Below are 241,774 nucleotides of genomic sequence, written 5' to 3' on the forward strand. Positions count from 1 at the left end.
CTGGGGAAAATAACTTGTAAGGCTATGTGTGACAGCGCCATCTGGTGACACTCCCCCTGCCATAGCAATATCAGCTGACCAGAAGCCATGCTGAGGAATCAATGGGATGCTCTTCCTCCTGAAGTAGTACTGACTGCAATGGTCCAAGACTGGGGTTTGTATGGACTGTATGCAGCGTGTGTTTCCTATGTTAAGTAGCCAGGTGGGAGAGCCACCTGCTAACACCCTGGGGTCACAAACTGGTCCAATCCTGGTTTCCAAATGGGCACTGGTTTGTTGTGATGGGCTCCAACTGCTGGATCCCACATGCTGCTCAGCCCCCTGTCTGGGTCTGATCCCTGTCCCTGCGCAGGGTTTCCCAGGGTTATACCCCATTTCTGACACTCTTCTTGAGCAGTGGGACTTCAGCTGCCTAGACCCTGGAAACAGTGCCCCAGTCCTCCTGAGTCCCCAAGTTGCTTATATATTTCTCCCCTGGCGTCTACCTGGCTGTAGGAACCCTGGTTTTCCTAGTTACACCATTCAGGGATAACTCAGCAGCAAAGGAAGGAAATGCACAGACTTAGCAAAGGAATTTCTTATGCATCCGTGTGAGCTTGCACACAAAGCAGGGCTCATTCCCTCCAGCCGGGGGCAGCAGGGACGCACGCACACACACGCAAACACACACATACACACTCTCTCTGAAAGCGTTGGAGAGTTACAGGTCTATGGGAAACAGCAAACTCCTGCACCACATCCCCTCTCTCTAACCTCAGCCCCCTTTACAAGGCCCTGGGTTTGGTCCCAGCCCTTTGTGGAGGCAAGCGTTCCTTCTGGGCCTTGTGTCTGTGGCCTTGGGCTTCTGGGAAGAGCAATTCCCTTTGGCATTGCCGGTAGCTACCCGATTGTTTCCCCAGGAGACAGCCATTCAGTGCTGATGCCCTTTGATCACTCCGTCACAGCTCACAAACTCTCACAGCGGGTGTGAGTGTTCAGAAGCTTGCATTGGCATTTGGGATTTGCATTTCAGCTGTGCCTAGGAGCCCCACTCATGGGACAGAGCTCCATTGTGCTAGGTGCTGTACATTATTATTTCGTTGCTGGTGGAGGCCAGGCTGTACATCTGATGAGAAAGCACAGCATCATGTTACTGCCTGTGATTTTCCTAAGCAGCAGCAGGTGGCTCCACAGAGCTTCCTTTACTTGCTGCACCAAATTGGCCTTATTGTAATGGAAACTGGGCTCTTCCGGTTTTCTGAATTTCCCCATAATCCAGAGGGTACTGCCCATTGAGACCTAGAACAGTCCCTGAAATGTTGGAATTGATTGTTCCCTTCTGGCCACTGATATTGTGATCGCTGAGGAGCCTGTGGAGTTGCCTGTTGGAGGCTGATGGAAAATAAGATTATTATGGTTAGAAAATAAGATGACTGTGACGTTCCCCTCTGGTGTTATCCGGACTGGTGATCTGCTACGTCACTCCAATCCTTGACTTTGGGAGCCAGCCTTACCCTGCCAGCCTAATCCACCACTCCTGGGCTGTTCACACACAGCCTCTGGCATGTAAGCTGCTCCTTGGATTGTGCAACCGAATGACACTAGCCAATATCTCCGGTCCCAGACACAACCCTAGGAAACTCCGTCTTGCAGTGTCCAGTTATGCCCACTGGATGCAGCAATCTTATATGAGTTCATGAATTTAACAAAGAAATTGATATGTACCAGGCTTGTTATCCCAAGGGGAGCCTCTGACACACTTCAAACCAAACGCACTGCTTCAGGTAGAATAAACAAACAAATTTATTAACTACAAAGATAGATTTTAAGTGATATGAAGGCAAAAAGTCAGAGTAGTTACCAAAAGAAAATAAAAGATAAGGACACAGTCTAAACTCTCAACCCTATTAGACTGGGCAACGTCTAGATTAAGCAGTTTTTCTCACCCCATTGGATATTGCAGTCCTTAATATACAGTTTGTTCCTTAAACCTGGGCCAATCTCCTCTGTTGGAGTCTTGTCTTCTTCTCAGTGTCTAAGTTGCTTGCAGCGAAGGGGGGGCAGCAGAAGGGCCCAGTATGTGTCCACTCCGTCTGTTTTATACACTCTGTCCATGTGTTTGGGGAGCACGTGTGCAGGCATGGCAGGGGGGCATTGCTGAGTCTCCCCAAGCAAGGTTGAGCAATTCCCTGGTGTGGCCTCATGCAGGTGAGTCATTGCATTGTAGCTCCCTTGCTGGATGATGGCTCTTGATGGGTTGTTTGACACCCCGCCTGTAGCCTCTGGGGAGCTAATATCTGCCTGATTCCGCAATTTACAGCATGTTTTAGTGACCATTATACAACACAATTCTCATAATTTCATATGCAATAATGATGCGCATATATGGATAGAGAAATGACTTTCAGCAGATCATAACCTTTCCCCTGATACCTTACAAGGCATGCTTTATATGTAAGATCGTGATTATATGAAAATGAGAATATGGAGGTTACAGTACGCTCCCCCAAAGTATAGAATGTCACACTATTGTTATTTGTTCTCTGTACTGAAGTAGCGCTAGGAGTTGCAATCACGGACCAGGCCCAATTGTGCTAGGAGCTGTACAAACACTGAACAAGTATAGGAAAGGAATTGTCTAACCACAGCTGAAGCTGCTGCCCATCGTGAATTCTTCACAATCTTCCTGCTTTCCTTGTGGAAGATTCAGTTTGTGGGGTTTTGGCAGCTGCCAGGAGAATTTGGGGAGACCATAAGATGCCACAGCATCCCCGCCATGTGCCATGCTGCTGCCTGGGTTGTCATGATGTTGTTGTGCTCGATGCTGCAGCAGCGTATGGACACCAGCTTGTGGTGCTGTGCCACAGCGAGGGCACTTTGCATGTGCTGCCAGGGTGACATTTCTGCACTACCACCGGGAGGACATTCTAGTGCAATTGGGTGATGTTTTGACAATGCCTCACTGGCTTTTATCCATGCCAATTATTGACATTTTCCTGGGGTGCAACGGCATTGTAACAACACAATGCAGCACTATGACATCACAACACAGCTAATCACAATGTGATATCAGAATGTGACATAGTGACATCACAATACAGCAATGTGACATCATGAGGAAGCACACTAATATCACAATACAGCTAGCATGATGGTATCACAGTCTCACACAGTGACATCATAATATAGTGCTAGGACATTGCAAGGCAATGCAATGACATCATAATGCTGCACTATGACATCAAAATACAGTGCTATGATATCACAATGTAACACAATGATGTTACAATGCAGCACTATTATTGTTGTTGTTCATCAAGTTTAGTATGGTAGTGCCTAAGGACCAGCCAAGAATGGCACCATTGTGCTAAGCCCTGCACAAACAGAGTAGCAGGCAGATTCTGCCTCTAAGATCTTACAATCTCAATAGATCAGACAGACACAGCACGGGGGAAGGGGTATCCTACACAGGCAGAGCAATCTATGTGATGGCAGCAAATAGCATGTTAGTTTAATGATTTTGGGGGGATGGGGAGGTTTTATTTTGGAGTGGAGAGGCTAAATGGGAAGAAAGGTGTAGAAAAGGATGATGGGGGGACAGGGCAGGGGAGGAGATGGTAAGAGAGACAGGTGTAGAGTGAAGCAGGATGAAGAGAGTGTGAGGGAGGTAGAGGGTTAGAGCAAACAGCCAATCAGCATATGGCAGAGAAAGTCCAACCAAAACTGTGGGCAGTTCTCTGGCTGTCCAAAGGTCCTTGTTTTGGCTGTTTTTGTTCCTCCCAGCTGGAGTCTCTGGTTGGTTTAATAGTTTCACAGAGTTTAAGGCTAGAAGGGACCATTAGATCATCTCTAGTCTGAATCACAAGCCAGAGATTTCACCCAGCTACCCATATATTAAGCTCAAATATTTTAGTTAACATCACAGCTAAAGCATTTCAGTCCTCAGGAGACTGAACTGTTATGTTCTATAGGCATGGCCCTGGCTGGGCCCCATTTTATTATGGCATTGCAGGGAGGTGAAATGACACCACAAAGGAGCACAATGACATCACCACACAGAATGATGACATCACATTCCACTGAGAGGACATCACAACGCTATTGCATCCTGTTAAGTCCTGGCCAATGTTTAATTGAACCTTTCCCATCCCTCACCATGTCCCCTTCCAGGCATGGTATTATCTGGGGCTCTTGGCTGATGGTCCAGTGGCTAGGCTGCATTCTTAGGACTCAAAAAACCCATGCTCAAGTCTAGTCTCTGCTATTTATTTCCATGTGACCTTGGGCAAGTCACTTAGCCTCTGCCTTAGTTCCCTGTCTGTAAAATGGGGCCTTAGGAACTATTTCACTCCACTTCCTGTTATTGGCCACTTCCCGCATGCGTTGTGGGGACGGGTGGGTGGCACCTATCTGGCTCTAAGGGCGTCACTTTCTAGTTCAGCCCACTGCGCCCATGCGCAGTAAGGAGGCGTCGGGATCTATTTAGCGCCCGGAGAGTCCATTTGTTGCTCTGGTCAGTGGGACGCATGCTCGGTCCGAGCCCCTTTTACAGCGGCATAAACGTGCGCACACGCAGTCTCGCTCTCTGGACTCTATTTCATTCCTGCCTGGGTCGCTTTGTGGCGCTTCCCCGCGGAGCCAATCAGAACAGAGCGAGAGGTGACGAGCTACATTCTGCCAGCCAACCAGTGCGGGGCCTGCCCTGCCAGCGGGCCAGTGCTGGGGGAAAACAAGCCGGCCGCGGAGCCGGGGGGGCAGAGTGAAGTTAAGGCGGGGAGGGCGCACCCCGGGTCGGGTAGAGCCGCCCCCGTCCCTCACCCAGCCATGTCCCGCTGGTTCTTCCCCTGGTCCAGCTCCATCAAGAAGCGGGCCTGCCGCTACCTGCTGCAGCACTACCTGGGCCACTACCTGGAGGAGCGGCTGAGCCTGGAGCAGCTCAGCCTGGACCTGTACCAGGGCGCCGGGGCGCTGCGGGACATTCACCTCGACATCTGGGTGAGGGGCAGGGATCAGGAGTGGAGGCGCTGCGGGACATCCACCTCGACGTGGGGGTTGGGGAGCTGGGAGGCCGGGGGAGCTGGAGGGGTGGGGTTGAGCTGCACGACATCCACCACGACATGGGTGAGGGGGCTGGTTGGGACTAGGGGAAGCCAGGGCGCTGGATGGGTGTGGCTGGGATTGGTACCGGGGGCTGGGGAACATCGACCTCAATATATGGGTGAGGGGCTGGGAACTGCTGGAAGGGTCCGTATCTGGGGTCCAGGACACTGTGGGATCTTGGAGAAGGACAGTGTGAGCCCAAGGCGGAAACAGGATGCTGAGGTGGAGGTGGGGGACAAGGTTGGTTGGGGTGGGGCTGGAATCTGTGCTGAGGCACTGGAGCTGGCATGGGCCTAGATCTGTAGCTGGGAGCTGAAGGGGAAGAGGGGAGAACCAGGTGATGTGGGAAGCCCAGATGGAGGTCATATCCCCTGATCCATAGGGGTTGAGGGCCTGGGATGGGGCTCAGGGAGGAGGAGCAAGGACCTTGAGAGGCATCTGCCTGGATATGTAGGTGAGGAACACAGGGCAGCGTGGCTCTGTGGGTAAGAAGGGGATGGGGTAGGAACCAGGTGTATGCAGGGCCAGAGAGTAGACTGGTGACTGGGAAGAGAGGGGGGGTGCGATTAGTGACAGTGACTGATCCCACCAGGAAGAACTAGCTTCAGGATGGGTTGCCACCCCTTGTGTGTTTCACTGCCTCCCACCTGCCCAGGCAGTACTCTATGCTCAGGGTCGTGTCTCTGAAATGCCCAGCTTATAGAGCAGTAACTGCACTGTGTGTTTTTGGGAGGAGGGGGGATGGACCACTTGGGAAGTGGCCTCATGGAGGGGTTGAGACAGGGAAATACCTGGTTAATCCTTAAACTCCCACCCTGTGTGCTAGGATGGTCCGGTCCGTGGGTTTCTGATGCTGGTATATTTCCATGGCCTGTTCCTTGTGGATTTCATTTTCTGGAGGTGACGTTCCATTGAGCCTATCTGGCCAGTCTCCTTGCTGATATGAGACAAGCAGGAAAGGGCTGGACAGACAGCCACCCACCCTCTCCTAGTCCAGTGCTCTGTCTCCTACCCCTATCTAGGCTGATATGGAGCTAATGCTAGAAGTTTCACCCCCACTGCTGGGGAGCCCAACTCTGTAGTGTTACCCCATGTGGGGTATGTGCTTGTATTTGAGCCATTCACCCACTTAGCCCACCCTTACATTTCTTCCCCTGGTTTATATTAGCAGCAGTGCTGTGCCTCAGTTTCTCCACCTCCCTTGGAGCTGGGCCACCCTTCCTTGTCTTCTGCTCCCCTTAGGTTGGGGGAGGGGCTGCTGTAGCTGCTGGGTTAATAACCTTGCTGTCACCCCAGGTGTAGTGTCTTGGGGAAGTGGGGTATGTCCCTGAGTTGTGGGTCATGTCACCAGGTCCCAAATAATAGCCTAGCATTGTGTTGTGGTGAGTGTTAGGGCTCGGCTTCCAGTGCCCCACAGTGAAGGGAATGAGAGGACAAGGAAGCTGCATGGGGCCTGGGGTGTGTTGATCTTGGGGAGGTCAGGAGGGAGAATCAGAGTGGAGCCACACAGTGAGGCTATAGCTTGGAACTGAGGGACATCAACAGAATGGGGGGAGAGAAGAGCCTAGGGGGCTGAGGGATGGGTTTAGGTCAGTGGTTCTCACACTTTTGTCCTGGTGACCCCTTTCACACAGCAAGCCTCTGAGTGTGACCCACCCTAATAAATTAAAAACACTTTTTAATATATTTAACACCATTATAAATGCTGGAGGCAAAGCGGAGTTTGGGGTGGAGGCTGACAGCTTGTGACCTCCCAGGTAATAACCTCATGACCCCCAGAGGAGTCCTGACCCCAGTTTGAGAACCCCTGGTTTAGCTGCGTGCAGGCATGTGGGAGGGACACCAGTGCTGTGACTCACCTTTGAACTCTTGCAGAGGGGAGAGCACCCCCTGCTGAGTCCCCACCCCACTTTCTGAAGCACAAGCTATAACAGGGGAGGGCTGGGAGCTAGAACGCCTGGCTCTGAAGTGGTGCCCTCTGTGACCTTTGCCCTTCCCCTCTGTGTGCCTTGATTTCCCTGCTTGTGCTCGCTGGTGCTAGCAGGCCCTCAGATGGAGGCGCTATATTGCGAGTGGCTTGGTAATGCCAGTTACTCTTGGTTGTGCCTAGCTGGTTGCTGGGGTTAGCCTTGCACCGCAGGTGAGGCTGCTCTGCATGTATGTATTGGTGGTGTACCATGAATACAGAAAATGCCAAAGGGGGGAGGCGAGAGTGTGGGTAGGTGAGTGATCAGACCCCAGGGCTGATGAATGCCCTGGGCTCACGCCAGCCCCGGAGCTGCTAATTAATCTGCTCTGTGACTCAGGGTTTCCTGACTCATGCCTGGCTTCAAAACAAGCACAGAGCTTCCCTGTGGGGAGAGGAAGAGGGGTGGATAGGGGAGGCATTGTCTCTGATTGGGAAACTGAGGCACAGGGGCTGTACCTCCTAAGGGCACACAGTGAGTTAGCAGGAGAGCTGGGATAGAACCCAGGAGTCCTGGCTCTCAGCCCCCTGCTCTAACCCAGTAGATCCCGTCAGGAAATCTGCTCCCTCTTGTTCTCTGCACTAGCCCAGCCCTGCCTTAGTTTCCTTGCCAGGTCGGGAGGTGGCGGTGGGGGATGTTGCCATTTTGGGCTGGCCAGCCAGCCCATAATCCTAGTGCCAGTGAGTACCGCCCCTTGCACCGAGGTGGTTGTTGTCCTACCTGCTGGGGAACGGGGCTGCTGGCCTTCATGAGTGGGTTATAATTAGCAGCTGCGGTCACTGTACACCTGTTAGAATGATGTTTCCCTGGCATGTTGGGACTGGCCTTCTGTGTGTCCCCACCACCACTACTGTGTCCCACTGTCCCTCCTTACGTGCCCTCCCCTCCCTGCCATGTCTCAATCACCCTCCCTATTCTTGGCTTTCCAGGAAGCTGTTCCACGAGGCACAATGCAGCCTCGACTGGCTGCCTCGTTCTGCTCCTGTTGAGCTGTGTGTGACACATGGTGGCAGTATGGTCTAGTGGCTGGGGCACTGGGCTGGGAGGCAGGACGTTTGGGTTCTAGTCCCAGCTCTGCCACTGTCTCTCTGTGCCTCAGTTTCCACTCACATCCTTTGTTTTGATTGGAAGCTCATCAGGTCAGGGACTGGCCATCACTGTCCGTGTGGGGGCTGGTGTGATTGGGGGATCCTGAGCTTGGTCTGGGGGTCTGTGTGGCTCCCAGCCCAATGGGGGCCTCTGATTTGGGTTGAGGGGGTCTGCAGTGCTGGGGGACCCTGATCTTGGTCTGTGCGGTGCCTGGTATGATGGGGGACCCTGATCTTGTTTTGTGCAATGTTTGGCCCCATAGGGGCCTTGATCTTGGGTGTGTGGGGGGGTGGGGGGGGGAGGGCAGGGCTGTGCAGTCTCTGGCCCGATGAGGAGGGTCTCCGATCGGAGTTGGGATCCCAAGCATCAGAGGGGTAGCCGTGTTAGTCTGAATCTGTAAAAAGCAACAGAGGGTCCTGTGGCACCTTTAAGACTAACAGAAGTATTGGGAGTATAAACTTTCGTGGGTAAGAACCTCACTTCTTCAGATGCAAGGCACTTCTTGCATCTGAAGAAGTGAGGTTCTTACCCACGAAAGCTTATGCTCCCAATACTTCTGTTAGTCTTAAAGGTGCCATGGGATCCCAAGCGTTATTGTCAGAATAATCCAGTAGCCTTAATACTTAGCATTTCTATGAGGCCTACAATTAACTAGCTGGAAACCCTGTGCAGACAGCCTGCTACTTCCTCTGCTGAAATGGTTTTGCAACCAAGTCACCTGACCTCCCCAGCCCTTGTCACCAGAGTAGATTTTAGAACAACAATCCATGTCATCTGGCATCAGAGGGAGGTTTCCCAGATAAGAGTGCAGCATGCAAGGATCAGCTGGCCGCTGGTGACATGCAGCCAGCTCTGGAGTGGGGCACTACAGGGCATGTTAGCCTAGGACAGGAAGTGCAGCTTGAAGTGCCCAGGGTATTTGTACCCTGCTGGAATGTGGACAGGCCAGTTGGATTCACACACTTAGCCACTCACCATTGAGGTTAACGATGAGCCCTGAAGTGGAATCTGGCTGTTCCAGGCACTGGGAAGTTGTGAGCTGCCTCTGCTTGGAGGAGTGGGGAATACAATGCTGAGTCAGCTCCCTGTTCCCAAAAAGGTAGCAAACTGCAAGCCAGGACTCCTGGGCCCTATCCCTGGCTCTGGGAGGAGAGTCTAGTGGCTCAAGCAGGGGTGGCTGCTGGGAGTCAGGACTCCTGGGTTTTATTCCTAGCTCTGCCCTGGCTTGCTGGGTGACCCCAGACTCCCTGCCTCAGTTTACCTCTTCAGAGAATGGTAGGTAGCTCTCGTCCCCTAATGCCCCTACTCTACTTGCACTACATTGATGACACCTTCATCATCTGGACCCATGGAAAAGAAGCCCTTGAGGAATTCCACCATGATTTCAACAATTTCCATCCCACCATCAACCTCAGCCTAGATCAATCCACACAAGCGGTCCATTTCCTTGACACTACTGTGCTAATAAGTGATGGTCACATAAACACCACCCTATACTGGAAACCTATTGACCGCTACACTTACCTACATGCCTCCAGCTTTCATCCAGGACACATCACACGATCCATTGTCTACTGCCAAGCTCTAAGATACAATCACATTTGCTCCAATCCCTCAGACAGAGACAAACACCTACAAGATCTCTATCAAGCATTCTTAAAACTACAATACCCACCTGCTGAAGTGAAAAAACAGATTGACAGAGCCAGACGAGTACCCAGAAGTCACCTACTACAAGACAGGCCCAACAAAGAAAATAACAGAACGCCACTAGCCGTTACCTTCAGCCCCCAACTAAAACCTCTCCAGCGTTTCATCAGAGATCTACAACCTATCCTGAAAGATGATCCCTCACTCTCACAGATCTTGGGAGACAGACCTGTCCTCGCTTACAGACAGCTCCCCAACCTGAAGCAAATACTCATCAGCAACCACACATCACAGAACAAAAACACTAACCCAGGAACCTATCCTTGCAACAAAGCCCGATGCCAACTCTGTTCATATATCTAGTCAAGTGACACCATCATAGGACCTAATCACATCAGCCATGCCATCAGGGGCTCGTTCACCTGCATATCTACCAATGTGATAAATGGACACAAATCTGACATCGGGAATCATAACATTCAAAAACCAGTAGAACACTTCAACCTCTCTGGCCATTCAGTAACAGATTTAAAGGTGGCAATTTTGCAACAGAAAAGCTTCAAAAACAGACTCCAACGAGAAACTGCTGAACTTGAATTGATATGCAAATTAGATACTATCAACTTAGGCTTAAATAGAGACTGGGAATGGCTGAGCCATTACACACATTGAATCTATTTCCCCCATGTTAAGTATCCTCACAGCTTCTTGTCAAACTGTCTTAAATGGGCTATCTTGATTACCACTACAAACATTTTTTTTCTCCTGCTGACAACAGTTCATTTTAATTAATCAGCCTTTAGAGTGGGTTGGGCAACTCCCACCTTTTCATGTTCTCTGTATGTATATATATCTCCTCACTATATGTTCCATTCTCTGTGCGTCCGAAGAAGTGGGCTGTAGCCCACGAAAGCTTATGCTCAAATAAATTTGTTAGTCTCCAAGGTGCCACAAATACTCCTGTTCCTTTTGTAGGTAGTAAAGTTACCTTTAATACTTGGTGTGATGCTTAACTCGTCAGTCCTTCATTAGGGAAGGTTTGAAGGGGTAGGAGCCCATGGGAGTGCAGGAGCTTAGTGGTCTTAGCAACAAGTTGGAAATCCCTTGGCTCAGAGATGCCACCAGTTTGAATCCTGACAAAATCACTTTGGGGCCTGGAGGTTAAATAAATTTGAACTCCATGAAACTGTCTGCTGAGGGCGGCTCTGAAAACTGACATCTACTTTCTCTGCTGTCTTTGGTCAAATAACCCTGTGCGACAGTGAAGGGAATATCTGCTGGCTTCTGCACCCCACCCCAGAGGTAGCTGTATCAGCGCTGGGCAAGGGATGCTGGTATAAACAGCCCCCTCGCCCCACCCCAGAGGTAGCTGCATCTCTGTCCCAGGTGAGTGGTCTCTGTCTGAATGCTCCTCTGTTCTCCCTGCAGTCGGTGAACGAGCTCCTGGAGTCAGTGAGTGCCCCACTGGAGATTGTGGATGGCTTCATCAACAGCATCGCGGTCACCATCCCCTGGTCGGCGCTGGTGACGGAGAACTGCACCGTGGAGGTGACAGGGCTGCAGATCACGTGCCGGCCCAAGTACCGCAGTGGTGAGAGCTGGGTCTGCGGGGCCGAGGGGTGGGGCTGCTCCCAACCTCCCCCTGGTGTAGGGACATGACCACAGCATCCTGCGCTCTGGCTAGTGCCTGCTCCCCATGCCCATTAGGGGTGTTGCTCCTTTAGCTCCAGCTGCGGAGGCCTGAGTTCTCTGAGTGTGTGGTCCCAGGGGCAGGCCTGGCCCAGGGAGTGCTGGTAGCTGGCACTGATGGCTGGTATCTTAATTTGCTGCTGTTCCTCCCTGCAATGCAGAGGTGCTCAGCATCTCTCGCCCCACTTCCGCATTTCCCATAAGCCCCGGTGATGGTCAAAGGTCACAGCGGCCAACTGTGTGAAGTGGGGTCCCCCCCATGCGAGTTTTGCCCTGCTACCTGCAGGAGAGGTGGTTTTAACAAACCTCTTGGGGATCCTGCCCCTGTCCCAGCCAGGGTCTCTACTAGCGCAGCACGTGGAGATGGGCTTCACCCGACATGAGGGCTCCGGGGTGGGGACTGACCTCACTAACTGGGGTTCCGGGAGAGGGTGGCTGCTTCTGGAGGGTGGTTAGCCCTTTCAGAGCTGGGGGCTGCTTGGATGCCAGCAGAAATAATTAATAGGGGCTCTTAAAATTGCTCCTACAGACATCTCTCCCCACCCCCTGCCCAGGGTGAGAGTATGAGCCCCGCCCCCATCACTGCCAGGTGCTGCACAGACCCATCCAGGCCTGAGACCAGGCCCCCTGGGGCCAGGTACTGCACAGACCTAGTGAGAGACAGTCCCTGCTCGAGACAGAGGAAGGATTATCCCCAATTTTAGGTATGGAAACCAAGGCCTAGTGGCTAGGGTAGCCTGGGGCTTGGATCCTGTTTCTGCCTGAGTCCCTTTCCTGTTCTGTGCCTTTGTTTTGCGCTCTGAAGTGGATGGTGATTGTGTGCCTGGCCTGCCTTTGGTGGATGGGGCTGGCAGTGCCTTCAGGGTTCACTGACCTTCAGTAACGAAGTGCCCCTCTGTTCCCGCAGCCACCCCGGGAACAGAGTCTCAGAGCTGGTCATCATGCATGACCACGAGCATGCAGCTGGCCCAGGAGTGCTTGAAGGACCAGGCTGAGGAGCCCCCACAGCCTCTTGAGGGCCTTGAGATGTTCGCCCAGACCATCGAGACGGGTGAGTCTCTCCCGGGATCTTGTAGGGCGGGAGCCAGGGGGAATCTGATTGCTGCTGGGAACCAAGGGGCAGGTGGAGACCCAGGAATGGAACTCGGGAATCCTGACTCCTAGTTCCACCCCTGTTCTAACCTGTTAGAATCCAGTCCACTTAGAGCTGGAGATTGGGCTCGGGGGTTCTGTTTCCCAGCCTCCCGTGCTCTAACCCACACAGACCCCACTCCTGTCCCAGAGCAGGTAATAGAGCCCAGGAGTCCTGGCTCCCAGTCTAACCACTAATCTCAGGGGTAAGCAACTTTCCTTGTCTAGTATAAACTCAGAGTAACATGTATAGAGGGGTAGAACAGTGGTCTCCAAAGTGGGATGCGTGCACCCCAGGAGGTGAGCAAGAGATCTTTGGGGGTGAGCGGCAGGAGGCGTGCTTTTTATTTTATTTTTTTTGCTTTGTCAGTTTGGGCGGATTCCGAGCGCCTTTTTTTTTTTTTTTTTAAATTATTATTATTATTATTTATTTTTTTTTTTGCTTCGGCAAAAATGGTAGAGCCGGTGCGGCAGGGGGTGCGTGCTCAAATTTTTTACTGATAGGGGTGTGTGATCAAAAAAGTTTGGAGACCACTGGGGTAGAAGATAGATAAAATGCTCCCAAAACATACCACTCTACTGCACCCCCAACCTCCCCAAAGGGAGTGGTTGGAGAGAGATTGTGGCAGATGTCAGTTGTGTGGCTGAAAGCCAGATAACCCGCCCTCCATAGGAACCAATATGGGACAAGGAGAGAGGTTTAGTGGAGAGATCCATGGGGTGGGAGATAGTGTGACCTAGTGAGTAGAGCACTGCAGTAGGAACTTGGGAGACTTGGATTTTATTCCCAGGTCCGTCACTGTGACCTTGGGCAAATATCTGTGCCTCCGTTTCCCCATCTGTAAAATGGGGATAACAATACTGCCCTCCTCTGTAAAGCACATTGAGAGCTACAGATGGAAACAGAGGTAATTACTGCAAGATGGTCCCTTAACGTCTCTGGTTCTCTCTGGCATCCCCTTCCCAGTGCTGCGGAGGATCAAGGTGACATTCCTGGACACCATTGTTCGGATGGAGCACGTACCCAGCAGTTCTCAGACTGGGGTGGCCCTGGAGGTGCATATTAAAAGGTAACGGGGGTTCTGATCCTGAGTGTGGAGGGAAGACTGTTCCCCTGGGGATCCTGTCAGAATTTGAGCTAAGCTGAGTTAAGCCAGGCTGGTACCTGGATGGGAGACATCCCAGGAGGAATGGGGTGGTACAGGGAGCCATGTTAGGACTTCAGTGAGGGGTGCTCTTCCCTCTTTCAGTGCTTTCCTGATTCTCAGCATCCCTTGCTCTAACCACCAGGCCCCACTCCCCCCCCCCCCCCCCCCCCCCCCCCCCGACCCCGTGCTCCCCCCCCCCCCCCCCCCCCCCAGAACTGGGGATAGAACTAGGAATCCTGTCTCCCAGCCCCCCTCGCTGCTCTAAGTGCTAAGTACTCAGCTGTCTGAGGCCACCTTTGGCCCAGCTCTGGTACCCATGTGGCTGTGTCTAACCCCGTCCCCTGTGACTCGCTCCCCCAGGCTGGATTACTGCGATGAGGCAGTGAAGGACCCCAACCAGGTGCTCCCAGTCGACATCCACCAACCCCCGGCCTTCGTGCACAAGATCCTGCAGCTGAGTGGCATGCAGCTGTACTACGAGGAGTTCCCCGAAAGCGCAGCCTCGCCTGTGCCGGGCCCCCAGGTACCTCCAGGCACAGCCATGGGAGGGGACCGGTGGGCCTGCTTGGGGGAGGGGAGTGGGCCTAATGTATAGGAGTTGTGGCTCCCAGCCCCCTGCTCAAACCACTAGACCCCACTCCCTTTCCAGGGCTTGGGAAGGAACCCAGGAATCCTGATCTGAACACAAGGCGTGGGATTGTAAGTCAGAGCTTCTGGGTTCTCTCCCCAGCTGTGTGCGTTGGCAGCTCGGTATTGCCTGGCTACCATGCGGGGAGAGCCCACTGAATCATTTTGGGATGGGAGGGGCTGCTGGTCCCAAACCAGCCTCATCCATTTGTAGCAACCAAACTCTTCTCCTTTCCATCTGCCCAGCCCCAACCCCAGATGAGCGAGTCGTTGTCCTCAGCCAGTGGAGAGGCGCCCGAGGGTCCTGACCCTCCCCTGCAAATCGGCAGCTGTTCTGGCTACATGGAGATGAGGATCAAACTCAAGCAGAACGAGGCCTTTCCCGGGCCCAGGGTGAGAAACATTGGGTGGGGGGATCCCATCCCCCCTCCTTTTTCCCAGCTGAAAGGGGGTCTCATGGAGATGTGGCACAGTGCACCACCTACTGGTATTCACCTGTGGAACTCACTGCCTCAAGAACATCCTGTGGCTGGCTGGGAGGGGAGCCAGACTGGATGGGCCCATTGGTCTGTTCAGTGGGAGCAGGGGGGAAGAAGGAGGAGGAACCTGCCTAGTGAATTCTGCTTGTCTCCTCTCCCCAGCTGGAGCTGGATGGGAAGCTGGGATCCCTGCACCTCTTAGTCTCCCCCCAGCAGATTTTCTTCCTGCATGACCTGCTGACAGCACTGAGCGTCTCAGGTGAGCCATCGCTGGAAGGTTATTCCACCCTTTCCTCCACCCCGGCTAAACACAGCTCTTGGTAACACCTAGAGAGGCTCCTGGGTTTTGTCCCCAGCTCGGGAAGGGGAAGGGGGTCCAGTGGGTTAGAACTGGAGGAGGCTGGGAGTCAGGATGCCTGGGGAGAGGAATCTGGGGATCACCACCTGGTTTGCTGGCTTGATGCTCCTTCCATTGTGAGAATCTCTGAGGAGCTGCTGCTGTGATCTGGGCTCAGCTATCCATGCCTAGTATCCCTGTGCCCCTGCTTTTGGGGCTTGGCTGTCTGTCTGGGCACCATATGCCCCTTGCCAGCTCTCTGGATGCTCTGCCAGTGACAGGTGCTGGCTGGGCTGCAGCCCTGTCTGGGGTGGGTGCCAGAAGCTTCAGCCCTTTACCCGAGTTTGACCCCTGCAGGCGGTTGAGGGAAGCTTCTTCTGATTGGCTGCCTGACCCACTTGTCCACCTCCTGGGGCAGAGCAACCAGTCAGAGCTGCTGAAGGAAGCAACCTGAACCATTCCCCCAGGAGGGGAGGTGGAGTGGAGAAGAGTGGTCCTGAGGGCTCGCCCCGTGAGAAAGGGTTGGGTGAGCTGAGGGGAGGAGGGAGCAGAGAGAGCCCAGCACCTCAAGATAGCTCTTCTCCTCCCCTCTCCCTCCTTGCAATGCCCAGGCTGGGAAAAGGGGCTGGGAGGAGAACCCCAGGAGGAGCTGAAGTGAGGCCACAGCAGATGGGGCTGGGGGAACAGGTTTGATCTGGACTCTGGGGAGGCAGAATTAAGTGCTGGGCAGGGGAGGAGCAGGAGCAGCCTCTGCTGCAGGAGCTCTCACCCCCCGCCCTACGTCACCTTACCTAATCAGGGGGTATGGGCAGCGCTCTCCCTCATGCATGGAATGGGCAGGGCAAGTCCAGAGACAGACCAAAGCCGTCATCTTTTCAAACGTCTCGTGACTCTTGAGGGACTGACCTTTGCCAACTTGCTGAGATCAGTACTGCCCTTGGGGTGGGGAGATCCTCGCTTAGCGGGGCTCAGCTGTCTCTGCCTGGCAACCCACGTGCCAGTGGGATCCAGCCCAAGCCCCTCTTTCCCCACCAGTACCCCAGCTGGTCCCCAGGGGCTATCTTCTCTCAGCACCTCCCTAACCCCCACGGCTCCTCCTCTCCCCAACCCAAGAAGCCAATGGCCTACAGGAGAAGCTAAGCAAGAGCCGCCCACTGGACTCTGAGGACCTGAAGCTGATAGAACAGGATCTGAGCCAACAGCTGCACGGGGGCCAGGGCTTGGGGCCGGGCCGGCTTGAGGAGGAGTTGGAGAGCTTCGTGGGCCTGGAGAACAGAGGTGACGTCTGGGCGAGGCGCACTGCGGGAGGAGGGGTGTCAGTGCTAGACTCTGCACTACATCGTGGCCTGTGTGCTGCAGACAAACCCCCACCCTGCCTGGGAAGCCAGGATGAGGAGCCTTGGCCCTTTGGCTCCAGAAGCAGCATAGGCCACTCCCACTTGAGCTCAGGTTGGATTTCCCTCAGCTGGCAGCAACAGCAGGTCTCTTATCCTTGGTGTGGCCCTGCCGCTGCAGGGCGATGGAGATTACACACTGGTGTACTACAAAACCAGAGCACGTAGTTGTGCAGCCCGGGACTCTCACTGAGCTCTTCTGGTGCCCCTCAGTCCCAACCCACCGTCTGTGTGTTATCCCAGCCCTGCTCCCCTTTTGCCCCAGCTCTGCTGGTGCCTCTCAGCCCCCTTACTGTGTGAACCCTTATATGAGGGCAGCACTTTCTGGTGTGCCTGCCCACATGCTGCACGGTCTCCCAGTACAACAGGCTGCCTGTTCCTCTGCTGGGGCTCCACCTCCCTCCCATGACCCTGCTTCTCCCCCTTTGCCTTCCAGAGATGTTCTTCTCCATGGCTGCCATGACGAGCAGCGTGACCTCCATGCGCTCAGTCAGTGATCTCTCTGATATCGAGCTCGACTCTTCTGTGCACAGCGACTACAGTGCCTGCCCCCTGCAGCCGCCTTCCTTCGCACCGGGGGTGAGAACTCGCTTTTGGGGGGCAGAGTGGGAGGGCATAGCTGGCAGCATCTGGCACTGTTCCCCCCTCGGCTCCCCCCCTTTCCCGTGTCTAGAACCAGGCAGAGCCCTCTGAAGCTGTCTGTGCCTGCTCTGCTCCGTCCCGGGAGCACCTTGCTGCCACCAAACCTCGTCTGTCCCCCCTGGTCTGGCTCCGCATCCCTAACCTCCGCTTCTCTCTGCAGCTGATCCTGAGCAGCCCCAGGCGCTACGGCCGCTCCCCCTTTGCTGCTACGCTCCCGGGCCTGCAGGGCCTGAGCAAACTGCCAGGTGAGTGGGGCCCGTCCTGCTGGGTTCGTGCTGCGCTTCAGTGGGGAGCGTGGGGTTCCACCCAGTGCTGGGAAGGCAGTGGGGTTGGGGTTTGGCGGGGTAGAGCAGCAGGGGCTGGCAGCCCGGACTCCTGGGTTCTCTCCCAGGTCTGGGATGGTAAGGGGCTCTAGTGAGTTAGAGCGGGTGGAGGCCTGGGAGTCACTGCTTCTGGGTTCTATTCCCTGCTTGGGGGGCTGCAGGCTTAGAGTCCATCCCTGAAGCTCGCTGACTGTAGAAGGCTTCCTTCACTCATGGCTGAAATCTGACTCAGCCATCTAGGGGTAAGTGTACACACCTCTGGGGTGGAGCGTGGGCGCTGTTTATACAGGGATCCCTCACCTGACGCTGAGATGCAACTGCCTCTAGGTTGGGGCATGGGGGCTGCCACAGCCAGGTGAGTTTGAGCGAGGTAGAAGGCAATAACCCCCAACTGGAATTTGACTGGGGCAGCTAGGTTAGTGCCTCACCCCTGCGGGGGATCAACAAGCAAGAAGGGCCTCAGTTTCCCCCTCCACCCTGACCCTTCCCCTTTGGAAGACCATACCTCCATTGGCCTAACCCCTCTTTCTCCCTGTGAAGTTCTGGGGCCCAGGGCTCCTGGGTTCTATTCCCATCACTGGGCTCCCACCAGCCCCTCCTGCCCCCCACCACAACTCTGCCATTGCCTGGTAATCCCAACCTGCAGCCCCTTCTGCTGTGGGGCATCCCCTGCTTGGAGGGAAGAGTGCCCTAGCAGGTTTCCCAGAATCCTCTGGGGGTTGGTTGTAATGCACCAGCTTTACCTAGCGTGGGAAACCTGGTGTGAGCCCTGCAATGGGGAGGATGGCCAGTTGTAGTCCCTTTGCTAGCCAGACTAGCCCAGGAGTGTTAGGACTAGCCTGGGGGGTGGGGCGCTCTCACTGCCAGGACTGTCTGATCCGAGGTGCCTGATCTGTTGCAGGCAAGGCCCCCCAGCTGCCCTCCCTGGAGAGCCTGCGGCCGGAGACGCTGCTCAGAGTTACGGTGGGCGGCCTCACCCTGACGGTCCCGCATCAGTGCCCTGGCCCGCCTGCCCCTCCCCATCTGGCCCAGCATTTCTTTGCCGAGTTGGCCTTCTTCAAAGACTCAGCCTTCGGTGGGCGGGACTTTGGGCATCTGCGCCAGTGCTTTGAGAAGGCCTGTCCTTGCAGTAACCTCAGGTAGGCTGGGTGCAGCTCCCTGCCCCTCGTGGGGGACACACGATACACCCTGGCTGCTCCCTACCCCAGTCTGGGGCGTGGTGCGGAGGCAGGTACCAGAGGATGTTTTAGATGTATGATCTCCAGGGGACTGGGGCATTGGGAGGTGGGGTCAGCATGGATTGTGAGGGGAGGGTACGGCACCCCTAGTGCCATGCTGGGGTATTGGGGCTAGCACTGATTGGGAAAAGGAGAGCACCCCCGTTCCATTCTGTGCAGCACAGTGCCCCCTAGTATCGCTCCTGAGGCACTGGGGTAAGCACTGACTGTGAGGGGACAGTGTTGCCCCCCCCCCCCCCCCCCAATCCTTGAAGTCTCCCATCCATGTGCTCACTGTCCCTGTGCCTGCTTAGCTTGTAACATCTGCCTGGGCCACAGCACTGGGGCTGTCAACCCCCCCCCTTCACCCCCTGTAGGCTGACTCCGCCTTCCCACCCCCAGGCTTACTGGAGCAGCCCTACAGGTCACCTGCCAACAGAGAGCAGCTGGCTCCCTGCGTGTGCTCAGTTCGGAGGTGAGCTTCGGCATGCTGGAGATTCTGGAGTGCCTATGGGCCAGCGCCAGCCCGGAGCGCAGGCAGCAGAAGCCGGAGTACACCGAGGTAATGGATGGTGAGCGGATGGCAGAGCCACGCCCAGGGCTGAGCATTGGGGTCATGGCTTTCCAGCTCTCCTCACTTCTGACCTGACCATGGCTGTTGCTTGGAGGTGTCTAGGAGGATGAGACCTCAGCCTGCAGTCATGGTGTGCTGAGCCCAGGGTCAGGGCTGGCTATGGTGGGGAGGATCTGTTTTGCCTGGGAGTGGGGGAGTGCTCCTGCTATCTGTACTCCATGGGCTCTGCCTGAGAGGAGCAGAAGAGCACGTGCAAGGCAAGGATCAGAAGGGTGTGAACCCCAAGGAGGGAGGGGAATTATTGTTGTGGGCAGGGGGAAGCTGGGCCAGCTGATACCCAGGCAGGGCTAAGCCAGTGGTATCCTAATCCAGAGGGTAAAGGGCAGGGGTGAAGTGTTAGAGCCCTGGCAGAGTCACCCCCAGTGAACACCCAGTCACCAGGCTGGTGTATGGATCCAACCTTTGGATCCCACATGTTTTCAAGCTCGCTGGGCCTGAGCAGCATCCAGTTGTTGTCTCGGTCCTGGCCTTGCTGACAGGTTCTGGAGGTGCAGACTCCCTTTCTGGCCCTTCTCCTTGAGAGGTGGGGTGCTGCTGCTCAGTGCCGTGGGCCCCCAAACCAGTGCTGACGCTTGTCCCACATCTCCCCAGTAGCTTATGCATGCTGCTCCCAGGGCTCTACCTTCGTGAGCTCTCCGGTTTATAGATAGTTCAACCCTTTGGGACCATGTTGCAGTTAGAGCAAGGGACCCAGACTTCGGAAAGGGACTCCTTAAACCCCCCTCTCCACCCCCAGTGCACACTCTGCTCTTGGACAGCACAAGAGAGTTCGGATCTGTGGACGAACACACAACACCTGAACGCAATCCCTCCCTCCGAGCCCTGCCCACTCCTAAGAGTCTTTTGGGTTCTGGTCAGTGTCATTCAGGGAGGCCAGGGCCCTCCTGCTCCGCTTCCTGGTTCTGCAACGGCCTGGTCCCTTGGCTAAAGCATTTCTCTTTGGAAAGCCATTTCTGACACCGCTTCCTGCCTCTCTTCTCACGCTGGGCTTTTCCATGCTCTGGCACTGCTGGGCACAGGGGTTGTTAAACATCCATGACAAAGAATGCCCCACTGGTGAGGAAATGGAAGCAGGGAATGATGAGTAGGCGTTGGATCTACCTGGATCCGTAGATCTCTTGTGCTGTCTGAACAGTGATGGTTGCAGAAATTGTTCTGCAAGTCTGTCTGCTGCCTTCCACTATCACATGTCCCAAAGGGTTAAGCTATAAACCAGAGTGCCCTGCCCACAAGTGAAGTTCTGGGAAAGGGCCGGTGTAAGCTGCTGGGGTGTATTGGGGGAGGGAGGACAAGGAGATTGTGGGCCTAGGGAAGCTGGGCTGCAAGGTCCCACTTCAATGGAGGGATGTCTGACAGTCTGTGCCCAGGAAGTGCACCAGAGAAGCCAAGGACAGGGATGGTGACTGAAGCCTGCACAGACCAAGGGGAGCTTAAAGCCCACGGGTCCAAACACAGTAGCCTGGTGTGTCCAGCAGGGGGCGCACTGCCTCGCCAGAAACGGTCTATTGAAAGTTGATGGCCCTGTTTCAGCTTCTCAGACATGGTCTGTTTTCTGCCACAGACCGGAAGGTCTAATCCACATGGACTGTTCCAGTCGCAAACAGCAAATGGAATTCATCAGTCTACGTAGACTTATTCCCTTAGTGGTTACAGCGAGATCCCTGTTGCATGGTATGCTGCACTGGCTTGGAGAACAGACTGTGTGTGGGCTAAAGGAGACGAGACCTGATGACTCTGTCCATTTTTAGGAGCGGACCAGGCCACCTGAGCCTTCTGTCCCTGACAGCCACTGTGCCAGCACCTGATGGGATGAAACCCCTCCCCAGAGAAGGGTGGGTGGGTTGTGGGGCAGCTTGAATCCGTTCTTGGGAAACTGACCAAGCGTCTCATGTTTGGACCTGCTGCACAAGCCTTCACCCCACTCCTTCTCTCTACAGCTAATGACCTTCAAGAACCCCAGTGCCTTCACCTATAACTCCTCGGCCCGGCCCTGCGCCCAGATCCACTACAAGCAGTCCGAGAAGCTGCCATCCAAAGTGAGCAGCAGCCTGAGGCCGGAGGGTGTCTTGAGATTCAGTGCAACTGGCGTATTTTTCTCCCCCTTTGCCCCACTCACAGGGACCAGAGCCATCGCAGGCTGCCGCTTGATGGCATTGCACTGGGTCCTCACAGCAGGGAGGTGGGGGGATGCTGGCTGCCCTGGGTTATCGGTTTTGCTGTGATGGGAGCACTCCTGGGAGCATTGGTCCTGTCCCTCTGCCTGGGAGTGGAAGTTCTCATGAGGTCAGAGCTTTGTTGGTTCTGCCTGGCTATTATTAAATTACATTCCAGTAACACTTGGAGTCCCCAGCTGAGATGTGGAGGAGGAGGGAAAGCCCCATTGTGCTGGGCACTGCACAGTCGCAGTGAGATGGTCCCTGCCCGAAGAGCTCAGTCTGTTTAGACAAAGGAAGGGTTATTCTCATTTACAGATGGGGAAACTGAGGCAGCAAGTGGAGAAGTGACTGGTCCAAGGTCACACAATGGAATAGTACCAAAGTGTCCAGAGTCCAATCCAGTCCCTTAACCACATGCCCACCCTTCAACAATGTGCCTGAATGGGTGGGGGGAGAGGAGGTTGGTGCTCTGTTGGCTTGGCCTGTGGATGGCAAGAGCTCTCCTGAGGTTGGTACTCCATTGGCCTGGCCTGACTGTGGCAGGAGCTGTCCTGTGGTCAGTCGGCTTGACCTGACATGTGGCCAAGTGCCAGTAGGTCTCAGTTCCACGCGCTGGGACCTGCAGGGACACGTAATCTTACACAGCCAGATTGGGTGGGGCTGCATCAGCAGCAGAGGAAGCCAAGCAGGCAGAGACAGAAGGAAGCCCCAGCCTCCCTGGGTGACCCTAGAATAACACATTGGCAATTGCAAGAGACCCTACAATAATACAACAGTCTGTACAGTCCCAGATGACCGGGGCCAGCACCTGAGCTTCCCCCTCACTCCAGTGCTCTGTAGAACGAACCCCCACCCCCATCCCCACCCCCACATAGAGCAGCATCTCCCCTGGCTGGGGAGGCGTTCCCAGGGCTCCGATGGCTCTATCTCTCCCTGCAGAGCAATCTCAAGAAGGCTGGGGCTAAGCGAAGCTCGGAGCTGTTGGCGGAGCTGGCAGAGTTCCACTCTGATGTGGACCTGGGGGTCCTAGACCGGCTTGGGTCCCTCCTCCATCTGGCAGCATCGGCATCCATGCAAGATCAAGCCCCTGGCCTCCATGCAGACATGCATGTGGTGAGTGTGGGGGATGGAACATCTGCCAGGAGGGGGTGTCGTTCCCAGATGGCTGCAGAGGAGGAGGTGCTTATGCCTGCAATGGGTGGGGGACCTGGAGGGAGACCAGGCTCCTGTTAATCCTTTCCTCTCTCCCCCTCTTGTGGCTGGGTGCCAGGCAGAGTCTCTCCATGCCCCCGAGAGGCACACAACCGTGCGGCTGGCAGCACCCAAGGCCACCCTGCGCTTGCAGTTCCCAGTGCCGGACCTGCGGCCCGAGCCAGAGCGTCAGCCCTGGATGGAGAAAGCTGTGCGCAAAGAGAACCTACGACTGGAGCTGACTGATGTGGTGTTCCAGACGGAGCTGCGGGCAGGGCCAGGGGGTCATGGGGAGCCCACCCGGCTGGAGGTGACCTTAAGCGACCTGCATGGTGAGCATGGGAAGGGCTGAGCTGCAAGGCCTTCTGGGAAGTCTGTCGCTGACCTGAGTGGTGCTCACTGTTCCCTATGGAGGTTAGGAGGCTGCTGTAGCCTCTGGGCTAGTAGACTTGGACAGTGGCTGCTCTGGCTCTAAGATCCATAGGTCCAGGGTTGGGTCCCTGCTGCCAACAACCCTCCTGGGGGTGTCTTGTTCCCCTAAGGGGCTGGAGGGCAAATCCAGGCTGCAGGGACGAGGCACAAGGCCCACAGGGACCCCCTCTGTTCAGGTTGAGTTGGGGGGAACATGAGGCCCCATGTCTCCTGCTGTAAAATAGGAAGGGGATGTTTCTAAATGGATCCCTTTTGGTTTTGTAGACCCTACAAAAACTTGAATGCTCTAACCAGAGCCATCCTGACACCGTTCTTTATTCTAACCAGTAGACTGCCCTCCCAGTCTGCCAGATCCAGGAATAGAACCCAGGAGTCTTGGTTTCCACTCCCACCTCCATTTGCTTTAACCATTAGACCCCAGAACAGAACCCAGGAATCCTGATTCCTGTGCCCCTCCCCACTCTGCTCCCACAGCTGGAGATGGGATAGCCAGGAGTTCTGCATCTTTACTTCTCCCCCAGCCCCCTTACAAAGCCCTCCCAGGTGTAGGGTAGAAGGGCAGTGTTTGGGAGGGGGTGGGGGTGTGTCTGGGCACTGAGTCAAGCCACTCTCCTTGCAGGTCTATATGAAGACGGTGAGAGGCTCTCTGTACCCTGCATCCGGGTGAGCAAAGCCCTTGACCCTGCAGCCAAAGGACCGGGCAAGAAATACCTCTTCCCAAAGTGAGTCTGCTTTGGGGGGCTGATCTCCCCACCCCATGTGCACCCTGGTAGGAGCAGCTCCCTCCGCCAGAGCCCCTCCCATCCCACCAGCTCCTTCCCTCATCTACATCTTGGCTGATTGTCATCCGATCATACATCCTCTGGTTTCATGGAGCGCCCCCTGTGGTGGTGCCCAGGGTTGGCGGGGGGTGGGGAGCTCAGATGTGTTGGGGGCAACATTTCATTGCAGCATCTGAGACGGGGGAAAGTAGCCCCGTATGGGGTGGGGGTCTACATGGTTCACCCTGTACCCTCTGACTTTCCCTCCCACCGGCCCTGCGCAGGATCATGGTGACCCTGACCCCCCAGCACAGCCTGTCCCACTGGGACTTGGCGATGGACAAGGAGGAGATGGATCTGTCAATGGTGGAGAGTCCCTGTGAATTGCGGCGGCCCGAGCCCTCCCCCTTCTCTTCCAAAAGGACCATGTATGAAACTGAGGAGGTAAGGGGGGTGGCCCTCCCTGGCGCTCAGTGGGGAGGCGATAGTGCTGAGGGTGGGAGCATGGAATGCCCCCTGCCTGCCAGAGGGTCTGATCCCGCCAGGAAAGGCGTGAGTGGTCTCTTTGGGGCAGGTGGCTTTGTTAGTCCAACAGGATACAAGGAATGCAGCAGGGAGGATCTAGGGTATGGGCTGAATGATCCTGAGGGAGGAACCAATTGGGGTTCTCAACCCCCTTCCATATCAGGAACCATATCTCAACCCCCTTTCCATCTAGCTTGGGCTCTCTCCTCCCATTAACCAGTAAGGAAAGGACAGGGGGAGGTCGTGACCCCTTACATGGGGGTCACAGCCTCCATGTTGAGAACCCTCCTGTTTAGTAGTTGGTTGGCCAAAGCAGGTGCCTGTTCCTTTAAGTCTTTAATCCCACCTGTGCTGGCCTCCCCCCAAGATGGTGATCCCTGGAGACCCTGAGGAGATGGCAGATTTCCAGGCCAAGACAGTGGCTGCTTCACAATATGTCCTAGAAGTGACCCTGCCAAGTGTCCACATCTTCCTGCCTAGCAAGGAGATCTACGAGAGCATCTATAACAGGTATCAGGGGAGGGATGGGAGGGGACATCTAGCTGTGTATCCTGGCTGGCAAGGAGCAGCCACAGGGCCAGGCAGCCTCTAGGGATCAGACCCTGAATCCTCCCTGCCTGCCCCCTGGACTCTTGACCTTCCATCTGCAGTGCGGGGCACTGGCAGTGCCCAGCTCACGTGGACCAGGCCCTGCCTGTGCTTGGGGTTGGAAGAGCTGTCGGCTGGGGCGGGCCAGGTCTGAGCAGATGGATCCCAGGTGGCCCAAGGCTCCTGGGTTCTGGTCCCAGCTTTGCAATGGGCTTGGTTTCTAATGGTTGGTGCAGGGCAGGGCTGGCAGTCAGGGCTCTTGGGTTCCATCCCCACCTCTGCTGCCAACTTGCCAGGTGATCTTGAGCAAATTGCTTTCTGTGCCTGTCTCCCCACCTGCAAAATGGGAGATGGCGCCTATTGAGTGGCCCATCTTGTTCCCTGCAGCACCCTAGAGACACCCTGTGAGAATATTCGGTGGTGAGCTCTCTAAGGCAGGGGCCGTCTCCTTCTGTGTCAGTACCAGGCTCAGAACCAGGCAGGCCAGGTCTATAACAAACACCGCTGGGCCTGGGGAAGGATTGGGGGTGCTTTGAGGGGCTCCTGGGCTAGGGGAGACAAAGGCAGTTGTGGGTGTGAAGCATCTTTCCTTTCCTTCCCCAGGATAAATAATGACTTGCTGATGTGGGAGCCAACCAGCCCATTCCTTTGCTCCTCCGGGCCTGCGGGGGGCGCTGCACCCGGGACCTTCTTCTCCAGCCACCCGCCCCCTCCCAAGTATTGGCAGGACAACTTCAAGATGTGCAAGTCTGCCTTTAAACTGGGTAAGGAGCCAAGCCCCTCCCCCAAACCTAAAGAGAGGTTCCTATCACCCGCACTGACCTGTGAAGCCTTAATGGAAATGGGGAGTGAAGGATTCTAGGTGGGGAATAGCATCACGGTTGCTTGCTTTGTGATGGATGCAGGATAAGGAAAGGGGCTTGTGGGTCCAGTCCCCAGCTCTGTGAAGGTAGCAGAGGTCTAGTGGTTAGAGCAGGGGGCTGGGAGTCGGGACTCCTGGGTTCTATACCCAGCCCTGACGTGACCTTTGGCAAGACCTGCCCCTCTGTGCCTCAGTTTCCCCATGCAGCGAGAGCTGCCACTAACCCTCCTCTTCCCTGTCCCCGTCAGACTCGGACTCTGAGGATGAGGACTCTCACTTCTATTCAGTGGACGAGGCGGTGGCTCAGCGGAGGAAGGGAGAGCAGCTGAGCCTACGCCAGCAGAGCCGTTTCTCAGCCGTGGTCTCTATCCTGAAGGGCAGGGTGACGGCTCTGTGCGAGGCCAAGGTGAGGGCAACCCCTAGGGACCCACTGCCAGGCCATCTCCTCTGAGCCCCAGCTAGACAGGGCCTGGCCTGGGCACTGTTTGGATGGGAGATCTCTGGGTGCTGCAGGGAGCAGGGGAGCGGAGCCCTTCCCTCTGAGCCAGTGGGGGTCCCAGTGTGGCACTAGGTGGCGCTGTGCTGCAGGGACCAGGATGGGGGCTACTGCTTTTCCCTAGAACTGAGCTACTCCTTCTAGTGTCCAGGACAAATTCAAACCTGGGTCATTCTCCTCTGCCTCTCCAAATGCCCACCTGTCACCCTTCAACTCCCTCTGGAATTCCAGTTAGGTACTGGGTCCTTCCCTACTGTACCATGCTGCTGTGTGCTGTTTAAATAAGCCTTGCACCCCTCCTCAGAGTTGGCTGCATCTGAGCCCAGGTGAGGGATCTCTATATAAATAGCCTCACATCCAACCCCAGATGCTGCTGCTCCTCGGTGCTGGGTGACTGTTGCCATTTGACCCTTTGGGATGGAAGGACAATGGTCTGCACTGGGGCGTCTGACCCTTGTCCTCCTTCCCCTCTGCCCCCAGGGTGAGGCGGGGAAGAAGCTGGATGACTCCCATGGAGAGATCGTGCTGGATGTGGACAACTGCACCATCTTCAGCGTGTCCCAGTACAAGGGCCAGGAGGAGCTTGGCTACCTCTGTATAGAGTCTGAGAGAGTCACCCTTTATCATAAAGGTATGGTTCAAACTGCGGGGCGGGAGGGTGGGGGGGAGCTGGGAGTCAGGACTCATGGGTTCTGTCCTGAGGGGGGTCTCGTCAGTTAGAGTGGGGGTTCTGGTCCTGTGTCTGATGAGCTGATGCAGTGGGGGCTGGGAGCCAGGACTCTCCCACTGAGCCATGGATTCATACCTATCCCCATGTAGTGGCAGGGGCCCAAGGTTACAGAATAGATCCCAGGGCTGCCAAGTCGCAGCCCTGCTCTCTGGCACACTGGGACCCATTTGCCTTCTTCAGAGCCCTCCGGGGGGGCACTGTAGGGATCTCATGAAGTGCTGTGGAGCTGGGGTTTCACTTGGCCCATCCAGTCCAAAGGGCAGCAGGTAAGGCCTGCGCTGCCCTCTGTGCCCAACCTCGTGGTGACCTCCAGTGGGAGCAGCCAATGGGTCAAAGAGGCAGCTGGACTAAGGCCAGGAGGCAGTTCCCTGCAGTGGGGATTGCAAAGGATGAGGCTCTTGCACCCAGCGGACGCTCAGAGTGGGGTGGGGGGACATCTAGGGTGGAGGTGGGTCTTAAAGAGACAGAGCAATGCTGGAGAGGGTGGGGATGCAGCTGCAAGAGTTAATACCGAGGTCATATCAGTAGCTGTCGGAGTGGGTTATGAAGGAGGTCAGGATCATTACCCCCCATTTTACTTAGGGAGAGAGGGGCAGTGACTCTACCTGGCGTCACCCAGCAGGCCAGTGGCAGAGCTGGGAACATAGGCTAGCTCTCCTGAGTCCCAGGCTAGCGCTCTGTCCCACAGGGCACTGGGAGAGGGTTGGTGGGAAGGATGGCTGGCCAGCCAGCGGGCCAAACTCTCTCTGTCCCCTCAGCTGTGGTAGAGGACTACTTCCTGGCCAGTCGTTTGGAAATCCCCAGCTTCACCCCCCCTGACAGGCTGCACCCCACAATCTACTCCTCGGAGGAGGGGGTGCTGAGCGGGCTGGCGGGTGGCAGGAAGGACAGGCCCCTCAAGATGCTCTCGGCTGCCATCCGCATCAACCTGGACTTGAAGAAAAACATCAAGGTATCTTGTCTCCACTCTCGGGGCTATGGAGGAGGGGAATCAGCTGGGCGGGCTCCCTCTGCTCCCCCTTCTCCAAACAGGCTAAGAGCCAAAGCAACTTCTCCCTGGGATGCTGCATGTATTGTTTAACTTAAAACATCTCAGCGCCAGCTTTCATCTGACTTGTCTGTTCCTAGAGGCTATTTCCCTGTAGGATTTCCTCTGTTCCTTCCACACCTCGGAGAGCCGCTGGGACGGTCCTGTCTCCCTGTGCACTGCCCCCTGTGGCATGAACGGCCATGGGTCTGGATGGGGGGGCCCAGCTGGGGTGGATTGGCATGTGGGGGTGCTAGAAGCCTGCTGGTCTGGTGGGTTAGGGGGGAGATGTCCTAAGGGTGTTCATAAATGGATTCCCCCCATCCTGCCCCTTACAGAGCCTTTCCCCATCTGGGGGGCGTCTCCCTGATTTTTAACTTTGCTTCCCCAATCTCCCCTTTTGCAACCCGAATCCAGGAGTTCCTGGTCACCTTGAGGCTCGAAGGGGCCACCATGCGACATCACATGGCGCTGACCAATCAGAGCTGGTACACACAGGTACGTCCTGAGCCGGAAGTACCCGTCCTGGAGTGAATAGCAGAGGGAGCTCTGCAGTGTAGCAGCCACGGGGCTGAGGGAGACTTGGGGCCAGGCGTGGAAGCTGGGCCAACACCAGCGTGGCTATAAGGTGTGGAACTTTCCCAGGGGACAGATTGGATGCTCCATGGCTTGGACTTGCGCCCTGGTGTCCAGCTAAGGGGAGTCAAACTCATTCATTGGGCAGGGCCCAAATCTCTGTTTAATTGTGGCAATTCTTGCCCCTTGCAGGCGTAAGCCCCCACCCGGTTCCTTCCGCTGCCATGATCAACAGTGGAATAGCTGATCTGGACCAGAGGGGGCATTGCCCAGTGGTTAGGGTGTTCACCAGGGACTTGAGGCCTGGGCTCAATTCCTGGCTCTGCCATAGGCTGCCTGTGTGACCGTGGGCAAGTCTTTGGGCCTCTTTTTCCCTACTTATAAAGTGGTGATGGAGTGAGGCTGGGTGTCTGAATGGCTAGAGCACTGGACTGGGACTTGGGAGACCTGGATTCTATTTCCAGCTCTGCCACTAGCCTGCTGTGACCGTGGGCAAGTCATTTTGCCTCTCTGTGCCTCAGTTTCCCAATCTGCCGTGGGGATAAGAACCCTGCCCTGCCTCCAAGGGGTGTTTGTGAGGATAAATCTGGTACGGATTGGGGCCAGATGAGAGTGTCAAGTGGAAAGGTCAGCTCTGAGACTAGCAGGTCGCTGTGTCACTTTCACTCAGTGCAGCTCCCGCATCTCTCAGCCATTGGCTCAGGCTTTTGGCAGACTCAGGCAGTTGCTATGAAATTGGTTATACTCTAGGCACATGGAGGCCTAAAAACTGACTCCTTTTTTCATGAAAGCTGAGATTCTGGCCAACACAAATGCATTGGCCAGGCTAGATCTGTATGTCCGACACCCCTGGTCTAAAGAGAATCCTCCTAGTTCAACCACAGGGGACTGGGGCTGGATGCAGGGAGCGGGGGAGGTGTCCTCCAGCTCAGGGGATCGGCATGGGCCTTTCTGCCCCTATGAAGACCTGCTGTCTGGGGTGCACACGCTCACACTCTCGCTCTTTCAGCTGATTGACTTCCTGGACGTACTGGACGATCCGATTCTGGGCTTTGTCCCCCCAACGGTCATTACGGTGCTGCACACCCACCTCTTCTGCTGTGCGGTTGACTACAGGTACTGAGGGGAGCAGAGGCGAGTGGGCCGCATGGAGAAAAGGGTGGCTGTAAAATAGGAGAGGCCCTTGGCTGTTTGTACAGGAGGAACAGAGGTGAGACAGAGAAGTTAGATTGGCAGATCTGGTTTGAGGGAATCCAGACTCCCAGGTTCTGTCCCAGCTCGGAGAGGCAAGTGGAATCTAGTGGGTTAGAGCAGGGGGGTCTGGGAACCAGGACTCCAGGGTTCTATCCCCAGTTCTGGGAGGGGAGTGGGGTCTTTGTTAAAGCAAAACCTGGCCTGATCTCTGCTGTCTGCTCTACTTCTTATCTTGGCATCTTGGAGACTGGATGCGTTGGTGGGAGCCTCTGTCACCTTGAGATAGTCTCAGGTGGGACAGGAACACTGGCCCGGCCAGAGAGGATCAGAACCGAGCTCCATCTGGTTCAGTATCCTGTCTCCGGCTGTGGCCAGTACCGCATGCTTCAGAGCAAGGAGTAAGGACCCAGCAAAGGGCAGCCGTGGATCATCTGTCCCCTGTGAAGGCTGCGATCCCATCTTGGCGGGGGGGCTGTGGGATAACCCTGCTGTGCGGGGACTCTTCCTGGCTCCTTTAGCCCTCCTATCACGCCCCACCCTCACACTGGTTCAGTCACTACCATCTCACCCCTCAGGCCCCTGTACCTCCCCGTCCGCGTGCTCATCACGGCCGAGACCTTCACCTTGTCCAGCAACATCATTGTGGATACTTCGATCTTCCTGCTCAGGTAGGCGTCATCCAGCTGGGGACAACCCAAGAGAGCTGCCCTCTCCAGGGAGGGCCTGTCTCTCCCTGGGCTGGTGAGATCAGGGGGCTTGAGACCTGTTCTCTCTGGGCCGAGCCTGGGCTGCGCACAATAACCAAGTGCTGGCTTGTGTGGAAGAAGTTGGGGTCAGCAGCTCTGGAGCTGCCATCGTGCGGGTGCCTGGATGCCATGGTGGTGGGCGCAGTAGAAGGAGCCCAGTATGATGGAATCCTGAGTGATTTCTCTGCCTATGTCTACTCCAGTTACCTGGGGTGTAGCTGTGAACTGCTGGGCCGGGTGCGCTTATTGCAGGAGTCTCACACCAGCTGGCACCCTGTATTCCATTCCCTGCCCCCCTGAGCCAGCCAGTCTCCCCACCCTCGGGCCAGGCAGAGCCGGCACTGCTAGAAGGCCCTATATCCAGTTCTCCATCCTCTCGAGCCAGCCAATCCCACTGTTCTGGGGGCCAGATCAGAGCCAGCACCCCTAGAGAGGAAAGGCCCGTGTGCCATTCCCTGTCTTCCCACCCTGGGCTGGATTGGCACCAATGCCCTCTAGAGGGGAAAGGACCCATGTCCTATTCCTTGAGCCACCGCTCCCCGGCGCTTACTCCCTTGGCCCAGGGTGGGAGCCAGGGTCCGTGTAACAGGGCCAGAAGGCCCTGCTGATACCTATTGCACTGTGTGGGGCCCTTGGGTTCATAGTTACTGTACAATAATGGACAAGATCTTGATTGTATTCGATCGGGCTGGCATGTGCCTACTGGAGGGGCGGCAGGGTTTAAGTCACTCTCCCCTTCCCCCAGGTTTATTCTGGATGACTCTGCCATCTACCTGTCTGACAAATGCGACGTGGAGACGGTCGATCTGCGGAAGGGTAAGAGCTGGACGGGCCGCATGTCCGTCCTTCTGCTGTGCTCTGGGCACTGAAAACAGCAGCAATTTGAAAGGCTGCTGGGGAGCAGCAGGTGTCCCTCAAGCATCATGCCCCCATAGCCCCTTAGGCTGGGCTCTCGGCAGGTCTTTCAAGCTAAGCAAGCTTGCACCTGGTCAGTATTTGGATGAGGGAGCTGGTGCTCATAGCCCAGCGTGGTGGCAGGCTGCTCTGTAGAAGACACTCCGTATTGCTTAACAATTTTCCATCTGTGGATTTCAAGGGGCTTCCCAAATGTTTGAATGGATTTAACCGTCCCCCGTCCTGGGTGTGTTAATTGCTGCAGGGAAACTAATACCCAAAGAAGGGGGGGGAGGACATGCCCAAAGAAGAGAGAGAACATGGAGCAGAACCCAGGAGTCCTGACTCCCAGCCCCCGCTGCTCCAACCCACCAGGCCCCACTCCCTTCCCAGAGCCCAGGATAGACCCAGGGATCCAGTCAGGCTGAATCTCTGCTCTCCCTTGGCCTCAGATTACGTGTGTGTCCTGGACGTGGATCTACTGGAGCTGGTCATCACCACGTGGAAGGGGAGCGCCGACGGGAAGCTGGTGAGGCTCAGCCCAGCCAGAAAGGGTGGGGTGGGGGCAGGCCTGGTAACTGCAATGGAAATCCCAGGAGAGAACCCCCCCACTTTAAGAGGTGACTGCGCAGGGTGGGGAGGACACTCCATGTGGCCGAATGCAGTAGGCGGGTGACTTCCCAGCCCTTCTCGTCCGTCGCTGTAGCCTTGCGGTGTGAGAGTCTTCTCCAGTGCAGCTTCTGGTGTTTTCAAAGCAGCCTTGCTGCGTTTTGAGCCTGTGGGACCTAAGCTGCCCCACCTCCCCTCAGGAGCCCTGTGCTGACCTTTCCCAAGGATCTGGGATCCCATTGCTCTAGCTCCCCACCCCAGTATGACACGTGCTGTCTCTCATTCGCTTTGTTCCACCCCAGACCCAGCCGCTGTTCGAGCTGCGCTGCTCCAACAACGTGGTGCATCTCCATACCTGTGCCGACTCCTGCGCCATGCTGGCCAACCTTATCCAGTACGTGGTCAACCACGGGGACCTCCACCCGCCACCCCGGCAGGACAGCCCAACGGAGATCGCTGGCCAGAAGGTGCAGGTAGGGCGAGGAAGGCTGGACTGGTGTCATCCCTAGCTGAGAAGGTCAGGCTGGCTTGGTGCCTGGATGGGGGACCTGCATGGGGATCTTCCAAAGCTCTAGCTAAGCAGGGTCACGCCAGTTCAGTGCCTGAATGGGGGGCATGCTCAGGGATCTTTCGTAGTTTAGGTAGGTGGGGCTGAGCCAGTTTGGGGCATGGCTGGAGGCATGAGATCCAATACCTGAAGCTGCACCAATCAGGAGAAATAAGGCACACTTTTTTTTTTTTTCCTTCTTTTTTTAGCAGGGAGAGATTCACCATTGCAGCAACTTATGCGGGGTGGGCTCCAGCCCTTGAGGGTCTTTAAATCAAGACTCTGTGTTTGTCTCTGAGCTACACTCTAGCTCAACCATCAGATCTGGGCTGGATGCAGTGATCTCATGGGGAAGTTCTCTGGCTTGCATTTTGCGGGAGCTTGGACAGGATGATCTGATGGTCGGACCGTAACAGCTGTGAAGGAAAGGCATATGCTGGAGGGACGGGGGCAGTTCAGTAGGTGGTGCTCTGCCCTAGCAATCAGAGCAGACTCTTGCGGCGCTAGGGGGCACTGTTCTGCAGGACAGCAGGGCCCAGGCAGTGTTTCCTCTAATTTTTTTACGTCCACGTGCGGAGCGAATTTTATATCAAAATTCATGTGGTGGGGGTGGGACTGAGGGGTTCAGAGTGTGGGAGGGGGCTCAGGGCTGGGACAGAGAGTTGGGATGAGGGCTCAGGTGGGGCTGGGGATGTGTTTGGGGTGCAGGAGGGGGCTCAGGGCTGGGGCAGAGGGTTGGAGTGTGGGGGAGTGCAGGCTCTGGGGTGGGGCCAGGGATGAGGGGTTTGGAGTGCAGGCTGCCCCAGGGCTTTAGTGAGGAGACAGGACTCCCACCAGCTCTCTCTCCCCAGCTGCGGCAGCTCCAGCTGGGCTGGGCTGAGGGAGGGGTTCCTCTCCCCCCAGCCGAGGCAGGTCAATGCTGGGGCCGGTGGGGCTTAATAGGTGGCTGCGCAGCTTAGAGGGAACTTAGCGCAGTAGAGGGTGTCTCCCCTGGCCGTCAGCACTGACCCGAGTGGCCCCACACAGTGCTAGTGTGTGCTGTGCCCCAGGGAGCAGGGTGGGGCTGCTCTCCCTTGGCAGTGCTGATCCATGGGTACCCATCACTCGGTACATAACACCCCCTGGTTCTTGTTGGTCCCCAGCTGTCAGAGAGCCCGGCCTCGCTGCCCTCCTGCCTGCCCGCCGAGACGGCCACCATTAACCAGCGGGACCTGACTGACGCCCTCATCGACACCGACCGCAGCCTGAGGGACCTGACATTAGAGTCTGGTAAGGGCTGCCAGTGAGAGCCTGGGGAGCCGAGGGGACCGTGTTGTTCCCTCGCTGCCTCTTCAACTCCTTGGGGGCTGCTGGGCACGGTGGGGGGCAGAGGGGAAGGGTTGGAGGCTGGGTGGCATGTGGCTGCATCACTCCTGCTGCAGGGCTAGAGAAATGTCACCCCTAGCTCCCAAATCGTCAGCTGGCTGAATGGGCTAATCTGGGGCTGGAGGGGCCTATTGGCCTGATCCGGGACTCGGGAGGGAAATGTGGGGCTGAAGGGACCTGTTGGCCTAATCCAGGGCAGGGTGGATGTCGGGTGGGATGGCAGGAGTATCTCATTGGGGTCGATCTCACCTATGTCCCTCTCCCCTCCCAGGAGAGGCCGGGCAGTTGCACCAAACCTCCCCCGTTTCAGTGTATCTCTTCCCAGGGGAGAACAGTGCTGGGGGCAAGCCCTGCCACCCACCCCCTGCAGCCCTGCCCCCGACCCCCATGGAAGTGGGGCTAGATTTCTGCTCCTCGGAGGGCAGCGAGGAGGAGAGCGAGGCCACCGACAATGACGACTTCTGCATCCTGGACGCACCCGGCATGGGCATCCCAGTAAGGGGAGGCAGAGCCTGTGGGGGCTGAGGGCAATGGGGATGGGAGACCGAGGGGAAGCTGTGAGGCCTGGGGGGCTATGACTGATATGGGGTGGGGCTTTGGGGTCCATGGGGAGCTGGGAGGGAGAGGTTGGGGTGGGGCAAGGCTGGGCCGGGTCCAAATGCCTGGATTTTTTTAGGAAGGATGAAGTAGTGGGATATTGGGGGCGGGGCTTGGACACCTGGGTCCACTGATTGCTCTGAGGCCTGCCTCTGTGTGTGTCTCACCCACCCCCAGCCAAAGGACGGAGAGCCAGTTGTGACAAAGCTGCTGGAAGGGCCAGTGCCCATCAAGGACGGCTACTTCTCGCGCCCGCTGGGCAGCACAGACCTGCTGAAGGCCCCGGCACACTTCCCATTGCCCGAGAGCCGGGTCATGCTGCGTGAGATCTCAGTGGTCTGGCACCTTTATGGAGGGCGGGATTTTGGGGTTGGGCGTGCCCCCCCAGGACATGCCCACTCACCCAGGTGAGACCTTGCTACCTGGCAGGCACGGCCTGCCCTGGGGCTGGGCTGGGCTGAGCAGCTCTGACCCTCTCTCTCCCCCACCCTGCAGGATGAGGCCCGGCCTGTCGAGCGCCCGCAGCTCCCCTTCCCGCTCCTCCATGGCCAACCGGCCCCAGAACACCTGGCGCACACAGGGTGGGACCGGGCGCCTCCATGACCTGCTCATGGAGATACAGCTCACCAAGGTGAGGGCGGGGGTGTGTGTGAGTGGGTGGGGCTTACGTCCATCCCACAAAGGCTCTTCTGAGGATCTCCCTACCACAGGATAGCGGCTGGGTAGGCCCATTGGTCTGACCTCCTTGTCATAGACATGATGTTCAACTCCCCCGACGCTATAAAGCCGCGTTCTGCTCCCAGCCCTTCTGCAGGGGGGTGTCTGGCTTGGCAGGGACCCCCCCCCCCACATGCTATCATCAAGCCTTAGCCTCTTCCCCTCCCTCCAGGTGAGCTTCCAGCATGAGACCTATCCCAGTGGGGCAGAGAAGCTGCCCACGGAGCTGGAGGAGCAGCCAGTGTCGCGGCAGGTGTTCATCGTGCAGGAGCTGGAGATCCGGGACCGGCTGGCCTCCTCTCAGATCAACAAGTTCCTCTACCTGTACACCAGCGAGAAGATGCCACGCCGGGCCCACTCCAACATGGTACTGCCAGGGGGCTGACAGAGGGATGGGTAAGGGGCAAGGGTCGGGGCTGGGGTGGGATGAGGGCAGATACTAGGGAGTTGACATGAGATGAGTGCTGGGGCTTAAGGAGAGGTTGTGGGGTAGGATCCAGGCCTGGGTTAGGGGGAGTTCTGAGGGCTGTTGATGTGGGGCAGCCACTGCAGCTGGGGGATGGGGAAGGTATTTGGGGTGGGCATGAAGAGAGGGGGGTGGGGTGGGCACTGCGGTTGGGAGGGGGGCAGTGAGCTCTGTATAGGGGTGGGCTCTGGGCAGGGAGAGGGTTCTGGGGGGAGCGTTTTGGTGTGGGATGGGTGCTGGGGCTGGGTGTGAGATCTGAACTGGGGGAGGGCTGGGGTGCTTGCTCCATCCCTGCTGAGGGAGGGCAGTGGACCGTACACCTCCCTTCCTCCCCCCTGTGAGTGATGGACATCTCCCCTCACAGCTCACCATCAAGGCCCTGCATGTCTGTCCTGAGGCCGGGCTGGGCGGCCCCGAGTGCTGCCTGCGTGTCTCCCTCTTGCCGCTGCGCCTCAACATCGACCAGGTGAGGGGGGGCTGCAGATAGCTCCATGGGCCCTGCCTAGAGACTCCCTGCCCTGGCCCCACACCCTGGGGGAGCCCTGATCCAGATACATCTCCCCTCCCCCCCCCCAGGACCCTAATGACCTGGTTCTGGATTCAGACCAGCACCCCCTCAAGGGGAAAGGCCTTGTATGCCAGTTCCCTGCTGTGGGGCTGGATCAGAGCTGGTGCCCCCTAGAGCAGAAAGGCCTGTGTCTACAGGTATGAATGGATCAGCTTTCTCTCCTAGAGCTCCAACTTCCTGGGCTTCAGCATTGTCCCTCCCCACTCAAGGATTCCCCCACCTCCCACCCCCTCCTTTCCGAATGATGGGCTCTGACTCTGCCTGGCGCTCCCTTGGCCTGAGCGATTTTCCAGCATCTGGTGTCTTTCCGAGTTATCGTCTCCAAGAGGAGGAGAAATGGATGATGCGAGGGGGGGCAAGTTCTCTGTTGCAATCCTGTCTGTTTACAAAGAACGTCCCCACAGTCAGGGGTGAAAGTAATATTAAATTCTTACCGGTACGGGGGCCAGCTCCAGCCCCCGGAAGGGGCAGGGCCTCAGGCAGAAGGGGTGGGCTGGGGGATCAGGGGCTCCGGCAGCAATTTAAAAGGGTCTGGGGCTCCAGTGCTGCTGCAGCGGTCGCTAGGAGCATAGGCGCCAACTTTCCCCGGCGCCGGTGGGAGCTTGCGCCCCCCTGGCCCTTTCCCCACCCCTGCCTTGCCCCCATTACAACCCCTTCCCCAAAGTCCCCACCCTAAGTCCGCCCCCTCCCTGCCCAATTGGACCCCTTCCCCAAATCCCTGCCCTGGCGCCACCTCTTCCCGAGCGCACCGCGTTCCCCCTCCCTCCCAGCTGTGCAAAACAGCTGTTTCGTGGCGCAAGCACTGGGAAGGAGGGGGAAAAGCGGGCAGGCGGTGCGCTCAGGGGAGTAGGCAGAGCGGAGGCAGAGGTGAGCTGGGCGGGGAGTTGCTGGTGGGTACTGAGCACCCACCAATTTTTCCCTGTGGGTGCTCCAGCCCCGGAGCACCCATGGAGTCAGCACCTATGGCTGGGAGTCCCGGGCCCTATTAAATCACTGGCCCCGGGGCAGCTGCCCCTTTTGCCTCCCCCATCGGCAGCCCTGCTGGTAGGATTCCTACCGGCAGAGCTGCCGACAGGGAAGGGGCAGCGACGTTAAAACACTGCCGCAGCAGCGCTTTAACATGTGCTGCGTACGGGATGGTACCGGCTTCTTACCGGTATGCCGTACAGGCCCACTTTCACCCCTGCCCATAGTCCTGTGTCCCTGATCACAGCAGAAACGAACAGCTGGTTCCTTGCTCACAATTTCCAAGTCTGTCTCTCCAGCTAGCCCGATGTCCAAGGAGCTGGGTCCCCCTCCTGTCTTCCAGGGCCACACTCACCTCCGCTTCTCTCGCTGTCTCCTGGCTCTCTGCCTCGCACACACACCCAGCTTGCCAAGCAATCCCCCAGCCCCTACATTTGCAGGCGGTCTGGAAACCCCACAGGGCTCAGGCCTGCGGCCTTGGGCAGTGGCTTCTATTGTTTCCAGCTCTTTCCCTCATAAAGGGGCTTAACTTCTCCTTCCATTTAGCCTGAAAGAAGGGTAATTAGTGCAGCAGGTCTGTGACTGAGGGCTGTCCACCGTCCAGTATAACACTGCCTGTTGCTGCCTCTCCCCCCCACCAGGATGCCTTGTTTTTCCTGAAGGATTTCTTCACCAGTCTGGCTGTCAGCATTAACCCTGTGTTGCCCATGGAGGCTGGGACAGAAGGTAAGTTGAAGAGTAGCCCAGAGGTGCTGGCTGGCTCGGGAGGGATAAAGCTTCCTCTTCTGAATCTTTGTAGCCCCGGCATAAACCTTCCTCGTGCTGGGGAAACTGAGGCAGGGGGACAGACTCTCGGGCCACGTGAGCATCTGGCCACACCAAGTGTTACAGTGACTATAACCTGGGCTCCTGACAGCTTTTCATGGGCTTTGCCCGCTACACTACCACCTGTCACCACAAGATGGGGGTGTTGCTAAGGCCTGAGCTGCCAAGAGCATGTACAACCTGCTGAGTTAGAGGAGGAACCTGAGAGGGGGCGGGGGGGGGGGGGGCGGGGGGAGAGGGGAAGGGAGGTGAAGCCCCTGCTCCTTGACCACCTTTTTTTCTCTCCCCTCCCCCCAATAGCCCGCCCAGATCCAGGGGTCCGAGCCAGCCCAGCCACCGAGTCCGAATCCCTGGGGAAGGAGCAGGAAGGGAGCCGGGGGCCAGGGTTGGTGGGGGTAGAAATGACAGCTTCTGTGGAGACCACACTGAGCGAAAACAGCTCCTCCTCCAATGCCTCGTCCTCCACGGACCAACCCATCTACTTCAGGTATGAGATGCTGCTGCCTCTGGGGTGGGGCGCAGGGGGTGCTGCGAAGGGGAATCTTATTTCAAATTGAAGCGGTGGGTGGAGGAACACGAGGGGTGAAGGAGGCAGAACAGAAATGATGGAAGGGAGAATTACGGCCTGGATCATGGGGTTTCCCACCGCCTGATCCGTAGAGGAGGTACCGGGGGGACCATCAATGACCACGCAGCAGCAGGACCTTAGTTACACATTTTGTCCGGCAGAGTGCTTCATATTGATCTCTGCTCCCTGTAGCACAGCGCCCCCTAGCACCGCGCTGGGGTCAGCACTCACTGCAGGGGGAGAGCGCCCCCTGCTGAGTCCCCACCCCGCTGCCTGCAGCTCCAAGATTTTGGTGGTCTCCATCCAGGCTCGGGCCCTGCTTAGCATAAGATCTGTGCCCATGAGGTGGCCCGGCTGTAAGTCCTGCCCCCTCGTCTGCCAGTCTCTCTAGCTCTCTGTCCCGATTGGTTGATCCCCAGGGAGTTCCGGTTCACGTCAGAAGTGCCCATCTGGCTGGACTATCATGGGAAGCACATGACCATGGACCAGGTGGTAAGTGGGGCTGGGGCAGGGAGATGCCAGTGAACCTCTGGGTGGGGCAGAGGTGGCAGGTAATCCCAGACCCCCGCTCCCTCCACAACTAGCCAAAGCCTCCTGCCTCCTGCTGGAAGGACTGGTGGTGGAGAGGGATAGTGTTGGATGAGCTCTGTGGCTTGAGTGCAGGATCTGGCCCTGGGTAGGAGTGGGCTTGGGGGTGGGGGTTGGTAGTGGGATGGCATCTGGCTCTGGGGGAGGGGTGGATCTGGCCCAGGGTGGGGTGGGGGGGCTCTGGTACTGGTGGGGGTTGGCGTGGGGCAGGCTCTAGAGTTTGGGGGTGGGGCTGCTGCTCCCTCTCTGCTGGGTCTGGGGGTGCAGAATCCACTCCTTTGGCTTATTGTCAGGTGGGCCTTAATGTAGCCCCAGGAGCTGGCACTAGAGGGGGCAGTGGAACCCTCTGTGATGCCTTTGACCCTTAGGTCACTAGTTTGAATCCTGCTGGGGTCAGGGTGAAGTTAACTGGTGTGGAACAAGTTAAGGTGGTGTCAGTTGAGATCAGACTGGCCTAGGGAGACTCCATCAAAACTGACCCTGGTTGCCTGGGCTGTGGGGACAGAGCTAACCTCTCTTGTCACCGGGGGATATCTGGAGGGTGGGGGTGGAGACATGCCTGCTTTTGGGGAGGAGGTGGCGGTTCATAGGAGGTGTAATCCCCATTCTACAACTGGAGAAACTGAGGCAAGGAGGGCTGAGTGTGGGAACCAGGTTTAGAACAGAGGAGTGCCTAGCTAGCAGCACTGCTATTGGGGGGAGGACATTGTGGGTGGGTGTGTGGCACTGTGGGGTAGGGCAGTGCAGGGGCGTGGGAGTCATACATAGATGGGAGCAGGGGAATGCAGGGTACACATGATATGAGGGGAGTGGCGTTGGGGGGCTGTGCATATATGGGGGAGCTGGATGGAGGTGTGGGGGATGGGTGTGGGATAGGGAGTGTTGGGGAGGGGGGGATGCAGGGGTGGGCTGTAGGGAGGGGTGTGGGCCGTGCATCAGCAGTGCTTTAACCCTTTCTCTCCCCCTCTTCAGGGCACCTTCGCCGGGATCCTCATCGGCTTGGCCCAGCTCAACTGCTCTGAGCTCAAGCTCAAGCGCCTCTGCTGCAGACATGGGTGAACTGGGGGGCCTGGGATGTGCTTGGGGGGCAGAGGGAGGCGGAGTCAATGCAGGCAGAGGGTGTGGTCTGTGCCCGTGCAGGGCTCAGACTGTGGGATGGAGCTGTCTGTTTCTGCCCCGCTCTCTTACCCTGACTGGCACTGCTGGGGCCTGCTAGATGCTGGGGAGGGGGTGGGGTTCAGTCTGTAGCGTAGCTCCAGGGCTTAGTCCTCTCTAAGAGGACATGGTGGGGGCGCCTCATTCTTTCCCACAATACCCTCTGTCTGTTCCCCACCAGGCTCCTGGGTGTGGACAAGGTGATCAGCTACGCCCTCACTGAGTGGCTGACGGACATCCGCAAGAACCAGCTGCCAGGCATCCTGGGTGGTGTGGGGCCCATGCACTCCGTCGTCCAGCTCTGTGAGTTCCTGGCACAGCCCCCCTACCCCCTCCTTGCACAGGGCCCCCCAGCTTTGTGCCAAGCCCCTGTGCAGGGAGAACCACCTCACTCTAGGTCAGGGGTGGAAGGCATGGGGCAGGAGGAAGGGAGATGGGGGCTGGGGTGAGCGTGGAGAGGTGGGAGGTAAGGGAGATGGAGGCCTGGAGCGAGTGTGGAGTGGGTATTGGGCATGAGGGGGGACCCAGTGTGGGGTGGGGGTGATGGAGGTGGGAGGAACGCAATGGTGTCTAGAGGGGGAGGGTTGAAAGGGTGCTGTGCCCTGGGGGGGCTGTTCTCCTGTGATCTCTGCCCTTGGGGTTCCCCCACTTCCAGCTAAGCTGGCCTCTTTTCCTTCCCCAGTCCACGGGCTGCGTGACCTGTTCTGGCTGCCCATCGAGCAGTACCGCAAGGACGGGCGCATCATTCGGGGGCTGCAACGCGGGGCTGCCTCCTTTGGGACCTCCACAGCCTCAGCCGCCCTGGAGCTCAGCAACCGCCTGGTGCAGGCCATACAGGTGAGAACCCTCCCTCCCTCCCATCCGTCCGTCCGTCCGTCCACAGCTTGGGACAGGCCACTCCCCACCCTGGCACTTTGGGGCGGGGCTGCAGCATGGCCCTATCCAGCCAGCGTCGAAGGTGGGGGTGGGGAAAGGAGCAGGGGTCTGCAATAGCATTGGAAAGGGCTTTTCACGTACTAAGCCCTCCATCCTCTTGTCATGAGGGAAACTGAGAGGGGAAGGCACTTGCCCAAAGTTAGTGGTAAAGCTGGGAACAGAACCCAGGAGTCCTGGTTCCCAGTCCCCCACTCTCCTCTAACCAGCTAGCCCCTACTCCCCTTCCAGGATACTTTCTTCTTGCCCTGAGTCCATTCTGGCTCATAGGCCAGATCAGTGGGGGGGGGGGGCAACTTGGAGAGTGCGTGTGTAGTGGAGTGGGGACTATGGGTATCTCTGGGGGAAAGGGGTCTGTGTGTATGGGATGTGTCGGGGGTCTCAATGGGGCGTGCTGTTGGGATCTCTTTATCTCTTAATGTACCTACCCACCTCCCCAGGCCACAGCTGAGACAGTCTATGACATCCTGTCTCCAACCTCCCCTGTGACACGGACCCTGCTGCATAAGAAGCACGCCCGGAAACTGCGTCGGGGCCAGCAGCCAGCTGACCTCCGTGAGGGTGTGGCCAAGGCCTATGATACCTTCCGAGAGGTATGGTCCCTCCCTGCGCTAAGGCCCGTCCCCTTCTATGCAGGGGGCCAAGGCTACTCCTGCCGCTGGAGATTCCCTCCTAACCCTGCCGGGTGATGGGCCCAGAAGCATTAGGGTTGGGAATCTTACCGTTCAGATTCCAGTTAGAGCTGGTGTCAGGTACTTCCACAGACTAACCCTGACCCCCCACTAACCGCTCCCCTTTGCTCCCTTGCAGGGCGTGATTGACACAGCCCAGACCATCTGCGACGTGGCTGCCCGGGGCCATGAGCAGAAGGGCATCACAGGGGCGGTGGGCGGAGTCCTGCGCCAGATCCCTCCCACCGTGGTCAAGCCCCTTATTGTGGCCTCGGAGGCCACCTCGAACCTGCTGGGGGGGATGCGCAACCAGATCAAGCCAGATGCCCGCAAGGAGGAGTCTCTCAAGTGGCGGCTGGAGGAGAGCCAGGACTGACAGAGTACAGACTGTGCCACAGAGCCCAGCCCCCCAGACGTTGCGACAGCCGGCCATCCCCTCCTCCTCTTCTGGGGGGGGTGCCAAATCCCACCCCCTTCCAGGAGCTGCTGGCCCCTCCGACCAGGCCATGCCAAGGACACAGTGCGGCAGGGACTACAATTCAAACCAAGGAGCTGTAGTGCGAAGGGGGCATGTTGTCAACTTGAGACAAGGGGGGGGCCCTAATTTAACTCCCCCCACTCGTGGTCACTTGGGACTTGCTTTTATACTGATCAGCCCCTTGAGTCCTCCCCTGCATGATCCCTGCAGCCCCCTTTCCCCAAAACCAAATGAGGAGACTGAGTATTAAAGGAAGTGAGTGGTTTTCACTTGGTCCCTTGGCCCAGCTTTTTCCAGCCCCATATCCTTCACCAAGGGCCGGGCAGCCTTTGCGCGGGGCTGGACATCAGATCACAGGGAATTAAGGACCTTAGTGCCCCTCTTGCCTCAGTCCCCAGCCACTGGCATTGGGGGTTAACAAGATCTTTGGCTGAAACCATGTGCCTCACCTGGCCTCGGGTGGGGGATGGTGGCACTATTCAGGGGTGGGGGCCCAGATGCCTGTCCTGCTGCTGGCAGTGCCCACATGAGCTATGTTCTCTTCTCCCCCCCCAACTTCAGTAATGCCCTGCTTCCTCCTACCCGTGCCAGCCCCGTTGTCGCTGTGTTGTGTTGTGGAGCTGGCTGTGCAGCCGCTGGCACGTGGCACTGGCTGGTGCCACTGCGCTGCTTTGAAAGAGTCACCCCCTTCGCCCTCTTGGGCTGATCCCGAATAGCCTGAGTCTGTCACTGCAAGGCAGGTGTTCTGGGCCTCAAACTGTCCTGGCACCGCTTCCCTGCCCCCTCTCCCATTTTGTATCCCTCCCTGGAGCGCTGCAGAAAGGTCCCTACAGACCTGCCAGCCCGTGGAAACTGGTGCCTGGCTTATTTTATCCCTAAGGGGGTGCAAGTAGGAAACAACTCTGGCACCCCCCACCTCCTACAACAGGCTTGTACCACTCGAGTTAAAGGAGTTTCTCTGTCAGCTGGCAGTGGTAATAGGCTCTTATCCCCTAAAGGCCTCATTTGCACCTTGCCCAGGCTGAACTGGGTCCTATCTTGCCTTTGCCTCAGGCATTGGGGAGCTCTGCATTGAAGGGCAGGGCCTATGCTTTGGGACAGAGTCAGCTTCCTGGGGAAGCCAGGGGTAAACGGAAGGGGGGTGTCCCATAATTCTGTCAGTGCATGAAGGTGACTGAGGGAGATTGGAGGGCCCTGCACCTTCCCTTTCACCTAGCTGAACAGTCCAACACTAGAACCCTCTTCCCCCTGTCTGTGTAATACTGAGCTTCAGCCGCCAGGGGGAGCAGCGGTGTTCTGTGCTGTGGGCCTTGGCTGGATGGTGGCTTTGGGGCTGGATTACCCCCCCCCCCAGCAGGTGGCAGACTGGCACGGTGGAGGTGGCTGCTACCCTGGGTTGGTGCTGGGGGAGTTGGACATGGTGGGAGCAGGTAAGGATGCACCCTCTAGCATCTTTCCTGGCTTGACTGCTGTCAGCAGCAAGAATCTTGCAAGCCCAGGCCCCAGTTCAGCACCCAGGAGTGGAGAAACCAACACCCCCACTTTAGAAATCCGGGTCTGCCCTGTGTGGGTGCTTCAGCTCCTAGGCCCCATTCCTGCTCCCTACAGTGGTGGTAAGAAACTGCAGCTGTGTCCTAGCCTCTAACCTGCCCTTGGTTAAGGGTGATTCCCCTCTCCTGGTCGTCGGGTTTCATGGTGTGTAACACACATTCCCATGCCACGGGTGTGGAAGTACTGAGTGTCCTGTTCGATGAATCAAGGGTGGGAAGCGTCAGCCCTGTGTCATGGTCAGTTTAGGGAAGAGACTGTGAAGGGATAACTGCATCATGGTCAACAACATACCTGGGGCTGGGAGGTGGGCACCCTGGGGGTGAACCCCTGCTCTGGCATAGGAGCTTGGGAAGTGCCTGCCGGTCTCTGCGCCTATAGTGCCCACCAGCACTGCCAGAGGGCTGAGGATAAATCCTGGAAAGATGGCGAGGGGCCCAGATACTCCAGGGAGTGGGGGGAGGGTGGATAGGGTCTCTGGTTGGTGTTAGCCAGGAGCCTCAGACAAGATGCCCAGCAGGGTCCTTTCTGGTCCCAGAAATCCTTGTGTTCCTTTCTCTGGGGTCTTTGTCCAGTGGAAGCGACTCCCCTTTCCAGGCAGAGACCTTTAAGCCAGGAGGCAGCCTGAGGAAAATGGCCCTGGGCTGGGAAAAGCAGGTTTGAGCCTGAAGGGGGCAAGAAGTTTTTAGCACTGGGAGCTTAGATGGTTTGGGTGGAGGGGGGGGGGGGGGGCACGGCAGGTGGAGTGTGCCCACACTATGCCCAGGGGGAGCTGTCTCTCCCTGGCCTGTGCCAGCCGTGTAAGGGCGGGTTGATGGCTCCAGGCACCTGTATGCACAGCTCTGGAATGAGCTCGTTTCCCTGGGTTTTTTTTCTCTCCCTAACCTGTAACCTTGGCAGCAACAGTCTCCATGGCAACACAGCCTGTGATTGCAGCCCTCCCCCATGCAGCTCTAAAGGTGGGGGGGCCGGCTCTGGGGCCGTGTCTCCAACAGGGGCAGGCATGAGAACAGCCAGCGCTGAGAGCAAGGGCCCCCTCCAGCCAGGGGGAGAGGATGGCTCTTGGTTAAGGAAGCAGAGGTGGGGCTAGAAGCCAGGAATCCTGGCTCTGCTGCTCTAACCACTAGACCCCTGGCAGGCATAGAACGCAGGAGTCCTGATTCCCCAGCACCTGCAGGGAGGGAGCCCTTGGCTGCTTCCCCCACCTTCCCGGCTGCCCTGGGTCTGGGTTTGTTTGGGCCTTGGTATCCATGGTGACGGGGTGGGGAACCCTCTGGAATGTTAGCCAGCCCTGACCACACAACATGCCTGCAGGGAACTCCACATGCACACACAGAAAAGCACTTAGGGGGGAATCCTCACACACTGCTCCACAAAGCGGCCCAAGCCCCATCTTCCCACAATGACTCTCCTGCTGCACTGTGCTAGGGGGCCCCCAGCACCCACCCCTTGCATGTGATGGGCTAGTGCATGCAGACCTATGCACCCGTTCAATCTCTGTGGGTGTGAGAGACACGGAACTGTGTGTCCTGGGGGGTGAGAGATGATAGACGCTTGCTAGGTGTGGCTGAGGGACAGCACATGGGGCTGATAAGATTGAGATATGCGGCTGCGGTGGGGAGCTGGGTGGCTGACAACGGAGAGCAAGTGGAGTTGAGTCTGTTGAAGTGCAATTTGTGGTGTGACTGTGTGTGTGTGTGTGCACAAGCATGCCTGTGCAAATGAGAGGATAGGGAAAGTGATTGTGTATCCCCCACTCTGCTCACAGCTGTTGCCAACGTTAGAACCCAGGAGTCCTGACTCCCACCCCCCTTGTGTGCTAACCCCTGGACCCTACCTCTTCTCCTTGCACAAGTGCACACACACACCCCTCCCCCAGAACAGCTGGGTGCAGATTTACCACCTGTTCATTAAATGTCGCCCCACCATTCCCTCTCAGCCAGGGGCCTCAGGTGCCTCTACGCAGGGAGGGGAAAGCAGGGGCTGAAAGACTGCTGCTGGGTTAAGATACACTAAGGTTTTATTAAGGGGATGATGCAGCGAGCTGGGCTTGAGGGATGTAACCTCCACAGATGGGGCCACCTCCCCCCGTGCCACCATCTCCTCCCTGGTCATCATGATCCTGCATCACAGCACCTCAGGTGTGGGGATGTGCCAGTCCTGCTCCCAAGGGCTCCTGGCACTTTCTGTGGGTGCATCAAGTCTAGCCCCTTGGGTAAGGTGATTGGCACCTGCTTGGCTGGACTGACACCTCATTAATTTCCCTCCATGGGGGGTGACCCCTCCTGTTGTGGCTGAAGAAGCAACATGGGGAAAACTAGCATCCCTCCCCCTGTTCTAGAATCACAGAATTTGGGCTTAAATTTAAACCCTGCCCTAATTTCTGATCCCCTGAAACTGGAGCAGCACCGGATCTTCCCAGCTAACTGGCCTGGGCTTTAATTGTTCCAGTTTTTCTTGGTCAAATTCCACCTCCACCTCTTTTTGTTTGTCCACCTCCCCTCTCCCCTTCCCAGCATGAGGAGCAGCCACCTGTGGTGGGGCATGCAGACTGTTTGTACAGGGACCCCTTGCCTGGTGCTGAGAGGTAGCCACCTCTGGGGTGGGGTGGGGTGGGGTGGGGCACGGGAGCTGTTTATCTGCACACTGCATAACATGTTTTTTTGTATCCAGTTCAAGTTTCAGCACAGGGGGCTAGTAAAGGCTGCTCAGAGCGGCACAGCCTCAGGGCTGCCTGGGGCAGCGACTTCACAGCAGAGAATCTCCTTCCCATTCCAGGTGCCCAAGGAGGTTTTAGACTCCCTCCCCCTCCTCTAATTTGGGTAACCAGATCCAGGGCCAACACTGCCTGGTGCTTGTTGGCAATTGCTACTAAAGGGGACCCCGGGCTGTGGCTACTGGTAGAAGCAGGGCCAATCTGGGCCCTGACCCCACCGCCCATCCCCTCCTGGTGCTGACTGGTAGGAGTTAGCAGCATGAGTCCGGGCTGTGGAACCCTTCTGCCTGAGAGCCGGGTCCCAGATTTCAGAGGCTGGGCTGATGGATATACTGCATCCTGAGTGTGGTGAGAGTGTGATCTCCTGGGGTTTCCTATGGAGGAAAGACCCACTGAGCCCTGTTCCACTGGGTGAGGCTCCATCAATGCCAGCGGAGATACACTGGGGTCCTGGAGAGCCCCACAGCTCCCCCACAACGGCCCTAGAGAGGAGGCGGGTGAGTCATGTCCAGATGAGGTCTCACAGGGTCCCACAACGTAAGGCTCAGGGTGAGAGCAGTTCTGGGGCTTGGCTGCCCAGTCCTCAGGGCGCGCTGGGGGCTGGCATCTCCTCTGGCCCCAGCCTATGCTGCGCAGCCTGCAGGGTGTGGGTGAGGTGGTGCAGGCCTATCAGGTAGCCGTCCTCGTGGCTGCCGCGGGTCCATGGCACATCATGGCGCAGGGCCACCTGGGGAGGCGCCGGCAGCGTCTTGCCAAAGTCAATCATCCACACGTTGGCCCGGCCCTGGCGGTCGTGAACGAAGAGCAGCGAGCTCCCAATGACCTGTGGGGAGAGATCGGGGGCATTTGTAGCTAGGGGGCGCCAGCTTTGCTGCAGCCCCATGGAGGTGGGGAATGGGAAATGCATTTCCCCTCTAGGGAGCGTCAGCTTCAATCCAGCCCCAGGGCCAGGACGCTGGCTGACGTGGGGGATCCCTTTCCCCTCTTGGAGGTGCAGGCTCATAGCTCGGGGGCGTTGTCACCTTATTAGGGGGGGTGGGTTTGGCCTCACACCCCTCTGCTCTATGAGGGGGCTGCTTTTCCCTCCTCTCTCTCTTTGCCGAACCTCTTCCTTCGCCCTGCACCTGGTGCTGTGGCTCCTCTCAGACTGTGCTGGGGGAGGGGGAAGTCCTGGATGCCTGGGTTCCCCTAGACTCACCTCATGGGTGCGGAAGAAGGCTGATTCGAGCAGTGCGCTCCGCATGCTCTCCAGGCGGCTCTGGTAGGCTCTCTGCAAGGTAAAGGTGGGGGGAAGTGGTCAGAGGGTACCCAAGAGAGAGGGGGTGTCTCTGCTCTGTGGGGCAGAGGGGCATGGAGCAGGGCAAACAACCAAGCTGCCTCTCCCCACCTGAGGGCAAGTCCAGCATAGCATGACCACGCTGCCCCTTGCTTTAGCCCCAGCCCTCTGTGAGCTAGCCCCAAGACTCAGGTGAAATTCCCCTATTACTCTCCAAATACCACCAACCAGCCTTGTATCACCCACTGCCCTTCCCTAGCCTCCCCGCTCCCGCAGTGCCATGCAGTGGGTGACAGGGGCCCAGGCAGTGACCCCATGGGACCTGGTGCCCATCCCTTACCAAGATGCTCCCCTGTCTCTTGGTGAAAATCAGGAAGGTGTCGATAATCTGCTCCTGGGTCCGGGTCTGTTTGAAATCCTTCTGCACAGCTCCCCCCTCTATCTGTGAGACACACGGCAGGGTTCAGGCAGACAGGCAGCCCAGGGGAGACTTCCCCATACAGCAGCCATCCAGTGAGAATATGCAACTGCCTTAGGAGTTGATACAGGGCCCCTTCACCTAGTGCGGAGATGCAGCCACCTCTAGGGTGGGGCGCAGGGGCTATTGATGCATGGATCTCTTGCCCAGTGCTGAGATGCAGCTTCCTCTGGGGTGGGGCACAGGGGCTGTTTATACAGGGATTCCTCGCCTGCCGCTGAGATGCAGCTGCCTCTGAGGTGGGACATGGGGGCTGTTTATACAGGGAGCTGCAGCCTGGAGCAGACCCTGTAGGGCTGGGAGCCCCTATTTCCCTCTCACTCACTGTCACGCCCTCAATGCGGAAGCCCAGGGAGGCGGTGGAGCTGATGTGCTCGCGCCATTGCATGTAGCGGGGCTTGGTGACCGCCTTCTGGCTGTGCTCCTCGGCCGTAGCAGCACTTGGATCCACCTTCACCATCTTCTGGTACATATCCTTGCGGGGGGTCGGCTTCAGCAGAGCCTTGGTCAGCTCTTCCTCCAGGTATGTCCTATGGGCAAAGGCAGAGGAGTGGGGAATGGGATGTGGGGGCCTTTTGCTTCTAGGGGGTGCAGCTTCAATTTGGTCCCACGGCAGGGGGGCAGGAAAGGGACATGGGGCCTTTTGCTTCTAGGGGGAACCAACTCCAATGTGGCTCCAGAGTGGCGTTCCAGCTGGCTCGGGTGGGGAATGGCACAGAGGCCCTTTCTCCTCTAGGGGGCATTGGTTCCACTCTTCACTGGCAGGGGGTTCCACAGGCATATGTCCCCCCACCCACTGCACTGACCTCACCCCCATCTTGCAGTCCATGATGCTGGGTGCGTCGAGGCCACGCAGCAGATCGTCCATCTGGATGTAGTGCTCGCCGTCCTTCACCACCACACCGTGGTAGGCAGGCACATAGGGCCGCAGTGTGTCACCCATCAGCGCCTCCAGGCAGGTGTTCTCCACGGTGCTGAACTTCTTCAGGATCTGGCCCCCCTCACTAGGCTTGAAGTTACCTAAGGAAAGGGGTGGGGGTAATGAGGGCCTGGCAGCCTGGGGCTAGTTGGGAGCAAATGGGTGTGGGGCAATACCTGGTGGCAGGGAATTCCCCTAGCCAATCATGCTGCCACACTGGGCTGGTCTACTCGGGGGGAGCGGGGGAGGAGGTGTCGATGTAAGATACGCAACTTCAGCTACGGGAATAGCATAGCTGAAGTCGATGTATCTTATTTCGACTTACCTCGGGTCCTCATGGCGCGGGATCGACGGCCGCGGCTTCCCCGTCGACTCCGCTACCGCCGCTCGCCCTGGTGGAGTTCCGGAGTCGATGGGAGCGCGTTCGGGGATCGATATATCGTGTCTAGACAAGACGCAATATATCGATCCCTGATAGATCGATTACTACCCGCCGATTCAGCAGGTAGTCTGGACGTACCCACTGAGAGACAGTGGCAAGGAGTTCCCCAGGCCACCACTGTCAACCAGGCACCTGGACATCCAAGCCACCATAAAATGGGCTAAGAACCCAGCAATTCTCATTCTGCAGTAGGGAGCTGGCCTGGAGTGCCCCCTGAAACCTCTTCTCACCTTCATGACCTGCCAGCTGCACCCAGGAGCTGTGACGCCGCAGGGACCAGTGCACCATGGTGAAAAATGTCTTCCATGACTTGGTCTAAAAGGAAAGAAGGCAATTGTCAGCCTGGCAAGGGATTGTCCCCCAAGTCTATTTCCCTCCCCCTCTGAAAGTGAAACTCTCATCCTAGCACTGGCCTAAGCCTCCTAACACATAAACAGCCCCTGAGCCACACCCCAGAGGTAGCTACATCTCAGTGCCAGGGGAAGGATCACTGTATAAGAGCTAATCTACAGCAGCAGTGCTTTAATGTGGCTTGTGTGGTCGCAGCGCAGCGCTGGGAGAGTAGCGCTGGGAGAGTAGCCCCACAAGGGGCGTAGCTCCCACCACTGGTGCACTGTCTACACTGGGGCTTTACAGCGCTGAAACTTGCTGCGCTCAGGGGGGTGTTTTTTCACACCCCTGAGCGAGAAAGTTGCAGCGCTGTTAATTGCCAGTGTAGATCAGCACTAAGTCCCCGCGCCCCACCTCAGAGGTGGCTGCATCTCGGCAGTGGGCGAGGGAGCCTTGTATAAATAGCCCTGGTGCACCATCCGAGAGGCGTCTGCATCTCCAGCTTGTGGTGTCCCCAGGCGAGGCAGTCCCTGCCTCAGACTCATTGTTGTGTGAGCTGCCTGGCGCTGAGTCACTCTGGTGCTGGGGCTCAACCGTCCTTCCTGCCACCGGAGCCGGCTGCAGCTGCCTTACTAAAATGCGCCTGGGGGTCAGGGAGGGGCTGGTGCTTGCATGAGGGATGGTGCACGCTTGGGGGAGCAGGTGTGCTCCCATCTGCCATAGAGGGCTGGGCAGTCTCCCATAGTGCTAGGGGGTGAAGGGCTGGTTGGGTTTCAAAGGGGAAAGTGCAGCTCTGCCAAGGAGGTGGAGGGGCTGTTTCCTGGATGTGTGTGTGTTCACAAACATGCTTGAGCGACTCCAATCTCAGCTCAGCAACCTTGGCGGCCCTAGGCCCACAGGAAGGGAGCTCCCAGCTGCCTCGCACGCATGCACGCAACTACACACACTGCAGGTCGAGTGGGTCTGGTGTGTTCATGCATTGCACCTGGTGTGATGCACTGCTACACACACACACAAACTGCAGGAGGGCTGAGCTGGGCATCATGCCCTGTTGCTCACACTGGCATGTTGTGCACACACTACAAAGCCCTGGAGCCAAGGCCCCCTGCAGTGATGCAACCATGCACACTGGATGCAAACGAACCCCTAGAAAGCCCCTGAGCTAGGTATGGAGCAATGCTGCATATGAATACATGCTTTGCGGAGAGCCAGAGCCAGGGGCAATGCATTGACACACACACACGCACTTTGCAGAGGCACAGAATCAGGCGCAATGCATTGCTGCTCTCTCACACACATACTTTGCAAGTGCCATGCACTGATCCCAGCCTTGAAGCTTGGCTGCAGTGCCCTGTGGGGAGAGCTTGCACTAGGCACACTTATGCAATCATGTGGGTGCCCTGTGCCCTCCAGGCAGGGCGCTGGCCCTGCTCCAAGCAGCACCCGCTCCCAACCGGTTTGCAGGCTGCAGAGGAAACCCAAGGCCTGGCACCCACCCAAAAGAGCTCACTTTTTCCACAACAGTCGGCTCCAGCCAGCCCCTGGTTCTGTCAGGAGTCAGATTAACCCTTCAGCGGGTGGGGGAAGCTGGGAAGGGGGTGGGGGGGTAGATTCTGGAAGCAGAGGAGGCAGGTGTCCTGGGGAGCACAGGCCAGGCGGGGAGCAGGGAAGGTTCCTGGGGGCAGGGGAGGTGGGAGGCATGAGACATGGAGAGCACAGGGAATCCCAGCGGGGATAACGGGGGGAGAACTTTCCAATCCTGTCCTCCCCCAGCAGATCCCTGGGGAATTCATCTGTCCAAATCTGAGTGTCTAGTGTGGGTGGGGCTGAGCTGGGTGCTGGTGGGGGAGAGGTGTAGGGAGGAGACGTGGATCCCCCTCTACACCCACCCCTCACTTCCTTTCCTGACATGCTAAGAGAGGCTAGAGCCAGGATGCACCCTCATATCCCTCCCCTACCCCCGTGCCGGGGGGGGGGGGGAGGGGGGAGGATGGAGGATGGAGCCTAGAGACCCCTGCTCTTCCCCATTCCCCACCACCCCAGGCCAGGGCAATGGGGGTGTGTGGTAGCAGATACAAGGGAGGTATTGACTTTCCAAGTGCCTGCTCAGGATGGGAAGGGAGTAGAGGGCTGGGGAGGGAGTAGAGGGCTGGGGAGGGAGGTTCCCTGCCCCAGCAGGCAGCTGGCACCGGTGCTCAAAGACAGGGACTGGCATGAGTCCAGGGGGATGGGCAGGGAACAAAGCCCTTGGCCTCGGTGCTGGCTACAGGGGACCCCGGGGCCTTTAAGGGCAGCCAGCACTCCCCCCCTCCCGCCCCATTAATCACTGCTTGGCCTCCGCCTCCATGGCACCAGGAGGCAGGACCCAGGCACTGATCCAGCTACCAGGGGGATGCCCTATTTCCAGCTGCTGAGCCAGCCAGCCCTCCCCCCAACAGTTTCCTGCTCTCTTGACTCGCGGGAGGGGGGGCCATTTGCTCAGCCGGGACTGAGGAAACCACATACGGGGAAGGGAAGTGATGTCAGAGCCCAGAGGGGAATCCTCCTGCAGATACTGAGAGACTGAGCAGGGAGAGACAGGCAACCCCTGCATAACACAATGAAGGCCTGCACCACGCCCCTCTCCTGCAACACAACACAACCTGTATGCACAGCACAACCCCATCCAACACAGCCCCTCTGTGCAGCATGCACAACACAACCCGAACACAATATAACCCCTCTGCAGCGCAATCACAACACCACACAACCCCTACCCAACACAGCCTCTGCAATAGCTCCTCTGTGCAGCATGCACAACACAGCACCACACAACATCTCTGCAGTAACCTGCATAGGCCTATCCCCATGGGAATGGCTGTGTGTGTATGGGAGTGTCACTGCATAGGCAGGGTGAAGCTAATGCGCCCAGGGACCTCCCCCCGCCCACGCCTGCAGCAGGGCCAACCTCATGGCCGTGGGCAGGAAGGCGTGGGAGGCAGCAGAGATGCGGGGGGAACGGAAAGGGGCCGCTCTTCCCACCCGCCTCTCCAGCTCCAGCCAGGCCTGAGGTGTTGGGGGGAGGGAGTCTGAGAGTCACCTAAGGGTGCTACAAAAGCTGGTACGCCTCAATCCCGACCTGCAGCCCCCTGCTATCCCAGCTCTGGGCTCCCCCACCAGCTCTGCCGGTGCCCCTCAATCCCAATCTGTAGCCCCGTACTATACCAGCCCAGTTCCCTGGTCAGACCATCACACACCAAAGGCAGCATTTAGCTCCACCTCCCCAACCTTTGTCTCACCTTCCTCAGCATCTTCCTCCGCCCAGGCTTCCCCTCTTCCTCACTGAAGACCTCGTCAGACTCCTGCGAGGACTCGAAGGAGGAGCAGGTGGAGGAGCTGGAGACAGAGCGGTCGTGGCCACCGCTAAGCCCCCTCATGGCAAGGTGCTGGCGCTTGGGAGCTTCTGGGGGACCTTCATTCCCCTTGGCCCCATGAAGAGATGGGGCCTGGACGCCTTTTGGAGAGCCATCCTCAGGAGATGCCTTTGCCCCATCCAGGGCCGGCCCCTTTCCCCCCACATCCATGGGGAGCCCTGGGCCCTGGACCAGCTCCCCTCTCCACTCGGGATCCCCCGGGGCACCCTCCTTTGCCACGCAGGGAGCAGGGCAGCCCTGCCCTCCCTGAGCCAGGGCCTGGGAGATGCCTTTTGGACAGGTCTTGAGGCCATTAAGCCCCTCCATGGCTGATCCCGTTCCTAGATTGTCTCCCCAGGGCACTCCGATTCGGGGTTCAGCTCAGACTGACTGCGGGTGGCATCTCCTTGCCCTGGGGAGCTCGACAGAGAGCGGGTTGGGGCGCTGCATCGCTGGAAAAGGGTGGGGTCTGCCCTGCGGAGAAAATAGCACAGAGATGGAAGGGTTAATCTGATATGCGGGGGGGGATGCTTGGTGGCAGCCCTTAGGAGCACCTTCCCCCTACACTCCCCCAGCCAGCCCAGCTCCAGGCCTGTGATCTCTGCCTGGCATGCACCCCAGGGCCCAGAGAAAAGTGATTTCACAACGAGCCTGAAAGGGGAAGAGAGGGAACAGAAAAGAGCTGTGAGGGAATTTTCCTAACCAGCTCTGCACCCCCAGAGGCCCAGCCCATCTTGGGTAGGGTGAACAGACGTCCTGATATTATCAGAACCGTCCCAATATTAGGGGCTTTGTCTATTACCGCCCCCCCCCCCCCGGGCCCTATTACCCCCATCCCGATTTTTCACATTTGCTATTTGGTCACTCTAATCTTGGGGATGCCAAGATCCCCCTTCTCCAGGAGATGCAGTGTTACAGACCAAGCTACGTTTCCCCATTTGGCCAGGAGAGAAACTGAGGCACAGAGCAGAGTGAGGGGGTCTGTCTCCATGATGCAGAACTCGAGTCCTGCTCTCAGCCTCCTCTCCACTTTAACCCACTAGACTCCACTCTCCTCCCAGAGCTGGGGAAAGAACCCAGGAGTCCTGACTCCTAATTTCAGGTGGTTGCTTTTGATTCACTATGATCTAGTGTGATTGCTTGTGATCCACTACAATTGTGATCCGTAATCTAGTACATCTAGTATGATTTGTCATGATCAATTGTGATCTATGTCCGTCAACGTTCAGCCAGTGTGTGATCTACTTCAGGATCTAGCCTGGTCTCTCCGGCTGTACTGTGATCTGCTGTGGTCGGGTCAGCTCTATAGTTATTGATTGTCATCTACAATTTTGTTCTGTTAGGACCTGTGGGAAAGAATTTTGATTGGCTGAGAGCCACTAAGCTTTCCTGTGATCCATTCAGATCTGCTGTGAAGCACTACTATGTGGTGTGGACTTTGTGGACTGCTGAGAGCCAATGAGATTGTGATCTACTTAAATGTGCTGTGAGTTCACTGACACCTGTTGAGATGCGTTGTCATGTATTGTGATTTGCTGGTATCTATTGAGAATTACTGTCATATACTGTGACCTGCTGAAATGTCCCCACAGATCAGCTGAGATGGGTTGTGCTCTGCTCTGGGGTTTACTGAGATCTGCGGGATCTGTTTTTATCTGCTGTAATCTCATTGTGGTCTTCTGTGATCTAGTGAGATCTGATGAGATGTGTTGCAATCTCATTTTAAGGGCTTCAGCCGGGTTACCTGCTGGGGTCAGGAAGGAATTTCCCCCCCACAATTCACAACCGAACAGAGGGATTCAGGGCGGGGGCAGAGGGAGTCACCTTCCTCTGGAGCATCAGAGATCAGCCACAGATGGAGAGGGGACACTGTATGGGGTGGACAGTTAGTCTGAGATGGTCCAGAGACTCCTCTTAGCTCCTTGGCTGGCAGGTCTTGCTCCCATGCTCAGGGTATAACTGATCACTAGATTTGGGGTTGGGAAGGAATTTCCCCAGAGGTCAGATTGGCAGGGGTGTCTTTGGGGTGTCTGCTGGGATTATCTGGCTATATCTCACCTCGCCAATTCCCTGCCACCACAGGGGCCTTAGACACCGATGACTCCTGGCTCTGTCCTGTTCTCTGCCTGGGGCTCAACAGTTTGGTCTTGTGAGGACTGAAATGCTTCAGTCTAACTCAGTCATTGAGCTTAACAGAGAGGTACCTGGCAGAAGTTTAATGGCCTCTGATACACAGTAGGGCAGACTGGTTGAGCTAGTGATATCTTACGCCCTTATGGGAACTATTATGATCTGATCTTCTTCTGATGTGACCCATTTTGATCTGCTGGATCTATGGAGACCTGCTTGTATGTGTTGGGATCTGCTGCGATCTATGGAGCTCTACCAATATGGGTTGTGATAGAACGAGATCTGTTGTGGCACACTGGGATCTACTGGGACAGTCCACCTGGGGGAAGGCCTTCGATCCTTAGCTCTTTGTTAATTGAAAACTAGATCCGCACAGATCCCTGGGTAATGGACCACAGGGACCAACACTGTCCTGGGTCCAAGAAGGGGGACAAGTAGCCATGCTGGAGAGTGGGGGAAGTCAGGGAAAGGTGGGTTAAACAACAACACCGCCCCACGCCCTGCCTCTCAACAGGGTTTTCCAGCCTGGCTCCAGGCCCAGCACTCTCCCTGGCAGAGTCTCCTGAGGCTTTTCAGAAGGGGGTTGGGAATGAGATGAACAAACTGAATCCCAGCCCAGGGGATGGGAGCCTGCTGGCCTGTAGCCATAGGGCAACAGCTGGGAGGCAGGAAGGGGGACACAGGAGGGGGTGAAGGAGGCTGGGATCGCTCACTATGAGCCATGAGACTGTGCGCCCCCTGCTCTACCCACTAGACTCCACTGTGGGGCAGAGAATGGCATATTGTTAGGGGACGCTGTGTGTGTGCGGAGAGTGTGTGTGCAGAAAGGGGGCTGGGGGGAGCTCTCCCTGCCCCAGAGATGCACAAAGGGATGAGGAGAGGGGGTGTCCTGCTGCCCTTCCACAATGATTCGTGTGCATGGAAAATCGCATGGGCAGCTGCAGCCATCGGTGGGTTCATTGTCCCAAGGGGACGCTATAGGTTTGGGGGAGAGGAGGAGGATGATCGGATGTGGGGACTAGAATCCAGGAGTCCTGGCTCCCAGCCCCCCCTCCAGCCTAACCGATTAGACCCCACTCCCCTCCCGTTCCCGGGGTAGGGGTTGGGGTCCTTTCCGCCGTGTGGACCAGGAAGTGCTGCAGTGACCCTTACCCCAGGGCATTCCCGCGGGTCGAGGGTGGGCGTGGATGGGGGAGGGGGGGAGCGGCGTCCATGCCCCATCCCGGCTCCGAGGGGGGGGGTGTCCTGCTGCAGAGCAGACGGGGCATCTCCCCTCCCCCGATTTCAGCTGTCCCCACCCCGAGGACCCTCCCACCCACGCTGCGCGATGTCCCCTACCTTCGGAGCCGGGGTCCGGGCTAGTGTGACACAGGCATCCCCGCGCCGCGAGCCTGGCCGCGGCTGGGAGAGGGCGGGGATGGCGGGGGCGGGGGAGGGAGAATGGCTGACAAATTGCCCCCATAAAATTAATCCTGCGCTGCCCTCTGCTGCTCAGCCGAGGGACTGACTCCGTCCAGGCCCGGGGGAGCTGCAGGGGTGGGGGACGCTGCGCCTGGAGGGAGCGCTGGAGGGTCGCTGTGATGTGGGGGGGTGAATGTATGGGGGCGGGGTCCAGACGCGGGAGGGAACCACAACGGGGCATGGATCAGAGCTGAGCAAGTCCAGAACCAGCTTCAAGTGTAACAAAGCACAGTCAACCTGTGGAACTCTTTGCCAGAGGATGTTGTGAAGGCCAAGACCATAACAGGGTTCAGAAAAGAACTAGATAAATTCATGGAGGATGGGTCCATCAATGGCTATTAGCTAGGATGGACAGGGATGGTGTCTGTAACCTCTGTTTGCCAGAAGCTGTGAATAGGCAACAGGGGATGGATCACTTGATGATTTCCTGTTCTGTTCATTCTCTCTGAAGCACCTGGCACTGGCCACTATCGGAATACAGGATACTGGGCTAGATGGACCTTTGGTCTGATCCAGTAGGGCTATTCTTATCTTCTTAATTCCCCTATAGCTGAACACCAAACCCTAGGCATAGATCCATCTACCCACCCATCCTCATATACACCCACCCATCCCCAGAGCCACACATCAACACCCCCGCATCAATCCATCTATTCACCCAACCATCCGCATATAAACCTATCCATCAACCCAGCCCCAAATACACCCATCCATCTATTCCCATGTCCATCTGTCGATCCGCCCATCCCATGTACCCCCACCCATCCATTCCCATATCCATCTGTCCATCCACCCAGCCCATGTACCCCCACCCATCCATTCCCATATCCATCTGTCCATCCACCCATCCCATGTGCCCCCACCCATCCATTCCCATACCCATCTATCTATCTCCATATACACCCATCCATCCAGCTATCCACCCAGCCCCACATACACCCACCCATCCATTCCCATATCCATCTGTCCATCCACCTATCCCATATACACCCACCCATCCTTTCCCATATCCATCTGTCCATCCACCCATCCCATGTACCCCCACCCATCCATTCCCATATCCATCTGTCCATCCATCCATCCCATATACACCCATCCATCCTGTGATGCTGCACCCCATAATGCTTTATAGAAATATGCTTATGAATGTAAATATGACATACCTGGAATATGTTTTATGTTAGATATGCCATGTAACATATCTTTGAAAAGGTTATGATCTACTGAGTGTGTTCATCCTATTTGTATGAATGTATCATTCTTGTTTCTGAAAGTAGGAATATAAAATATAACTTTGAGGTCCTATTGTAGTTATGCAAAGTGTGGGCCATTAATGGTGGTTTGGAATCTTGATGGGTCCCATTAACCAGGACAATTGGTTGTAAATGGCTCTGTTTACATGTAAGTCTTCCTGTATACGTGTGTGCTGACAAATGGGTAATGAAGTCTTACAGTGACATGTGATCATGTCACCTGAACTGGAATCCATCTTTAACCTGGTGCTTTTCCATTTAGAAGGAGGGGTGGGAACCTAGAGGGGGACAAAGGATTCCCACCTTGTGCCAAAGATATATAAGGGGGTGGAACAGAACAAAGGGGGCTGCAGGCATGAGAAATCCCCTAGCTACCACCTGAGCTGGAACAAGGACTGTACAAGAGGAAAGGATTGGGCCCAGGCTAGAAAGGAGTCTAGTCTGTGAAAGAAGCTTTCTGAGGGTGAAGTTTCATCTGTATTCAGTTTCTTACTATATTAGGCTTAGACTTGCGTGTTTTTGTTTTATTTTGCTTGGTAATTTACTTTGTTCTGTTTGTTATTACTTGGAACCACTTCAATCCTACTTTTTATATTTAATAAAATCACTTTTTGCTTATAAATTAACCCAGAGTAAGTAATTAATTCCTGGGGGAGAAAACAGCTGTGCATATCTCTCTATCTGTGTTATAGAGGGCGAACAATTTATGAGTTTATCCTGCATAAGCTTTATACAGAGTAAAACAGATTTATTTGGGATTTGGATCCCATTGGGAACTGGGTGTCTGGATGCTAGAGACAGGTATACTTTCTTAACCTGTTTTTAGTTAGTCTGCAGTTTTGGGGGGACGTGGTTTAGACCTGAGTCTGTGTTTGCAGCAGGCTAGCGTCTGGCTCAACAAGACAGGGTATTGAAGTCCCAATCTGCCAGGGAAAACGGGCTCAGAGGTAGTTTCAGCACACCAGGTAGTGGTCCCAAGGGGGTTTCCAAAACTCAACCCATCATACATCCACCCAGCCCCATATACATCCATCCATCCATTCCCGTATCCATCTGTCCATCCACCCATCCCATATAAACCCACTCATCTATCTCCATATACTCCCATCCATCCGACCATTCCCGCATCCTCATATACACTCACTCATCCATTTCCATACCCATCCACCCATCTCCACACATACACATCCATCCACCTAGCCCCATAAAGACCTACACACACATTCATCCATCCATCCCCATAGCCACTCATCCATCTACCCATCCCCATTCACCACCCATCAATCCCCATATCCATCTTTCCACCCATCCATCCGCATACAAGCCCCTTCATCCACCCATCCACCTCCATATCCATCCTGCTGTCCCTATATGCATCCACACACCCATCTATCAATCTATCTATCTAATTCATTTCTTCTTTCATTCATTCTCTCTCTCTCTCTCTGGATTTATAAACTTCAGACCCCTCCATGCCCCCCCCACTATCTCAGTTTTTCTCTATCCCTTTTTACATAATTTCTTCTCGAAGTATCTCAAAGCTTAGATTCCTTCATACACTCTTCCCTCCACCTTCCCCATCCACCCCTCAGTGATTCCCCACTCCAGTCCCCTTCCACCCTCTTCCCCCATTCCTGCATCATTGACCCTCCATCCCAATCCCCCATCACTTGCCCCTTGCCTCTCCCCACTTATTCCCCCTATCCTCTTGCCCCGTGTCTCCCACAGTCCCACATACCATTCCCCAGCCATCTCCCCACAATGCAACAGCACCAGACAGACCAGGCTTTCCAGTCCTTTATTATCCCTTTAGTCAGAGTCCTCTGAGATCTCATAGACAGTGACGTGCAGCTTGTCCACGTTCCACTCTGGCGGGCAAATCTCCTCTCCCTGGGCCCCCCAAGTCCCCTGCAGCCCCCGAGTTTCCAGCGCCTCCCTGCGCCTCCGCAGCTCATTCAGGAAGCCCTGCAGCGCCCTCTCCATCTGGCTCAGTCTTTGTAGGTGTTTCTCCTTGGCCTTCCTCGGTGTGCATGCAGGGCGTGGGGGCGCAGCCATTGCCTTGCTGCCCACCTCACTGCCTACCGTGCTGCAGCCCTCACTGGCCTGGCCGAGGGGAGAGAGTTGGGGGTCAGGGCCAGGGCAGTTCCAACTTCATCTCCCCTGGGGGAGTCCCCACCACCAGGGATGGATGTATGGATAGATAGAGGGGGATGTGTATGAGGATGGTTTGACCAGTGGATAAATACATAGATTAGTATGTATAGAGCTAGATGCGGGGATGGGAGGGGAGCATGGGGGGGATAGATGAAAGAACAGGTATGGGAGATGGAGGGGTGTGGGGGGATGGATAGATGGTGGGGTATGTATGAAGATGGATGGATAGAAGTACATAGTGGCCCCGCACATTCCCCCATCCTCCCCCACCCTGCCGTTTGTAGCTGTCTCCCTGGCTCCTCCAAGGACCCCATGGCAAACCCTCCCTGGCAGCCCAAGGGCAGTATGGCTATCTCATGTTGTGTGCCCCCCACTCTCCTCACCCCAGTCTGTCTCCGGCTGTGATGACCCTAGGGGCGGTTTCTCTGCATGCCTGGCCAGCAGTGTATCTCAGAGACAGAAGGCAAGGGCCTGGGCCTGGGATGTCCAAGGGAGTCCATCACCTGTGTCAGCAGGATCCCAGCCCAGGATACAGGGACCATGGGAGGGTGTGTGATGCACTGGCCTGGAGCCACATGTCAGAAGCTGTTAGCTGAGGGACATGTACTCCAGGCTTTAGTCCTGTCCTCTTTGGCAGACTGATGTAGGCTCTCATCCCCTTTGCTGGAGTGGTGGTCCTGCCCCCTCTCCCCTTTGCCAGGCCAGTTGCCCTGTCCCCACCCCGTGCTAGGCCAGGTCCACCTCCTTTGCCAAACTGGTGTGCCTGCCCCTATTCCTGGCTAGGGTTCTGCCCTCTTTGTCAGATTGGTGTCCCCACTTCCTTTGCCAGGCTGGCATCCCTGCACCCTCACCTCACTCTGTGCTTCCTCGGCCTCCTCCTCTTCCTCGCAGTCGGGATCCGATGCCACGGCCTTGATGAGGCCATACAGCACAGCCACAGCCACCCCACACACCATCACCACCTGCACTGGGCTCCCTGCCCGGCCCTCGGCCCCAGGCCCCTCTTGCCTGATGCGGAATTGCTTTTCACAGGGCCCCTCAGCCCAGCCAAGGGTCAGGGTCCCACTCAGGACAGCCCAGTGCAGCAGGAAGGGCAGAGACCACACCTGGGCAGCCATGGCCCGATCCCCAGGGAGTTGCCACAGCCTGGCATATGGGCTGCTCCGGAACCCGCCACGACCTCACAGCCATATCCCATTGTGTCCTCACCACTTGGGGACCTCTCAGCTAGAGTGGCTTGGGGGGAAGGCACCAGACTGGGAGTCAGGGGGTCTGGATTCTGCCATAAGCACCCCTGACCTTGGGCAAACAATTAAATCCCTCTGCTCCTCAGTTTCCCCATCCATCAAACAGGGAGAATAATCCCTCCTTTATCCATCTAGACTGGGAGCCCTTCAGGGCAGGGGCCGCCTCTCACTGTGCATCTGCGCCCCACCTGGCACAATGGAGGCCTGATCTCAGTTCGGTCCTCTAAAGTACTGTTAATCTTCTGGTCTACCCAATACTCTCTTGTTTAAGGTCACCCGGAATTTGACATTCCAGACAGCAGGAGGGGTGTGTGTGTGTGTGGTATATACTAAAGAGTTAAAACAACGAGGAGTCCTTGTGGCATCTTGGAGCATAACACATTTATTTGGGCATAAGCTTTCATAGGCTAAAACCCACTTCATCAGATGTATGGAGTGAAAAATACAGTAAGCAGAATATATATTATAGCACATGAAAAGATGGGAGTTGCCTTATCAAGTGGGGGGGGGGGTCAATGCTAACGAGCGAATTAAATTAAGGTGGAAGTGACTTCTTCTCAACAGTTAAGAAGAAAGGGAAAATACCAAGAGAGGGAAAATTACTTTCATAGTGCTAACGCAGCCAATGCAATCAAGGTGGCCCATTTCAAACAGTTGACAAGAAGGTGTGGACACACATCAAATTAGGCCTGAATAAAGACTGGGAGTGGATGGGTCACTACAAAAAGTAATTTTCCCTCTGCTAATACTCACACCTTCTTGTCAACTTGTCAACCTTAATTGAATTAGCTTGTTAGCACTGACCCCCCACTTGATAAGGCAACTCCCATCTTTTCATGTGTTATATATATTCTGCTTACTGTATTTTTCACTCCATGCATCTGATGAAGTGGGTTTTAGCCCACAAAAGCTTATGCCCAAATACATTTGTTAGTCTCTAAGGTGCCACAAGGATTCCTCGTTATTTTTTTTCTGATACAGATTAACACGGCTACCACTCTGAAAACTAAAGAGTTAGGTCGACATAAAACAGCTTACGTTGACCTAACTCTGTAAGTGTCTACATTAAAATGTTCTTCCCATCAACATCACTTGACCACTCCGCTGCATTAATAACTCCAGTTCCACAAGAAGTGTAGAGTCAATGTTGATGTAGTTAGATTGACGCAGTGTCGGTGTAGACACTGTGGTGCTCACATCTGCTGTTGCTGCCTTTCAGAAGCCATCCCACAATGTCCCACACTGAGAGTTCAATTGGTACAAGTGCTCCTGGCGAGGACACGTCACAAGGAGCAAAGTGTAGACATGCACAAGTGGTGTAATTACTGCAGTGGCTGTATGCCGACATAAATTAGCTTGACAATTCTGTAGTGTAGACATGCCCATGGTCGCTGACTGTATGTCACACACACACAGTCTTGCACAAGCATTCAATCTCTTATACACACATATACTCTCTCCATCTCACATAGAGTGGCTAATACACAATCACTCACTCACACATTTGTATTTCTCTTTGTATTTCTCACCATCTGTTTCACACACACACATGCACTCACCTCTCAAACACAGTCCCATACACACTGTGTCTCTCAGACATAGTCTAATATACACACACACAATCTCACACACACATTCTGTCATGCACGTTCTACACACACTATCTTTTAACACATGTACTATCTGTCATACATGCACACAAAACCTCTTTCGCGCACACATACCCTGTGTCATGCACACACACCCAGAGTATGCCTCTCTCTCAAACACACACAATCTGTGTTCCACACACACAATCTTCATCCCTCTTTCAAACTCTCCTTTGTCATGATGCCTACAAAAACCAACAGTTAGGCTGCTGGTGTGCAGAAACCACTGTCTATCATGCTGACTAATAATGCCTCATTGTTTCCTTGGGCTTCCTCCTCTGTCCCTGTCTGGCTCTTGTCTCTTGTCTTATTCTGGAAGCTCTCGGGGGCATCTTTCGTTCTGTACAGCGCTTAGCACGATGGGGGCCTGGGCCATGAGTGGGGCTCCTAGGTGCTACCACAATACCCATAATAAAAAGGAAGCAGGTCTTGTGTTTTGATTCAATTTTTGATGCTTTTTATTTCTCTTGCTAGGAACTTCTCCAACCCCCACGTCCCATGCACCCTGCACATACAGCATTGTAACGACACAAACAGCTCCCGCTCCCACCAGCCTCTCCTTGTGAGCAGTGAGCCTTTGGGTGACACTGTTACCCCCCCCCCCCACACACACACACACAAACCAATAACCCAGCGGAGGGTTGGTGATGGACAGCGAGTGGCTGGCTTCGGGGCGCTCTGTGGGCACCATGCCAGCCCCGTGCCATAGGGCAAGCCGGAACGCTGGGATGCAATGGGGAGGGGCGGACGCTAGGTGAGGGACACGCCTACTTAGCTCCCATTGGCCAGGATCTACGGAGACGTCATTGCACGGGCATGGGGAGCGATGCGGGCGGACAGAGATAGGCTGGGAACAAAAGCGCTCGGGGAGCAGCAGCCCGGCCAGACTCCGGGGCAGCGAGTCCAGCTCCAGGATCCGACAGACTGAGACCCCCCGCCCCTCTGGGGACCACGGAGATAAGGAAGCAACCTTTGGGTGCGGACAGGGGCGGGAATGGGGGGAGTGGGGCTCGCGGGGGGCTGGAGGGGGGATGCCCAGTCCGGAATGGGGGGAGCGGGGCTGGAGGGGGGATGCCCGGGCGGGTTGGCGGGAGCGGGGCTCGCAGGAGGTGGAGGGGGATGCCCAGACTAGGGGAGCTGGTCTGGCGGTGTGTGTGTGCTCCGGCTGGGGTGCGAGGATCGGGGCTGACGGGGGTTGGAGGGGGGATGCTCCAGCGGGGTTGGCGGGGAGCAGGGCTCTCGGGGGACTGGAGGGGGATGCCCAGGTTAGGTTGGGGGGAGCGAATCTGGCGAGGTGTGTGTTCTGGACTGGCTGGGGTGAGAGGATCGGGGCTGGAGGGGGGATGCCCGGGCGGCGATGGGGCTGGAGAGGGGATGCCCGGGCGGTGATGGGGCTGGAGGGGGGGATGCCCGGGCAGGGATGGGGGAGCGGGGCTGAAGGGGGATGCCCAGTCCGGAATGGGGGGAGTGGGGCTGGAGGGGAGCTGCCCTGGCGGGTTGGCGGGAGCGGGGCTCGCAGGAGGTGGAGGGGGATGCCCAGACTAGGGGAGCTGGTCTGGCGGGGTGTGTGCGCTCCGGCTGGGGTGGGAGGATCGGGGCTGGAGGGGGGATGCTCAGGCGGGGATGAGGGAGCGCGGCTGGAGGGGGGATGCTCGGGTGGGGGTGGAAGAGCGGTGCCGGGGTTGCCCCGGCTGGGATGAGAGGATCGGGGTTGGCGGGGGGGGGGGGGGGCCGGGCCGGGGTGGGGGGGGGGGTTTGCAGGGGATGCTCCTAAAGCATGAGCCCCGCCCCTCCTCCCCCCGCTGGTGGGGCTGGCGCTGGGTGCCAGGGGACGTGGTGGTTGCCCATGCGAACCTACGTGCATTCCTGCACACAAGCCCCGGGCTTGTGCTGTTGCAACGCCTGGGCTGGGCTGGACTAGTGGGAGTGAGCGGGCTTGTTGGCTGCAGCACTGGGAAGGGGGGGAACGACGCTGTGATGCACAGATCCCCAGCAGTGGGGTCTGAGGGAGTGGGGAAAGACAGGGCTACAGACAGAGGGGAGGGAATCCGAGCCAATAGCTCTGGGATCCAGCCCAGGGCCCAAATTCTGTGCTGCATCCAAATTAAGCTAGTTCCCTGGGACCAGACTAAACTGCCCTGACCCCTATGTCCATAGCCTGGTAAGTCTCCTAACCCCATGGCTAGGGAGTGAGGGGCAGCAGCGATGACCTCTGATTGCTGGCTAGGAGGGTGTCAGTTTTAGCTTATTGTAAACTGCAAGGGAAATAAGCGATAACATATATTTATGACATGGGAATAACATTGGGATGCAGGGCCTTTCCCTTGCAGGAGGCACCAGCAGATCCAGCCCCTGACTGGGCCTTTGCCCTCTAAGCGGGTGGTTCTCAATCTTTTTTCACTTGAGGACCCCTAACAAATTTCAAATGGAGGTGCAGACCCCTTTGGAAATCTTAGTTCGCGGATCCCTGGGGAACCACAGCTTGAAAACCACTGATCTAGGCCACCCGTTCAAATGCCCAGACTAATTAGACCAGCAATCAACAAATATCTCGTAACAGCAAGATCTCAACCCTGTAACTAGCCTCACAAAGATGTTTATTTGTGGTAGCCCCTAGGACCCCCAGCCATGGACCAGAGCCCCACTGTAAGAACATAAGAGCTGCTATACTAGGTGAGACCATGCTCCATCTTCCCAGTATCCTGTCTCCAGCAGTGGCCCATACCAGAGCTTCGGGGGTTGGGGTGTACAGACAGGCCAATTATAGTGTGATTCACCCCTGTCTTCCACTCCAGGCTTCTGTTAGTCAGAGGTTTAGGGTCTCCCTGAGCATGGGGTTACATCTCTCACCATCTTGGCTAATCCATTGGCTGACCATGAATGTAGCCAGTTCTTTTTTGAACCCCATTATACTTTTGGTCATCACAACATACCATGGCAATGAGTTCCACAGGTTAGTTGTGTGTTGTCTGAAAAAGTACTTCCTCTTGCTTGCATTAAACTTGCTGCCTATTAATTTAATTGGGTGACCCCTGTTTTTTTTTGTTTGTGTGAAAGGGTCAATAACACTTCGCTAGTCACTTTTTCCACACCATTCATTATTTTATAGACCTTAGTCATCTCTTTTCTAAGCTGAACAGCCCTAATCTTTTTAATCTCTCCTTGCATGAAGCTGCTCCGTACCCTTGATCATCTTTGTTGCCCTTCTCTGAACCTTTTCCAGTTCCACAGTATCCTTTCTGAGATGGGGCAACCAGAACCGGACATGGTATTCAAGATGCGGGTGCACCATAGAATGGCATTATCATATTTTCTTTCTTATTTCCTATCCCTTTCCTAATAGTTCCTAGTATACTGTTAGTCTTTTTGACTGCTGCTGCACATTGAGCAGAAGTTTTCAGACGACTATCCACGGTGCTCCAAGATCTCTTTCTTGGTTGGTAAGCTAGGGGAGCTTTCTTGTGCTAGACACTGTAGAAACAAAAAGATGTCCCTGCCCCAAAGAGCTTCCAATCTAGCCGTGGAGCCCCAGTGCTGGAGTATTAAAGGCTTCTGGGATGGGGTGAGGTGGGAAATAGACTGTATGAACCTCCTCCCCACCCCAATTTCCCTTGATAACCTCAAAAATTGTTTAAATGGAAAGAATTTTACAAATCAAATTTACATGGAGCTCTGTGTGTTTTCCCTAGATTGATAGATTTTTAGGCCAGGTGGCACCTTTCCTTCCTCTTAGCGCAGACACTGAAAATCTATCTGTCAGTTTCCACTTCTGATTATGGAGTCAGTTTCTAGTCCATTTCACCCTCGGGGTCTCATGTCCCAGCTCAGTGCTGCAGTGTTTGATTACAAATACCTCAAGGCCGGGAACAGATTTTGCTTTGCTTTGGTTTGAAATAAAAATGATCCCCACTGGAATTTTAAAAATTCCCAACCCCTTTCAGTTGTTCTCAGGTTTTGTGTAGAGCCAAATTTGACTTTACAGCAAACTCTATAAAATCAGAATGGACAAAATCCTAAACTGTTTTGTATAGTATTGTTGTGCACCATTAAACACATGCCATGTTCCATCCCAGAGGTGGCTGCATTTCAGCACTGGGTGGGGGATCCCTGTATAAATAGCTGACGCGATCCCAGCCCACAGATGGCTGCGTCTGAGCAATGGGCGAGAGATCCCTGTTTAAATAGCCCCTGTGCCCCACCCCAGAGGTGGCCGCATTTCAGTGCCAAGTGAGCAATCCCTGTGCAACATCGCGGTTAATAATACCTAGCTCTTATATAGCACTTTTCATCTTTAGTTCTCAAAGGACTTTACAAAGGAGGTCAGTATCATTAGTTGTATTTTGAAGATGGGGAAACTGAGGTACAGGGAGGTAAATGACTTGCCCAAAGTTACCCAGCATGCCAGTGACTGAGCTGAGAATAGATGAACTCAAGAGTCCTGGCTCCCAGCCACCCCTTCTCTATCTATTAGACCCCACACCCTTCCCAGAGCTAGGAATAGAACACAGGAGTCCTGACTTCTAGTTCCCCCTTGCTCTGATCAGTAGTTACCTGCCTCCTGCCTATATGCCCTGGAGAAAAATTCAATAGCAAGCTTGTGAGACTTCTCCAAAACTGGATGTGGGGGCGGTGGGGAATGGAACCCCGGATGCCCTGTACTTTGCTTCTGGGTTGTATTCCTGACTCCGGACTCCTGGCTTCATCCATTGCCTGTTCCTTCTCTCTGCTCCATGCCTTGTGCTCTGTGGGTGTCCCCGAGCTGAGGGAACAAATGAGTGGAGGGTCACAGGGTGAGACAGGGTGTGCATGTGCATCTCAAATTCCCTGGCCCCCAGCACGTTTCAAACGTGCTCCTGCCTGATGGGACTGGGTGACTCAGAGGAGCAGCACCGCCTTTTTCCTGACCACAGCTGCGTCTTCCAATGCCGAGGAAAGGTGCTGACTCAGCAGCCTCTGGGGACATGCTCTGTCTGGGGGTGCTCTGAGTCGGGGGGCTGCAGCAGAGAGAGCCGCCCCTCCCCACAAAGCCACCATGCTACCCGTAGCAATGGTTCTCTGGTGTAACCCCTCTGGTGGTAGAAGGGAACTCGGTCTCTGGCCTGTTAGTCCTTAGCCTCTGTTGAAGAGAAATGGTGAGGCCATGGGAGACTGGGAACCAGGACTCCTGGGTTCTACTCCTGGCTCTAGAAAAAAAGATAGTGGTTAGAGCAAGGGGGACTGGGAGGCAGAACTTCTGGGTTCCACTCCCATTCTCTGAAAAGGGGAGTGGGGACTAGTGGTTAGAGCTGGGAGTTAGGCTCCTGGATTCTGTTGCAAACTCTGGGAGGGAAATGGGGTCTAGTGGTTAAAACACAGGGAAACTGGGAGTCAGGACTCTTGGGTTTTTATGTGAGAGAGGGGCTAGTGGATTAGAGTAGGGGGAGCTGGAAGCCAGGAGTCTTGGGTTCTGGCCCTGGAAGGGGGTGTTGTTTAGTGGTTAGAACAGAGGGGAGGGCCTGGGAGTAGGTCTCCCGGTTCTCTCCTCAGCTATGAGAGGAGAGGGGTCTCCTGTGATCAGAGCTGGGTGTCAGGATTCCTGAGTTCTGGCCCTGGCTCTGGGACGGCAGCGTGAATGCTTCATACGGAGGGGTTGGTCAACTAGGGGAGTCAGCGGGCTAAGGGTTAACATGGCTTGCTTCCAGGGCAGTGGCCAGCCAGCCAGGGGCACCCAGATGGGCTAGGCCTCTTTGCTGGGGTACACTGTAGCCTTATGCTAATGGATTAGCAGTGTCTGTAGCCTGGGGCGCAATGGCTAAGAGCGGCTGGCAGCTGTCCATGCTGCCTCCTCTGCAGGTCCCCAGGGGATTAGCAGCAGGGTTAACCCCAGAGCTGTCTGTGGGAGGAGGGCTGTAGAGCAGGCTGTAGAGCAGGGTGGGGTATCTGGAGGCAGGATGCCAGCCTCACTGTCCGGCCTTTTAAGGGCTACACAAGATCAGTTGGTGAGGAGCCTCTCCTGCACCCCTACTACTTTAGAGGGGCTGTAGTGATTAGAGTGGGGGAGCTGGGATTCAGGACTTGTGGGTTTAATGCCCAGTTCTGGGCAGGGAGTGGGAGTCAGGACTCCTTGATTCTTTTGCTGGCTCTGGAGCAAAGTGTATTAGGATGGTGACCCAGTGAAGATTTGTAAATAATCCTGGATAATTTAATATTAGATTTTGTAATATTTATTAACAGAACCCCGGAATCCTGACGCCCAGCGCCCCTGCTCTAACCACTAGCCCACCCTGCCTGTACACTCTGGGACCACCCCAGGTCATTCCTTCACATGCTGGGTGTCTGTGTCCCATCGGTGGGTTCAGGACATGTCCCCGGCCAGGGCTGTGTGTGTCTCTGTGCTGCAAGCTCCCTGCCCTGAGCTCTTAGTGGTTCCCTCTCTGCAGAGCCCTCCATGGCTGAGATCATGATGAAGGGGCTCCCCCTGGCTGGCCGGACCCTGGGGGAGTGCCCAATATCCCCTCTTCGCTTTGTGTCAGCATCGGGGGGACGCCAGAGGAAACTGGACCGCTTCAGGAGAGGAGACAAGGTACAAATGGGTCTGGCCAGAAGATTAGAATCATAGCAATATAGGGCCGGAAGGAGTCTGGAGGGGTCATTAAGTCCAGCCCCCTGCGCTGAGGCAGGGCCAAGTAAACCCAGAGCATCCCTGACAGGTGTTTGTCCAACCTATTCTTAAAACCCTCCCATGACGGGGATTCCACAGCCTCCCCTGGCAGCCTGTTCCAGAGCTTAACTACCCTTAGAAAGTTTTTCTTAATATCTAAACTAAATCTCCCTTGCTGCAGATTAAGCCCATTCAGGGCCGGCTCTGGCTTTTTGGCAGCCCCAAGCAAAAAAAAAAACAAACAAAAAAATGGGGTGGCCAGAACAGCAAAGCAAAAAAAAACCCACCAGTGATCTGTGCGCCGGAGCACGGGTGCAGGGGGACCGGCTAGGGGGGGGGGGGTGGGAGGGAGCGGGCGGGAGAGAGAGAGAAGGGGGGCGGCCAGGGCTACAGCGGGGCGCTGCCACGCAGCCCCTCCCGGCGCACCGCGTGCCGCCTGCCAGGAGGACTCCGCTCCGGTCGGCGGGGAGGGAAGGACGAGGACTGCCCTGCCTGGCTTGCTGCAGGGCGCTCCCGTCCTCCACACCACCGCCCCCTACAGGGCGGCTGGAGTGGAACAAAAAAAAAGAAAAAAAAAAACGGCTTTGCTGCCCTAGGATTAGGCGGAATGCCGCCTCGTTCAATCTGCCGCCCCAAGCACCCGCTTGCTCAGCTGGTGCCTGGAGCCGGCCCTGAGCCCATTACTTCGTGTCCTGTCTCCAGTGAACACAGAGAACAATTGATCCCCGTACTCTTTATAACAGCCCTTTACATATTTGAAGTCTGTTATCATGTCCGATTTTCTGACGGGAGTGTGTATATTGGGAATGGGATATGGGGCCTTTCCCCTCTAGGAGTGCGAGCTCCAATCTGGTCCCAGGATGGGAGGACTGGATGACCCAAGGGGGCTAGGAATGGTGCCTGGGGCCTTTCCTCTCTAGGGGACACCGTTGCTGATCTGGCTATAGGGTGGGAGGGCAGGCTGGCTTGTGGGGGGAGGAGACTGGGACAAGGGGTACCAGACAGTATCCCAGCCCCCACCCATAAAGGGGTGATGTTTCTCCCCTTTCCCAGACTTGCAGCTCTGACTGGACCATTACGCCTGGTGTTATCCCAAAATCCTTTGCCAGTCCCAGACCTGCTCGCCCAGGGTGCTGGTCTCCTGTGCTGGGGCAAGGGGCTGGCTCTCTGCTCTGGACACCACAGCTGGACCATGTCCTGTCTCTCTTCCTGGTCCGCTCCATGGGCCCCTGGCGTTTGTACCATCAGAACTCTCCTGCAGTGGGCAGGCTGACAGCTGAAGATGTGCAAAAGGCCAGAGACACCAAGGTGCCACCCATCCGGCCCTACAGACATATGGTAAGGGGGTGGGTCTAGTGGTTAGGGCAGGGGTCTGGGAATCAGGGTACCTGGGCTCTATTCTCAATTCAGGGAGGGGAGGAATGTAGTGGTTAGAGCAGGGAGTCAGGACTCCTGGGTTCTATCCTTAGCTATGGGACAAGAGTGGGGTCTAGTGAGTTAGAGCAAGGGGGCTGGGAGACAGGACTCCTGGGTTTTATTTCTGTCTGAGACCAGGCAGTGGGTAGGAGTACACAGGGCTTTCTGCTCCCATGCTGCCATGAGGGGAGACAGGCGCTGTCTGGGAGAGTCACCTCTGCTCTGTTTTGCAGCTCAGTGACAAATCCTGTGAGCGGAAGGTCCCCGCGACTCGGCTCGGCAGGCTGGCCAACTTTGGGGGTAAGAAGCATCCAGCACATGCCCTGATAAAGGAAAATCATCCCTGCACAAGGGCCCCAGCTGACTCAGGGGACGGGGACATGGGGCATTTCCCCTCTAGGGGGTCCCAGCTTCAATCTTCATTGTCAGAGGGGCCCAGCGTTGAACAGGTCATGGAGGCTGAGTTGGCGGGGAATGGGTCCCTGTGGGGTCAGGAGAGGCAGCTCAGCATGGGGTGCTGTGTTGTGTATAGCATGAGCCCTGCTGCACCCGGTCTGGACGGACACACACACAGGCTGGCAAGCTAGTCTCCAGGGGAACAGGAGACAGTAGATCAGGAAGGAAAGTGTTCCCAGGGGCCGTGTCAGCAGCTCCATGGGGCTTAAGGGGTGACTTGTTGGATGCTTTGTGGGGCGGGTGGCTCTGGAGATCAGTATGTGGGTGGCTTGGTACTCCCCCTCCCCCAGTGGAGCAGTGAAGTAGGGCTGGTTGGCCTGGTGTGTTATTCCTCCACTCTGTCCCCTAGGCTTAGCCGTGAGCGTCGGGATCGGGGTCCTGGTGGAAGCTGCCAAGAAATCCTTCCGGGCAGAAACAGTTGTGAAAGGTGAGTGAAGGACACTGGTGGCAGCCCACTCACACAGTTGGACAGGCACAATCAGAATCTCCCTCACACGCTCAGACACACTGGTGGCTGGGTATGGACACAATCAGAATCCTTCATAGGGCACATCTACACTACAGGGGGGAGTCGATTTAAGATACGCAAATTCAGCTACGTGAATAGCGTAGCTGAATTCGACGTATCACAGCCGACTTACCCCGTTGTGAGGACGGTGGCAAAATTGACCTCTGCGGCTTTTTGTCGGCGGCGCTTACTACCACCTCCACTGGTGGAGTTAGAGTGCCGATTCGAGGATCGATTGTCGCGTCCCAATGGGACGCGATAAATCGATCCCCGAGAGGTCGATTTCTACCCGCCGATTCAGGCGGGTAGTATAGACCAGACCTTACACATTCAGATATGGTCCTGGTCAAGTACAGAGATAACTGAAATCCCTCTTGCACACTCAGACACTCCTGTGGTCAAGTACAGACACAATTGGAATCCCCCTTGCACGCTCATTCACATGTACACATGTGGACACACATGTGCTCTTGTGAATACACTTGGGGCCCTTTTACACTAACTCACCCCCAACAGTAGCAGTGTTGGAAGCTGCCTTGGGGGCAGGGGCTCAATGCACAAGTAATCACGCTTGGGCACCTGCATACGTAGAATCTCACACTCCCTGGCTCACATGCACGCTCAATGTCTTGCACTATTGGACAACCATCTCCATGGTGCACTGAGGCTGCCTGGAGACCCCTGCCCTGTGTGTGCGCAATGGGAGTGGGGCACATCTTTCCAGTGACCTCATTGTCTCCTGTGGGGATTGGGGGAGAACAGCAGGTCACAACCCAAGGGCTTGAACCAGTGGCTTGGGCTGGAGGGCAGGGCGCCAGCTGGGCCAAATGGCTGGTGTGATTCTAGCGCCAGAGGGAGCAGGGGATTTGGATGTGGCCGCCAGGCAGGGCTGGGCCCCTTGCCAGCAGGATTTTTCCAGTGATGTGGGGGGCAGGGGCAGTACTAGCGCTGGCTGGTTGGAAAGTATTCATTGCAGGGGGGGAGGGTGAACAAATCGTTTTGTTTGGGCTTCAGAGCCTCTGGAAACGATTTGTCACTGGTAATGGAAGGATGTGTTAGATCAAAAAGTCGCTTCAAGTTGCAAAATTGCAACATTTTGTTTCAGCGCTGGCCCAGCCAGCCCCTGTGATTTCTCCTGAATTGTGCTGAAGGATTGAAAAATGTCTTTAAATGAAAAAAGTGGCAAAATCCACAGGCCTTTGGGAGAGGTTTGGGGGTCATGGAATTGCCGTTTGTCAGTGAAGTAACAGGTGGGGTGAAAAGGGTCACCCAGTGAACAACATCCCTCCCTCCCCCCCGGAAGGGAGTACTTGGCTGCCAGATCTGTGATGCTGTGGTTGACAGGTAGGGATCCATGCTGTTAGTGGGGGTCTCCCCAGAGGTTATGGGGGGTTAGCTCTGACCTGACCACTCCTTTGTTCTCCCCCCACCCCCAGGTGAGCCGTCACCCTTGAGCTCAGGTGCCCTCCTGTCTGAAGCCAATGCAGAGCGGATCGTCAAGACCCTGTGCAAGGTGCGGGGTGCGGCCCTGAAACTTGGCCAGATGCTGAGCATCCAAGGTGAGGAGGTGGGAGGATTGGGAGGGGGGCAGCCAACACCCCAAATCCAGGGCTGGATCATTCCCTACAGCCTATTTGCCAGGGCTCCCTAGCACTGAACTCCACTGCGTCCCCCAAGTGTGGGGCTTGCTGTGGGGACAGTTCCCCAGCCAGACCCCCCTTCGCTCTGCCCAGTGTCACCCCACTGCTCCTTCCCTGCAGCCTGGCGTCATGAGGAGTGGCATCCCCAATGTCACATCCCCCCCCAGCGCAGCCTCTGATGCTCCCCCCTGCTTTGTACCCCCCAGATGACGCTCTTATTAACCCTGCGCTCCAGAAGATCTTTGAGAGGGTCAGGCACAGTGCTGACTTCATGCCCACTAAGCAAATGATGGTGAGTGGGGTGTGGGAGGGGACAGACTCGGAAAGTGGGAGGACTGGGGGGGCCCATGGGAAGATGGGGGGGCAAACCTGAGATGTGCGGGGGCAAGAGGTGGGGGTGGTTGGCACTGACCCTGCTATTCTCCCTTCTCCATGCAGGGGGTGCTGCACAGCGAGCTGGGCCCAGACTGGCGCAGACGGCTGGCCTGGTTCGAGGAGCGCCCCTTCGCTGCTGCTTCCATTGGGCAGGTGCATCTGGCACAGCTGCTGGATGGGCGCAATGTGGCCATGAAAATCCAGGTATCAGCAGGGCTCAGGCGAGCCCAGATCCCCCTGCAGGCAGCCCGAACTCCCAGCAAGCAGAGCAGCGGCCATGTGGAGGCTGGTCTTCCTGGGTCGCTGGTGGCAGCCATGTTAGAGGCCGCTTCCCCTGGAGCACTGGACAAAGGTGGCCATGTTGGAGGCCAGTTCCCCTGGTGCACTGGTGGCCATGTTGGAAGCTGGTTTCCCGGGGCACTGGGTGGCAGTGATTTCACCCCATCCAATTGGCCGCCATGTCCCAGTCTGGCCCTCTGTGGCTGATGCCTGTTTGCCCAAGGGGCTGATGGGAAAGGTCTTGGCATCTGTATGTTTGGACTGAAGGAGCTTCCCTCACCCACCTGCCAGTGGCTACATTTAACTTCCCACTCTGGCTCCTTTGAGGACCTCGATACCCCCATGTGCCTCCTTTGGTTCATGACATCTGTGCCATGGGCAGGCCCTGTGGCCCCTGGGTCTGACTCCGTTTCCCTTTCCCCCAGTACCCAGGCATTGCCCAGAGCATCAACAGTGATGTCCGGAACCTCATCTCCCTACTGAGTCTGAGCAACGCGCTGCCTGAAGGTACCAGGTCCCAGGCCCAAGGGCCCACATTTCCCCTGGGTGCTACCACGCCTTGCCCCCTCCTGGTCCCAAGAGAGCCCAAGCCCTCCTAGGCCTTCCCCCAAGAGTCGGGACCCTGGTGTCCTGGCCAAATCCCAACTCTTCTAATGACATTCTGCGAGCGTGGTGTGTGTGGGGACGGGGCTGGGAGCCAGGACTCCTGGGTTTCAAGCTTGACCATATGTGGCTTTGGGCAAGTCCCCTCCCCTCTGGGAGCCTCAGTTTCCCTGTCTCTGGAATGGGGATAGTGACAGAGGGTGTGACTCACTCTGGGCTCCTACGTGCTGGGCTGAGCTGAGCGCTGGCACTGATGTTCCTTCCTTGCTCGCTTCCCTGCAGGGCTTTTCCCTGAACATGCCATCGAGGTAATGAGCCGTGAGCTGGCCTTGGAGTGCGACTACAAGCGGGAGGCTGCCTGTGCCACGAGATTTCAGTAAGTGCCCATGTCAATATCACATCCACACTGGCCCAGTCGCCCAGGAGATGGTACAGTCAGCCATTCTGGCACACTTGCCCGGGGGCTGGTGTTGTCAGCCACACTGGCACAATCACCTGGAAGACTGGTACAGTTGGCCACTCCGGCACAGTTGCCCGGGAGATGGTACACACTGGCCCAACCGCCTGGTAAAGGGATGGTACAGGCAGCCGCTCTGGCACAGTCAACATGGAGATGGTACAGGCGACCACCCAGGCACAGTCCCCCAGTGTGTGTGTGTGTTGGGGGGGTTAGGCTGGTACAGAGCCCACACTGACACAGCCTCTCCTGTTACGTTGCCCCCACAGGCAGCTGTTGCAGGGTGACCCGGTGTTCTATGTGCCGTCGGTGATCAGTGAGCTGAGCACCCAGCGGGTACTGACCACGGAGTTGGTGCCCGGCTTCCCCCTCGACCAGGCCCAGGGGCTGGACCAGGAGACACGCAACATGGTGAGGGGGGGAAAGACACTTGCATACACACAGGATACCACGTGCTGGGACACACTCCTAGTCTCTCTCTCCCCCCCTCTTGGGGTCTCCCTCTTGGATGCCCTCTGCTCACGCCTGCCTCAGGATCCTGCACCCGCAGACCCCGTTCCATGCCCGACCCTTTTCACCTTAACTCTGGGACGTGGAGCCAGTGCTGCTGCTATCGGAGGGGGGCAGTTCCCAGCCTGATCCTAGTGAGGGAGGGGGCCTGTCATGGGGAGGGGGAGAGCAGGGCTGGGGGCCATTGTGTTCAGCGCTGGGCTCTCTCTCGTCCCCACAGATCTGCTCCAGTATCCTGGATCTGTGCGTGCGGGAGCTCTTCCACTTCCGCTACATGCAGACCGACCCCAACTGGTCCAACTTCTTCTATGATCCACACAACGGCAAGGTACGGACACCTCCCGTTGCCCTCCATATCAGAGCCAGCCAGCAGCGACCCCTTTCCCCGAAGGGGGAGACCCTCTACAGCCCCCCCATGTCAGAGCCAGCCAGCCACGACCCACTTCCCTGAATGGGGAAACCCCTACAGCCTCCCCATGTCAGAACCAGCCAGCCATGACCCCCCCTATTTGGAGTTTTTTTTAAATGGGCTCCTATTACTCCCCCACCCCCGTCACAATTTTTCACACTTGCTGTCTGGTCACCCTACCCTTCCCTGAATGGGGGAGCCCTTTACTGTCCCCTGTGTTGCTGCAATCCTCTTCCCAGGATAGAAAGAGACCCACCACCCCACACATCTGCCCCCTCCCCACTGCGCCTCTGTCTTTCCATGTCACAGCCTGCCAGCCATGCCCCCTCCCAATATGGGGGGATTCTCCCCTGCATCCTGTCTCCCTTCTACAAGCAGTGATCTACTACCCCCACCCCACATGTCCCCACACTATGCCCCTGCCCCCCATGCCACAGCCTGCCAACTGTGCCTGAATAGGCTGAGGCCCACCCTGCATGGCTGACACCCCCACTCCCTCCTTCCCATCAGCTCCCCCAGCTGCACTCCTCACTATGAACCCCTCAACCATGTCCTACCATCCCGCCACGTGCCTAGCCCATGTACCCCATTCCAATCATGTGGGAGATATGGTCTGGATGCTCAGTGCCAACCTGCCCCACAAATGTAACACGTCCAACGGTACTGTCCCTAGGGCACAGCTTGGGGGCCTCCCCCTGACCACGGGCAGCTGCACTCCCCTCCCCCAGTAGTGTCACTCACTGGGTCCAGGCAGCCCAACTCCTCCCCCGGCCAGCACTTAACAGTATGATTTTTGGGGGAGGGTGGGCTGATCCCTCCCCAGCCCCCACAGCCCATCCCAGACCTGGGTTTCTCAGCTGATTCTGACCCACTCTTCCCTGTGTTGGACATCAGGTGGCGCTGCTGGATTTCGGAGCCACCCGCAGCTTTGACAAGGCCTTTACGGATCAGTACATTGAGGTGAGACTACTGCTGTCCAGCAGGGGGTGCTGCAGGGAGGAAGGCAGGAGCTCTGGCTGTTGGGGGGAGCCCCTGGCTACTCCAGCCCTGGCCTCTCCCAGCAGAGGGTACTATAGGGAGCGGGGCAGGTGTTTTTTGAGCCCTGTGCCCATCTCACAAGGCCTCTGGGCTGCTCTGCTAATGGTTCCAGATCATTAAGGCTGCGGCTGAGGGCGACCGGGCTGGGGTGCTGCAGGGATCCATTGCGCTTCGGTTCCTCACGGGCTATGAGACTCAGGTGAGACCCTTGGGCCCCTCCCTGGCCACAGCATGGGGATTGGGGGGCCAGTGCCCAGATGATGGGGGGCAGAACCCTGCTCCCCCCAGCCATCTCCATGCCTCCAACCTCTGCCCAACTTCGCTGGCTCTCCTAGCCAGTTCCCTGCACCTACTCCTGTCTGCCTGTGTGCTCCCCTCGGTAACCTCTGTGCTCCCGAGTCCTGCCCACCTCCCCATACCTCTGCACCCTCAGCTCCCTCTGTCTCCCCTGCTACCTGACCCCACCCTATGTCTCCCAGGCCCTGCTCACTGCCTCAGTCCCCTCTATGCCCCCCACCCTGTACTCTAACCCCCTCCATGCCCGCCTCGGTCCCGTCCACCATGTTTCCCTCCAATCCCTGCCCACCCACTCAGCCCTCTCTGTGCCCCTCAGGTGCTCTCACACCACCCTGACCCCTCATGTCCCCCAAGCTCCCAGCCTACCCCCCCATGCCCCACCTGCCCCCAGGCATCCTGTCCTGGGCCTATCCTATGCTCCTCTCCCCCAGGCAATGAAGGATGCCCACGTAGACGCCGTGATGATTCTGGGCGAGGCCTTTGCTGCCGACGGCCCCTTTGACTTTGGGGCCCAGAACACGACGCACCGCATCCACACCCTCCTGCCCATCATGCTGCAACACCGCCTGACACCGCCCCCTGAGGAGACCTACTCTCTCCACCGCAAGATGGCCGGCTCCTTCCTCATCTGTGCCCGGCTTGGTGCCCGCATCCCCTGCCGGCCCATCTTCCGCCAGGCCTATGCCCGCTACTGGGGCCGGGAGGGCTGAGACTGCAGAATGTGGGTGGCGTCCTGGTAGGGTGGGGGGCCCAGCAGACATTTCGGGGTGTGGCACCCACAGGGGGATCCTGGGGGCTTACGGATGCCATCATGGAGAGTACGTTGGGAGCCCCTGCACCTTTGAATGATTGGAGTTTCAAGGAACCTTTCTGGGCTGGACTAAAGGGATTTTTTAGGGAGACTTCATGGAATGATGGGAATTTCAACGGAGCCCTCAGGTTCGTGACAGTTTCAAGGGGGCTCTGAGAGACTGGAGAATTTCAAAGGGGCCCTCATAGAAGGGTGGGACTGGGAGTTGCAAGGGACCCTTATAGGTAGGTTTCAGGTGAGTTTTGAGGGAGCCCTCATAGAATGAGAGGCGTTTTGAAGGAGCCCTCATAAAATGAGAGGAGTTTAAAGGGAGCCCTCAGGGATGTGGGAGTTTCAAGGGACCCTTATTAGGAAGTCTTATGTGAGTTTCGAGGGAGCTCTTACAGGATGATAAGATTTTTGAGGAAACCATTAAGAAAGTGAACACCAAGCAGAGGGAGCCGGGGAGGGGGTGATTGGGTAATTGTCATGGACTTGAGGAAAGCTGGGGGGCTTCCCCTTTCCCACCCTGGTCATGCTGGTGAATTCTACACAGGGGAGCCCAAGGCCTGTCGCCAACTGTAACCCCTCCCGCCGCCATGAGCTTGCCCTCCATCCATCTCTGCACCCAACTGGGATCCCCCACCCAGAAACAGGCCCTGCGGCTCCATGGGGAACCCTCCACTTCATGCTGGCATCAGAGGCGGAGCAAAGGAGTTGATGTCATGACCCTCCCACAGCAGGGGAGCGACCCCATCTGTCTCCCAGTCTGCACGTAGCTCCCTAGCCAATGTAGTCCATGTGCATTGTGGTGTATGCCTGTCTTCCCCTAGGGGCAGCACCAGGCATTACAGCCCATGAACACTACAGGGTGTGCGCGCGTGTCCTCACCCAGAGCCTGAGCCAGGCATTACAGTCCATGCACTTTACTGTATGGATATCTTCCTCTGTCTAGGGACAGCACCAGGCTGGGTGTTTGTGCATGTGTGTGTAACCCCTTTGGGGTTTAGAGAGCATGGCCCCTTTAAATCTTTTTCCTGGGGGGAGGGGAAGAGTAAGTAAAAAAGGAGGGAACCTCCAGGGGCTGGAGCTCCAAGGAGAGGTGGAGGCAGCCTGCAGGCCCTGGAAAAGTGAAGCAGCAGAGAACCTTCCCGAGGCCTGAGATGGACAGGGTGGATCGGGGACAGCCCAGGACAGGAGCCAGGAGGAGCACTGTGCCAGGGAAGAATTGCCCGAGAAGGACAGGCCGGACCCAGTATCACATTCACTGGTGCCCAGAGCTGCATGGGGCTGTGAGTACTGGGGCTTGTGACTCTGCATTGGGAACAAGGAGGGAGGTTGCTAGCTAGTTAAGTGGGGAGGTGGTCACTCTGTGTGGCTTTGCAGAGAGCAGCAGAAGAGGGCACCGGAGGGGTTTGTTGGGGAAAGTTCACAGGTGCCGAAGACGACCAGGAGCACCCAAGACTCACCATTGGACTGGAACTTTGCTCAGGACTCCTGAACTCTGTGTGCAGACACATTGCTCAGTGTCTGCCCTTCCAGACTGTGCTACCACTGGGCCTGTGGGGCCTTGGTTTGGATGCAATCCTGTTTTACTCTCCCTTATATTTCCCCTTGTTGTTTTTCTCCTCTCATCCCTCTGTAAATAAATATTTCCCTTGTTGTATCCACTGTACTTTTCCTGTGGGTGTGTGTGTGTGTTCACTCTGGGGGGGTTTGGAACAGGTTCCCTGGGGTGGAAGGGATTTCTCCTGCTGCATTCCTGCGCGCGCCTTCTCTTGGCCAGAGCTGCCTGCAGAGCAGACTCCATCTTGGCCACGAGGGCGCTAAAGTTACACTTGGTGGCCCGTATGGGGACTTTGCAGTACACACACACACACCTACGTTTTGCACCCTGGGCTCTTCTTCACAGAGCAAAGAAACTCCTGAGTGACTTTCATCTCAGTTTAAAAAAAAAGAAAAAACGGAGAGAGGATTACTAGAAGACCTGTGCCGAGGGGTACGAATCCCAGTAACCAAAGCTGTGCTGGTGGCGGGGTTCCCAGAAGAGATGGAACCAAATGAAATTGAGAGCCTAGATGCAGCTGAAATATTGGGGAGGGTAAAGGTCCACACCCATATTTACAACCGCAAAGTGAAGAGCATGGTAGCACTATGTACTCACTCCAAGGAAGCAGATCTTGATAAAGTGCCCAAAGAGATGCAAGTAGAAGGTATTCCCTGGACAATTCTGGGGGCAGAGCAGTCCCCTCCTAGTGTGCCTGTGTCACTTGAGGTGGATTCTTTAGCGCAGAAATTGCAAGCTCTGATGGTGGATGAGAAGCGGACAAGAGAAGAATTAATTTTGGCATTAGGAGGGGCTCCAACACCTGTAGCACCCCGCCTGGTGGGATGGGCCAAAGAGCTGGGAAACGCTCTCAAAGATGCATTGAAGCCGGTATATGGAAGTGCTCCATACAAGCGGTTACGTTCATTCTCGGGGGTGTCACCTGTACCCTCAGAGGAGGATGATTATGAGATCTGGAGAGATTTTACAGTGCCACTTGTCCAAGAGTGGGAATGCTCTGATGCTGAGAAGCAGAAACGTGTGCTTGAGAGTCTGAGGGGACCTGCCATGTGAATTATCTGAGCCCTGAAAGACTCACAACCAGCTGCCACAGTGCAAGACTATTTAACCGCTCTTGAGAATGTCTACGGTACTACTGATAGCAGTGAAGACCTGTATTATCGTTTCTGCCATACCTATCAGGAGCCCCACGAACGATTGTCGGATTTCATCAGGAGACTAGAGGATTTGCTACAGCAAGTAGTGCGGAAGGAGGGCATCCCCACCAAGCGCATTGATTCCGCTAGGTTGGACCAAATCCTTTGGGGCACCCGACAAGATGGGTTGATGTGGCGCCTGCAGCTGAGGGAGCGGGCCCAAAACCCACTCCCATTCCACAAGCTCATTCGAGAGATACGTGAAGAGGAGGAGCGATTGTTGCAAGTGGATGCAGTGGTGCAGCCGAAGATGGCAGGGAGTCGCACCACCACAGTGCTTGGAGAGATGGAAGACGCCCCGTCAGTGGCAGCAGCGCTGAGAGATTTGACCCGAGAAGTGGTCATGATGAAGGCTCAGGGACATACTGTGCCATCCTCAAGAGGGGAGAGTAGCAGGAGGGGTGATAGCCAGCAAGAAGGTTTCTGTTATAACTATGGAAGAGATGGTCACTGTGCCTTGGACTGCCAAAACAAGACAGATCATGCAAGGGTATCTCAGAGATTGCAGCAGACCATTAGGAAGCTTCAGGGAAACACCAACAGGGCTTGGGGAAGGAGCAACCCAAGACCCTGAAATTCCAAGGCTCCCCAGAAAAAAACAAACAGGGGTTACATGTGCATTTCCAAGTAAGGGCTGAGACAGACGTTGCAGCCCATGTACATTGCTGTACAGCTATCTCCCCCTAGTGGGAGAGCCAGGCACTGCAGCCTATATACATTGCACTGTGTGTATGTCTCCCCCTCGGGGCAGAGCCAGGCATTGTAGTCCAGGCACATTGCAGTGTGTGTCTCCCCTTAGGTGTAACTCTAGGTAATGCAGCACATGTGCATTGCAGTCTTGGTGTCTTCCCAAAGAGGCAACTCTGAGGATTTTAATCCAAATGCAGCAACCAACGTATCCCCAATAAAAAGAATGAAATGCTGAACTGGTGTGTGTGTGTGTGTGTGTGTGTGTGTGTGTGTGTGTGTGTGTGTGTGTGTGTGTGGCAAAGCCTTTGGTGGGGTGGGGCAATGAATGGGACTTTACAGTGGTGTCCAGAAAAGCTCCTGCCCAACAGCCCAGTGTGAGTGGCTCCCTGAACTGGTTAAAGGCATGTCTCCCCCTGCGAAATGGGGAGGGGAAATTAGACCTGTGGATTCAAGGATGCGCTTTGGCTATTACAGGGCCTTTTCTGATAGCCAAGTCTGGGAGATTCAGGTCGGGCAGGCTTTTCTACTCTGCTACCAATTGCTGCATGGGCTGAGCTATAGATGGAGTGACCCCTGCTGGCCAAAGATGAATAGCAGAAGGGAGTAAATTCCAAGCATAGGGGAGAGGAATCAGACTTGTGCCCCAAAGGTGGGCAGTGGATCTATCCTGAGGGCAAGATGGGTTAGGCCTCAGCAGTTGTCAAACTGTGGGTTGGGACCCCAAAGAGGGTTGCAATCCCATTTTAATAGGGTCACCAGGGCCTGGCCAGCATTAGACTTGCTGGGGACATGGGGCTGAAGCCTGAGCTCTACCCGCACCCAGAGTTGTGGGGCTCTGTCTCCGCCCCCTCCCCCAGGGTCATGTAGTAATTTTGTTGCCAGAACCGCTGGGCTAGGGTATGGAGCTGAGGGGCTATGTCTGTACGTTGCACTACTTGCAGTTAGCCTGTGGGGAGAGAGTGTCTCAGCCCCTTCCATTCATGCACCTTTGTTCCTGGTGGCAGAAGGGGATGGAGCACTGGGGTACAAGGAATAAACTCCCAATCCCTCCCCTCAGCCACATGGGGAAGATCAAGGACAGGGCTCCAAGGGGGAGAAGGCTAAGAAGCTGCATTTCTGCCAACTGACCACTAAGTGGCGCCCTCATCCCTCGGGCTGATTCGCCCAGTGCTGAGATGCCACCGCCTTTGGGAGGGGGTGCAGGGGCTGTTTATATCAGGACCTCTCCCCTGGGGCTGAGATGCGGCCACCTCTGGGATGGGGTGGGGAATTGTTTAACAATGCTGCCCAATAGCTTAGTGCAGAAGAATCCTGTATCTCACTGAAATGGCAGGGGGCATTTAGGGAGGGAGCATGGAGTGTCCCTGAATTAGCATTTGCTCTGGACACATGACATACAAGATCATTGATGATAAGAGGTGGCCAGGAGCTGAATTTCACTTTGAGGCAGGGCCCTGGAGGGTTCAAGGACTGTATAGCTCCCACTACAGCCAAGGGCTCTGATCCCCAGGGCTCTGGTTGTGAGGGTCTCCTCTTTCTAGGGAGGCATTGGGAAGAAATGTCTAGCAGAGATACCCCTCTCTTAGGCCAAGCTGCGCCCACTCCAGCGACCTGCATTTAAGAGCAAAGTGCTGAGCGACGAATGTGACTGACCATTTGGAAAGGAGGACACATGGAAAGCCAGGGCATCTATACATCCATACATCCATTGCTGTCCACTTCCTTCTCCATCCATCCCCCCACTCATCTACCTATCGGTCTGTATCCACACCAGCTGGCCAAACACATACCCTACGGCCAGCCATTTCCGCCCTCCCCCCCCCCCTCTCTGACTGGGACAAGGTTCTTTCCAACATGCCCTGACTCTCAGTGCAGGGCTGAGGTTTGTGGCATAGGCCGGGATTCCTGGAAACTGATTCCCTTTGGGATGGGCTCATCACGCACTTCCCCCGCCCTGCCCCATTGTATCTCCAGGAAGTGGGGAGCTCACATGCACACACACACGCACACACCCTCCATGCTGCCCTTGGCCCTGACACGCCACCCAAACCGAAAGTTCTCTCTCCAGCGCCCCTGGGATCCACCCTGCAGGCCAGGGAACTGCCTGGCTGCTTTCTGGAGATAAGGTGGGGGAAGAATTCACAGCCTGGGCCTCCCCACTATCTGGGGCACATCCCAGAGACATGGGGTGGGGGACCCAACCTCCCCTGCATAGGGTCAGAGCTGCAGGTGCCAGGGCAGGGGAGCCAAAAGTCAGTATCTGTGTAGTGCCCACTGCAGGCTGGTGTACAGCAGGGGTGTGTGACCCCTTCTAGGGGGAGGAGGTTTGCACATAGCCTGGGCTTGGGGAGGGGCTTTTCAATCATGATTCTGGGTGGTGGGATTTGGGTCCAGACGTTATTCTCAGAATGACTCCCAGCTCCCACCCACCTGTCCGAATCACTAGACCCCACTCCCTTCCCAGAGCTGGGGATAAAACCCAGGAGTCCTAGTTCCTTCTGGGGTGTGTCCCTTCCCCCCTCACCACTCCCGGCACAGGAGTGTTTATCTTTAACCTTTGCCAAGCACTATCTCCGAGCTTAATTGCCCCTCTAAGCATGGGTGGGGGAGGGAGCAGAGCTTGCTTCCTTTGCCCGGGTCTCTGACCCACCCCCCAGATAAGAGGGTTGATGGGAATGGGGATATAACGAGTAATCCTGGAGTTCTTACAGGGGTCAAAGCCAATGCAGGAGGGGGGCTGGGTGGGTTAGAGCTGGGGGCGCTGGGAGCCAGGACTCCTGGGCTCTATCCCGGTGGTTCTCAAACTTTTGTCCTGGTGACCACTTTCACACAGCAAGTCTCTGAGTGCGACCTCCCCTTATAAATTAAAACCACTTTTTTATATATTTAACACCATTATAAATGCTGGCAGCAAAGTGGGGTTTGGGATGGAGGCTGACAGCTCGTGACCCCCCATGTAATAACCTCGTGACCCCCTGAGGGGTCCTGACCCCCAGTTTGAGAACCCCTGCTCTATCCCCAGCTCTGGGAGGGAAGGGGGGATCTAGTAGGTGAAAGTGAGGGGGGCTGGCAGTCAGGTCACCTGGGTTCTCACCCCAGCTCTGAGAGGGGAGTGGGAACTGGAGGGGGATTGGCTGGGAGTCAGGTCACCTGGGTTCTCGCCCCAGCTCTGAGAGGGGAGTGGGAACTGGAGGGGGATTGGCTGGGAGTCAGGTCACCTGGGTTCTCGCCCCAGCTCTAAGAGGAGAGTGGGGCCTGGGGTTAGAACCAAGAGGTCACGGACTAAGCTAATCTATTGACATTTAGCCCCCAGACGGGGTCCTTCCAGGGCAGGCCAAATTTGGCCTTTGACTCCTCCGGGGGGGCTGTTGGGGCAGCCCCTCCTTGCTGTGTGGGAGGAGGGCTGGGTTGTGGCTGGCTGTACTTTGAATCCCGAGGTGCTTATCAAATATTTACAGCCAGACTAATCATTAACCTACTGGTGCTTTATGGGCCTGGCCTCTTGGTGAAAAGATAGCCCAGCCCCGCCTGGCCCATCAGTCCCTCCAGCCCAGGCATGGTACGGGCTGACGGGGGCACAGCGAAGGGGAGACAGACAGACAGACCGACCCTAGGGAAATGCCGAGGTAAGACCCTTTCCAAGTTTTTTATTTTTTCAATCCACCTGGTACCCTCCTCCATTTCTCTGAACCCAGCATTGATCTTTTAACCCCTTTGTCTCCAGACAGGCTGATGTGCCTGCAGGGCAGGAGTCTCACCTGCCATGTCTTTTCCCCGACCCCCTTGGAGGGACTCAGGGGCCATCTCCGTGGCACCCTGGAAGGTGTCCCTGAATGCTTTACCTGGCAGGGAGATGCAGGCACCTATGGGCTGGGGCGCAGGGTCTGTTTACTACAGGGGGCCCCTTACTCAGCAGTGAGATGCACCTGCCTCTGCGGAGTGTGCGGGGGCTGCTCATACAAGGATCCCTTGCCTGGCGCTGAGATGCAACCACCTCTAGGGTGGGGTACGGCTGCTGTTTAACAGCACACAGCAACACACAACAGTTTGGGACAGGCAGCAAAGGGGAATCTGGCCTCTCATTGACATGGCATAGGGGATAGAGGAAGGCCGGATGGAATCAGCCCAGCTGGGATGTGTCCATCACGAAGTCCTAGTGCAAAGTAGCTTGGGATCTCAACAAGCCGCACAGGCTTCGGACCGCTTGGCCCTGTGATGTCATTGCAACCCCCCAGTGGCACAGCAATAGGGAGGGACAGAGCCCCAGGCTGGAGTCAGGACTCTCCTAGGTGTCTGAACAGGAAGTAGATATGGCTTTTCAGTCTGCCATTCTGGGAGTCAGGACTCCTGGGTTCTGTCCCTGAATTTGAGAGAAGAGGGATCAAGGGGCTGTTGGGCATCAAGACTCCTTGGTTCTAGCCCTAGCTCTGGGAGGGGAGTGGGGTCTTGTGGTCAGAGCAGGCAGGCTGGGAGTCAGGACTCCTGGGCTCTATCCCAGCCCTGTGAGGGGAATCTGAGGGGAACGGCGGGGAGGGGGAGCTGTTGAATGTCAGGAATCCTGAGATTTGCTGCCCCCTCTCTGCTGCCCCCATGTGAATTAATTTGTCTTATCAGAATCTCTGTGTTTCTTCCTCTATTTCCCTACCCAGCCTGGCCCATGTTCCTGTGTGCCCCTGTGTCCCCTCCCTGGCGCTGGGTCCTGTCCCGACCGTCGCCCAAGGGTGTGGGATCCAGGCACAGTTTATGAAGGAGAAAGGTCTGGTTTATTTCTTTGCTCCTTTCCACACTTCTGGCCCGGGAGTTATTGGTTCATGGGGAACAAGGCTAAACCACCCACCCACTGGGAACTCCTCCCTAGAGATTAACTGGGCATGGAAGCCCCCCCCACCACTCCCTACAGCACAGCGCCCCCTAGTGCCGCACTGGGGCACTGGCTGTGTGGGAAAGTGCCTCCACCCTGCTCCCTGCAGCACCATGAGCTTTTTCTATCTTGATCCCTGCTGAGATCCAGTTAGGTCATTTGGGGTCTGGTGCAATTAATAAAATCCTTAAATCTTTTTCAGAGTCCCTCCCCCCCTGTACATTTCCTTGAAACCCTGGACCTTTAGGCATCCAGCCCACAATCTGTCAGAGATCTTGGGTCCCACTGGATCAGAGTCCTTTTATTATGGCTCCTTATCAAGGAGTTGCCTTTAACAGCACTTGGCACCCCAGATGCCAAGGGGCGAAGTTCAGCTCCCGGCCTGGGTGCTGCAGGCAGTGCAGATCGTAAAGCAAGCAGGCTTCATTGCTTTATTGCCCCACATGCCTTATCGCCCCAGCTTCCTTATTGCTTGGGAGCTGGGCTAACGATCCCATGGATGGTGAACTTGTGACTCTGTGCCAGTTTCCGGGTGGCTCAGTGGGGAGATCTCTCCTCTCCCTGCCAATGCCCCAGTGCAGCACTAGGGGGCGCTTTGCGGCGGTGAACAGGGTGGGGGGCTCAGAGGGAGCGCTCTCCCCTTGCAGCCAGTGCTGCCCTCAATGTCCCAATGCCATACTAGGGGTGGCTGTGCTGCAGTGAATGGGTTGGAGAGCCATTAGGGGGCACTCTCCCCTCACAGTCAGTGCTGATTTAACACAGTCTGGGCACATTGTAATTTGGGTAACTCCATTCTGCATCCTTTATTCATTTTTCAGCAAATCTACTTCTCTTCCTGTCCTAAATGTTTGTGCAGCTGCATCTCAGCGCCGGGTGAGGGATCCCAGTGTAATCAGCCTTTGCATCCCACTGCAGACAGCTACATCTCAGCACCGTACAAGGGCTCCCTGAATAAACAATTTCCATTTAGCTGGTGTTACAACTTCCAGATTTCTGACCAGAAGTTTGAAACCACCAAAGAAAAGACTGTCCTACTGTGAACCAGTCCCTGGGTTTGTATTGAGTCCAGTGCTTGCTGGGACAGGATTCTGGAGTACTGTGTAGGTACATATGTAGTGCAGACATGATCAAGGCTTGTGGCTGTGTATCTCACTAGCAAGTCACAATGTCTTGATTTAATTTACTCCTAGTAATTTAGCCCAGAGATGGCTGCATCTCAGTGCTGAGGAGCACGCTCTGGTATGCTTTGGGATGCCCTAGAAATATTAGTATGATTTATTATTAGGCTAATATCAGAAGGAGGGAGAAACAACCCAGGAAAGGAGAAAAGACAAAGCCGTATCTGCTCCTGTGTTTGTATGGCACCTCGCATGTCAGGGGCAATTCCTGGCTGGTCCCAAAGCACTTCCATGATAAACATGAAGATAAATCAATAAATAATGCTCATAATTGGTACTGGTTTCCTTATTCCTTCAGGTGCCCAATTCAGGATCCCCTGTCCCTGGCAGGTGACTATCTCCATCCCCACCTGAGTCCAGCACACAGCTATCACCTCCTGCCAGCGATGGACTTGTCAAGCATCACCTGGAGAAACGCTTCCCCTCGAACTCGAATCCCGGAGTGCAGGAAGCCCCCATTGCACATGATCCCCTGGGGCTGGAAGTGACAGACCCTGCAACACACACCGCCTCCTGCCTAGTGGGAGACTGCCCCCTGCTGGAAGGTGATGCCTATTGGATGTAACAGCAACTCCATGTGGAAGGTTTCATCCCTTTTCCAGTGGGGCTGCTGTTATTTTTGATAGGCTGTCAGGAGCGTCGCATGGAGCAGGGGGCAGGAGGGGGGAACTTCAGCTAGAGAGTGCTTGTGGGGGGGTAGGAGATGCTGGGTCAAGCCCCACCCCCACCCCCAGAAGGTGTACACCCCAGAGCTAGAGCCTCTAGGTATTACTGTAATACTCAGAATAATGCACACACCATAATGGGGATACTGAGCTCAGTTGGGGCCTCCGGGTGCTACCATAATACTATTAATAATGCACACATAATAGAGCCCCAATCTCAATCAGGGCCTCTAGATGCTACCATTCTACCACTAATAATGTACACTCCAGAAGAACCCTGATGTGGGTTAGGACCTCCTGCTGTTACCGTAATACTGCTAATAATGTGCACCTCACAATGGCATTGGGCCCTCTAGATACAATTTTTATACTACTACTAATGTGCACCCCCTAATGGGGCCCCGATCGCAGTTTGGGCCTCTAGGAGCTACCATAATATTACTAATAGTGGGCATGACATAATTTTGTTCCCCCTCCAAATGGTGCTGTAATATTGCTAATAATGCACAAGCTTTAATGAGGCCCAATCTCAGTTATACACTTAACACAGGCTGACAACAGCCAGTCCCATGCTGGGAGTCAAGTTGGAGATTCAGAGGGCTCTGGCCAGCTCTCCTTTGTGTGTTGTTCTAGCCAGTAGGGCGGTGGGTGAGCAAAGACAGGAGGGGGGCTAGGGAGCCGGTTTCCCACCTGCAGCAGGGCTGGAAGGCAGCTCTGGGACACAGTGGCTTTAAGACCGGATGGGGGAAGGGCAGATAGGGAGCAGCCCCCCAAGACCCAGTGCACAGGACTATGACCTATGAATTGACAGCCAGTCCTTCTGTCGTGCCCTGGCTGTCAGTTCTGTAGGGCACAGGTATGTTCACCTCCATGACCTCGGCATGGCGATGGGCGGGTGTGCCAGGATGCGAGGGGTTACGTGAGGCTGGGGTGGGAAGGATGGGGGATGATGGGGTGGACGGAGAAGACCTGAGGAGGGGAAATAAACTGGATTCCCAGCAAAGACGTGTGAGGCTCCTTATTGGCTCTACAATCCGTTGCGGAGGCTGGCAGGAGCTTTTCACCAGCATCTTCCGGGCACCACAAGGTTAATGGTATAGCAGGAGTCCCTGATACCAGACCCCTACCTCATTAGCTGCACACTCTGGGGGATGGGCAGCAGGCGCCAAGCTCTGAGCCCCTGGGGGAGCTCATATGGGAACATAAGCATCAACACCCATCCCAGGACCACAGCTACCTGCCCCAGCCTGGAACCCCTCCATCCTGAGGGCTGGTGCCAGGCTGAGGGGGGTGCCAGGAGCTATGGGTCAGGCCAGGCTTGGTGGGAGTGTGTGCTAGGAAGTACAGGCGAAGCCAAGCCTGGGAGGGGTGTGTGCCAGGAGGTCTGGGTCAGGCCAGGCCTGGGGTGGGGGGTGTGCCAGGAGTTTTGAGACAGGCCAGGCTGGGAGGCGGGGGGTGCCAGGAGGTCTGGGTCAGGCCATGTGGTCTGGGTCAGACCAGGCTGGAAGGAGGTGTGTGCCAGGAGGTCTGGGTCAGGCAAGGCGTATGTGTGCGTGCGCCAGGAGGTCTGGGTCAGGCCAGGCCTGGGGTGGGGGGTGTGCCAGGAGTTTTGAGTCAGGCCAGGCTGGGAGGGGATGTGTGCCAGGAGGTCTGCGTCAGGCCATGCGATCTGGGTCAGAACAGGCTGGAAGGGGGTATGTTTCAGGAGGTCTGGGTCAGGCTGGGCTGTGTGCCAGGAGGTTTGGATCAGGTTGGGGGGGGCAGGACGTCTGGGTCAGGCCAGGCTGGGTGTGTGTGCTAGCTATGCCTCCGGCCAGGCTGCTGCTTGGAGGGTTTCCAGTCCCGCCCCCGCCGTCATGATAATCCGGTTCCCCCTGCTAGTGAATAAAGTACACAAAGCCCTCCCTGCAGTAACCAACTGTATCCACCAGGAGGCGCGCTAAACCCGCTTTTGGACAAAGAGCTGAGGTTAGAACCCAGGCCAGGAGTCCTGACTCTCAGGTGCCCCTTCTCCTGCTCTGACTCACTAGACCCCACTCCCCTCACAGAGCTGGGAATAGAACCCAGGAATCCTGCTGTAAGCAGTGGGGAAGGCTCCCTCCCAGGTGACACAAAGGGGACATGTGGCCCCCGCCCAGGCTGGAGTTTAGCTGCCCCCCCAGGCGTGGCTGGTGCTCCCTGGGATGGGAGGGTTCCCTGGCCAGCACCCCTCCCCATGGTCAGCGGAGGCTGTCTGGGCTAGGCACAGGGAGAAGGATATGAGCTCATGGGGTGTTGGCTGCTCTCTTCTGCCAGCTGCTTTGCAGTGAGCTCAGCACTGGGCTATGACAGGCCACGGCTCCGGGGATGGGAGTGGCGAGGGGTTTCATATGATGGGAGGAAGGGGTTGGGGCTGGGGCTGGGGCTGCAGCTGCTCAGAGGCTAATACACGTGGCTTCCTCCTTTGGACTCCAGCCATGCTAGGGAGTGGGGCCTAGTGGGATAGAGCTGTGGCTCGCAACCTTTCCAGACAACTGTACCCCTTTCGGGAGTCTGATTTCTCTTGCGTACCCCAAGTTTCACCTGACTTAAAAACTACTTGCTTACAAACCCAGACGAAATACAAAAGTGTCCCAGCACGCTGTTACTGAGAAATTGCTCACTCTCATTTGTACCATATCATTCTAAAATAAATCCAATGGAATATAAATATTGTACTAACCTTTCAGTGTGTAGTATATAGAGCAGTATAAACAAGCCAATGTTTGTATGAAATGTTAGTTTGCACTGACTTCGCTAGTGCTTTTTGTGTAGCCTGTTGTAAAACTAGGCAAAGATCTAGCTGAGCTGATGTACTCCCTAGAAGACCTCTGTGTACCCCAGGGGTATACATACCCCTGGTTGAGAATCACTGGATTAGAGCAGGGGGCTGGTAGTCAGGACTCTTGGGTTCTATTGCCAGCTCTGGAAGAGGAGTGTGGTCTAATGGTTGGGGGGGGGGGGAGTTTGAGAGTCAGAGCTCCTGGGTTCTGTCCTCAGCTCTGGGGGAGGAGTGTAGTCTAATAGTTTGGGGAGGAGGGGGGAGACTGTGAGTTAGAAACTAGGATTGCCAACTCTCCAGGAATTAAAGATTATGTCATGTGATGAAACCTCCAGGAATACGTCCAATCAAAATTGGCAACTCTAGTCAGGACTCCAGGGTTCTCTTGCTAGGCTCATGTGAGTATGACCATGAGACGAACTGGGGGTGAGTAAAGATATTTGTGTAAGTGTTTGCAGGACCAGGGCAGATTTGATTTAGCAGAACATATGGTAGTATCTAGAGCAGGGGTAGGCAACCTATGGCCGTGTTCCGAAGGCGGCACGCGAGCTGATTTTCAGTAGCACTCACACTGCCCGGGTCCTGGCCACCGGTCCAGGGGGCTCTGTATTTTAATTTAATTTTAAATGAAGCTTCTTAAACATTTTAAAAACCTTATTTGCTTTACATACAACAATAGTTTAGTTATATATTATAGACTTATAGAACGAGACCTTCTAAAAACGTTAAAATGTATGACTGGCACGCGAAACCTTAAATCAGAGTGAATAAATGAAGACTCGGCCCACCACTTCTGAAAGGTTGATGACCCCTGATCTAGAGGCCCTGACCAAGATTGGGGCCCCAATTGTGCCAGCACTGTCCAGAAACACAATCTCTGCCATGAAGAGCTCACAGTCTAAGCAGACAAAGGCAGGATTATTCTACCCCATTTTACCTCTGGGGAAATGGAGGCACAGTGTCTGACCCAAGGTCACACAAGTAGTTTTTGACAGAGGTGAGACTAGAACCCAGCTTGTTTAAGTCCCCGCCAAACACCATAACCACAAGGTCATCCTTTAATAGCCTGGGCATAGGGCTACTGTCCTCTGCCGGTGCTGACCATGGGATGAAAGCTGTCCTGAGAGATCATCCGGAGCCAGGATTTTATGGAGGAAGCAGCCATTCTGCTGGGCAAACTTCCCAGCCTTGTTTACAAGGTGTACCCAGCCAGATGGGCTATTTCAACAGCTGGGGAGAGGGGGCAGTAGAAGCAGGAGCAGAGCCAGTGAAACAGCTGAGAAGAGGTGGGTGCTGCAATGGAGAAGGCTCTTGCACCTTGCTCTGTGCTAATACCCCCCTCAGACCCCTCTGCATGCACTGTAGTGTCCCTCTGCTCGCATATCAATGCTCTCCACTTTCTCCATCTGCTGCGGCGCAAGAACCCCTTCTCTGGAGCTACAGCACTCCATGCTGGGGGAGGAGGGCATGCAAGAGCTTCTTTCGCTGCAGCCCCCACCCTCTTTCTCTGGGATCTGGATTATTTAACTCAGAGAGGAGCTGTGAGTTTGGGGCTCTGCCAGCATCACGTTGAGGGTTAGGGCTGGGTCTCCCCCGTTCCCAGAGAGGAAGCATATTAGCATGTTACATGATCAGCGGAACATTTGCTGTTCGGGCAGGGAAGTTTCCTGGTTTTCAGAGCTTGTTAGAGAGTCTAGATTCCTGAGTTCTGCCCTCAGCTCTGGGAGGGGGAAGCGTCAGGACTCCTGAGTTCTAGTCCCAGGTCCGGGAGAACACTGCTCACCCCCTACTGAGTGCATATGGCCTACAGGAGCCTAGCTTCTGAGCAGATGTTGTAGGGGTCGGGACTCTGCCTAAGACCCTATTGTCTGAATCTCACTCCATTGCCATTTTCTAATTAGATGGAGTCTTCCGTCTCCCCTGAGCTGGTACTTTCCCCCACAGGTGGGGACGTTAACCCCAAAGTCGAAGCCAAATCCTAACACAGTTCCATGCTGCCTCCCTTCAGTTGGACACAGGGTCATCCTTCACTTCCCGTCTCAAACTGATGCTGCATGCAGCAGCCCCCTGTCCCCCACCCCAGAGGCTGCTGCATCTCAGCATTAGGTGAGGGGCCCCTGTGTAAACAGCCCCCCACATCCCACCCCAAAGGTGGCTGCATCGCCTCACTGGGTGAGGGAATCCCTATATAGTCACAGTGCCCCACCCCCACGGCTGGGATCCCTTTATAAACAATGCCCCATGCCAGAGGTGGGTGTCAGCCTCCAACAAAGTTCAGCTGGATCCTTGAGGGGGCGGGAGAGGGGAATGACAGGCCATGAGAACTGCAAAAGCCTTTTGCAATCCCTGAGGAGTCAGTGAGAAGCACAAACAGGGAGTGGTCAAGCCTGAATTCTTTGGCTGGTTGGAATGTGAGCCAGGAGGGTGCATGGCTGGGCAGGGTTTGAGGAATCAATGCCATGATCCTCTCCCTGCGAGTCCTTGCTTTTTATTGCCTGCGTCTCCCCTCCTTCCCCAGCTCTGCCATGAGCTACAGTTTTCCTTTGCTTGGGAGCCCAGACAGCAAACTTTTAAGAGCGGAAAAAATGAGGCGCTGGCCCCTTAAGGGGAATCCGCAGCCTCTCTCCTCCTGTTCTCCCTTATTTGGGAGGACAACTGGCCTGATTTTGTTCTGGTTTCTTGGCCTGGGTTCTCAGAGGCATTTTTAGCCATCGGTATTTAATCCCCAAGCAGCCCAATGGCATCCCCCATTCCCACAGCCGGCTGGACAAAGGCTGGTGCAATGAGAGCACTTTGGAGTAGGGCTTTGCAAAGAGCATTGCTTGCAAAGTTAGCCCTTTAATGAGGTTAGAGACATGGATATGGCTGGGCTGGATCAAACCCATGCCCCCCGCCCCCCCAGTAGCCTGTCTCCAACATTAGCCACATCAGATGCTTCGAGGGAAGGTGCAAGAAAACTCTCTAATGCACACATCAGATGCTTCGAGGGAAGGTGCAAGAAAACTCTCTAATGCACAAGCATGGAGCAGCTGGCCCCATGGGCCAACAGTCAGGTCAATTCTCTTTCCATTCCAAGGGACAGTAATAAATGTAACCCCAGGGTGGGCAGTGGAGTGGGGAGCCCCAGCACAGGATTGTTCTATATATCCTCACGCCTCCCGAGAAGGGCAGTGTGGTCTAGTGGGTAGGGCTGAGGTTTGGGACACCTGGTTTCTATTCCTGGCTCTGCTGTGCGACCATGAACAACATTCCTTTTCCTTTTCGTATCCCCTCCTGCTGGTATTGTAAACTCTTTGGGGCAGGGACGGTCTCTCCCTCTGTTTGTGTGTGCAGTGCCTGGCACAGTGGGGGCCCCGATCTCCGCCAGGGTCTGTGCCGTGCCTGGCACAGTGGGGGCCCCGATCTCCGTCAGGGTCTGTGCCGTGCCTGGCACAGTGGGGGCCCCGATCTCTGTCAGGGTCTGTGCAACACCTGGCCTGACACTACTCCAGTCTCAACTGAGACTTCTAGTTACTACTGTGATAGAAACAATACTATAATAATGTAATTATCATGGACCAGCTTTCTAGCACCAGGTCAGGGCATTTCCAAGAGGCTTGACCATCTTAGGTCCACAGCATCAAGCACGCAAGAGTTACAGATCATTGCATAATAACAGTCTGCTCCCGTGCCCCAAGTCTGATTTCACCCCTTCTGTGAGTATGAGGTCTGGTCACCATTTCAGGTAAGGCAGAGTCCCTCCTGGCTTCTCTTCTCTCCAGCCTGTTGTGATTCCTGGCAGCCATTGACAGTGCTAGGCATAAGCAGACTAAGCAATTGCTTAGGGCCCCAAGCAGCTCAAAGAAACCCCCTATTCATGTTTTTAGTATGTGTTGGAGAGGCGGGAGGAATATTCCTGCTTAGGACCCCTAGCGCTGCCTCTGCTGGCAGTGGATGGCCCTTTGAAGATATCCCTGCTTAAATATAGGCTCTGACCCTGTGCCCAAAGTGGGAAATTCCAATCCCCAGCCATGCCTTTTTTGACCTACACAGTTAGCCAAAATTCAGGTGGTTTTGGTTAGGCGGAGAAATTGATGTGGAGTCAGATTGTCTTTGATGCAATCTTGTTTGTTTATAAAGAATGTACAAAGTCCTGTTCCCCTGAATCAAACAGCAGGGGGCAGTTTCTTTGCTCATAGTTCCAAGCCTTTTTCCAGCCAGTCCTCAGCCCAAAAATCTCTCTTCTCTCTCTAGGCTTTTACTCAGAGCCAGGCTCCTAATGCGTGTTCTGTCTGTCTCCTGGCCTTTTCTGTCTGTTCTCTCGGCTTCTTCAAACAAACAAACTGGCACATGACACAGCTGCAATCAAATCAATTCCCCCACCACTGAATTTTGTATCAGATCTTAATGGAACCCCAAAGTATTGTCTCCTGAGGTGGGGTCAGTTGAAAGTCATTCAGAGTTGATGGCCCTTGTTGGCTCTCTCATTGATAGGTAAGGTTAAGATTTTGTCATGGTTATTTTTAGTACAAGTCAGGGACAGGTCCCGGGCAATAAAACAAAAATTAATGGAAGTCCATGACCTGTCCCTGACTTGTACTAAAAATAACTGTGACAAAATGGGGATGAGAGCCTGAGCCCTTTGGCGTGGGGGAGGGGCAGGGGGGGAGGTCCAGCACCCACCGCCACTGTGGCTGACAGCTCTGGGGTCCCCCAACCTGCCCATGGCAGTTCAGAGCTCCGGGTCCCCCACCATCCATGGTGGCTGGGAACTGTGGGGGCTCCAGGGCCCCGCCGGCTCACAGCTCCATCCCTGCCACCCCGGGGCTGAAGCAGAATATGTCACAGAGGTCTCTGGAAGTCACGGAATCCGTGACCTCTGTGATGTAATCTTAGCCTTATTGATAGGCCTCTTCAAGAGGCTCCATATCTCTCCATCTGGAATAGACTGGCCTTGTCAAGGTTTCTCTGGCTTTTCAACCCAGAACAACAAAATGGCTGATAGGATGTAAAATGGGAACCAGGCTATAAAAATGGAAGTCATTTCACAAAGCAGACTTCACAATGTGATCCCCCCCTGTCAGTCAGGATGCCTGGGTTCAGTTCCTGGCTGTACCCCAGACACTTATTTTGGGCCAGGGATTCCTCAGTCCTGATCTTTAAGGAAAATCTGGCCAATTCTTTTGGTGCCTAAAGGAGAGCCCATAATTGCTCTGTGCCTCAGTTTTCCCTCTCTGCAAAATAGGGATAATGGTACATCCCTGTTTCACAGGGAGGAGTGCAAGGATAAATACACTAACAATGGCAAGGTGGTTAGATGCTACAGTCACGGGGCCATATAAGTATATAAGAACGGCCATACCGGGTCAGACCAATGGTCCATCTAGCCCCATATCCTGTCTGTGACAGTGGCCAGTACCAGATGCTTCAGAGGGAATGAACAGAACAGGGCAATTACAGAGTGATCCATCCCCAGTCATTCAGTCCCAGCTTCTGGCAGTCAGAGACTTAGGGACATGGGGGTTGCATCCCTGACCTATCCTCCATGAGATTATCGAATACTCTTTTGAACCCAGTTATAGTTTTGATCTTCACAACCTCCCCGGCAACAAGTTCCTCAGGTTGACTGTGCGTTGTGTGAAGAAATACTTCCCTTTGTTTGTTTTAAACCTGCTGCCTATTAATTTCATTGGGTGACCCCTGGTTTTTGTGTTATGGAAAGGGATAACACTTCCTTATTCACTTTCTCCACATCATTCATGATTTTATTTATCTCTATCATATCCCTCCTTAGTCGCCTCTTTTCCAAGCTGAACAGTCCCAGGCTTTTTAATTTCCCCTCATACAGAAGCTGCTCCATCCCCCTAATCATTTTTGTTGCCCTTTTCTGTACCTTTTCCAATTCTAATACAGCTTTTTTGGGATGGGGTGATCAGAACTGCATGCAGTATTCGAGGTGTGGGCATCCCATGGATTTATATAGTGACATTATGATATTTTCTGCCTTATTACGGTTCCTAACATTCCATTAGCCTTTTTGACTGCTGCACATTGAACTATCCACAATAACTCCAAGATCTTTCTTGAGTGGTAACAGCTAATTTAGATCCCATCATTTTGTATGTATAGTTGGGATTATGTTTTCCAAAGTGAGTTACTTCGAATTTATCAACATTGAATTTCATCTGCCATTTTGTTGTCCAGTCACCCAGTTTTGTGAGATCCCTTTGTAGCTCTTTGGAGTCTGCCTGGGTCTTAACTCTCTTGAGTAGTTTTGTATCATCTGCAAATTTTGTGACCTTACTGTTTACCCCTTTTCCAGATCATTTAGGAATATGTTGAACAGCACTGGTCCTAGTACAGATCCTTAGGCGACATAACTATTTACTGCTCTCCGATCTGAAAATGGACCATTTATTCCCAACCTTTGTTTCCTATCTTTTAACCAGTTACTGATCTATGAAAGAACCTTCTCTCTTATCCCATGACTGCTTACTTTGCTTAAGAGCCTTTGGTGAGGGATCTTGTTAGAAGCTTTCTGAAAGTCCAAGTACACTATGTGCATTGGATCACCCTTGTCGACATGTTGTTGACTCCTCAATGCATGCTAATAGATTGGTGAAGCACAATTTCCCTTTACAAAAGCCATATTGATTCTTCCCCAGCAAACAAATCATGTTCATCTATGTGTCTGAAGTTAGGCTTACTGGCCTCTAATTGCCGGGATCACCTCTGGAGCCTTTTAAAAAAAAATAAAAAATTGGTTGTGATGGGTTGGGTCACAGAGACCCTCTTGGGACTGCCACCTGATGTGCTGAGACTACCTCTGAGCCCGTTTTCCCTGGACTTCAGTACCCTGTCTTGTTGAGCCAGACACTCTAGCCTGCTGCAAACACAGACCCAGGTCTGAACCACGTCCCCCAAAAGCTGCAGACTTAATTGAAAACAACTTAAGAAGTGCTCCTGTCTCCAGCACCCAGACACTCAGTTCCCAATGGGATTCAAACCCCAAATAAATCCATTTTACTCTGTATAAAGCTTATACTGGGGAAACTCATGAATTGTTCACCCTCTATAACACTGATAGAGAGATATGCACAGCTGTTTGTTCCCCCAGATATTAATTACTTGCTCTGGGTTAATTAATAAGTAAAAAGTGATTTTATTAAGTATAAAAAGTAGGATTTAAGTGGTTCCAAGTAATAACAGACAGAACAAAGTAAATTACAAAGCAAAATAAAACAAAAACACGCAAGTCTAAGCCTAATACAGTAGGAAACTGAATACAGATGAAATCTCACCCTCAGAGATGTTCCAATAAGCTTCTTTCACAGACTAGACTCCTTTCTAGCCTGGGCCCAATCCTTTCCCCTGGTACAGTCCTTGTTCCAGCTCAGGTGGTAGCGAGGGGATTTTTCATGCCTGCAGCCCCCTTTGTTCTGTTCCACCCCCTTTTATAGCTTTGGCACAAGGCGGGAATCTTTTGTCTCTCTGGGTCCCCACCCCTCCTTCTAAATAGAAAACCACCAGGTTTAAGATGGATTCCAGTACCAGGTGACATGGTCTCATGTCCTGTGAGACTCCAAGCCTTCATTCTTCCCAGCCTGACTCACAGGAAGGCTTGCAAGTAAACAGAGCCATCTACAGACCATTGTCCTGGTTAATGGGAGCCATCAAGATTCCAAACCACTATTAAGGACCCACACTTTGCATAATTACAATAGGACCTCAGAGTTATATTTCATATTTCTAGTTTCAGATACAAGAATGATACATCCATACAAATAGGATGAACATACTCAGTAGATTATAAGCTTTGTAATGATATCTTCTTACAAGAGACCTTTTGCATGAAGCATATTCCAGTTACATTATATTCCACACTCATTAGCATATTTTCATAAAATCATATGGAGTGCAACGTCACACCCTCCTCCTGAACTTACTGCCAGAGACTTGGATACTGTCCATGGCGGAGGCAGTATATCTAAAATTCCTCTTTGGGCTCCCCTCTGGGGCAGACAATCCTGTGTCCCCCAAAAGGGAAGGTGACCCTGATCTAGCTGTGGGCTCACAGCTACCAGCTATGACAGACCCTTCTCTAGCCAGAAAAATCCCCCCCCCCCCACCTTCACTCAGGTTGGGCTTGTTTTCAGGTACAGAGTCCTTGGGGTCTGTTCCCACCCAGGGCCACCCAGAGGGGGGGGCAAGTGGGGCAATTTGCCCCAGGCCCCGGGCCCCACAGGGGCCCCATGAGAATATAGTATTCTATAATATTGCAACTTTTTTTATGGAAGGGGCCCCAAAATTGCTTTGCCCCAGGCCCCCTGAATCCTCTGGGCAGCCCTGTTCCCACCACAGCAGTCACCAGGACCCCAACTTACAGCTCCAGTATACATGTCTCTGTGCACCTCTTCCACTTCATTACAGCCAGTTCATGCTTCTGGGTCTCAATTTGTCCTTGTCTCTGGGCCTCAATTGCTTTGTCTTTTAAGTCCAGGGTTTGCTGGTGGGCAGCCTTTTCTTTTTCCAAGGCAGCCTTTTCCCGGGCAAATTGCGCATCAATTTCCATTTGTCTTCCCTTGAGACCATCACTCGATGAGCTGGGATACCATAGAGAATGCCCTCCTGCCAGAACAGCCGCCCCTCCACTCCTGTCTTGCTGAGTTAGACACTCTAGTCAGCTTCAGCAGAGACCCAGAGGTTGGGCCACACCCCTCTGCAGTTCACTGAAACTAAGATGCACTCAGCTCAGGGGTTTCTTAGTCAACAGAGACTTTCCCAGTGCTCAGCACTCATATGGAGTGCAACATCACATTGGTGTCAAGTTAGCTATCCTCCAGTCTCCTGGTTTAAGTGATAGCTTACAGATTAATATTTGAGTTCCTTCAGAACTCTTGGGTGAATACCATCTGGTCCTCGTGACTTATTACTGTTTAATTTATCAATTTGTTCCAAAACCTCCTCTACTGATACCTCAATCTGGAACAGTTCATCAGATTTGTCATCTAAAAAGAATGGCTTAGGTGTGGGAATCTCCCTCACATCCTCTGCAATGAAGACTGATGCAAAGAATTCATTTAGCTTCTCCACAACAGCCTTGTCTTCTTTGAGTGCTCCTTTAGCACTTTGATCATCCAGTGGCCCCACTGATTGTTTGGCAGGCATCCTGCTTCTGATGTACTTAAAATATATATATATATTTGCTGTTAGTTTTTGAGTCTTTTACTAGTTGCTCTTCAAATTCTTTTTTAGCCTGCTTAATTATACTTTTACACTTGACTTGCCAGAGTTTATGCTTCTATTTTTTTCAGTAGGCCTTAACTTCCAGTTTTTAAGGATGCCTTTTTGCCTGTAACTGCTTTGTTGTTTAGCCATGGTGGCATTTTTTTGGCCCTCTTTCTATGCTTTTTAATTTGGGATTATACATTTGAGCCTCCTTTAGGGTGTTTTTTTAAAGTTTTCATGCAGTTTGCAGGCATTTCACTTTTGTGACTGTAACTTTTAATTTCTGTTTAACTGGCTTCCTTATTTTTGTGTAGTTGCCCTTTATGAAGTTAAATGCTAGTGTGAAGTAACTATGTAGACGGTCCCCAGAAGATGAACTAAAGGCTTGATCCAACACACGTTGACTGATGATTCCCAGCGACTTGATGGGACTCTTTTCACTGGCTTCAGTGGACATTGGATCACATCCTAAGTGAACTGCTTCCCCTTTGGAACAAGCAGTTTGCCAACACTTGGAGCCTTGCCAGGCTGTTTCTGAGAATAGGAGGAAGAAGAGGATGTGAGGTGGGTATGTTCTCTGATGCAATCTTATTTATTTGCAAAGAATATCCACACTGTCCTGTGTCCCTGAGCACAGCAGGAACAAACAACCAGCAGTGTTCGTGCTCACAGTTTCAAAGTCTGCCTCTCCAGTCAGTCCTAGAAGATCTGTCTCTTTGCTGCCTCCCAAGGCCACGCTCACCTCTGTTCCTCTTGCTGTCTGCTGGCTCTCTGCCTCTCTCACATGGTCACAGACTCAGCTTGCCAAGCAATCCCCCAGCCCCTGCATTTGCAATCAGTCCCAGGGAAACCCCGCAGCCAACGTGGCTTAGCCATGCTCATGCTTTTCCAAGCAGCTGTTTGCCTTGGGTGGTTTCTGTTGTCTCCAGCTCTCCTGCTCTATGGGACTTAATTGCTCCTTGTGTTTTTCCCGAAAGAAGGGTGGTTCACACAGCCAGTGGCTTTAATCAGGCTGCCATTGATACCTGCCAGCATGAGTAGAATTGTCCAGGAGGAGGATCTGAAAGGAGCTGGGCGATGGGGCATAGCAGCAAGCCTTTACCTAACAGTGACTCATTCCAGAACTTTGCTGACTTCATCTGTGATGCAAGAGCCCATTGACAAAGCAAGGTTCCAGATTGGCTGTTAATGACGCAGAGGAAGGTGAAAGGAGCGGCCAAAGGGGCGGAAATGGACGAGGGCAGCTCGGGTGAGGGTTGGGCGATCTCTCTTTGTGTATATATATATATTTCGGGAGCTATAGACAGAGGTAGTGATAAAGGGGAAAATGTGTTTGTCCAGCAATGAGAGTCTCCAGGAGGAGAAATGGCAGTGACTGGGGGGAGGGCATGATTCATTCCCAGACAGGAAACTCCTCAAACACTAGAATAGAAATATGAGCATGATCCTCCCTCAATCTCCTTAAATCTTTCTTTCCACCCATTTTCTCTTCCCTGTTTCCTAGAAACATCAGAACAGATCACTCCAGGATTACTCCCTTCCCCAGCACACTGAATCAAACCAATGGGCCCATCTAGCGTGATATCCCTCCTTCTTCCCACCTAAGATCACCCCACTGGGGGTAAGCTAGCCCAGTATTCCCCCATCCCTTTTCCCAGCAGCCCCAGATCAAACCCATGGATCAATCTAGCCAGAAGACGGTGTCAGGGGATTTGATGGGATGATGTCAGCCAATTTGGGGGATGATTTGGAGCGGCAGCATCCAGCAGGATAGAGTCAGAGGGCGACTGGGGGAATGGTGTCAAAAGATTGGGGGGACAGTGTCTGAGGATTTGGAGCAGGGCCAGCCTTAGGCTGATTCCCCCGATTCCCCGGAATCGGGCCCCGCGCCCGCACCTAAGAGGGCCCCGTGCCCTAAAGAAGAGCGCCTAACTTAGGCACCTTTTAATTTTTTTTTACTCACCCGGCGGCGGTCTGGGTCTTTGGCGGCACTTCGGCAGCAGGGGGTTCTTCACTCGCTCTGGGTCTTCGGCAGCATTTCGGTGGCAGGGGGTCCTTCAGTGCCACGGAAGACCCGGAGCGAGTGAAGGACCCCCTGCCGCCGAAGTGCTGCTGAAGACCCGGACCGCTGCCGGGTCTTTGAATCGGGCCCCGCAGTTCCTAAAGCTGGCCCTGATTTGGAGGGATGGTTTCTGGACGATTTGGGGGATAAATTGGGTGGACTTGGACGACAGTGGCTGGGGGGCTGGTGTTGGGGGAATGGTATTCAGGAGGCTTGGTGTTTAGGGGGATAGTGTCAGAAAGTTGATGGGTCATTTCAGTGGACACTGCTGCAGTTGAGGTTTGATTTCAGTGAATAGTATCAGTGGCTGGGGGTTTGATTTCAGTGGCAGTGTTGGGGGTTGTGGAGTTGATTTTGGTGGTCAGTGTTGGGGGGTTAATTTTGGTGATTAGTGTTGGGGGTTAATTTTGATGGGCACTGGGGGATAGGCAGGTTGATTTCAGTGGGTAGTGTCAGGGAGTGTGGGGTTGACTCTTTTGGGCCATATCATGGAGTTTGGGGGTTGATTTTGGTGGTCAGTGTTGGGGAGCTGATTTAGGTGGGCATTGTCTGGGTGTTGCCGGCCCAGAGGGCCCGACGGGAGCAACAGGGTTCGTTGCCCAGTGTGCGTCGCACCAATAGACACACCAGGGTGGAGAAGCAAGCCAAATTTATTCAAGAGCTCTGAATAGGCACTAGGAGACCAGCATGTCTCAAATCAAGTGCAGCAAATACAAGCAAGTGTCCCATTTTATATTCCAAGCTGTTTGTATGCAAGCCTTTGTTTTGTCCTCCCTTACCCCTCCCTCGGTTACAGCAGGCATTACATTGTGGCATATTAGAAAAGTTCTCGTCCGCATGCTTATCTTCGACCTTGCAAGCTCTACGTAGTAGGCCTTTCCCTCCTCCTTTCCCCTTGTTATCACTAAAAGTTCTGTAGTGTGAGCGAAACTGCAGCTGTCTGCTAAAAAGCTGACCATTACATATTCTGCTTTTAGGCTGTCAACATGTAGATAGGTAAGGTTCACAAGATGGAGTTACTGTGGCTCACTTAGACCCAGAGCAGGGGAGTTTCATCGACACTTATGGCCTTCCACTCCCCCGAGTTACCTGGTAGCTATGCCTAGTGACGTCAACATGGGGATGGGGAGTTGATTTCAGAAGGCAGTGTTGTGGTTGGCAGGTTGATTTCAGTGGGCAGAATCAGGTGTTTGATTTCAGTGGGCAGTGTTGGGTAGTTCATTTAGGTTAGGGTGACCAGATATGCTGATTTTATAGGGACAGTCCTGATATTTGGGGATTTTTCTTATACAGGTGCCTATTATCCCCACCTCCTGTCCCGATTTTTCACACTTGCTATCTGGTCACTCTAATTTAGGTGGACAGTGTCAGAGGCTTTGGGGTTGATTTCGGTATAGGGTTGCCAGTTTTGGTTGGAGGTTTCCTCACATGACATAATCTTTAATTCCTGGAGACGCCAGGACAATCCTAGAGGGTTGGCAATTTCAGTGGGCAGTGGGGGCTGGGGGTTGATTTTGATGGGGGAGTCAGGGGTTGGGGGAATGGTGTGAGGAGATTTTGATTCAGTGATAATGGTATCCGAGAGGCCCAGCGTGGGGGGAGCCGGGCCACCAGAGTGGCAGTGGTGAGGAGGCAGAGGGTGAAGATAGCAACCCCTCATTGTAAGTGTGGGTTTGGTCAAATCCCTGCGACCCCTGAACACCACATGATCCCACATCAGCCAATGATTGAGGCTACTTTTGCCTCAGTAACTGTCATGGCGACTAGTGGGGGGTAGGGGTGGAGATGTGAGAATTTACAGCTACTGTACTTCCACCTCGGTAACTGTCATGGAGGGCAGGGAAAGGCAAAAAGCGGACGCGGAGGAGAGGGGCGGAAGTGACGCCACTACCATTATAGAGCTGTGGCAAGGAGCGTTTGGAAGGAGGGAGCGGGGCGGAAGCGGCTCAACTGACGGGCACCAATCAGCTTCTCGGGGGCGTGGCCGTGGGGCGGGGATACATATAAATACAGGCTCTGAGGGGGGCGCTTCATTCAGTGGCAGGCGGCTGAGCACAGCGGTGGGTGTTGCTGGCCCCTTGTAGCGCTTCCGTCCCCGCTTGTAACGCAGCCTTCCCCGCCCCTCCAGTCCCCGCAGCCATGTTCAGCTGGGTGAGCAAGGACGCGCGGCGGCGCAAGGAGCCGGAGCTGTTCCGCACGGTCTCGGATGGGCTGAAGCAGCTCTACGCCACCAAGCTGCTGCCCTTGGAGGAGTACTACCGCTTCCACGACTTCCACTCCCCGGCGCTGGAGCCGGCCGACTGGGAGAACAAGCCCATGGTGCTGCTGGTGGGGCAATACAGCACGGGCAAGACCACCTTCATCCGGCACCTCATCGAGCAGGACTTCCCGGGCATGCGCATCGGGCCCGAGCCCACCACCGACTCCTTCATCGCCGTCATGGGCGGCGAGACCGAGGGCGTCGTCCCTGGCAACGCCCTGGTGGTCGACCCGCGGCGGCCCTTCCGCAAGCTCAACTCCTTCGGCAACGCTTTTCTCAACAGGTGAGCGGGGGCGGCGCGGGGGCCTGCAGCGTCGCTCGCCGCCTTCCTTCAACACGTGCGGGGCGGGGTGGGGGGCCGCGGCGCCCCTCAGCGCCTTTCTCCCCAGGTGAGGCCTGGCCTGGGGCCTGCATGGCCACTCATGGCCCCCGTAGCCTCCAGCTTAGCACCGTCCTCAACAGGTGAGCCCGAGTATGGGGGGAGACCTGCAGTGCCCCACTCACCTGTAGCGCGCCCCCCCCCCCGCGCCATACTCAATAGGTGAGTCTGGGCTGGTGGGTGGGCATGAGTGGCACTGCATGGCACTCCCAGTTCGAGCTTAGTACCACCTTCAAGCTGTGACCTCCTGGTGTGGAGGCCCCAGGATGGGTAGGGATGGGGGGGCGGGAGGGGAGCCTGCCAACAATACTTGTCAGCCCCCAGACTTATGGCAACCTTCGTGCAGAGCCCTGGACCAACTCCTGCATAATACCTGCTCTCCAAACCTAGCGTTGGGGCTTTCCTCTGTTGAGGAACATGGTCACTGGGGTGGTACCGTTGTAGGTGGGGATGGGGAGCTGCCATTGTACAGTTAATGCTGAGCTTGACCTAACTGAAACCACTCTGGGGCCTCCACCCTCAGACTATTTACTGGGTCCTGACAGGCCATAAACACTTGCAAGTGGGTCCTGAGGCCAAAAGTTTGAGAACCACTGCTCTAAGGCATAGTTCTTGGATGCCTCACCCTATAAACTCTGCAGCCAAATTCTCTTACATCTCCCTCCCTGCCCCCTAGGCAGTCTTCTGTCTCTGAATGGCCTCAGGCAGAAGGGGATTTTTGTGCAGAACTGCATAGTGATGCCTTCCTGTCAGTGTCTCAGATTTCGATAGCAATGTTATCTTGGCCACCTCTGAGTGGTGCATGGAGGGGGCTCTGAATGAAATGACTAGGAACTGACCCTAAACAAACATGAAACTGACTGGGTGTTTTCCCAAGATGAAATGGGAGAAAGAAATTAATATTAAAGCAAGTTAACTTAAACATCTCGGACTCCAATCCTCTAAACCTAAGAGGATAGTAACTCTAAGAAGGGGACATAATTCATTAAAGTCTTTTAACATGACAGTGTCCTTTCATAACTCAGAGCCCACTTCTCTGCTCCTGCAAGGGAGTTCAGGAGCTCCCTTGGATGCAGAGGTATTGCAGAGTACTGCTGGCATGAAGCCTCTGTACCAGCTGGGAAGTCCCTTCTTGCTCAGTACTGTTGGCACCTATAATAGCTGTTGACCGTGTAAAGGGGCCTTGATCTAACTGAAACACCCACTTGCAGCTCTCCAAGCTCTTAGGGTAACATCCGTGTTTTACAGATGGAATAACTAAGAGACAGGGTTGAAGTGACTCAGCCAAGCCTGCCCACAGCTGGGGGTACAACATAGGTCTCCTGATGCCTGCTGTAACTTTGAGATTCTTGAGACTGTCACCCCAAAGCATAAGGAAAGAGTTGCTGAGTCTAACTTCTCTCAAACTAAACCAATACCTGTTTTAGGCTGGGTTTCCCCTTGGGCTTCCCTGGTATTGTGCAAAAGTGTGACCTCAATAATACAGGGAGGCATGGAAATGTTCTGATGCCTTAAGGTGCTGATTGAAGCCTAATGCTAGTGGACATTTCCTAGCATTTGGCTGCTCCTGTAGGTGAAAGGGGAGAGATTGTCATAATTTTCTATTTTAATCTGGAAGTGAAACCCATAAGGAAGTGGGTAATTCAGGCCTATCCAGCCACAGGTTCTCATAACACTCATAATCATTCAGAAGTGGGTTCCCTGCCCTTGGTGATAGAAGATGATTTCATAGCTGACCACAAGGGCATGATGCAGGAAGGCATGAATGAAACACTTGAAAGCCATACTAGTGGCATAGCATGCAGCTTGAACTCGTGATCAGGGCCCCTCTCTGTTCATGGCTGCTTCCTCTCTGCCCGGAAGGATGCCTTTTGGACAATTCTAGGTCAGGATCTACTAGCTGTTTTGGGGCTGGCTTGTTTATAAACCAATTCTAGATGGCATTTAAACATCAGTGTTAAATGGGTCTCTGGAATGTTGGCCTCTGATCTCCCTGTTGGAGGAGAGTGAAGAGTGTTAATGCTTAACCCAAGTTCTCATCTTGATGGCCTAGTGTGACTAAAAAAATCTTGTGTACTGCAACTTTAATACACTGTATCCTTTTAATCTGTTAACTGTCCTAGCCAGTGGATTCTTCAGCTGGCATGTAACAAAGGTTCGTCTCTTGCATTCATCCTAAAGCTCCTTAAAAGAGCACAGTGGATCTCTAGGCTCAATAAAGGAGTAACATATCCTTGTTTTTCCTATGCCCACTGCTGTGCTATAATCACCATGCTAAAGGTGCCTGTGTATGAGCAGCAAGGCATGCAGTTTGAAACTAAGACTTTGTGTGTGTCTGGAAGATAATGTAGAAATGTCCAGTTTTTAAAACTGCTCCGTCTCTTTTGAAACACTAGGGATTAAGGCTTACAATGAGTTTTGTGCAGGAGTTGAGAGATTTCCTGCTCTCTGAAATCCATGTCAGCTCAGCTCAATTGCTTTGCTGTTGTCGTTGATCACTCTTCCTTTCTGCATAGCTAGCTGAAATCTCCTCCCAACAGAAAGGAGCTGCTGACTCCACTGAGGAACTAAAATTGCTGTTGACTGGACTCCTGAAATAAGAACAAGCTAAAGATCTTGCCAGTTGGTCTGCCTAGTGGAAAAATAAATGAATTCCAGCAATTTCTCCCTCTTTTAGATGACTCATTTTCAAGATGATCTGATCAAAAGTTAGGAAACAGTGAATGGAAGCATTAAATTACTGATCAGAGTATTGTTGGAGTAGTGGAAAGGTTAGGTGTGGAATTCTAAAGTCTGTCACTCTTTCCTTTAAAAAAATGTGCTGTTTTGGCATCAAGCTTGCCACTCTGTCAGCAGCTGGAAGGTATAAAGTGCACTAACTTGCAGTATTGACTGACATTTCCAGTTAATATTCCTAATGACTCACATTGCTGCTTGCATCTAACATTTCACTATTGGGCTTAAAGGTTTCTGATGCCAGAGAGCAATAGCTTAATTAAAAGTGACAGATTAGAGGTTGGGCTGGTTTAAAGTAGAACTCCATTGAAGCTGGTCTACACCAGCGGAAGAGCAAGTCTATTGTCTTCATTGGGGTTTAATAGAAATCTCTAAATAACAGCACTGCTCCAGTATGGCTCCCTTGTCCTTAGCCTTATAGACTTACATGGTGGCTTTATGCATATAAGGCTGAAGAGCAGGTGTGTTGCTTTGTAAATGATACATTAATGTGATACTCCAGGTTTAATTTAAAGAAAACTGATAATTGGTAGCTTAAAATTGGTCACTATTGCTAGTAAATCTGCCAAAGAGGCTACAGACTCTGTCCAGTTTCTTTCACATACTTGGAATGCAAGAGATGCACCTCCTTAAGGTAGCCACTTGTAAAACAGTGAATCTCACAGGTGGAGTGATTTATAGATGCCCATTCTGCTAATGCTGTACAAACATAAGTGACAGCCCCTTCCCCAAAGAGCCTGCTATCTAGTTTAGCAGCCCTTCTCCCATATACCTGAGGCTGGATTTATGCTCATCATACCCTGTTAGGTAAAACTCCCCCCCCAACTGATAGGGGAGTTAAGGCAGTGTCTGCTGCAGGGGGGGAGGGAGGGGCAGAGGGAAGGGAGACTTGCCCCTGGTCACATAGGGAGTCTGACAAAGTAGGCAATTGAATCCAGATATCCTGAGCCCCAGCCTACAGCCTTGACCACATGGCTGGTCTTTTACATACCATAGAAGGAAAGTGCCTAGCCTCTCTAATTGAGTATCTCTTCTCATGTAGGTTCATGTGTGCCCAACTACCCAACCCTGTCCTGGATAGCATCAGTATCATTGACACACCTGGTATCCTCTCGGGAGAGAAGCAACGCATAAGCAGAGGTAATTGTTCATTTTTAAATGTGTACCAGTGCCTACATTGTATAAGAATTTCCAGACTGGATCTGACAGACCAGTGGAACCATGGAGCCCTGAAGTGTGAAACCAGGGATACCACATAATATAACAGACTAGCTTGAGCCAAAACTTGACTATCCCTCTGTATTTTTGGCCTTTTCTAGAGATCTGGTCTGAAGTACATGTGTGCAAAGCATTTGGTACAGCAGCAGCAGGTTACTGCTCCAAGCAAAGGCAGTTGACTTTGTTTCACCTTAAAGGCTAAATAGCTTGACATTCTTAAGTCATCCACTTAACCTTCCTGGTTCTCTGTCAGCCAAGGCTTGAGATATTTGCCCCCAGTGTCAACTCCTAATATAGAAATGATTGGCATCACTGCAAATCATATTGCACTGGTGGCTAAAACTCCAGTGCTAGTCTGGCTTTCTGGAGCTGTCTATCTTGGGAGCTGTGAATGTTCTGGTTTTGGGTTTGGAAGAGAATAGTGTCAGTAGAGGTGATCCCTCACTTGGAAAGTCTGTCCAAAGACTAGCTTGAAGTAGATCTGAGGAGCTGAGACTTAACTGTGAAGCTGACAAAGTGCATCTGATGTCCACTCTAGAACCATTGTATTAGGACAAGTCCAGTTCATCTTGGGAGGCTAGCATGGCACCCCCTGGATGCATGCAAGATTGCTTGTTGGGTTGTCAATGCTTTAAGGCTGTTTAGGGGAAGAGCAGCCTGGTCTAGTGGCTAGGGCATTTGACTTGGAGTTGAGAGAAGTGGTTCTATTCCTGGTTCTGCTGTGACCCAGGGCAGGTCACTCCCCCCTCACCCTGTCTGGCCTATTTAGAACGGAGGCTCCCTTGCTGTGTGTGGGGCTAATAATTTTAATAGAAATGAAATAAAAGCTGTCTGTTGGGAGTCAGTACTCCTGGGTTCTATTTCTAGATTGATGAGGAAATGCAGTGTAATGGTTAGAGCTGGGGAGTTGGCACTCCTGGGTTCTAGTCCCATCTCTGCCTTTGCTCTGGGGTAACTAGCTTCATTTATGTGCCTCTTTCTGTAGCATAAAATGGGGATGACACCCTGCCACCTCAGTTAGTTGTGAAGCATACTGCTGAGAATGCTAAGCACTTCAGATCATCTCAATGAGTTACTTAGTTGAGCCAAGTATCAGGGGGTAGCCGTGTTAGTCTGTATCTACAAAAACAACAAGGAGTCTGGTGGCACCTTAAAGACTAACAGATTTATTTGGGCATAAGCTTTCGTGAGTAAAAACCTCACTTCTTCGGATGCATAGAGTGAAAGTTACAGATGCAGGCATTATATACTGACACATGGAGAGCAGGGAGTTACTTCACAAGTGGAGAACCAGTGTTGACAGGGCCAATTCAATCAGGGTGGATGTAGTCCACTCCCAATAATAGATGAGGAGGTGTCAATTCCAGGAGAGGAAAAGCTGCTCCTGTAGTGAGCCAGCCACTCCCAGTCCCTTTTCAAGCCCAGATTAATGGTGTTGAATTTGCAAATTAGTTGAGCCACTTCTCAAAATGAGTGTATATGGTCTGTTTCCTTTCCACTGCACTGGAGGTAGGGACAATGGCTGACTGAGTTTGCATGTCCCTGCTCATATCAGAAAAGCTGCACCTGTTCAACTCAATCTAATTAAACTGACATAAACCTCAGATGTGTTTAGCCCTTGCTTAAAATTGTAACTCCTCTTACAAGCAGAACCAATTTAAAGCAAGTGTTAAACAAGCTTGTTCAAATCCCTAATGTGGATGCACCAGTGTAAGCTAGGGGCATGTATTCACTGTGGAGATCTTGGATGACCAGCACCCAGGATAGTTAAGGCCAATTGTCAGCAACCATGCTGCAAGCCATACTTGCGCTACTGTCTTTGTAGCTGTTGCATTCCACAGGTCATTAGGATTTGTGATGGCACATCCCATGGTGCTTTGTATAACAGTCTATGCTACTTTGTCTCTGAATTGTGAGAATTCATCTGTCCTAGGCACAGAGGGAATTGTGGGAAGTCATTGGAGGACTAATAGTACTTGATATTGCTCAATCTCGGGTGGCTAAACGCCACTTGTCCCTCTAAGAAGTTGGTGTGTACAAAGGGCAGGGACTAAATCAACGCGAGCTTATGACCTGCACTTACTGGGAATTCCTCGTTCATGGGGAATAATTGCAATCCCCGATCCCCATCACGAATGGGGTTCAACGGGTTACCCGCACCTGTCGGCGTAGGGTAGACACACGCTGAGCCAGTCAGTGTAGCGTGCGTGCAGCCCCGGACATCTAAGGGCATCACAGATGCCCTTACAAATAGTACAAATAGTACTTGAGTTATTTAGCCTGTCCTCACTGCAGGGTGGCTTACCCAGCCCAAGTGAAAGCAGAACCTGGACTCTAATCCCCAGCCATGCCAGCTGGAAGTCCCAGTAAATCTGGGTGAGAGGGTTTTGTGTATGAATGGGAGTGGAGCGCTAGGGGCAACACATGGCTAAGAGCTTGGGCTAACTCTCTGCAGCAGTAGGTATCCAAAATAGATGGGAGACCTCAGTGTCCTCATGTTACTCTTGGGATGATGGACAGATGAGATGGGACATAGTTATGCTTGAAGGTGTTTGATCTATAGACATTGCAGAGGTGCTTGAAGCTGTGGCTGTTAAACATGGCAGTGGTTTCATGTCCCATCTCCCCCCATTTTCTCCCAAAATCAATAGGGTTTTACCCATTGATGCCTACAACATTTCAGGGAATGTTGTAATTAATCAGATGTATTGGTCAAAAGTGATCATGTTGCATCCAGACTAACACATACCATGGAGCTGAATGTAGGGCCTCACTAGTTCAGCAAACCAGCCCTCTGGATGGTAGGTCACTATTGTCCCTGTCCTACAGATTTGGGTGGAAAACCTGAGGCGCACAGTAGAAGTGATTTGTGTAAGATGGGTGAGCAGCAGGGATGGGGAATAGAATCCTGGTGTCCTGATAATCAAATAACTCCCTGGTCTAAACCACTAGACCTCCTGGCTATAGAGAGGAGAATCCAGGAGTCCTGGCTCCCCATTCTGTGCACCAGTGAGTAGCTTCTCTCTTCTATCCTGACAAGTGTGACACTTCACAGCTCTCACTTGACTGACTCCCATTCTAGTATTCTTCAGCTTAAATGCTTTTACCACACTGACTACACTACAAATTCAATGGACAGTTTTCTAGATATTACTGCTTGAGTGCAGTGATGTTGCCTCTGAAATGGCTTCCTCAGCTGTAGCCTGCAGCACCTGTTGGCTTTAGCATTCCAGAAGTCTCATGGCACCAAGTGGCATCTTAGCCTGGAAGCTAGCTTCCCTGTAGTGAGCCCCCTGTCAGGGAGCAGTGTTCTGAGATCTTGCTTGTGTGTTTGAGGCACAATTGGCTTATCAATTTGATCCTCTTATTGTGACTGTAAGGGACTGGGGGAATACTTGTCTTGCAGCATCTCTTGGCTGTAACATGACTGCCAGACTTGAGTCACTATCTACATGGCTAAATATTGAGGGGGAGAACTTGGCAGGCAGTAATTTCCCGTGGCTGGGTGTTCGGAGTAAAAATAGGATCTGGTCTATGTAAGTGCATACATCTGAACCTGTTGGGAGTATAGTCCCATCCTCATCACCAGAATACATAGCTCTAGGACAGCACTTGGTGTACCTTCCAGCCATGCGTGAATCATCCCAGGTGGCTTATTCTCTAACCTCTCCCTGGGGGGGGAGAGGCAGGGATGTGTGTGCATGCATGTAGTGATGCTTACAGGGTTCATGCTGCTCTCTCCATATTGGACCAGGGAGGTCAGAAGTGCACTGTGCCCTTGGAGCTCAAGGTGGTGGAATTTGGAGTGGTCCTTAGTTCCTGGGGGATTTTGATAACCACTCTGACTGGCTTCCTGAGAGCTGTCTCCTGCATGGATGAGCTTAAGGTAGAAACCTGAAGCAGCATTGTCAACCCTAGTCCCCATCCCAGAGCTGTTGGCTCCTTTAAGTGCCTGGAGTGCCTTGGGAGAAACACACCAATATCTTGACCTTCATCTGAGAACCCAGTGTAAAGAGGGCAGGACAGGTTGACTTCTGATTGCCCTGTTTGCATGCATAGCTCCTAGAAGTCACAGCTGAGATTGGGGCAGGAGCAGTCTTTGTGTGCACAGTGCCTGGTACTGGTACAATAAGACCACAAAGTGAGAAAAGGAGTATTTATCCCCATTTTATGGAGGGACTTGCCCAGGTCTGCAGAGCTGGGACTAGTGCTCAGATCTTGTGAATCCCAGCCCACTTCCAAAACCACAAGACTAGCCTTCCTTTCCTTCTAGAGCAGAGGTCCCCAAACTGTCATGGAGAAACATTCAGGCGTGTGTGGCAGGGCCAGGCCAGCCCCCACAGAGGGCAGGGAGGGAGGGCCCCCAAGCTCTGCTCCATGCCTGGCCCTGCCCTGCCCACAGCCTTGGGCTGACTGCAGCCCAGCTGCAGCTCCACACCTGGCCCTGCTCACAGCCCTGGCCTCAGACCCACCCTCAGCTGTGGCTCCAACCTTGGTCCCCTTACCTCTGTCTGCTGTCCCACTCCTGGCCTCACCCCAGTGGGTGAGTGGGGGACATGACCCTGAAAAGTTTGGGGATCACTGTTCTAGAGGCAAATGCACTGTACTGACCTGGTTCTTCTGGCTCCCAAGCAGCATAAATATTTACCTCTAGCCCCACTGGTTCACAACATCTGACTCTCAAAATCTCAGGCCTTTTATTGTACTATTGACCTAGTACTGGCTATGATCCAGGTCTGACTCTAGCAAGTGCCTGACCTTGACCTAGTATTTCAGTTTCTTTCTATTGGTTTCTCAGTGTTTCTGCCAAAGGATTTCACTCCTCTTCTGTACCCCACACAGCTTCAAAGCACCCCACTGTGACTACTCCCCAGCGGAGAAACTGGGCTTGTCACTTCTGTGCTGAGGCTGGTCCCTGCACATTCCCTTCTGTGTCAATCTCTGGGCTTCTTCAGCTCTTTGCAGTCTTGTAACTTAGCTTGGCTCTTCCTGAGTATCAAAATCCTGGCTTTGATTGCATTGCTCCAGAAGCTCCTGTTGTATTTGTGGCTTCTTGGTTATGGCAAAGGCCGGAAGGAAAGTGTCTTGCTTAATCACATCAGCCTTTCCAAACCCTCCTCTGATATTTTTTTCCAGTGACTAGTAATGCCTGCAGGAAACTGTTTTCAAAGATAAGGCTCTTGCTGCCCCTAATCAGAAAGAAACCAGGATGTAACATTAAAAGCACCATGAATTGTGGAACAATTCTACCCCTCCCCCTTACAAACCACAATTTGTAATGTAAGAGTTTAGCTGTCTCTTATTCCTGTAGTGAGACTTTTGGGCCACTTTAGAGGGATAGGCAGGTCACTTCAGTCCCAGAACATCTTGTAGGAAAACAAGGTCTGAAATTTTATTTCTCTATATATATTTTTTCTAAACTTTCATTGGGACATACTCTGCAGTGTCTGGTCTTGTGCTAGTGCTTCAGGTATGGCTTGCATGGGGGAAGCCTGTGCTAATGATGTAGGTACATAGCTGTGATTCTCCATAGCTGATGGCTTCTAGTATCAGGCTGCTAGGTGGCCTATTTATCTTCACCTGTTCCCTTTGTAGAGACAGTTGCACTTGGTATAAATTCCTACATGTCAGGATGGTGTGTATGCAGTCCAAGCAATGACTGAGGGTATGAGGACTTCAGACATGAGAGGCTGGAATGGTGCTTTCAGGTGGTGCAAAGAATCCTGACTTAGCTGCCTGGCTAGCATGTGCTCACACACGCCAGGGTCTATCTGTGATTACCAGATTTGATGTAGAAAAGGAATTTCCCCTAGGTCAGATTATCATGGACCTTGAGTTTTTTGGCCTTCTGCAGCAAGGGGTCTGGATAACCTGCTGAAATCACCTAATGTTTCACCTAATTCCCTGCTGTCACAGGGGCCTCAGGCATTGGTGGGCCTTGGGCTATATACACACACTACAGCTTGTGGGTATGTCACTCAGGAGTGTGAATAAGCCACCCCCCTGAACTACTTAAGTTACACTGACCTAAGCACTGGTGTGGGCGGTGTTACAACATTGCTATCACTGCTCATGAGGGGGCTGGAGTAATTATGTTGAGGGGAGAGCACTCTCCCATCAGCTTAGAGCATCTGCAGTAGCAGCTCTGCAGTGGCACAGCTATAAGTACTGTAGTGTGGCCACAGTCTTTGTCTCAGGAGACTTCAGTCCTCATGTTCTGTGTCTGGGACAGAAATGTTAGTTTAACTGAAGTCGTCAGACTCACCATAAGGGTATTTGGGTGATGTTTACTGGCCTGTGATACACAAGAAGTCACACTATAGCTATTCTAATGGTCCCTTCTTGCCTTAAAATTAGGTGATCTGACCAAGTATGGCCCCAGAAACCGTCACTATTAATGTAGTTTTCTGAGCTGATTAGAACTGTTCATGGTATGTTGCCCCAGAGGCATACTCATTGGAGGAGCCATCTGCTGCATGGAAAATAGCCTTTATCCAGTCTAAATCCTCCCCAGTGTTCAGATCTTAGCCAATTAGCATTCCTTCTGTTGGAGGAGTCTTGAACCTTAGCTGCATGAAAGGTGCCAGATTAGGTGCTCTTGAGATTTCAGTCCTGTTCTCCGGTATTTCTGAAATGCCTGCCATAATGGTTTAAGGAGCTTTCTAAATAGGCAGGAGTGGTAACTTCATCTGTGCCCTATGCTGTCCCTCTGGTTAAAGTGCTGGACAGGGTGCAAAATATTTAGCTTCAATTTTCAGACTCTGTGACCTTGGGGAAAGCTGCTTTATCTGTTCTCTGGCTTTATAAGTGGGAAAACTGAAGCATAATCTTTACTTTCCAGGCAAGGTGGACTAGGAAGAGATCAGGTTCCAAGGTTATGAAGGGGCAGACATGAGTGGACTTGCTGACACAGCCAGCAGTTTTGTTGTGTGACTTAAACACACACCTTGTTCATGGGCTCAGACCCACAAACTCCTCTCACCTCAGATGCTAGTGATTTCCCATAATCTTGGCTAGGGATTAAACCCACATTCTAGAGTGAATGGCCCTGCATCCTTTCCACCCCATGTGGTCTGAAGCAAATGAATGCCCTTGGATAGTCTGCCTGTAAAGAGCTTTGATTAGTGCTGGACTGCTATGCAGAGAGGCTGGCTTGATCTACTTCTACCTGATGCTGGCTAACACTTTCTTGTGAAGGTCTGCCAAGTTTTCAGTGGCAGAACTGAGACTGGAAGTTGTAGAGAGCTGTAATTTACTCTTGACTCAGCAGGGGAATTTAGACTCAGGAGTCCTGGCTTCCCTGGTCTCTGACCATACAGCTAAGGCATAAGTGCATATCAGAGCATCTCAAGAATGCACAGGTCAGCTGGGAACTTGGTGTTTAGAACAGCTTTTAGCACAGCTTGCTTAACTCTTTCTGTTCCTGATTTACATAACTGTTCTGCACAGTTTTGTCTTCCATTGTGGGTCTTGCTGAGTCACAGGAAATCTGGAGTCTGCTACATGCAAACTTCTATTGTGTTGTAAGAGCATTGCTCAAACCAAAAACTAATCCAGTCCTGGAGTAAGAAGGGGCTGGTGAACATGTATGAAGGCTGTCTTTTGCAGCTACAGAGGTGCTGTGGGGATCTAAGTCCTGTGCATGGCTTAATGTTCCAACATAAGCATACTTCAAATGATCTTGAGTTGGTGTGATGACTAAGCACTGGACTGGGAGTCAGATGTGAATTCAGTTCCCTGCTGCTGAACACCTTCGATCCAGGGCAGTCCCTTCCCCTGACTTACTGTCTTGTCTGTTTAGATTGTAAGCTCTTCTGCATAGGTTCTTGCCCCAAAATCATCACTACTATCGGAGCACCTTCAGTGGTTAAACAATAAGACTAACATCTGTCACATGTTCTTTCATCCTTTCCGGTCCTAGCCCCAAAGAGCTGACCAGATGAACAGATGGGGATTAGCACAGGAGTTCAAAGAAACATTGAGTTGGTATTGGTCAGCATGATGGGCAGTGGACTCAGCACACCAGTGGCCTAATGATTGTCAAGTTTATTGTAGGCATCACAGTGAAGGGTTTTGAAGGATAATCTTCATTAAAGAAGGCAGGGCAAAGAGATGCACCTTGCACTTAGAGTGGAAGGTGGTGAGATTTGGGATGTGCCTTTGCTCTTGGGAGAGTTCGTTCTGCAATCTCAGACCAACCTCCAAAAAGCTGTCTCCTGTGCAAGTGAGAGAATGTGGATAATTCCACTGGGCCAGGAATTTTAGACAGCCTTCTCATGCCCTGGGTCCAGGCCACAGTGCACCTTAAGATAAGTACTGAGATCTTAACCTCTTGAATTCATATTCTGTGGCAACAGTTCTCAACCACAGCTCTGGGGACCCTGGGGGGTGGGGTATAAGCAGGTTTCAAGGAGTCCACCAAAATAAACCAGAGAGCAGGGCCAGCATTAGACTCACTGGGACCCAGGGCAGAAAGCTGAATCCTGAGCCCTACTGCCCAGGACTGAAGCCATAGTCCAAGCAATTTAGCTTTGCAAGGCCTCCTGTGGCATGGGGCCCTGGGCATTGCTCTGCTTGCTACCCCATAATGCTGGCCCTGGTTTTAATCAAAACTGAAAAACAGTTGTGGTGCAGGTGGGCCATGGAATTTTTATAGCATGCTGCAGGGGCCTCAGAAAGAAAAAGGTTGAGAACCCCTGTTCTATGGGATGTCAACATAGAAAAGAGGTTTGATGCACTCAAGGTAACTGAGGTTACTGAGGAGATGTACTCTAAGGTTCTGTATCTGTTGGGAAGTTGCCTAAGTGCCAAAGGCTTCATGCCCTGGTGGTGTAGTCCAGCCAGAAAAGATGTGAATAAGTGAGGCCAGCTCATCCACCAGCAGGAGGTGGAGTCTGAGCCAACCAGAAATGGTAGAAAGTATGCTGCTACATGAGTTTAGCACAGGGATCAGCAATCTTTCAGAAGTGGTGTGGCGAGTCTTCATTTATTCACTTTAAGGTTTTGTGTGCCAGTAATACATTTTAAAGAATTAAGAGACCTAAAAACATTAAACTATTCTATGTAAAGTAAACAAGGTTTTCAAAATGTTTAAGAAGCTTCATTTAAAATTAAATTAAAATGCAGATCTTGTCAGTTTAGTGCAATGGTTCTTAACCTGGGGTACATGCACCCCCTGGCAGTGCAAGATGCCCTTTCTGGGGGTGCAAGACATGTGAATTTTTTAGAAGGTAAATCATCAAACACTAAGCACAGGCACATAAGTCCAACTATTTTGTTTCATCAAACCATGTATTAACATACCTTTTTAATGATTACTGTAATATACAAGCTTAAGTTTTCAAGCTAACTGTAGTAAGTTTTGATAAGGGGTGCAAGAGCATTTCTTGAGAACTCCAGACTGTCACAGGCTGAGTGGGGCCAGGTGTCGTGTATTAAATTGCTCCCCCATAGGAATGCTACTTTCGGTGTACTACTTAGGGCTGCCAGTTCTGATTGCTCTGAGTGGCATGGTAAGGGGACTGGGAACAGGGGTGGCTGGATGGGCATGGGAGTCCTGGGGGGGCCTGTCAGGGGTGTGGATAGGGGTCAGGGGACAGGCAGCAGGGGGGTTTGGTTGGGGGTGGGGTCCCAGGGGGGCAGTTGGGAACAAGGAGCGGGGGATTGGATGGGTGGGGATTCTGAGGGTGGCAGGCAGGGAGTCCCAGGAGGGGGCAGTCAGCAGACAAGGAGCAGAGGGGGTTGATGGGGCAGGAAGTGGGAGGGGGCAGGCTGTTTGGGGAGGCACAGCCTTCCCTACCTGGGTGTAGTGTGTTTAAATTTCTCCCCGTAGGAATGTGCTACTTACAGTGTACTACTTATGGCTGCCAGTCCTGGTGCTCTGCAAGTAGCACATTCCTACAGGGAGAAATTTAGTACACCACACCAGCAGGCAGAACCCCAAACCGGCAGCGGGCTGTGGTCTGGGGCTCCAGCCGCTGGGACCCCAGCCAGTGTGCCAGTAAAAATCGCTCACGGGCTGCCTTTGGCACACATGCTGCAGGTTGCCCACCCCTGGTTTAGCCTCTGTGAAATCCTCTGGATATGGACAGAGTCTATCTAGCACTTGGCACAAAGGGACCCTGATCTTAATTTTGCAGCCTCAAGACCTTATAGGAATAAACTGTAGGATTCTTTGTGGGGAGTCATTCACTTTGGGGGGGGAGGGGGTCTTAGCAGCTAGTGTAGCTGCCTCCATGCAGATCCTATTCCCCTGGTGTGCATGGCTTATCTTGGAAGTTAGCATTGGTGGCTATGTTGGGCTTTTAGACAATAGCTGAATTTGGCTGCCCTCTGCAACTCATGGCTTGCTGCATAAACTGTATTCTTCTACCTCTGACTTGTACCAGTGAATTCTGGGGCCTCTAATGCACCAGAACAGTACTTGGCAGCACCATTCATAGAGTAGGGACTGCTGGTTAAACAAATATGAACTGCTTTGTAAGGGGGAAAAGCCAGTTGAACCAAGGGCTTCCCAACAACACCAAGGGAGAGGCTTTGTGTAGGCTGGCCCTGAAGAAAAGATCCATCAGTGATTTATTTTTTTGAATAGCATGGGAAGGGGTGTGTGTGGTGTGGGGGTGGTGCTGTATAGCTGTCAACTCAAGATGCTACAGCCAGTTACTCTCCACTTGGTTTCCCCTTTGGGAGCAAATCAAAGGGGTCTCTAGCCCAGTTATCACCAACTGTTCAATCGTGATTGACTAGTCAATCCTAGAGGATCTCCCAGTTGATCACAATCTTCAGCGGTGCAGTGTGGCTGCCACTAAGGCAGGCTCCCTGACTACCCCACACCACTCCCAGAAGCGCCCAGTGCAGCCCTTGGGGTGGAGGGGGAGCAGGGGTCTCCCTCTGCTCCTGCCTGAAAGCACCACTCCTGCAGCTCCCATTGGCCAGGAGATCTGCAGGGATGGTCCTTGCAGAGGGGCAGTGTGTGGAGCCACATGCCCACTAACCTCCCCCATCCCCTGGGCCATTAGGGCATGTTGGTCCCTTCCAGGAGCAGCATGGTGCCAGGGTAGGTAGGGAGCCTGCCTTAGCAGCAGCCATGCTGCACTACTTATGGGACCTGCCAGAGGTAAAGGCTGCCCAGTAGGCTACACCCCAGCCCTGAGCTCCCTCGTGGAGCCTGCACCCCAGCCCTGAACGCCTCCCAGGACCCTCTCCTGCACCCAAACACCCTCCTAGAGCTTGCACCCCTCACCCTCTCCTGCACCACAACCCGTGCCCCAGGCTCAGCCCAGATCCCGCTACCCAGCTTGGTGAAAGTGAGTGAGGGTGGGGGAGAGCAAGCAACAGGCAGGATGGGGGGGGAATGGAGTGAGGTGGGCAGGGCCTCAGAAGGGGTGGGATGGATCCTGGGTTGCCCTTAAATTCAAAAAGTGATCTTTGGCATAAAAAGGCTGGAGATCACTGCTCTAGTGTCTAAATGACTGACTCACTTGCTGACAAGCTCCTGAGCCTAGCACCTCTAGGATCTGTTGCACAAACATAGCTACATACCTTTGGAGTATCTTCCCCTTGTAACGTTCCACCATTCACCACTGAAACTAGCTTTGCCAGTGTTAACTTCAAGGCCCTGCCCACAGATAAGGCAGTTATTTCAGCCTCTGAAAATGTTACTCTGAAATGCAGCACATTTTTGGGGGAGCACTGGATGTGAGAAATCAAGCAGAACCACCCAGTGACTTGAGATGAGCCTACCAAGTGACTAATTGCTGGATGCAAAAAACCTCTAAAAACCTACGTTGTAACATTTTATTAAACTACATTGCAAAGTGGTAACAAACTTATTACAATGCATAATACACTGCAGCTTGTTTACTAATGATGTAGTCTCCTGTCCTGTATAATAAAGAGAACAGCTCTGGCTAGCCAGAAATGGGATCACTGAATGAGGAGCAGCAAACTTCAAAATGAAAGGGGAGAAACTCCTCTACAAATGTAGTTTCCTGTGGAACTTGGTGTCATGTAAGGAGCCTAGCAGAGTTCCAAGAGTCACTTATGTGCCCAGGTGAACCTTCAGTTGTTACATTATCAGCTTGTCTTGTGGTAGTACCCAAAGCCCCAGAAAATGGACAGGACCCTATTATGCCAGGTACTGTCCACAAACAGCTCAAAGATCCCTGCCCCAAAAAATACAAGCAAAGGACAAGAGACAATAGGTGGATGCTCAACTAGATCAGGTCTTGGTGATCAAGGACTGTCCAGTCTCTAGCACCCAATTCAAAAGCTTGCAGGCTACTGGGGGTGGAAAGTGGGGAATAGGATAATGGTCTTGATGGATCCATAGGCCTCTTACAGTTGAGAGACCAGGTCAGTGAGGTAACTTTTATTGAACCAACTTCGACTGGTGGAAAAAGGCAAGCTTACACAGAGCTCTAATACTGTGGGACCAACAAGGCTACAACACTGCAAACTTAGTTTGTGGGCCACTGATTCTGCTTGAATTTCTGTCACGGGGAAGGCAAGGACTTTCTATAAACCCTACTTGGCAAAACTTGCTAGCCAAAGCACAAAACTTGCTGTGTTCCTTGTCACCATGATATATAACCCAACCTTACCTATAGATTGCATTGCTCCACTCACAGGAGAAGCAAAGACAAATCTGCTCCCCTTGAACAGTCCCATGCAGTGTCCATGACTTTTCTTAACCTCTAATTGTGCTCTACCCAGGAGCAACTGAGAGGCGCTGGGAGAAAGTTCCGCATTTGACCAAACAGGCCACAACTTCCTCCTGGAGTTGTTAAAGGAGAACTTTCTTAAAATGTTGCTTTTAAAAAAAAGAGCAGTCCGATAGCCAGGATCAGACTTGCTGATTCACAAGCAGCTGTGGGATTGGAATGTGTCTAACATTCCTCATGGTTTGTAGGAGTGCTGATCTCCAATTCTCTCCATTCCTGACTCTGCAATTGACTAATGTTGTTGTCTTGTAATGTGAGTGTAGGCAGATAGGTTGACTCTCTCCCCACCTGCACAATGCACCCTGTACTCACCAGAATATGGTAATACTGAGTGCTTTCCTCTGTGGGGAAATATCAGGTCAAGATTGCAACAGCACTGTGTATTGTACCTGTCAGGTGTGGTTCAGCAGCCAGGGATAGCAAGGGAGCACACAACTGTCATAAATTCAAAGACAGGCCTCTAAAGGGCTGCATTCTTTCTGCCTTGCTTTAAAGGGGCATAGTGCCTTATCCATGTTCTGTGCAGGTTAAACCTCCAGGTGTCCCATAAGAGGGGGGTGTACTCTCAGGCTTATGTTGCCAAAGGTCCCAGTATAGTGAATTTAGCTGAGCTGGTGATAAAATCCAAATGTCCTGACTTGATTCCCCTGTCCTTACCACTAGCTATGCTGCCATAACTTCAGCAACCCTTGGTTTTTTACATTGGCCTTGATGTGTATTGTACTTTGTGGTAAATAAGATTACCCCAAACTTCTAAAACCAGTTGGTCATACAAAACAGGCTGGCTTGTAGCTGTCAGGAAAAAGCCAGATTATTCACAATATAACTTTCAGTATGTAAGTGACTGGCCCAAGCACTGGGAAAGTAGGCTGGGGTTTCAAGAAATCCTGAGATTAAGACAGATCTGTTTGTCAGCGGGCTTGAGGCTTTAGTTCTACTTTCAAACTCTCCCTTCTAACCATGAGACTTTAAGGAGTGTTGTATAATATGGTTCTGGGAGCCAAGGCTTTAAGACAGTTGTCCCCAACCTTTTCCGTGGGGCAGGCGCTGGGCAACTAGCCGCCAAGGACTGTGGCCACTGGACAAGCAGCTGCCAAAATGCCTCCATGAAGCAGTCAAGAGGCATTGCCCCCGAAATTTGGCAGCATTTCGGCAGTAGCACTTCTTGATGTTGCTGCTTCTCGGCAGCATTTTGGTGTCTGCTTTTTCAGCTGCCAGTAGGTGGGCGCACATGGATGCCTCGGCAGGTGCCATGGTGCCTGCGGGTGCCACATTGGGGGACCCCTGCTTTAAGAAATGACATCTTGTGAGTTGGCAGTGCTGATACAATGCAGGTCTCTGCCTTTTGAGGCAGAGCAACTGACAGCTGTTGGTATATTGGCTTGTTCATAGTGTCTGCTCTTAAAGGATAGAATTCCCCTTTGGCTTCTGCAGAACTACACGGTTGGTTACTTCCCATTTTCAGTTCATTGTCAGTAAAGAGAACTCATGTGGCCAGTTTGAGTAAATAGTTCATCAGCAGAGCTATGGACTTACTCTCCAATGCTGTGTACACAGCCAGATGTAGGAGGGGGAGGCAACTGTCATTCTCCCATGACATAAGGGATTCCATTCTGCTGTGCAACTAAACTTGAGAAGCTCTGTCTTTGAATCTGGGGGAGGCAACAGTCCCAGTTGCCTTGCTCTAGTCACTGGAGTTGACTCCTGGGTCCTATTCCTAGTGCTGCCAGTGATCTTCACTGTGATCTGTGACAAGTGCTTTCCCCTATGTCTGTTTCCCTCTACTCTCTTTACACTGCAAGCTCTAAGTCAGGGGGTGTCTAGGCACAATGAGGACTTGATCTCTGCTGGTGCAGGCCCTTTAGGCACTATTGCCATACAGATTGACTCTGGAGTACATCACATCACTCCTTTCTTGATACCAGGTATATGGAGCCTTTGTATTTGAAGTGCTCTAGAAGGGCAAGAAGTGTAAATGCTGTAGGATGCTTATCAATGCCACCTCTTCTGAAGCTTAGTCTGAGTTCTTGAGCTTAGGGCAGGCAATATAATCTAGTGGGCAGGCACACTGGATTAGGACTCCAACTTGGGTTCTGTTCCTAGCTCTGCCCCTGGCCTACTGAGACCTGGAGAAGTCATCCCACTTCCCCCCCATTTGTGCCTCAGTTTCCCTATTTGTAAAATGAGAGTGCTTCCTTTGAAGTGCTGAGGCCTGTGGATGAAGAGGGAAAAATCAGATAGTGTTGTCATACTTTGCATAGCAGTAGGGCTGCTGCTTAGAATGATTGAGGACTCTTCTTAATAGTGAATACTGTTGAGTCCCTCTGAAAGCCCCAGAAACTACCAATCTGTCTTTGCCACAATCACACTAGCTAAAGGACTTTATTCTCAGGAGACTGAGATTTGAGTCACTTTTTATAAAGTGTGCTAGCATTTAGCAAAACAGTTATACAGCTGAATGCTGGCAATTCTCAGGATGGATTGTTAGTCTAGACTTCAAGAGCTAAGTCAGTATCACTTCTCCATGCTGTCCTGGAGAGGAAGGGTGGATGGTGTAGTGTGCTTAGGGAGCTATCTTAGGACTTGGGAGTTGAACCCAGGTCTCCCAGCTCAGACCTCCCATGTGACCTTGGGCAAGTCTTTCACTCTCTGCCACTATCTGTACAATAGGGATAATAGTACTGCCCTGCCTCAAGAGGTGAGAGGCTAAAGGCATTAGAGATTGAGGCCTTTAAATATGGGAAGGGGAGTGATGACTTAAGCCACTCTTTAGCCACTTGTTCAATAAAGGTTAACTCTCTCTCCTCTGTGCAGAGGATCTAACATCTGTTTTACACTTGTATTACAGTAACCCTTAGATACTGTGTTCATATATAGCAGTGGCTTTCAATATGTGATCCGGACATTGAGGGGTCCATGAAAGACTTAAACTGAAAACTGACTGAACAGAATTCAGCAATATATACACATTAGATTTCCAAATGGGTCTCCCTCCTTTTTAAAAATTTGTAGGATCCACAAACAAAGACTGTAAACCACTGAGATACAGCATGTAGTGTGCAGAGTTTCTAACTTGGTCCAAATAGACAAAGAATTATTATTCACTGGGAGGGAGGGAGCTGAGGCACAGGGGAAAGGACTTGGCCAAAGTAACATGGAGTCTGTAGAAGAGTTTGGGAATCATAGACTTAAGGTCAGAAGGGACCATTATGATCTGTGGGTCCCAGTTCATTGTCTTAACCCCAACCAACAATTCTCTCGTTTGTAGAGAGATTCTGCTGGCTGATCATAGTCTGCCTGGTACGCAATTACACCTTTTTAGTGAAAGGTTTAAATGCAGGCATCCTGATGTCTCTCCAAATGCACAAATAAAGGATTACAGGAGAAGAGAGCACAGCTGCCACCTTTCACATGGTAAATAAGCACCCTGACTTTCACAATAAGCCAAAAATCAAGCTAACCCCCCTTCAAAACAAGCCAGTCCCTAAGAACCCCAACACTCTGACTAGATCCCCAGCATGCAGTATGGACTGTGGTGGGACTGCTGTGCACCCCTGATTCTCCCCTCCTTGCCCAGAGCCAATCAAAAAAAAAGCTACTAGCCAACAAACAATTCACAAGCCAATTAAGCCAAAAACAATCCCTTTTTTATTTTTGATGTGGGGGTGGGGGGCAGGTTTGAAAGTCAGTATGAGTAGTCCTTCCTGCCTTGCTGACAGTGACATTGGATTGTTTTGCAGACCGGTATGGTGGTAACATGGCTGCCATACAGCCAGGCTCAAGCAGTGACTTGGGCCTAGGAGGCTCTTGCTGTACTGCACCTAGCACAAAGGTGCTGTGATCTTAGTTAGGGCCTAGGGGCCCTAGGTAGGTGGCACTTTCCCTGAGTTATAAGTAGGGTTACCATATTTCAACAATAAAAAAAAGGACAGGGTGCTGCCCTAGCCCTGCCCCCTCCCACTTCCTGCCCCCTGCAGAATCCCCCTACTTGTCCCCTGAGTGCCCTCTCCTGAGACCCCCTTATCTAACCCCTCTGTTCCCTGTCCCTTGCCTGCCCCAACCGCTTGCTACACCCCTTCTCCTGACAGCTCCCCCACCAGGCCGAGGGAGAGCTGCAAGCTCCACATGCAGCCAAACACTTTCCTGCTGCTCTGCAGGGGAGGAGGGAGCAGGGGAGGGGGAGGGAGTGGCTGCCAGCGGCCCCAGTGGCTGCGAGCGGCTTTCAATTGGGGCCCAGCCGTCTAATCAGCCACGCCACACTCTGCATGAGGGGAAGGGGGAAATCCTGGACATTTCTACTTTATTAGAAATCCCCCCCCCGACAGCCATTTAAAGCTGAAAAAGCCGGACATGTCTGGGGAAACCCGGATGGATGGTAACCCTAGTTATAAGTAGATGTAGGTGAATTTTTTGTCAAACTCTTCAGTGAAAATGCAAGTTCAATAACATTTCACAAATTCATAAGACCAGGTGGGTGAGGTAATATCTTCTCTGAGAAGCTTTCATGGCGGTTTTGCTGCATTGTTTAAAAAAAAAAATCTGATTCAAAACACTGAACAAAACACTTCAGTGTCCTTTCTCAATTTCTTTGAAGCTTATTAAAATTCAAGACACTTAGTTCAACCCAAAACAAGTTTCTCTTCAGAATTGCCAATGGACCAGAAAGTCCTTGTCCAGCTCTAGCTCTCACCCTGAGGTGCAGCTAGTGAGCTCTGTGGCAGTAGGTGCAGTTTCCCAGATGAGATGGGGAGCAAAGCTTAGCTGGCTCACAAATGGGAGACTATCCTTTTGTGAAGACAATTGTAGGGTGTTAGGATCTTGCTAGGACAACAAACCACTTCAGTAACTACATCAACCTTTACAAAAATCCCTCCCTTGCAATGTGTGGGATATGTTTGCATAGTGTTGCTGGGTGCTGTTCAGTGGCTTCACTCCAGAGGTGGCAGCACTTTGAGCTAAGCAATTCTTGTGTAACTTGCATATCTGCTTGGGGCATCCTGTGTTCACATGGCACTGCACTGCTGGAAGCAAGATTATTCCTAGGTTGGCCACTGGCCTGCTGGTTGATCCTGGGACAAGATACTTTCCTCCCTTCCTGGTCAGACTTGCAGAAATGGGGGGAGGGGTGGGCCTTGTGCAGGCAGAGGTTGCCTTCTGCAGCATGGGTCATCTGCTGGTATCACTAGGTGTCTCACTGCAGCAATTCCCTGCCATTGCAGGGGCCTCTGGCATTGACAGCCCTTTGGTTTCCTCTTGTTTTCTGACTGGGGCTCACAACAGGTTCATCTCCAGAGGGCTGAAATGCTTTGGTTTAACTCTATTGTTCGGTTTGGTATAGGGGTATCCAGTGAAATTGAATCTCCTAATAGAGAGGAGGCCAGACTAGATGATATGATCGTCCCTTCTGGCCTTAAACTTTCCCTTATCTTTAAACCAGGGATAATGAGATCTTTCTGAAGATCTTTGAGATCTAAGCTTGGGAAAATAGTGTGTGGAGAGCTCAGCATCAACACTTCGCCTGTCTAATCCTGTGGCATGTGTTGGGGTTCTGGAACATTCAGTTTCCTGGATGTAATATAGCTTGCACTGACTGGTAGTAGTTCATCTGATCCTGTTGTGCTAGGTGGTGGGCACGATTCAGTCCCTGATCCAAAGTGTGCAATCTAGTAGAGAACTTCCAATCAGTCATCTGAGGCAGTTTGTGTAGTGCATAGCCATGGAACAGAAGTTGTGTTGGTGTTGGGGCTCCTAGGTGCTACCACAACACAAATGAGTAAGACCAAGATGTGAGAGGAAACTGAGGCATGTGGGGCAATGATTTGTCAGGGTCAGTGACAGGACTGGGAGTGTAGACCCAGGGTCTCCAGAGTCCCAAGTTGATGCTCTCCTCTCAGGCTGCCGCCTTATCTGCAGTCCTTGTGTAAAAACATCCCTCTCTCTTGCAGGCTATGACTTTGCAGCAGTACTGGAGTGGTTCGCAGAGCGTGTGGACCGTATTATCCTCCTCTTCGATGCTCACAAGCTGGACATCTCAGATGAGTTTTCAGAGGTGATCAAGGCCCTGAAGAACCATGAGGACAAGATCCGGGTGGTGCTGAACAAAGCAGACCAGATTGAGACACAACAGCTGATGCGGGTCTACGGTGCCCTCATGTGGTCACTGGGGAAGATCATAAACACCCCAGAGGTGGTGCGGGTCTACATTGGCTCCTTCTGGTCCCAGCCACTCCTCATCCCTGAGAACAGGAAGCTCTTTGAAGCGGAAGAGCAGGATCTCTTCAAAGATATCCAGTCCCTGCCCAGGAATGCTGCACTCCGCAAGCTCAATGACCTCATCAAGAGAGCCAGGCTCGCCAAGGTACGGTGTCCCAAGCATTCCCTCTGTGAGCCACAGACACTGCTACATGGGTGGGATTTGGTCTTCTCTGAACAAGGGTGATACTTGACTAGCATTAATGTAGCCTTTCAGAGTTCCCCTGACCAAGTGCAGGGATGTGCCAATGTCTGCAGGCACCTCTCCCCCCCTCATTGAGATTAGAGTTCCTAGCAAAGATGGGGGAGGGGGAGACATTACACTATTCACTGCAGAGAGCCCTAATGAGACCATAACTGCTCCAGAGAGCTCAGCCTGGATATCCACAGGGTGGGAGGAGACACCAAGAAGGATAGGGGCTCACTCAAGGTTGCATAGCAGTTTCCCAGTAGACCTGGGAATAGCAACCACCAGTGCTGCCTCCTGCTCTAACCCACTAGACCACATGTCCCCCCAGAGCTGGAAGAGAACCTAGGAGTAGACTCCCAATCCATGTTTCCACTGCTTTAGCTGTGTCAATACAACCCCCTAATGTAGATGCTGCACTGGTGCAGATAGTATCTGGCATTTAGTGCAAGCTCCTAGTACAAGAACAGCCATGGCTCCAATCCAAGAGTAGGTGAGGCATAGCTTGTACTGCCTGCTAACCTGCAGTGGTTTGTTCTCACCACTCCATTCAAACTAATGGCACACTAGTCCCAGAAGTATGGGTTTTGTGATGAGATCAAATAGGGAAATTCTGGGTTCTATTCCTGGCTCTGCCACAGCCTACTAACTGACAGCTGCATTTTACAGCAGGGAAACCCCTCAGATTAACATCCCTTGCTGGAGTTTTGAGTCAGTTTTGGGAAAGATTATGGAAATTTCTGAGCCATGCTGAGGAAATTCCACCTTAAATCCCACCTTAAACTCTTTACCTTGCAATGGACTCTGCACTGTTCTGGGCATTATCTCTTGAAGGCATCACTCTTGCAGATAAGCTATTTGCTTGCAGATAAGCCTAGCTAGCTAAACGAAACCTGGGTGGAGAAGTGCAGCTCTTTATGGGAACACAGCTGTTTTATGGCTCTGTTTTCAGTTTCTCTTTGAACTGGCTGGAAGGAGCTGTAAAAACCTTGATTGCTTCAGAGAAATCATAAGGCTTAGCATTGACATGGGTCAGAAATAGCTCCTGAACCCAGAGCTGGCACCAGGCTTCTCCAAGATCCAAACTGCTGCTTGATTTCAGCCTTCTAAAATCAGTGCAATTTCAAACCCTAATTCTGATTAGTTTAACAGATCAAATTCTTGTTCTGGGTCCATAACTGTAGTACTTAAAACATGCTGTAACTTAATGTAAGTCAGCAGAGATGTATAGGAACATAAATGGAAGGGACCACCTGGGTCATGGCTCTCCAGTCCCTGCTATTGTGGGCAGCTGTAGTCCCATCCTGGTCAAACTGATCCAGCTCCAAACTAGTTAGGTTGTCTGATCCCTACTATTCCTACTGGGAGGCTGTTCCAGAATTTCCTTCCTTATTTCCAGCCTCAGTGGATTCCTGGTCAGTTTGTTTGTTCTTGTGCCAATATTGTCTTTGAGCTTCTATAGCTCTCTTCCCTCCCTGGGGTTTACCACCAAATGTATTTAAGGTGAGCAATCAGATCCCCTCTTAGCGTTTGTTTTTCAAAAGCTAAACAAGCACAGCTCTTTCAGTCTCCTCCTTTTTGTAAGATCTGCTCTTCATTCCCCTGATCAGCCTAAGAGCCCACCTCTGCATCTGGTCCAGTTTGGATTCATCTTTCTTGGATACTAGTTTGTAGTAATTCTCCCTGTAGAGTTAATTAGTTCAAGTGGTCAGGTGAGATGCCCAGCACACACCTACTGACTCAGACACTTCACTTTGCCATTTCCACATGTACTCTCATAGACTCACCAGTTGGAGGGGAAGCTTTACACTGAATGTCTAATCCTGTCATGCCAGGCTGCACCACTCAAAGCAAGTCTCTGTACACTAGCCACCTAAAATGATGCTTTGGGATGCAGTGTGGGCTAGTGACTAAGGTACCAAGTGGGAGTCAGAAGACTTGGGTTAAATACCTGGCTGTGCCACTGACCTTGTGGGAGGGGAAGAGTCTGCCCAGCTTAGTCAACTTGGCTTGAAAGCAGTTCGAGAGGTTGTCTGGCATGTGACTAACTTGCAAGTTGATCCCTCCCCCCCAACTTAACTCTTAGAGTATAAAAATGACTGAATCCTGATCCAAATAGCACTGGTTTGACAATAGACTGCCCCAGGCAGGATAGCATTTCCACAACAAACTCCATCCTTGTCCTGCCACACAACCACTGCAGGCATAAAAGCCACCAGTGCAGTAACATGTGGGGAAGGGGGAGGACATCTTAACATTAAATGAATTGTGCCTACAAAGGGCAAGAATCCAGTTTCACCTGATAAGCATTCCAACCCTTCCAAGGTCCTTGTGATCCCAGCATGCCTTGCAGATGGAAGAAGGCTGTGAAATCACTGCTGCGCTAAAAGCAGAGATTTTTTTTTAGCAGATCTCAAAAATGAATCCAGGAAATGTGCCTGAGCAAGTCTTGCTGGCTTAGCAGGACTCTTCAGAGATTAAAGCAGGTCCTACACTCAAAGCACTACAGGAATACCAGTCTACTGCACTGGCTAAGCACTGCCAGTGTGCATGCAGCTATACTGGCAAAACTGCTCTTGTTGGTATAGCTCATTCCAGCCCTTCTGCCCAAAATGGGCTAAACTAGTAACACTGTTTGGCACTGAGCATAGGTGCAGCTCACCTCAACCTGCTAATGAGGTGGCAGGTCAGTATAGCTGTGTAGAACAGGTGTGATTTGCCAGCATAGCTACAGTGGCAGCAGTCAATAGACCTGGGCTAAGAGGTGACTTGTCAGTCTTCAAGGCCCTACATGAGGAAGAAATTTCTGATAATAGGTGGCTCTTCAGTCAAGCAAAAGGCTGAATGAGATGAAGCAAGACATTCAAACTGGAAAGGTGCAAATGTTTCCCAGTGAGGGTGACTGACTTGCAAGAACTCCACAAGGAATATGGTGGGTTCTCCATTAAGTGGGGTCTTAATGGAGTGCATGTTGCTCCAAACAACTCCATAACTTCACCTAGCTATATGGAGCTCATAATTTGTTTGAAGCTATCTACTTTAGTGCCTTACAATTCTAAATATACCTGTGGCATCCTGGAGCCTGTATGACTTATCCCCATTTTATAGGTGGGAAAACTGAATCAGAGCAGTAAAGTGGCTTGTCCAAGGTCAGACTCAATGCAGGTCTCAAGTCCTAGGTTAGTGCTCTAACTATTAAACCATTCTTTCTGTCTGGCCTTTTATGCAAGAGGCTGGGCTAGATCAAGGGTCTTCTGACCTTAATATCTGATGGCTTGGGCCTGATGACTGCTCCATAGGCCATTATCACCCATTCAGACTCCAGTCTTAGGATAAAACTATCAGAGTGCCTCAGGAACTGAACTCTCAGTGAAAGTCAATGGGGTTTAAGGAACTTAGATGCTTTTAAACTTGATCCCTAGGCTAGTGCCAGTTAAGCCCACTTGGTGTTCCATGGGGAATGAATTACTAAGTCTAACCTGTCACTTAGGAGACCTGGGTTCAAGTCTGGCTCTGATGTTGAGGCCCAGAGGGAAGAGACTTGCCCAGTTCTCCACCTGTAAAATGGGGAGAATCCTTCTGTACTTCAGTAGTGAGGATAAAATCCATTGTGATGCTCAAATGCCCATCTCTAAATAGAGACGGAGGGTTTCATGGGGAATGTTGAGCAAGAGGCTGGGAAGCAAAGCCACTGCAGGTCAGGAGTGAGGGGCACCAACAGTCTGGCTAAGCTTCCCCACAGGCTGGGACCTGAGGCAGTGGTCCCTGGGTCAGACCAAAGGTCCATCTATCCTAGTAGCCTGTCTTTCAACAGTGGCCAATGCCACATGCCCCAGGGGAAATGAACAGAAGAGGTAATCAAGTGATCCATCTCCAGCTTCTGGCAAACAGAGGCTTGGGACACCATCCCTGCCCATCCTGGCTAATAGCCATTGATGGACCCATCCTCCATGAACATAGTGAGTTTCTTTTTTGTAAGACGCATATGCAAGTGACAAACAACTCTAGATTTGGCCACCCTATAAAACTAATGATTTGGGGGGCGGGGGAAGAGAAGAAGCATGCTACAAACCCTCCCTGTGTTAAAATCAAAATCAATGGAAGTTCCCACACCACAAGGGCCTGCATGACTGGGCCCAACAATGGGAGCTTTGCTTTTTAACACAGTAAAGGAAGGGGACATCTGAAAGCAGGAAGGTAAAGTGACAGGTAAAGCCTTATGGCAGTGACTAAGGATCTTATTGTATCTACTGATATACTGGCAAGAGTTTAACAAGAGAATCCTCCAAACATTTTCTACCTCTGTGAGACATGTTACATTCCCCCCTCTTTTACTCAAAAATTTACTCCATAGTCTGTCTTCTCCAAAATTCCTCACCCTTTCTGACTTAACTTGATGGATCTAAAGGAGTTTTCTTCCCCAGCACCTGATGGAGGTTGTTAGGTGGTTCTGTTCCTGTCCTGTTGGGTGACCCTTCCCCACCCCATACCTCAATTTCCCCTTGCTAAAGTGAGGATTAAGCTACTTGCCCCATGTATGGAATTACCTTTGAGATTGACTCATGGGTTTTGTGGCGTGAATAGGACATCTCACTGGGAGTCAAAACTCATTGCCTCTATTCCTGGCACTGAGGGGAGTGAGCTCAAGTCAGTTAGAGCAGCGGTAAGGCTGGGAGCAAGGATGCCTGGATTCTACTTCCTGCTCTAGGAAGGAATTGGGGGTCTGTATTAGGGCAGGGGAAGTGTGAACATTATGCTGTCAACCAAGCATCATAGCTCATCTCTTCCTTTCCCTAGGTCCATGCCTACATAATCAGCTCTCTGAAGAAGGAGATGCCCAATGTCTTTGGGAAGGAGAGCAGAAAGAAGGAGCTGGTGAACAACCTGGGCGAGATCTACTTGAAGATTGAGCGGGAGCATCAGATCTCACCTGGGGACTTCCCCAATCTGCGCAAGATGCAGGTGTGAAGTCATGCCGTGGGGGCTGAAATGCAGTTTACATGGGGCCTTGAGCCATCCTGATAGGAATTTTCATCAGACATTTAGGCCTAGTCACTGATGATAGCTAAGGTCAAGTTCTCGCATGCCCCAGAGACTCCTGTTTGCTGGTGGCTTTATCTGGCTAGCCTCTGGCATGAAGTGAATTCCATTAGTGCCCCTCACAGTGGATGATTAGGACCATCCTTGTCTTATCTGGTCCTCCTGCTGCACAGGTGATTTTGTGATTCCAGCTCAGAGTTGGGCCAAGACTTCATGTTTAAGGCAGGGCAAGAGAGATTTCCTCCATGCCACTGTTAAATCCAGCATAGCACTGATACAAGGCAGTGGCTGGGCTTCTATGGTAGCCTGGAGGGAAAATGCTCTTGTCCTCCAGGACTGGGGCTCCTGAGAGCAGAGCTATTCTGAAAGGAAATGTATTCTCATGGGAAGAGCATGGGGTGCTGGGAGCCAAAACTCCTGAGCTCTGTCCCCAGTGCTGGGAAGAGTGGGGTCTAGTGGGTTAGAGCAAGAGGTGCTGGGATTTGGGATTCCCTACATCTAAAATACTTCCTGGAACCATAGGCTAATCCCCTGTCTGGGATGACTTAAACCCCACTCCCTAAGGAAGGTGAACAGGCCTCCATGCAGGTCACACCATGGACCTGTACTTGGGGAGATCCAAACAAGCTGCCAGCTTTCCATAGATGTGGAGAATCCCTGGCTTTTCTTAAGAATAAGGTTTCTTTCCCCATATGCCCTTGACAATAATTTCCCATTCCCCATGGTGCAGTGTGCAACTTGGAAGCTGTCCTCCATTCCATAGGTGGCTGCAGACAGTGCTTCACACACCACTTATAAAGTCTAAGGCCTGGGTGTCTGGGATGAGGGTTGTATCCAGGGGCTGGGGGAGTGGTCCAGGAGGGGACAGATAGCTTGCATGGGTGCAGCTCATGGTGGGCACTGGGGATGGGTTGGGGATGGCCTGGTTTAGGGGCATATGGGGGTGTATTTCAGCCTGATTCAAGGATGGATGGGATTGGGGGACAGCTGGGCATGGCTGGATGGGGGCAGAGAAATGTGGGCATTGAGGGGGTGAGTTGGAGTTGCTGCCTATTGGGTAGGACAGGGGAGCAGCCTGCTTTCAAGTGCCAAAGCCCACCCTGAATGCTGATCTCTGCCATCTTTCCCAGGAGCTCCTGCTGAGCCAAGACTTCAGCAAGTTCCAGCTCCTGAAGCCAAAGCTGCTGGACGCAGTGGACGACATGCTGGCCAATGACATTGCCCGACTCATGGTGATGGTGCGGCAGGAAGAGTCTCAGATGCCCACCCAGGCGGTGAAGGGGGGGGCCTTTGAGGGCACTATGAATGGGCCCTTTGGCCATGGCTATGGGGAGGGGGCTGGTGAGGGCATTGATGACATTGAGTGGGTGGTAGGAAAGGACAAGCCCAGCTATGATGAGATCTTCTACACCCTCTCACCTGTCAATGGCAAGATCACGGGTGCCAGTGCCAAGAAGGAGATGGTGAAATCCAAGTTGCCCAACACTGTCCTGGGCAAGATCTGGAAACTGGCTGATGTGGACAAAGATGGATTCTTAGATGACGAGGAGTTTGCCCTGGCCAACCACTTGATCAAGGTGAAGCTAGAAGGGCATGAGCTGCCTGCAGAACTGCCCCCCCATCTTGTGCCCCCCTCCAAACGCAGACACGAATGACTCCCCAGCATCCTTTAAATGGGGGGGGGAATGGGCAGCCAGATGCCTGGATACCTCTAACTCTGCTAAAGATCCACAACCCTTGAGAGCTGGTGGACAGTTTGAATTTTGCTTTGAAAGGCACTGAACTTACACCTTCCAAATGCTCCCATCTATGGGAGTGATAAGACCTGAATGAAACCCTCATACATGTTGTGTTGTGCACAAGAATATTTTTAATATATTCAAGGCCACATTTGTTCCCCTTCTGTCATTTGGGGTGTTGCTCAAGGAGCTGCTAATGCAACTGGTTTGTCTTCCTAAGGTGTTGAATGAATGGCTCCTTGTGGCAGGGCAGCATGGCTGAGCTGCAAACATCAGTTCAATCCCCCTGCCTGGGAGAACTGTTCACAATGGAATCAGCTTTACCCTTGTGCTGGGATGGCACAACTGTTTTCCCCAGCTGTCTGGTTTTGCTTCTGGGGGAGCAGGCACTGTAACTTCCCATAGTGGTGAAGCATTTCTAATTCTCTTTAGAACGTGGTCCAAACACATCAGTTCAGTTCTCAGCTGACTTTCCCCAATGTACAGAACAGTTTTTATGCTAATGACCCAGGTGGCTGGTTTTAAGATAAAGTTGGGTAATTTCTCCAGGGCTTCCTGATCTCCCCATACAGAAATGTTCACAAGTAAATGTGTTAATTACTCTTAGCTCTAGCTACCAAAAATGTAGACTAGTTAAAATTGGAGAGGGGTTCTTAAAGGAACATGGACAGACCTCTTTGGTGGGGGAACCCTGGTGCTGTTTGTTGTGCCTTTCACTCCTGGACTCCTCTTACAGAAGACAGCAAGTCATACTTGCTTTGAATCCCTCTGAGCCCTCACTTCCTTTTAGACACCTCCTTTGCTGATTTCTTGTCAATTTCACAATCCACATCTCAGTTCTGGGAAGCCTGAATTTCTCAAACAGGAAGATAGTCTATTCCAGAGGCTGCCTCTTCCTTAAAATGCCACAGGTCTGATACCTCACTGTCCCAAGCCTTGTCTCATCAGTTGCTCCAGGGCAGACTATTCCCTCTGGCTTTGCCCTAGTCTAAGTGATGTGCAAGGTATTGCCTAATCTGAGCCTGTTAATCCTCACCCTATGTAACTGACACACTTTGCACTGCATCACATGGTCAGGTGTTCACTTCTAACTCTTTTCTGTCTAGAACATTCATCCTGAGAAGCCTTGGAATTAAACATGAGGTGGGGTAAAGACAGTTACTCTGGCAGCGTGCTCCAGTCTGATGCTAGTGACTATCACTAAACTCAGCCTGTCTTTGTCAACTAGATCTGGAACTGTTAGCAAAGAACTTGTGGGGAAAGGGTGCCCATCTTCCTGATTCACTGCTGCACAGGCTGTGATTGCAGTTCCTTAAGTTGCCTGAGTTTATTGGCCTTCTCTGTCAACTTCAGGGCCCTGCCAGCAGCCCTCAAACAAATCAACTGCTTGCAATTTTAACCATTCTCTGTACCAACATTGATTGAGGACCTAGTCCAGAGATTGCAGCCTTTAGGGGCACCTACAGTTGGTGCACTGAATCCTTCTGGGATTGGGCACCCAATTTAGGCTGTTCTCAAACCTTCAAGAGGCAGACCTTCCTGTGAAGCAGCGTTAGCACAGTGCTGGGAGAGGCCTAAAGGGTTTGCCACAGCATCGTCCTGCCAGGCTGTGAGATGGGGATGGTTAAAGTGGAACACTCTAAGAGATGTGCCTTATTCTTGTGACTGGAGTGGAGGCAACATGGTTAGGTGGTTTCTCTTAGTGCTTTCACAGGCAAGCAGCTAAAAATGCTTTGCACAGGGTTCCCTATCAGCTACTTAACAGCCTGGCTCTACTCAGTATGTACTTGGTTTGTGGGCTGACTCCACTGATGGGAATCAAAAGCTTTTTGGTACCAGGTTGCCAGGGGAGGAGGAAGGGGGTCCAGTATTTCTGGCTGAGACCATGTGACAGTCAAGAGACTAAAGCTCTGATACTTCAGGTAACTGGCTAGAATGTTCCCAGCTTCCTGGGCTTCTCCATGTGGACTCCTGTGCCAAGGGAGTGTCCAACTTAAGGACTGTGCTCCAACATCTGTTAACTATGTATATTTTCCTCCTGTACAATGAAGCGGTTCGCATGGGGGGGGCTTAGGGGAGGGCCTCCCCTCTTCTGATGCACAGGCCTGGGGAAGTGCACTCTGTTTAAGCCTGTCTAAATCTTTTTGAAACATTAAAATGCATTGGCAAGTTCTGCAGCTCCTGAGTCTGCGTCCTGTCCTGGGAAATGCTAGGGGAGGTGGCTTCTGAGCTTTGTTAAAGGGAATGGTCCACATCCTAACAGAGATGGACCTGTGCTGGCAAGAGCTTCTACCAACATGGGGCTCCTGCAGGAGTATCTCCTGAGCTGGGGAACTGCTCTTCAGTGCAGGCCCAAAACACCAGCCTAAACTTGACCGTGGACCCACATGTAGGAGGTGACCCTAACATTACATGATTTCTGTTGGTGGAGGGAGAGGTGGCTTGTGTATTGCTCCCTGTAAAGAGAAATAGGGTCAGCTACCATTTACTTGGCTTAGTTTACCAGCCAGGAAGTTACTTTCAAAGGGATAGGGGGAGTGGGAGAAGGGACTCCACTAAAATCAATGGAAGAGCTGGGAATAGAACCCATGTGTCCAGAGTCTGATACCCTAACTGCTGAGGTGCTGCTTGCAGTCTAAGGAAGGAGGATCATTCCCCTTCATCCACTTTACAGATGGGAAACAGCCAGACTTGCCTGAGGGAAGCTGGGATTTTTAAACCAAGATATCTGGCCTGCCAGTCCAGGGCCTTTAACCACAAGGCTACCTTGCCTCTCCCTAGTGCAATGTACCCCATGGGGAAATGTGTATCCCTCCTTAAGCACAGTTAACTCTGCTCTTGAATGCAGCTGTTGTAGCATGTTCCAGCCCCTGTAATGGGGTGAAGATTCCACTGGGTGAGAGCAGTAAGGGGAGTGGGGAAGGGCATACAGCACAGAGCTGGAGGGAAGAATTGAAGTGTGGGGAAACCTGATCAGATGAGCAGGAGCTGTTGAGGAGCAGGCTGGCATAGCTGTGGGGTTGAGGGGTAGGAGTGCAGGAGCTTGGGTTGTTTGGGGAGGGACAGACTTTGGACAGTGTCTGTTTGCAACCAAACAGCTGTTGAGTCTGTCTGTAGGAGGAAGCTGCTGATGCTCCAGACCTTCAGGGCTTGTGCCAGGGCATCTTCCTGGTCTGATCAAGTGCCTGTGTACACATGCCCATACCCTTCCTATCCCACAGCTTCCCTCCCTTCCCAGCTGGTGGAGGGGATGGGATTTTCCTATGAGACCTGTTCTGCATCCTCCTCAGTGGGCTGTCCTGGTCCCAGAGTGTTGATCCCTTCTCAACACCCAGCTCCTATTGTTACCAATTGTCCATTCCAACAGGTGGTGGGGAGGAGGGGCTGCTATGCAGTGGGGGCAGTCTAGTTTCCCTCTGTCAGGGAAAGGATGGATTCCTACTTAAGGTGAGTCTACATGCCATGTGTGGGGTGGCATGTCCTGGCAGCATGGCAGAGGGAGAAGCTTGCTTGCAGGGCTACTGCTGGGAAGGAATGGGCTGGCTGCAATGGTAATAGGCTGGGGGGGGGGGGGGGGCAGTGGCACCAGCGTTGACTCTTGGTGAATTCTGTGGGCAGGAGGGGTAAATGCAGCTGCCCTTTGCTGGGTGGAATGTAGGAACAAATAATGGGTGGAGGCAGCATGTCAGGAGACTGGATCCTGCTGCATGGAATACAGTAAAGGGAGGAAGGGTGGGATGCTGCTGCCCTCTGCTGAGTGGAATGGATACTGCACAGCTGTTCAAAAAGCCCTGTACAGCCAGTATCCAAGAGAGTGGAGACTCCTGGTCAAAGCTGACTCCTTTAAGAGCTGCAGGATCTGAGCCCTGCCATCCTTGGCATGCAGCCCTGGATGCTGGAGTTCAGCTGGAAGGGTCTTTGTACCATCTGCTGCTGAAATGCATTTGTCCATTTGTCTGCAGGGAATTATGGCTTTAGGGACGGATATTAAGGGTGGGGGGAGTTGTTGGGCACCAGTAGCCCTGAACACCTGGGGGTAGGGGATGTGCAGCATTTGGCAGGATTTAGAGGCCCACTCTGACTCAATGGGGGCTTTTCAACTGAGGGAGGGTAGAAGCCAGGATTAGGCCCTCCCATTAAAAATAAAAGGGCCTGATTGTACTGCACCCACTGGGAGTCTTGGGTGGGGGCAGGCCTAGAGAGGGGAGGAAGATGGGTGAGCATGATCTTGCCCCTCTTGGCCATCTGATTGGCAGTAGACAGTTCATATGTTCTCAGGGTTTCCATGCAAGTGCAGGTTAATCAAAATGCTTTGTGGGAATGTCAGTTTCACCAACTGTTGGGAGGGGGGGAGAGTCAAACTCATGGAGACTCCCATATTCTAATTGATTGGGTTTAGACTTTAATATTTTAAATAGATTCTATTGTAATTTTCAACAGGCAGTACAGTATGTGTATTGTGTTCATATTGGTTAAAGTCCTTTCACTTTTGAGCTGAATCACATGTTGATGGTCCTGAATCAAACTTCTATTTTGTGGGAAACTTTCCAATTTCAGCTTTTTTGCCCTAATTTGGAATGGGGGAGGGGGGAAGCTTTGTAAATGGTGGAATTTTATGCAGAGGGGAAGTTCTTAGCATGAGGTATTTTCACTAATTTGGTGAGGTCACTTCCTAGGCTAGAACTCCCCATGTATTCTCTATGCTGGGAATAGTGTGGGGGGATTCCTGCTCAAGGCTGGATTGCTTCTACAATCAAAAACAGCTAGTGAGTTGCTGTAGGATAAGAACTTCTAATATGTGCCTTTAACCCCCTCCCTGCTGCTGACTGCCACCTCCTACTGTCAGCTGAACTGAGTCCCTACTTTTTTGCTGACCCTATGTATGTCTCTCATCCTTAGCCCTTTGTAGGGAATCCCAGCATTGTGTGTGTGTGGCAGGGGTCACAATCATTAGATCAATCTTTGCAGCATGTGCTGTGAGGTGGGTAAGTATAATTTTGTGGCAGCAGTGGGAGAGTGGCTTGCCTGAGGACAAACAGTCTGGTGAAAGTAGGAATAGAACACAGAGTCCTGACTCCCACCCCAGTGCTTTTGCTATCAGGAGATGTCACCACCTCCCTGCCTGGCACATGCTGTCTGGGAAGGCTCTACAGTGTTTTGGGTCAGATGAGCTGTGTGGGTCTGGCATCAGTTGGTGCTGCTCTAGCATGAGGCCCTGTCTCTGCTTTCTCCTAATGAGTGGGCACAGCATTTGTTGGTTGCTTTTTGTTGTGGTGGCCTGATGGCAGGGAGAAGTCTCACTTCCTCCACGTGCCAGCTGGGAGGGGGATGGAGTCTGGGCTTGGAGTGAACCCTTGAGCTTCCTTGGGTTAGCTTGATTTTTAGCCCAATAACCTGCCTTTTAGTTCAGTCATCCAGCAGGGGGTAGTGTTGCTTCATGTAAGCTTCTTCTCTTCTCTCCCCCCCCCCCCCCCCCCCCCCCAATCCCTGCCATGGCCTCTGGTTAAACTGTGTAAGGAAACCCCACTGCTGTTGGGCCTATGTATCTTGGTGTGATGGGGGACCCCAGTCAGATTGGGGAGAGCAGTCTATGCAGCACTTGGCAGCCTGAGGGGCCCCAGTCTCTGTGTTGTGGCCTCTAGGTGCTTTCACAATAAACCAGGAAGCCAGCATGACCAAGAGGCTAGTACAAGGGACTGGAACCTAGACACATGGGTTCTATTCCTGGCTCTGCCCCAGATGCCCTGTGAGAGCTTGAATGAGTCCTTTCCCCCTCCCCTCCCCTCCCCACACAAAATGGCTGTTTCTCCTTCCACCTTTCCTGTTCAGACTGCAAGCTCTTTGGGGCACAGGATCTATGCAGTGGATAGCACGCTAGGGGTACTGATCCGAGTTAAGGTTCTTTAGATGCTGCCTTTATACTAATAAGGCACATGCCATGGTGGGGCATCAAGTGCCAGTGGGTGCCTCTAGGCCAGTGATTCTCAGTCTACTTACCATTGTGAGCCACAGATGCAGGTCTGTTTTAATCTGTATGGCCCTGAGGATGTCACATAGCACACAAATGTGTGCGAATTGGGTTGCAAGCAGCCCATGGGCCACAGGTTGAGAACCACTGCTCTACACCCTACTGCACTGCTAGTGGTAACCCACGCTGCGATAATGTAGGCTCTAGCCACTATCCTAATGCTGCTAGAGAGGGCTGCATTGGCCTTAATAGCTGAACAGCTGCCTTCCCCCTCCCAGGATGGGGAGCTGAGAGGGGTCTGCCTGAGACCCTCCACTTTGCCCCCAGCCAAACACCAGTCTTTCAGTGCCTCCTGACCTGGTGTGAGATGAGTTTGCTGGGTCAAGTGGACATAGTGTACTTAGATTTCCAGAAAGCCTTTGACAAGGTCCCTCACCAAAGGCTCTTATGTAAATTAAGTTGTCATGGGATAAGAGGGAAGATCCTTTCATGGATTGAGAACTGGTTAAAAGACAGGGAACAAAGGGTAGGAATAAATGGTAAATTTTCAGAATGGAGGGGGTAACTAGTGGCGTTCCCCAAGGGTCAGTCCTAGGACCAATCCTATTCAATTTATTCATAAATGATCTGGAGAAAGGGGGCAACAGTGAGGTGGCAAAGTTTGCACATGATACTAAACTGCTCAAGATAGTTAAGACCAAAACAGACTGTGAAGAACTTCAAAAAGATCTCACAAAACTAAGTGATTGGGCAACAAAATGGCAAATGAAGTTTCATGTGGTTAAATGTAAAGTAATGCACTGTGGAAAAATAACTCCAACTGTACATACAGGATGGCGGGGGGGGGGGGCTAATCTAGCTACAACTAATCAGGAAAGAGATTTTGGAGTCATTGCGGATAGTTCCCTGAAGACGTCCACGCAGGGTGCAGCGGCAGTCAAAAAAGCAAACAAGATGTTAGGAATCATTAAAAAAGAAAATAAGACGTATCTTATTGTCCTTATATAAATGCATGGTATGCCCACATCTTGAATACTGTGTACATATGGGGTGGTCTCATCTCAAAAAAAATATACTGGCATTAGAAAAGATTGAGAAGGGCAACTAAAATGATTAGGGGTTTGGAATGGGTCCCATATGAGGAGAGATTAAAGAGGCTAGGATTTTTCAGCTTGGAAAAGAGGAGACTAAGGGGCAGGGGGATATGATAGAGGTATATAAAATCAGGAGTGGTGCATTTACTTGTTCCTATAATATCAGAACGAGGGGCCACCAATGAAATTAATGGACAGCAGGTTTAAAACAAAAGGAAGCTCTTCACACAATGCACAGTCAACCTGTGGAACTCCTTGCCTGAGGAGGTTGTGACAGCTAGGACTATAACAGGGTTTAAAAGAGAACTTGATAAATTCATGGTGGTTAAGTCCATTAATGGCTATTAGCCAGGATGAGTAAGGAATGTTGTCCCTAGCCTCTGTTTGTCAGAGGGTGGAGATGGATGGCAGGAGAGAGATCACTTGATCATTGCCTGTTAGGTTCACTCCCTCTGGGGCACCTGGTATTGGCCACTGTTGGCAGACAGGATACTGGGCTGGATGGAACTTTGGTCTGACCCAATATGGCCATTCTTATGTTCTTGTCTTATTTGGGATGCCAGACAGGGTCTATCTCAGCCTGGCTCTGATGGGGGAGGGGGGTGGACTGGCTCCTCTGTGGCAGAGCAGAGGTGGGGAGAACAAGCATGTGCCATACCTCTCTCATTCCATCTTCCTTTTCATTCTAATCTTAATCTCTTTCCCCCTCTTTTCTTTCTGTTCTCCCTCCAGGGGCTCACCTGTCTGTCCATCCACCCCCGGCCCTGGCTGGCTGTCACTCCTCCTCACCTCTTCATCCCTTCTCTTGAGCCAGCCTTCCCTGAGGCTCTCCTTGTTTGCAGCTTTGCCTCTCCAGCCACCCCCCTGCCCGCCCCCTCTAGTTTCCCTTGGCCGTCCTCCATCTATCCATCCCCCCCGCACTTGCGCCCGTCTCTCCTGCCATCCATCTGTCCATTCCTCCCCATACACACCTTCCTTCCCTCTATTTCCCCCCGGCGTCTGTCTGTCCGTCCGTCCTCCATCCACATCCGTCGGTCTCTTTCTCCCTCTCCTCTCCTTTCTCCCCCCCCCCCCCCCCCCCCCACATTTTCTTCTGCCCCACTTTCCCCTTCTCTCCCTCCCCAGCCCTGGGGGCGTGGAGCTGTCAGAGCACATCTGGCACAGCTGGCCCCGCCCCTTCCCCACCTGGCCCAGGTGTCGGTAGCTCCCTCCCCATTGGGGGCCGGCCGGCAGGGGCGGGGCCCGGGCTGCGGGGAGTGGGGAACGGCAGGCAGGCAGCGAGGCTGGAGCGGACGGAGTGGGGCAGCATGTGCAGCCCGGTGGAGCGGCGCCTGGCCGGGCTGCGGGAGCTGCTACAGGGGCCCGGGCTCGAGTCACTGCTGGACGTGCTGCTGTGCCTGTACCGGGAGTGCAGCGGCGCCCCCCTGCGGCGGGAGCGCAGCGTGCAGCAGTTCCTGGAGTGGGGTGAGTCTCCTGCCCCCCGAGCGCCGTGCAGTGTGGGCTGGGCAAGGAGGAAGGGGGGGGTCGTGCCCCTAGAGTCCCAGGTGATGGGGGAGGCTGCCCCTCATAGCTCTTGCAGTGAAGGAAAGAAGCCTGTCCTGTAAGCCCACCTGGCCCTGTGCAATTAGAGGGGAGCTGTAGGATGGGGGGGGGGGGCTGCCCTCAGGGTGCAATGGGAGAGCTGACCCTGGGGTGCAATAGCAGGATATACTGCCGCCCAGCACTCTGCAATGCAGGGTGGGATACTGGAAGGTCAGGAAGGGGAGAGGACTTGCTCCCCACCATACGTGATAGCTAGGGGTGCCCCCACCTTGTGTAACGGGTATCCCTGTGGTGGGTGGGGGCAAGGCAGGAGTGGCTGTGCCTGAGTGCCCCCTTACTCTGTGCAGTGGGGGTGCAATGTGCCCCCTCTGAATGCCCCCTACCCCTGTTCACTAAGGGGCAGGGGGAGGAAATAGAGGTGTGAGCATGTAGCACAAACTCACACACTGCCCCCTGCAATGCTTCCCCCACCCCCTGCCCTTTCTTCCCTCTGGTCTGTGCTGATTGAGAAAGTAGCTGCTTTTATTTATATGGGGAGGTGGGCACTAATGACCCACTAGGGACTAGTCTGAGACTTGGCAAACTCATGTCATGCAGCCCCCTCAAGCAGTTGGCTTGAGTCTGGATCACTGCTAGGTGCTTGGGGCTTGTCAATACAAGGAAGCTCTTTTGGAATAAGGTAGGGTGTGAATTTAAAGCACAATAGTTATTGTGGAATAGTTCACTCTTACTCTGGACTAGCAGTTCTGGTTAATCGCCCTGTGCCACCCCGGCCTGGCAGGCAGGGCCGGCTTTAGGAAGTGCGGGGCCCGATTTGAACAGTTTCGAGGGGGCCCCGACAGGGATGACTTAAAAAAAAAAAAAAAAAAAAAAAAACACATTTAAAAAAAAACACGTGGGGCTTGTACTCACCGGGCCGCACTCCTAGTCTTTGGCGGCGGGTCCTTCACTCGCTCCGGGTCTTCGGCGGCACTGAAGGACCCGCCACCAAAGTGCCGCCAGAGACCCGGAGCGAGTGAAGGACCCGCTGCCAAAGACCTGGAGCGCCGCCGGGTGAGTAAAAATTAAAAAGGTGCCTCTAGCCAGGGAAGGGATTCTCTGCCACTTGCCCCCCCACTCTGGGCGACCCTGCCACTGGGCGCGGGGCCCTCTTAAGCGCGGGGCCTGATTCGGGGGAATTGGTGGAATTGGCCTAAAGTCGGCCCTGCTGGCAGGGCTCTTGTCATTACAGTATCAGAGCCTCCTAGTCTGGCTGGTTTATCCTCAAAGCATCTATCGGCTAGTGAGCCACTTACAAATGGGGCAAACTGAGGCAGAGAGGCTGTAGTGTGTTGCCCATAGTGAGACAAGGAGTCAGTGGCAGAGCTGGGGATAGAACTCAGGTCTCCAGTACCTTAACCACACATCCAGCCGTGCTAGATGTGCGGCACTGCTTTGTTGGAGGACGGTGATGGATTGAGAGGTGGTTTGATCAGTGTACAAGTATCTCCAGGGAGAGGAAACAGCAGGTACTAAAGGGCTCTTTAATTTCCAGCTATTGGTTCTTATTCTACTGTTCTCCACCAGATTCAAGTCAGAAACATTCAAGTTAGAAATAAGACTCCAATGTTTCTCAGGGACCAAACTCTGAAAGCAAGGGATGGGGGGGAGGGATGTCACCCACTCCAAACTGGCTGCCCAGCTGGGAGATGCTCCAGTCAAATGTGGGTTCATAGATTCCATGACCTAAAGGGACCGTTGTGGTCATCTGGTCTGGCCTCTGGTATAGCGCAGGCCAGAGAACAGCTCCAAAATCATTCCTAGAGCAGATCTCTAAGAAAAACACAAGTGATGGGGCTCAGTACAGGGATAACTGCGGTGGTATTCTCTGGCCTGTGTTATACAGGCAGTCAGATTCGATGGTCTAATGGTCCCTTCTGGCCTGAATCTATGAATATTCTTGTCATAGCGTGGCAGGAGCTCCATTTTAGTTCAGGCTGAGACATTCTTGCTGTTTAACAGCCAGTTTTTCTAAGTGCTGAAAAATCCACCTGCTGCCTTTATTTAAAAATACAGAATACCTGCCTTCTAACCATCCAGCTGTGTTCTCAGGGCGCCTTTGCTGTAGCATCTGGCCACCTCTCTCTCAGAAGGAAACCTACTCATTTGATACCAGAGCCTGTAAAAAGCTTGTAAATTTCCTGTTTGGCCCATCGCCACCAGCATACTGGCTCCCAGCAGACTGGTCCCTCTCCTGCTCCAGATACAGGGCGAATGATGGGAGGGCTCAAATTTTCCAAAGTGCATAAGGATTTCTGGGTGCAGAAATGGAGACATTCCTTAAAGGAGCTTGATGGAAGGGGTCCATTTAAGGTGCATTCAGTTGGGCAGTCCCCAAATAACGAAGTGGCGATTTGAAGCTGTTTTGCCGACAAAGGAAGGTCCCTGCCCCAAAGCTTGGACTAAACAGAGGAAAATAGGACAGGGGAGGGATGCTGCCAAGTGCAGAACTTTGGTTCTGAGAGTCATTTGTACATCTACTGTAATGGATTGGCCGCAGCATCGCCAATACTTGGGGTCTTTTTCTGTGTCCTACCACCTGCTGCCAATCTCTGAAGCCCCAGGGCTACGTTCATTTGCATGAGCTGTGGAGCTGGCCCCAAGACTGGCTGCAGCCTGTAGGTCCTAGTAAAGAGTGTGTTGTAGTTCCATGCTCACTCCAGTGGAGGATGGCTGCTCTCGCACCACAGACCAAGCCTCCTGAGATAAGTCTATCAACTAATAAATGGGGGGAGAGGGTAGATTAGGATCTCCTGGCCTCATAGCACAAGAACAAGGGCCCACAGTGAAATCTGAAGGTAGCAGTAAAGACAAGTGCAAAGCACTACACGTTGAGAAGGAAAAAATCAAATGCACAGCTATAAAATGGGAAATAGTTGGCTAGACAGTGGTACTGCTGGAAAATAATTTGGGGGTCGTCGTGGATCACAAATTGAATGAGCTAACAGTGTGATGCAGTTGTGTGGGTTTAAAAAAAAAAGCTGATATTATTCTGGGGTGTATTAACAGGAGTCTTGTATGTAAGACCCAGGAGGTCATTGTCCTGCTCTGCTTGGCACTGGTGAGGCCTCAGCTGGAGTGCTGTGGCCAGTTCTGGGTGCCAGGCTTTAGGAAAGATGTGGATAAACTGAAGAGAGTCCAGAGCAGAGCAACAAAAATGATAAACGTCTTTAGAAAACCTGACCTGTGAGGAAAGGTTTAAAAAAAAACCTGGGTGTATTTAGTCTTGAGAAAAGACTGAGTGGGGACCTGATAAGTCTTCACCATCCTCCTTAAAACAGCCCTTAACGTATTTGATCAATTGTTCTCCATGTCCACTAATGATAGGACAAGAAATAATCTGCAGCAAGGGAAATTTTAGGTCAAATATTAGGAAAAAATGTTCTAACTCTTAGGGGACAGCTCTGGAACAAGCTCTGAGGGAGGTTGTGGAATCCACATCACTGGAGGTTAAGAACTGGTTGCAACAAACACCTGTCAGGCATGGTCTAGGTTTACTTGATCCTGCCTCAGTATTGGACTTGATGACCCCTCAAGGTCCCTTCCAGCCAGACATTTTTATGATTTTATGAAACTCACAATGGATCAAAGGATAGAGTACTCTTTTTAGACTATGGTACTTGCTGCCACAGGAAGTCACTGAGGCCAAGAATTTACCAAGTTTCAAAAAAGGATTGGACAGGTTATATGGATAACAAGAATATCCAGTTATAGCTAATGTTCGCAAACTTGGGCAGGGATATTAAACCTCAGGGTTTAAGCTCATCTTTTAATTTATTAGTAATCAGGAGGAGACCTTCATTGGGAATATATTATCCTACATCCGCTCCCTCCAGCATTCCTGCATCTTCCTCTGAAGCATTAGTGGGTGGTGGTGTTTGTATTGCTATAGTGCCTATAAGTCCTAGTCATGGGCAAGGGCTCTGCGGTGCTAGGCACAGTACAAACACTAAACTCTATTCCTGTCCCCAAATTATGATGATCTAAGTTCTGGGTTAGACAGCCCTCTGGTCTGATCTAGTCTGGCAATACCTAGCTTCCCAGGTCTAAGCCCCGTGTCTGCCCCTCCCTTGTAAAACTGAGGCTGATAATTCAGCAGCTGTAAAGGGTGGGTGATGACATTTCATTAGCTAATTGTAAAGTGCTGTGTTCTCTCCTTCCACTCCCCGAGAGTTGGTTTGCAGGAAAACAGGAATCTCTGTGTTGTGAGAGTTTGCATCCACTCCCACTGGTTACGTGTATTCTCCATGCTGGGAGTGATTTATGCTGCAGGAATGAAGATTGGAGGTGGTGTGGGGGGGAATGATCCTGCTTCCGTGTTCTTTGTTTTTGTTTTAAGTCCTTTCTTCACAAGTAAAAATGTGGGAGAGATTCAAAATGAGAAGGCATGATTGTGTGCCTTCCTCCTGTGTGAAAGTGAGATCCACATCAGGCCCTAATGTCTTGCTATAGGGGTGTCTCTACCCCGTTTGCAATACCATTGCCCTAGCACTCAAGCTGACTGAAATTTGGGATTTCTGGTTTGCAGGACATGTCAGACTTGCTGAAAATTGTTAATTTTAGAAATAGGGAAACACTGTTTCCAAAATGTAATACCTATCCCAGCAGGTGCTCAGGTGAAACTGACCTGATTCTTGTCAGTTTCATTCTGTTCTCCACTGAATGAGGGGTGAAGCTGACCTGAATCATGTGAGCAGCTGCTGAGGACCCTGGGGATTGTCACTCCTAGGTGTACCTGCCATGGTTCTGGGGACCCAGGACTTCCAGGTCAGCTGGTTCCCTGGGCTGCCTGGGGAGCCAGCTGCCCCAGGACACTGGCTAGTAGTAGGGAGCCTGAAAGTCCTGGCTAGAGCAAGGGCTTCCAGGCTTCCTTCTGGGGGCTGAGAGCTGAGCCCCAGTTAGAGTTGGGGATCCTCAGGTTCCCTTCTCCATTGCAAGGTGCCTGGAAGCCCAGGTATCCCCAGTCTGGGGCAGTCCAGATGGTGGGGCTGCCCCAGGACCACAGACCCTGGAAACCTGGCTCCCCAGCAGCATGCTGGGTGATCTGGCAGGGAACCTGGCAAGAAACCTGCCTGCGATTTGACAAACCGTCAAACCCAGAGAGTATTTGCAAAACACTTCAAGTTCACCAATTGGCTTTTTTACAAAACTTGGAAAATTTCCATCCAGCTCTTGCTAGGACATGGCTTGTTGGGGATTTTTAATGGTTTTATGTAAATTGGGGAAGTGCTTTGTGACTTAATGAGTCAGGTGTGTCCTAAAGGAGACATTGCGCCCACAGGGGTGCACTGGGCCTAGCTGTGGGGGGAGAGTGGACAGATCTGGTTATAGTCTATGATGTCTTCTTGCTACTCTAGTTACAGTTGCACAGAGAACCTTGAAAATATGATCTGGTGCAGCAATGGCTGTCTGAGTTGGCAGAGAGCCTGAAATGATAGCTCTGGATACTGCCTGCGAGCTCTGCTAGCCAGCAATGGTACTTCAGAGGTCAGCATTATTAACTGTCTCACCACTGCTCAAAACATGAGACTGGAGGTGGCTCTTATCAGGGCCAGCTCCGGTGTTTTTGCCACCCCAAATGGGGCGGGGGGAAGCTGCGGCTTCATTCTTTGGCGGCAATTGGGCAGCAGGTCCTTCCCTCTGCGAGGGACTGAGGGACTTGACGCCGAATTGCCACCAAAGAGCCGGACGTGCCGCCCCTTTCCGTTGGCCGCCCCAAGCACCTGCTTGCTGCGCTGGTGCCTGGAGCCAGCTCTGGCTCTCATGGAAACTGGCCTGCTGGATAACGCAGGCCATAGAATTGTATCCAGTGGTTCCTGTGGTGCAGATCATTATTCTTTCCTACACTCACTCCAACGGGAAACCCGGATAAGAAACGTGGCCAAGGGACAGAACACGTGAGTTCCATTCCTAATTCTGCACTGGCCTGCTGTGTGCCCGTGGGCAAGTCCCTTCCCCTCGGTGTCTGTTTCCCATCCCACCCTCTGTCTGTTTAAAATGTGAACTCTTTGGGACAGGGCCTGTCTCTTGCTGCATGTCTGCCCAGGGCCAGGTGTGATGGCAGGGCTGGTTCTTGGTCAAAGGGTCTATGTGCACTGGACTGGACTGGGGACTCAAAGACCTGGGTTCTAGTCCCTGGCCTGCTGGGTGCCCTCGCGTGAGGCAATTGCCCCTTTCTCTGCTGCTCTTTCATCCTCTGTAAAATGGGGCTCCTGTTATTCTTTTGTAAAGTGGTTTTGAGATCCACAGATGAACACTGCTATTGCTGCAACGTTAAACAATTATAACTAACAATAGATCGTTCCGGGTCCTTTAATTTTAACAGACCTCTAAAATTTGTCACTTGGAGGAAATGAGAAGCAGGTAGATAATCAAGCTATTGACTTTTTGGGTCAAAATAATGCCATTCAGAAATAAAAGCATAACTTCTGACTGATTTTTAAGGTCAAAAGGACCCATTGTGGTTCTCTAGTCTGATTTCTATGTATCCCAGGCCCTAGGATATCTCTGAAGTAACTCCTGGTTAAACTAGGATTGCTCTGCTAGAAATACATCTTGTCTTGATTTAAACATTGCCACTGATGGGGAACCACCACAGCCCTTGGTTAATTATCCTGTCTGTTAAAACGGGCACCTGGTTTCATTCTGATTTCGTCTCACTTCTGCTTCCAGCCATTGGGTCGTGTTCGACCTTCATCTATTAGACTGAGGAGCCCATTTTCAAATTAGGATTCCTCATGTTGGTACTACTAGACTGGGACCAAGTCACCCCCTCACCTTCCCTTTTGTAAGCGAAGCTGAGTGAGCGCCGGGGCTTTAAGGGTTGTGTGATAAGTGGTGAAAACGCCTCCAGTTGTTAGACTATTTCTATCCATAATAGATCTGTCTTGATGCATACTGCAGTCGGACCCAGCAGCCTTAGCCATGGATCAAGCCCCATTGCGCTAGGTGCTGTACAAACCAAACGAAAGATGGTCCCTGCCCTGAAGAGCTTACACTCGCACTAGTCTGGCTCTGGCCCAGCGGCACGCTTTTAGTTATTTTAAAAGGAGTGTGACTGTGTTTTTGGAAAACCTCAGGTTAGTCAAAAACAAGCTCTTCCGAAAGGGTCAGGCCAGTGGCCTCCTTCCTCAGGCACCTTAAGTTCTCCTCTGTAAATAGCTGACGTTTTTCAAACAAACATTCCTCACTGCTTTTGCAACCCCAGCTTTGACGTACAGCAGCCTCATGAGATACCAGCTGTTCTTCTGTGTAGGCCAGTACCACCTCAGGCCCCAGAAGACTGGGGGAGAAGAGGCAGACAGCGGGGGTGGGCCAGTTGCTGCCCAGACCCCTCCCCTGAGACGGGGGGAGATGTCCTGTTCCATCTGACTAAGTGCATGGGGTTGTCCCTGTTGTGCTAGATGCTGCCCAGGCCTGCCAGCAGAGGTATGTCCCATGGGGCTAGGTTCTGTGCAGCCTCCTACCAAGAAGCACTTCCTGCCCTAGAGAGCTTCCAATCCAAGCAGAGTTCACAATTAATTAATTTTTCCAGACCAGAAAGGGGTTGTTACAATCTAATTGGGCCTCATGAATCACACTGGCTGGAACAGCTGCTGCTTCCTGTGTTGAGCCAACAAGCCGGAGAGGGGCCTAGATCTATCACGTTGGGACAAAACATGGAGGCTTGATTTCAAAGTTCTGCAGGTGCCGGGGGAATCCCCCCCCCCCCCCCCCCCTTCCCAGTGTCTAACAGACAGAATTTGCTTCTGCATTCCCTGTGTGAATTTTAATTCCACTCCCAGCTGCTGGTTCTTTAACCCAGGGGGAGGGGTTGAACTGGGCCTCCTTTGCCCTCCCAGTTGAGAATCGTACTCTTAGTTTACCGAGCCAACGTGGATGGAAGGCCTAGTCCCTGAAAGAGAGGGGTGGTGTCACCGGGGAAGCAAGGGGATGAGGCATGTGCTTCACGTTAAACACATATAGGCAGGGCCGGCTCCAGGGTTTTGGCCGCTCCAAGCAGCCACCACAACAACAACAACAAAAGTCGCAATCTGCGGCGGCAATTCAGTGGGAGGTCCTTTGCTCCCAGGCGGAGTGAGGGACCGTCCACCGAATTGCCACTGAATACCTGGATGTGCCGCCCCTCTCCGGCGCGGACGCCCCAAGCACCTGCTTGATAAGCTGGTGCCTGGAGCCGGCCCTGCATACAGGACTGGAGTCTTCAATCTGCTAAAGAAAAACGTAGTTGTCCAGTCTTATTGCTCAGGCCTGGCCTACCCACAGATTTCGTACTGGTGGTTGTGGGGGTATGTATGAGAGAGACGTACCATGACCTTGCCTAGCGTGGATGCTCTTTCATAGAGTTTAAGGCCAGAAGGGACAATGAGGTCATCTAGTTTGATCTTTGGTGTGTCTCATGCCCTTTTAACTTCACCCAGGTACCTCTGTACTTAGTCTAACTCAAGTCATTGAGCTAACGCATTTCAGTCCTTGGGCACCGGACCCCTTGTGAGCCCTGGGCCCAGAACAGGAGACCACCAGTGCCTGATCCCCTGCCATAGCAGGGGCCTGAATGAGGTGAGACCAGGACCAGCTCCAGGGTTTTTTCTGCCCCAAGCGGTGGGGGGAAAGAAAAGAAAAGAAGCTGCGCTCGCAATTGCGATCGGCGGCACTCCAGCGGCAGCTCCACCGCGCTGCTTTCTTCTTCAGCAGGAATTCAGCAGCAGGTGCTTCCCTCCGAGATGGACCCGCCGCCGAATTGCCGTGGAACAGCCCGATGTGCCGCCCCTTCCCCTTGGCCGCCCCAAGCACCTGCTTGCTGGGCTGGTGTCTGGAGTTGGCCCTGGGTGAGACGTGCCTAGATGATCCCAGCAGGTGCCCCCCACCCTATGGTGCAGAGGAAGGCAAACCCCGCCCCCCGGTCCCTGCCAATCTGATGTGGGAGAAATTCCTTCCCAACCTGAAATCTGCTGATCAGTAAGAACCTGAGCACGGGAGCAAGATCCACCACCAGGCATCAAAGCCAGCGAATTCTCTGGACCACCTCAGAGCCCTAGTTTGACTTGTGTCCTGTCTCCAGCTGTAGCTGATCTTTGATCTGTCAGAGGAAGGGGAGAAAATCCCAGCTACATTTGGCCAATTGTGCAATGGAGGGAAAATTTCCTTCTCTGTTCTGCAGGTGCCCCCTGCCTTAGACTGGTCTAGCTTATTCCCCTTCCTCTATGGCAGTGGGTTTCAAGCTTTCTAGGCTGTGTACCCTGCATACCCCCATCTGGGACAGGGTCATAAAATACCTACAATTCCATTGCCAAGTCTTACTAAATAAAATGCGTTGTCCACCATTACAGGATTTTTTACGCATACCCCCAGACGAGAACGCATGTACCATGGGGTTACGCGTGCCCCGGTTTGAAAGCCGCTGCTCCATGGGAATAATTGTCCTAGTAGATGTACATTGATAACAGTAAAACTCTGGCTATGTCAGGTGCATTGTGCCACTTTAACTACAGCAGCAGTGTTAAAGCGATACAACTACTGTATGCAGACAAGGGCTTAAAGTGGGGGTGGCCAACAGGTGGGCTGCAGGTCGAATCCAGACCACCAGACGCTTTTGAACGGACTGTGAAATCTTGTTGTTTACTTATTGTCATTATTGGGTTTTTATTATTTTCTCTGGAGTCTGGACCTTGCCACACACATAATTGACTACCCCTGGCTTAAAGAGCAGGCACACACTCTAGGCTAATAATTGAGACAGCTGGGTTCTAATCCTGCCTCTGCTACTCTTGTAACACAGAGGATGGAGAACACAGGCTCTTGTTCAGTGTCTGCTTGATGTAGAGAAATAGCAGGAAAACCACATATTGTCTCTCCTAGCGCAATAGCGAAATTGGCCACAGTAGCTTGTCCTCCCTATGTGTGTGTCTGCTTCAATCTTCAGCAGATCTTGGGGTGTTTTTGTAATTTGTTTGGAAGAACAGCAATTTGAAATCGATCTTAAAATCTTTGAGGCAGGGACCATCTCTTGTTCTGTGTCTGGACAGTACCAGACACAAGGCGTCCAGGTCCATGAGTGGGGCTCCTTGGTATTGTTACGATACATATAATAATCTAAATATTGCTTCCTTGGCTCCTTATTTGACAGACCTCTTAAGATCTCCAGCAGCCCCTAGAATCACCCAGTGGAGACAAGACTTTGCTTTTTCTACCACAGTAATACACCAGAAAGGGATCTGAGAATCGCAATCCTCCAAGGTAGCATCTCACTGCGTGCCGCCTGCCACTCCTGTCTGAAACTCTCGGCTGCACCAGCCTTTTTAAAAAACATCTATGATGTAACTCTTACCTCTGCTGGCTTCTTCTTGCGAGGCAGTGGAAATACGATTACTCACACTCCCCAACTGCACAGGACTCGTTTTTCAGGTTTAGGCGCTGGCTGTGTTAGGTAAAGCACTTGATCTTGCTGTAGGATCCAAAAACCTCAGAAAACCATGCCTGGTACTTGGCGGGAAATTACCTTTTATTTTTTGTTAAAGTTAATCAATCATTTTGGTGGCAGGGCATATTCTCCCTGGGACCACAGCAGATGCTTGTGCGACTAACTTGAAAGGAAACTTGATTTATTTCAGCTCATGACCTGTATGTCAGAGATGATCAGCTGTTTAAAAATAGCTTTTGAAATCCCCTCATTTTTACTGCGCCTTGGTTTGTATGACAGCAGGGGCTGGAAACCCTATGAGACAAGGAAGGGGGCCCTGTTGTGCCAGGCACTGCACCGACCCTGATCCAGATTGGGGGGGGCCCCATTATGGCAGGTGCATGAGCAGTAGTAGTAAGGTACAGCCAAAAGACACCAACCAAGATTAGGGTTCCCTTATGACATACATATTACTAATAGTACTATGGTAATGCCCAGAGGGTCCCAGTGAGAGCAGGGGCCCATTATATGGTAGGCAGTAGTAATATGCAACAGAGGGTCCTGTGGCACCTTTAAGACTAACAGAAGTAGTAATATGGTACTGCCTTGCTCTAGCTCAGACGAGGGGGCCTGCTGTTGGGCCAGGTGCTGCCCCCTGGCTGAGACTGAGGCCCATTTACAGCATCTGTATCATTGCCTGCACTAGAGTAGGGCCCAAAGGAGATCAGGGCCCCTGTCGTGGGGAGCACTGCCCAGACCCAAAATCCCTTGATTGTTTTGTTTTAACACCTTCTCCTAGGTAAGAACAACTCATGCTCCATCCCAAAGCCGGGCCAATGATGGCTTTCTGGTGAAACCACTACACTAGCCTGAGGAACACCTGGCTTCAAGGGCTAGCTCTACCGCACAGTTCTTGGGAGCCCTCAGCCAAGTCACTTCATCTGTGCCTCAGTTTCCCTTGTCTGTAAAATAGGGATGGCTTACTCACTCCATCTGCCTGGACTGTGAGCTCTTCAAGGCAAGGCTGGTGTCCCATTGTGTCTGTGCAGCACAGCTTGAGGGGGGCAGGGATTTCCCAGATTGTGGTCAGGGGTGTGTGTGCAGCATGTGGCACAAGTAGGGCCCCCAGATCTTGGTTGGGGGAGGGGGATGATGTCTGTGCAAGCACCTGGCTTGGTGGGTCTCAGATCAGACACTTAGGCACTGCTGCAATACAAACATCTCCCTGTACCTTTTGCTATCAGTGAGGAACTGCCAGGGCTGAGGGGGGATGAGAGCTAATACATTTTTAAAAAATTAGCACAAGTGTCAACTGTGTGTGTGTGTGTGTGTGTGTGTGTGTTCCTGTCGTCAGGGTAACCTGGCTGGAATCTTGGTTGGCAGGTAATTTTTGGATCCAGCAGCACCTGTTGATTTCAGAGGACTCAATCACTTGACACAGACAGATTGACTGGTAAAAGAACTGAGGCTTCCTGCAAACGCCGAGCTGTTAAAAACGGACACTACCAATTTTTTACCATTGCCTGTCCGGCTCCGGCTACATCAGGTTTGCCTCAGCCTTGCACTGAATTTACTGGAGCACTCCTGAAAGGAATCTGGGGCCCTTTGCTACCACTTTGTGTTCAAGTTCCATTTCAAAACAGGCATGTGGAGGGTTAATAAATCACTAGCTGTTTTAATGAATAGCTGATTGATTGATTGTTACAGCTGCTTACCACTGTCTTTAACCCCTTGTGTGGGGTGTTTATAACACAGGCTGCTCATGCCCCTGATGTGCTGTGAACAGCTGTTTGTCTCTGTTAATGTCCCATTTAGCGAGGTTAATAAGTGTAGCTAACTTACTAGATGTGTTACGATAGCACATGAAAGACCAAGAGTGGGAGCCTGTTATGGGGTGCACATTATTAGTAACATTACAGTAGTAGCTGGGACCCCACCTGAGAGCGGGATCCCCATTGGGCCAGGTGCTGTGTACACGTATGGTGAAACCATCCCTGCCCAGCAGCGCTCCCACTCGCAATAGCGGGGGGAGGGGGCTTGCCTCAGATTACACAGGGCATCTGTAGCAGAGTGGGGACTTGAATCCTGATCCTACAAGGCCCAGGTTAGTGTCCTAACCACTGAGCCAACCTTCCCCTGTGGAGGCCTTTGAATTGTGGTGCATGGCTCAAATGGGTGTTAGGGCTGTTTTTTGTTTTCCTTAGCGTCCAAAGTTCGCTGTTGAAGTAGTTGTGGGGGTGGGAGGGGGGTGAGAGAGAGAATAGAGCTAGTGAGAGTACATGTGTGGATAACGTGTGTGTGTGTGTGGTGTGTGTGTGTGTATGTATGTAGTTGGTGTGAGCACGTGTGAATAGGTGGGGTGTGTGTGAATATAGCTATGTAATGGGTGGAGCATAGCCATGTGCATGTACGTATGTGTGTACACAGCTGGTGTGAGAGCATGCATGTGTGTGCACTTCACTTTCCCCACCACAGGAGAAAGGGCAGGTAAAGGGTGTGTAACTGGGGGTGTTTGTGGTATGGAATCCTCCTCCTTAATGCCCATCACTGCAGGAAGCCCTGTGTTAAGGCTCCATCTCGCAGCCCTGCTCAGCGTGCACCCTGGGATGGCAGCGTCGAGCCTCGAGCTGTTAAATGTCTATTGAAGGGGGTTGTTAATGATCAACTGTACAGAGCAGAGCAAATGTGAGTCACGCTGTAACCTGCTGGCTTGGGGCTCGGTCAGCGGGGCTCTCTCAGGAGTCAGTGCTGCTCTTATGAGTCAGGACTCTGCCAAAGCCTCTAACTTAACCGCTAACAAGATGGCAGCTGTAGCGGCTCCCTGCCTAGGATGCGTTGGGTTAGTCTGAAAGGTATTGTGGCTTGAAGAGTAAGTACAGAGAAGGGAAAGGGAAATGGAGCTGTGGTTAAAATACAGGCTGGGGAGTCAGCATCCCTAGTTGCACCAGAGAGTGGGGCCTACTCTTTAGGGAAGTGAGGAGTGGGAATCAGGACTTCTGGGTTCTATTCCCAGTGTGGGGCAGCAATTTATGGTTAGAGCATGAGATTAGGTACCAGGGGTGTGGGGTCTAGTGGTCAGAGCAGGGGGACTGGGAGCCAGGACTCCTGGGTTCTCTTGCCATCTTTGGGTTAGTGGTCTAAGCACAGCAGCATGAAGAAGGATGGTCTTGTGAGTGTCACACAGGCATGTGTTCAGTTCCTTGCTCTGCCACAGGCTTCTTATGTGGCCTGGGGCTACTCAGTCCTCCTTTCAGCATCTGTTTCCCCATTGGTGAAACATGGAGAAGAATCCTTCTTTTGTCTAGGGAGAGTGTAAAGTCCTGGGGACAGGAACAGATTGGTATGATTGAGAAGCCCTGATCTTGTGGGGGTGAGGGGGACGCTAATCTTTGTTGGAGGGTGTCTATGTAACAGGGTCCCCAATTTCAGTGGGGGCCACCCAGTGAGTGAATGGGAATCTCTGCAATGCCCAGCCTGATGGAGGACCACCAATCTTGGTCAGGATGGTGATGGGCTGGCGTAATACTGATTGTACAGGAAACCCCACTCCCCCACATGCCGCATCAGCCTTGTGACTCATGGGGGAACATGTATGTCAGCTCTCTACTTCCCAGTAATAATGATAAGCCAGGAATGAATTGGCTGGTCTGGCCGGACATTCCAGCACCGTGATGCAGGAGCTTTGTTGACAACCTGGTGGAGAGCTTTTCAATAACTGAATCGCTGTTAAAGGAACAGCACAATTGCGCAGCTGTAGCAAGTGGGAGACCTGGAACTATTTTATCAACAGCTTTGTTGACACCCAGAAGGGTGTAAGTGAAGATGTGAATTTTAACCAATACAGTTATGCTGGTTTAGCCTCACGGGTGTTGTCTGGTTAAAAAGGATGTTGAAAAATCAGAGGGTGCGGAGAAGAGCCACAAAAATGATCCAAGGGCTGCAGAAAAGGCCAGCCAGCGAGAGCAGAAAGAAAATCAAGAGGTGACTTGCTCACAGTGTAGAGCACCTGCATGGGGGGAATCCTAGATACTAAAGGGCTCTTTAGCGGAGAAAGGCAGAACAAGCCCCCATGGGTGGAAGTTAAAGCCAGACATGCTGTAATTAGAAATAAGACAGCAATAAGTCCCTGTGAAGGTGATTAGCCACTGGAAGTGGTGAAGTCCCCATGTCTACACTACCCGCCGGATCGGTGGTAGTGATCGATCTATTGGGAATCGATGATGCGATAAAATCGATCCCTGATCGCTCTGCCGTCGACTCCGGAACTCCACCGCAGCAGGAGGTGGAAGCGGAGTCGATGGGGGAGCAGCAGCGGTCAACTTGCCGCCATCCTCACGGCCAGGTAAATCGACCCAAGATATGCCAACTTCAGCTACGCTATTCGCATAGTGGAAGTCGGTGTATCTTAGGTTGACACCTCCCCTCCCATCCCCCAGTCCAGGCTAGCTGCCTTGCTGGAAGAGGCTTTAGCCAGACACAAGTTATTGGGCTGAGTACACGGGGAACAAGTGGGTGAAACTCTCTGGTCTGGGATATACAGGTTAGATGAGATGATCTTATGATCCCTTGAACGCTGTGAAGCTAGACACGCATGTTCTAGTACAAGAGGGACTTTTTTCAGGTTAGTTAATGTCACTTGGGAAGGGGTCTAAACTAAAACCTAAAATGCCACTTTTGTGTGATAAGAGTGTCCCCATGGGGATTATACCGACATGACTGACTGGATGGATAAACTATAACTGGTAAAACTTTCCTGCGTGGATAAGGCCTAAGGAACAGGATGCGGATGGTGAAGAGAGCAGAAGTGCTGTCTAGTGGTTAGAGCTGGGAAGCTGGACTCTTGGGTTCTCTGGGAGGCGTCTAATGGCTACAGAAGGCAGAGTGGTAGTCAGGACTCCTGGGTTTTATTCACAATTCTCTCTTTTCTGCATTGTCAGCTACAACACCCAGATGCTGCTGCCACCAACAGTCACTCTAGAGAGGTTTACCATCTACGGCTGGACCTTGGGCATGTCCGTTTTCCCAGCCCCATGCCTCAGTTTACACTGATTATTTCCCTTCCTCTAATGGATATAGTGCTAGGCTGTAAAGGGCTCTGATCCTCCGCTAAAAAGGCGCTGGGGGAGTTCAAAGTGTTAGATAGCAACATTTGTCCTTTGGGGCGCAAGGTAACGGGGGTAAAGCAAGCTGGTTGTGAAAGTAATGCACCTTATTTTTATATAGCATCAGTGATGCAAACAGTGTCTCAGGCAAGGTCCTCCGAACTATTTAGGCAGCTGACTCCGTGTGTGTGTGTGTGTGTGTAGCATGGCCTAGGCTCTAGCCCCCCGGCCTGACATGCAAGAAACCTGGCTCCAGTTCCCAACTCAGCCATCAACTTCCTCTGTGACCCTGGGCAAGTCTCTTCCCCTCTCTGTGCCTCCGCTTCCCCATTTTGTTGGGCCCTACACTGACCCTGCTGGAGATCGGGGCCCCCATTGTGCGAGGCGCTGCACTGACCCCTGCCGGAAATCGGGGCCCCTTTGTGCCAGGCGCTGCACAGACACACAGTTCCTGCCCTGAAGAGCTCACAGTCTGAATGGACAAAGGGTGCAGTATTCAGAGGGGGAACCTGCGGCCCAGAGCTGGGACATTACTTCCTTAAGGTCATGCAGGGAGTCAGTGGTAGAGCTGGGGATTGACCCTAGGTCACAGACTAGTGCCCTAATCAACTTCAGATGTCCTGCATCCTAATTCAGCTGCATAAGCCTATGGCTGTCCTTTGCCGGCACTGCCAACCTGGGAGATTTTAGCAATGTTCCCCAGGCACAGGCAGGGCTGTGGTTTGCTCTGCACTTGCCAGCAAGCCGCTGGCTTCACGCCCCTCCTGACCTCAGAGAGCCACTCATTAACATGCTGCACGGTGCCTGGGGGGTGGGTGTTGGGCGTGCCCCACGCCCAAGCGTCCTGTCATCTTCTCAGCGCCTGCTGCCCAAATTCACAGCCCGGCACAGACACCAGGGACTGAGAGGCACCTACCGGCCTGGCTGGAGGAGAACTGATCAGAGGGAAGGAGATGTAGGACTTGTCTAAATGGGAAAGTTGCAGGGGCTTCACTTAGGGAAAGTGTTACCAGTTATAGATCTCTAGTTACTCCAGCATAACCCCCATGGGGATGGATATACCAATGATTAGCATGCTGGCCTGGGACTTAAGAGACCCATGTTGTCTGCCCTGCCATGGCCTTCCTATGAGATGTAGGGCAAGTCACATAGCCACTCTGTGCCTCAGTTTCCCTACCTGTACAATAGGGATAACAGCATTGTGCTACACACAAGGATGTTGTGAGGATGACTGCATTAAAACTGGTGAGGTGCTCAGATATTACAGAGATGGGGTCAGACAAGGACGCTAGTAAATCTTGTCTTTCCACAAAACTCCTTGTATGTAAGTAAGCACACAGGTATCGCAGGGTGCAATGTTCCACTGATGGGCTTTCTGCATTCTGGGGGTTTTCACATGGTGGGTCTTTGGATCTCCCATGAGTCCTCTCCAGCTATCCCATAATGCATCTGGTTTTCATGCGCCAGCGCTGTTTTCAAACAGCTGCCAGCTTGTTTTCGAACTGGAAAGAGAAAGCATCACAATCCAGGCAGCCATAACCACTAGGGGTTGAACCAGTACAATGATATCAACTAAACAAATCACACCCTAGCAGACATAATTATATGTACCAGGGCACAGTCTGGGTGGAGACCATGCCTTCTGTTGGTAGAAGAATGGCTTTTTTGGGGTTAGCTTAAATCCCTTCCCAAGAGACTGAAACTAAACCAAAAAAGGTCACTCATCCCAGAATGAGTGTCCCCATATCGGGGGTTACAGTGGTAGAACTATATTGGTTTTAATTCATACTTTATGTGATACTGACACACCTTTCCCATAGACAACAGGATAACACCCGAAGTTGTACTTGTGCTGGTAAAGATACAGGCACAAGCCAGAGAATTTTGAGTAGGAGTAGAGAGGTCATATTTCTTCTGTATTTGGCACGGGCGCGGCCACTGCTGAAATAATGCTTCCAGTTCCAGTGACTACAGTTCAGGAGGGATGTGGATAAATTGGAGAGGGGTCAGAGAAGAGCCACGAGAATGATTAAAGGATTAGAAAACCTGCCTTATAGTGAGAGACATCAGGGGCTCAATCTGTTTAGCTTAACAAAGAGACGGTTAAGGGGGGACTTGGTCACGGTCTATAAGAACCAACATGGGGAGGGGAACAGAAATCGGATAATAGAGAGCTCTTCAGTCTGGTGAGATCCAGTGGCTGGAAGTTGAGGCTAGGCAAATGCAGGCTGGAAATAAAGTGCCAATTTGTAACGGTGAGAGTAACTAACCACTGGAACAACGGCCCAAGAGCGGTGGTGGATTGTCCATCACTGACCATTTTAAAATCAAGGTGGGATGTATTTTGAACAGATCTGCTCTGGTTTGAACAGGAATTGTTTCAGGGAAGTTCTTTGGCCTGTGTTATGCAGGAGGTCAGACCAGAAATATGATCACAGTGGTCCCTTCTGGCCTTAGAGTCTATGAATCTAATGTTGCCCCCTCCCCATTGCTTCCTAATGCTGCCCCTGCCACCCCTGTGCTTCCCCACCCCCCCAGACAGCTGAGTTGAATTCAAAATAAGACCATCCATGTGGTCCTTTGAAATGGGTTTAACTACACTGCTGTAAATTCACTCTTTTAAGCTTAAACTGGTATAACTGTCTACCAATAATGCGCACACACCAAAATATGGCCAGATCTCGGCAGGCCCCTCTGGGCAGTACTGTAATACTACCAGTAATGCGCAGGTCAAAATATGGACTGATCTCGGCAGGCCCCTCTGGGCGGTACGGTAATACCACTAATAATGCACACACAAAAATACGGACGGATCTCGGCAGGCCCTCTTGGGTCTCGGTCTGAGACAGGGACCAAGTGCTCGGACAGGAGACATCCCAGTGACTGGAGGAGCCAGAGTCAAAGTTTAATTTGTCTCCTGTGTAGCCAACAGAGTTGTTACCTGAGTGCCAGCAGCCTAGCCCTCCCCTAGCTCTGTTCCTCCTGGTGCTTCCCCGCTGCCACCCGCCCTTGCCGCTCCCAGTGCTGCCCCCACCAGCACCTCTGAAAAAGACTTGGGGTCACAGTGGATAATCAGCTGAACACGAGCCCTCAGTGCAACACCTGAGCCAAAAGGGCTAATGCGGTCCTGGGATGTATAAACGGGGAATCTGGAGCAGGAGGGGGAGGTTCTGTTGCCTTTGGATTTGGCTCTGGTGCCCCTGCTGCTGGAACAGTGTGTCCCGTTCTGGGGCCCACACCTGGAGAAGGATGTGGTAAATCGGAGAGGGTCAGAAGAGAGATTAAATGATTGGGAGTTCTGCATACCAAAGAGAAGGTTAAGGGGTGACTGGATCGCAGGAACCGAAGTGGGGAACAGAAATGTGATCACAGAGGGCTCTTCGATTTGCAGACAAAGGTCTAATGAGATCCAGTGACTAGACCGAGTCCGACTGTAAATAAAGTGCAAACGTTTAACTGTGAGGGAAATTAACTCTTGGGACACCTGACCCAGGGTGGGGGTGGATCCTCCAGCACTGGCAATTGGAACTCCAGATTGGAGGCTTTTCTGACAGATCTGCTCTGGTTCAAAGAGGGAATTAATGCAGAGATGCTCCATGGTTGGTGCTAGACTGGAGGTTGGACTTGGTGATCACAATGGTCCCGTTTGCCCATGGAACCTATGAATCTAATGCTGCTCCCTCCTCATTGCCTCCACGGCTTTTAATGCTGCCCTTGCCCCCCCCCCCAATTCTGTGTCTCTGGTCCCTCCTTCTGCACCCCAGCACCTCCTGCTCCTAACCCCCCTAGTCTCCCAGCAGCCCCCAAATCTGCTCTGTAGGGAGCGTCCCTGTGTGTGTGGCTGAAGCAGAGAGGCTGTTTGTTTTCTCTTTACACTGCTGGCGCCTGTTCCTCTGTGACTCAGCTGGCACCTGCCCCAACGTGCCCGGGCACCGGCCGTCTCTCCTATCGCCCCACTGGGGAGCTGGACTCCTCCCAGTGCTAGGTGCGCCTCCAGAACATGGGGGAATAGAACCAAGGTGTCCTGACTTCCAGCTTCCCCATTGTTCTAACCCACTAGATCCTACTGCCCTCATAGAGCTGGGGAGAGAACCCAGGAGTCCTGGCTCCCAGTCCCTGCTCCCCACTGTTCTAACCCCTAGATCCCTGCCCCTCACAGACCTGGTGCTAGAACTGTGGAGTGGGGTCTAGCTGCGGGAACAGGGGCGCGGGGCTGGATGGGGGTCAGGTCTCCTGGGATCGATCGCCAGGTCGGGGGTGTGGGGGTGGTGTCCAGTGGTAGGAGCAGGGAGGGCTGGATTGCAGTTTGCTGGCCAGTAGAGCTGAGTCACTGCTGCCCTCTACTGGCTGGCATCAGGCCTGTTCAGCTGTGTGTCATCAGCTCCGTACTGCTAGCTGCTAATGGCAATTGTCCATTAGCTGAAGGACGCAGGATTTTGGCAGCAGGAGGAGCTGAGCTGTCTCCTCGCTGCCGCTGCCAAGTGCTGAGTGGCCTCAGCATGCCAAGCAGCGTTATTATTAGATACTGTGTTGGTGTGACGGGCGCTCACGTATCATAGCTTGTGTAGGCCAAGCTCCTTACCTCCCTCCATCCCCCAGCAGCTGCCTCGGGCCACCCTCCCAGCCCCCACTAGATCAGGGACTCCCTGCAACCCCCCACCCCTCCCATCGGGGTGCTATGTGCTCCTCTCACTCCCATAAGTGGCTGTGTGTGCCCTCAGTCCCATCCCCCCATGCCAGCAGCTCTGTGTGTGCCCCCCGTCCCACCCACCCCCCAGCGGCTCTGTGTGTGCCCCCAGTCCCCCCAGCCATACCCTCCATTCTCCTCAGTGGCACACAGAGCTCCCCCTTCCCCCCCCCCTGCCATGGGGCCCTTTTGCCCCCCCCCCCCCCAAGATCCCCTATTACTCTCCTTGCCAGGGTTCTGTGTGCCTCCCATGTCCCGCTCCCTCCCATACCCGGCTCTCGCATTCTTCCCCCACGCCAGAGGCTGAGTTCAGGCCCACATTCTCCCCCCGCTCCCCCCGCCATCCCCCACTTATTATTTGTCTGGGCAATGTCACTCCGGGTGTTGGGGCGTCTCCGTGGTACACTCTATTGGGAGGCTGAGCTGAGCAGGGCTGGTGTTATGCTGGAAGCGTTAATAGGTGCCCTTGACCAGTGCTTTGCTCTGTAGACTATTGCAGAGGTGCTCGGAGCTGTGGCTGTGCAGAGACTCAATGGGTCCCGATTTGCTCCAGAATCGATAGGATTCTGGCCAATGATGCCTCAACCGTTCCCTGAAACGCTGGAAGCGATTGGCTGTAGTGCTCATAACTTATAGCCTGGCCCACAGACAGACCCAGAAATGCCAACCAAGTATCAGGGCCTTCGTGAGCTGGGCCGGGGTTATGATACTGCCAACAGGCCCAGCCAAGAGCACAGCTCTGTTATCGTGTGTGCGTTATTTGTAGTATTATAGTAGATACTAACTGGCCCAGCTGAGATCAGGGCCCTGTTACAGCATGTGTGTTTCTATTAATGTTCCGGTGGCACATCAGGTGTGTGCAGTGTTGGTACTATTACAGTAGCACCCACAGACCCCAACTGAGTTCAGTCCCCTGTTATGTCATGCACATTACTGTTAGGATTACGGTAGTGCCTGGAGGCCCCAGCTGAGCATGGAACACTGTGATTGTGTGAGCCCAACTAGCTCAGTATCCCCCAACTCTCCCTGCCACCCCCAATCACACCTGGGGCCCACCCAGCCTGGTATCCCCCCCACCCTCCCTGCCACCCCAGCTTTGACCTGGGGCCCACCCAGCCTGGTATCCCTCCCACCCTCCCTGCCACCCCCAATCACACCCGGGGGCCACCCAGCCTGGTATCCCTCCCACCCTCCCTGCCATCCCCCATCAGAGCCAGGGCCCATGCAGCTAGTAAGGTCTGTCACTCTATAGCTGGGATCCTAGTGGCTGGGTGGGGGCCTGTGACCGGGCTGTGGGAGGCAGATCTGCCAACCTGGCAGCCTCCCCTGTGTGGTTCCAGACCCAGCACTGTCCCTCAGGGAGGAATGCAGCGATGCAGGTTCTCCCAGGCACATCCAGGCCAGACCACACCCTCCACGCTGCTTAAACTAGGCATTGCCATCACTGTGCCCAGATGGGAAAGAAAAGTGTGAAGACCCAAGACTCCTTCACTGGCTTATGCAGTAGCTGAGGACAGCACCCAGGAGTCCTGACTCCCAGCCTACCTGGTCTTACCCACTAGACTCCACTCCCCCCTCCCACAGCTGGGATAGAACCCAGGAGTCCTGGCTCCCTCCTCCCCTGATCCAATCACAAGACCCCGCTCTCCTGTCAAAGCAAGGATCATGAGCTTTGGTTTGTTATTGTAGGGTTGCCTGCAGAGGTCTGTGCACACCCAGTGATTTCCCATCTGGCCACTGTTGGGTGTCCCACATCTGCTACGAGTTTGATGGGTCTCAGCTGTGTTCCTAGTGACACCCGTGCTCTAGCTTCTCTCCTCACCCACAGTCTCCTTGGCGAGATCGGGGGCTGAAATGACCTCAGAGTCAGACACTCTCTTTCCACTTCAGGCAAGCTATCCCAATCCCTGTCCTGGGCCGAGGGGGCAGGGCATGATGGGGCATGCCCTGATCACGCTGTGCCTCAGGATGCTGCAGAGGGGCGGGGGAAGGGGCACCTGAGGCAGGTGAACAAGTTGGTGCGTAGCAACCACAAGCGCCTAATTGGAGACAATCTGGAAAAGTTGCAACATCGTAAATCCCTTTTGCGTTGTGCTTGCTGCTGTGAGCGGGCAGGGAGGCTGGGTTGTGTGCCTGGCTCTGGACGGGGTGTGGGTCTAGGGGTTAGAGCAGGGAGCGCTGGGAATCAGGACTCCTGGGTTCTATTCCCAGCTCTGGGAGGGGAGTAGGGTCTCATGACTGGTGGGAGGGTGATTTATACAGCCCTGCCCGGCAGGCCCAGCCTTTGATGCACATCTGCAGACCACCTTCCTGGGCTGTGTGACCCTGGGCAAGTCCCTTCCCCTCTCAGGGCCTTTGTTTCTGCTGCCACCCATGTCTGTCTTGGCTGTAAGAGCTTTGGGGCAGGGACTGTCTGTCCCTCACTGTTGGGTCTGTGCAGCGCCTGGTGCAATGGGGCCCCAGCCTTAGTCGGGGCTTCTGCATGCTACCGTAATACTTCTAGCAATAAGCCTGTCACACTCATCCTCTCTGCAGCCTTTGAATGTTACTCTTACTGGTGTAACCCCACCAACCCCAACAGTGTGGGTCCTTGCCCCCTCTAGGGGCTAATGAGTGTGCTACTGCTCTGAGCTAGAGGCACTGTGCCCAAAAATTAAGGTTAGAGGCTGATTGTTTTAAATCTAGCAGTTCTGGCTTTAATTCCCTGTAAATAACCCAACCAGATACATCTGTGTTTTGGTAGTGCCCAGAGATCGTAAGAGAGATCAGGGCCCCATTGTGCTGCCCAGACCCTGATCGAGACCAGGCACTGCACAGACCCCAACTGAGATCAGGGCCCCCATTGTGCCAGGCGCTGCACAGACCCCAACTGCGATCAGTGCCCCCATTGTGCCAGGCACTGCACAGACCCCAACTGCGATCAGTGCCCCCATTGTGCCAGGCACTGCACAGACACATGAGAGCAAGTCCCTGCCCAGAGCTCACAATCTAACTAGACGAAGGATTGTTTGCCCCATTTTACAGGTTCAGGAGCCGAGTCCCAGAGAGCCAAATCTCCAACCGATGGAGATGGGCACAGCTCCACTGCTCAGTGAAGTCACAGCCATTTACACCAGCTGAGGATCAGTGCAGAGCGATTCATTGACTTGCCAAGGGCAAATGGGGAGTCAATGCTGGAGCCGGAAGCCTCAGCCTAGTGCCTTAACCACAATGCCAGCTTTCCTCTTTCAAATTATTGATGCACCCAAGAGGCCTGACTCGCTGCCCCCCCCTCCTCCTCCCGCACTCTAACCCACTAGACCCCACTCCCTTCCCAGAGTCAGGGATAGAACCCTGGAGTCCTGACTCCCATTTCTATTCCTGGGTTCAAGCCACTAGCCCACCCCTCTGTCTCCAGGCAGCTCCCCTCATTTGCAAAGCCCCTGGGTAGTGCTGGGGCAGCAGTTGCTGTCCAAACTGAGGCCTCTCTCTGTGTCTCCCTGTCCAGCCACCCCATTCGTCACCAAGGTGAAAGAGATGTGCCTGCGCCGGGAGGACTTTGAGCTTCTGAAGGTCATCGGGCGAGGGGCCTTTGGTGAGGTGAGCGCTGCCAGCCATCCCTGCTTGGACCCACGAGGGGCTAGTGGCCATAGTCCCAGGTGCAGTGCCAGGCACAGTATCGCCTGCTGCCACTGCTGTATCCTACTGGTGTCACTGGCTGGGGCTGGAGCTGTTGGAGCCTTGCAGGGTGCAATACTGCCTACTGTCACTGGGAGGCTGGGGAGGTCCTGGGGCACAAGGGCTGCAGGTAGCAGAGGGAAGACCAGGGAGTGGGGCTGTAGCAGGTTATTCCCGCAGGGGGAGGGGCTAGGGCTCCATGCAGCCATGGTCCCTCCCTGCTGCCCCTGCAGCTATTTCGGGGCCAATTCAGACTAGCTCCTGGAGGTCCCCTCTTTGATCCCATTCTCTGGCCATCAGGTGGCAGTGGTGAGGCTGCGGAACAGCGAGAAGGTTTATGCCATGAAGATACTGCACAAGTGGGAGATGCTGAAGAGAGCAGAGGTACCTAACCCTACCCTTAGACTCCCCCCCGCACACTCACCACCCATGCTCCCCTCCCTCCATCCCACAGATTCCCGGCCTAGTGGCAGTGAACAATGGCAGGTATCCCATTTTCAGGCTGGATGGGCCCATGGGTCTGATCTGGAATGGTAGGGGATGGGAGAGGGATACCAGTCTGGATGGGCCCATGGGTCTGTCCAGAACAGTAGGGGGTGGGGGGAGACTGGGCTGGATGGGCCCATTGCCCCAGTACTTTCTGCAGTGGCCTTGCTATGACAGAGCCCTGCAACCTCCCTGCCCTGGGGTGCATCCCCTGAGGCCTCGCCATCTCCCTGCAATCCTCTTGCAGACAGCCTGCTTCCGGGAAGAGAGGGACGTACTGGTGAAAGGGGACAGCCAGTGGATCACAGCCCTGCACTACGCTTTCCAGGATGAGAAGTACCTGGTAAGTCTCTCCCTTGGGGGGGGCGGGCTCTGCATTGCAAGCGGACCCGTGGTCCCTTGAGCACCATCTCCTTGCTCCCATGGACCAGAGACCCTTGCCTGGAGGAAGAGGCTGCACAGGCCTGGTTTAAATCCTGCTCCGGCTGCATCCAGAGGAAATTTTTAGGCGGTATGCATCTGGTTGCCAGCAGGTGGCGCTGTGGGTGCTGGGCGTTGCCAACAGGATGTGTGGGGGGGGAGCAGGCTGGGCATTGCCAGCAGGTGGCGCTGTGTGAGACAAACTGGGTATTGCCAGCAGGGGGCGCTGCGTGGGTGGCTGGCATTGCTGGATGAACTGCAGGTGCTGGATGTTCCCAGCAAATGGCGCTGTAGGGCTGCATTGCTTGCAGCTGCTGTGAGTTATTTTGCATGTCCTGCAAGGCTCATTGCAGGTGACTGGCGCAGCCTCCAGGGAGGGGATCTCCCCCCACCCATGTCCCCAACTAACGCTGCCCCCTGTCTGCAGTATCTGGTGATGGATTATTACGTGGGTGGGGACCTGCTGACCTTGCTGAGCAAGTTTGAGGACCGGCTGCCTGAGGACATGGCCTGCTTCTACCTGGCCGAGATGGTCCTGGCCATTCATTCCATCCACCAGCTGCAATATGTGCACAGGTACGGCCTGGTTCCCAGACCCCTCTGCTCTAACCCGTCGGACCCCACTCCCCTCATAGAACTGGGATAGAACCCAGGAGTCCTGGCTCACAGCCCTTTGCTGTAGTCATATAGCCCTGTTTACTTATCAGGGGCTGGTCCCTCTCTGCCTTCTCCCCTCTCTCCCCAAAGGGACATCAAGCCAGATAATATCCTGATCGACATGAATGGGCACATCCGCTTGGCCGACTTTGGCTCCTGTCTTCGACTGCGACCAGATGGGACGGTGAGAGGCACAAGCTGCCGCAGGAACTGAGTGTGTGCTGCCTGCAGAGCAGGAACCCCCACAGACCCAGGCCTGGGTCAGCCCCTACAGCCTATTGCCCAGGACTCCGGTCAGTCTAGGGTTACAGTTCCTAGGCAATGGGGATCCTGGCCCTTCCCTTGTGGAGATGGAGGTGGATTGACCAGCTCCTGTCTACTCCGGGATGTGGATCCCATGGGATGGGGGCTATCATGGCCACACACGGAGATAGACACCCTGTCTCCCCTCCTGGCCAGGTGGAATCTGCGGTGGCAGTGGGGACCCCTGACTACATCTCCCCTGAGATCCTGCAGGCCATGGAGGACGGAAAGGGGAAGTACGGCCCCGAGTGCGACTGGTGGTCCCTGGGCGTCTGCATGTACGAGCTGCTCTTCGGGGAGACACCCTTCTATGCCGAGTCCCTGGTGGAGACCTATGGCAAGATCATGAACCATGAGGTGAGCCTGGCAGGGCAGGGTGCCCTGGCCAGGCCTCCCTGAGCTCGCTGAGGGGGCCTTGGAACAGGGGATGTATGGTGCAGGCTTTGCTGCAAAGGGGTGGATGCTTAGGAGAGTCTGAGAGGAGGTAGGCTGGTGAGGGAGTTGGGGGAATCTGTGGGTAGATGGGGAGGGATGGATGAGGAATGGGGATGAATAGATGGGTAGATTAATATGGGTTGATATCTGGATGGATGGATGGATGGATGAATACAGATGGATGGAAGAATATGGGTGGATGGATGGGTAAGTGAAGATGGATAGATGAATGTGGGTAGGTGGATGGATGGATGGATAGATAGATGAAAATGGATGGATGGATAGATTAATATGGTAAGGTGGATGGATGAATGGGGCATGTTGATGGATAGATGGGTAGATAGGTAGATGGATGAATATGGGTAGATAGATGGATGGATGAAGATGGATAGATGGGGATGGATGGATGGATGGATAGGTAGATGAAGATGGATGGATGGATAGATGGATGCATAGATTAATATGGTAAGGTGGATGGATGGGGCATTGTGATGGATAGATGAATATGGGTATATAGGTGGATGGATGGATGAAGATGGATAGATGAAATGGGTGGATGGGGATGGGTGGGATGTGGTTGGGGATGGATAGATGAATATGGGTGGATAGGTAGGTAGATGGATGGATGGGGAATGGGGATGGATGGATAGGTAGATGAATATGAGCAGATAGGTGGATGGATGGGGATGGAGTTGGGGATGGTTGGGCAGATGGATAGATAGATGAACATGGATGGCTGGGTGAATGGATGGGTATATGGATGGGGATAGGTAGATGGGAAGGGAGGGATGAAGGAAAGGAGGAATGGAAGGGTAGATGGGGGGGTGAGTAGATGGAGTGGAGAGAAAGAGAGGGATGTTGCATTAATGGAATGGAGGAAGGATGGGTACATGGGGATGAAAGGGGATGTATTGTGATAACTAGGTGGGTAGAGGGGGATAAATATGAATACATCTGCATGTTCTTGAATAAATTGTGCATACAGGAGACTGATTTGTGTGGCCATTTCAATCAATTGTGTGTGTATTCATGTTAATTTGCATACATTGGGATCATTTGGCATGTGTGCTGATAGCTCTGTCCAGAGGTGCAGATAATGCGATGGGTAAAGGGGCATCAAGCTAGGAAGCCAGCAAGGAACTCCAGCCTGACTCCCCCCATCAGTCCCTCTGCACTGAGCCCCTTTGCCTTGTACCCCGCTCTAGAACCACCTGCAGTTCCCCACGGACATCACGGATGTGTCGGAGCCAGCCAAGGACCTGATCCGGGGGCTGCTGTGCCACCAGGAGCTGCGACTGGGCCAGAACGGCATTGAGGACTTCAAGCGGCACCCCTTCTTTGAGAGCATCAACTGGGACAACATCCGAGCCAGCACCCCCCCATACGTGCCCGAGGTCAACAGCCCTGCAGACACCTCCAACTTTGACGTGGACGATGACACGCTCAAGGAGTTGGTGAGTGTGGCGCTAAGGGGCGCTGTGCTGCAGGGTGGGGTGGCGGGGCTTGGTAGGGGGCACTCTGCTCTCGCAGTCAGTGCTGGCCCCAGTGCTATGCTATGGGGTGCTGTGCTGCTGACAGGATCTACTTTCCTCTGAGTCTGTAGAACTGAGGTACAAAGGTTCATTGAGGTTCCTCAGACTCTGAGTAAACAGCCCCCGCATCCCGCTCCAGGAGTGGGGGTGTATCCGTGCTGGCTGCCATGATCTCTTTGTGATGTGTGTTGTCCCCTCTCTCATCTCCCAGGAGACGCTGCCCCCTGTTTCTCACAGTGCGTTCACTGGCCACCATCTCCCCTTTGTGGGGTTCACCTTCACCTCCGGCTGGTGAGTACAAGCCCCTAGCAGGGACACCCATCCCCTTCCACAGCTGTTCCCCTGGGGGCCAGAGCGACCAGCGTTGTTATCACTTCAATGCGCATTCATGATCCCCTCTCCCTGGATCAAACCAATGGGCCCATCCAGCCCAGCATGCCCCCCTCTGGGCTGCCCCAGGTCAGACCCATGGGCCCCGCTCCTGCTGCTCCAGGTCAGACCCATGGGCCCCCCTCCCTGCTGCCCCAGGTCAGACCCATGGGATCCCCTCCCTGCTGCACTGAGCCCATTCAGCCTGGTATTCCCTCATGGGCCACATGTGAACTTGGTGCCCTCTGGCCAGGATTGAACTCATCACCTTGAGATCTAGAGACATGAGACTCTAGAGGTCAGGCTGAAGGACCACCCAGTCTGGGGATGCCGAGGCGTCTGCCACTTGGTGTAGCCACCCGGGGGAGACAAAGAGCCACATCCTGAGCTAAGCTGACCACGCAGGATGCTCACGCACGCCGCCCCCTCCCCCCCGTGTCCCGCAGCCCCATCTCCGAGCAGAAGCCCCCGTCCCCTTCCACATCCCCTGCCGTGGCCCAGCTGGAGAAGAAGATCCGGAACCTGGAGCGGGAGAAGCTGGAGCTGGCCCGGAAACTTCAAGGTAAGGCAGGTGGTGCTCCGAGGGTTAAATCCTAAAGATCTGCCCTGTTTAGCAGCTTAGATGCCTCCTCTTGCACCCTTATCCCTGTGGTCTCCACACACCTGCTCATGGATGTATCTGCATCGTCCCCATCTGGCAGAGGAAGTGACAATGAGTCTGGGAACAGAACCAGGGTGGAGCCCTGCCTGCCAACCTCCTGCTCTAACCCCCAACCCTCCCAGAGCTAGGGATAGACCTCAGGAGTCCTGACTCCCAGTCCCCTGCTCCACTACACCCCTCTCCCCTCCCAGAGCTGGGGAGAGAACCCAGCAACTGTTTACGAGGGATGCCCCGGGAGGGAGCTTGCGGCCATCCCTCTCCTTCCTGCTCAGTCCCTTTCACACAGTTTTGGGGGCTGACCCATTTTGCTTCCACCTGGCATTTCCCCATGCAGACATGCTGCCCAGATTCCCACCCCGAGTTTCCAAAGCCCCGGCCAAGAACTCAGAAATTGGGAGCTTGAAGAGAGAAATAGAGATGTTGTGTAGAAAGTTGACAAGTACTCATGCCTGGGGGCATTGATCTGATCTGGGATCTGATCTGGAGTAGTGGGGTGGTGAGAGGGGAAACTGGACTGGATGGGCCCATGGGTCTGATCAGAGGTAAGGAATCCCAGTAAATTCCCTGGTCTCTCACTCATGCTCAGAGAACCAATCGGAAGCCGAAGACACAATAAAACAGCGGCTGAAGGGGGAGGCGTCTGGGCAGGTGAAAATCCTGGAGAAGCAACTGAAATCGCTCAGACAGGAGAGGGACGAGGCCCGTAAGGTGAGACACTCCCAGGAGTTCTGCTACTGCCCCTTCCACCTGTACAGAATAACTGGGATCCTTCACCCGGCACTGAGATACAGCCACCTCTGGGGTGGGGCAGAGGAGCTGTTCATACAGAGAGCCCTCTTCTGGTGCTGAGATGCAGCTGCCTCTGGGGTGGAGTGCGAGGGCTGTTCATACAGGGATCCCTCACCTGGTGCTGAGATGCAGCTGCCTCTGGGGTGGAGCACAGCAGCTGTCTTTAACGGTGATTGTACCCCCACAGGAACTGTTGGAGGCCCAGGACAGGCTGAAGGCCCAGGGCCAGGAGCTGCAGGAGCTCCTGACCAGGCAGAAGCAAACAGCAGAGGAACTGCGCTGCACTGAGGCCAAGTGCGGGGACCTACAGGCCCAGCTACTCCGGCATGTGCGCCAGCTGCGGGAACGTCAGGAGGAGACTGAGGCAGCTGCCCGGCGTGTGGATGGCCTGCGCAAGGAGCTGGCACGGGTGGAGAGTGGGCGCAAGGAGGTAACTGGGCAGTGCCCGCCCCTTCCTGGCTGCACCAAGCATGGGACGCCTCCTAGTGAGGAACTTGCATGCACGCATCACCAGGCCATGTCCCTCCCTACTGTGTGCATAAGATGCCCCCTGGTGGTTGCTCTGCAGCTTTGCAATTGTGCAGCACCAGCCTCAGCTTCCCAGTGCTACGGGTGGGACTTCACCTGGTGGCTTCTTGCACCCATACATCATACAGCACCAACTCACCCCCCCACACGCCCTCTGCTGGCAGCCCGTCAGTTGTGCAGGATACTGAGCCACATGCCTCTTGTGCTGAATGCACAGTGCCCCCTGCTGGCCAGCGCTGCCTGCATTCCCCAGCTGGCAGCTGGGGGACAGGGCAGGGGTTAAATCCCAGTTATCTGGCAATCAGTGACAGCTGAGCATAGTTAAGATGGGTGCCTTTAAGAATAGGCAGGGTGGGGCTGCAAGGCAGAGCTGTGCTGGAATAGGAGGCTACTGGGGCTGGACTGTGGGTTTGGTTAGGGGTGCACCTGAAAAATAAAAATAACCCCTCCCATCAAAAGGACTTTGCTGCTAAGTGTCCCCCAGTAATCCTGGTCCCCCCCCCCCCCGTGCTGTCTCTGAGGCTCTCTGGGTGGCTTGGAGGATGGGGGAGCAGAATCCAGCCCCCTTGTGAGTTGTCTTTGGTCAGGAGGGGCTGGCACCTCTGGGGGGTGACCCCAAACAGAGAGGGGGTGTGCCAGGGTTAGAAGAGGGTCCCTGCTGCCTTTGAACCTGACTCCTGTGTGCGTCCCTGGGGCAGGGGTACTGGCGAGGAGTGTTTGGCCTCCTCTCCTTGTCCTGGGTTGAGCCCCTTCTACTGGGACTGTTGTCTCTGGGCCCTGTCCTCCCATCTCTTGCCTGAGGCTGGGTACTTAGTCCTGGTTCTGCTGTGCCCTGCAAGCCCACATCACCAGGGGCTGGGAGTGGGCTGGGATCCATACCCCACCCTTCAACCGGGCCCCTCACACCCTGGGGCCGGTCAGAGCCAGGGGCCCCAGAGGGGAATGGCCCCATGTCTCATTCCTCCTCCCACGGGGCTGACTACCAGGGAAGGGCCCAGGTCTCCCAGTGCCCTTGCCTCAGGCCTGCGGTTCTCCCAGCCCTGGGACTGTGGGGGTGCTGGAGGCTGATGGCCCCCCACCCCCACAGCTGGAGTCTCGGATCAAAGGTCTCTCCAGCGAGGTGTCCAAGCAGCAGAAGCTGAAGGAGAGAAGTGAGCTGCAGGCGAGGAAGCTGAGGCAGGAGCTGGAAGGGCTGAAGGTGAGGAGGAAGGGGGCTGGATACGTGGGGAGTAATGGACTAGTGCCCCTTGCACAGGTAGGCAGTCAGAGAGTGCAGCCTCCAGAGCATCCCTCCCCTGCCCAGCAAGGTCAGTGAGAGCACACGGGCCCCTTGACTGGTCAGTGGGAACCCCTGGGAGGGTGATTGGTGAGCGCACGAGAGCCCCTTGCCCGGTCAGTGGGAGTCCCTGGGGGAGTGTTTGGCGGGTGCACGAGGGCCCCTTGCTCAGTCAGTGTGGCCCCTGGGGGGAGGGGGTTAGTGAGTGCATGAGGGTCCTTTGCCCAGTCAGCAGGATCCCGGGAGGGGGAGGGGGGGTTGGTGAGCGCATGAGGGCCCCTTGCCTGGTCAGAGGGATCCTTGGGTGTCGGTTGGTGAGAACACAAGGGCCCCTTGCCCGGTCAGCGGGGCCTCTGGGAGTTAGTTGGTGAGGGCACGAGGGCCCCTTGCCAGGTCAGCGGGCCTTTGGGGGTCAGTTGGTGAGTGCGCGAGGGCCCCTTGCTGGGTCAATAGGAGGTCCCTGCGGGGAGCATTAGGGCCCCTTTCAGGATTAGGCATCAGCACTCCTCTTTGAACAGTTAGTGATATACTGCATAAGTGCCCCCCATGGTAATGGGCAAGTGGGCGCCTGTGGCTGAACTCTCCTGCCCCCTGCAGGCGAAGCATGGCACAGCCTCTCTGGACCTTGCCGGCCCCAACCACACCAAGGACCCTACATTCCTGCGAGGGGACCTGCAGCCCAGGGGGGGGCGGAGGAGCCTGCGTGAGCCACTGCAGCAGAGGGAGAGCCAGCAGGGGGTGCTGCAGGGTGAGCTTGCCCCACTGCAGGGAAAACTGGAGAAAGCCAGGAAGGAGAGGTGAGTGGTGATTTGAACCCAGAACTCTCTCCTGGGCTCAGATCCCCATTGGTCAGGGGCAGGGAGGGGAATTATGTTTTTTCTGGTGGGGGGGGGGTGAAGAAGGAAGGTGGATTTTCCTGTGAGAAAATTTCTTTTTTTATTTGGAGACATTTTTTCCACAAGAAAATGTTTGGAGTTTTTCTTCGTTTTCCTATTTCCTTTTTCCTCCCTCTTCTCTCATCCTCTTTGATTTCATTTCTCCACTTCTGCCACAGACCTGGACACCCCATTTTTTCCAATAATCATTTATTTATGCATCCTAGGAATTTTTTCCCTTTTCCCTGTTCCGTCGCGTTTCAGGAATTTGGGGAGTTTCCAATAGCGAGAGTGACCGAATGAAGGAGGAGGGGGAAGAACCATTTATTCAATTCAATTTAATGGTTAAAAGGAGGGGAAAGGGTAAAATTTGTTAATTTGAAGAAAATTTTCAAAAAAAAATCCACATTTTTTAACCCAGATAAATGGCCATTTTTAACAGGGGAGGAGTTTGGAAAGAAATGTCCTTCAGACATAGTTGCTGTTGTGTGGCCGAGCAGTTACAGCCCCAGACTGGGTTCTGTTCTCGGCTATGCCACTGGCCTGTTGGGTGACCTGGAGCAAGTCAGTGTCTCTCTGTGTGCCTCAGTTTCCCCATCTATAAAATGGGGATTATGCTATCGACCAGATTTTTCAAGCAGTAGCTCTCAACCTTTCCAGACTCCTGTATCCCTTTCAAGAGTCTGATTTGTCTTGCATATCCCCAAATTTCTCCTCACTTAAAAACTACTTGCTTATAAAATCAGACGTAAAAATACAAATGTGTCCCAGCACGCTATTACTGAGAAATTGCTCACTCTCTCATTTGTACCATATCATTCTAAAATAATTCCATTGGAATATTAATATTGTCGTTACATTTTAGTGTATGGTATATGGAGCAGTATAAACAAGTCATTGTCTGTATGAAATTTTAGTTTGTACCGACTTTGCTAGTGCTTTTTGTGTAGCCTGTTGTAAAACTAGGCAGATATCTAGATGAGTTGCTGTACCCCCTGGAAAACCTCTGCGTCCCCCTGGTTGAGCAGCACTGTTGTAAAACACTTTGAGAGCTACAGGTGGAAAGTGTTGGATAAAAGCTAGGGATTAATATCATTATTCCTGTTAGTCGTGGCTCTAATGTTCTTTTCCAACCCCTGGGCTCTAGTGTAAGGGAACACAAGGAGCTGAAAGACCAGAACGAACGGGAGAGGACTTTGCTGCAGGAAGAGAACAGTAAATTCGCCCAGGAACAGGAGAGGGTAAGAGGAACTTGAATCTCTCCATTTCTCCACGGTGGGCTTGAGTTGGATCTTTCAGAATTAATGGGGCTCAGCCTCTTGCAATCTGGTTGCTGCTGGGTTGCATGGCTGATGTGCTGCGGGCTGTACTACTGGCTGCTGTCACTGGGTAGCTGCAGGGGCTGCATCCCTGCAAGGTGCAGTACTGCCTGATGCCACAGGGGGCGTCTCCTGATGGGAGAGAGCTGTGGTCTGCCTGCTGCAGTCGGAGGGATTGCACGTGGGTTGCAGGTAGCAGAGGGAGGGGTCCTGGAGCAGGGAATGCAGGCTGCGGTGGGGCTATTGGATCTTAGCCCCCAGAGCAGGGCCGGCTCTAGGCACCAGCTTACCAAGCAGGTGCTTGGGGCGGCCACACCAGAGAAGGGCGGCACGTCTGGCTCTTCGGCAATTCGGCAGTGGGTCCCTCACTCCAGCTCGGAGCGCAGGACCTCCTGCCGAAGTGCCACAGATCGTGATCGTGGCTTTTTTGTTTGTTTGTTTTTTGTTTTGGGTGGGGGGTGGCCGCTTGGGGCGGCAAAAACCCTGGAGCCGGCCCTGCCCCAGAGGCAGAGTACATGGTCGCTGGAATCCCTGCAGCATGCGGGAGGAGGCACAGAGCCCTACCCCATGCCCTAGCTGGTACCTGAGGGCCGGTCTGTCTCATCTCATTGGCCAGCAGAGCAAGCTCTGCCCTGCGCTTGGAGCTGTACATGAGCAGCTGTTTGCAATGGTGCGCCACAGCTTGAATTGGCCCTGAAAAGCCCAGGAACGATTCTGCATGGAGCACCCTCTACTGGCAATTTAAATAGCTGTTGTATGTAGACAGAGCTCTCCCACGTACAGCACACTCTCAAGATGCTCCTTAGCTGGCTATATACAGATCTCTCCCATGTGTTGTAGCCGACCACTAGCTCTGCTGTAGTTAAGGCTGAAAAGCTCTTTCTGTTTAAAGGTCAACTCTATCAGGTGCTGTAAAATTCACATGCTTAATTGAATTGCCTTGAAATTTGGTTTGTCTCATGGGGGCACAGGGTGGGGTTAGTGATCCAAATTTGGGGGCATTCAAACAAGGTTCCTGAGATACAGCCCCCCAATCCCCCAGCATTTCTTAACGTTGACACTTTTCCACCAACTTTGATTGTGCAGATCTGGGGCTCAAACTGTGGGTCTGATCATCTCAAACACTTGCCATTTATCCCTGCTAGTGCATGGCATTGGCACCCACTGCTTTTTGGGGGAAGCAATATTGAAAATGTTCTTTGGAAAAGAGTTAAGCTGTCTGACTAGACGCGTGCTCTGAATGCACTGCAACGTATGTGTGCAGAGAGAATAGCCAAGAGGGTTTCGAGTCATTCACTATTCACGTGACCCTGGATGGACAAGGGGACATGCTGTGGGTACTGAACCTGAGCATACACCTAGGCAATGTGCATTTAAAACCTGCTCTGTGGAGAAGTCAGAGAAAGATTTGCCGCCTCCATCCAAGGAAGGGTAGCGAGCCGAGGTTATTTGGGGAAATGGAATCTGAGAACAGCAGATAATTAGGAAAATGCATGTGCCTTAATTCTGGATGTCCTGGTTTCCAGAGGTTTGAGTTTTGCTAAATTCGATGTTCCAGAACAGCAAGAGATCAGCCGTAACTCTGCATTAGCCAAGTTTTTGGCCAGTGACTAGAGCACACTCGGGACACTCCGCGAACAAGCTAGCTACATGTGGACAGACCTAGCTCTCATGGCACCCGGAGTTAAAAGAATAGGAGGGATTTGAGGGGAGGGGGGAGGTAGAGCTGGCTGAACTTTTTCCACCAAAACTTTTTTTCAGTGAAAAATGCAGACTCAGGCAGATGGAAACATTTTGTGAATTTGGGTCAACTTCAGCCAATGGTTTTGGCTGAAATCGAACAAATCAAAAGCTCCAAAACTTGGAACATGTTGACTTGTTGATGTGAAATGAATTCTTATGTGAAATTACCTTTAATTTTATTTAAAATAACATTTCAAGGGGGGAGAGGGACTTGAAAATGACACATTTCAATTGACCTGAAACAAAACTTTTTTGACTTTTTGAGTCGTCGAAAATTCCAAAAAAACTTGGTTTTTGGTCGACTTGCTACAAAGTTTTTCCTGATATTTTGGAACTGCGAGGGGATGAAAGCCCATTCTCCACCCAGCTCTAACTGCAGGGTCCTTCCTCCCAAGGTCCCTGCGGCATTGTCTTCCTCTCGTAGGGTGACTAGATGTCCCGATTTTATAGGGACAGTCCCGATTTTTGGGTCTTTTTCTTATATAGGCTCCTATTACCCCCCACCCCGTCCCGATTTTTCACATTTGCTGTCTGGTCACCTTACCTGTTCGCAGCTCCTAGGCCAGGTGGAGAAGCTAAATACAACCAACAGGCAGCTGGAGCAGGAGCTGCGCTCACTGGAGGACCGGAGAGAAACAGTTACTAACTGGGAGGCCCAGATCTCTGACATTCTGAAGTGGTATGAGCCCCCCATGCCGAGCCGGGTGGTCCAGGGATTAGAGCCCCAAGTAGGGCTCACTGTGTGGTGGGATGAGAGCACACAAGGGTTATCCTGCTCTTAGAATGAGACAGCATCCCATTGTACCAGGGAACAACAGTATAGCCTGGGAGTCAGGACTCTAGGTTCTGTTCCTGGCTCTGGGAGGAGAGTGGGGTCTAGTGGTTAGAGTAGGGGGCTGGGCTGGGAGTCAGGACTCCTGGGTTCTATCCCTGGCTCGGGAGGGGAGAGAGGTCTAGTTGTTTGAACAGGGTGGGCTGGGAAACAGAACTCCTGGGTTCTATTTCCAGCTGTGTTGCTGGCTGTGTGACTTGCCCCAGATCACTTACCCCTCTCATCTGGTTGACATGAATGTGTTGGGCTGGGGGCTCCTTTCCCTGGGATTGGGAAATAGGTTGCAGGGGCAGATGCTGCTGCCACCTTGGTCCCACTTGGGTTGGTCTAGCTGGCTCCTGGCAGGGCTTTCTCCTGACTCTCTCTCCCACTCCCCCAGGGTCAGTGACGAGAAGGAGTCCAGGGGCTATCTCCAGGCTCTGGCCACCCGGATGACCGAGGAACTGGAATCCCTGAAACACATCAGCACAAAAACCTCAGGCGCCAGAAGCCCGGTACAAGCTCAGCGGGGTTGCATGGGGCTGGATTGGAGCCAGCATGTATCTGGTGGGGCTGGATTGCAGCCCCATATCCCATTCCCCACCCCTCTGAGCCAGCCAGTACCCTGCCCTGGTGCTGGGATTGGAGCTGGCACCCCCTAGAGGGAAGGCCGGGGGTCCCATTCCCTCTGATCCAGCTAGCCCTGGGGTTTCCCTGCTCCTAGCTCAGCCCTTCCTGTCTCTGAATGTGAAGGACAATCACTGGAAGGCCAGGCGCCTGCAGAAGATGGAGGCCTCGGCCAAGCTGGAGCTGCAGTCAGCGCTGGAAGCCGAGCTCCGGGCCAAGCAGGGTGTCCAGGAGGAGCTGACTGAGATGAAGGGTGCACACCTGGCCACCGAGCGGTGAGGCGGGTGGGGAGCTGATACTTGTTAGCCGGGGGAGGGGTGGGAGTCCCATGCCTTGGGACACTTGCCAGACAGCTGGGGGACTGTCGGTGGCTGAAATGGGACTAAAACCAGGAGTCCTGGCTCCCAGGCCCCTCCTGCTCTAACCACTAGATGCCATTGCTGTCCCAGAGCTGGGACTAGAACCCAGGAGACCTGGCTCCCAGGGCCCCTGCTCTAAGCACCAGATTCCAGTCCCCCCCAGAGCTGGGGATAGGACAGAGGAGCCCACAGCCCCCTGCTACAATGGCTAGACAATGCTGCTGCTTCAGCAGTTTTCACCCCCTGAGATGTTCATCAGGGTAAAATCTGTCTGGGGAGAGGCTGGCGCCTCTGCCATCCGCTGCGTGGGCACAGCATTGTGCTGCCCTGGCCTCGTGGCATCTTTGGAGCAATAAAGACAAGGGTTTCCCTTGTTGTTGGGATATTTTGACAAGGAAATTGCAAGAGGCTGAGGCGCAGAACCAGGCCCTGCAGCTGGAGCTGGAGAAGCTGAAGGAGGAGCTGAAGGTCAGGTCTGTGGAAGGTAAGGCCCTGGAGTTTCCAGCCTGGCTGAGTACACATGCAGGATGGCTGCTGTGTGGTTACTGCTCTAGCCTGAGATTGAGGGGCCTTGGGGGGGGATCCCTCAAACGAGATCAGGGACACCCCACCGTGCCACGGGCTGCATGGACCCTCCGATTTAGATCAGGGGGGCTGTCCTTGGTGCTGCTCAGGTCCACCCTTGAACGAGGTCAGAGGCTTGCCCGTTGTGCCAGACATTGCATGGGCCTCCCTGACCAAGACTGGGGGACCCAGTTGTGCCAGGCGCTACACAGACCATGACCGAGATCAGGGGGGCCATGATGTCCCGGGCACAGAACAGACCCTTGGTAAGAGAGTCCCTGCCCCCAAGAGCTCCAGGCCTAAACAAAGGGTGGGAGGGGCAGCAGAGGGGCAGAGAGGAGAAGGGACTCTCCTGAGGTTGCTGGCAGAGCCAGAAATAGAAGCCATGTGTCCTGTGCCCTCCTCACTAGCTCCACTCGCAGCTTGGGCAAGTCACAGAGTTACTCTGACTTCTGCTTTCCCATCTGTAAAGTGGAGAGAAGCCATCTTTTGTCTGGCCAGGCTGTCAGCTCTGGGGGACTGAGACTTGCTGTGTGTGCAACAACTGGCGGGGGGCATTGTGGTGGGCACTTGGCTCAACTGGGGTGGGGGAGGCCTGTGTGGGGGCCCACCCCGATCTCATTTGGGGTCTAGAGATGCTATTGTAATAATTCAGTGATGGTGGGACACACATAGAAGTGAAAACTCCTAGTTCCCAGCCCTAACCAGCACGTCATGTTCTCATTGACCAACGCAGTGGTTCTGTGAACTGGCTACTGTATGTGTCTGTGTGCTATTGTCCTTTGCTGGATGCAACGGGAACTTCTCCACCATGTGTCAAATCACCTGTACTGCTAGCAGCTAATGGGGGATTCTCCTTTAGCGCAAATAGGTAGGATCTGTGCTTTTGGGAGGGAGGAGCTGGGATCCACTCTGGGCCATAGACAGGTGGATGCTGAGGTGTTACAGTGCTGTGTGTGAATCTTTCTCTTTCTTCTAGGCACAAAACAACAGGGGCCGCTAATTCCCTTCCTATCATTCTGGAGTGCGGAGGTGCGTCTGTCAGGCTGTGGCTGGAGCAGGGCGGGCTGGGAGTCAGGGCCCCTGGATTATATCAAGGGAATTAAGACTCCTGGGGTCTGTCCAGAGTTCTGGGCGGGGAATAGGGTTTATCGGTTAGGTTGGGGGGGCTGGAAGTCAGGACTCCTGGGTTTTATTCCTGGCTCTGGTCTCTCAAGACATTGACACAGGGGACTTTGTGTTTTAGCTGCGTGCACTGATGGTCCCATCCATTCGGGGGAATTAATAGCCCCTTGATTCATATGGTGCCCTCTAGTGCCACTCTGGGGTCAGCACTGCCTGCAAGGGAACAGCGCCCCCTACTGAGCAGCCACCCCATTCCCTCCAGCACAGCTCCCCCTAGTGCCATACTGGGGCCAGCACTGGCTCAGAGGGGAGAGCGCCCCCTAGTGCCATGTGAGGCAAGCACTGACTCCATGGGAGAGCGTCCCCTGCCTCGTTGCCTTACATGCCACAGCAGGGTGGGTTTGCATGGTGCTTTTTCTTTGGCAGAAGGATGCGATCAGTTTTGGGAGCCCCCCAGACACGCAGGAGAATCGGAGATCGGCTGAGGAGGCCCAGCTGCGCCCAGAAGGGAGGAGAAGCCTCCGAGCCAACGTGAGTAGTAAATGCTAACGGCCTTGCTGTGCGATGCCCCACCCCCAGTGAGAGGCTCAGATGGAGGATGTAGCTCTTGGCTCCCCAGGGCTCACACTTCTACCCCAGCCCAGGGCAGTCTGTCCCCAGCTCGGGGAGGGGAGGGGAGTGGAGTCGTGTCTAATGGGTGGGAGTGGGGGGCTGGGAGCCAGGACTCCTGGGTTCTATCCTACCTCTAGGAGCAGGAGGGAGTCTGGTGGGTTAGAGCAGGGTGGGGTTTGGAGGCAGGACGCCTGGGTTCTGTTCCCAGCTCTTCCCCAGATTTGATTTGGAAAAAGTCACTTACTTGCAGCTCCTTCTGAAATGTTTCCCTCCGAGCTCTCTGTGCTGACTCTGTCCTCTCTCTCCTTGCATCCTCACAGCTGGCTCTGGCCAAACCCCCAGCACAGGTGGCTGTTGCTGCAGAAGGGAGCAGCTCAGGTGCACTCAAGGTAATCTGGGGTTTGTGTATGCGTGTGTTTGCTCTGTTGTGTGGGGAAGGGCATGGAGTGTGTGTATATGGGGGTATTTTAGTTGTGTATGTTAGAGTGGGGGTTGGGGGCTGGGAGTCAGGGCTCCTGGGTTCTAACCCCAGATCTGGGAGGGGGTGGGGTCAGGTTGGGAGCCAGGATTAAGTGTTGTGTTTGTGGCATTTCAGGGTGTGTTGGTACTGTGTGCGTGTGTGTTTTTTGTTTGTTCATGGGAGAAGGTTTTGTGTGTGCAAGTTCTCTCCGTGTTTCAGGTGCATGTTTGCAGTAATATGTGATTGTTTGTGCTGCTACGTAAGATCAGAGCCTTCTTCATTTCCACACTTAGCCAGATGATTTCTCAACATGTGGCTGGTGTGGCGCAGTGGCTGAGTAGTTCAGGTGCTTGGCTACAGCCCGGGAATTTGTGGGTTCCAGTCTTGCTCGATCTCACCCAGACAGGCCACCTCTGGTCCACCCAGCTATAACTGGGTACCTGATCCACCAAGTTAGGGGAGCCAAGTGTGTTTGGATGTGGTGCTAGCCCGTGTGTACCATTGACTAGGGAAACTGATGGGCCTTAACCACATCATCCTGATGGCGCAGGTTGGACTTTGTCTATGATTGAGAGTATGTGATAGTTGGGGTGTGCGATACACGTATCTAGGCATCTTTGTGTCTGCACACGTGGCTAGCAGAGAAATCCTCTCTTGCCCTTTTCTAGTGGATTTACATAAGTGCGTGTGTGGCGTGAATCTGTGTTTATATAGACATGTGGTTGTGGTTTCTCTCTGGCATATGGCGTGAGATACATGTGAAAATAGAGCATTTATGTAGCGAGGATTTGTTGTGTGGTGTTGGGGTGTCCATATGTTTGGTGTGGGGTGTGTGTGTGATGGAGAGGATTTATACCATGGATTGTGTGGGTGTGTGTTTCCTGTGTGTGGTGGTGTGGGTGAGTGTGTATATACTTGCCAATGTCAGATAAACCCCATCTAGTCAGCTGTCATGGGGGTATTTTTGCGCACACATTATTATATTGTGTGTTGCATTCGCTTTGTATGTCTGCCTGTTGCATGGCAGGGGGTGTTTGGGTATGTGTGCACATGACATAAATCCCCTGGAATTTCCCTGATATTGTATTTTTTTTCTGCGTGTGTTGATAGTGTGGGGGTGTGTATTTAGAATGCCCAGAGTGTGCGGTATGTAGGTCTATTACAGATGTGTTGTGTACATATGGGATGTTCTCTGTATATGAATGTTATGAGCATGGAGGTGTATGTGTCAGTGTGTTGTACAGTTGTATGCTGTGAACATGGGGATGTGGCATGTGCACCTGATGTATGTGTGGTGTGTTTGTTGTACACTTGTATGCTGTGTGTGCAATATCTCTCTATGGGTGTATTTAGGTGCGCATGGGGCTGTGCTGTAGGTATGGGATGAGCTGTGTGGGTGGTTAGTGTGTGTGTGTGTGTGTGTGTGTGTGTGTAGTGCATTGTGTGGGTCTGTGTACACACATCAGACAAATGCCCGTTTATCCCCCTGTGTCTCTGGCTTCCAATCCTTCCCCCCACTGCAAATCGAACCCCCTTTTTGTTGTTTTCCCCCATTTTCCAGCCAAAATCTCACAGCTTCAAGATGCGGAGCTTCACCGTGCCCACCAAATGCATGCGCTGCACTGCGCTCATGGTGGGGCTGCTGCGCCAGGGCTACGGCTGTGAGGGTGAGTGTGGCCGGGCTGGCTCTGCCCCGCGCGGGCCCCGTTGCAATTGCTTCCCTGAGGTGAATTCCTGAATGGGGCTAAGCACTGGCCTCTGAGCCTAGAACCCGGGTCTCCACCAGGCTGGGCATTGAGTGCTGAGCCATGGGACTGGTACCCAGGTCTTCTACCAGGCAGGGCACTGGGGCCTGGCACCTGGGTCTCCTGTCAGGCAGGCTTAGATGCTGGGCCTGGGGGGGTGCCTGGGTCTCTGGCCCCTCTCCCTGCATCAGGTGCCTGTCAGAGTCCGTCTCCTTCCCCTCACTCATGCCCCGCATCCTGGCTTCTCCCTGCAGCTTGTAACTACGTTTGCCATGTGTCCTGCGCTGGGGGCATGGCCATCTGCCCCACACCCCCTGAACAGCTCCGGAAAACCATGGGAGTCAACCCGGTTACTGGGACAGGCACAGCATTTGAGGGGTATCTGTCGGTAAGTCCCCCCACCCTCTGTGGGTGCCCTGTGTCAGGCTGGCTTTTGTCTGATGTGGCGTGGCAGAGATGATTCGGCGAGCACGCTTCCCCCAATCTTCTCGGCTGTGGTGAATGTGGTTAAAGCAGGGGCACAGAAGTCAGGACTCCTGGGTTCTCTCTCCAGCTGTGGGAGGAGAGCGGGGTCCAGTGGGTTATCACAAGGTGTCTGGGAGCCGGGACTCCTGGGTTCTATCCCCAGCTGTGCCACTGATGTGCTGTGTAACTTTGGGTAACTCGCCCTCTCTGTATCCAATTTCCATATGACAGTCACCCTGTCCCAGGGGAAACTGAGGCAGGGTCAAGCCCTGCTGGGTCCTATTAGCACCCGGGATGGTGGGCCAACAACAGGCCAAATCTTCCTGTGGCGAATGGGGCTGTAACCGTCTCCCCTCCCCCATCCCCGTAGGTGCCGAAGCCGGCGGGGGTAAAGAAGGGCTGGCAGAGGGCATTCGCCATGGTCAGCGACTTAAAGCTCTTCCTTTACGATGTGCCAGAAGGTCGGGGCTCCCAGTGCGGTGTCAACGTCATGCAGGTCGTGGATATGAGGTAGGGAGGGGCACGACTGGCCCCCGCAAAATGCAGGGAAAGGGGACCCATGAAGTGCCTTGTTGGTCAGACCCTTGAGCCCACCTAGCCTTGCATCCCTCTCTGTCATCGCAGATCAGCCCCTGGGCCCAGCCAGCCTGATAACCCGCCTCCTGCCATCCTGGCTCAGACCCCTGGGCCCAGCCAGCCTGGTTTTCCCCCCCTCCATCCCTCGCCTCAGACCCCTGGACCCAGCCAGCCCGGTATCCCCCACCCTGCCTCCTGGCTCACATCCCTGGGCCCAGCCAGCCTGGTATTTTCCCTCCCCCACCCCCCCGGCCATCCTGGGTCAGACCCTTGGGCCCATCCCACCCCTCCACCCCGCCCCGCCCCCACCTCCTGGCTTAGAACCCTGGGCCCATCCCACCTGGTATCCCCAGTCCTGCCGCCCCAGCTCAGACCCATGGGCCCATCCAGCCCAGTGTCCCTCCCTTCTTTGCCTTCCTGGATCAGACCAGCGGGCCCAACTAGCCTGGTATCCCCCCAGCCTCTGCTGCCCCAGATCAGACCAATGAGCCCACAGGACTGAGTTCAAGGCAAGAGCGCCCCCTGCTGAACCCCTCTACGTGCAGCATAACGTCACTGTTGCCCCAATGGGTTTACCACCCCTCCAGATATGGATCACTGCTGGGTGAGTCGTCGAGTTGTCTGTTTTCTCCCCAGAGCTCATGTAGGTTGTGATCCTGGTGTCTGGGAAAGAAACTTCCGCTCCCTCAGGGTTTCCAATTGTATGAGCTTTATTCACTAAACCGAATAATGAAGCAAAAAGCATGACGTAAATAATCCGTGTGAACGGGTTGATACCAAATCAACGGACGTATCAGATTAATTAAACCATATGCATAGACAATAAAGCCAGAAGAGATCAATGTGATCATCTAGTCTGACCTCCTGTGTCACCCAAGCTGTAGGCCAGCCCTGAATTAATTCCTGTTTGAACTAGAGCAGATGTGTTAGAAACTCACCCAACCTTCATTTAAACATTCCCAGTGATGGAGAATCCACCCCAGCCGTAGATCAAGTGTCCCAAGAGTTCATTCCCCTCACTGATAAACGTGCACCTCATTTCTAGTCCGAATTTATCTAGCTTCAACTTCCAGCCAGTGGCTCTTGCTCCACCTTTGTCTGCTAGACTGAAGAGCCCCATCCTATATAGACTGTGATCAAGTCATCCCTCAACCTTCTCTTTGTTAAGCTAAACAGCTTGAGCTCCTGGAGTCTCTCACTGCAAGGCAGGTTTTCCAACCCTTTAATCCTTCTCATGGCTTTTCTCCGACCTCTCTCCAATTTATCCACATCCTGCTTGACTAGTGGGCCCCAGCCCTGGGCCCAGTACTCCAGCAGTGATCGCACCAGGGCCAAATACAGAAGTAACGGAACCTCCCTATTCTGAGTCAAGATTTCTGTGTTTGAAATAAACCAACAATTCTGGAGAGGCACCACCTCGTATGTGGGAAGAGCAGCAGTGTTGTTTAGCTCTCGGCCCCTCAGTGACTGGGCTTTACCAGGTCCAGTGCCACTTGACACACACACATTCTGGTTGAACGGCTGATATTGGGAGGCTGATATCAGTTCAGGTTGAAGCTAAGGCTGAGGCTACACTCTGATGCCAGTGAAGGCAGCGTGCCCAAACCATGGGCGGTAGCAATCTCTTTCCCCAGCACAGGGTTATGTAGAAATGTCAGGCTGGAAGGGGCCTTGAGAGATCATCAAGCCCAGCCCCCTGTGCTGAGGCAGGACCAAGTAAACCCAGAACATCCCTGACGGATGTTGTCCAACCTGTTCTTAAAACCCTCCAGTGATGGGGATTCTGCCATCTCCCCGGTAACCTGTTCCATCCTGGAAGTTTTTCCTAATCTCCCATCTAAATCTCCCTTGCTGCAAACCAAGCCGAATGCTCCTTGCCCCACCCTCGGTGGACATGGAGAACAATTGTTCCACCGTCCTTCTTGTAACAACCTTTTATCTATTGAAGGTTGTTACCAGGTCCCCCTTCAGCCTTCTCTTCTCTAGACTGAACGTGCCCAACGGGTCAGGCTTTCTAAACCTCGGATCGTTTTTGTTGCTCTTCCCAGCCCAGACACAATACCCCAGCTGAGGCCTTGACCATGCTGAGCAGAGCAGGACAGTGACCTCCTGTGTGTAACTATCATGGGGTGGCTGGTCTCTTTAATGGGTGTTGGCCCTGTTTAGGGCTTCTTTAAGGGGAATGAACCCATCTCAGCCAATTTGTGAGCAATTAACTGCCTAGGTGGCTGGCTGGCAGCTAATTGACTAATGAGTGCCTGGCTGTGCTAAAAGGCGAGCAGAGCTCAGTTGGAGGGAGTGCTCTTCAGGCCATGGGGCTGCTAAGGAGAGGCGCCCCCACAGAAGCTAGCAGGCAGAGGACATCTGCCGGCTCACCTGAAAACATCATTTATCTGGATTAAAAATTGAATCCGCTTGAAAATTTCCCTGTGACATGTTTGTCCAACTGAAAATGCTGACACTTCCCAGGGCAGGGAGCATGTTGATTTCAACACAGTCTCATTGCAGGGGGTGTGGGAACAGTATGTCCATTAGCTTGGAACGTTCCATTTTGACATTTTTGGAATGGAACATTTCAACCTTGAGTTTTGAAATGACTTTTTGTTGAAAAATCACTTTCTAAAAAATAAATCAATACAAGAAGTCAGAATCCAATTGAAACATTTTGATTTCTTTAAACTACATTTTTTGAAGATTATTTATTTTGTTGAAAATTTTATTTTGCGGAAAGCTTCATAGTTCGTTGTTTTTTCCCCCAGTTTTGCACTAAAAAAATTTGAAATGGTGAGAACAGAAATTGCAGGTCCTGTCCAGCTCTATTATTAATACAGCCCCTCACCCAAGTAATAGAGGCACGTATGATCTTTTAGACAAAGAGGTGGAGTTGTTTTAGGTGTTTGAGAAATTAATTTGTAGGTGCTGTTCTCAGATTCTGTGGGTTCTAGCCCCCATAAGAACATAAGAATGGCCATACTGGGTCAGACCAAAGGTCCATCCAGCCCAGTATCCTGTCTTCCGACAGTGGCCAATGCCAAGTGCCCCAGAGAGAGTGAACCTAACAGGTAATGATCAAGTGATCTCTCTCCTGCCATCCATCTCCAACCTCTGATAAACAGAGGCTAGGGACACCATTCCTTACTCATCCTGGCTAATAGCCATTAATGGACTTAACCACCATGAATTTATCTAGTTCTCTTTTAAACCCTGTTATAGTCCTAGCCTTCACAACCTCCTCAGGCAAGGAGTTCCACAGGTTGACTGTGTGCTGTGTGAAGAAGAGCTTCCTTTTATTTGTTTTAAACCTGCTGCCCATTAATTTCATTTGGTGGCCCCTAGTTCTTATATTATGGGAACAAGTAAATAACTTTTCCTTATTCACTTTCTCCACACCACTCATGATTTTATATACCTCTATCGTATCCCCCCTTAGTCTCCTCTTTTCAAAACTGAAAAGTCCTAGCCTCTTCAATCTCTCCTCATATGGGACCCCTTCCAAACCCATAGTCATTTTAGTTGCCCTTCTCTGAACCTTTTCCAATGCCAGTATATCTTTTTTGAGATGAGGAGACCACATATGTACACAGTATTCAAGATGTAGGCGTGCCATGGATTTATATAAGGACAACAAGATATTCTCCGTCTTATTCTCTATCCCTTTTTTAATGATTCCTAACATCCTGTTTGCTTTTTTGACTGCCACTGCACACTGCATGGACGTCTTCAGAGAACTATCCACGATGACTCCAAGATCTCTTTCCTGATTAGTTGTTGCTAAATTAGCCCCCATCATATTGTATGTATAGTTGGGGTTATTTTTTCCAATGTGCATTACTTTACATTTATCCACATGAAACTTCATTTGCCATTTTGTTGCCCAATCACTTAGTTTTGTGAGATCTTTTTGAAGTTCTTCACAGTCTGCTTTGCTCTTAACTATCTTGAGCAGTTTAGTATCATCTGCAAACTTTGCCACCGCACTGTTGACCCCTTTCTCCAGATCATTTATGAATAAGTTGAATAAGATTGGTCCTAGGACTGACCCTTGGGGAACACCACTAGTTACCCCTCTCCATTCTGAGAATTTACCATTTATTCCTACCCTTTGTTCCCTGTCTTTTAACCAGTTCTCAATCCATGAAAGGATCTTCCCTCTTATCCCATGACAACTTAATTTACATAAGAGCCTTTGGTGAGGGACCTTGTCAAAGGCTTTCTGGAAATCTAAGTACACTATGTCCACTGGATCCCCCTTGTGCACATGTTTGTTGACCCCTTCAAAGAACTCTAATAGATTAGTAAGACATGATTTCCCTTTACAGAAACCATGTTGACTTTTGCCAAACAATTTATGTTCTATGTGTCTGACAATTTTATTCTTTACTATTGTTTCAACTAATTTGCCCAGTACAGACATTAGACTTACTGGTCTGTAATTGCTGGGATCCCTTCTAGAGCCCTTTTTAAATATTGGCGTTACATTAGCTATCTTCCAGTTGTTGGGCACAGAAGCTGATTTAAAGGACAGGTTACAAACCCTAGTTAATAGTTCCGCAATTTCACATTTGAGTTCTTTCAGAACTCTTGGGTGAATGCCATCTGGTTCTGGTGATTTGTTACTGTTTAGTTTATCAATTAATTCCAAAACCTCCTCTAATGACACTTCAATCTGTGACAATTCCTCAGATTTGTCACCTACAAAGGACAGCTCAGGTTTGGGAATCTCCCTAACATCCTCAGCCATGAAGACTGAAGCAAAGAATCCATTTAGTTTCTCTGCAATGACTTTATCGTCTTTAAGTGCTCCTTTTTTATCTTGATCGTCCAGGGGCCCCACTGGTTGTTTAGCAGGCTTCCTGCTTCTGATGTACTTAAAAAACATTTTGTTATTACCTTTGGAGTTTTTGGCTAGCTGTTCTTCAAACTCCTCTTCGGATTTCTTATTACATTTTTATATTAATTTGGCAGTGTTTATGCGCCTTTCTATTTACCTCACTAGGATTTGACTTCCACTTTTTAAAAGATGCCTTTTTATCTCCCGCTGCTTCTTTTACATGGTTGTTAAGCCGCAGTGGCGCTTTTTTAGTTTTTACTTGTGTTTTTTAATTTGGGATATACATTTAAATTGGGCCTCTATTATGGTGTCTTTGAAAAGTGTCCATGCAGCTTGCAGGGATTTCACTCTAGTCACTGTACCTTTTAACTAACCTCATTTTTGCATAGTTCCCCTTTCTGAAATTGCTACAGTGTTGGGCTGCTGAGGTGTTCTTCCCACCACATGAACGTTAAATGTTGTTATATTATGGTCACTATTTCCAAGTGGTCCTGTTATAGTTACCTCTTGGACCAGATCCTGCGCTACACTCAGGACTAAATCGAGAATTGCCTCTCCCCTTGTGGATTCCTGTACCAGCTGCTCCAAGAAGCAGTCATTTAAAGTATCGAGAAATTTTGTGTCTGCATTTCTTCCTGAGGTGACATCAGGGCCGGCTCCAGGGTTTTTGCCGCCCCAAGCGGCGGGGAAAAAAAAAAAGCCGCGATCGGTGACAGCTCAGCCGCACCACTTTCTTCTTCGGCGGCAGGTCCTTCCCTCCAAGAGGGGCCGACGGACCCGCCGCCGAAGAGCCGGACGTGCCGCCCCTTCCCTTTGGCCACCCCAAGCACCTGCTTGCCAAGCTGGTGCCTGGAGCCGGCCCTGGGTGACATGTACCCAGTCAATATGGGGATAATTGAAATCCCTCACTATTATTGAGTTCTTTATTTTGATAGCCTCTCTAATCTCCCTTAGCTTAGTCACTATCATTGTCCTGGTCAGGTGGTCAATAATAGATCCCTACTGTTATATTCTTATTAAGCATGCAATTGCTATCCATAGAGATTCTATGGAACATGTGGATTCATTTAAGATTTTTACTTCATTTGATTCTACATTTTCTTTCACATATAGTGCCACTTCCCCCCGCGCCGCATGACCTGTTCTGTCCTTCTGATATATTTTGTACCCCAGAATGATTGTGTCCCATTGATTGTCCTCACGCCACCAGGTTTCTGTGATGCCTATTATATCAATATCCTCCTTTAACACAAGGCACTCTAGTTCACCCATCTCATTATTCAGACTTCTAGCATATGTGTACAAGCACTTTAAAAACTTGTCACTGTTTATTTGTCCCCCACTGCATCACACTCCCTATCAGTCACCTGCTCTCTCTTTTTTTGTTCTTGATGCCCCTCTGCTGCTGTTGATGGGGAATAGGAGCAGAGGAAAATTCAGAGAGGCTGGGGAGGTCATGGGCAGAAGGTTTTTATAACCAACAGAGCATGCTCCCTTCCTTGACATTCTTCCACTTTCAACAAATAGCAGCAGAACCCAGTGGCAAAACGTGTGCCTCGTCCACACTGAGGGTAAAAGCCTACTACTGCTACCAGTTATTTTAATTTGGCAGGGAAATGCAGAAAAACCACAAACGGCTGAAAGTTAAAGCCAAATGGATTAGAAATAAGCTATATTTTTTTTCACAGTGTGGGTGATTAATCTTTGGAACAAACTCCTAAGGGAGGTGGTGGATTCTCCACCTCTGAATGTCTTCAGATCAAGCCTCGCTGCCTTTGTGGAAGATATCCACAAGCGACTGGGCTCCATAGAGGGGTAACTGGGTGATGGTCTCTGGCTTGTGCTGTACTGGAGGTCAGACTAGATGATCAAATGCTCCCTTCTGGCCTTAAAATCTGTGACTATAGTGAACAAATCTACATCCCTCTTCTTTCCCAGGCTTACAGGTGCTCTGTGGGGCACAGCAGCTGACACTGGGGTGTTGTAAGGTGCAGCTGGGAAGGCTGCACTGGTTGGTGCTGATGCCTCTCGTCTTCTCTTTAAAGGGACGAACAGTTCTCGGTGACGTCGGTTCTGGCCTCAGACGTCATCCATGCCAGCAACAAGGACGTGCCCTGCATATTCCGGGTAAGTCCTGGGAGTCGGGACACTTACAATCTTGGGTCAGGGCCAGAGCAGCAGAGCTCTGCAATGGCGTCATTCCAGCCCGGGTCACATGACTAAGTCTGGCAAGTTCCATCTCAGTCGTCTTGTGTGTCAGATCCTTATTGCAATGGGCAAGTGCTAATCGGTTATATCAGTGGTGCAGAGCTGGCATCATTGCATTTACTCCAGGAGTAACTGGCATCAGAATCTGGCCCTGGCCCCATTGTAGTAAGGGCTTGATCCTGGATTGACCTAGGGGAGCTGAGATCCGAATCCGGCCCTGACCCTATTGTAGTCAGGGCTTGATCCCGGATTGACCCGGGGGAGCTTAGATCCGAATCTGGCCCTGAACCCACTGCAGTTGGGAGGTGACCCCAGATTGACCTTGTGGGAGCTGAGCTCCGAATCCAGTGCTAAACATCTGCATCTTTTAGAACAACGCTAAGCTGCCCTCCCCTGCTCCCCATAGATCACATCCTCCCAGTTGGCCACGCCCCCCACCACCAGCTCCCTGCTGCTCCTGGCTGACAGTGAGGCCGAGATGAAGCAGTGGGTGCAGGTGCTGGTGGAGCTGCACCGGATCCTGCAGGAGAACCGGCACCAGGACCGCTCCGTCTATATCCTGAAGGAAGCCTATGACAATGGCCTGCCGCTAATACCACAGGCCCTCTCCGCTGCTGTCATTGGTGAGCTGGCATAGGAGGCAAGGACAGATCACCCAGGGAGGACAGTGGAGTCTGCTGGGTGAGGGGAGGGTTGGGAGCCAGGTCTCCTGGGTTCTATCCCGGCTCTGGGAGGGGAAGTGGGGTCTAGTAGGTTAGAGCAGGGGTGACTGGGGTGTGGGAGGGTCAGGACACATGGATTCTATTTCTTGCTGTGTCACTGACTTCTATAACTTTGGGCAAGTCCCTGTACCTGCCTTTGCCTCAGTTTCCCCCTTTGTAAATGGGGAATAATAAAACCCCTCAGCTTCCTAGGGGGTATTGCCGTCTGAGAGCAGTCAGGGCCCACAGGGAGGAGCCAGCCAGCCTGTGCAGCCTAGCCTTTTCCACGTCCAGGCTGCCTCGCTCTGAAACTTGTCCCTGTCCTGCTTGCAGACCGGGAGCGAATCGCGCTGGGAACCGAAGAGGGGTTGTTTGTGATTCACCTGCACACCAATGGTAAGAGCTGTCATGGGCTGAGTTCACAGGAGTATGGAGAGGGGGGTTGGAATGAGACACGCGTGCAGCTGGGCGGGTCTGGGGCCCAGCACGGGGAAGAGTTGGCTGGCCTGACTTGGCACTAGTTAAGGCTCTGGATCAGATTCTGATCTTGGTTCCACCCTGGTGTAAATCTGGAGCTACCCCAGAGAAATCCTTGAGGCAGTCTGGATTTTAGTTATACTACTTGTTATATATAAATGGCTAGTAAATCTGGCGTAGCTGCACTTAGGTCAGTGGACTTAAGAGCACATGTTATTGTTGGTTACAAACTGGAGTAAATCAGGAGTAATTCCATTAAGTAATTCTGATATATAGATAATCTGTTATGAACAGGGGGATACATCTTGGGTATGAGACAGATTCTGTTAAATCTGGTGTGAATCTGGAGTGACTTCACTCAATGAATTGGGTTTAGGGACGACGTTTTGATTTCAGTGACCTAGGTTTAAGTCTGGAGTAGTTCATTTTGAGATAATTAAAACAGATCTGGTCTCTGTTACACATTGGTATAAATCAGGAGTGACTCTATTGACTTCACTGGGCTCAGAAGTGCATTCTGACCACGGTTACATGCTGTCTGAAGTAGCTGTCAAGTTGTTGAGCCAGATTCCAGCCTTGGTCACAAACCTGGTGTAAATCTGGAGTAGCTGCACTGAAGTCACTGGAGCGTATTCTGATTTCAGTTACACACTGGAGTAAATGTGGAGTAATCCATTCTAGGAAATTAAGCCAGATGCTGATCTGACCTTAAATGCTGGTGTAAATCAAGATTAATTCCACAGAAGTCCATTATACACTGACTTTATTTTGGACCATTGGGTCAGACCCTGACATTATACATGAATCTGATAGAAGTCCACTGAGCCAAGTTCTGGTCTCTGTTACAAACTGGTGTAAATCTGGAGTCACTCATGGAGTCACTCCAGATTTACACCAGTTTGTAACTCAACAGAAGTCCACTGAGCTAGATTCTGATCTAGGTTACAAACCACTGCAAAGGGAAAGTAGCTCATGGAGTTAATCAGGGTCACTCTGGGTTTACACCTGTTTGTAACTCTGCCAAGCCAGAATCTGATCTCCGTTACAAACCAGTGTGACTCCTTGAGCTACTCTGGATTTAATCCGGGATTGCTCCAGATTTACACGGGTGAGTAGCTGAGATAAGTATCTCCCTTCCCAGTCAACCTCCATAGCACTCTGGCAATGCAGCCCCCCTGTGACTGTACATCTCTGATTCTCATCCTTTGTCTCGGTTTGCAGAGGTGCTCCAGCTGGGTGACTGCCGGCGGGTCCAGCTGCTCCTGGTCTCCCCCCAGGCCCAGGTGCTTTCAGTCCTGTGCGGCAAGAACCACAGCGTGCGCCTCTTCTCCTGGGTCGAGCTGGAGACGCCAGAATCCCCGGGGACCAAGATCGCCGAGACCAAGAACTGCCAGACGATGGTGTCAGGGCTGATCTGCCGGGGAACCACCTCCGTGCTGTGCGTGGCCTCCAAGCGCCAGGTGCTGTGCTACCAGCTCACCCACTCCCGGCCCCACTCCCGGCGCATCAAGGAGATCCAGGCCCAGGGCTACGTGCAGTGCTTGGACATCATGGGCGACCGGCTCTGCGTAGGCTACCCCTCGGGCTTCTCCCTCTACCCCCTGCTGAACGAGGGGGCTCCCGTCCACCTGCCCCACCCCGAGGACCCCCGTGGAGCGTCCGTGGCCCAGATGGAGGCCCTGCGGGCCGTGGAGGTCAGCCTGAGTGAGCTGATCCTGTGCTTCAGTGGGTTGGGGCTCTACGTGGACGGGCAGGGCCGGAGAACGCGGCAGCAGGAGCTGATGTGGCCGGCGACCCCCCTGAGCTGCTGTGAGTGGTGGGGCTGTGGGGTCAAGGGAGGTTGGGGCAGGCAAGGGCAGATGGGGGTGGTTCCTGCTCTCAAAGATGCTGCATGCAGGGAGCAGAGGGGAGCTCTGTTCTCTCCAGCAGGGGCAGCAAATGCCCCGTCACCAGAACCGGCTGCCCCAGATCACATCCATGAGGCCATCTGGCCTGGTAGCTTCCCCCTCCACTCACCTTCCACCCTGGATCACTCCTGTGGGACCGTCTAGCCCGGTATTGTCACACCACAACCCTCTGCTGTCCCGAATCAGACCTATGGGTCCATCTAGCCCAGTATCCCGTCTTTGACAGGCCAACACTAGATGCCCTCTAGTGGGCACCCAAGGGAATTGACAGCTATACTGGCTGGGATTTGCATGCAGGTTTAAAATGCCCTTGGTCTCAACTCCTAGGCTACAGCGCCCCCTACCTGAGTGTGTTCAGTGAGAACGCCCTGGATGTGTTTGATGTGCGGAAGGCTGAATGGATACAGACAGTCCCTCTGAAGAAGGTGAGGCTTTTAGGGGGAAACAAGCCCCGGGACCCAGGATTTAGCCAAGTCTGGGGTGAATGTGGGACGGATAGGCCGATAAAGCTCAGCAAAACTTTTCTTGATTCATTCTTATTTTAATGGACCATTTAATGGGGCGGGGAGCCAGGGTTCCATTCGCCGCTCTGGGAGAGGAGCAGTTTCTAATGGTTAGAGCCAAGAGGGCCTGGGAGAGTTCCTGGTTTATATTTCCAGTGCTGAGAGAGGAATGGGGTCTAGTGATTGGAAAAGGGTCATGCTGGGAGCTTGGGTTCTCTTTTCGGCTCTGCCACCATCTCTCTGTTTGAAGTCTGGGCACCTGCCATAACCTCCCTGCACCTCAGCATAGGAGGTTGCGATGACCTGCCACCCAGCAGCTCCTTGGGAACAGCAGCCTTCTGGGAATGACTCTTATTCTCTTACTCAGGTGCGGTCCCTGAACTCCGAGGGCTCCATCTGCACCTATGGCAGCGAGAAGGTGCGCCTGACCTATCTCAGGAACAAGTCTGCAGGTAACCACCCACCCCCTTCTGCTCCCTGCTCCAGGCCGCCCAGTCGGAACACTGGGGGGCTCAGCCCCAGAGCGGCTTCCCATCTCATTTACACTGACGGCAATATGGACTAGAGCCATTGAAGTCAAGGGAGCTACTCCCGATTGATGCCAGCTCCAGGCACTGGCTGCTGTCAGAGATGGGATACCAGTGCGCCTGGGCTGCTAATCTTACTGCCATCCAGAATTCCATACAGCAGCAAATACTAGTAACATTATGGTAGCAGTATTATGGCAGCTCCTAGAGGCCCTATTAGGGTCCTATTATCATGTTCACATTATTAAAACTATTACGGTAGCACCTAGAGCAGTGGTTGCCAAGCTTTTTAAGTTGTCCCTCCCCCCCGCCCCTAATATAATCTCCCCGGCCCTCCCAGGAGCCGCAGTTGGGGCTGCGCCCGGGAGTGGAGCCGGGCCATGGTTGGGAGCCAAGGCCGGGTGCAGGGCGGTGGCCGGGGCCGTGGCTGGGCCACAGTCAGGAGCTGGGGGGTGAGGCTGGGGGTAGAGCGGCGCTCCCTTATCACGCTGCCCCAGACCCGCCACGCACCCTCCCAAATCTTCCTCTGCGCTCCCCTGTGGGGTGCGCCCCACAGTTTGGGGACCACTGATCTAGAGGCACCAGAGAGATCAGGGCCCCATTATGTGCTCTCCATTATTAGTAGCTTTATGGTAGAGTCTAGCGGTCCGAGCTGAGACTGGGGTCCCATTGCTAATATTACGGTAGTGCCTTGTGGCACTGACCGAGATTAGAGGGCCCCCTTGTGCCGCACAGTGAGAGACAGTCCCTGCCCGGAAGGGCTCACAGGCTGAATGGACACAGCTGGGAAAGGAAACAGAGGCGCAGAGGGCGGAAGGGGCTTGCCCCAGGTCAATGGCAGTCTCGGGAATAGAACCCAGGTCTCGTGAGTCCCGTTCCAGTGCCCCAAGCCACTAGCCCAGGAGACCCAGGCACCTAGTGGCTGAATTGTGTAACTGCAAGTAGACCCATTTTCGCAACCTCATTTCGCCCCTCTGCTCCAGACCAGGACGAATTCAATGTTCCCGAGACCACAGACAACACCCGGCGGCAGCTGGTGAGGACCAAGAACAAGCGGAAATTCTCCTTCCGTATATCAGCAGAGGAGCGGCAGCAGCAGAGGAGGTGAGGCCAGGGTGGGGTGGGGGGAGGTGTATGTGTCCTGCACTATCTTCCTGTCCTCACCCGGAAGCCTGGAGGGTGACAGAGGCTTGTCATTCCATCCTAGCTAGCATGGTGCACATGCTGTTTGTATTCATGGGAATACTGTACGGATCACGGTAGTGCCTGTAGCCCTCAATCCCGATAAGGGTCCCACTGTGATGTGTGTGGTGTTAGTACTATTATGGTAGTACCTTCAGGCCTACAACTCATCCTTCCTGGCGCAATGCAGATGGTCCCTGCTCTGAAGGACTCATAGGCTGAGCAGACAAGCAGATAGTTCTCACCATGTTATGGGGGGGAATCTGAGGCATAGGAAGGGAAAAGTGACTTGGGCAAGGTCACACAGGAAGTCTGTGGCAGAGCTAGGAACTGAAGTGAGGTCCTCTGAATCTGTGGCCAGCACCTTAAGTCCAGTGGCAGAGCTAATGGGGGCAGGGAAGTGACTGCCCCACTCCCCCGCCCAAAGCCATCAGGTGTATGTATGGTGCCTTTCCAAGCACGTTACGCAGGTGACAAACGGAGGTGTACAGCGTGAATGTTCACACAGCTGGAGAGCCTGCCCCGCACTCACCCCACAGCGGTGCTTCCTGTCCAGCCAGGCTGGGCCCGGCTCCTCATGCTGGGTGCTGCGATCTGGGGCACTGGGTCATATCTGTCTGTCAGCATGTCGTCCCCCCTTCCCCCATGTGTCTCTGTCTGTCAGCATGTCCCCCACCCCCATGTGTGTCTGTCTGTAAGCATGCCCCCCCTGCTGGTGTTGCAGAGTCCATGGTCAGGGCATGCTCCAGCTATTCTTTGTTCCTCTCTGTTCCCCCTGTAGGGAGATGATGCGAGACCCCAGTGTGAGGTCAAAACTCATTTCTGGCCCAACCAACTTTAACCACCTGGTGCACGTGGGGCCGGGCGATGGGCAGCACCGGCTGCAGGACCTGCCCACGGTGAGCACTGAGGGGGTGGCAACCCGGCCAATGAGATGCTGCCCAGGGCAGGGGTGGGGCTACAGCCAGCTCTGGGTTTTCAGAGAGGGCAGGATCTTCTGCCAGGGTAGTTTACCAAAATCTAGCACTTGTGATTGCAAGCGACCCTACAATAACAAGCCAGCCTGGGTGAGCTGGAGCAACCCTACAATAACAAACTTGCCCTTGCAGTGAGCCTTTGGTGACCCTACAGTGACAGACTGTCTCCGGTGGGCCCTTGGTGACCTGATGGTAACAAACCACCCTTGGCTTGGAGGTGTCACCTCTTTGAAGGGATATAAGCAAACAAGGAGAGGGGTGTGGCAGGAGGGGTTACCTGGCAAGCACCCCCTGCCTCCGCTCTCCGTCCTGCTGATGTCCCCACGCTGAGCCGGGCTCTCCCCCCGCCTCTGTGCTTCCCCTTTCTGGGCTTTCAGTGCTATGCTGATTGTGTCTCACAGGCCCAGGAGGAGAAAAGACGGGAGTCACAGGCCAAGCTGCGTCGGCGCAGCTTCACCGAGACCCGGCACCCATCGTCCTCAGGCAGCGACACCGCCCTGGGGGACTCTGCATCTGGTAAAGGGATCCCACGACTGGAGGGGGAATGAATCAGGGAGGGAGACACCTCTCAGGTCCTGTCTGGCCCAGAGTGGGATTAGTTTCCCAGGGGACAGCAAGTCCTGTGAGACTAGCTGTGCTTCTCTGCTCTAACCACTGTGGATCGTTGCATCCCCATGCACCCCAAATCCCCTGAGGCCACGTTCAAAGACCCAGAATTGCAATGGGACCCTGAGCCCTTTAGAACAGGACAAGGATTCCTAGTGGCTAGGGTGGGAGGCATGGGAACCAGGACTCCTGGGTTCTATTCCCAGCTCTGGGAGGGGAGTGCGGTCTAGTAGTTAGAGCAGGGTGGCGCTGGGAGTCAGGACTCCTGGATTCTATCCCAGGATTTAGGACCCAGGCTGGTGGTGGTCCCAGATTCCCTGTGCAGTAGCTGGGAAGGTTTGCACCAGCCAGTGACTACAGCTCTCTGTTCCCTTGCAGCGAAGCGTAAGTCGGGCAGCTCCATCTCTGATGACTCCTTCACCTCCCCACAGGGCCTGTTCACAGGCACTGACATGCTGACGGAGGTAAGAAACCCCAAGCAGCCAGACCTGGCTGAGGGATAAGCCTCCCTTGCCAATACCCTCAGCGTCACCCCACTGCAGCACCCTAATACTTAAAGCTGTTTTTCAAGAGACAGCCTGGTTTGGTAGTGAGGGTCCTGGGCTGCGAGTCAGGACTCCTGGGCTCTGTTCCTGGGTCTGCCACTGACCTGCTGTTTGGGCAAGTCCCTTCCTTTCTTGGTGCCTTGATTCCCCTTTCACCCTTTGTCACCTCAGACAGCACAACGGGGCCCCGATCTCAGAGTGGGCCTCTAGGTGCTACTACTGTAGCACTGGTCCATTGAGGCAGGACCAAGTAAAACCAGAGCATCCCTGACACCTGTTTGTCCAAACCATTCTCAAAAACCTCCCATCACAGTGATTCAAGAGCTTACCTGCCCTTAGAGTTAGAAAGTTTTGCCTCATATCTAACCAAATCTCCCTTGCTGCAGATTAAGCCCATTACTTCTTGTCCTCCTCCCCATCCTCTTTATAACAGCCCTTAATATATTTGAAGACTGTTACCCGGTCCCCCCTCTGTCTTCTTCTCTCAAGCCTAAACATATCCAGGTTTTTAACCTTTCCGCATAGGTCAGGTTTTCTAAACCGTTTATCATTGTTGTTGCTCTGCTCTGGACTCTTTCCAATTTGTTCACCTCTTTCGTAAAGCCCGGCACCCAGAATTGGACACAGCTGAGGCATGAGCAGAGTGAGACAGTTACCTGTTGTGTCTTACATGCGGCATTCCCATTAATACACCCCAGAATATTAGCCTTTTTCACAGCTGCATCCCATTGTTGAATCACATTCAAGTTGTGATCCACTGTAACTCAGGATCCTTTCCAGCAGTTCCGCTGTCCAGTCAGTCATTCCCCATTTTATAGTTCTGTGTTCGATTTTTTTTCTTCCTGAGCATAAAACTTTGCACTTGTCTTATTGAATTTCATCTTGTTGATTTCAGCCCAGTTCTCCAATTTATCAAGGTTATTTTGAATTCTAATCCTGTCCTCCGAAGTGCTCGCAACCCGCACAGCTTGGTGTGTCATCCACAAGTTTTATAAGCAAACTCTCTATTCCATTATGCAAGTTATTAGTAAAAATAATGAACAGTGCCAGACCCAAGACAGGCAGACCCCTGCGGGACCCCACTAAATGCATCCCCCCAGTTTAACAGTGAACCATAGCTAACTAGTCTTTGAGTTCAGGTTTTCATCCAGTTTTACAGTAATTCCATCTAGACTCCATTTCCCTAGTTTGCTTTTGAGAATGGCATGTGGGACTGGGTCAAAAGCTTTACTGAAATCAAGATAAATCCCATCTTCTGCTTCCCCCTAGCCACTAGGCCAGTAACCTTGTCAGGGAAGGAAATTAGGTTGGTTTGGCACGATTTGTTCTTGACAAATCCATGCTGGCTATTTCTTAATCTTCTAGGTGCTTACAAACTGATTTTTTTACTAATTTGTTCGAATATCTTTCCAGGTATCAAAATTAGCCCGACTGGTCTGTAACTCCCTGCGTCCTCTTTGGTCCCTTTTTTTCAAAATAGGGACTTCATTTACCCTTCCCCAGTTCTCTGTGAGCTGACCCGTCCTCCATCAGTTCTCAAAGATAATTGCTAACGGTTCCAAGATTGCTTTCACTTAGTTCCTTAAGCATCCAAGGGTGAATTTCATCAGGCCCTGCTGACTTGAAGACATCGAACTTCGCTAAATATTTTTTAACCTGTTCTTTCCCTATTTTGGCCTGTGTTCCTTCCCCCTTGTTGTTAATATTAGTTGTGTTGAGTATCTGGTCACCAGGAATGTTTTTAATGATGAAGCAAACAATAACTGTCTTATGGCCCCGATTTTGATTGGTGCCTCTGGGTGTTTCTGTAACCCATATGGTGGTAATCACAGGCTGCCCTGCTGTGCCAGTTCCTTGCTTTTGGTGGTCCCCCACCACCCTAACTCTTCTCTCTCTCCTTGCAGATCTCAGATCAGACCCGCAGCCTCCACCTCTCTGTCAGCTCCAGCCAGGGGAGCTCCAGTTCTTAAGGTGGCAGGACCGATGCCACAAACCACATGATAATCTGTGTATTTTAGCCGGAGACACCGCAAGGTGCTGTAATGCTGCTGCCACCGCCGCCGTCAGTGGAACATTCCCCTCGCTGAGGCTGTGCTCTGCAACTGGGGAATTTGTCCATCCTGTATTGAAATACATAAATGTTGGTACCAAAATATCTCCACCTGATCTCCCCTATCTCTCTGCCCCCCATGCATCACCCAAAAAACCTTTGCCCCGGGACATACTACTTACTGTCTCTGAGACACCCCTGTAGAGAGAGGAAGCTGCAATCTGCTAAGTGTTAAAAGAAGTGAAGAAAGATCCCCCTCACACATGCATGCTTTCACCAGGGAGAATAGCGCCTCCTTGCTGCATTCCGTTCTTTGCCTCTGGATAGCGCAGTGGGATGATGCCCCAAGTGGTGAAAAGCCTGAAAGGAAGCAGGTGAAGGTGCACCCTAACTTACCTGGGGAGTCGGAGCTGCATCGCCTGAAGAGCACACCCTGCTGGCCATGGGTGGTACTATCACAGTACCTGGAACCACTAGAGCAGAAAGCATCAAAGATCGTGGTGGGGGTGTTGCTTCTCCCAGAAATCCCCAAATCCTAGCAGCCATCTGAATCAGGGACGGATTCTGCTTTTTTTTTTTTTACTGATGTTTAACAGAAATTATTCCAGCTTGGGCCAGATTTGGATCTCAATGATCACCTGTATCGATCCATTGGCGTAAATCTGGTTTCACAGGGCTCTATCTGGATCGTCTTGTGCCACTGTATATCCAGGGTTCTTTTTGAACTACTCAGGGTTTGGGTTGCTTTGCTGAATGGTCACAACATTGTTTAATCCTGGTTGTATTTCCTTCAGTGTTTCCTTAAACCTTTCATAGTCCTGCAAGAACCAAGAGATGCTGAAACCAAAGATTATCTATTTCCATTCAAAGGAAGGGGAGAGAATCCTTCCAGGAATTCAAATTCTGGGGGACACTTATTTAAAGGTACAGGGTGGGTCAAAGACCGGATTTATTTAGGAAGCAAATGTGTAAATAATTGGACAACTGCACCATTAAATGCTGTGCAAAGATTTGCAGTCTGCTCTGTTCTATACAGCAAGGGAGGATGTGCTGAAGAGGGACAGAGGCAACTGATACTCTAAGGATCCTGGCTTGTGGGTGCATTTAAGGGGTGTGTGATATTAAGGCACAGGTTTTTAATAGTGAGGGTGATTAAGCTTTGGAACAGTTGTCCAAGAATTGTGGACTGATTTTCCATTGCTGGACGTTTTTACACCAAACAGGAATTAATTCTGGGAACATCAGACAGGAGGCCAGATGAGATGACATTAGTGGGTTCTTCTAGCTTTCAACGCTGAGATGATGACGGCATTAAAACTTGCTTGTGCCTCAGCTGTATTAGTGCAAGATTTGGCTCAATGGTGTTATGAACAGATGAAAAACCCATGGCCCCTTGTTGTCAGTTATGTGTTTGTTGCCCTTGCAGAAGGCAAATGTGGGTTCCAGGTATCCGTTGCAGGGCGTGTGCCTGGCCTTCTGCATAAAACAGAGCAGGCCCAGGGCTGCTGTAAGAGACCCTGTGCTTGCCAGCAGGTGTGATGGGATTTTTTTTTAAATAGGTTACCCAAGTGCAAGTTCCAGCAAAGAGGGCTGTGGTACCTGAGTGGGAAAGCAGCCTGGGAACCACCAGTGGGTGCCTGGCTGGCAGTGACCGGAGAGGGGGGAGGCCACTGTGGAAAATATAGTGACCAGAAGCGAGTTGGAAAAATTCCCCCTCTGCTGGGGCGGGGGGACGATCAGTGTGGAGCGCTCAGCTGCCTCCTTGGTGCAGGGGTTAGTTTGAGGCCAGGCCATGGGGAGATGCCTCCTAGTGGTGCTTCTGACCCTAAGGCCCATGGCTCGAAAAAGCTGTCCGGTGCATGCGCCCTAGGAACAAGCAGGTGGAAGCCAAGCAAGCGCCTTTTAACCATAACAAGCGTCTCCTATTGGTCATGGCTGTAGCCAATGGGGAGGCAGGAGCTGGGTACAAACCTGGAAGTAGCCTCCGTGTGAGTGAGAGGTGGCTGCGCAGTATCCGGAGCAAAGAGGTGAGTGAGCTGGAGCAGCGGGTGGGTCTGAGTGCACCGGAGCCGCCACTGCGGAGTCCCGAGCCCGCCTCCAATGCCTTCGCCTTTCTCCCCTCCTGGCTGGGGACCTCTGAGAGACTAGACTTGGTGTGTCTCTTTCTCACTTGCTCTGCTAAGAGAGTAGCCTCGCTGTGTCTCTCACTCTTAGAGACTCTCTCTCTGTGTTACTCTCTAATCTAGTCTAATAGTATGACTGCTCAGAGCTCCGGTATGAAACTGCAGAAAAACCTGAGAGTCTCTGGATTAAGTTTAGAAGTGTGAGCAACACGGGTGATGTCGTGGTGGGAGTCTGCTATAGACCACCGGACCAGGGGGGGTGAGCTGGGCGAGGCTTTCTTCTGGCAACTAACAGAAGTTACTAGATCGCAGGCCCTGGTTCTCATGGGAGACTTTAATCACCCTGATATCTGCTGGGAGAGCAATACAGCGGTGCACAGACAATCCAAGAAGTTTTTGGAAAGTGTAGGGGACAATTTCCTGGTGCAAGTGCTGGAGGAACCAACTAGGGGCAGAGCTCTTCTTGCTCACAAACAGGGAAGAACTAGTAGGGGAAGCAAAAGTGGATGGGAACCTGGGAGGCAGTGACCATGAGGTCGAGTTCAGGATTCTGACACAAGGAAGAAAGGAGAGCAGCAGAATACGACCCTGGACTTCAGAAAAGCAGATATTGACTCCCTCAGGGAACTGATGCGCAGGATCCCCTGGGAGAATAACATGAGGGGCAAAGGAGTCCAGGAGAGCTGGCTGTATTTTAAAGAATCCTTATTGAGGTTGCAGGAACAAACCATCCCGATGTGTAGAAAGAATAGTAAATATGGCAGGTGACCAGCTTGGCTTAACAGTGAAATCCTTGCTGATCTTACAAGAAGTGGAAGATTGGACAAATGACCAAGGAAGAGTATAAAAATATTGCTCAGGCATGCAGGAGTGAAATCAGAAAGGCCAAATCACACTTGGAGTTGCAGCTAGCAAGAGATGTTAAGAATAACAAGAAGGGTTTCTTCAGGTATGTTAGCAACAAGAAGAAAGTCAAGGAAAGTTTGGGCCCCTTACTGAATGAGGGAGGCAGCCTAGTGACAGAGGATGTGGAAAAAGCTAATGTACTCAATGCTTTTTTTGTCTCTGTCTTCACGAACAAGGTCAGCTCCCAGACTGCTGCACTGGGCAGTACAGCATGGGGAGAAGGTAATCAGCCCTCTGTGGAGAAAGAAATGGTTCGGGACTATTTAGAAAAGCTGGATGAGCACAAATCCATGGGGCTGCATCCGAGGGTGCTAAAGGAGTTGGCGGATGTGATTGCAGAGCCATTGGCCATTATCTTTGCAAAATCATGGTGATCGGGGGAGGTCCCGGATGACTGGAAAAAGGTTAATGTAGCGCCCATCTTTAAAAAAGGGAAGGAGGAGGATCCAGGGAACTACAGGCCAGTCAGCCTCACCTCAGTCCCTGGAAAAATCACGGAGCAGGTCCTCAAGGAATCCATTCTGAAGCACTTAGAGGAGAGGAAAGTGATCAGAAACAGTCAGCATGGATTCACCAAGGGCAAGTCATGCCTGACTAACCTAATTGCCTTCTATGAGGAGATAACTCGGTCTGTGGATGAGGGGAAACCAGTGGATGTGTTATTCCTTGACTTTAGTAAAGCTTTTGATACGGTCTCCCACAGTATTCTTGCTGGCAAGTTAAAGAAGTATGGGCTGGATGAATGGACTATAAGGTGGATAGAAAGCTGGCTAGATCGTCGGGCTCAACGGGTAGTGATCAATGGCTCCATGTCTAGTTGGCAGCCAATATCAAGCGGAGCACCCCAAGGGTCAGTCTTGGGGCCGGTTTTGTTCAATATCTTCATTAATGATCTGGAGGATGGCGTGGACTGCACTCTCAGCAAGTTTGCAGATGACACTAAACTGGGAGGAGTGGTAGATATCCTGGAGGGTAGGGATAGGATACAGAGGGACCTAGACAAATTAGAGGATTGAGCCAAAAGAAACTTGATGAGGTTCAAAAAGGATAAGTGCAGAGTCCTGCACTTAGGACGGAAGACTCCCATGCACTGCAACAGACTAGGGACTGAATGGCTAGGCAGCAGTTCTGCAGAAAAGGACGTAGGGGTTACAGTGGACGAGCTGTGTCAACAGTGTGCCCTTGTTGCCAGCAGATCGAGGGATGTGATCATTCCCCTCTATTCGACATTGGTGAGGCCTCAGCTGGAGTACTGTGTCCAGTTTTGGGCCCCACACTACAAGAAGGATGTGGAAAAATTGGAAAGAGTCCAGCAGAGGGCAACAAAAATGATTAGGGGGCTGCAGCCCATGACTTATGAGGAGAGGCTGAGGGAACTGGGATGGTTTAGTCTGCAGAAGAGAAGGAGGTGGATTTGATAGCTGCTTTCAACTACCTGAAAGGGGGTTCCAAAGAGGGTGGATCTAGACTGTTCTCAGTGATACCAGATGACAGAACAAGGAGTAATGGTCTCAAGTTGCAGTGGGGGAGGTTTGGGTTGGATATTAGGAAAAACTTTTTCACTAGGAGGGTGGTGAAGCACTGGAATGGGTTACCTAGGGAGGTGCTCGAATCTCCTTCCTTAGAGGTTTTTAAGGTCAGGCTTGACAAAGCCCTGGCTGGGATGATTTAGTTGGGAATTGGTCCTGCTTTGAACAGGGGGTTGGACTAGATGACCTCCTTCCAACCCTGCTATTCTATGAATCTCTTTCTGGCTTCCTATCGCTAAGAGCGTAGCCTCAGTGTGTGTCTCTGTCGCTAAGACTGTGTGTCTCTTTCTAACTGGCTGTTGTCTAAGAGTGTAGACTGTGTGTCTTTCTGGCTGGCTGTGGCTAAGCGGGTAGACTCTGTGTGTGTCTTTTTCTGGCTGTTGCTAAGAGAAGTAGACACTGTGCATGTATGTCTCTCTAAGAGCATAGCCTCGCTCCGTCTCACTGTCTCTCTTTCTGGCTGGCTGGCACTAAGCATAGCTTCTCTGTGTCTTTGTGGCTTGCTGTGCCTAAGCGAGTAGACTGTCTGTCTCTCTCACGCTTACACTTAGCCCTGGTCTACACTATGCATTTAGGTCGAATTTAGCAGCATTAGATCGATTTAACCCTGCACCCGTCCACCCGGCAAAGCCATTTTGTCAACTTAAAGGGCTCTTAAAATCAATTTCTGTACTCCTCCCCGATGAGAGGATTAGCGCTGAAATCGACCTTGCTGGGTCGAATTTGGGGTAGTGTGGACGCAATTTGACAGTATTGGCCTCCGGGAGCTATCACAGAGTGCTCTATTGTCACTGCTCTGCACAGCACTCTCAACTCAGATGTACTGGCCAGGTAGACAGGAAAAGCCCTGCAAACTTTTGAATTTAATTTCCTGTTTGAATCGCAAAAGAGCTCCAGCATGGACTGAAGGGGAGGTACTGGCTCTTATCGCTATATGGGGAAAGGAATCCATGCTATCAGAACTCCACTCCACCCCAGAGGACTGCCCAAGCAACAGAATAAGGTATTCAATAAGTTTTGAAGTGCAGTGTGGCCTTGTTCTTCCCTCTTCCCCCACCCCCACCCAGACTACCTTGGCAGTTATCCCCCTATTTGTGTGACGAATTAATAAAGAATGCATGAATTTGAAACAACAATTGCCTCTGCAAGTGGTGATCGGGAGCGGGGGGGGGGAGGGGAAGGGAGGGCAGGGCCGTTGGCACCGTCTGCTGCTGCGTAGCAATGCAGTATCGCCTCTGCCAGCAGCACCCAGGAGATGTACGGTGACGGTGAGCTGAGCAGGTTCCATGCTTGCCGTGGTATGTCATCTGCATGGGTAACCCAGGAAAAAAGGCGAGAAATGATTGTCTGCCATTGCTTTCATGGAGGGAGGGAGGGAGGGGGGAGCCTGATGACATGTACCCAGAACCATCCATGACAATGTTTTTGCTGCATTGGGAGCTCAACTCAGAATTCCAATGAGCAGCGGGAACTGTGGGATAGCTACCCACAGTGCAATGCTCTGAAAGTTGATGTTGGCCTCAGTACTGTGGATGCACGCTGCTGACTTAATGTGCTTAGTGGGGACACACACAATCACCTTCTATAAAATTGACCTAATTTGGTAGTGTAGACATACCCTTAGAAAGCGTCTGTGTCTTTCTAGCTTGCTGTCTCTTAGGGCATGTCTACACTACAAAATTATTGACTCATGGAGCGATGCACTTTGGGTAGCTATCCTGCAGTCGCCGCTGCCCACTGGAATTCTGGATTAAGCTCCTGCTGCAGCTGGTTGATACAGTGGAATGCCCATTCTGGGCCCAGCAAACACGCACAGACAGGTGGGACCACATAGTGTAGCAGGTATGGGATGATTCCCACCCAATGGCTCTGAAACATTCGCATGTGTAAGGCCACTTTCCTGGAACTTTGTCAGTTGCTCTCCCCTGCCCTGAAGCACAAGACTAGCAAGATGAGAGCTGCCCTGACAGCTGTGAAGCAATGATCCAAGTAATCACTGACCTTCTGCTAACAAGGGTAGTGACTCTGGGAAATGTGGATGGCTTTGCTGCAATGGGGTAATAGAATGCATATCCCTATCTTGGCACCATTACCCTGGGGGATGTTGAAATGCCAGTAGCAACAGAGAGTCCTGGGGCACCTTTAAGACTAACAGATGTATTGGAGCATAAGCTTTCGTGGGTGAATACCCACCATGCATCTGATGAAGTGGGTGTTCACCCACAAAAGCTTATGTTCCAATACATCTGTTAGTCTTAAAGATGCCACAAGACTCTCTGTTGCTTTTTACAGATCCAGACTAACACGGCTACCCCTCTGATACGAAATGCCAATAGTTATCCTTAGGGATCCAGCCTACCCCTTGCTCCTATGGCTTATGAAGCCATACACGGGCAGCCTGGACAGTAGGAATGGTGGTAGAATGGACATTTTTAGACCTCAGCACAACCAATAGTCCCATTGTTATTGCTGCTTGCTGTATGCTCCATATTATCTATATCTGTGAGATGCTACGGTGTGACAGTTGTGTGTATTTCTCTTTGATGCAAAACTGCCTTTGAATATTGTTTTGAATCCATGCATTCTTTCTTTATTTAAAAAAAAAAGGGGGGAGATCACAGACAAGGTACCCTGGGTGGGAAGGACAAGGCCACATTGCTTATTGTAGCCACACTACAAATCAAAGATGTTTAAATGACAGCCTTTCTGTTGCTTGGGCCATCCTCTGGAGTGGCTGGGTCCTGATCATGCTCACTTAATGCTTTCCTGGCCTCTGTCTGCCTCCATGCATTCAGCTGTGCCCGAAGAGAAGATAGGGAAAGCATAGAAACATTTGCATCTGGCGGGGGGGACAAAAAAGGAGAGTAAGATTTAAAATGATACATTTCTGAGAACAAAAGAGAGAGACTTTCACAGCGAGTCAAGCAATTCATAGCAGACAGCACATGTGCTTTAGGTAGAAAGTCATTTTGCCTTGTATATTGAGCACGTGCCAGTATGGTGACATCACACACAGCTGGGCAACAGAATTCGCTTTCCAGGCAGCCACGGTAATCCAAAGGGTATGCAGGGTTGGCTTAGTAACACATGGGGGAATGGTTTTGAATGATATCACTCTCCTGAGGCTAACAAAGACTGAATGTTGCTTGAAGGCGACCAAAACCCAGGACCATTCGCTACCATGCTTTGTGCTGCAATGATTCCAGACTACTGGCTTGGCGTGGTTAAGTGTCCTACCCTACCATGGAGGAGGAAATACACCAGCCCTCCCCAGAACCTTCTGCAAAGGCTTTCAGAGTACCTCCAGGAGAATTCCCGCTCCATCCCCAGACACGTTAAAACAGACTTTTCCAGTAGCTGTACGGCTGCGAATGCAGCCCAATTCTTCAGGGCAAATCAAACAGTAAACAAAATTGCTTTTACCCCCAGTAGTTTACAAACGTGCACTCACCAGAGGTGCCTTCTCCAGCTTCAGTGTCCAGGAAACCACCTTGGGAGGGTATTGGCTCCAGGGTGATGAAAAGGCCTGGCTCCCAGGGAGAACAGATTCTCCTCCTCTTCCTCATCCACAAAATCTCCTCTGTGTTGCGTGAGACTCCTCCCTTTCTGGTGTCCACAGACAGTGGTGGGGTAGTGGTAGGGCCCCCCGAGAAAGGCATGCAGCTGATCTTAGAAGCAGCATGTATGGGGCTCTGACCTTCTGTTGTGTGTCCCTGGTGTAGCCTCTCTCCACCATGCCCTGTGCGATTTTGGCATATATATTAGCATTTCTTCTTTTTGATCGGAGTTCGGCCTGCACAGTCCTGTTCAGTCCATGCTGGAGCTTGTTTGCAATTCTGGGGGGACTGCATGGGCACCTGTGCTGCTGAGCTCACCACGCTGACCAAACAGGAAAGGAAATCCAAATTTCCCAGGGCTTTTCCTGTGTACCTGGCTAGTGCATCGGAGTTGAAAGTGCTGTCCAGAGCGGTCACATTGGAGCACTCTGGGATAGCTCCCGGAGGCCAATTCTGTTGAATTGCGTCTGCATGCACTACCCCAAATTCGACCCAGCAAGATCAATTTTAGCGCTATTCCCCTTGCTGGGGAGGAGTACAGCAGTCGATTTTAAGAGCCCTTTAGGTCGACGGAACGGGGTTGGTTGTGTAGACTCATTAAAATCGCCCTAACCTCTTAGTGTAGACCGACCAGGGCTCAGAGAGAGAGTCACACAGAGAGGCTATTTAGACAGACACTATCACTAAGAGCGTAGCCTCTCTCTGTCTCACACTCTTTCTGGCTGTCATCTCAGAGCAAAGACTCTGTGTGTCTATCTCACTCAAACTCTCTGTGTCTCTTTCTGGCTAGCTAAGTGAGTAGTGTGTGTGTGTGTCTTTCTGGCTGGCTGCAGCTAAGAGCGTAGCCTCTGTGTATGTGTCTCTGTCTCTTTCTGGCTGACTGGCTGTCTAAGAGCGTAGACTGTGTGTGTCTGTCTCACTCTTACTCTTAGCAACAGAGAGAGTCTAAGAGCGTAGACTCTGTCTCTCTCTCTCTTAGGGGCTGTGTCTTGCTGTGGCTAAGAGCATAGACTGTATGTGTGTCTGTCTCACTGTTACTCTTAGACTCGCTCTATCGCTAAGAGCGTAGCCTGTGTGTGTTTGTCTCTGTCTCTTTCTGGCTGGTTGTGGCTAAGACAGTAGACTGTGTGTGTGTGTGTGTCTTTCTCACATTTAGTTCCTGTCTAAGAGACTAGACTCTCTCTCTCTCTGTCTCTCTTTCTGGCTGTCACTAAGAGAACTAAACACTGTGTGTATATCTCTCTCTATCGCTAAGAGCGTAGACTATGTGTGTCTCTCTTTCTGTCTTGCTGTTGCTAACTGTCTCTCTCTAAGAGACTAGTCTGTAAAGTGTCTCTGATTTAAACACAGATCATTTAAAATTAATTTATTCCTACACCCTTTATATACAAAAAAGATTGCAGCACATACAGGAAAAATGTAACTAGCCACACAATCACAGGCCCCCGTCTGCTTTTTACTGAGAAGCTGTACAGAATAAATACAGTAGAACCACAAGTTTGTGCATCTCTCTGCATGCAAGTGTACCTGGTTGGGGGGGGAGGAGGAGGGTCCTTATTGCTGATGTATGTATAAACTAAAATTCTAAGAGCATATGTACAAGCTATAGCTAAAGTTTCCACTGCTCTGTTGACTGTCAGTCCAGCTTCCTGGCGCCCAGTTTCATAGGTCCCTTTGCCACCTTCTTGTCCGCCCGTTTAGCTTCCATCTCCTTCTTCCGCTCCTCTCGCTTCTTGCGTGCTAATTCTGCCCTGCTGAGCCCTAGGAAGACACAAGAATTCCCAGCTAGTAGGAATGGCTGGATGGAACAATCATGTGCAACTTTGCTGCTTCAGCAACTCACCCTGGTCAGAGTCCACAGATTCCCAGTTTTCCTCTGTACCCCAGTCACCAATTGCATCCATGCGTCTCTGGCAATTGAAGTTAGACACAGAATTAGAATTCAGGGGAGTCCTTCACAGTTATGCACTATACTGGTGGGAGCACTCAGTGCACATTTATCTTTCCACACAGGAAGAGAAGTGAAGTAGCTAAGCCCTAAACTGAGTGGGTATCCCAGCCTGCCTTCCCCTGGAGCTTCAGTTAAACAGGGGTGGGTGGGGGTGGGGGGAGTAATAACACTAGCCATTTCCAGGCCTTTGAGGGGTTTGTACACCACTCCTTCCTCCCCCTCCTCCCCCCCCCAAAAAAACCCAATGTTACCAAGGTAGTCAGTAGTAGAGCTGGGAATTGACACACACACACCCCATCCGTGATCATGAGACATGGAGAAACTTACCTGGGTCTCTGTTGTTGACTTCTGAGTAGGGATTATGGAGAAGAAAGGATCTGGTTTCTCTATACTCGATGAGCTGTCCCAGTCATATTCGCTGGCCAGTTTGGTCCCTTCTGGCTGGGCTAAGGGAGCTTGCTGTGAGGGAGTCAGTTTCTGTGCTGTCCGGGAATCAAAATCCTCCTCCCAGCTGTCCTCTGCCACGGAGCTTTGTCCCTGAGCACCCCACTTCTTGTGACTCCAAGTGGATCCAACCTCCCAACCAGAGCTGGTCCAGTCTGATTCCTGTTTCTTGGAGGAGCTGCTGGTCTGTTAATGATTGGGGGGGGGGGGATTGATCAGAACAACCGAAAGAGGACAAATGAGCTACGAGACAGGAACTGAAGGGGCTTCTGGACTAGTCATATCCTACCTGCAAGATTTAGAAGAGGTGACTTTGAGTGCCCAGGCTCAACAGATAAAGACCAGGAATGGGAAAAGACTTCCCGCCACCCTAGCTGTTAGACCACACTGTCTTTCATACTAGTAGGCACTTGAACAATGGTTATTCCCATCTGAGGGCCATATGGTGACTAAGGCGAGAAAGGCTGACAAACTTAATTTAAAGACCACGATCAAATCCTCTTTTAACCTTCTCTGGGATAAACTAAACAGGCTGAGCTTCTCAAGTCTCTCCCTATAAGGTGGATTTTCCAGACCCAGAATCATTCTTATAGCTCTCTGCTGACCTTTTCCAATTTGACGTGTGGACACCAGAACCAGACACAGTATCCAGTAATGGTGTCACCACTACCATAGACAGAGGAAATGCCCTCTTCCTTTACTCCTACTCGATATTCCCCTGCTTATACGTCCAAGTTTGTTTGTGCCCTTTCCGCTCTAGCATTGCCCTGGAGCGCTTGGTTATTTATCATGATGTCCAAGTTCTTTTTGGTGTCACTGTAGTCTAGGATACAGTTCCCTTGCCCCATTACAGTGATCTACATTCTTTGTTCCTAGATGTAATGATCCTTAGTTCTTATACAGCACTTTTTATCAGTAGATTTCAAAGCATTTAACAAAGGATGTCATTATCCCCATTTCCCAGATGAGGAAACTGAGGCACAGAGATTTGCCCAAGGTCAGCGAGCAGGCTGTGGCAGATCCAGGAATAGAACCAAGGACTCCTAAGTCCCAGTTTAATACCCTATCCACTAGGCCACACTATTGCCCCTACAACCTTCCCAGTTGGTATTAGCTTGAGGGTTACTTGCTCCCTCCCAGAGATCCTGGAGACCAAATGAACCAGAAAGGAATACCTGCACTTAAGACAGCATATGGTGCGGCATCAGAGTGATAGCACGTGCAGAAAGTCACCTACCATCCTGGCCTCAGGCTTCTTCAACACCAAGGCTGGTTCTGACCACTCCGGGGTGTTCCAGTCATCCGGGCTCACCTGCCCTTTGGCTTGCTCGGCCTCTTGCTACAAGCAAAAGCACAGAAAATGAGGCACAGCACACAAGGAAGCAGAATCTCAAACCAGGCAGCAATAGAGCCTGCAGCTAATTTGGCATAAGTCACTGGATGGCGCTGTGGTGCATACTCTTGGGCATACGAGCAGTAGCCGGTCTTGGAAAACATGCAAAGCTGTTGTTAACTTGGTGATGCATTCATGTATTCTTTTCAGGGGAGCTATTGCAAGCAGCACAAGGGTATTTGCTGCCTACCCTTAATCTTTTTAACTACATCAGGTTCTTGGGGCAGAATTGCTTCTGGGGAACTGGGCATGAGGCACTGGCATCTGGGCTGAAAAATCTGAAACAGGATTGCCCTGCATGCTGTTTGTGACCACCTCTATCCCAGGACTGTGCATGCAGTGTAAATAAACAAGTTACACTAAAAAATTGCCCCCCCCCCCCTACTAATTTCCCCACCAGACTATAAGCTCCCAAATCTGCTCAAACTCAGCAGAGAGGTCACAAGTCCTTACTCCAATCACTGAGGCAGCCCATCTGTCATCCTCAAACAAACTCTATTGCAGACATAAGTGTGTTGCTCACCTCCAGGCTTCCCCAGTCATCATCGTCCCATCTATCTGTGGAGTTCTCTTCTTCCTCAGTCACATCCCCCTCCAGATCCCACTGGCTGGATGGAACAGGAGCTGCTGGCAACGTCACCGGGGAAGGGTTGTGGCTGGCTCCTTGAAGACAAAAGCCCACAGTATTAGAAAGTGTCCTTTCTCTGATAGTGGCCAGCACTGAGCACTTCAGAGGAACTGCGCCCAAGTTTCTCCTAACTCCTATTACAGCTAGGGCTTGTCAACACAGGGACTGCTATGGCTATACTGGTCAATTTCCCTAGGGAATCCCTTCCAAATCCCTTGTTCATTTCATATTTTTATGTTGAAAGATGCTAATTGCTGCCATCACCTGAATCTTGGATCCAAAAACAATCACAGCCAGAGTTACAGCCAATGGGTGCACCAAACAGACTCAACGGAAAGAGCAATTAAGCAACTTTGTGTAGTAGAGACAGCTACAAAGAATGGAGGGACTGACCAATGCATGTGGCAGATCAAAGCCAAGACTGCAGGGACTAGGAGATCAGTTGCAGCCTGTGTGTGTGTTGGCGGCAGGAAGCCTAGGGAAGCACTGAGTATCTGAAAGAGGAAGCGAAGGACAGAGCTTCTTGGGCACAGAGTGATAGACTGGTATCAGGTTACCTCCGAACCTTCTCTGTTACGCTAAATAGATCGAGCTCCTTGAGTCTAAGTCCCCACCTGGGGAACAGAAATTTGTCAGTGTAACACACAAAGACCTAACAAGATCCAATGGCTGGAAGTGGAAACTAGAAAAATTGAGACAGGATATAAAGCACACATTTTTAATAGGGTGCAGAGAGAATTGAGTTAAATCAGCAAGCAGGAAACTTGGATTTAAATCATCAGTTGTTAATTTTATTTTACATTTGTACTTTTAAATTATTTGCCTAACCAAAAGTTATTTTCACTGGTTGTAATCATTAAAATATACTGATTTGCAACTAAATATTGCCTTTACATTAAATGCGATGCTATTTTTTGCTAACCAGGTGGATGCACTACACCAGACATGGGCAAACTACGGCCTGCGGGTCACATCCAGCCCGCGGGACCATCCTGCCTGGCCCCTGAGCTCCGTCCCCAGCCCTTCCCCCGCTGTCCCTCCTCCCCTGCAGCCATGCCGCCGCGCTCTGGCCCGCTGCTCCCACTGGGCAGCATGGGGAGCGCAGCTGGCTCTGGCTGGGTGTCGCAGCTGCAAGCTCCTGCTGCTGGTAAGGGAGCTGGGGGGGGGGGGGTTGGGTAAGGGAGCGGAGGTCCGGGGGGGGGCAGTCAGGGAGGAGGGGGCGGAGGCTCTGGTGGGGCGGTCAGGGGATGGGGAACAGGGAGGGTTGGGAGTGGGAGTCCCAGGGGGCCTGTCAGGGGGTGGGGATGTGGATAGGGGTCGGGAGGGCAGTCAGGGGACAGTGAACAGGGGGGTTGGATAAGGCAGTGGGATCCTGGGAGGGGACGATCAGGGGACAAGGAGCAGGGGGGGTTGCATAGGTTGGGGATTCTGAGGGGGGCAGTCAGGGGCTGGTGAGTGGGAGGGGGCAGATAAGGGGCGGGGGCCAGGCTGTTTGGGGAGGCACAGCCTTCCCTACCCAGCCCTCCACACAGTTGCGCAACCCCAATGTGGCCCTCGGGCCAAAAAGTTTGCCCACCCCTGCACTACACATTTATTTAAGAAATTATATAGCTTCATATACATTTATTCAGAGTCTTAATTCTTATTTTTTATTATTTTCGAAATGGTGAATAATGCATTTCTTATTTATTAGGCGATTAACTGTGATTTTTGGAATTCAATTAGAAATGAGCAAAAACAGCTTTTTAATTTTTGTATTAGCTAAATAAAACTACTTGCAATGTGCTGGAAAATGAAAGTTTATTAAAAACATATTTTGTATTTAAAACTAATTGATTTATTATTCATCGACTGGGAAAGGAAATACAAGCTTTCCTGCTTTTTCAACTCCCAATCAGTTTATTAACTTCAAATGAACTAGTCATTGAACTGAACTTCTTGAATAAAATGAAAAGAAGAAGATATTCGCTCTGCACCTCCAGGAGAGGCTATTGCTGTCAAAAGCTGCTCAGTACTTCAACAAACTCTGGCTCCAGGTCCTTAGGTGGTGATTTCCACCAGTTAAGTGGTTTGATTTTCTTTAAAACTTTGGCACCACCTATATACTGCTTAATATTATTTTTTTCATTTAATTTAAATGCTTGACTCTAGTATTTTTAGGCCTCAACACAGTTTATCAAGATTTCAAATTTAATTTTAAGTAGGTTTACTTTTTAATTAATTTAAATGAAAAAATTTGATTTCTTTCATTATTTTAATTAAAATCATTCATTTTTATCCACCATTACAGCGAGGGTAATAGAGCATGTTACCAAGGATTGCAGGGGATTTTCCATCACAGTCAATTTTTAAATCAAGATGGGATGTTTTTCTAAGAGACCTGCTCTGTTTCAAATAGGAATTAACACAAGGAAATCCTATGGCCTGTGTTACAGCAGAGGTCAGACTAGATGATCACAAGGTCCCTTTCTGGCCTCAAACATCTGTGAAAAGCTCGCTAGAGGGGCAGACTTGAGGATTTCTGATCAAGAAAACTGCCTGCTGTTGTTTGGTTCTACTGTGTTCAGGGAAACAGGACTTTGTGTGCATTCTTTATAAATAAACAAGGTTACATCAAGATTAAAGTTGGGCAAAACAAAATTCAGCAAACAGTAAATTAGCTAAAAATGCATTTTGAGGGGCACTAAAAGTATATGCCATATTCACCCTTAGCTTGCAAACAGTTTCAGTTCAAAAAATTATTTCTTTTCCCCAAAAGATGTCAAAACTGTTTTGACACTTTTGACTTTTTGTTTACAAAAGTTTCATTTACAAATTTAGCTTAGATTAAAAAACAAAAACAAAAAGTGTTTTATGTTTTTCATTTTGCTTCAGGTGTTTTTTTGAGCTGAAACAAAGTTTTTCATTTCAGCAACCACCACCATCACCCCCCCTCAAAAAAATCACGTATTCGCTCAGCTCTAACTAAAAATATACCTGACTTCTGTCACTGATTTCCCTTTTTCTGGAAACAACCCTGCGAAGTCCCAAATACTGACCAACTGCTTGAGCCAAAGGGGCAACCATCCTTATTATATTACACTCTGGCTAGTCTTCTGTAGGCTAACTGTGTGTCATGCAAACAAGCATTTCCTTCTATCGCTTGAGATGGTGCTGCTGGCTTCAGTGCCATTTGCTGCATGGCTACTCAGTTCTCTGATGCAACCACCCCAGGGTGAATAAAGCCCAAATCAAGCTTTGCAATTACAGCTGTGCAAAGACTGACCGACACTGGGTGGCTCCGGTGCACCTCCAGTGGCGGTTTCCACAGCTGTTTGTTCTACCGTGGTCCCGGCGTTTGTTCGGATTAGCTTCGACGTAAGCGATGAGACCCCTGTCACGGCCCAGCCTGCCCAGCTGGCAGCTGCTCCCATCCCAGGGCTGGTTGACGCTGCGTGAACATCCTTCTCTGCAAAGGGAGCAGAACAGAAAGAAAAGGGGAAAAAAGTCCATTAGTTCTGTTTGGTGTTTAAATGCCTGAAAACTTCAGCACAATATTAGGATCGCTCACCCAGTTCAGAGAGCTGAGATGGATCTTCAGAGACGGTTTCTAGCTTAGTCACAAAGCTTCGAATGGCCTTGAAAGTCTAAGAAATTGAAGTTACTTTATTATTATATGCTGTAGAGATACCCCCTTAATACAGTGGGAACCCTTGTGGCACCAGTGACTGCATAGACCCCCAACTGAGATTGGATGCCACCATCACTCTGGGTGCTAGAATGGACTGGTCCAAGGTTGGAGGCCCCCGTTGTGCCGGGCATCAGAGCTGGAGGCTTGGAGTTGGTGGCTCTGCAAATTTCACTGCAGATCCAACTCACCTGATCCCTGACTGTCTTTTCAGGGTCAACTGTCAGCGCACAGAGAACCGGCAGGATTTTGAATGCACAGTCATTCATAGAGTAGAAGTTGTGAGTGGCAGCGAATCCCAAGACGCCCGCTGCCCGGGAGGGGGCAAATGGGTCTTTTGTGGCACGGCTGAAGGCAGAGATCAAAATTCTTTGTCTAGTCTGGAAATAAGAGAATGGGCAATTTATTATGTGTATTATGGTAGCACCCAGGAGCCCCAGTCACAGACCCATTGTGCTAGCCCTGCACAAACACATAAAACACCAGTCCCTGCCCTGATGAGCTTTCAATGTAAATAGACTAGACAGACACAGGGTGGGAGAAAGGAAGATTATCCATGTTTTACAGCCAAAGAACAATGAAGCGTTTTGCCCAGGGTTACACTGACTTTGTAGCAGAGCCTGGAATCAAAGCCAGGCCTTCCAGGCTCTGGGCTGGTACTTTAACCACAAAACCCTCCTATCCCCTTCTCCTGAAAGCTAGAGCATTGCTGGGATCTACAATCCACAATTCCCCACTTTAAGATGGTCACAATCTTCCTCTGCATCATATGAAGCCTTGGTGAGAAATAGGCATTTTAAAGGGAAATCATCCTGGGAAAGAAACCAGGGTCTGTGTCCCTATTTTCCCCATCCCGCCTGGCATCGGGTCCTTCGGGAGTGCAGGAAACGATCTCACTACTCACGCTGGCATTGAGGTAAGGACCGATCTTTCCAAGGCACACAGTGGTGTTGCAACGAATGGGCCCCTGGTCGTCCTTGGCCTGCAGACGGGCAAAGTGCTTCATCAGCTCCATGTTGAGATTGTTCTCGTTCAGCTTGGGGGCCAGCAGCAGCATCGACTGTGAGGGGAGGAAAGAGGCTGGTCATGGGGTAGTTCAGGTCTAATAACATCTAGCTCTTCCATAGCACTTGTCATCAGTAGCTCTCAAAGTGCCTTACAAAGGAGGTTGGTACTATTATCCCCATTGTATACATGGGGAAACTGAGTCACGGGGCTATTAAAGTGATTTGCCTGAGGTCACCCAGCAGGCAGGTGGGAGAGACAGGAATTTAACCCAGGTCTCCTGAGTCCCAGTCTAATGCTAACCCATTAGGCCATGGTGCCTCCCTAGCTCATAGGATGTGTTGACAGCATGGCTAATAACAGTGAGTAACTCCTGAAGCCTCCCTTGTTGTACAGCTGTAGTAGGGCTTTTATCCTCTGTAGGACACTAGTATTATGCAACACTTATATCGCAATAGAATTTAGAGGATTTGGGCCCCACTGTGTCAGGCACTGTACAAACAGAATAATTATAGCTGGACTAAACCTTTTTGACAAAACAGTTTTCCATAGAAAAATAGAATCTGGTGGAAACTGAAATAATGTGAGGGAACGTGGTTTTCGATAAAATTCTCAATGGAAGAAAGTCAAAGCGATTTGTTTAGACTGTTTCAACTGTTCATTTAACTTTATTTAGTTTCTACTTTTATATAATAATTTTAATATCAGATTATATGTACTGTATTGACTTGCATTTAATATTTTATAGTGTTTTGACAAACCAAACTATTTCAACATTATTGATATAAAATGAGAGGCTAAATGATTCACGGTTTCATTTTATTTCACTAACTTTTATATTATATTAATTTTTAATGTATAGCATAATTTATATATTGTTTTGACATAAACTAAATGCTTTTACCTTATTAAAATGAAACAATTTGACATTATCAAAACAAAACGTTTCAATGGTTCCAAATCAAAATTTTTCAGAGCTTCCATTCTGTGGAAAATTTAGGAATCGGAATAAAAATCATTTTTGAAATGTCAGAATTTCCCACAGAACGGAAAATCCATTATCTAATAATATAGCACGCCCTGCCCCCACAGAGCTTAACAAGTCTGGGCCCCATTGTTTCAGGCACTGTACAAACATATAATAATGGTAGTAACTGTCCCAAAATCAGGCAACAGAGTAACATCCCTTGGGGTTTGGATCTGACATTATGTCCTGCAGTGACAGACATTTCTATAGCCCTTTGTCTGTCAATGAATCCCCCTAGGATAGTGGCAAGGGTTGGGTTAAAGCTCATTAAAACTGGGAGAGAAGGGGGTAACTGCTGCCCTTCATTAAAGGGAGTTGTAAGAAGCTATTAAAGCTTCTTTATGGACTCAGAGCTGAAACATTAGGGGGCCCGCAAACAAAACGTGTGTTTTGGCACGTGAGGCCGCTCAGGCATTTGAATTCAGGGGGCAGAGGGGCTTCCCTGGGTATTGTTTTAGTAGAGGGGTGAGAGGAGAAAACAGCCAGGACGCACCAGACACAGAAGCACTGGGAAAGGGCCCTGAGAAAAAGTCAAGAGAGAGCTTTTGAGCAGAGTGCTGGCTGAAAGCAGCTGGGAGCAAAGAAACATCAAACAAAGAGATGTCCTGTTTGATTCCTGCTGTGTTCAGAGAAACAGAACTCTGTACATTCTTTGTAAATAAACAGGATTGCATCAAAGAAAACCTGATGCTATCATCAATTTCTCCTCCTAACCAAACAGCCTGGGGGACCCCAAATTTTGGTTAACGACTCGGGTCAAAAAGGGGTAATATCCAGTTCTTAACATTCATATATCCCAGAGCAGTTTACAAAGGAGGATCACTATCTGCATTTTTCAGATGGGGGAAAAAGACAGGTGGGTGACTTGCCTGAGACGAGTGGCAAAGCTGGGAACAGGTTTCAGAGTAGCAGCCGTGTTAGTCTGTATTAGCAAAAACAACGAGGAGTCCTTGTGGCACCTTAGAGACTAATTTGTTAGTCCCCAAATAAATTTGTTAGTCTCTAAGGTGCAACAAGGACTCCTCGTTGTTAAAGCTGGGAACAGAATCCAGGCCCAAGGGGGTGGGGGAGGGAGAGGACTCAGCTAGAGACATTGAAAGGGGTCTAGTTTTCAGAGGGTGGGTGCTCAGTACTTTCTGCAAATCAGGCCTCTTTCTAAAAGGCATCTCAAATCAGGCAACTAAAATCACTAGTCACTTTTGACAAATCCTTGCCCGTGTCTCCTGAGTCCTTGGTCCAAAGCACTATCCACAGACCATATTGCCTATCTATCCAGCCAGTGTACACAGTAAAAAGTGCACCCTCTGAAAACTGACAGGACTCAGGACAGACTTGTTTGAGGTTCTTTATGGGAAAGACTGTCCAGATCATGCAAACCAATATCACATAAAACCTCCTCCCCATGCAGAGGTAAGAATTAGCAACAGGATCTGACAAGATCAATAGTCCAGATAGCATCATTTTCCCCCTTAACTCCACACCACCAGCATCCTTCAAGAAGGAGGAACAGAGCAACCCTGAAATTGATTTCTAGATTATAAAGTCAGAAGGGATCACTGTGATCATCTAGTGCAGGGGTCGGCAACCTTTCAGAAGTGCAACAGAGGGTCCTGTGGCACCTTTAAGACTAACAGAAGTATTGGGAGCATAAGCTTTCGTGGGTAAGAACCTCACTTCTTCAGATGCAAGTAATGGAAATTTCCAGAGGCAGATATAAATCAGTATGGAGATAACGAGATTAGTTCAATCAGGGAGGGTGAGGTGCTCTGCTAGCAGTTGAGGTGTGAACACCAAGGGAGGAGAAACTGCTTCTGGAGTTGGATAGCCATTCACAGTCTTTGTTTAATCCTGATCTGATGGTGTCAAATTTGCAAATGAACTGAAGCTCAGCAGTTTCTCTTTGGAGTCTGGTCCTGAAGTTTTTTTGCTGTAAGATGGCTACCTTTACATCTGCTATTGTGTGGCCAGGGGGGTTGGAGTGTTCTCCTACAGGTTTTTGTATATTGCCATTCCTGACATCTGACTTGTGTCCATTTATCTTCTTGCGTAGTGACTGTCCAGTTTGGCCAATGTACATAGCAGAGGGGCATTGCTGACATGATGGCATATATAACATTGGTGGACGTGCAGGTGAATGAGCCGGTGATGTTGTAGCTGATCTGGTTAGGTCCTGTGATGGTGTTGCTGGTGGAGATATGTGGGCAGAGTTGGCATCGAGATTTGTTGCAAGGGTTGGTTCCTGAGTTAGAGTTGTTATGGTGCGGTGCATGGTTGCTGGTGAGAATATGCTTAAGGTTGGCGGGTTGTCTGTGGGCGAGGATTGGCCTGCCTCCCAAGGTCTGTGAAAGTGAGGGCTCATTGTCCAGGATGGGTTGTAGATCACTGATGATGCGTTGGAGAGGTTTAAGCTGAGGACTGTCGGTGATGGCCAGTGGAGTTCTGTTGGTTTCTTTTTTGGGCCTGTCTTGTAGCAGGAGGCTTCTGGATACACGTCTGGCTCTGTTGATTTGTTTCTTTATTTCCTTGTGTGGGTATTGTAGTTTTGAGAATGCTTGGTGAAGATCTTGTAGGTGTTGGTCTCTGTCTGAGGGGTTGGAGCAGATGCGGTTGTACCTCAGCGCTTGGCTGTAGACGATGGATTGTGTGATGTGTCCAGGGTGGAAGCTGGAGGCATGAAGGTAGGCATAGCGGTCGGTGGGTTTTCGGTATAGGGTGGTGTTAACGTGGCCATCGCTTATTTGTACTGTGGTGTCTAGGAAGTGGACCTCCCGTGTAGATTGGTCCAGGCTGAGGTTGATGGTGGGGTGGAAGCTGTTAAAATCATGGTCCCTGATTGAACTAACCTCGTTATCTCCATACTGATTTATACCTGCCTCTGGAAATTTCCATTACTTGCACCTGAAGAAGTGAGGTTCTTACCCACGAAAGCTTATGCTCCCAATACTTCTGTTAGTCTCAAAGGTGCCACAGGACCCTCTGTTGCTTTTTACAGATTCAGACTAACACGGCTACCCCTCTGATACTTTCAGAAGTGGTGTGCCGAATCTTCATTTATTCACTCTAATTTAAGGTTTCGCGTGCCAATAATACATTTTAACATTTTTAGAAGGTCTCTTTCTATAAGTCTATAATATATAACTAAACTATTGTTTGTAAAGTAAATAAGGTTTTTAAAATGTTTAAGAAGCTTCATTTAAAATTAAATTAAAATGCGGAGCCCCCCGGACCGGGGGCCAGGACCCAGGCAGTGTGAGTGCCACTGAAAATCAACTTGAGTGCCGCCTTTGGCACGCATGCCATAGGTTGCCTACCCCTCATCTAGTGTGACCTGTATAACACACAGACTTCTCTATGTTAATTCCTATTTGAACCAGAGCAGATCCGTTAGAAAAACATTCCAGCTTGATTTAAAAATGATCAGTGATGGAGAATCCACCACATCCCTTGGCAAGTTGTTCCAATGGTTATTTATCCTCACTATTAAAAATATGCACCTTATTTCCAGTCTGACTTTTCCTAGCTTCAACTTCCAACCACTAGGTCTTGTTAGACCTTTCTCTGCTAGACCGAAGAGCCCATTAAAAAAGATTTGTGGCCCATGTATGTACTTACAGACTGTGACCAAGTCCCCTATTAAACTTCTCTTTGATAAGATAAATGAATTGAGCTCCTGGAGTCTCTCACTCTCAGGCAGGTTTTCCAACCCTTTAATCATTCTCCTGGCTCTTCTCTGAACCCTCTCTACTTTAATCCACATCCTTCTTGGAAGTGTGGACATCAGAACTGGACACAGTATTCCAGCAGTGGTTGCACCAGTGCCAGATACTGAGGTAACGGAACCTCCCTACTCGAGATCCCCCATTTATACATCCAAAGATCACATTAGCCCTTCTGTTGTTCTACCTTCACTGTCTGCTCACGAATGGCTGGGTTGGTGTCCAGGAAGCCGTGCACAACGTGGGGAAAGATCTGGGTGTTGACGGTGGGTTCGTTGAGGTATTGGATGAAGTTTTCCATCTGCAACACACACACACACACACACACAGAGGCATGTGTCACCAGTCAGGACTTAACGTTTGGTCTAGTGCTGAGGCAGATCTATGCACAGTCAAAATTAGCATGGCTCAACACCATCTGTTCCTTAGAGGTTTTTAAGGTCAGGCTTGACAAAGCCCTGGCTGGGATGATTTAGTTGGGAATTGGTCCTGCTTTGAGCAGGGGGTTGGACTAGATGACCTCCTGAGGTCCCTTTCCAACCCTGATATTCTATGATTCTATGATCTGGGGAAAGCCAAGAGGAGAACCCAGATATCCTGATTCCCAATCACCTATTCTAAGCCCTTGACATCACACCTTTCCACAGCCAGGAACAGATCCAGAAATCCTGGCTCTGAGTCACCCCTGCAGCACGCTTCTTCCCAGAGCTGGGTACAGAACCCAGGCGCTCTAATTCTCAGTCCCCTTGTCCTAACAACTAAGGGGTACTCTCTCCCAAAGTAGAACCCAAAAATCCGGTCTGCTAATTCTTTGATCTAGCCACAAAACCATTCCCCTCCCAGAGCTGAGACTAGAACCCAGGAGTCCCAACTCCCATTCTCCTTGTTCTAACCACTAGACAGGCACCATTCCCCTCCCAGAGCCAGGAACAGAACCCAAAAGTTCAGACTCCCAGTTCCCTCCCTGTTCTAACGAGAACAGAAGAACATTGCTCCTGCCTACCCGTCTGAGCCCTGGATCCGCCCAAGTGCACAGATGCAAAACGAGGCTGATCACTGACCTGCTGCAGCAGCCGTATCCTCATGGCTCGGTCGGTGGAGGAGAACATTTTGACGATGACAGGAATGATCTTCTGCTGATACTCTTCAGTGTTCAGGAACTTCCCCACCTGCAAAAACACTGGAAGTTAAAGAGGAGGCTTTCATCCTGGAGGAGATGAGGGGCATGCAAAGCTTTAGTGTGGAGATGGAAAGTGGTGACGTGGGCCCATAAGCCTTCCAGAGAAAAGATACTCCTAGCTGGGCCACACAAAGAAATTAATCTGTAGGTGTTCCTGGAGTACTGACGTCAGCTCTTGGCACCATCTCCAACATGGTCCATACATCTCGGGAATGGAGTCCCCATATTTTTTTTTTTATATATATATATATATATATATATATATATATATATACATACACACACACACACACACTGCAAGGTCATGTGTCACTTGATGAGGAATGTGTAGTGATGACACACCTCTCTGGCCTCAGTTTCCCTTTTCCTGGCATGGGGTGGGGTAAAGTGGGGGAAGGGGGGGTGGGAATGAGAGAACACACAGAGCCCTGGCATGGCGGGAGAATCAAGGACTCTGATATAGGTGGAGTGAATGTAGCACATCCAGCCCGCCATGAGAGGTGGGCGTTGCAGGGAGTCCCTGAACGAGAGCGTGGTTCACAGGCCACTTGTGCAGGAAATGGAGAGATGCAAGGACCTCTGATGTATGCAACATGTGCAGCCTACAGAAGCTGCGAAGCGCGCGACCCCTTAATAGGGCAGTTTAGCCCTAAAATGCCTCTCTCCCCCAAGCACACCAACTTCACTGAGTCACAGGCGGAGATCGAGCCTTCTAGGGCTCTAGCGAACAGAGCAACAATCTGTTCTCACTTTGAACTGTCCCTATAGTGTTACTTTGTGTTTGCCTGTCTCCTCCCTGTCCCTTCCATAGGTCCTGCTCAGTCACAGGAGATCTCCAGCAGCAACTGTTCTCCCCTCCCCACAAGCAAAGTCCACTTGCCAGCAGTCCTTGCTCACTCTGGGAACTACAATCCTCAGAATGCCCAGAGACAGGAAACAGGCCTGTAGCCCCATCCCGTCACAAGATGTAAACAGAGGAATGCCACCATTAGAACAGCAGCTCACCTTGAAGAGTGGGGTCAGGATGACAGCACCAGCGTTACCAAACTCAAAGGCCGTCAGCAGCTGTGGGAGGATCTTGTGCCGGCAGAAATCTTCGGGGAAGGTGTCTAGGTTGTTGCTCAGCTCCTGGAAGAACTTCTGCCGTTCTGCTGGTTCCTTAATCTGCCAGGACAGGGGGAAAAGGAAATGGGGTCACTGGGCAGACTAGCCTGCTCCTTGTGGTTCCATTTTGCCCTTTGGGGCTGCCAACAAGAGAATCAATGACAATGATGGCTTGGATTGCCGCAGTCTCCTCTCCCACTAGATAATGGATGGAAATACAGCAAGTTCTTGTTCTACCATACAGGGGCATGAATTTCCAGCTCTGCTAACATGGGCTGGAGTTGAACCAGTGACTTAAAGCTGAAGTGGTCTTTATCCTATATAACCCTGAACCCACCAGTCCTCCCACAACTTGGGGCCACATCAGAACTAATGCCTTGTGGAATGAAAAGACACCTTACCCCTTTCCCTGCCCCCTAACCCAGTCAGTCCCCATACCCTGCGGCAGGATTGACGCCAGTACTCCCTAGAGAGGAAAGGCCTGACATCCCATTCCCCACCTCCCTGATCCAGCTAGTCTCCCCCGCAGAGCTGGTGCCCTCTGGAGAGGAAGGGCTTCATATCCCATTCCCCACTACAGCCAGTTCCCTCTCAACCTCCCCCCAAAATGAACTGTGCTCCAGAAGCCACTTTTCCCCATCAAGAGAACATATAACGGACCCAAGACAAATGCCAGTACTGCCCAAGGCAAGTTCAATGGGCCAATAAACCAATGCAGGGGGTCCTCAAGCCCCAGCAATTGATTGGACACTCTCTTGGGCACCTCTGGCCTACTTAGAGGAGTTCTAATACTTTCCACTCCTCCTGACCGGAGGTGACAAGGCTACAGGCATCGTTCTCACCTGGATCTCTTCCAGGAAAAGGTTGGTCTCTACAAAGCTGTTCTTCATGAAGCCATTGGGGCCCCGGCAGTTCTGGAGGAACTTGGCAGGGTTGGGGCGGATTTTGGGGTTGGCCCCCACCAGTTCACAGTAGTGGGGGACCAGCGACTTGGGGATCTGGAGAGAGGATACACAGATTCTACAGTCAGGAAGAGGTGTCCCTCATGTGTGTTAAGCATTTGCTATGTATACTAATTAGTTTGGGATCTTTTCAGCTTGGATGGCAAAGCAGCTGACAATGGCCAATGGATCTCATTATCCCTGTTTTAGGAATGAGGAAACTGGGGCACAGGAAAACAGGCTGAGCTGCCCAAGATGACACAGCAACTCCAAGGCAGAGCTGGGAAGAGAACCCAGGAATCCTGACTCCTGTCCCCATGCCTCCCAAAGCTGGGGATAGAATCCAGGAGTCCTGGCTGCTTCCCCTCCCCCACACTAATCACTAGACTTCCCACCCCTTCCCTCCCAGAACTGGGAGTAGAACTCAGGAGCCCTGACTCCCAGCCCCTCCTGCTCTAACCCCTAGACCCCACTCCCCCTAGAGTTCTCAGCTCCCAGTCCTGTGCCCTATCTATTGCACTCCACTGTTATTCTACAGCACAATCACAAAACTCTTTACCAACCCGTTTGAAATTGCACTGCTCCGTAAAGAACAGTACCTGCACATAGGCTGCGTAAAGCAGAGAGTGATCTGCAATCCTTGTCATGCTCCTATAAGTTTGGCCAATAAACAAAACAGAAGGGCCACTATTTAGCCACAGGATGGACAGACGCAGGGTAATATGCTATCAGTTCCCCACCAATGCATCCCTATAGAAAATTGCATCGACTCACCCTCTCATTAACAGGGTGAAGCTGATGGTTAGCTCTGGGGCGTGTGGCCTAGCGAACTGGGACAAAGGAAACTTCAGTTCTATTCCTGGCTCTACCATTGGCCTGCTGGGTAACATCTTGCCCCCTCTGTGCCTCAGTTTCCCCATCTGTAAAATGGGAATAATGAGTCTAACCTCCTCTGTAAAGCCTCTATGATCTATTGATGAAAAGTGCTACATAAGAGCTAGGGTCTATTATTACTGAAGTCAATGGGGCCTGAAAGACACATTCTCTCCCCACAGCATATTGTGAGACCCACCAGCAATCAACATTCCCTGCTGGGTCCCTTCTGTGTGTAACCCTGATCCACTCCATGTGGTGCTCTGTCCCCCTCTAGCCATGGCTGGGCCACTGACAGAGGTTGATGGGTCTGCTACAGCCTGGTTCTTTTAGCACACGTCACAGAGGCTCCTGATTCCGGGTTTGATTCCTGTTGCCAACAACCCACCCACCGGTGTAATATTACAAGTAGAGGGATTGGAGCCAGGCAGATCTGCTGATTAATTACTTTGCCAGGCCCTATCAACAGAGCGGGTGGGAAGAGAACTGACCACATTACCTTGCTGAGGGATCGCAAGGAGGACGGGCGGGGCAGGGTGCCATTGAAAACCTCCCAGATGAGGCAGCCAAGACGCCACATGTCCGCAGACCTGGCACAGCAGAAGAACAGATGTAACTTTCCCAATGGTTTCCCCATGGGGAAGGAAAATGCAACCCAGCTGTATTTTGCATAGCATGATCCATACAAACTACACCCCCAGACACTTTAGGGTTAGGCAGAAGGGCTATGCAGGGAAATAAACAATAGGGGAGCTTGAAATGAGACGGGGGCTCTTGCATGCGCGTGCACACACACTGTCGAGAGGTGGCAGTGATTAGATAAGCAGAACGGCCCCTAGAGGGGGATACAACAATTCTGTTTGCAGACAAGCGTCTTGCACACACAGAGAAGAAGCAGGTGCTGGGTGAACTGAGAGAAGAGCAGAGAGAGATGCAGGAAGGAGGATTCCTGAGGGAAAGGGGCTGCAGAGGAAAAGGCTCTTGCACATGCACACAGCAGGACATTGCGGAGAAAGAAAGATTAGGTCATGGAGGGTGACTGGAGAAAGATCACAGAGTACGGCACAATAAGCAGAGCTCATAGCCTCTCCCTTCTATACCCTGGGCTGTGTTAGTTATTGGGCTCAATGCAGGAATCACAGGGAAAAATTCTCTGGCCTGTGTCAAACAAGAGGTCAGACATAATGGTTCCTTCTGGTCTTAACATCTACAAATCTATTTGTATTACAGTAGTGTCTAGAGAGGCCCTGACAGAGATTGGGAGGCCTCTGTTGTGCCGGGTGCGCTGCAGACCTCACTCAGCTGAGATTAGGGGGCCCATCATGCTGGGCACTGCACAGTCACACAGTGAGAGAGAGTCTCTGCCCCGAAAGAGCTTACAGTCTAACTAGATAAAAGGATGGGAGGAGAGTAACGGGCTCCTCCCCATCTCCCACTCACCATTTCTCCCCAGGGGTTTTGCTGTTATCTGTTTTCTCTGGTGGGTCGTATCTTTCCAGCTCAGGGATCCCTTTCCGAGGCGGGGTGTTGTCACCCTGGGTCGAGTACATGTAATCCAGGCCACCCAGCTTCCACTCACCAGCGCGGTCCACAAAAACAGCAGACATGCACACATTATTGTGGATGAGGTTGCAGTCATTCACCAGGAAGCTGAGAGCTTTCTGGAAAGGCAAGGGAAGGACAAGTGAGAGGAGCAGTCAGCTGGGACCCTCGTGAGAAGAATCTTAGAGACAGAATGGTCTAGTTGAGGGGTGGGATTGGGAGTCAGAACTCCTGCGTTCCATTCCCAGTTCTAGGACAGGAATGGGGTCTGGTGGGTTAGAGCAGGGAAGTCTGGGAGCCAAGGTTCCTGGGTTCCATTCTTAGCTGTAGGTCATCAGTGGGGTCTAGCTGTGAGAGAAAAGCGGGGCGGCTGGGAGTCAGGACTCCTGGGTTCTATTGCCAGCTCTGCAACTGATTCCCTGTGTGCCCTTGGAGAAGTCACCTTCCTTTTCCACACCTCAGTTTCCCCATCTATAAAATGGGGATAATGCTATTCACTTGACTCATAGTTGGTTTACCCCAGCATCCTGGATCAGACAATATGATAACATAGTTGGGAATGGCAGAAGTCTCTTTCTAACCTCAGTTGGGTCTAACCTGGACAGTTCTACCCCTGGACAGATCAAGGGATCATTGGCAGGACTGCAGCCCTCAATAGCTATACCTGGTTAAAGAAGAAGCAGAAGCGGTGTGTTCTGTCTGGGAAGAACTCGAAAACTCACCAGGGTGCAGCAAAATAAATGATCGTTATTACTATGGCAGCACATTGCTCCACTAAAACTAGGCTTGGAAAGATTAGATTTTTATTGGTAAATCTCGATTTCACTGAACACACAAACCAAGGAAAAAATATCTCCTTCAATAACAGAAATGTACAGCTAGGCAAAGTAAGAAAAATGCTGTTTAAGCACATAGTAGAGTTTGATTAAAGGATATTTACTTTTTATATTCTGATACGTGAAGTTGACAGTTTGTTTTAACGGCTATAAAGCCTTAACTTTTTGAAACTCAACATCTACTGCCATTAAATAATTAGCCTGAGACCTCTATTGTCTAACCGCACTCCCATAATTTCCTGCAACTGTGAAAATTTAAAATCAATAAAAACTGAAAAACAGGTTAAAAATAAAGATCAATATTATCTGTCAAAATTAAAAACAATAAAAATCTAATTCTGGCAAGCTTAATTAAAACTGAGGGGCAACCAAGACTGGGGGCTGTGGGCAAAGGAGTTGGTGTTTTAGGATTTTCTACATAGGCACAACCCATCTGCTTGAGATCACTGTATCTTACCACAATCTGATGGAGGCCCCACGATATCTCCTGTTCGTTTAACCCTCCAGAGTCTGCTTTCGACTTCAGGTAAGTACTCAGAGATGTCACAGGCTCTGTCACCACGTGCAAACATTTCTCCGTCTATCCCCCCCACACAAAAAAAACACCATGTTTCTTTTTGTTACAGAAGCACCCAGAGGCTCCAACTGAGATTGGAGCCCCTTTGTGCTGGGCACGTTAATAGTACTATTACAGTAGCATTGTGAAGCCCCAACCAAGATTGAAAGGTCCTGTTGGACCTGGCGTTGCACAGACCACCCCCACAACTGAGATCAGGGGTCCTGTCGGATAGGACGTCACAAAGACCCCCACAACTGAGATCAGAGAGGCACTGTACAACCCCCCTCCAGTGGAGATTGGGGCCCCTGTTATGCCAGGCACTGTACAACCCTCCTCCAACTGAGATTGGGGCCCCTGTTGTGCCAGGCACTGCACAATGCTCTCCCTTCCCTCACTAATTGAGAGCAAGGACCCCTTAGTGTCAGTCACTGCGCAGAATCTCCCAACCAAGATAGGGGACTGTACAGACACACACATCCCAGCAAGATCAGGGACCCCCATTGTGCCAGGCTCCACACAGATCCCCCCACAAATGAGATCAAGGGACCCTTCGTGCCTGCCACTGCACAGACACCACTGCCACAGACAACAGTGACTAACCCATCCCCATTAGGGGGTCCAGCATGCAGCCCCTGGCATAGCAAAAGGCCCAGATCTCTGTCAGGATCCATGCGGTGCCCTAAAGAGGATCGCCAATCTTGTTCAGGGTTGCTGGGCCCTACCGTAATACAAGTAAACAGATAATAAATAAATGCATCCACTATAGGAAGACAAAAGTGTAATACACTGTGCTGTCCCACTGCAAGCTGGACATGTCGGGTCATACCGCTTTATCCAAATTCAGGATTGGCTGCAGTTTCATAAAGGCAGTGGATAAATAACATAATTCCATCCAGTATCAAGCCAGCACCCTAAGCATTGGTGTTTTTCAGCCTAGGAAACACACTCTGGGGCAGAGATCACCCTTTACTCCGTGCCAGATGTGATTCAAATCCAGCCCTGTTCAGGGCCTCAAAAACCACCGCAAACTAAAATCATAATCATCAAAGCCTGTAGACATGGCCACAATATGAAATCATAAATATAACAGACGCTAGGTACCGCCACACATAAAAATCATAACCAGTACCTCCAATCCATCAATGTAGGACAGAATATTGGGGTGTCGGAGGGTTTTAAAGCGTTTGAAAGCTGCCTTGGCGACCTGTGTCTGTTCATCCGAATTAGGTTTAACTTCATAGACGAAAACAGATACCAGATCCCCTGTGGTCTGAAGAAAAACAAAAAAGTGTTATGTGCTATTTATTTAAGGGTGTCTATCGTCCCATAGTATCTGAGCAGTGCTATTATCCCCATTGTACAGATGGTGAAACTGAGGGACAGAAAAAGGATGCGACTTTGCCAGAAGCTGGGAATGGGTGACAGGGGATGGATGGATCACTTGATGATTGTCCTGTTCTGTTCATTCCCTCTGAAGCACCTGGCATTGGCCACTGTCAGAAGACAGGCTACTGGGCTAGATGGACCTTTGGTCTGACCCAGTATGGCCCACAGGTCACATGGGGAGTCTATGGAATTGAACCCAGGTCTCCTGTGTCCCATGCTGGCATTCAAATTGCTGGCTCATCTTTCCTCCCATGTGGGGGGAGGGGAGTCAGGGATGGTCTGTTTGGGGGAGGTCTGTTAGTGGACAGAGCATTGCACTCACAAGACTTGGTTTCTATTCCAGGCTCAACTACTGGCCTGCTAGGTGACATTTGGCAAGTCCCATCCCCGCTCTGTGCCTCAGTTTCCGCACATATAAAATGGGGATGATACCAACTTGCTTTGAAAGGGGGTTTTGTGATCTACTGCTGAAAAGCTCCATACCAGAGCTAGGTATTAAATAATTATTACTATTTTTATTATATGGACCCTATAATGAGGGTAACTGTCTGCCTCTGGGGTGGAACACAGCAGCCACTCTGGAAGCAGGCTAAACCCTCCCATTTTCATGTTGCTATTTGTCCCCTGACCCTAGGGGACTACAATTAGTACTAGATCCAGACCTTGGATGTCCCCCAGCTGCTTTAGAAAGTGGGGTGTGTGTGTGTGTATGGGGGAGACCCTTGAGACTAAGAAGGAACTAGATAAGCCCTCAATTGGGGGTGCCTGGACCTTTTATTTTTGGGGATGCTCAGGAGTGGGGAGAGCTTGGAGGGACCCTGAAAATCCTTGTTACTGGGGGAGGAATAGCCTAGAGGACCCCCTGAAACATCCTTCCATCCTAGTGGGGTCCCCCTGGAACCCCTTCTATACTTGAGAACAGTATCTGAGTGGGGGCTTGGACCACACCGTCCCATAAACCAGGGGAGAAGCAGAACTCTGGGGATCATTAAACACCTGTTCTCAGGGGTTCTGGAAACCCTGCCTCAGTCCAAGAGCTCTCTGAAACTCCCCCTTTACACCAAGAGCAGGGCTTGAACCCCACCCCCTTTATCCCTCACCTCTAGCTCAGGCTGGGGAAGGGGAGCCTGGATACCCTCTACACCCCGGCCTAGGGATGAGGGCATAGAAACCCACTCTTGAACGCCAGACTGGGGGGGGGGGAGACCTCGCCCCGTACCCCGGGTTGGGGAGGGAGAGACCTGGAAACCTACCTCCCCCCCGCGTACCCCTGGGTGTGGAGCCTGGAAACCTCTCCCCCTCCCCCGGGTTGGGGACCTTGGAAAACCCCACCCCCGTACCCCGGGCTAGAGAGGGGGAAGCCTGGAAACCTACCTCCCCCCCCGTAGCCCTGTCTGGGGAGCCTGGAAACCTCCCCCCGTACCCCGGGCTGGGGAGGAGGAGGAGGCCTGAAAACCTCCCCCTGTGTCCCGGGCTGGCGGGGCCGGTGGCGGCGGCTCCAGACCGGGGAGGCCCCGCCACGTCAGGCGGGCGGAAGACAGGCCGGGCCCAAGGGGGGGATTCACCTTCCTCTTGCCCCGGTGCAGCTGCCAGGGCCCCGCGGGCTCCCCCCGCTCCGCGCCCGCCTCCGCGCCGAACTCATAGGGGAAATCCCGGACCGGGTCCCGGGAGAAGAACCACATCGTCCGGCCGGGCCGCTCCGGGACCGGGATCCGGCTCCTCCGGGCTGCGCGGAGCAGACGGGCCGCCAGGGGGCAGCAGAGAGCGCTGCGCTGCGGTGGGGGGAGCGGGGAAGGAGGCTGGGAGGGGCTGGGGGCTGAGCAGGGGAGCAATGATGGGGGAGGGGAAGGCCTGGGGCAGAGCTAATCCCGGAAGCTGCCCCTCCTCCCCCAGCAGCCGCACACTCTGGTAGGGTGCAGAAGGGCCTCAGCGGCTCCTGCCAGCTGCCGCCTTTGTTTTGCTGGTGGAGCTGTCCAGGCACAAAGAGGTGACCTGATTGTCCACAAGGTCCCACAGCAAGTGACAGCCTGGGAATGGGACCCAGGAGTCCTGCCTCCCAGTCTCTTAGGGTGAGCAGATGTCCCGATTTTATTTGATATTCGGGGCTTTTTCTTATATAGGCGCCTATTACCCTCCACCCCCGTCCCAATTTTTCACATTTTCTATCTAGTGACCCCACAGTCTCTGCTCCACTACTAACCCAGGCTCTCCTCCTTGAGTCAGGAATAAAACTCTGTCTCCCAGTCTCTATTCTAACCCTGAGATGACCACCAGCACCCCCAACATTTTTGTGGGGAACTGTTTTTTATTTATCTAGTATAACTGAGAAATTAGATGTGTTCTGTTCCTAGCTGTGCTGGGTGACCTTGGACAAGACATTTCACCTTTCTGTGTATCAGTTTCCCCCTCTGTAAAATGGGTATGATGATACCGCCCTCCCTTGTCAAGCACTTTCAGATCTAGAGATGCTATCTAGGAGTTAGGTATTATTGTGAAGCTTGACAAATTCAGACTAGAAATATAGTGCAAATTTTTAAAAGGGAAGGTGATTAACTACTACTAGAATAGTTGGCCTTGAGCTGTGATGGATTTTCCATCACTTGAAGTCTTTCAATCAAGACTAGATGTCTTTCTAAACAATCTGTTCAAGCGCAAACAGAGATTATTAGCTTAATGCAGAAATTACTTACTGTGTGAGGTTCTCTGGCCTGTTTTATACAGGAGGTCAGACTACATGATTATAAAGATCCCTTTCTGGTCTTAAAAATCTATTAATCTATACCTCACACAATAGGACAGGGGTGGGGAATCTTTTTTCTATCCTGGGCCATTGACTCAGAAAAAAATCAATCGCGGGCCACACACAAGTAAAAAGCAAGGGTCTGATTCAAAGTCCCCAGCCCCGCACCCCCTGCCCCACGGCCACCGGCCCCACCCCAGGCTAGCTCCCCAGCCCCAGAGGAGTGCCGGGAGGGCGGGTGGCACGTGGCCCCAGCCCCGGAGTGCCAGGAAGGCGGACAGCGCATGGCCACAGCCTCCCCAGCCCCAGAGCACTGGGAAGACGTGCAGCGCGCGACCACAGCCTCCCCAGTCCCGGAGCGCTAGGAGGGCAGATGGATGGCACTGCTGCAGCCCGCCCAGAGCACAGGGGGACTAGAGGAGCTGCACGCTGCATGGCAGTAAATAGAAGAGGGGGAGGCCTGGGCGGGGTGAAGCGTGGACAGGTCCATGCCTGGCTGTTTGGGGAGGCACAGCCTCCTCCAACCTATGGTACCCGCCGCCCATGCACAGGCCAGATGAAAGTAAGCAACGGGCCAGAACTAGCCCATGGGCCATAGGTTCCCCACCCCTGCAATAGGGCTTTGGCCTCTGGCGTTTTGAACCCTGATTTTGAGGTATTTAGGTATTGCTACATTCAGTGTTGCAATGCCTAACTGATTTAGTACCAGAAATCTAATTTTCAAATGGGATTTAGGCACTTAGGACCCAAAAGCCTATGGATTTAGGCTCCAAAGTACTTAAATCTCTTTTGAAAATTAGATTTAGGCCATGTCTCCTAAATCAGTTAGGTGTTGAAACACTGAGTACAGCAATGCCTAAATACTTTTTAAAAGCTGGACCTACGCACTGTCATAATACAAATAATAAATAATATCCTGTGTTATTCAGTTTCCCCAAGATATCAAAGTTTCAAAAGTTAAATCCCTTTACCTTTCACTTGTATATTTTTATTTAATCAATTCCTTTCAGCCTCTTTTAAGATCTATCATGCTGACCAATATAGTCTGTTGTTTCCTTGTGCTCCTCATCTGTCTGTCTGCATCCACGTTGTCTCTTGACAAAGGTAATCTTATCCCCACTCATATCTATTCAAAAACCTTCTGCAAAGATCATTTTCTAGCCTCTCACTTTGACCATGTCACCCACTCCTTGCCTCTCTCCACTGGCTCCCTTTTCTTTATTGCATCAAACATAAGCTGCTTGTCCTCACTTTCAAAGTCCTGCATATCTTATGCCAGTAGTCCCCAAACTGTGGGGCACGTCCCCACTAGGGGGAAACGGAGGAATGTCCAGGCAGGGTACAACGGGGCATGGAGCCAGGCTCCACCGGGAGCGGGGAGGGAGTGTCAGCCAGCCCCACTCTGCCCCGAGCTCCTCTCCAGCCCTGGCCTCAGCCACCAGGTCCTGGGCCCAGCCATGGCCTAACTCCTGGCTTTTGTCCCGTCTCCAGCGGGGCGAAAACCAGGTAAGGGGGGGCGTGGCCAAAAAAGTTTGGGGACTACTGCCCTATACCACCTGACCTATCATCTCTCATTCACTATCAAGAGGTTGACTCCTGCCTCCGTGGTGCCTGCGCTTCCATTACCCACTTGTTAAATTTGCAAACACCCAGGACCGGCTCCAGGGACCAGCGCAGGAAGCAGGTGTTTGGGGCAGCCAACGGAAAGGGGCGGCACATCCGGCTCTTCGGCGGCAATTCAGTGGGGAGTCCCTCAGTCCCTCTCGGAGGGAAGGACCTGCCGCCGAATTGCCACCAAAGAATGAAGCGGCGGCGGTAGAGCTGCCGCCGAAGTGCCGCTGATCGTGGCTTTTTTTTTTTTTTTCGCCGCTTGGGGCGGCAAAAACGCTGGAGCCGGCCCTGCAAACACCTTAGTGCATTCTCCCATGCTGCCCCTGTAAACATTCACAAACTATTTCATCTTCCTCCTTCAAATCTCTCTTTTGTTGTGATGCCTACAAAAAAATTTACAATGGTTAGGTTGTTGGCGATACTGAACATAGGTGCTGACTCTGTGGGTGCTCTGGGGCTGGAGCACCCACCAGCAGCCCCCCTATCAGCTCCCCCTCATTCCCTCCAGCGCCTCCCTGGGAATCAGCGCCTCCCCCTCCCTCCCTGTGCCTTCCATCCACCGCAATCAGCTGTTTCATGGCGTGTGGGAGGCTCTGGAGAGGAGGGGGAGGAGTGAAGACGCAGCACGCTCAGGGGAGGGGTACAGAACTGAGTGGGAAGAGACGGAGCGGGGCAGGAAGAGGTGGTGTGGGGCAGAGCAGGGGTCAGATGATGTTGGGTAGGGCCTATGGCAGAGCCGTGTGTGGAATACCTCCCGGCATTTTGGAAAGTCAGTGCCTGTGATACTGAGATTGTCTGATATTGTCTCATTGTTTCCTTGTACTCCCCTGTCCATCTGTTGGCCCTTGTTTTATTCCTAGATTGAGCTCTTTGGGGCAGCGACCATCTTGTTTGTACTGCGCCTAGCACAATGGGGTCCTGGTCCGTGACTGAGGCTCCTAAGTGCTATTGCAGTACACACAATAAATAATACTAATTGATTTTGTGTCCAGGCTTTCTAACTACCAACCTTCTTTAATTGAAACCCAAGCTATTTCTCTGACAGACCACCCCATCTGCTCCTCCTTTTTGAGAAGTCCCAGTAACCTCACTGTGGTCTAAAAAGTGTTTAGCTACAGGAACTAAATGCACGGTGAGAGGAAGCAGCATTCTGAATCGTGCATTGCAATTTTGACTTTGATCGTTAGAAGGAGCTAAAGGTATGCAGATAATTTCTGTTCCTTCCTAAATCTGAGCTGTCCGAGCAAGAGGAAGCATCTCACACACAGAGCAATGATTCCAGAAAATTCTGGTTTCAACCAGAGATACAATGTAATTAAAACAGAAAATTATTGTATGGCTTTTTATGCTAGAATATCACTTAAACAGTCTCTACATAAAACAATAAATGGACACAAATCAAATATCAGGGATGGTAACATACAAAAGCCAGTAGGAGAACACTTCAGTCTCCCTGGACATTCAATAACAGATTTAAAAGTAGCCATACTTCAACAACAAAAAATCAAAAACAGACATCAAAGAGAAACTGCAGAGCTACAATTCATTTGCAGATTTAACACCATTAATTTGGACTTGAATAGGGACTGGGAGTGGCTGGCTCACTACAAAAGCAATTTTCCCTCTCTTGGTATTGACACTTCCTCATCAATTACTGGGAGTTGACCACATCCACCCTGACTGAATTGGCCTTGTCAACGCTGGTTCTCCACTTGTAAGGTAATTCTCTTCTCTTCATGTGCCAGTATATTTATGCCTGTGTCTGTAAGGCCTTGGCTGCTCTCGCAGCGCTGTATGTACTCCACTTCTCCAAGGGGAGTAGCTTGCAGCGCTGCAGGCTCTGATTACATTGGCGCTTTACAGCGCTGTACTCGCTGCACTTGGGGGAGGGGGGGGCGTTTTCACACCCCTGAGCGCAGCAAGTTGCAGCGCTGTACAGCGCCAGTGTAGCCAAGACTAATTCTCACTCCACACATCCGAAGAAGTGAGGTTTTTACCCACAAAAGCTTATGCCCAAATAAATCTGTTAGTCTTTAAGGTGCCACCAGACTCCTTGTTGTTTTTGTAGATACAGACTAACACGGCTACCTACTGTAATACTTGTTACCTACTTGACAGTTCAGGTAAGTAATATCACACTTAAACTGTTAGGATGCCAAGTTCATGAGAGCGAAGTACCTTGAGATCAGGCAGGGTAGAATTACAAAGTAAGATTGTAAAATACATTACTGCATTATTTGCACTGACCTTATTACAAGGTTGGAATGGGGTGCAGGGGGCACACAGAATCCCTAGTGTGGGGAGACTTGGGGACCCTGGCATATGGCTGAATGAGGGACACAGAGCCCCAGGCATTGGGGTAGGAGGAAGTTGCAAGTCCCTGAAATAGAAGAAGATGGCACACAGGGAACTTGTGGGGGTGAAATGGTGGAAATGCAAGGAGCCCTTGGTGTGTGCAATAAGCTTGGCCAACAAAACAACAAAGTGTGCAACCTAGTTTACAATGTGACCTTGAGTGGCTTTTCAAATACCCTATTTCTGAAATGACTCACTAGATAAGACCTCTTCTGAGGGATGTGACTTTTGTATTGAAATAGTTAACTGATTCAATCCCTCATGTAACAGTTATGCCAGTATAGCTTATTCTTCTTCATATATGGAAAAAAAAAAAAAAACTATAACAGAATTAGCAAAGGGGAAAAAGCCAGTATTATCAAACACGAATGTCTAAAGTTAGTCTCATAAATTGGCCTGATTTTCAGAGGTGGTAGGCCCCCATAGATCCAAATTAATGTGGTAAGTAGCACAGCATCTGTGAAAATCAAAGAGTTATATGTAGGTGTCTAAAGATTGACTTAAGTGTTCAACGGTCAGCACCCAAGTCTGACAATTTTGGGCCCCCATCTAATGTGTAGGGCACTGGTTGATCAGGTAAATGACACTAAATGGAGTTACAGTAGTGTCAAGACTACAAGATCCTTCACTGTATGTTCCTGAACCAGGTTTCCTCATTATGGACAAAAGCAGACACATTTCTGCTTGATTTCATAAGAAGTGTTTAACATTGAAAAGATCGTTGTTTTGAACAACTTGGCATCATCAATCATGATCTCTAGCTTTTACATATTTTGATTAACCATATTTTGTCTGCCATATTTCTAGAGATATTACTAATGCCTCTCATTGGCTCTTTAACAAATGTAATAAATATAACACAACATCAATGTTCCTTTACAATTTACTATCCAGTAACTCTTCCCCCATCTTAGTGAGTTACATTAATTTTAAAAAAATAACAAGGAGTCTGGTGGCACCTTAAAGACTAACAGATTTATTTGGGCATAAGCTTTCGTGAGTAAAAACCTCACTTCTTCGGATGCATAGAGTGAAAGCTACAGATGCAGCTGTAGCTTTCACTCTATGCATCCGAAGAAGTGAGGTTTTTACTCACGAAAGCTTATGCCCAAATAAATCTGTTAGTCTTTAAGGTGCCACCAGACTCCTTGTT

The 241,774-nt window shown here is 52.4% G+C and overlaps 6 protein-coding genes and 1 long non-coding RNA gene across 12 annotated transcripts; 4 read left to right on the plus strand and 3 right to left on the minus strand.

Annotated features, from left to right (window-relative positions):
- The first annotated feature begins 4,803 nt into the window (after window positions 1-4,803).
- Window positions 4,804-42,906, plus strand: ATG2A (autophagy related 2A). 3 transcript variants are annotated; one of them, XM_034776136.1, is made up of 42 exons: window positions 4,804-4,974; window positions 11,214-11,376; window positions 12,382-12,525; window positions 13,573-13,675; window positions 14,114-14,276; window positions 14,627-14,773; window positions 15,022-15,118; window positions 16,310-16,474; window positions 17,027-17,169; window positions 17,393-17,477; window positions 18,457-18,694; window positions 19,175-19,334; window positions 21,344-21,442; window positions 22,502-22,675; window positions 22,833-23,085; window positions 23,805-23,907; window positions 24,231-24,390; window positions 24,839-24,981; window positions 25,663-25,823; window positions 26,170-26,327; window positions 26,898-27,048; window positions 27,906-28,099; window positions 28,592-28,672; window positions 29,760-29,866; window positions 30,520-30,612; window positions 31,436-31,506; window positions 32,037-32,113; window positions 32,496-32,666; window positions 33,883-34,009; window positions 34,377-34,600; window positions 34,880-35,109; window positions 35,198-35,333; window positions 35,592-35,786; window positions 36,250-36,351; window positions 38,061-38,145; window positions 38,545-38,731; window positions 39,232-39,304; window positions 40,373-40,455; window positions 40,737-40,858; window positions 41,238-41,392; window positions 41,929-42,081; window positions 42,299-42,906. In XM_034776136.1, exons 1-42 carry the CDS (start codon window positions 4,804-4,806, stop codon window positions 42,533-42,535), a joined length of 6,084 nt encoding a protein of 2,027 aa, XP_034632027.1. In that variant the 3' UTR covers window positions 42,536-42,906. The 3 variants fall into 3 exon arrangements, with proteins under 3 accessions (XP_034632027.1, XP_034632028.1, XP_034632029.1); XM_034776137.1 differs by having other exon boundaries at window positions 34,431-34,600; window positions 42,299-42,535; XM_034776138.1 differs by lacking the exons at window positions 41,238-41,392; window positions 41,929-42,081; window positions 42,299-42,906 and having other exon boundaries at window positions 39,195-39,304.
- Window positions 42,907-46,184: 3,278 nt separating this feature from the next.
- On the minus strand, window positions 46,185-57,299 carry LOC117880830 (inositol-trisphosphate 3-kinase B-like). 2 transcript variants are annotated; one of them, XM_034777332.1, is made up of 8 exons: window positions 57,207-57,299; window positions 53,625-54,212; window positions 50,247-50,331; window positions 49,462-49,675; window positions 48,981-49,185; window positions 48,518-48,619; window positions 48,100-48,171; window positions 46,185-47,724 (listed from the first exon to the last, which is right to left on the minus strand). In XM_034777332.1, exons 2-8 carry the CDS (start codon window positions 54,063-54,065, stop codon window positions 47,485-47,487), a joined length of 1,359 nt encoding a protein of 452 aa, XP_034633223.1. In that variant the 5' UTR covers window positions 54,066-54,212; window positions 57,207-57,299; the 3' UTR covers window positions 46,185-47,484. The 2 variants fall into 2 exon arrangements, with proteins under 2 accessions (XP_034633223.1, XP_034633224.1); XM_034777333.1 differs by lacking the exon at window positions 48,518-48,619.
- Window positions 57,300-64,455: 7,156 nt separating this feature from the next.
- Window positions 64,456-80,395, plus strand: LOC117880916 (atypical kinase COQ8A, mitochondrial-like). Of its 2 annotated transcripts, XM_034777510.1 has the most exons (15): window positions 64,456-64,608; window positions 70,052-70,194; window positions 71,326-71,610; window positions 71,922-71,988; window positions 72,494-72,571; window positions 74,089-74,211; window positions 74,499-74,584; window positions 74,731-74,871; window positions 75,372-75,453; window positions 75,832-75,925; window positions 76,276-76,417; window positions 76,737-76,844; window positions 77,820-77,885; window positions 78,076-78,162; window positions 78,692-80,395. In XM_034777510.1, exons 2-15 carry the CDS (start codon window positions 70,060-70,062, stop codon window positions 78,968-78,970), a joined length of 1,773 nt encoding a protein of 590 aa, XP_034633401.1. In that variant the 5' UTR covers window positions 64,456-64,608; window positions 70,052-70,059; the 3' UTR covers window positions 78,971-80,395. The 2 variants fall into 2 exon arrangements, with proteins under 2 accessions (XP_034633401.1, XP_034633402.1); XM_034777511.1 differs by lacking the exon at window positions 78,076-78,162.
- A 24,928-nt stretch (window positions 80,396-105,323) lies between these two features.
- Window positions 105,324-137,986, plus strand: EHD1 (EH domain containing 1). The gene is made up of 5 exons (XM_034776332.1): window positions 105,324-105,819; window positions 109,694-109,791; window positions 128,537-128,949; window positions 133,828-133,992; window positions 135,201-137,986. The coding sequence occupies exons 1-5, from the start codon at window positions 105,416-105,418 to the stop codon at window positions 135,723-135,725; spliced, it is 1,605 nt and encodes a 534-aa protein (XP_034632223.1). The 5' UTR covers window positions 105,324-105,415; the 3' UTR covers window positions 135,726-137,986.
- A 6,192-nt stretch (window positions 137,987-144,178) lies between these two features.
- On the plus strand, window positions 144,179-203,503 carry CDC42BPG (CDC42 binding protein kinase gamma). Its single transcript, XM_034777430.1, has 36 exons — window positions 144,179-144,335; window positions 168,128-168,219; window positions 168,598-168,681; window positions 169,031-169,126; window positions 169,631-169,779; window positions 169,951-170,044; window positions 170,320-170,520; window positions 171,804-172,052; window positions 172,342-172,421; window positions 172,946-173,061; window positions 173,747-173,868; window positions 174,137-174,379; window positions 175,565-175,675; window positions 176,351-176,550; window positions 177,776-177,869; window positions 180,245-180,369; window positions 180,902-181,016; window positions 181,255-181,403; window positions 181,883-181,971; window positions 183,031-183,083; window positions 183,603-183,707; window positions 184,109-184,177; window positions 185,810-185,915; window positions 186,248-186,381; window positions 186,829-186,968; window positions 193,911-193,992; window positions 194,480-194,696; window positions 195,108-195,170; window positions 196,473-197,060; window positions 197,486-197,583; window positions 198,029-198,113; window positions 199,172-199,292; window positions 200,152-200,269; window positions 200,749-200,863; window positions 201,332-201,417; window positions 203,403-203,503. The coding sequence occupies exons 1-36, from the start codon at window positions 144,179-144,181 to the stop codon at window positions 203,466-203,468; spliced, it is 4,812 nt and encodes a 1,603-aa protein (XP_034633321.1). The 3' UTR covers window positions 203,469-203,503.
- LOC117880862 lies at window positions 202,416-211,595 on the minus strand. 2 transcript variants are annotated; one of them, XR_004646629.1, is made up of 3 exons: window positions 211,558-211,595; window positions 203,945-204,366; window positions 202,416-203,618 (listed from the first exon to the last, which is right to left on the minus strand). It is a non-coding gene; the product is annotated as an uncharacterized LOC117880862 (long non-coding RNA). The 2 variants fall into 2 exon arrangements; XR_004646628.1 differs by lacking the exon at window positions 211,558-211,595 and adding an exon at window positions 205,520-205,863.
- Window positions 211,596-213,014: 1,419 nt separating this feature from the next.
- SCYL1 (SCY1 like pseudokinase 1) lies at window positions 213,015-235,672 on the minus strand. The gene is made up of 18 exons (XM_034776959.1): window positions 235,481-235,672; window positions 233,659-233,799; window positions 232,428-232,550; window positions 231,033-231,253; window positions 230,092-230,182; window positions 228,621-228,776; window positions 227,680-227,838; window positions 226,556-226,663; window positions 225,682-225,795; window positions 220,651-220,806; window positions 219,938-220,126; window positions 219,630-219,705; window positions 219,345-219,527; window positions 215,975-216,114; window positions 215,296-215,397; window positions 213,942-214,244; window positions 213,507-213,573; window positions 213,015-213,424 (listed from the first exon to the last, which is right to left on the minus strand). Exons 1-18 carry the CDS (start codon window positions 235,595-235,597, stop codon window positions 213,300-213,302), a joined length of 2,571 nt encoding a protein of 856 aa, XP_034632850.1. The 5' UTR covers window positions 235,598-235,672; the 3' UTR covers window positions 213,015-213,299.
- Between the last annotated feature and the right edge of the window lie 6,102 nt (window positions 235,673-241,774).

The sequence above is a fragment of the Trachemys scripta genome, chromosome 7 (assembly GCF_013100865.1).
Source record: "Trachemys scripta elegans isolate TJP31775 chromosome 7, CAS_Tse_1.0, whole genome shotgun sequence".
Lineage (NCBI taxonomy): Eukaryota > Metazoa > Chordata > Testudines > Emydidae > Trachemys > Trachemys scripta.

Excerpts from the sequence above, each read along its gene's own strand:
- ATG2A (XM_034776136.1), top strand. The coding sequence starts at position 4,804 with ATGTCCCGCTGGTTCTTCCCCTGGTCCAGCTCCATCAAGAAGCGGGCC. Across the intron at positions 23,908-24,230 it reads AAGAAATACCTCTTCCCAAA|GATCATGGTGACCCTGACCC; the intron begins GTGAGTCTGCTT and ends GGCCCTGCGCAG. Across the intron at positions 28,100-28,591 it reads ACTTGAAGAAAAACATCAAG|GAGTTCCTGGTCACCTTGAG; the intron begins GTATCTTGTCTC and ends ACCCGAATCCAG.
- LOC117880830 (XM_034777332.1), bottom strand. The coding sequence starts at position 54,065 with ATGGAGGGGCTTAATGGCCTCAAGACCTGTCCAAAAGGCATCTCCCAG. Across the intron at positions 49,676-50,246 it reads GCAGCTGGCAGGTCATGAAG|GTAACTTCAAGCCTAGTGAG; the intron begins GTGAGAAGAGGT and ends CCCTTTCCTTAG. Across the intron at positions 48,172-48,517 it reads AGAGACAGGGGAGCATCTTG|AGAGCCTACCAGAGCCGCCT; the intron begins GTAAGGGATGGG and ends TTTACCTTGCAG.
- LOC117880916 (XM_034777510.1), top strand. The coding sequence starts at position 70,060 with ATGGCTGAGATCATGATGAAGGGGCTCCCCCTGGCTGGCCGGACCCTG. Across the intron at positions 71,611-71,921 it reads TCCGGCCCTACAGACATATG|CTCAGTGACAAATCCTGTGA; the intron begins GTAAGGGGGTGG and ends TCTGTTTTGCAG. Across the intron at positions 74,212-74,498 it reads CCAGATGCTGAGCATCCAAG|ATGACGCTCTTATTAACCCT; the intron begins GTGAGGAGGTGG and ends TGTACCCCCCAG.
- EHD1 (XM_034776332.1), top strand. The coding sequence starts at position 105,416 with ATGTTCAGCTGGGTGAGCAAGGACGCGCGGCGGCGCAAGGAGCCGGAG. Across the intron at positions 128,950-133,827 it reads AGAGAGCCAGGCTCGCCAAG|GTCCATGCCTACATAATCAG; the intron begins GTACGGTGTCCC and ends TCCTTTCCCTAG. Across the intron at positions 133,993-135,200 it reads CCAATCTGCGCAAGATGCAG|GAGCTCCTGCTGAGCCAAGA; the intron begins GTGTGAAGTCAT and ends CATCTTTCCCAG.
- CDC42BPG (XM_034777430.1), top strand. The coding sequence starts at position 144,179 with ATGTGCAGCCCGGTGGAGCGGCGCCTGGCCGGGCTGCGGGAGCTGCTA. Across the intron at positions 181,972-183,030 it reads GAAGGTCAGGTCTGTGGAAG|GCACAAAACAACAGGGGCCG; the intron begins GTAAGGCCCTGG and ends TCTTTCTTCTAG. Across the intron at positions 186,969-193,910 it reads ATGCAGGTCGTGGATATGAG|GGACGAACAGTTCTCGGTGA; the intron begins GTAGGGAGGGGC and ends TTCTCTTTAAAG.
- SCYL1 (XM_034776959.1), bottom strand. The coding sequence starts at position 235,597 with ATGTGGTTCTTCTCCCGGGACCCGGTCCGGGATTTCCCCTATGAGTTC. Across the intron at positions 230,183-231,032 it reads AAAACCCCTGGGGAGAAATG|GTCTGCGGACATGTGGCGTC; the intron begins GTGAGTGGGAGA and ends CTGCTGTGCCAG. Across the intron at positions 213,425-213,506 it reads ATCTGTGGACTCTGACCAGG|GGCTCAGCAGGGCAGAATTA; the intron begins GTGAGTTGCTGA and ends GTGTCTTCCTAG.